Source organism: Rhineura floridana, chromosome 6 (assembly GCF_030035675.1).
Source record: "Rhineura floridana isolate rRhiFlo1 chromosome 6, rRhiFlo1.hap2, whole genome shotgun sequence".
NCBI classification, from domain to species: Eukaryota; Metazoa; Chordata; class Lepidosauria; order Squamata; family Rhineuridae; genus Rhineura; species Rhineura floridana.
The window spans coordinates 154,449,384-154,693,176 of NC_084485.1; the positions used below are offsets into that span (position 1 = coordinate 154,449,384).

Here is a 243,793-nt window from a genome sequence, read left to right on the forward strand (position 1 = left end):
GCCACTGAGAGATCAAGCAAGAACAACAGGGTCGCACTCCCCCTGTCCTTCTCCCGATAAAGGTCATCCATCAGGGCGACCAAGGCTGATTCAGTCCCATAAGCAGGCCTGAACCCAGACTGGGATGGGTCAAGATAATCTGTTTCATCCAAGAGTACTTGCAGTTGGTGCGCCACAACCCTCTCAATCACCTTCCCTAAGAAGGGGGTATTTGCAACCGGTCGGTAGTTGTCACAAACCTTTGGGTCCAGGGTGGGCTTTTTCAGGAGTGGTCGAATCACCGCCTCTTTCAAGGTGGTTGGAACCACTCCCTCTCGCAGTGATGTGTTGACCACACCCTAGATCCACTCAGTCAGACCCCCTCTGCAAGCTTTAATAAGCCAAGAAGGGCAAGGGTTGAGATGACACGTTGCTGGCCACATCATCGCAAGCACCTTGTCCACGTCATCAGGCCGCATCAACTGAAACTGTTCCCTAAAAGTTGCAGCAGATGCACTGGGCACCTCATTGGGGACTACAGTAGATGTGGATGGGGCATCAAGACTGCTACAGAGGCGAGCAACTTTACCCTCAAAGTGTCTTGCAAACAATTCACAGTGGTCCTCCAAAGGGTCTAAGACTCCATTTCCTGGAGTTGATGTCAACAGACCCCTGACAATATGGAAAAGCTCCACCGGATGGCTACTTGAAGATGCGATGGAGGCAGAGAAGTGAGCCTTCTTCACCGCCCTCACTGCCACACAGTAGGCACTGTTATGATGTTTTACTTATGCCTCATCAGCCTCACAGCACGTCTTTCATCACTTGCACTCTAGCCGTCGTCCAGCCTGTTTCATTGCCCTTAGCTCACTGGTGTACCAAGGTGCAAGCCGGGCTCCACAGTGCCGGAGAGGATGCTCGGGGGCAACCGTGTCGAGAGCCCGATGCACCTTGCTGTTCCACAGCATGACAAGGGCTTCAACACGGTCACCTGTTCTATCTACTGGAAACTCCCCTAGGGCATTCAGGAATCCAGTGGATTCCATTAGGCTCCGGGGGTGGACCATCTTAATCTGTCCACCACCCCTGCAGGGAAGTTGTTCTTGGATGTATAATATATTATTTTTACTTAACAGATTTTCTGTGGTAATAAGAGCAAATCCAGATTAAAATCAACTCATTTGAAATGTGGTGTTGGAGGAGAGCTTTGCGGATACCATGGACTGCGAAAAAGACAAATAATTGGGTGTTAGAACAAATTAAACCAGAACTATCACTAGAAGCTAAGAACATAAGAACATAAGAACATAAGAAGAGCCTGCTGGATCAGGCCAGTGGCCCATCTAGTCCAGCATCCTGTTCTCACAGTGGCCAACCAGGTGCCTGGGGGAAGCCCGCAAGCAGGACCCGAGTGCAAGAACACTCTCCCCTCCTGAGGCTTCCGGCAACTGGTTTTCAGAAGCATGCTGCCTCTGACTAGGGTGGCAGAGCACAGCCATCATGGCTAGTAGCCATTGATAGCCCTGTCATCCATGAATTTGTCTCATCTTCTTTTAAAGCCATCCAAGCTGGTGGCCATTACTGCATCTTGTGGGAGCAAATTCCATAGTTTAACTATGCGCTGAGTAAAGAAGTACTTCCTTTTGTCTGTCCTGAATCTTCCAACATTCAGCTTCTTTGAATGTCCACGAGTTCTAGTATTATGAGAGAGGGAGAAGAATTTTTCTCTATCCACTTTCTCAATGCCATGCATAATTTTATACACTTCTATCATGTCTCCTCTGACCTGCCTTTTCTCTAAACTAAAAAGCCCCAAATGCTGCAACCTTTCCTCGTAAGGGAGTCGCTCCATCCCCTTGATCATTCTGGTTGCCCTCTTCTGAACCTTTTCCAACTCTAGAATATCCTTTTTGAGATGAGGCGACCAGAACTGTACACAGTATTCCAAATGCGGCCGCACCATAGATTTATACAACGGCATTATGATATCGGCTGTTTTATTTTCAATACCTTTCCTAATTATCGCTAGCATGGAATTTGCCTTTTTCACAGCTGCCGCACACTGGGTCGACATTTTCATCGTGCTGTCCACTACAACCCCGAGGTCTCTCTCCTGGTCGGTCACTGCCAGTTCAGACCCCATGAGCGTATATGTGAAATTCAGATTTTTTGCTCCAATATGCATAATTTTACACTTGTTTATATTGAATTGCATTTGCCATTTTTCCGCCCATTCACTCAGTTTGGAGAGGTCTTTTTGGAGCTCTTCGCAATCCCTTTTTGTTTTAACAACCCTGAACAATTTAGTGTCGTCAGCAAACTTGGCCACTTCACTGCTCACTCCTAATTCTAGGTCATTAATGAACAAGTTGAAAAGTACAGGTCCCAATATTGATCCTTGAGGGACTCCACTTTCTACAGCCCTCCATTGGGAGAACTGTCCGTTTATTCCTACTCTCTGCTTTCTGCTTCTTAACCAATTCCTTATCCACAAGAGGACCTCTCCTCTTATTCCATGACTGCTAAGCTTCCTCAGAAGCCTTTGGTGAGGTACCTTGTCAAAAGCTTTTTGAAAGTCTAAGTACACTATGTCCACTGGATCACCTCTATCTATATGCTTGTTGACACTCTCAAAGAATTCTAATAGGTTACTGAGACAGGACTTTCCCTTGCAGAAGCCATGCTGGCTTTGCTTCAGCAAGGCTTGTTCTTCTATGTGCTTGGTTAATCTAGCTTTAATAATACTTTCTACCAGTTTTCCAGGGACAGAAGTTAAGCTAACTGGCCTGTAATTTCCGGGATCCCCTCTGGATCCCTTTTTGAAGATTGGTGTTACATTTGCTACTTTCCAGTCCTCAGGCACGGAGGAGGACCCAAGGGACAAGTTACATATTTTAGTTAGCAGATCAGCAATTTCACATTTGAGTTCTTTGAGAACTCTCGGGTGGATGCCATCCGGGCCCGGTGATTTGTCAGTTTTTATATTGTCCATTAAGCCTAGAACTTCCTCTCTCGTTACCACTGTTTGTCTCAGTTCCTCAGAATCCCTTCCTGCAAATGTTAGTTCAGGTTCAGGGATCTGCCCTATATCTTCCACTGTGAAGACAGATGCAAAGAATTCATTTAGCTTCTCTGCAATCTCCTTATCGTTCTTTAGTACACCTTTGACTCCAATTGTCCAATTGTCTCCCTAGATGGTCTCCTGCTTTGAATGTATTTATAGAATTTTTTGTTGTTGGTTTTTATGTTCTTAGCAATGTGCTCCTCAAATTCTTTTTTAGCATCCCTTATTGTCTTCTTGCATTTCTTTTGCCAGAGTTTGTGTTCTTTTTTATTTTCTTCATTCAGACAAGACTTCCATTTTCTGAAGGAAGACTTTTTGCCTCTAAGAGCTTCCTTGACTTTGCTCATTAACCATGCTGGCATCTTCTTGGCCCTGGCGGTACCTTTTCTGATCTGCGGTATGCACTCCAGTTGAGCTTCTAATATAGTGTTTTTAAACAACTTCCAAGCATTTTCGAGTGATGTGACCCTCTGGACTTTGTTTTTCAGCTTTCTTTTTACCAATCCCCTCATTTTTGTGAAGTTTCCTCTTTTGAAGTCAAATGTGACCGTGTTGGATTTTCTTGGCAATTGGCCAGTTACATGTATGTTTAATTTAATAGCACTGTGGTCACTGCTCCCAATCGGTTCAGCAACACTTACATCTTGCACCAGGTCCCGGTCCCCACTGAGGATTAAGTCCAGGGTTGCCGTCCCTCTGGTCGGTTCCATGACCAACTGGTCTAGGGAATAGTCATTTAGAATATCTAGAAACTTTGCTTCTTTGTCATGACTGGAACACATATGCAGCCAGTCTATGTCCGGGTAGTTGAAGTCACCCATTACTACCACATTTCCTAGTTTGGATGCTTCCTCAATTTCATATCTCATCTCAAGGTCTCCCTGAGCATTTTGATCAGGGGGACGATAGATCGTTCCCAGTATTAAGTCCCTCCTGGGGCACGGTATCACCACCCACAACTATTCTGTGGAGGAGTCTGCCTCTTTTGGGGTTTCGAGCTTGCTGGATTCAATGCCTTCTTTCACGTATAGAGCGACTCCGCCACCAATACGTCCTTCCCTGTCCTTCCGATATAGTTTATATCCAGGGATAACCGTATCCCACTGGTTTTCTCCATTCCACCAGGTCTCCGTTATGCTCACTATATCAATGCTCTCCTCTAAGACCAAGCACTCCAGTTCTCCCATCTTGGTTCGCAGGCTCCTAGCATTAGCGTACAGGCACTTGTAAGCAGTGTCTCTCTTCAAGTGTCTTTGGCACTTGTGGTTAGGCCTGTGGTAATTTTGCTCTTCTGAATTTATATCCTGTGCCCCTGCTCTCACAATGCCTACTTCTAGGCCTACCCCATTTAAAATTTCATCATTTCTTTGGTTTTTATCCCAGGGGGGAGGTTTATTCCAAACCGGACCTTTCTCAGCTCCTGTCGGGTTTCCCCCCTCAGTCAGTTTAAAAGCTGCTCTGCTACCTTTTTAATTTTAAGTGCCAGCAGTCTGGTTCCATTCTGGTTCAAGTGGAGCCCGTCCCTTTTGTACAGGCCCGGCTTGTCCCAAAATGTTCCCCAGTGCCTAACAAATCTGAACCCTTCCACCCGACACCATCGTCTCATCCACGCATTGAGACTGCGAAGCTGGGCCTGTCTGGCTGGTCCTGCGCGTGGAACCAGTAGCATTTCAGAGAAAGCCACCTTGGAGGTCCTGGCTTTCAGCATCCTACCTAGCAACCTAAATTTTGCTTCCAGGACCTCACGGCTGCATTTCTCCATGTCGTTGGTGCCAACGTGCACCACGACCACTGACTCCTTCCCAGAACTGTCTACCAAACTATCTAAACGACGGGCGATATCCGCAACCTTCGCACCAGGCAGGCAAAACACCTTGTGGTCTACACGCCCATCACACACCCCACTGTCTATGTTCCTAATGATCAAATCACCCACTACAAGGATCCCTCCACCCCCTGGAGATATATCCTCGGCACGAGAGGATAGCTGCTCATCCCCCAAGGAATGGGTCCCTTCTAAGGGATCGTTTCCCTCTTCCTCAGCTGGATGCTTTCCTTCCCCGAGACCATCGTTGTCCATGATAGCAGGAGAGCTATCATCGTTGGAGTGGGACACAGCTATAACGTCCCTGAAGGCCTCCTCCACACACCTCTCTGCCTCTCTCAGCTTTTCCAGGTCCGCCACCTTGGCCTCAAGGAAATGAAGTCGTTCCCGGAGAGCCAGGAGCTCATTGCACCGAGAGCATACCCACGACTTCTGTCCAACAGGCAGATAGTCGTACATGCTGCAGGCGGTGCAAAACACTGGAAAGCCCCCACACCCCTGCTGGCTTCTTACCTGCATAGTTTTGTTTAAGGTTTATTACGTCAATGGGTTGGAGACTGCGGTTTAGTTGAGGTCAGGGAACAGACGGGCAGAGTGGGGGGCCCTGGCCTCCTCGCCCTGCTGCCGAACTCGCCTTGACGCTTTGTCAGCTGGGGCTTTGACGCTTCGTCAGCTGGGGCTCCCTCTAGCTCGTGGAGCAGCTAAAATGTTGAAACTGAGGTTATCATACTTTGGACACATAATGAGAAGACATGATTCATTAGAAAAGATAATAATGCTGGGGAAAACAGAAGGGAGTAGAAAAAGAGGAAGACCAAACAAGAGATGGATTAATTCCATAAAGGAAGCCACAGACCTGAACTTACAAGATCTGAACAAGGTTGGTTTATAACAGATGCTATTGGAGGTCGCTGATTCATAGGGTCGCCATAAGTCGTTATTGACTTGAAGGCATATAACAATAAGTGATCTTACTTAGTATCCTTTCATGTATCTAGAGACTTAAAGAGAAGTCTGTCTGTCCTCTTAAAGCAGACATAATTCTGCATTATCAAAGACATGTGGGATGAATGACCAAGAATTTAGGATTATGCTTCTTGGTTGTATAAAGGCTCAATTTAGCTGCAAACCAATATATTTTAATAGTTAAGGCAACCAGTTACTATTCAGCTTTATTCAGGAAACATCTGGATTTCAAATTAGAATTTAAATGAATGATTCACTTAAATCAAGCCAGCCAGCCAGGAGGCCTTCCTTTTAAGGCTGATCAGAAAATGACTGCCATTGGCATTCACCAGGCTATCCAGCAAGGCATAGGGGGAAAGAGTGGCACAAATAATAGCTGAGTTCAATCAAGCCAGCTTTTCATCTCATGTTGCTAGTGCAGGCAGACTGGGATAGGGTCTCAACTTAAAAGGCTTGTTGAAAGAGGAAGGTCTTCAATAGGTGCCGAAAAGATAACAGAGATGGCGCCTGTCTAATATTTAAGGCTAGGGAATTCCACAGGGTAGGTGCCGCCACACTAAAGGTCCATTTCCTATGTTGTGCGGGACCTCCTGATCAGATTATATCTGCAGGAGGCCCTCATGGGCAGAGCACCATGATAGACTGGGTATATAAGGAATAAGACGGTCTTTCAGGTATCCTAGTCCCAAACTATATAGGGCTTTGTACACCAAAACTAGAACCTTGAAATTGGCCCGGTAGCAAATGGGCAGCCAGTGCAGTTCTTTCAGCAGCGGGGTGACATGTTGGCGATACCCTGCCCCAGTGAGCAGTCTCACCGCCACATTTTGCACCAGCTACAACTTCCGGACCAACCTCAAGGGCAGCCCCACATAGAGTATTGTGAAGTCTGAGTCCCACCAGCCCCAGCCAGTATGGCTAACGGTCAGGGGTGATGGAAGTTGTAGTACACATTGGCTACCCTTGCCCTAGAGCAGTGATTCCCAACGTGGGCGGTAGCGCCCCCCTGGGAGGCATTACAGCTTTTCAGGGGGGCCTTTGGGTTCATTAGGGGGCGTTTGGGTTCATTAGGGGGCGTTGACATTTGGCGGTCTGATGTGACAGTTGAAACATTTAAGTTTAATTTTATTTAATACACAAATCATTAATTTTTAAACTGTTTTGTCCCCGGTTAGAATGTATTTAATAGTCTCAATTCATGGAAATAACACTATAAATAGTGTGTGCTCTTTAGTAAAGAAATTCTGAATAGTGGCCAGTGTCATATCAAGGAATGGGGATATTAGCCACGCCCCGGCACTAGGTAATGTTCCGATGCTGTCTTGAGGGATGTTGGAACCAATCACGAGAGAGTGTTGGATAAGCTGGGTGTATTGGTGGAGGGCGCACTCTTCCAAAGGATGAGTGCCGTGTGCAAACGGGTGACGCAGACAGTCAGTTATTCGCTGGTTTTCTTCAGGAATGGGACACACTCGCTACCCGTTGTTTCTGTGATGTTTAAATGAACTTGTTTAATGAAACAATGCCGGTAAACTGAATGAGTTTGTTGTTAAGTAACACAGCATATTCTATTGGCTCATACTGTGTGGACTTAATTAGTTTTTGCTTAAGTTTTTAGGATTTGTGAAATAAGAAACAACTCCTATGTCTGCAATTTGTTTCTTGCATGTATTTTATGGATTTATTAACCTACCTAACTATTGTTAGTTGTGGCGACTTAAGACTATTACTATCCAAGTATACTCCAGATATTGTGAAGTTAGCCAAAACTCATCAAGCTCAAGGATCACACTAGTATTTTATAATAAATCTCATTTTATTTACTTTTCTATAACTATGCATGTATAGTAATAAATCATACTAAGAATTCAATGTGTAATCTAAGTGCAATAAAAAGGCATGATAAAAACGATCAGTAATAATAATTGAAAATACCTTTTATGCATTACTCACATTTTAAGGGAAGAATAGGAAGCATTGGCATATACTTAATCTGAGGCACAAAAAGATTTTGCAAAGGGGCGTTGGGTCGAAAAAGGTTGGGTAACGCTGCCAGGGCCGGCTCCAGGCATGCAGGGGCGCTTGGGCATCAGCTTGCCCTGGCCCCCTGGTTGGTGTGTGTGTGTGTGTGTGGCCCCCCCACCCCCCATGGCCTCCCTACCTGCCTAGTCTTTACCATTGCCTTTAATGAAGATGGTGGCCGCGGTTTCCCTAAGGGGGATGAAGCCTCCGCCACCATCTTTGTTGATGGCACACGTGTGTGCTACAAGTGCACATCTCTGCCATCAGCTAAGATGGCGGCAGCGGCTTCAGTACCTTAGGGAATCTGCGGCCACCATCTTCATTAAGGGCAATGCTAAAAAGCTGGCTGACTGGTAAGTGGGGGACGTGGGGGGCGCAGATTGCGGAAGGGGTGTGGAGGGTCCCTCAGGGGCCCCTCAGGGGCCCCTCAGGGGCTCCTGTAGCTCCAAGGCCCTCGGGCCAGTGCCCAACCTGGCCGCCCTTTAGAACCGGCCCTGAACGCTTCCCTAGAGGTTTTTATCAAAACCTGTTTCTACTGCAGAATGCATATAAACTAAGAATTTTGTTGTTATTTATTTTTTCAACTTATTCATCATCTTGTACCAAAAACCAGACAATACAATTTAAATACAATAATTTAGATCTGGAACTGGTTTAAAGTTACACGTTTCATATTTGAAACTAGAATTTCAAAATGTTTAAATTTTGCTAGGTGGAACCTGAATTCAGTATGTGGATCTCACTTTCTCATGAAAAATCTCAGAATCTGACTGATGAGTTGGAACCTTGTTATTTCTAGTTCTGGCTTCAATCACATTAAGCAGCATTGTGTAGGAATGACACCTACTCACCCCAGTAGTCTGCCAGATCTGGTATGAATGTTGCTGCTCCACTAGCACACACAATCATCCTGAACCTTCCTTCTATCCAATTAAAGGGTGTGCATTTGTTATGTAACAAATGAAAAACCGAAAGGAACGGAGCTCGTTTGTTATGAAGTGAGTGCAAGAGTAACAAATGAGCTCCAAGTGCTGTTATTCATTTGTTTCCTTCCAGCAGCCAGAACAGATAAGATGAAGATTACAAGGAGGAAGAGGAGGAAGTACAGTTTTAGTTAAAAGTGTTTTAACTAAAGTCCTGGACATCAATTGCTGCTCACACAGAACAACAAAAACAAAAAGACCAGAAGGCAAATGCACAATGCTACTGAAACTTCGAGAGAGAAAAGCTTCTCAGCCTCAGAGTTTCTCTAACCAAGTTCTGGGGAAGCTGAAAATAATCTGATGGGAAAAGGCAGCAGAAAAGTAGTTTGTTCTCCCATTGAAAGCAATGGAAATAAAACTGAACAACAAAAAATGAATGCTATCATAATGAATGAAACAAATGTGATTTCAATACCAAAAATGAATGGCATAGCCCAATTCTATCTTCATTGAGAAAAACATTAATCAGAGGTTAGATGTTCAAAATCTTGTGCAAGAAATCAGAAATGCACATCCAAGCCCAGATATCTGTTAGCACTACATTGCTCTCAATGAGTTGCATAATCCGCTGCACATTCAAATGTGCACTACCATCCAAAGCTAGTGCAACCCGTTAATATATATGCACTGGCCTGCTGCTACAATGAGCATCAACTTGTACAACTACGGGGGGGGGACAAGATTGCACAGATATCGTTCAAGAAAGCAAGAATATATGAGACATAATGTACAGAAGACAATTGGAAATGAAGGCTCAAGTTTTGCACATCCTTAGCATCGTGTCTAGTCTGAGCTTGACCAACAAACATATTGCTCCTCCTAGAGCTTGTACTCTGGTGTTTTGTCCAAGCTGAGGGCGGGGGTGTCACAAGATCTTTAGAGAAAAGCCTTTCTCCCCATCCCATCCCACCCCAAAGCAATTCTAATTTAAAATGGAAAAATGTCCCTTAGTGATGCTCAGAGCTTGGAAAAGTTATTTTTTTGAACTATAACTCCCATCAGCCCAATCCAGTGGCCAGGCTGGCTGGGGCTGATGGGAGCTGTAGTTTTAAAAAGTAACTTTTCCAAGCTCTGGTGATGCTCAGCATCTTCTGGCCCTGCTCTGGATCAATGAATCTTCCTAATTAAAGATTTTCTACTTGAAGAACAGGGTACTGATGGGCGAGATCTCAATGGCTATCTCGCTGTGCCACCTTCCCCAGCTAGTGCAACCCGTTAATATATATGCACTGGCCTGCTGCTACAATGAGCATCAACTTGTACAACTACAGGGGGGGGGGACAGAAGGGACAAGATTGCACAGACATTGTTCAAGAAAGCAAGAATATATGAGACACTGTACTTATAATGTACAGAAGACAATTGGAAATGAAGGCTCAAGTTTTGCACATCCTTAGTATCGTGTCTAGTTTGAGCTTGACCAACAAACATATTGCTCCTCCTAGAGCTTGTACTCTGGTGTTTTGTCCAAGCTGGGGGTGGTGGTGTCACAAGATCTTTAGAGAAAAGCCTTTCTCCCCATCCCATCCCACCCCAAAGCAATTCCAATTTAAAATGGAAAAATATCCCTTTGTGATGCTCAGCATCTTCTGGCCCTGCTCTGGATCAATGAATCTCCCTAATTAAAGATTTTCTACTTGAGGAACAGGGTACCATGGCTTTGGGAAAACAAATTCAAAGATGCAAGGCTGCACTTCATGCAAAAAAAATCTCTATAGTTTAATGTCTACCACATGGCTCTTCAGAGAGAATCAGAGCCAGTGTATTGCTTCACTCAGTGGCAAAGCAGATGTAAAACAGCTGGGTGTTGGCAAAGTACTCTTTTTACATGCTCAGCCCTTTTCAAGTCATTGTGTTCCCCTTATAGCACTATAATTCTATTCCCCCTATGGTAGCAAAATGTATGTGTGCTCACTCTTTTCTCAAGCATACTGACATATACTTGAAAAATACCTTGCTGTTTACATGCATTGATAATTACATCTTTGGATAATGATACTTAGCATTTAAATAGTGCTTAACAGTCTCCAAAGCACTTCCCATACATTGTTTCTGCAATCCAACAATATTCCTGTAAATTAGGTCAATATTGTTCCACTCAGGTTGCAGATGGTTGACTCAGGTTACTGGGCAACCACCTAATGAGTCCATGGCAGAGGTGAGATATGAAACCTGAATGTTGGCCATACATTATATCAGATGTCAACTTTGTTATACTGCAAATGCTGTTAAAAAGTATTATAAATACAAGGGTGTAGTCTCTATGTCTCAAGCATCCTACAAAGCAATCAGCATAAAATGGGAGTGTGGTAGCCGCTGAGAAGAGTCTTCTAACATGTTTCCTTGTCTTTCCTATTGATTGGAGCCAATCAGAGTGAAAGGAGGTGAGTCAACCACTGAGAAGACTCTTCTCAATGGCTAACATATTCCCCCTTTCATGCTGATTGGGTCCGAGGGACATCTGTTGTTGTGGGAGAAGGCATTAACGAGGATCTCATTCTCAACCTGGCCACAATGAAGGAAAAGCATGTCTTTATGGGCTGGAGTGATGAGAACTGTAGTCCAAAACATCCAGAGGGTACCAGGTTTGGGAAGGGTGAACTATAGTTTTGAATTACAGTTAAGAGGTTTGCTAATTCTGCTTGACAGAGAGCAAGGATATTTGCTACCATAAATCTATTTTGTCCCTTCAGATAAACAGCAAGCTAATCATAATGAACTCTGGACAAATATAAGGCAGTGGAAGAAGCTGTTCACTACTAAATTAGATGTTACTTTATGTAATTCATGAATGATTTCCTGCCCTGTCCCCTCAGAGATTGAGCTAAAATGTCCTCTGTCATCATAGCATGGTGTAAATTTAAATGTGAAGGAAAACTGATTGTTACAAAAGCAGTTCTTAATTGTAAAAGGATGGATAAAAATACAGTACAGACTTGCACTATGACATAAAATGCTATAAGTTTCATTAAGTCAGTGGCTGCATTCACACATTTAGCATTACTTGTACAAGCAGCAGGAAGCCTTTGGGTCATGTACTCCCCCTCTCCACCTTTGCCCAGACCACAAGGAGGAGACTGAAAGCTTCTGCTTCCATTTCAATTAACCATGGCTACTTGTTACGTCCAAACCTGGACAAATTGTGGCTAGTGTTAACTATGGCTTAGGAAAGCAAGCCAACTTCAGTCTGTGGTTAATGACCCTAGGCTGTTTCCCTAAGCCATAGCTCACGTGAACCACAGTTCTTGGTTCGGATATAACCACAGCTAGTTGATGATAGAAGCAAAAGCTTCTGATCTCCTCCTTGTAGCCATGCTAAAGGAGGAGAGGGGATAGAGGAGGGCACAAGCCTGAGGTTCATGCACACAACACTAAACTATGGTTTAGCACTACATGTGAACCAACTAGATCAAGCAGCCGAATAGTGTAAAATAAAAGGTTGAGTATAGAAGAAGAAAAGAAGGAAAGTTTAAAAGCTTTTAACAAAGATAAGATCTAATGTGTCTCCTGCAAAAAATACCAGTTTGGATTTACACAAATGTTTCCTAAATACACTTTCACCAATGTAGCTTTTCTCTCATGAATACCTATCTGATTGTGGCAACAGAGGCAAGTGTTTCTGTTGTTGTTATGTGCCTTCAAGTCGATTACGACTTATGGCTACCCTATGAATCAGCGACCTCCAAGAGCATCTGTCGTGAACCACCCTGTTCAGATCTTGTAAGTTCAGGTCTGTGGCTTCCTTTATGGAATCAGAGTTAAATTGTGAATTATTTTACCCCATTTTGTTTCCTGCCCAGCACTCCCACCACCACCACCACCCAATTCAAACCTAGACATGTGCAGCAGCTGGGGTTGCTGGGCACATAGGCCCCAGATGGATTGAATGGCACTAATCAGCTCTTCACTGGGAATGGGAAAACAAAGGTGGTAAAATTCAGTCTGCCATGGTGCATTCTGGTCAGCCCTATTTGGAGTATCTAGCACATAGTATCTAACACATAGAGTATCTAAGACATAGCTATTGTTGATGTATCAGGCTGGGAAGTCGCTATGCTGTAGCTGGTTGTATGCACAGCTCCCCATCCAGCTAGGGATGTGTCGAGACTTGCTTCCACCTGCAGTTTTAAAGCATTTAAAAAACCAAGTCCGTATGACAGACAAGAAAAAAGGAGGGGACTTTAGCTAAGATTAAAACACAGTGCAACTCAACATAAGCTAGCTAACACTGCAGAGAACAAAAGAAGTGTTCAGCTGGCATCCTAAACTTTACAGGGAAGGAGCCAGGTCACAGGGTAGGGTGCCACACCTGAAAAAAACTTGCTTTGTTCCCTCACAGTTATTACCTCAATGAAAGAGCTTCATCTGCTAAGTAAGGCATGCACCAGCTTTCAACCCCTTTTCATGGACACCTCAACCTGTGGTTACCTACCACATACAATGGTCCGCATGATGGCTACATGGTGATTGGATCCAAAACACTATGAACTTCTACACGCAGTGGAAATCTCAGGGCACATCAGACTACACTGGAAGATGAGAGATGCAAGAAGCAGCCTGCTTATTGGGCAAATATGGCACTTCTTCAGGTACGTTGAACCAACCCTTTCCATATCCCATGGCACTGCTAAGAGACTGATAACTGAATGAGTACATTTGTTGCTGTCCTACCGATTGCGCTGGTTTGCAGTTCCTGTTTTCCAGGGCTCCACGCCCTCAGGACTGCCAACTTTGTGGCATGTAATCATTGACTATACACAGTCAGTAGCCACACTGTGGGCGGTATCCAGCTAAACTAGTGCAAGGGCATTTAGTGCACAATGGAACTTCCCTGCCCTCTCCTCTCCCTGTGTGCCCCCCCCCCCGTGCCTCCTGTAAATCTGCTCCAGAGGGTTGGGAAAAACCCAGAACAGATTTAGGCACACAGAGAGAGGAGAGGATGGGGAAGTTCAATTGCGCAGCTAAAAGCCCTTGTGCTAGTGGAACTGTTGAGATGGGTACTACCCTGTGTGATTTCATTATACCACAGAAAGTGAGTGGGAATTGCCAGAAGGATATTACAGTCTTAGACATATAGTACCCCCAGAAGCAAAGTGGGAAGAAATGGTTAGCCTTCATTGAGAGGGAAGCTGCATGTCTCTGGTTTACTCATTCACTAGCCTGAAGGTAAAACTACCTAAGTTTGGCTCCTCCTCCTTGCTTTTCACTCTCTTCAACTATTGATTAATTCCTTGACCACTGAAACAAAGCAGAGCTTAGAATAAGTCAAGAACCTATTGCCTCACTGAACTCAGTGGGACTTTTTACAAGTAAACATGCATAGGATCATGCTGCCTAGCTGTTCAGAGGGACACTGACTGCATCAGTGATTCTGTTTTACAGAGAGAGAGAGAGAGAGAGAGAGAGAGAGAGAGAGAGAGAACAGCAGCCAATATCTGGATCAGAACTAAGCCTATTTCAGCAGGAGCTGAATGCGAGATCTGTCTGTAGCTTCTTTCTCCTGCCAAAGCATCCCAAAAGATCCTCTGAGGGCCTTGCAGGCTACTAAGAATCAATATTATAAGTAGCGAAGGATTCTACAAGCATCACTTTGCAACTCTGAAGGATCCAGCAACTGCATCTTCAAAAACATATTTCTTGTCCTTTTTTCCAAGCAATTTTATACATTTGCCTTGGTGGGTGACAATTGCTTGGTGAGGAACGGAGGGAGTGCTGCATTTTTTATTTTATTTTTTACAGCTTAGCTGCCGAGAAGCACAGATGTTGCAGGCTGTGTCACGGCAAGGTGCTAAAGGCTGCATGAAAATGTTAGAGAGCATTAATTATCTTCCGACAGCTGTTCCTTAACCCTCTGCGACTCGCCTTTTCAGTTACTGCCACAATAACAGTTGAGAAATGGAATTCGAGCAGAAGGTTTGACAGCAAAATAGAGACAAGCTAAAGGTTAAAATGGAAAGAAAAGCACCATCCAAACATCTTTCAAGCTGCTTTTTTTCTCAAGCACTTGTCTCCAGCTCCATTTGGAATTCAAACCCCTGAGGGTGTGAGTGGCTCTTCACCTAAATGCTGGTGGTTTGATGAGACCTCAGTCTGGTGGGATGGGGCTGTGAGAATACGTTGCTATCTATACTGCACGGCAGTGCTTCCCAAACTTCTGATAGCCAAGACACACTTTTTTCTGAATTAATATTGAAGGCACCTTTTGCCCTTACACTCTCAAAGTTCACATTTATTTATTTATTTATAAAGTTGTTTATATCCTCCCTTTTAGCCTTCAAAAGGGCACCCATTGCAGCTTATCATTCATTGGTGATCACTCGTGGCTGAGTAAGATTGTCTTCAAAGATAAGGTCTTTAACAGGGTCCATAAGTGACTGTGGAGACCAATTCTGGATCCACACAGCCTCCCAAAGTGAGGACATAGGTTTCCAGATGGAAGATGGTCGTGAGGAGGATTTATTTGACATGCCTTCCGCTTAGCTCATTTGTCCTGTTAGCCCTGCATTCATGCTTCTTCAAAGTCCATAGCACCTTTGATAATAGCCAACCTCCATTTGGGATGTTCATGGGCCAAGGCTTCCCATTCTCAACACTCATGTTACATTTTTTTAGATTTGCTTTAAGAACATCTTTAAACCTCTTTTGCTATCCACCAATATTCCATTTTCCATCCTTAAGTTGGGAGTAATGTAGCTGCTTTGGAAGACAGTGATTAGGCATTTGAACAACATGGCCAGTCCAGCAAAGTTGATGTTGAAGGATCATTGTTTCAACACTGATAGTCTTTGCTTCTTCCAAAATGTTAACATTAGTCTGTCTGTCTGTCTTCGCAAGTAATTTGCAGAATTTTCCAGAGGCAGCGTTGGAGGAATCTTTCAAGAAGTTGGGAGTGGTGTTTATAAATGGTCCATGTTTCACAGGCATACAGTAAGGTCGGTAGTACAATGGCTTTGTAAATAAGCATTTTGGTCTCCCTGTGAATATCCTGATCCTCAAACACTCTACGCTTCATTTGGGAGAATGCGGCACTCGCAGAGCTCAGATGATGCTGAATTTCAGCTTTTACAGAGAGATGGCTGTGAAGAAAGGGGAAGTGATCAATGTTCTCCAGCATCACACCATTAAGCTGGATCGATGGTGCTACAGAGGGACTAGTTTGCACCTGTTGATGAAACACTTTGTTTTTTTAATATTAAGTGAGAGGCCAGGCTTTCTATATGCTTCTGCAAAGACGTTTAGGATAGTTTGAAGATCTTTCTCTGAATGTGCAGAGACTACATTATCATCGGCATGTTGAAGTTCTATGACAGAGGTTGGCACTACCTTACTTTTTGCTTTCAGCCTACTGAGATTAAAAAGCTTTCCATCTGTTTGACATATGATTTTCACACCAGTAGGAAGTTTCCCCTAAATAAGGTGTAGAATCATAACAATGAAGATAGCAAATAAGGTAGGAGCAATGACACATCCCTGTTTTATGCCTGATCCCACTTTGAATGGATCGCTCTGAAAGCCATTGTTATCCAAAATTGTCGCTGTCATGTTGTCATGAAGGAGTTGCAAAATATTCAGAAATTTATCAGGGCATCCAGTTTTCAGAAGGATGGTCCAGAGAGCAGTTCGATTCACAGTATCAAAGGCCTTAGTCAGATCAATAAACGCCGATCAATAAAGGTCAATTCTGCTCCAGGCATTTTTCTTGAAGCTGTTGTGCAGTGAAGATCATGTCCATTGTCCCCCAGGAAGGGCGGAAACCATTTTGAGATTTGGGGAGGACATCCTCTGAGATCGGTAGGAGGCAATTGGCGAGGATCCTTGCAAGGATTTTACCTGCGGTAGCAAGAAGAGAAATACCTTGATAGTTCCCACAATCTATCACCCTTCTTAAAAAGGGCAATTATGGCATCCCTAAAGTTTTCTGGGATCTCCTCCCTCAGTTCAGGCCCACCTTCTTTAAAGACTTCAGCAGGAATCCCATCAGGTCCACTAGCTTTGTTGTTCTTCATTTGATTGATGGCTTTACTGACTTCATCCAAATTAGGGGATACTGCAAACTCGTCTCTAGTTTGTTGTTGTGGAATTTGTGAGAAGACCTCACCCGCCACAATAGAGTTATGATTAAGGAGGCCATGGTAATGCTCTTTCCAGCACAGTGCAATACACTCATTATCCTTAAGAAGTTTGGTACCATCCATTGAACGTAAGGGATTTGTACCATAATTTGTTACATATATAGCTATATAGCTTACATATATACATACATTATATAGCTACAACAAATAGTGAGTGAGTGAGTGAGTGAGAGAGAGAGAGAGAGAGAGAGAGAGAGAGAGCATTTAAAACCCAGAGCCATTAAAACAAAATCAACCACCAAACAAGTTATGCCATGACCCCAGAGTCTAGCAACAATCAAGACTCTGAGTCAGACGTTGCAGAGTCTCTAGCTAAGGAGCCAGACCAGGTTCAGTACTCTGAATCTGCTGTTGGAGATCAGGAGACCACTGAGTGAGGCTGATGGACATGAGCCCCCAGAGGAATTTCCTATATCTGTAAATCCAGAGTCCAGACCCTCATGGACACCTTCCCCTAAGCCTGAGGAACCAAATGCTTCCTCCAGCACCTCACTAGTCCAGTGACAAAGACAGTGCACCAGGCAGGAGGCTAGGAAACGGGAGGTTGGCCTTTTAAGGATCTAAAGTTAGCCACAAGGGGGCAGAGCCAGGGAAAGGCAATCATGGGACAGAAAATTAAAAAGTAAGGTCATATCCACACCACACATTTAAAAAACATTTAAAACACATGGCTTCCCCCAAAGAATCCTAGGAACTGTAGTGTGTTAAGGGTATTGAGAGTTTGTTAGGAGGACCTTAACAAACTCCAGTTCCCAGGATTCTTTGGGGAAGCCATGACTCTTAGTGGTAAAAGAGTGCTTTAAATGTATGGTGTGGATGTGACCCAAGTTGTTCACTTGGAGCTATCCACGGTGCTGCTCTCTCTGTGGGATCTGGCATCAGACCAGAGCTTGACAGGCTAAAGCTGGGCCATTAAAATATAATCAAACAGCTTGGGGAATCAAACTTGTCCTGAATGTCTAGTGAAGGACCCAACCAAACCTTTGTGGAGAGGGAGTTCCATAATCCTAATCTGGATGCCACGGCAGAGAAGGCCCTGCTCTACATCCCATCCAGCAATACTTCTGATGGCAACAGGATGTGAAGTAAGGCCTCAAGTGATTTATTTATGTATTATTTAAAATATTTATAAACCATTGTTAGGGTAAACAATGCCACCGTGACTTCCAACAATACAACAATATATATATAGCATAACGATTTTACAACCAAACCAGAAAAAATCCCAGTAATTAATAACAGTAGCTGGCAGTAAAATTAAAACAACACACAGCACAATAAAACCATAAAATTGCAACAACAACAACAACAACAAAAGTTAGAAATAAAATCACACAAAAATACAGCCGCCTGGTTAAAATTCTTGATCAAGAGAAAGCAGCAGTAAACAAGGAAGTTTTCAATGGACATCCTGACATATTTTAGAGCCAGTACAATAAGAGCTGCCTCTCCTCAGAGAAGACCTCCTTCCATAGATCATTTTTCTCACAATCTCCCCTGGGGGACAGGCAAGCCTACCACATATGTACATCAAGCATAACCGAGTGATCCAATCACCCCAGAAGCAGGAATATCACAAAATTCCTCAACCCTAGGAGAGGTGGATGTCAGGACATGGGGAGAACCTGTATCTGTTATGTATTATTTTCTCAGTGTTATTGGCAGGCTTTGGTTCTGGGAAAAATCAAAATACGTTCGCCCAGAGTCTCTTGACAGAAGGAACCCTCATCTATTCCTGCTGGTCACATGCTCCTGCAGTGTCAATTGGCATTGGGGGGGGTCCTTGGGCAAGGCACCTTCCGTGGAGGCCCCTTAGCCTAGAAGAGATGGGGCATGAAAACTAAGAATTCTCTGGGGCTGCCTCTGACCTTCTTGAATGATTGATGCAAAGTAAGGATGGTGGCACGGGTGGGGCAATCGGCCATTGCTATTCTCTGGGCCCTGGCAAACGCCCAACCATGCCGGCTCTGCACTCCATGATGCACAGTGCTGAAAGTTAAAAGAAAAGATATATAGATAGCTTATCTTTGCTGGAACTGTCAAGCATCAATGTAGATACATTTCTCTACACTACAACCTAGTTTTGCACCATTTGCCTTGATTTGCTGTTCCATCTTTCCCATTTTCTTGATTTAATGTCCAATTATTTCTTGTCCTGTTGCCAACAAAAAATATTTCATAAACTCTCCTGTGTTTCTTTTTTAAACACAGTTTTAAATGTATGACTAATGCGTTGTACACCACAAAATTTAGAGTATTTTAGCGGATGCCTAATGATGAATTTAGCAATTCTCACATTATTATGACTAGAATTTGGCATTTAATAGCTGTATGTTAAAGTTTTAAGTGTGTCTGTGGCTTCCAGGACACAGGCACTGTGGATACTAAATAGGATGATTAGTGACAGAACAATGGGAGTAGAACAGGGTGGGTAAAAGGTAGACCTCTGGTGTGACTTGCAATAGATCAGCAAGTGTGTCTGACTTTTAATAACAACATCTAAAACACCTTCCACCCCTCTCTCCCCTGAAATGGAAAAAAGGGGGGGAACAGGACCAGGAGTGTTTTGTTGTTGTTTTTGGTGTGAAAAAGCTGAGTGCTGAGTTCTGATAAAGAAAACAAATTCCTGGGCTGAGTATGTGCTCAGAAGTACCTTTCATCCTTTCTTTAATTCTGTGAATGTCTGAGCATTATGCAAACAATTTACTCTAGTTAGTGGATCTCAGAGTCCTAGTTAAAAAACAAAGCGAAAACAAAGTAGGTCCATCAAGCCTGACCTACACCCATCTCTGGTGTGGAAGAGGGAGTTCCATACCCTCCAAGTGTCCTTATTTGCCAGGGACAACCCCTGCTCTCTGGTATCCAATCCTTGGTAAATCACTGTCCCAGTTGCGTTTTTTAAAATGTTGTTAATGTGCAGCACATGTCCACTAGAGTTCCCACTCACAGGGCTTCACCTGTCTCCCCTGGCTATCTAGAAGCAGATGTTCTGTGTGGGACAAACAAATGCACCTTACCTCTAGGTTAAATGCACATGAACACTAAGGTACCACCTGCCATTTTGCACCACAGAGCTGGCAAAGTTCATTCTGAGCAGTGAAGTACGCTGACGTATCACAGGAAATTACATTTGTCATAGTATGTCTTTCACCAAGTATGTAAAAACACAAGGCCACCAGCCACTGTGCTATTTCCATCTCTCTTGTCAAACTCTACCTTGGCTCTGTTCCTAACTTTCCAGATCTTTGCAGGCTCCCTCTGTTATTGCCAGCCTATTCTTCTTTGGCTATGTACAGTATATTCTAGCTCTACCCTCTAATGCTTAGGAAATTGAGCCAGAACATACAGAGCCAAAACAGAAGAGGGCCTAACCACATTCTGCACCAGCTGGCACTTCCAAATCAGGTCCAAGGGCAGCCTCCACATACAGCACACTGCAGTAATCCAACCTTGAAGTTACCAACACATGGACCACAGCGGCCAGGCTATCCCTGTCCAGGAATGGCCTCAGCTGGCGAACAAGACAAAGCTGATAAAAGGCATCTTGGCCACAGAGGACACTTGAGCCCCTAGTGAATGAGATGTATCCAGAAGTACCCCCAAGGTACACACCTGCTCCTTCAGAGGGAGTGCAACCCCATCCAGAACAGGTAATCTACCTATCTCCTGGACATGGGAACCACCCACCCAAAGAGCCTCCATCTTCCCAAGATTCAAGCACAGTTTATTGGCCCTCATCCAGTCCACTACAGCGTTCAGATGCCGATCCAAAGCTTTCACAGCCTCTCCTGTTTCAGATGTTATGGAAAAATAGAGCTGCGTATCATCAGCATCCTGACGGCACATTGCTCCAAAACTCCTAATGACTACTCCCAACAGCTTCATATAGATGAAAGGACCCTGTGGAACTATCCAGGGGAAGAGGAGTACTCACCCAATGCTACTGTCGGAACACAGCCCTGTAGGTAAGAACTGAACCACGATAATACGGTACCCCTGATACCCATCCCACTGAGTCACTACAGGAGGATACCATGGTCAGTAGTATCAAAAGCTGCTGAGAGATCAAGCAGGAGTAACAGGGTCACACTCCATCTCTCTGACAATAAAGGTTATCCATCAGGGTGGCCAAGGCTGATTCAGTTCCAAAACTGGATCTGAACCCAGATTGTAGTGGATCTGGGTAATCAGCCTCATCCAGGAATGCCTGCAGTTGTTCCACAACCAGCATGCTTCTGAAAACCAGTTGCCGGAAGCCTCAGGAGGGGAGAGTGTTCTTGCACTCGGGTCCTGCTTGCGGGCTTCCCCCAGGCACCTGGTTGGCCACTGTGAGAACAGGATGCTGGACTAGATGGGCCACTGGCCTGATCCAGCAGGCTCTTCTTATGTTCTTATGTTCTTATATTTGTAAAGTGCCTAAGGGCACTTTGGGAATTTTTTCACCAAATTAGGATTACACTCAGGCAACCTTACCCAACTTGGAAGTCATTGGCAACCACATCTCAACTTTGCAGTTCTTCAATTAAGAGGGCATGTGCATTTGTGGGTATGCACATGTGTAGGAGTGCTTGCATTTACAATGCAGAGGTCTTCCAGCACACACACTGTAATACACTAAAAATGCAGCCATCTCCCCAATCTGATGCACAGGTGTGTGGTACATGCCTGCATGTGCACTAAGAGAACACAGGTTTGTTTGGGTCCCCCCCCCCGACTTTCCATCCTCCAATTCTGGCAACTACCCCAAAGAACAAAATTATTTCAGACCAATAATATTCTTGCTGTGCGACGGTCCTAAGAAATAGGCTGTACAAAATTAAAAACAGGATAAAGTGTGGGTCATATCGTTCCCATGAACACCATAAAATGCAGATACGCTGAATACCATAAGCTGCAGATATATCCATGTCTTTAACAAACCAATAAATCAGAGAATCAGGATATTATTTTGACTTTGTATGGGTAACTGTACAAAACCGGGTGCCTCATTAAGATTTCTGTGTAACCCAAACATATGCAAACTCCTCCACCAACAGACGGTTATTCCTCTTTTGCAGTTCTGATAATACATCAACACAGCATACCTGACAAAACATTAACATGTTAGAAACCTCCTCCCTTCTACCCAGAAGTTATTTCCCCTGCTTTCCAGCAGACAAGAACAGCAGTTAATGTTGACAGGCTTGTACTTCTACATCGACCAGCTTGTCATAACCATGAACTGTAAAATACACACTGTGGCTTATATTTGGGATGGGGTTGTAATTTTGTTCCCTCTTTCTAGACAGACTGCAAAAGAAAGCCAGAGAGGATAGGAATGGTTTTAAAAAGAAGGGGAGCAAAAGGGAAATTGAGGCAAGTTGTTGGCATGTGTAAGAACTCAAAGCCAACACCTCTTGCAAAGGTTTTTCAGATCACTCATTTTCAAAACCAGTTCAGGGAAATCCTGGGGTTTCTTGGGATCTAATCTGAAGTTCTTTATTGATAAGATCAGGCTGTCCTTAAATGCCAACTTGCCTTCCAGCACCTCATACGGCAACAATGAAGCCAAACAGATCTGCCCTGCATTCTGTTAGGGCACTGACTATACACACTAGCCCAGTGTTCTTCAAACTTGGATTCCCAGATGTTGCACTACAACTCCCATCATTTCTGACCATTTGCTAAGGTGTCTGGGCATTATGGGAGTTGCAGTCCAACAACGTCTGGGGACGCAAGGTTGAAGAACACTGCCCTAAACTAGAGGTGGTTTGCAATATCTAAGGGGGTTATAAAAGGAGGGTGCATGTTATATATAATTGAGTGCATTGTAGTGGATACGCACTGGATACACTGTTAAGAAGTCCATGATATGCTGAGATCCAGTGAATTCCCAGACAATTTGCCAAGCTTATATTGTCAGAGACCTCCTACTTTGTAACAATGAATGTCCAGTTTGTGGGCAAAACTCTCTGAGTGGTTTCATAGCATGCCTAGGCATAAGCCAGATATAAGCTTGCAAACACACACTGACTTTGATCACCTATGGCAACTAAGAATTGCCTCCAGGAGACCAGGCAGGGAAACGTGTTGTTGTTGTTGTTGTTGCTGTTAAATTTATATCCTTCCCTTCCTCCCAGAAGGAGCCCAGGGTGGCAAACAGGTGATAAAACACTGAAAACATCTTAAAACATCTTAAAAAACAATTCCAACACAGATGCAGACTGTGTTGGCAAATTTGTTCTGTTTTCTTATAACTATCACAGCATGTTTATTCAGGAGGCTAGTAAAAAGGGGGGGTAAGACTGGTAACTTTTTATAGGCATATTTTCAAGGTCACCATAAGACCACTTTCATTAGGCTCTTCTCCACCAGTATTCATAAATGCACCTTCAACAGGTCTTCTTACATTCAGGACAATTTGCTTTTGTCAACTGAGATTTAAAAATCAAGGAATGGAAAAGGTCCTAAATAAAAAGACAGAAGAGTGGAATCAAAAAGGAAGGCACATTATTTCTTTTGCCGTATCATTACAAAAGAGCCAGACAGCAGACGAGAGAGAAATACAGTTGAGTTTATTGGATTCCCCAAATGGGGATCTAGTGCTGAGAACTAAAGACGAGTTGATTAAAATCCAATTTCAAAGGTTATTAACTTTGGAATTAGAAATGTTGCTACGGCATGCTGGCTCCAGCAAGTTATTTTTGGCCTGAGGCAAACATCATGGGTGGCTAGGGACTAGAGTTTTTGAAGGCATCTGATAAAAATAGAGAAATTGCCTCTAGGTCCTGCTCATCCCTACACCCGCCTTCCTTCACATCTCCTGAGGGACAGCCTGATAAAGAGAAGCTTCTCTTTGGTTTAGCGGTTGTGAAGGAAATTGACCAGTGTTTATTTTCTCTTTCATTTTGGCAATGCCTCAAAAGATACAACTCTACAGTAGAGAGGAAATGATTTGCCTTCATTTCCTGAAAGTAGACGCATGTCTTGTTTGAGGTGTCCCATTTTAACTTTAGCCTGCCAGTATCTGTTTCAGTGCTGTACTTAGAACAGGGATAGCCAACATGATGCCCTCCAAATGTTATTGACTACCTCTGGGCACCTGCCATGGATACAACCTGAAAACGGACACAAAGCTGACATTGTTATAAGAAATGTTATCCATATTCAGTTAACAAAAGCCCTTTCACCCATCATCACTCAAGTTCCAAAATGCTGGGAAATTACAGCAGATGCATTATTTAGGCAATATTGATATGGTTTGATATCCTATCCTGTGATTGGTTCCAGCTTCTTCACTACCTTGGAGCTGGATGACTGTCAGCAAAGTGCTGGACCTAAGTCCCAGATTTGTCTGTTCGCTAGGATAAGTAAGTGGAGTCTGTGCAACTGAAACTATCATGCAGCTGCCCATGCTGGACATTCCCCTTGATCTAAAACAACAACCCATTTCCCAAAACATGTAGTAAAGCATAGAAAACGTTCCAAAAGAAAACCTACCCCAGCAATGTCTGTGGAAGAAAAATGTATAATACTTATCAGGATGCCAGACTTTCTCGTCAAACTATTAACTTGTTCAAAACAAGTCATTCCTTATTCTTTCCACCCAAATTCAGCATGGACTGTCCTTAAATCTTCCTCTCCTGTGGTGCCATTTTCAAACTATAAGCCGCAGAACCTCCCCATTTCCCATTATAATGGTGGAATGCAATTCACACAACTCATCCTTAACAAGAGGGCCACAAGAATGGCTCTATAATAAATAAATAAATATCATATATTTTCATATCTCTCTCCATTCCTTCTCCTTCCCCCACCCCTTTTTGTCCTTCACAAAGCCATACTCTGTAACTGGCCCTCTCTGTCTGACACTCACTTTCACACCACCCAACCCCACCACCACTTAATCTTCTCTTGCAACAGGTTTGTACTGAGCCTATGTGGAGGACACACTCATGAAATTCCATCGACTAATATTAACCACGATTTGCCCTTTTAATTAAAAAAACCCCGACAAACTTGTTACACTGCTAGTAAACAAAAGCTCATAACAGACATTCCCCTGGGCCTAACACAACAAACCATTTCCCAAAAGACACAGTACAAATGGAGAAACATTTCCAAAGAATCCAGCCCAACAAAGTCTATGGAAGAAGAATACATACCTACTTTCAACATGCCAGACTCTCTTGTCAACTGTGTAACTTATTCAAAATAAGCTATTTTTTGTTCTTTCTATGCCAAATTTGACATGGGCCATTCTCAGACTTACCTCTCCTATACTGTCAAGTTTCAAAACAGTCAGTTTGACCATTGTCTAATTATGTCATAGAACCTACCCCCCCCCCATTTCTCATTATAATGGAGGGATGCAACTCAGCTGGCTCACCCTTAGCATAGGGATATGACTGTTGCCCTATAATACTGATTTGAGTCTTCCAGTGCTTATGTAGACAAAACTGCATCACTGCTGCACAAGGAAGAAGTACCAGCAGACTCAGCATAACCCCAAGAAACTTTGGGGGGGGGACCTTAACGAGCAAACTCAAAAAATAGACCTGTAATAACTCAACAGCATGCAATGTCAAGAGCCTGAAAGTGCAAACGAGAACTGAGTAGGAAAAACAAACCATCTCTCATGCATTGTGGACTTTTGAAGGGATATTTACTGAGATCGTTTGAGGCTGTCATCGGAGTTACTGGCAGGCACACTGGCATCCATGGGCACCACATTGGCACCCCTGATCTATGGAGTTTTTGGCCTATTCACAAGCATGTCGTGCATACATATTTTTGGAAAAGGCATCCGAAAAGGGACTATGTGTGCCATAGCAATTAGCATTCCTTCTCTGCACAAGCAGTCTGCAGAGAGGTCCAATGCATTGGTTTGCTGCAGGGCACTATCAATGTGCAGTTTGGTATATCATCACAACTGACATGACAGCTGTAGAAACAAAAGTGGCTCGGTGTCAGCAGTTCAAACTGGAAGGCTTTGGGTCTGGGTGCAGCTGCTCCATTCTGTGAGCCATTTAAACAGTGCATTGCAGCATTTAGCTAGACAATTCAATATCCCCAGGCTCTGAGCTGATCCTGCCCATCAAGGCTGGCCACTGGGTCCTCCTAGACAGGAAGGACTGTAAGCTCTTCCTGAGGTTTGATGTGTTCCTGTGTGTTTTGCTTGTTTTTCAACTGACTTCTGGTGGGCTTTTTTTCTGTCCTTTTGGTCCCGCCTTGCTTCTCAGTCCTGCCTATTGGCTTCATCTGACAGCTCTTGGCTCTCAGGTCGTGACTCATCCCAGAAAGTTGCCCCTGGTCCAGCCCTGACACTTAAAGACCCCATTTTCCCCTCTTATCCCATGAAAGAGACCCTCCCTGATCACATGATTACATTTACATTTTTATGCATATGCAAGACCTAGGGTGCACTTGGCTATCATAAAGCCCCAGACCTGGTTCTTCAGCCTGAACAAGGTGTAGCCTCAGTAAGGCTTGCAGGATTGGTGGTTCTAGCAAAAAGCTTTGGATTTAAGTAGCAATTGAGTTCTTGCAGCATTTACCTTATTTTCTCCAGAATATCCAATGACATTGCTTATGAAATCTCAGTAGTAACTAATAAACTACCAAGATAGTAAAAAAAAAAGATCCAAAAGAGAAGTTGATCTATCCATATAGCTCAGACATAGCCTTACTCCAGGCTAACGTGGGTGCCCTTTGAGGCTATAGGTCAAGTCCAAGAGTGGCATGGTTCTCCTTTCCCCAAAATTGGCTTGTTTCAGGTATCACAGGGCTTTAACATGGGAACAAGTCCACTGTACTCATTTGGGCTTTCTTCTGAGTAGACATAGATAAGATTGCACTGTTAATATCATATATCAATTTTTACCCTTGAAGATATTCAACAAGAAACTGACAATATATATTCTTAGCTTGTATGGAATAAGAAGATGAAGGAGCTCTTCTACTGATGGCTTTTACGGAGTAATTCTCCCCTCCCCCCCACTGGAAGCTGCAAAGTTTGGGAGTGCATGGGAAAGATGGGTGGAGAGCGCCAAGCCGGGCTGGACGCAGAGGCAGGCTGGAGCAGGAGACTGGCGGGTCGGGTGTTGCGGCCTGACCTTGGAAAATGTCGTTGCTGTGATAATCTTTCAGCTTCTGAGGAGCAGGAGGCGCCCCTGCGGCGGCCGTCGTTTTGCCATGTGGCCTCTGTTTGTTTTGCCTGTTATCAGTCGCGTTTACACCCTGCCTTGGCTTCCTTGAGAACTGCCCTGCTGGTTTTGATTTCGAGGGGCCTGTTGTCCCGCCCCTCTCTTTCCTGGAGTTGCTGGATGCTAAGATTGGGGGAGGATGCTGCTTTATATCTTGCAAATGAACTATTGCCACACTGGTTCGATGCTCACACCAGGAACCTCCATCGGTAGGTACACCTCCAGACTATACAGGAGAGAAGCCCTATTGTTATTGGAACTTGTTGCTTCTACGTTATTGTTTAGTTTTTATTGTTAGTCTCTTAATGTTTTGATGTTTACATGTTCTGCTTTGTACGTCGCTTAGAGTGGCTGACAATTCAGCCAGATAAGCGTCTAATAAGTCGAATAAATAAATAATAAATAAATAAATAATAAGAAAAAACAAGAATACATCAGATAATGCCACAAGATGATAAACTAAGAGATAGTTTAAATTTATCAAATTTGAAACTTTATGGGGGTTCAAAGGTCATTGCTCAAAGATGGCTGCCTGGGCTTCTTACTCCTGTCCAACCCTGAGCTAATCATAGTTAAAAAACCACTTCAACCTAAACGAACTGATTCCCAAACCTAAAATTTAATGAGGCTATGAGTTAGTCCTCCTGGAAATCTGAAGAACATGATGATAATTCTCACCAGACTCCTGAAAAAAGCGCTCTCTCCTGGTGACCAGACCAACACTGAGGCTGACAGAGGCCCAATGGTGCCTAAGAATCAAAAGCCTGGTAAGGATGACACAGACTCAGTGAGAGCTGTGTTCACACAGTTTAAACTGGAATTAATGGAAGAATGGCAAACAATAATTAGCCCACTGAAAGAAGAAATAAAACAGGGTCTATCAACAGAATGATGTGAGGCAATGGATCCCCTTATAGGGAACATTAAATCCATGACAACCATAATCGCATCCCTGGTCACAACATCAGAGGAAACCTTAACTCTGTGCCATAAGAACAAGGGCACCATTATTAACCTGCATGAGGAGCAGCTACAATTAAAATTAAAACTGACTGATCTGGAGGATCGCTGCAGACGGAGCAACTTCCTCTTTGGCAATTTTCCTGAAAACTTAGGAGAACCTGATTTAAAAATCTTCCTCACCTCCTGGCTAAATACCTTAATTCTGGATCACACTATAAAACCAGAGGGCTTTGAAAGAGCTCACCGAGCACTAAGCGCCAACCCCAAAGATGGTGGATGCCCCAGAGATATTATCACAAAGTTCCTCCATTTTGCCACAAAAGAACTGGTTGCAAGAAAACTAAGGGATTTTGGGGAGATTGTATATGAAGGACACAAAATTCAGATCTACGAAGATCTCAGCACTGTAGAGGCGGAGAGCTTCTACACATTATACAGAGCAACTGTGTGAACATAAAATAAAATACAAATGGAGTTTCCTCTTCCATTTAATAGTCACACATGAAAACACGCAGCACTCGGTTTCTACCCACAGAGAACCACAGGAACTAATGGAACATTTTAAACTCAACCCAGGAGGTGCTATGTCCTCAGACTATGACTCGGATGATGATGATGAAAGGGTGTCGTGAGTCAGAAAGGTGGGAAGGGACTGGTTGAAGCTGACTCAGAAGATGAGGACTTGGACTGGGAACCCAGGGTGGGGGATGACAGCAGGATGAACTCACAAGACACCCCAAGCCCATCTCAGATGGTAGTTTTGCCCGCTCCCGACTTGCCTACAGAATCACCACCTAGCTCATCGGACACCCTCCAGTGGAACAAGCCCCCGGCACCCACTCTGAGACAAAGCCGGGCACATCGGACATTTTCCCGCCTAACACTGCCCAGTTTCCCACACCCAAATTGACTGTTAGGAGGTCCCCTCCATCAGAGGGGGAGCTGGAGATCAAACCACCTTCGCCCTGTGCACAAAGGCACCAGAGGCAAGAACTTGATCTCATCACTTCTAAATCTGAGACTTATATATTTAGGCTCACTTGAATTGGATATTAGAACAAAACCGATTGACTTAACTCCAATATGACTGGATCAGATCCAGTTGCCCTGATCATTTGCAAATCTTGAATAGATTTACCTCAACTGGACCTCTGAATAAACTTCCCTGACTTGGACTTTGCATGACTAGACTGAAGACTCTTAAGAACTTTACCCACAGTCAGACTTACTCAGACCGAATTACTGGACAAACTAAACTAGACTGGTCACAGACTTAAATATGTCGAACTTGGTCTTAGCACTTTTAACATTAAGGATTTACACCTGGATAAACCTACCTGACTTAAATCCTGTATGTCCAGACCTGACTCTGCAGGACTGGACTAACCTAATTCAAAACACGTATCTCTGTAAATGAGTAAGTAATGTGTTTTATATTGTTATCTTTTAGCTATATGATAAGGTTAAATGGGGAAAGTATCTTCTGTTATAATATTGGCTCGGGGGAGGGCTAGGGATACACCATCAGAGTAGAAATGCTTAGAAATCTCTACATGAGCCCTCTTTTTTCTAGGAGGACTCAGAAGCGGGATGCATTTTGTTTTTGACTTGTTGCCTATTACGTTTTACCCTTTTTTCTCTTCTTAATCTCTTCTTTTCCCCCACCAAGAGATATTAGAGCTTATTCCCATATAATTAATATGAGGCATTTTATACTACCATCTATGGAACAACTATATTTTCTAGCATCAAATTTACCTACCATGATAGTCTCATGCAATGTTATGGGGGGTACAGTAGTAAAAAGCGGGGGAAATTTGAGCTCATGGAGACATTACAACTGTAATATTATTTTCTTGCAAGAGACACACCAAAAAAAGGCCAAATACCACCCTCTCATGCCACTCAGGCTTAAGGATGACCTAGGCTTGATTCTAAAGGATACACTGAAAAATCAGACAGGCAATTATCTCTTCCTCAAGGGATCATTTGGCCCAGGACAACAGATATTTACATTGGGGGGATTTACGCTTCCAACACACACCAATTACCTTTTCTAACACAAGTATTGGAAGACCTGGAAACATTTAGAGAGGGTGAAATAATCCTGGGAGGGGACCTAAATTTGATAGAAAATCGAAACCTAAACACAACTGAAAAGAAAATGAACGAATCTTATTCATTCACAGTTAACTCAAAGTTAACTTCTTTCCAAGCATGACCTACTTGATGCATGGCAACTGGACAACCCCACCAGGGGTCTATACATGTTTTCCAGGAAATAATAAGATACATAACAGAACAGATTATGTATTATTCTCAGCAACATTATCACGTTTTCTAAAATCCACTCACAGTGGCCTAATATTACACTCGGACCACACTGCAGTATCAATGACTCTAGAATTGACTCCCTCTAAACCTTGACCTTTTATGTGGCATTTGAGTCCCCTATTAACTGAAAATAGCCCCACACGGGAAAAAATATAAGATACTATCAAAACCTTCTTTGAGGTCCATGACATTACCCAATACTTACCGGCCCGGCTTTGGGACACACTGAAGGCAGTTTTGAGAGGTTCTTTTATATCTGAAAATAACAGAATAAAAGCAGTTAGAACAGGAACACAAAAGAAGCTTCTAGACTAAATAACAGCTCTAGATGAAAATTTTAAAAGAAATAGCAGCAACAGTGTATAGAATATTAAATAAGAAAAAAAAGGAGAATGTAACCCCCTGAAAAAAAATGGAAATGGACTACCTTCGATTCCGACTCATGGCAACCCTGTGAATAGGGTTTTCATGGTAAGCGGTGTTCAGAGGTGGTTTACCATTGCCTTCCTCTGAGGCTGAGAGGCAGTGACTGGCCCAAGGTCACCCAGTGAGCTTCATGGCTGTGTGGGGATTTGAACCCTGGTCTCCCAGGTCATAGTCCAACACCTCAACCACTACACCACACTGGTTCTCAACCACGACTTATGGCAACCCTATGAATCAGTAACCTCCAAGAGCATCTGTCATGAACCACCCTGTTCAGATCTTGTAAGTTCAGGACTGTGGCTTCCTTTATGGAATCAATCCATCTCTTGTTTGGCCTTCCTCTTTTTCTACTCCCTTCTGGTTTTCCCAGCATTACTGTCTTTTCTAGTGAATCATGTTTTCTTATGGGCCAACATGGCTACCTTTGCTTTTTGAAATGGACACGGACTGCCTTCAAGTCAATTCAGACTTATGGCGACCCTATGAATAGGGTTTTCATGGTAAGGGGTATTCAGAGGTGGTTTACCATTGCCTTCCTCTGAGGCTGAGAGGCAGTGACTGGCGCAAGGTCACCCAGTGAGCTTCATGGCTGTGCGGGGATTTGAACCCAGGTCTCCCAGGTTGTAGTCCGACACTCTAACCACTACACCCCCTAGAAACAAGTAAAATACTTACCTCAGTACAATACACCAATCAATTCTATTATGAATTTGATAATAAAAACTGTAAATTACTGGCTAACAGCCTTAAAAAACAGGAAAAAAGAAACATGATCTCATCTCTAGTCAGTAAAGATGGAATTAAGAGATATGAATTGGGGAAAAATCAGCCAGTGCTTCCTGGATTGATAAGGTTGGAATAGATCTAGTCTCCACAGAGCATATAGGGGTACTCAATGTGCCAATCACTGCTGAAGAAATGGGGGGGGGACTGAAACCAGGAAAGTAACCAGTGACAGATGGCTACATTGGACTATTTTATAAATCATTCAGAATTGAACTAACACCTTTCCTGCTGCCACTTTTTAATGAAATTTCATCAGGTGGCCCCATCCTGGAAACCTGGAAGCAACCACGCATAATGGTAATGCTCAAGTCATATTGGCCAATGTCTCTGATAAATATTGACCCAAAACTCTTTACTGCAATATTGTCAGAGAGATTGGCCATTATCATACTTGACCACCTCCACCCAGATCATATAGGCTTTATCAGGGATAGGACCACCATTGACCCTATTTGTAGCCTTTTCAACAACATCCATCACAGTAAATGCTCCAAACAACCACTGGCTATCCTATCTCTGGATGCTAACAGGGAATCTGATAAACTCATTTGGAAATTCTTATTCACTGTATTGAGAAAAATGAAACTGGGAAACACATTCATCTGTACAGTCCAAAGTCTCTATAATGGCACAAAAGGGTGTGTAAGAGTAAATGGAGGGGCCTCAGGATAGTTCAGTATTGCCGGGGCACAAAGCGGGGATGCCCAATGTCAACCGTGCTTTTTGTCTTGGCAATGGAATCCCTAGCACAGCTCGAACAGGAGATGATACCATTCACGGACTGAAAATCAGAGGCAAAACTCACCTAATAAATTTATTTGCAGATGACATTGCTGTCATGGTATCTAACCCAGATCAGGCAATCCCCAAATTGATAACTATAATCAAGGGATATGGACATCTGGTTGGTCTACAAATAAACTTTGACAAATCAGAAATGATGTGTCTGAATATGGCCCCAAATCTCCAACTCATTCACAACAGACACATTTAAAAATATGTCCTGCAGCCATCAAATATTTAGGAGTCATTATACCTAAGATTTTACAAGGGACAGAATCCCTTAATTATAAACCTCTAGTTAAACACATTAAACAACTACTCCTTGACTGGAAAAACTCACCACTCACATGGCTAGGCTGAATAGCAACAGTAAAAATTATGATCTTCCCAAAATTACTTTTCTTGTTCCAAACCCTCCCAGTTGCAATCTCACCAGTGAAGCTGAAAAGATGACAACCCCTATTAATAAAATTCATCCATGAGGGCAAAAACCCCAGACTGCAACATACTGTCTTGTATAAACACACACTACATGGGGATGCAGGGATCCCCACCTTAAGCTATATCATGACACCTTCCCACAACAGAAACCTTTTTCCCTTGATGCATAAGAATGAAGGGCACTCATGGTTAACCATGGAATACCCCCCCTGTTGGAATCATAACATAAAAGCCTTACCTTTCACTTGCTCCCTTAATAAAGATCTCAGTCTCCTGGACAACCCCTTCCTCCTCGCAGATCTAGTAGCATGGGAAACCTGGGGAAAAACACCTCCTCTTCCAGCCCTCTCCAATAATATCTTTATCATAATACCCACTATTTATTTATTTACTATTTGATTTATATCCCACCCTTCCTCCCAGTGGGCGCCCAGGGCAGCAAACAAAAGCACTAAAAACACTTTAAAACATCAAAAAGCAGACTTTAAGATACATTAAAACAAAACATCTTTAAAAACATTTTTAAAAGCTTTCAAGACATCTTTAAAAATAAAAAGGTTAAAAATATGTTCTTTAATAATAATACTAATAAGAAACATATTAAAAAGCAATTCCAACACAGATGCAGACTGGGATAAGGTCTCAACTTAAAAGGCTTGTTGAAAGAGGAAGGTCTTCAATAGGTGCCGAAAAGAGAACAGAGATGGCGCCTGTCTAATATTTAATGGGAGGGAATTCCACAGGGTAGGTGCCACCACACTAAAGGTCCGTCTCCTATGTTATGCAGAATGGACCTCCTGATAAGATGGTATCTGCAGGAGGCCCTCACCTGCAGAGCACAATGATAGACTGGGTATATAAGGGATAAGACGGTCTTTCAGGTATCCTGGTCCCAAGCATTCTGCATTTACAGAAGTATAGTTTCCAAATCACATGAAGTATTAGTTCCACTCTATTCAGCACTGGTTAGGCCTCATCTTGAATACTGCATCCAGTTCTGGTCTCCGCACCTCAAGAAGGATGCAGACAAACTGGAACAGGTTCAGAGGAGGGCAACAAGGATGATCAGGGGTCTGGAAACAAAGCCCTATGAGGAGAGACTGAAAGAACTGGGCATGTTTGCCTGGAGAAGAGAAGACTGAGGGGAGATATGATAGCACTCTTCAAGTACATGAAAGGTTGTCACGTAGAGGAGGGCCGGGATCTCTTCTCGATCGTCCCAGAGTGCAGGACACGGAATACTGGGCTCAAGTTGCAGGAAGCCAGATTTCGACTGGACATCAGGAAAAACTTCCTAACTGCTGGAGCCATACGACAATGGAATCAATTACCTAGACAGGTAGTGGGCTCTACGACACTGGAGGCATTCAAGAGGCAGCTGGATAGCCATCTGCCGGGAATGCTTTGGATTCCTGCATTGAGCAGGGGGTTGGACTTGATGGGCTTATAGGCCCCTTCCAACTCTACTATTCTATGATTCTATGATTCTAAATTGTATAGGGCTTGAATCTTGAACTTGGCCTGGTAACAAATGGGCAGCCAGTGCAATTCTTTCAACAGCTGGGTGACATGTTGGTGATACCCTGCTCTAGTGAGCAGTCTTGCTGCCGCATTTTGCTCCAGCTGCAGCTTCCAGACCAACCTCAAGGGCAGCCCCACATAGAGTGCATTATAGTATTCCGGCCTGTAGGTTACCAGTCAGGTCAGGCTATCCAGGTTCAGAAACGGCCACAGCTGTCTTACCAGCCAGAGCTGGTAGAAGGCACTCTTAGCCACTGAGGTCACCTGGGCCTCTAGCAACAAAGATGGATCTAGGAGCACCCCCAGACTATGAACCTGCTCTTTCAGAAGGAGTACGACCCCATCCAAAGCAGGCAACTGACCAATGATCTGAACTCAGGAACTACCAACCCACAGTGCCTCCATCTTGCTAGGATTCAGACTAAAGGATGTTACACCCTTAGAGATCTCTTCTCTAACTCTTCTCCCAACAATAGCCCTTATGAGGAAACTCACACAACAACAAAGAAAATGACATAACCCATCAAAGGAAGATACAATTCACACAAAATGGTACATGTTTATCAGCCACAATAAAGGAACACAATGGATACCCCCCCTCCACCCACAACTCTCTATGCAGAGATGTTATTGGTTGAAAAATCCTAGAATATATATGTTAAATAGCGATATATTATCATTTGGATGTTGTTCACATATACCTCCTCCTCCTTAGTAATGCTTTTTGAGTTCAATGGGATTTATTCCTGTGCAATCATGCCTAGGATAGGTGAAACTGACCTGGGGGAGGAGCAGGGAGCGGAGGGAGGAAGGGAGAGGGGAGGGGAAGGAGAGGGGAAGAGATTGGGTGGGTGGGTACTGGGCAGAGTTAAAGCCCCTTTCCTTTCCAAAAGGAAAATGTTGTGAACAGTATCGTTTTTCAGCGTTTCCCCACCTTTTTATTCTACAGCAGGCACATGTAGTCTCCCACCCAAATTTAAACCAAAGCTGTCACTGGCCACATCCACACCAGACCTTTAGTCCACTTTAGACAATCATAGCTTCTCCCAAAGAATCCTGGGACGTGTAGTTAGTGAAGGGTGCTGAGAGTTGCTAGGAGAGTCCCTGTTCTGCTCACAGAGCTTCAGTCAGAGTGGCTGACTGTTAAACCACTCTGGCCACTGGAGCTCGGTCAGGGAAATAGGAGTCTCCTCTCAGCATCCTTCACAAACTACACTTCCCAGGATTCTCTGGGGGGAAGCCATGACTGTTTAAAGTGGAATAAATGTCTGGCGTGGGTGTGGTCCCTGATTAGCCAAGCCAAACAGCTGTTAGTCTGGCTTTTAGAACACTGACGGTTCTTACTGAGCATGCCTGCACTATCATAGACTCTGATGTTAAATTTCCTAAATTAATTAAATATCAGTCATGCCCTTTTTTAACATTTAAACTGCAGAAGATGAAGGTCACAGTATGGGGCAACGTCAGTAATAGGATTACAGGTACACTGTGAACATGGCTAGTTTTTAATTAATTTCAGCAAATTATGAAACCACGGACAGAAAAAAGTCCAACAGGAGAATTTTTTTCTCTTGTTTTACACTTTGAACTCTTTATTCTTTTTGAGTGTTTTGTGTATTGCCATGAAAACTTAGAGGGTTGTTAAGCAAGCATTTCTGAATTCAGGACTATAAATTTTGTAAGGTTTTGCTTTAAAATGAGCTTATGGGAAGCATCAGAATGGCATGGGGGATATTTTCAATTTAACATTATGGAATGTGAAAAATCCATGCTGGCTATAGTATACAGCCACTCTCGTGGCTGTATAATAACACCATACAGATTTTTAAAATGATAGCTGGTACTTATAAGCCGCATTGTTAGACATACAAACAAGAATTAGGCATTTATCATGCTTGGTGGGCATGCCAAGAAGGGCAGAAATTTTGGATTAACATTAAAATGGTAATTTATAAAGTAACACATTTTCTATTGGATTCTGGCCCCATTTTATTTTTATTGACTTGCATTAAAATTTTGCCAAATATTTATTTAGAAATGTTCACCTACATGATTAGAGATCTTGTATGCTAAATACTGACGGCTAGAAAGTGTGTGTAGCATCAATTAATGTGAAAATAAATTACATGTAAACATAATCCTTGCTAAATTGACACTTTTTACAGAGCCAAGGAAAAGAAAATGGAATTGAATCTTCTTGAAGAAAGTGCAGCCTATTTAGTAGTTGCTGGAAGAGTAAAACATCTGTATATAACCGCCATGTGTTTGACCTGTTCTGATATGTCGTCTTATAGTCTCTGTACTTTTTTGAATGCAGACAGACAGACAGAGAGAGACAGACAGACAGACAGACCAGACAGACAGACAGACAGACAGACAGACAGATAGATAATTTCTGATAATAAACTTAATCTACTATTTAAAAGTAAGGCAGATAAGTACAAAAATGACACTTCCATAGGGATCTGCACCTGCCAGGATTTTCCTAACAAGCTATCCTTCTTCAAGGGCAACCACACTTCATCTACACTTCCACTTTCAGAGCACCCCCTTCCCTAACTATACTACACACTCACATGCATCCCAACAGGTTCAGCTTCCACCACCCACCAGCTAATTTGTCAGAAGATGTGGTCAGCTCTTCCCAGAGCACTCTATGGTGCACCCTTCTTCTCTCTTCCTTTCCCAGCTATTAGAGCGGAAGCATCAAATTTCAGGGAGCCCAGGTGGTGTTGTAGAGGCTGTGTGGCCTGTGCTTGAACCTTTAAACTGGGACCCAACTGGGGTGGGGTGGACAAAGGAGGAACTTGGGACTTAAGGCACCGTTCTCTGTTGAAAGAAAAACTAAATACCTTCAAGCTGCTACTTTAAGGAGACTTTTTTTAAAAAAATAGTTGAGAGTTATATAAGCACATCTGAAGTGTTCAAAGTGCCTCAGGTAAATTTTCACCGAAAACCTTACTGTGGCCTGGTGAGGCAGGCCAATGTTACTAATACCCTATTGCATGTCAAGAGTCAAGACAATAGCGGCTTGCCCAAGTCAGTGTTGTGTATTCACAGTTGATGTGAGATTTGAACTAGGAACTTCCAGGCTTATAGCTGATGACACCTGTTCTCAAGTGCTCATTGGGGGAGATATTTAATGGAGTTGCAATATCCAGAACAGATGCATTTTTTAATTTAAATGCACCAATAAATAAGGAATATCTTTATTTTACTCTTTCACTATCTATGCTCTTATTCCACCTGCTTCCTTCTCTAAGAGGATTATTCACTCACAGAAATACAGATATTTATGGGGGGAAATTGATCAGAACAAGTTGCAGCCTGAAATGCTGAAATGTCTAGAGATTTCAACAGATTTTAAATGTCAGAGATATGTCAAAATTTAGAAGGCACCACATGCCAGAGAAATCATGTGAATTGACTTGAGATGCAAGCATCAAAAAGACCAAATCACACATTTTATTTATTTAGTTGAAATATTTATACCCCACCTTTCCACTTTTTTAGGCATTCAAGATGACTTACTATAAATACCATAACAAAAAAATCAAATAACACTCCCCCAGACACACAGAAGCAGGAATAAAAAAGCAACCAGCAATCCTCCATTAAATGCTCAGGAAAATAAAGCAGCCTCGGCCTAGCTCCTGAAGAATAACAGAGGTGGTGCCAACAGTAGGTCCTTGCCCCAACTGCTACCCGCCACACCCCTGAAGAAAGTCTTGAAGAATAAAGGATTCCAGGAGAAGAAAAAAGCAGAGAGAGAGATAGAGAGAGAGAGTTGGGGATTCAACAGATGATTTCTGCATATCACATTATACAGAATGTTTCCCTGGAGGCAGAGTGTCCATTGGAAGTTGGTTGATAGTCATTGAGTGAAGTTTGACTCGTTGCTCTGCTAGCTTGAATTAGAAACCTGACATTTTGGACACAAAACTAGAATTACTACAGACTCAGGACTTTGTTGAACAGACATGTTCGCATATCTCTTGTCTTCCAAGCATGCATGCACGCTCACTCTGCTCTCATTTCTCTAGAGATATGGGCCCGTTCTGCTTTCTTCTGCTACTGCTAAAATATTGATTGGGGAATTTGAAAATTTGAAATGATTTAGGAGTCCCTGGATGGGAAACGTAATGTACTGTGCTAGCTACATTATGAGCCATCCATCACCTGTCAGCAAGCTGCAAAAAAGTGACAGAATCAATCCAAACGTGTCTGAAGATGGTTTTAACTCATTTCCCTTCCCCTCGGGCACAGATCGGGAAAGGCAAGGGCAACTATAATGCTAAATACAAAGCCAAGCTAAGTGTACAGGACACATCACAGAGTTTTTGCCCTGTTCCGTTTTTGTACCCACAGCACAAATTAGCTTTGTTCTCAAGGAAAGCAAGTGGTTTTCAGGATGAAGGGAACCAGTGGATTCTGATTATCTCATTGTATTCCAAGAAGCCAGGTGCTTCTACAGTTTAGACAAGAGAGGTATCCAAGTCCTGCACAGTGAGAGAAAAACAGGTCACTTCTCAGAACCCTGGTACTATGCTTGTAAGATACAGTAACTAGGTTGAAAACAGAATCTGTTGTCATTGTGAGAATTGTTGAGATAAGCAAGTTTGCATGCTTTTAATAGGAAGATGTCCCTTCTAGCCAGAATTTGGGGACACCTCTATGCTTGTTTACTGTGATGTAACATCCTATTGATAGGTGTTATTTCCCTTCTCCTCTTCCTCTTCTTTGTTAAGAGGTGTTGTTCTCTTATTAGCATAATTATCCATTAAGCCAAAGGAAAGAGAAGCCTCCACAGGCTTCTCTGCCAGATGATCCCAATCATGGACTAAATCTACTTCTATTTTTTCTCTCCAAGTTAGAGCCTATGTTTCCCGAACATATGAAAGGTTGTGAGTAAACATTCTTAATACTTTTTACCAATGAAACTGTCTCTGTTGTTTTTATTCAACTAGTCTAGCCAGTGTGGTGTAGTGGTTAAGGTATTGGACTACAACCTGGGAGACCAGGATTTGAATCCCCACATAGCCATGAAGCTCACTGGGTGACCTTGGGCCAGTCACTGCCTCTCAGCCTCATGAAAACCCTCTTCACAGCGTCGCCATAAGTCGGAATCGACTTGAAGGCAGTACATTAATATTTAGTCTGTATGGGGAAGGTAGGCTGGTTAATTCTCATTCCACTTGGCAAAATATATACTCTGCTAAGAAATAGAACTACTGAACTGTTTTTATTTAATTTTAAACCAAATAAGAATGAGCCCAGTTCAGAGTCTGGAGGAAGCAAGTAGGGCCATAGTCTGGAAGAGCCGGAACAAGGGAGCTAACAGACAGAGGCAGTACAGGAACTTATCAAGTCAAGGCCAGGAATCAGGATCCAGAGTGAGCAGAGACCAATCCTTCAGGACCCTGACGGGTCCCAGGGACATGTTGACTTGTGCTGACAAAGCCTGGGCGTGCTAAATCAGCAGGAGAAGACATATCATGAAAGGGTCAGCCCTCTGGCCTGAAGCCTAGAATTCAATTTCTTGCTGTTAATGCTCATTGGCAGGCCCGGCACCAGTGGGCAGCCAGGTTGGGCACTGGCCAAGAGGACCTGCAGCTCAGGTTGGGAGGGTGGAGCTCCTGCTGCGCCATCTGCACCAGCATCGGGGCACAGGGCATGGCGACCCAACACTGCCATGGATTGCAGAGAGGGAGCTCCATCCTCCCAGGAAATAACCCTCCAAATACAGATAGCGTGGGCTTAAATAGGCCTGCCCACCATATCTACCTCCTGTGTCACCCTGTCAGCACACTGGTGCACTGCACATGCATGCATGCCATTACCCAAGATGGCAGTGGGGGCATCAACCCCTTAGGGACATCCCCACCCCCATCTTGGGTAATGACATCTTGGGCAGACATGCACACACAGTACGCTGATGCGGTGATGTAGGAGAGAGGGAGACAGGGTGGGCAGGCCTATTTAAGCCCACACTGCCTGCATCCAGAGGGGTTGTTGGGGAGCATGACAATGTGGTGCTGGGACAGTCTGGTGCCCAGGGGCCCAGTTATGCTTGGTGCCGGTGCTGCTTATTGGGCATGCTGTCTGCAGTCATGTACAGATTGAATGGCATGCTAGGCCTTTGGGCTGAGGATACTGGCCCCTTGATGGGGTCCAGCTTCAAGGCTGTGGTCAGTGGTGGTCCTACTTCATGGGTCTGGAAGGTCCCTGGTTGCCGGCCTCAGGCTCACTTATGTCAGGGTTCATATCCAGCCTTTTCTGGGTGGTGCTATTCGTGACCTTCTGAAGTCTCTGCTGGAAGCCTGGGTCATGACACCAAAATAGATGCTCTGCCTTTAAATCTAACACTTAATCTGTTTCTCCCATCCATTCCCCCTGCCCCCCAGTCCTTTTCTCTACTCTCACTTGCTGCATGGACCACCTGGATTAATGTTTGCTACATCAGGAGCAAGCGGGGAGGGGGGTGACAGGATCTGGAGACAGAATAGATGGGGAAAGCAGCAGCTATTGCATCTCCCAACTCAGTGGTAGATTTGAATGTAAAGCATGGATTGCCAAATTGCAAGCTGGCAATCCTGTCTGGGAGTTCGGAACACAATAATCCTCATCAAGGGTCCAGCTGCTAATTCCAGTGCAACTCAGTCCAAATGACAGCAAGCAATATTTAGCCTTTAAATGCCTGTGAATGGTTCAAGTTCCAAACAGACAGATTTGCAGAGAGAGAGAGACAGCAGTGTGGAGAAAGAAGAAGGGAAACTGACCAGGACAGGCTGAAGGGCTGCTCTGGCTAGAACAAATTGTGGGCTGGGGCTTCAAAAATAGTGTCTCATGGCAAGGCAAGGCGCACATGCTCATCACAGAGTTAAAGATCTCAGCTGGAACTGCAATAGTATCTCAGGGAGATTGGTTGCACCTAACACTGAACAAGCCAATGTTGGGCACCACATTTATTTATGAATACCTGCATTGGTTGCTTTTCTAAAAATTATTCATGATGATTTTACAATTCAAAGTAAAAAAGAAAAAGCATTTGACAAAAGTACAATTAAAAACTACAAAATAAAAACCACTGAAATAACATAAAACTGATATGAAACACAAAAGAAAATCCAATATAAAATCTACAGTAAAGTTTTTTTGGGGGAAACCCAGCTGGAAATGCCTTTTTTTAAAAAGGGGGGGTCACAGAATAAGGAAGCCTCAGAAGATTGTAGAGAAGAGGAATGAATGTATGGGAGACAGCAGGAGTTCCCTACACTGGAGTATGGGCAGAAAGACAGTCCTTCTGATCTGAGCATGGTTTCATGCAAGATATTGGGTTTATCCTCCACACAGATATGGCGTAGAGACATATAGCTCCTGCCAACATGATCAAAAGAATGTAAAGTTCCAAAAAACTGCACATTGTGAGCAGCCACGGATATAATTCATTCTGTCTTTGACTCATGCATGCACATGCACACACAGCCTCTTAAATTTCTAGATTGTCATCTCCTGAAGACTAGCAGATTTGGAGCATAATCTGCGGAGACGTTCTCTAGTGCAAGTGTCATTAACATGAATGGGGCCTGCAAAAGAGGATTATACTTTTGAATAGCTGTCATTGATTTTAATGGGGTTTGCAGGACAGCTTCCCAGTCTTTGCAGCCATTTAGCATGTTCTTTTGCAGCTTCCATTCATTTCAAAGGGGCTCACAAAACAGATCTCAGTGGATTGTGTCCATTTGTTTTCTGATTTTTGAGCAGGATGCAAATGTTGGGAAAGTGCTGTCTACCTGCAGCCTTCTATGAATAATAACTTTTGATAATAAATTAGAGATGCGATTAAACACATTAAGTCACCCAGTTCATACCCGCAGGGGACAATGCAGGGCATTTTCCTTCAGTATATTCTCCTGCATTGTGTCCAGCCTAATTTTTAGATGTCTCAAAGAATGAATAAGAATGCTCAAAGGCAACATGCAAAATAAGATCACAGGCCAACTGAATCTATCGATGAAATGTAAGAGGCTAATATATCAGTTTACATCACGCCTTTTGTTTATTAAGTTTTAGACAAGCAGCATTTCACAGTGTTACAAAGTAGAAGAGCCCGGCATTACTTGCTCACCCTCCACTGAACATAGTCCCTTTGACCCTAGATATAACTTCTGATTTACAGTTAGCTTCATAGCATCTGCCCTTCTCTTTCTCTTTCACCAGATAGTGTGGGCAGCAGCATGTGGTGCCTTCCAGATGTTCCTGAACTTCACCTCCCACCAGCCCCAGCCAATGTGGCCAATGGTTAGGCATGATGTGAGTTGTAGTCCACCAACATGTGGAGGACACTATGTTAGCTACTCCTGACCTAAGACATGATACTGCAGAGCAAGAGTGGACAGACTTCAAGCCTGAAGAATCCATTTTGATTTTGTAGTATAACTTCCATCAATCAGGGCCAAGTGCAAAAGACATACTTAGGCTGTAATCCTATCCACACCTACTTGAAAGTAAGTGCCATTGGACTCAATGGGTCTTGCTTCTTTGTAGAGATGTATAGGCTTATACTATTAGTATTAAGAAACACATACTGAGCAACACATGGATTTGTTTTCAGTACCAGAAATGAGGACCCAATCATCCTTTCACACAATAATCCACTCCTGGATTTCCCCACTTTTTTTTCATTTCAGCTGTCTAAACAAGAAAAGAAAACAGGAAATGGGAGATTGTCATCATCAGATCTGTTCAATGACCCCCGCCCAAGCAACAGGGGATTTATCAAGCCACTAGTGAGCCTCTACAAATTCATACTCAGGAAGGCTTGCCATGTTTGTCTGACTGTTGCAGCAAAACAGCAAACACACTTACAGCACCTTGAAATGTAAATAAATCATAAGCTTTAGGAGGGGCAGAGCTCATTTTATCAGATGCATGAAGGGGTCATTTAACAGGTATATATTATAGTGTAATGGCTATTGTGCTATTAAACTGTGTTTTTTGTGAATTGCCTTGAGTATATTGTATTTCTGGAAAATATGGTATATATACATAAACTTATTATGACTATATACTGTGGGTACAGAGAAAAGATGGGGACTTTCTTGTCCTTTTAACAATGTTCAGGCCAAAAGATCTAACTGAGTGGACTGCACTTGGCTGCGTAGGGAGTGGGGAACCATTTCTCTGGTGCTTGCTGCCATGTAATTGCATTAGCTCCTACTAGTCATTGCTAATCCGGAGCATAATCCGCAGGAAATTCCCCTGTGCACACCTCTCTGAAATGAACAAGATTACTCCTGCGCTCTTGTGATGCTCCAGTTCATTTCAATGGAGTTTGTTTGCACAGGATCATCCACTTCACAGTGGATGCCGGGCCCCTGGATGATTTCCAAGTCAACAAGAGGCAATGCATTTTGAATCTTGGCTTAGTCTTGCCAGGGGCGGGGGGAGTGGGGATTGGTTAGTGAGTTCAAGTAGGGATAAAACAAGATTGTTGGAGTAGTCCCTATGACTCTGCTTCCACACTGCTGCTGCAGCCAATGATCACAGCAAACCTTGTTACCTTTTGATTTATCTGGCTTTTAATTCAATAACTCAATACAAGGAAGGGGGGGAGAGAATCCAAAAGCCAGAAGCATGCTGTGAGTAGATAGGGGGTTTTCTTTCATTCTTTGCTAGTCCGCTTTATTATCCCTAATAGGCTTTATAAATGGTTTCCAAATCCAGCAGCAACGGTCTATTTGCTGCCTAGCATAGCATGTAATCTTTTCTGGAGGTGGCATTGATCTTGTTAAAAGTCTCCCAGCCATTCAAGTCCTTAAGCATGTCTTCTTAGCAGCCACTTTCTCATAACAAAGTGGTGTGCCCTTTTGATACTTTTGCCAATGACCAACAAGCAGGTGATTCGGGTGCTGCAAGAAGAGAGCAAGTATAAGGTGTACTTCAGAGAGCCAGGCAGTTCCTGGTTCAGCTCTTCCTCACACAAGCCAGCATCTCTCAGTCTCTACATCCCCTGTGCCGTATTGGGGAGTAATCAAGTTGGCCAACCTTACAAGGTTGTTGTCTATTTCAATGTCATAACCCACCCTTTAAATACATGATCAGGTAGCTTATCATCAAACCATATGGTATTATAAATACCATAAAAATTAATACATTAAAATAAGCACCAATTCTATAAAAGCAGCATAAAAACAATCCAAGTAGAGCAGATCAGCAAAACTGAATAAACTTGGGAAAATAAAAAGGTCTTCACCTGGTGCCAGAAAGACATCAGAGTTAGTATCGAGTGAGCCTCTGAAAAAGATGGTCCTCTCCCACAAACGACGGCCCTCCTCACCTCAGACAGCATGGAAACTTTACTCACCTCCCTCTAAGAATGGATGCACAGGACCTTTTAAATGACCATTAGGACTACTGCTATAGAGATGCACAGCAAATAGGGTGGGAGTATAATCTCTGTGGGACAAGGCAGAGGGAGTCAAGTTCTCCAGGCAGGAGAACAGTCTTTGTTTATCCCACTTTCCTCTTCGCCTCTTAGTCTCTGAAAGGGAAAGAAAAAAGGAAAGAGATGTGTGTAAAAGCCTAAGCAAAAAAATCAGATCTGAAAATATTTGAAAGTGAACAAAGTTCACACAGGTTAAGGAAAGAAGTTTGGCAAATGCCTGACTAGAAGGACCAGTTATAGCTGAGGTCACACTTGCATGGGACTGCAACTTCCCCATGGTTGTGAAACAGAAGCAGCAGCAGCCAAGGTGGATTAGTAGCTGTGCCTACTTCATATTCCAGCTATGAACTCAGTATGTGTTTCCAGGCAATCGGAGTCCAGATGATGGTATTTTTCAGAGTGTCAAAGGCGAAGGCACTGTGACAGAGGCATTGCTGTCTGTGCTGATGCATCTTACTGATGCGTCCGATAAACAGTTATCTGGAACTGGAGGCATTGATCTCGCAATTTGTTGTGTAAAAACATTGAAAAGCTCTCTGCATAAGAAAGAAAGAAAGAAAGAAAGAAAGAAAGAAAGAAAGAAAGAAAGAAAGAAAGAAAGAAAGAAAGAAAGAAAGAAAGAAAGAAAGAAAGAAAGGAAAAGAAGAAAGAAAGAAAGAAATTACTATTAATTTTGCTGAATATTCTCTGAATTGTCATTTTGCTAAAAGAAAACAAAGGGTTCTGCAGATTTTTAAGAGTCTGCTCTCCTATGAGAAAATCCTGCACTCCCCCACCCAAAAAAATGTTTTCTTGGGTGCCAAGGTTTTATTTCGTTTCACCCTTAGCTCTGAATTCACTGAAAATTCTCTGGTGAATTGAAAAGCATGAAATAATTTAAAATCACCCACCCATATATGAATCGTCACCGATTTTCCCCACTTCATCTATTATTATTATTATTATTATTATTATTATTATTATTATCGTCGTCGTCGTCGTCGTCATTGTAGTAGTAGTAGTAGTAATAATAATAATAATAAAAATAAAAACACTCTAAACAGACTTTAAAATATATTACAACAAAATATCTGTAAAAACATTTTTTAAAAGCTTTAAAAACATCTTTAAAGTTATTGGAACAAAAGGTGCTGGAATGCACAGATGCAGACTAGGATAAGTCTTACTTAAAAGACTTGTTGAAAGAGGAAGGTCTTCAGTAGGCGCCAAAAAGATAACAGAGATGGCGCCTGTCTAATATTTAAGGGGAGGGAGTTCCACAGGGGACTACAATAGATGTGGATGAGGCATCAAGTTTGCTATGGAGGCGAGCAACTTTACCCTCAAAGTGCCTTGCAAACATTCACACTGGGCCTCTGAAGAGTCTAAAACTTCATTTCCTGGAGTTGATGTCAACAGACCCCTGACAATATGGAAAAGCTCCACTGGATGGCTACTTGAGGATGTGATGGTGGCAGAGAAGCGGGCCTGCTTTGCCACTCTCATTGCCACATCGTAGGCATAGTACATCTTTCACCACATGCGCTCTAGCCATTGTCCAGCCTGTTTCATTGCCCTTAGCTCACTGGTGTACCAAGGTACAAACCAGGCTCCACAATGCCAGAGAGGGCACTCAGGAGCAACCGTGTTAAGAGCGCAATGCAGTTTGCTGTTCCACAGCACGACAAGGGCATCAACAGGGTCACCTGGTCTATCTACTGGGAACTCCCCCATGACATTCAGGAATCCTGTGGATTCCATTAGTCTCCAGGGGTGGACCATCTTAATCTGTCCACCACCCCTGCAGAAGAGGATCAGAGCTGTAAGTCTAAACTTTACCAGGAAGTGGTCTGACCATGACAATGGGATGACATCCACCCCACTATCTCCAGACCACCCCTTCCTCCATCTGGAGCAAAAACCAAGTCGAGGGTGTGCCCTGCCCTATGCATCGGGCTGGTGACAACTTGAGACAGCCCCATGGCCGTCATGGAGGCCATGAAGTCCTGAGCAGGAACACTAGATGCAGCCTCAGCATGGACAATGAAATCACCCAGGACTATCATTCTGGGCTCTTCTAATACTGCCAGCTCAGTCAGAGAAGCTGCTGGGCAGTAGGGTGGACAGCACACCAGCAGCAATCCTAGTTGATTGTCTGCTTGACCTGACACCAGGTGCAGGCCCTCACAGCCAGCTCCAACACAAAGTGGTTTCCTGGTGACAAAGATGGAAGTTCTGTGGACCACAACAACTCCTCCCTCTCCCCGTCAATGCAGCCTGTGCTGGTGTTGCACTGAGTAGCCAGGTGGGCAAAGCTGGGTCAGATCAACTCCTCTCAGATAACCCACCCAGGTCTTGGTAATGCACACCAAATTAGCACCCTCATCCATGATTAAATCATGGATGAGTGTGGTCTTATGGTGTATCAATCTAGGAAGTTTCTCCTGTCAATCATACATACAACCTATGAGCTGCAAGTAACCTTCCCTCGCCGCCGCCCCCCCCCAGATCTTCTAATAATGGATCCACTGATGGAATTGTGAAGGAGTAATTGCTGCCAGATTATACTTCACTAGAATCAATTTATAAAAGTTTTCATGGATTGTACCACTTTGAGGTGCAAACTGGGGAAATTACATTTTTGAATGTTTCACTATGGGAAAGTGAGGTAGGGAGACTACCTGCATATAGAAAAATAGTATACCACTGGAATGACTAGATTGAATCTTGATCCCTGATCCTAGCTTTTTTAAGTACAAGGGTTTGGGTGGGGGTTGTTTAGGTGGGCAAAGCATTTAAACATGAAAGACCCAACCTTCCACTTGAATCAGTCCAGTCCAGTAAAACTTTTACCATGTGAGCTATTGTTGAATGTGTAAACTAGAGCTGCCGAGGGTAAAGGTGGGCAAAAGAGACCTCACATTTGCCCTCATTGTGTCAGTGTTGCTTGCCAGCCCATCTGTCATAAGGTCAGCTCCTGCTGGGGCGCAAGAGGTTGTTCTCTGCACTGGTGGAATATTTATCTCCTACGGCTGCAGTGCCAAGACAGCTGACATTTTGATTTGCTACCTTGCAAAGCAGGCGCCAGCCTTTTCCCCAAAAGCAGAAAGATTGCATGGGAAAGGAAGGCAGAGAGAAGAGTACAGTGCTGGCCTTAGGCAGATGATTAAACTGTGCAAACTTCTAAAGCAGAAGCCCCCCACCCCATTCCACCCCACAACCCCTTTTCTCCACAGCTACCTTTCCTGGTCATTTCTAGAGCCTGGACAGAGCTTTCTTTCCCATCATTAGGAAAGAACTCGATGTCCTGGTTCCTGTTCTTCGGAAATCACTGTCCAGGTTTATTGTTTTGCCAACTGCCTTCTACAAAAAAAACCTGGTTTCGTTGCATATATGTGCACTAGAGTTGCTACATTTCAGGTTTTAACCCCTCCCCCAGGGGTAGTAGTTAAATCTTATGTCACTTTAACAATCATGTCTTCCCTCAAAGAATCCTGGGAACTGCAGTTTGTTAAGGGTGCTGGGAATTGTAGGTCTGTGAGAGGTAAACTCCAGTTCCTAGGATTCTTTGGGGAAGCCATGACTATTAAAGTGGTGTAAAGGTGCTTTAAATGTATGGTGTGGATGTGTCCATAATTAACAACATAATATAGGGTTTTTCCAGGTAGGGGCTTAACTTGTAAATGAGTCATTGGGACATTGCAAATAGGCTCCTACTGGGAGGAAGGGTGGGATATAAATTCAATAAATAAATAAATAAACCAGTTGCTGGGAACAGTCTTTTTTTTAAACTTACCCGATTTTCCCAAGAAAGAGTAAATCCAGATTAAATGAGGGGGGGATATAGGCTGTCATTTTGATGCCAACCACATCATACGGATGCTGAAAAAAAACTTGCACGCATGAGAAGCACCAGTAAACACCTGTCTGGAAGCACCCATGAACAGGCATGTTATTCTAATTTATCTTTAACCATAAAATGAAAACACATTCCCCCCTAATATCTGATTTCTCACTTTGAGATTTAACTCATTTGAAGACCTGAGAAGGTAGCAAAAAACCTTGACACTAGGTTGCTGAGACCTGGCAATCTTGTCTTAGGGTCAGGGCCCAAAGAAATACAAGGCTTAGGGTCTAGCTCACAACTGAACATTCAGGTAACATTCAGCCCCAAACAGGGATTTGTTAAGTAGGCAGGAGGATATGTAGAGGAATTGGGAGCAGGGCATTGAAGAGTAGGTGTGTGGGAGGGATAGTCACGGTCCATAGCAGCAATCCTCTATTTCAGCCTTTCCCAACCTTTAGGTCCCCAGATGTTGTTCAACTACAATTCCCATCAGCCCCAGCCAGCATGGCCAATGGTCAGGAATTATGGGAACTGTAGTCCAACAACATTTGGGGAGCCAAAGGTTGGGAAAGGCTGCTCTATAAGTACCTTGAGTGGGGAAGTAGGGGGAGGATCCATGTTTCCATGTTTTAGACAACCTGGTGTCTCATAGTGCTTAGCACAGAGCAAGAGAGAAAAGGCCCCCAGACTGAATCTCAGTTCAATCACAAAATTAAACATATTAAACAATAAATGAGGGAAGTTCCTTGGATGATTGCTTTAGCATTTGCTAGCAGTGTAAAGTGATTTAAATTGCTATTCATTTTACTTGTATATTGGATTTTACCTGTAGGCCACTTTGAGAGTCTTGGGCTGGGCTATAAAGGAGAATACAGCCAGTGTGGTGTAGTGGTTAAGGTGTTGGACTACGACCTGGGAGACCAGGGTTCGAATCCCCACACAGCCATGAAGCTCACCGGGTGACCTTGGGCCAGTCACTGCCTCTCAGCCTCAGAGGAAGGCAATGGTAAACCCCCTCTGAATACTGCTTACCATGAAAACCCTATTCATAGGGTCACCATAAGTCAGGATCAACTTGAAGGCAGCCCATTTCCATTTTCATAAAGTAGAATAAAAACATGTAAAAGAAAAATTGAAAATAAAATGGATTCACTGGCCAATCCAGAGTGAATAATTATTTCTCCTCATCAGCCCATCCCATCACCCTCAGCTGTAATACGTGGATATGCAGATTTTTTTTATTATTGGGTTGCTGGAATGATGATTAAAAGCAGATGTGTATGTGAAGAGATGGGAATAGCATTATATGAATGTTACTGTATGAAGGATGGCTCCTTGCAGTTGCCCAGTCCTGCATGCCCTTGAGTGAGTCAGGCACGAAGAAGCCATTGTAGCAAAGATTGGCTCTCTAGGTAAAAAATTTAAGTGAACCACAAAGGACTCAGCTTCAGATTGACGACCAGTGATAAACTCAAAGGTATCCCTCCTTTCCTCCACTCCGTACATTTCTGTGCACTTCAACTACTCCTGCCGTGACTAGTCACAAGGGGCTTCTTCTTATCATCACTCTCCATCAAGCTACCTGTCCTCCTCCTATCCCTGCTACTCCTCTGGAAAGAAAAACTCCTGCCTACCTTTTTTTTACAGTTATCCCTACAAAATGATGCTCAAGAAAGGAATCTGTCACAGAAAAGGAAGTTTGGATCAGAGTGAGCCCTGGGAACAGGGACTGAGGAGAGTCAAATAATACATTCAAAAGAAAAAAGTGGAGGATATATGAAAAGCTGAGAGCCTCGCTTGAGGAAGGAAAACACAAGACAGAAATACAGAGGTAGCATGCAAGCCCTTGGCAAAGAGCTAATGCAGAGAAGGGAGAGACTTAATGAATTATATTTGGCTCTAAACTGTCTGACACTTTTGCTAAGCCAAGTATAATTAACATGGGATCCTTGCTCAGGCCTCTCACCTTTGGGAAGCATGCTGTCCAGCTCTGGAGAGGGTCATTATCACACAGAGTTCTTCTACTGCCAAGCTCAAGAAGCAGAAGGCTATCTTTCAGCTGTCTGGCCTCTCCAGGTGAGGGGGGAAGACCTTAGCTCAAGTGACAGCCAAGGTCAAGACAACGAGGTCATTTCATTCCTCTTTTAACAGGTAAACATCCCTGCTATCTTTCATGCCATGCATCCTGGGTATAGGATGGAGCTATGATAACCATTTTGATGTGTCCCTTTAGATTAGAGTTGTCCACTATTTCAGAAGCTTTAATTGATTAATCATCTATCTTTTAACTAACCTATACATGTACATAAATTTTACATTTGATCAGAACTCCAGTTTAGATGCCTTTAAGATGACAGAGCAAAGGTAAGATAACTTTCAGTTGAATAACACAGCCACTCATTGTCAGAAGGAAAAGCCATTGTTAATATTTTCTTCTTCATTCCCTATTACAGAAGAACTAAAATAGCCTCACCAACTAAACACATGTCCCACTGTCCCCCACTGATTAATTGATTAAAGCCTTAGTTGATAAATGTACGAATTAAACCTGGTACCTCTACTCTGGACTATTGACTAATGGAGAAAGAATGCTACTAATGCTATCCCCTTACTTCTAGTGGTCTTTAGTTACAGACAGGTCCCCGGAGTCTTAACACAACCAAAGACACTGCCTCTTCCTTATATGGTCAATGTACATACAAATAACGGCTGTGCAGGATGAGGGCTTTAACTCATTTACAGTGAGACAGAAAGCAAAGTAGCATCTCCCAGCTGCTCTTCACTTATTAATGGCAGTACGGAAGGAAACTTCTACAGGCTGAACTTGGTCTGCCTTTGCATTACAGGTTTGTTATGACAATGGGCCCTGGGCTGTGCACAGCATACTAATCACCTCAAACCTTTGACAGATATCCTGCTTATGTGAGTCTACAAAGACAAGAAGAGTTTATCAAACACCCGGGAGGAGGGGGCAGAGCTTGGAAAAGTTACTTTTTTGAACTACAACTCCCATCAGCTCAATCCAGTGGCCATGCTGGCTGGGGCTGATGGGAATTGTAGTTCAAAAAAGTAACTTTTCCAAGTTCTGGGAGGGGGGCTGCTATGGTGCAGTGCTGGCATGCCCCATGGAGCCTGAAGGTTATGAGTTTGATAGGATTGTCAGGAAAAGGAAGGATCTATGCAAGCAGCGGCTTCATCTGCCTTTCAGATTCTGGATGCCCAGAAACACCATTCATGGGCACGACATCTGGAAGAACATTTTCCAGGAAATGTTCCGATTCCTTCACAAGGCTGAAACTAAATCAGGTACTGGGAGGCAGGAACTCTACTGTCCTTGATAGTGTTACTCCCGGGAGCTTTAATTAACTGCCTATCTTGTCTCACAGAGCTACATTGTTTGCACATTTTCATGAGAAGCTCCATTGGACTCCTTTCATGGGCAAGGAGCCTAATCCTCTTGCATGCTTCAATGTCATACCAATTACCCATTCGATATTGAATTATCTCCATCAGAGTATTAAGCTAATGAGATGCGCCGAAGACTCCTGCACAGGGAATACCAAGTGCAATACACTCCCATCTAGATCTTGCACTCATTTGTTTTGCTTTGTAATTAATGCCAATTAGGGTGTGTCTTTTTCCTTTAACACAACAAATCTAACAGCATTTCCCCATCACTGTCAGAAAAGTCTTTTTGGCTTCAAGACAACTGAAGAGATTTCCATACTGTCTATCTATAGATATATATGGAGAGAGAGAGAGAGAGAGAGAGAGAGAGAGAGAGAGGCCAATCACATTTGACAGGCAGGGATGGGAACAATCCTACTCCTTTCTCTATCCCCACCCCCCTGCTTCTTCCCCTTCACTCCACATCAGCCTTTTCCAGCCTGGCACACTCCTTATGCTTTGGCCTACAATTCCCATCAACCCTTGCCATTGGTCATGCTGGCTGGTACTGATGGGATTTGGAGTCCAACAACATCTGGAAGATCCTGAGTTGGGGAAGACTGCATTGCACCATCCTGTGATGCACCAGTGAGGCCAGGAACTCAGGCAAAGCAGCACTTTCCTCCATAGAACTCCATAGGGAATCCTATAAAGCCAGTGCCCATCTCCATAACCTCAACCTGGCTTCTGTTTCTTGATACTGTAAAGTGTAACAGAATATTGGGGGCCAAAATATAAATTATAGAGAGAGACTTTCAAAGTCAAATTGTAATAATGAACTTTTCTGGGTTTTAAAATAATTAACGTTTCTTAATAGCGGGGGGGGGGATATCCAATCATATTGAAATGGCTCCCAAACTAGCAAAACACAGAGGTACTTACATGTTTTGCTCCACAGGGCAAATAGCAGTTTGTGTGGATGTGTGTCTGTGCATGTGTGAGCGTGCTTGCGTGCACGTGTGTGATTTTAATTAGAAAAAATGGCACAGGGATTAAGGATTAGGCACACACACAGTGCTGTGGACCCAAATGTTGGAGTATTGGCCACACTTCCAATACCAAGTAGATTTAATAGTAGCTGCTATTAAACTTAAAAAACAGCACACGATCCAATCATGGATGTCCCAATATCATGTATATTTATTTATTATTTATTACTTGAATTTATATCCCACTTTCCTATATAAATATGTTTAAAGTGGCTTACAATAGCACAAACCTGATCCATCTCATGTCTAGTTGAACCCCAGCTGACTTAGTTTAGGATTGTTGGACATGGACTGGGATGACCTGGGTTCAAATTCCCCCCTTTGCTGTGAAGCTCACTGTGAGCATTTGTACCACTCCCTCTCTTTCAGCCTAACCTAATTTACAAGGTTCTTGGCTTCCACACTGGACAACTGGATATTTACTGAAGATCAACCAGCCCACTTTGCTTATTCATTAATTAAAGTATTTATAAGCTGCACTTTCATAAAAATCCATCAAGGTGGCTTACAACATACAAAAACATTATAAAATTAAAAACCAATAAAAACATCATTAATAACATGACTTTGAGCAAAAATCCTTTACCTATGTTTCTCCCTTCAGCCTCTGTGAGGATTTTTGTTTTGCTTTTTAGTGCTCATAAAACCCAACTCTTTTTTTAATACAGTGGAACAACTGAAACCTGAAAGATTGTCTTACCCCTTATATAGCCAGTCAATCACTGTACTCTACAGGTGAGGGCCTCCTGCAGATAGCATCTTATCAGAAGATCCGTTCAGCACAACACAGGAAACAGGCCTTTAGTGTTATGGCACCAATCCTTTGGAATTCCCACCCTTTAAATATTAGACAGGTGCCATCTCTGTTATCTTTTTGGCACCTACTGAAGACTTTTCTCTTTCAACAAGCCTTTTAAATAGAGACCTGATCCCAGTCTGCGTCTATGTTGGAACTGCTTTTTAAGATGCTTTTAAAGCTGTTTTTTAAAAATGTTTTAAAGTTTGCTTTGTTTTAATATATTTTAAAGTCTGTTCTTGAGATGTTTTAGAGTGCTTTTACTGTTTTGTTTGCCACCCTAGGCTCCTTCTGGGAGGAAGGGCAGGAATGAAATTTAATAAATAAATAAACTATCCAATCTCTTCAGGTATAGCTGAGTATGCAGCTCTTCAATCCTTTCTCAGGGGTTTCAGCCTATATAGATTGCTCTAGTCATGTCTTTCAGTATGGTCTTCTCTCCACTCTAGAAATCAACTCTATCACTTAAACTCTTCCCTTTCCAAATACTCTGCCTTTACATCTGTCCCCCAGCTCAGAATGCAGGCATAGTGGGCCCTAATCGTAATTTGGATTGCAGTGAGAGGGAGACAGCACTTAAGTGGTTACTTTGTTGGACGGAGCTGCAATGCTAGCTTCCTGGCAGCAGGGTCTCTGCCACTTACCGGGAGGGGAAGGGGCAGGTTGCAGGGAGGTCAGTGCAGGGTCTACCCATGCACTCACAGTACACAGACCTCCCCACCACCTCACTCTTCCCAGTGTCAGTGAGCCCACTGTCAGGAAGCTAACGTTACAGCCCAGCCCCACTAGCAGAGCCACTTCTGATCCTTTCCCCCACACCATGGTTCTGACAAAAATCACCTCTCCCATTATTTGGGGCTGGGAAAGGGAAACTGACCACCTGGCTATAGAGTATCATTTGGATTCCAAACGTCTGGAAGCATAGCAGCTATTCTGCTTACAGGCTAGAAGCACCCCAGTGACAATAAAATGAGGTAACTGCCCATCCACTATCTCAGTGGAAGGACGTAATATAAAGGTTGTAAATGAAACAGTAGCAGTGAGGTATGTAAGATGTGCACCAACTTACATTTTACTTCACTCACAAGAGCCTTAGGCAAGCTGCTCACTCAGCCATCACCCTCACTCCCAAACGATGGCATCAATAATGATGGCCTGATTTAAGACTCAGTTATTACATTTAATTAAAAGCTGGCTTGAACGCAGAGAGAGTCAGAAGTATTTCAAGTAAATAAAAAATAAGTGCTTTGAACACTCAAAAACACTATAAAATCCTATTCTTCCTTATTTTTTCATATATTTTACCTCCATGAGAACTAGAAACTTTCATGAATATTGAAAAGAACACTCATTTGGTTAGGATTTCACAGAAACAATTAATGTCTGTCTTAGAAGCCAAATTACACAGCTCATGGTGAAACGGCTCACTGCCAGAGCATCTGTCATTTGAGCTGGTGCCATTGACTTGGGTTAAGTACATCTAGATTTCTGGAGATTGCTCAGCTCAGTTTAGATGAAGCATTGTCATGCAGTGGCTTCAGCAGCCAGGTGGCATGCAATAGCCCAGGGATCAAATGCTGGCAGTTTTCCTCATCCCTCATTTCTTGTACGGAAAGGCCTCTTAGGGAAGGGCCTTAGCTCAGTGGTAAGGTATCTCCTTTGCAGGCAGAAAGTCTCCAGTAGGGCTGGGAGAGACCCCTGCCTGAAACCCAGGACAGCCGCTGCCAGCCAGTGTAGACACTGCTGAGCTAAATGGACCTATGGCCTGACTTGGGGTAAGGCAGCTTCCTATGTCCTTATGAGCCGGCTTTTTCATGGACCATAGTGCACTGCTGTCTGAAGTGCAAGAGACTGAGATTGCCCTGCCACGGCAAGGTGGAGACCAACCCGCTTTTGAGTTCACATTGCTAATGGCTGATTCATGTTACAAGCGAAGGTGCTTCCTTTCCTCTTTGCACTCAAAACAGGCAGGATGATCAGCTACAGGGTCGGAGGCGGAAACAGTAGGGCAGGGCAACAGAAATAAACAGAAGGGACCTAGACAATACACCCACCCATTCCAGCACCAAGGGCAACTACACTGTCCATCTCATGGCTTTCAGGCTCCCTTTTACAAGATTGCTTTTTGTGCCTTCATTCTTACACCCCCTCCCTCTCCGTTGTTCAGGATTCTGTGTTCTTGCTTCTGAGATTCAATTTGAACAACATCCCATAATTTCTTCCTCGTTGGTGGAGAATTACAAGCATTCAAGCAAGCTTTTGAAAAGTTTTGCTTCTAATCAGTGTGATTAGTTCAGAGTCCACTCTCCAAAGAAAGGTCACGAACAGCTTTGGCTTGCCACACAGCCCACAAGGCTTGCACGCATTTCAAAGCTCTTGCCCTTCTAACCCACGGCTGGACACGTATCTGGCTGAAGTGCAGCACACAGAGCCAAGCTGAATGGAGTTCAGCAGCCTTGACAACTGGTAGACATAAACTTCTATGCATCAAGCTTTTTGTGGCAAAGGGCTATTATTCACTGGCACAGCTAGGGCACCATGTGCTTTTTACTGAGCGGAGCCCATCTTTTTGCATTGCAGATCACCATGGCCCAGGGATATTATGTGCATTGTACCAAACAGCTAAAGCCAATCATACAATACTCTGCAAGAGGATAAGACTAGAGCACCTCGACACAGGACAGATGCTCATTGCTTCAGAAAGCTGTGGAATCATTCCACACAGATCAAAAGGGAATTTGAGGAATATGAACAACAAAGGAGAAAGTCACAGAGGATTCCTCACAGCCTTGTTTTGGGGCATGTCCACAACTTCCTAATGAAGGGGATTGAGTCTTTTGTTTAAGACAGTGAGAAATGCCTTGCTAGATCATACCAATGTCCATCTAGTCCAGTGTCTTGTTCCCTGCTGCCATAACATAAGAACAATCTTCTCTAATCTGGTGCTGTCCAGAAGTTTTGAACTACAACTAGTTCTAGTCCGCATGGCCAATGGTCAGAGATGATGAGAACTGTAGCACAAAACATCTGGAGTACACCAGGTTGGGAAGGCTGCATAAGAACGTAAGAGCCCTGTTGGATCAGATAGCCTTATCCTCCAAGAATTGGTCTAATCCAGCCTTTCCCTACTAGTGGGCCACCAGATATTGTTGGACCACAATTCCCATCTTTCCTGACCATTGGCAATGCTGGCTGAGGCTGATGGGAGTTGTGGTCCAACAACACCTGGTGGCCCACTAATTGGGAAAGGCTGGTCTAATCCCTTTTTAAATATCGTGACTACATCCTATGGTAGTAAAGCCCATAGTTTAACTATATGCTGTGCAAAGAAGTATTCCCTTTGTGTCTTTAGCCACATGTTTCACATCCCCAGCACCAGAAGGACATGAAGATAATGATGGCCTTCCCCCAATGTTTGTCCCCAGCAGCACCTGTCAGTCAAGCTATACTGCCCCTCTATATTTGACTCCATTTATACCTCACTGATAGCCACTGATAACTTTATCCTCCTTGGAATTGCTTAATATAGCATCTGCAGAACACTCAGGTGAGAGAGAGAGAAGTATTTTCAAGGGAATTGAAGGTGGTATGGTAGGACCATTGCGCCCCATGGACAGAACCAGGGCAGAAGGAGTGATCTCACCATTGCCCTGGTAAGTGACGCCACTGTCAGGAGAGCAGTGGTGAGGCACTGCCCCACCATTCTGCCCACTTCTGCCTTGGGGCACATTTATTTTGCGCCACTATTGTCTCTGGCCAAACAGGTTTTGAGCTTTTTAGTGCTTATAAAAATATGCAAAGAGAGACAGAGAGAGATGAGTGTGTACAGTACAAGCAATTATTTCTCTATCACACCACATCCACTTCTGAAAAAAAACAGTATTGTCTGTCTCCAAGTAGGGTGGTGGGCCTAGTAAAGGAACAGCCCATATCATGCAGTCCTCTTAGCTGTCTTCCAACAGTGACCACAGAGGTGTCCCGGGGGGGTACCTTTTTTCCTCATGATATTCCTCCAGCTCCATCATTGCATTTTCTGGCACTAACAGAATGAAGAAAAGGGGGAAGCATCAGATGTAAGAAGAGGTGTTAAACGTAATCAGATTTCCTAATGCGTTTTGAACATCCATGTTCTTCTACAGGGAAAACAACGCAATATCTGATCAGTCTTGAAAACAGCATTCCGTATAATTTCACTTCTAGCAAAGCTGCTATCAAACTGATCACCTTGTTCAACATTTAAACACGTAAAGAAGCTGTTCTCGTAAATGAAATACTCTGTTACTGATTAGATGTTAAGTAGCTTCCCCTGAGGAAGAACACAAATGTTCAAAACATGTTGGAAAATCATATCGGTTCTTTGACTTTGTCATGTGGACTCCTTCTGTATGCAGTCATGCTTTGGCATATGGGCTTCCTGTTTTAAGCAAGCTACACCTGCTGAAATTCTCTCTTCTAAACAACTGTTAAAGATACAAGAGGCCTGCCCTCTTTTCACCTGGCCAGCCTAATTTGAGCCCCTCTGGGAATACAAGGTTCTCAGTCACAAGAAATCTTGCCTCAGTTTGCACTTTTCTAAGTTTACTTAATTCTTATATTGAACTGAGGTCTAAACCTGCAATTTAGGTTATAAACTGCACTCAGGCCACAACCCTATAGATACTAACTATGGAGTGTCACATTGAACTCAATGGGACTTATTTCTAAGTACATGCATAGGATTGTTAAAGCCTTGGGCTTGGCTAAGTAGGTAGCTAGATATAAGTTCTAAACTGAGGCAAAGTCTCCTGCACCTTTAATAATTGTCTACAACAGTTGCATGAATAGTTGTCATGTAAAGTGCTCCTGCTGAAATTCCCTTTTCTACAAAATAATTAAAGGTACAAGAGCCCTGTCTACAGAATATGCTCCTGAGCTGTATGTTTCTACAGGATTAGCCCCACCACCATCACAAGTTTAGCCCATGTCCTTGCTGTGCTCTTCTTTTCAGCTTCATTTGGGTAGGACTTGACTTCTTACACAGGTTTCTAACACCCCTGTCTGCTTCCCTCAACGCTTTATCACTGTGGCTAAGGTGCTTTGCCAGCTAGGGCCCTCCTCAAGCCATAGAGCAATAATTTAAACCACATAATAGTAGCAATGAAGATCACCAACAATTCTCAAATGCCAGGTAGATTTTTTTAAAAAGTCTTAGGGCCACAACTGAAAAGGCCCTTCCTTTAGGAGCTAGATGACAATCTCATCTTCCCAGAAGACAGAATTTGGAATAGGATAGGTTATGCTCACTGGCAGATTTCAAAACCTTAATGAATGAATGAATGAATGAATGAAACTTTATTTTTACCCCGCCCTTTTTCCAAACTGGAACTCAGGGCAGCTTACAAATAAAACTACATGTAGTTAAAAACATAGAAAAACATACAATTAAAATACAATTAAACAATGCACAACCTTAAAACCTTAAAAGGCACTTAAAAATCTAAAAACAATTTAAAATAATACAAATAATAATATAAAACAATAAAACAAGCCTTGTAATGCCCAATCCTAAACACCTTCTATCCCAAAAGCCTGTCGGAATAAAAAAGTCTTTACTTGCCGACGGAAGGATGGCAAGGAGAGGGCCATTCGTGCCTCCCTAGGAAGGGAGTTCCAGAATCTAGGAGCAGCCACTGAGAAAGCCCTATCTCGCATCCCCACCAATCGCACTTGCGAGGGTGTTGGGACTGAGAGAAGGGCCTCTCCTGAAGATCTCAGGGCCCAGGCAGAAGTTATCAGAGGCCTATAAAAGAAGTTATCAGAGGCCTATATGTGGATGGCAGTATTTGATAATAGCTCCAATTCCCAAACAATTCTAAAGGGCAAAAACTATTTAAAGCAAACTGCAACACCCACTATGGCATGAATGACAAGTAGGTGGGTCTCTGTCTGTCAGCAGGTGGTGAACCAGTCAGAATTGGTAGAAGGCAGGTTAAGTAGTGATAGGCGAACTACTCTCAGATCAATCTGGAAGCAGGCTGGCAATTCTGAGCATTATAAGAGAATTATGTGGCAGGGGAAGAGACACTTTATTTCCAGTAATAATGTAATTTTGTACATTTGTGCTCCTTTTCCAGGGCACATATATGTTCTCATAGTGCTGCTGGGGAGCCATAGGGTGAGGCAAGGCAGCTTCACCAGCAGCATGGCTGATCCAGCAACAGGAGTGTCGCCCACCAGACAAATGGTACCTGCCACCCAAAAGGGGTAGCTTGTTGTGGCTAGGGTGTGGCTCCATCCATTTATAGCCAGTCTTGTCTGGGTGCAAGCAGAGCCACGTCAGTGTGGGGCTGCCCCATCCTCAACTTTTGGACTTGTGACTGGCTTTAAAGGTCATGTTTACATGCCACATAACCTTGAAGCATACTGGATTTTGTTTTCAACGTGAGAAATTCCTAAGCTAATTTATTGCTTAGGAGTCAATATATTGTTCTGTAAACATATATGTAGACCAGCTACATATGTGTTCCAGTCATAACCTTTCTAGATACCCTAAATGACTGTGCCCTTGAATAGTTGGTCATGGACTGACCAGAGGGGCGACAACCCTGGACTTAATCTTAAGTGCCACCCAAGACCTGGTGCGAGATGTAAACATTGTCAAACCAGTTGGGAGCAATAACCACAGTGCTATTATATTAAACATACATGTAAATGGCCAACTGGCAAGAAAATCCAACTCAGTCACTTTTGATGTCAAATGAGGTACCTTCCCCAAAACGAGGAGATTGGTAAAAAGGAAGTTGAAAGGCAAACTCCAGACAGTCAAGTCACTCCAAAATGCTTGGCAGCTGCTTAAAAACACAGTATTAAAAGCTCAGCTGGAGTGTACAGTCTTCCACAGATCAGGAAAGGTACCATCAGGGCCAAGAGAGACAGTGTTGTGTAGTGGTTAGAGTGTTGGACTAGAACCTGAGAGACCAGGGTTCAAATCCCCATTCAGCCATGAAGTTTGCTGCGTGACCTTGGGCCAGTCACAGTCTCTCAGCTTAACCTACCCCACAGGGTTGTTGTGAGGATAAAATGAGGAGAGGGAGGAGAACCATGTACGCCACCTTGACCTCCTTGGAAGAAAAGTGGGATACAAATTAAATAAATAAATAAACAAGATGATTACCCGAGTGGTTAAGGAGCCGAGTCAAAGAGGCAAGAAGTCTTCCCTCAAAAAGCAGATGTCTTGTCTGAATGAGGACAATAAAAAGGAACACAAACTCTGGCAAAAGACATGCAAGAAGACAATAAAGGATAAAAAAGAACTTGAGGAGCTCACTGCTAAAAATATAAAAACTAATAACAAACGATTATTTAAATATATTCAAATCAGCAGACCTTCTAGAGAGGCGGTTAGACCCTTGGATGATAAGGGGGTCAAAGGTGTGTTAAAGCAGGACAAGGAGATGGTGGAGAAGCTAAATTAATTATTTGCATCTGTCTTCACAATGGAGGATATAGGGCAGATTCTGTGCCTGAACTAATTTTTGCAGGAAATGAGTCTGAGGAACTAGGCAAACATAGTGAGCTCATAGTGAAGCCATGTAATTCACTCCCACAAGAGACAGTGAGGGCCACCAACGATGGGTTTAAAAGAGGATTAGATGAATCCATGGAGGATAAGGCTATCAGTGGTTGCTAGCCATGATGGATATGCTCTGCCTCAATAGCTGGAGATAGTGTGCTTCCAAATACCAGTTGCTGGAAATCGCAGGACGGGAGAGTGCCCAAGGTTCTGCTTACAGGCTTCCCATAGGCAACTGGTTGGCCACTGTGAAAACAGGATACTGGACGAGATGGTCCATTGGCCCGATACAGCAGGCTCTTGTTATGTTCTTAAATTACACTCCCATTTTAAAAAGTTCTGGCCAAATGCACAGTCAATGATAATTTCATTGAGAGTAAGGGGTTAAAGTTAAGTAATAAGCTTCTAAGATTGCACCAACAGCAGATGCCAGCTGCAGAGTGCCTCGTCTGATGAATGCAGACTGTGCAGTTGCAAATTCAGCACATACAACTCAATCTGCATTCTGAGCATAGTGAGAATTTTAAAGCAAGGAAGCTGCTTCCTGCAGGACCAGGTCCCAGGTACCCAGCCAGCTGTGACTAATTTCCATCACCTGTCCCTCTTGGGAGGGATACATAAGCTGGCTGGCTGAACTGGCCTGGGAGACCCAGTGCCTGCAGGAAGAAGGAGAACATCGCCACCCAGGGAAGGAGAGCCTGCTGTTGCTGCTGCTGTTGGAACACCCCCTCCACCACCCTTCCCAGTGGGACTGCTGCCTGGCAGACGTGCCTCCTGCAGGACCAGGTCCCAGGTACCCAGCCAGCTGTGACTAATTTCCATCACCTGTCCCTCTTGGGAGGGATACATAAGCCGGCTGGCTGAGGTGGCCTGGGGTTTTGTCTTTTGTTTTTGTTTTCTTTTTTTTTTTTTTTTCAATAATTTTTATTCAGATTTTCATAAAACATACAAGACGAAATCATAAAACATTCAAAGACAAAAAACAAAATCAAAAATAGTTAAACAAAAAGAAAAAAAGAAAAAAAAAAACAAAAATAAAAAATAAAGAGTAAAATATTGACTTCCCATTTGTCAAAGATCAAATCAGTTATAAGTCTATAATATATAACAATCCTGTCTCTTAAGTCATATTATAAAATCACTTTCCTCCAGTAGTTATCTTACTTAATCATCAAATCTCATAAACATTACTTTATTCTTTCCACAAAAAGTCAAAGAGAGGTTTCAATTCTTTAAGAAATATATCTATCAATTTTTTTTTTCCAGATAAGCATATCGATTAATCCATCTCATTACTAATTATGATAATCTTATTGTCATAACCATAGTCAAAATAAACATTTCAATTAATCCATCACATCAGAATCTGTTAGGTTCAGTAATTTCAGTAGCCATTGTTCTATTATCCCTATTAGTTCCATTTTCCATCTTCCATCTTCAGTAGTCTTGTTAAGTCCAGTAATTTCAGTATCCAATCTTCCATTATCAGTATTCCATAATAATCTTGCTGTCAAAGCCATAGTCATATAGTAAGAGTCTGATGGGAATTACCTCTATCCCAAATATTTTCTTGCCATCCATTCTGAATAGGTTGCTGAAATACTGCTGTAAAATCATATCTCTGTTCTTTTTTTCAAAATACACTGGGTCATCTCTTGAAAGTTTTTCCATTGTCACATGGCTGCAGTTAATTCCATAGATTTTCTCTATATTGGGCTCCATCACATCATTCCAGTCCAGAAGATTATCCATGCCATTGATAACTTTATCTCTAGAATCTTCATTAATTTCTTCAGAGATAACATTGAGTTCCAAACAATTGATTTTATTTCTAAAGTCCATAGACTCCAAATCTTGTTCCTGTTCCACGTTTGTTCCAATCTCCGGGATCTCCTCTCTCACAGGGACCCCTGTTCCAGTCTCCAGGGTCTCCTCTCTCACAGGGACCCCTGTTCCAGTCTCCAGGGTCTCCTCTCTCACAAGGACCCCTATGTCTTTAATCTCCTGTGTCTCCAAACAATAGATTTTGTTTCTAAAGTCCATAGACTCCAAATCTTTTTCCTGTTCCACGTTTGTTCCAATCTCCGGGGTCTCCTCTCTCACAGGGACCCCTTCCAGGGTCACCTCTCTCACAGGGACCCCTATATCTTTAATCTCCTGCTTCATTTTACTCAATTCAATTTTCAGCTCCTTACAACCCTGTCGCAGGTTTTGTTTCGTTATCTCAATCTCATCCATTATTTTCTGAAACATAGTTATTTCCAGATTCTCAGCCACTTTCTTAATTGCCATTTTAAAAGAAAAATATAGGAAAACCACTTCTTATTTCAGCAACAATTGGGTTAATACTCCAAACTTGGTGACATCACAGTATAAACAGAGCAGACAGCCTTATCTCTCCATGCTTAAGTAAACAAAATGCAGTTCCCAGGATCGAAACAATTAATGGCGGTCGTCAGGAAACAGATTCGTCAAAATAAAATAGACCAAAAAGAGAGTAGTCTCAGACAATATAATATTCTTCAAAATAAAAATCTGGAATAGAAATCCCTCTTCTGTGTATATCTTTAGAATGCAAATCCAGGACAGCTTTTTGCAACAAAAACAGAGATAAGCTATTAATTAGTGAGTAGCAGAGAGAAGTTATGGCTCCCCAGTGAGATGTCAAAAACCGATCAATCTGGCAAATCTCTTTTAAACAGCAACAATTTAAGTCAAGTAAAAGAAAAATATAGAAAGAAGGGTGCTTGCCTGTTAGTGCGTTCTCTCTTAGAAGATAAGATGAACGTTCGCTTTATCAGATAGAGCTTGTTGTTGAAAATCCGTCCCACCTTCGTCGGCTGGACCTCGTCCCATAAATTAATGAGATCTGGTCGTCCCAACAAAAATAGGCTTTGAGGTTAATCTCTTCGTTTCTCCCTACCCGGGAGAAGTTTAATCAGTCAAAAAAAAAAAAAAATCTGACTGATATATCTGAATAAGCTTCTTTTGAGGCAGGAGCCCGTCTCAAAAGCAGGCACAGGCTAAGTCACCCTTCCCGGAAGTCCGTCTTTTGTTTTTGTTTTCTTTTGGGTGCCATTGGTTTTAGCTATGGGTGGGTTCGGTTTCGTTTTATATTGTAGTTCTTGGGTTTTTATGTAGTTTGTATGTTGTATTTTACTTTATCTTGTACGCCGCCTAGAGTGGCCGCTTGTGCGGCCAGATAGGCGGCCTAGAAATAAAATGTATTATTATTATTATTATTATTACTGTCCTCAGAATATATCCAGGCATTACAAACTAGGAAAATCCATATTCCAGGCCCATTTTTTCCAAACCATGGCAGCATCACCAACTCCAGGCCACAGCTACCACCTGAGAAACCAGGAGCGATACTGAATTCAGGAGCAGCCCTAAACTATGGACCTCCCTTAAGGAAGAGGGGGATTCCATAGCCATTTCTTCACCTAGCCACTCCACTGAGTTCCCTATCATCAACTCTGTTTTGTCTGTTTTGAAATGTGAATTTTCTCACCCTCATCCAGTCCATGGGGGACATAGCAGCTCCAGAAGGCAAGTTTAGTCAACAATGTTTTTAGGGTTAATCGCTTTCGAATGTTTCATGAGAAGTGATTCATGAATGAAATAGAATAAAATAAAAGAGCACAGGTTAAACCTCCCCTCCTTTTAGCAGGGGATCTGATTTTTAATCCGATTGGGGGGGCCCACAGCTGTTATTAACTTTTTTTTAACAACTGCAAGACATTCCAGGTATGGATTTTCCATATCATATCAAGTTGCACCTTAGAAAGTTTAAATACCCAATTCATGGACAGTAGTCTGTTGATGGCTAGTAGCCCATGACATCAATACAGAATCTTATCAGGCACATATCACGCTAAAGCTGAGGGATTAGCACTGGCTGCCTATTAGCCACCGAGCCAGTTTTAAGATTCCACTACTAACATACAAAGCCCTAAATAACTCTGGACCAAGTTACCTCAAAACCCATGTTCTGATCCATTGCCTGACAAGGATATTACGGTCAGCAAATGGAACCTGGTTTGTTTTGCCACAGTCTGATGATCAGCTTGTGGTAGCACAGAGTTGTGCTTTTTCACTGGTGGCACCGGTATTACGGAATGCCTTTCCTGCTGAAATACAAGAGGCTCCATCAGTATTGGCATTCCACCAGCTCCAGAAGACACACCTGTTTAGGTAAGCATTCCCCTGCCCTTGAACTTAAGATGTTATCTACTAGTGTGTTTTTGAAACTGTTTTGTCATGCTTTTTAACTGCTTTGTTTTATTGTATATATTAATTAGGATGTTTTAATGTAATGACTGAACTGTAATTCTGTATTTCAATTATGTATGTATTTTATAATTGATTTTTTAATTGTAAAACTCTTAGCTACCCTTTTGACATATAAGGGGTATATAAATTTTTTTAAAAAAACTATGTTCAGAAGCAGTATACGTTCGATTAAGGCATGCTGAGAGAAATAACAGGAGAGGCCACCACTTTTATGCCAAATTTGTAAGCTCCCAGGGGTATCTGGCTGGCCACTGTTAGAAACAAAACAATGTAGGACTGGATGGACATTTGTGTCACTGCCCATCCCAATCCACACATGGATTTTTATCCAGGTATGTTTTCTCCCACCCCCTCTTTTGCTTGAAAACATGATAGCAATTAAGATCTGTGTAGGTTATGCCTTTAAGCAACAGGAAGTGAATCTAAATATGTCCTCAGACCTTCTCTTTTCAGTCCTCTCTGTTGCAGGCGTCTTTGCAAGAAAGAAAGAAAGGAGAGGGTAACTTTTGCTTTGATCTGCTACTGGTGTGTGAATTTGAGACCCTGGGCAAAGCATCAATGGGCAAACTTCATCAATGTTTCCTTCATTACTACTTCATCAAGGAGTTTCTCACCTGCCAAGCTGGGCTCCTAAGGAGCCCTCCAAGGTGGAGTGATGAATGGCAGCAAGAAACGAGAGGGACTGATGAATATTTATGTGCCATACACATTTGAATGAGGAATAGGGCTGTATCTTGAAACAGATCATTAACTGGATAAGATGAGTGACCTACAGAGGACTCAGCTCACATTGCAAAGAGACAGAGGCCATTTAGCCTTAGGATTTTTCCAATTCCCCAAGGAACATTTCCAAATTATTATAGTGACCCTGTGCCTTAGAGCAGGGATGGGAAACCTTTTTGGTGGGCCTACTTTGGCAGGTGGGCGGGACCATCCTCATGTCAAAATCCCCTGTGTGGGGTTCCCAAGTCTGAGAACCACAGCACAAGGGGTGTTGCCAGCCCTATGCTTTGCAAGCCTGCCTGTGCTGCTCTTTTCCATCTCTGATGTCAGATGAGAAGGAGCCCACAGAGTGGCTCACAAAGCCCTTTGCAAGCCTTCCTGCACTTCTTCTTTGCAGTTCCTTTCCATCTTCCTGAAAGGCAGGGGTGGGGAACCTCTGGCCCATGGGCCACTCTTGGCTTGCCACTGGCCTCCCCATCTAGCCCACCACATCATTTGAGGGAAGCCATGGCCACCCATGCTACACCAGACATCATACATGATGTCGGAGGTGGAAAGGAATAAGCACAGGGCAGCTTCAAAGAGAGGCACTGGAGGGAGAAGCGGGTGTCCATTAAATGGGAACTGCTTCCCCCTCCTTGTTCCAGCAAAGAAGCAATCAGGAGCCCATTTTGACGTCACATGCAGGGTGGGCGGGCATAGATTTCCCAAAACAGCCTTGCAGTTCCCCACCACAGCCTTACAGGTTATGTAAAAAAGGTCTATCAGAAGCTAACACATTAGGTCACTTCCAGACTCCCTGTTTATTGAGCGTTCATCCAGATTTGTTTGCACAAAGTTTGTGGGGAGGTCATACATTGCCAGCTGTTTACTGAGCATTCATTCTTATTTATTTGTGGGAGGTTATACAATGTTGCATCAAGCAATTGTTATTCCACACTTTCCTGCACATTCTTCCATCACTTCCCTCATCACAAAAAGTCCACAAGTTTTGGAAGCAGGTTTGTGGCACAAGAGCACCAAATCCACTTTAATTGCATGATCAGAATTTGCTGCAATGCAATTGAATCCCATCTACAAAACAGCAATTGTCTGGAGGCGACCTCAGTCCCAACTATGTGATGTCTAATTCGATTATCTTGCCTAGGAGGAAAGGGACTTGTAGTACACAGTCCTATGAGTAATGCAGGTCCAAAGCCTATGACTAGTGGCAGCACCAGGTAAATTTAGGTAGTTACCTAAGGTCCATGAATGGTTAAGGAGCCATTGAGTGGAGCTGTGGACCTGGAATTATCTCTAATCCATCTTTATTTATTTATTTATTTATTTGATTTATATCCCACCCTTCCTCCCAGCAGGAGCCCAGGGCAGCAAACAAAAGCACTAAAAAACGTCATACAAACAGACTTTAAAATACATTAGAACAAAACATCTTTGAAAACATTTTTTTAAAAAGCTTTGAAGACATCTTAAAAAAAGGAAAAAAAGGTTAAAAACATGTTTTTACAAAGAGTTTTAAAAAGCAATTCCAGCACAGAGGCAGACTGGGATAAGGTCTCAACTTAAAAGGCTTGTTGAAAGAGGAAGGTCTTCAATAGGCGCCCAAAAGATAACAGAGATGGCGCCTGTCTAATATTTAAGGGGAGGGAATTCCAGAGGGTATCTTTGCTGTACCTGAGACCACCAAGGTGCGTGGATTAGGCTTGTAAAACTGATGCAGGAGATATATTCGTAAAGGGGGAGGAAGTGTTGCATAGAAGCTGAAGGCAGTGCTAGAAGTCCCTCCCACTGAGAGAGCACACTGCTCTCCAAGTTTCTTCTCCAGTACGGTCCCTGATCCAGCCTCCTTGCTGGTCTGCCAAGACATTTATGGTCTGCAGAAGTGACTTGACTAATGTGCTTACCGATGAAGCAGGGCAGTCTGCTGCTCAGCCCTCGCCCCAGAAAAAGTTGGACCTGCCCCAATTAGCAAAATCCTCCCAAATACACTTCATCTCTCACATACATAAATCCACCACACACACGTTGACTTCAATCATGTTCATAATTAAGGATGGGTGAGAATTTTGATTCAGTTCGCATTTCAAGCAAAATTTATCAAATTTGCAATTCCTGAAACAATATGAGAACCAAAACACAGCCATCCTTCGAAATTCGCATTTATTAGAATTTTGGGATCCAGTTCCCCAACTAAACAACACTTACAAAAATGCATGTATTAGGGGCAAGTGTGCATAAAAATGAATACTGAGTGAAAATTACACGCAAAAAGGCATGAAATGATGAGAAATGGCTTGCAAAAATGTGTTTATGTGGAGAAATTTGAACTAAAACGGTGGAGAATTCTCATGAGGATTTTTTAAAAATAAAACATTGCAGATCACTGTAGAAATGTAGAGAATTGAATTTAACATTGGAAAATGAGAAACTGAGAGAACTAAGACGGACAGATCTTGCCATCCCTATTCATAACTGATATTACAGCAGGCAACTCCAGATGTTCCTGAGTAAAGATGGGGGAGAAATTTGATTCAGTTCACATTTAAAGCCAAATTTATCAAATTTACACTTTCCTAAACAATATGCAAACTGGAACACAGCCATCCTTCGAAATTCGCACTTATCCGAATGTTGCACTGCAATTCTCCAACCACGCCAAGTTTACATAAATGCATGTATTTGGAGGAAATGTGCACAAAATGAATATATTGGTGAAAATAACATACAAAAATGCATTATATTAGGATAAGTTGCTTTCAAAAATGTGTACATTAGTAAAAACTGCATACAAAAATGTATTTATTAGGAGTCACACTAAAATGCTGAAGAATTTTCATGAGGATTTTTTAATATAAATTGGCAAATTGCTGCAGAATGTGAAGAACTGAATTTAAGATTAGAAAAATGAGAATCTGAGAAGCGAAATTCACAGATCATTCCATTCCTATTCCTGAGTATCACACTTGTCAGTAGTATTGCTGCCTCAGTAAATGAAAGGATCGCCCTCATGCATTTACTTATATTCAGAGTCAGTAGTATGAAGGGCATTCATTGTAACAGAATGGCAAGAGTGGGGCAGACCTGGCCTATTCACACATTATTTGGTGCAGGGCATTGGCATGTTGACTGGGGAATGGGGATACACTTTAAGCTCCATCCCCAATGTCATATCTCCTTCCTAGAACAACTGAGCACTGCAGGCAGTTGTCTGGAAGAAAATCTCATCCTGCAGGTTTCTGCTCACTGGGCTGTTGGGGCTCTTACATACTCAGCTGGGCAGGTGATCCCATCACATGGAGCTCCTCCAGACGCACTGAATTTTCCTTACAGACAGCTGCACACACACAGCCCAAGGTTGTGCCAGGAAGCAGATGTGAAGTCAAGGCTGGGAATAAAGGCATGACCCCACTCCCCAGTCAACATGGCAGTTACACATGAGAAATGTGTGAAGATGACGCCCAAGAAAGAGAGGGGCTTGACCAAGAGCCCTGTTCTGGCAAACACCTAAACATGAAAGCTTTAAAACCAGGGATGGGAGCAAGGGTAGACACAGAGAAACAAGCTTTGCCCCCAACATCCCCAGCCGTGTGGGCTGTTCTTCAGACCGTTGTGTGATTAACATAACAGTCTCAAAAATTTTAAGTCTGCTCAGATGAGTGTGCTTAGAAACTCTCCCCACAATAGGAAACCCAAATAAGGCAGAGTTCCTGCTCCTGGAAGGGTTTCAAAGCACATTCCGCTGAACATGCTTAAAAACCCTCTTCAGACCTTCACACTAATTATGCAGCTCACTTGCCTGAGGACACTGGAGTGGAGATTGCGTGCATGCCCCTTCCCCCCCCCCCATCCATGGTTTTACAGTTCCTGGTTAAATGTCCAATACAACTAAGGTCAAGTACTTGGTATGCGTGATCAGGCAACAGATGCGAGGGACTTGCACAGGTCAGAGTAAGGTGACCAAACATGCAAAGGAGGATGGGGTTTCTGTACCTATACTTCAAGAGGTGGAGAGGAGGAAATTTCAGCAGGTGGAGCTTTCCCCTCTTGGTCCCTGCAGCAATCCCCCTCTTTTCACAACGGTTAACCTTTAACCATTAAATGCGCAAGAGCCCTGCCATTATCTGCTCATCATCCTGTGCAGAAGGAAGTATCTGGATGACACTGTTGTGGGAATGGGAGGAGTGAATATATCATTGCTGCAAATGTGTCAGGAAGTGCAAAGGACAGAAGGCTGAGGATCCAGAGAGAGGAAACTTCAATATTTTAATCTTCCCGTGAGAATTATGACTGTCCATCAAGCCAGCAGTCTGTAGGAAGGTCTGAGCGGCAAGAGAAGCCCTGTCCTCCTGGCCCAGATAGCATTGATAGCTGCTCTGCTCTGGATTGGTCTGAGGAGTGGGATCATGTGCTTTGGTGAGGGCTTGCTCCTTACCCTGCTGCCACACCTGAGGCATTGCTGGAGGGGAACGCCAAAGAGTACTGGCCCACTGGCATTTCATTCTAGAGTATTTATTAGGGTTAGGGTGATAGATACTGGATGGAATGTCCCTCAGTGAGAAAACAACTTTAATCAAACATGTTGGTAAGCTGTATTGAAGCCCTTAATGGCAAAGGGTGAGAAATAAATATGTTAAACAAAAAATGTTTTATTAATCCCTAATAGTACATTTGATTGGAATATCAAGGGAAAAGAGTAAAATCTCAGATTAAGCTGCCCAAACCAGATGGAGGCAACCTATTTTCTGTTCAGCCTGGTGCGAGTTTTTACTACTGGCTCTGCTCCCATGATCACCAGCCAGGTATGGCCAGGATCAACGTCCTGGCCTGCCAAGTGCCAGTAGCACCCACCAACCCACCCAGTTCCAACTTCCAGTCTGCCAGGCACTATCTGTCATCTCCTAGCCTTCCCCCCATCCCTCCCTCCTTCCCTTCCCCATGCCCTGCCCAAGTGCGCAAGTCTATGGCAGCAGCAACCCTAAGCCCACCAACAATTTGAGGTTTGCCCCTCTACAGCCTCTATCAGCCTTCTGCTTATTCTGTATAGTGAGGCCTGTGAAAACAGTGGGGCAGGAGGCTCCAGCAGTTAGCAGGTCACAACACATGGCTGGTTTTCTTTGTTATTCTTGGTGGGTCACAAGTTGTGCTGGTCCAGTCAAGCGTGCGCACAAAAGCAGTACACACCCCAGATTTTAGTCATGCACAAAACTAAACACATAACTATCCAGATCAGACAGCATTCTTGCTCATTTGAAAGGAGCTGCACAGCTTGACTGCAAGGAGCTCAACCTGCACAGCAAATTTCAGGCAGCCTACCAAACCAACAAGAAGCAGTTGTCTCCATAAAAGTATAAATAGCTGGGTTTGTGACTTTCTTGTTAAATGACAGCACCAAGTCAAAAGGTGAGAATCTGTAATTATTATTGCTTTTTATAAAAGGAAATATGGCACACAGAAGTTTTAAAAACAGCACAAATAAGATCTACAGTTAAGAGAATTTTTCTCACCCATGGAATGCTATAGGCCTTTCTTTTCCTGCTGATGTGCAGCCCACATAATGCATTCACCTGCCTGAGTAAGCAGGCTGACTGAACAGGATGTGCTGGAGATTAAAACCATTCCCCTTCCAAGCTCAGGTTTCACAGAGTCTCTTTTTTGCCCAGTAGCAAGTGTGACAAGCCAGACTTCATTTCTAAATGAAAAGATATGTAAGCAAAGCTCTGAACAATGTTTCCTCAGACCCCTGCTATCCAAAATTTAAAGCAACAATGCAGTGCATGCTTACTAGGAGGAAAATCGCTCTGAAATCTAATGTCAACCAATAAATAAAAATAGCCTGAAATGCTCTTCTGCCTTTAACATGAGCTTAATTTACAGAAATCAGAATGCAAATATTTTTGCCTACTGACATCTGAAGACCAAAGGTTGTATCCGATGTAGCTCTACGTGGATTTTTCCATCAGCGCAAGGATTTCTTCTTGTACAATGGAATAATCTCTCCCTCTCCTCCCCCACCCACCAACATACTTAATCTGTTCTGGGGGTTTCCAACTCACCAGAGCACATTTGTGGACAGTGCTGGGTACATGTGGGGAAAGACAGGAAAGGTAAATCCCATTGCGCAAGCCCTTGCACTGGTGCAACATTTTCATTTATTTTTTATTTATTTTTTATTTGATTTATATCCCGCCCTTCCTCCCAGCAGGAGCCCAGGGCGGCAAATAAAAGCACTAAAAACACATCAAAACATCATAAAACAGACCTTAAAATACATTAAAACAAAACAACTTTTAAAATATTTATTTAAAAGCTTTAAAAATATCTTTAAAAAAGGGTTTAAAAACATATTCTTTTAAAATATATATATTAAAAGCAATTCCAACACAGGTGCAAACTGGGATAGGTCTCAAAAGGCTTGTTGAAAGAGGAAAGTCTTCAAAAGGCACTGAAAAGATAACAGAGATGGCGCCTGCCTAATATTCAAAGGGAGGGAATTCCACAGGGTAGGTGCCGCCACACTAAAGGTCAGTTTCCTATGTTGTGCAGAATGGACCACTTGATAAGATGGTATCTGCAGGAGGCCCTCACCTGCAGAGCGCAGTGATCGGCTGGGTATATAAGGAGTAAGACTGTCTTTCAGATTCATTGAATACTTCCTCAACCTGCTGTTAAAGTCACCAGAGCAGAGGCCAGAAAAAATGTTGGCAACTTTTAATTATGTACTGGTATATGGAATGGTAGCTTCAGATACATAAATTCCCTCCGTCTATTCCAGTGACCAGACAAACCTAGGACTTAGATCCACCACTCTGCCATCCAGCTCCAAGGTAATGATGAACTTTGAATGAATCACAGGACAGGATACCATACCAGTATTGGCTGAGTACACGTGGCAGTTTAAAGTGGATTTGATGCATCCCATATGTTTTCGCTTTGTCCACACAAAGTTGTCCTCATCCAAGTAGCAGTCCACACTTTCCCCCCATTTAAATCAGATTTTTCTGATCCACAGGAAGGGATGGAAAACAAACAAACAAACATAAAATCAACTGTGGACATACTGAGGTGCATTGTGTGGGCAGGGTATTTTTATTGTGTAGAGACTTTTTGCCAGGTGCCATCTCTCACCACATCCCCTTCTTCTGTTGGCGAGGTGTACCTGGGTGGGCTGCTGATGGCCCAGGTGCAACGTACATTTGTTTATTATTTTAACCCATTGTTTTGTGCAACTCTGGTATATCCGAAAACTTGTATCTCAAAAAAAAAACACTTGGTCACTCGCACAGGTAAACAAATACCTGTGAGCATGCCCACAATGGGCCTCAGGTTTCCAGAACTCAGAGAGGGTGGGGAAGTTGCAATTGAGGGGAGGAGACACCACCACACAGCATGGATACCTCCTATCTAGCATCACCCACTAGTGTGGATGGAAAACATTGAGATGGAGTTCAACTGAAAGCACTCATTGTGGACAAATGTGCATAAAAGTACACATGAAAAAATCTGATTTGTGTGACCCACATGTGCATTAACACTCTGGTGTGTACAAAGCCAGTGCCCCTACACCCTTAACAAACTACAAATCCCAGGATTATTTGGGAGAAGCCATGATTTCTTTTATTTATCACATTTATTATTATTTATATCCCGAATTTTATCTAAAGTGCTCAAGGTAGCATGCATGTTTCTCTTTCCCCCCACACCCGGCCTCATTTTATCATCTGAACAATCCTGCGAGGAAGGTAGGATGGGCTGAGAGATAGTGATTGCCCCACACAGTGAATTTCATGGCTGACAAGGATTTGAATGTGGGTATTCTGTCTTGGTCATTGCTTATTTTAAATTTGTTTGTACACAAGCTCATGCAAAGGGCATTGATTTGATGTAACAATTCAGTTCGTGAAAGCTGCCTTCACTTATCATAGCTGTCAATGGTGGTCTGTTCAGGAGAAAGTTATAGCCTCTTACATTAAACAGATCATACTAAATGCCAACAGTGAATTTATTTATTTATTTGTTTGTTTGTTTGATTTATATCTTGCCCTTCCTCCCAGTGGGTGCCCAGGGCAGCAAACAAAAGCACTAAAAACACTTTAAAACATCAAAAAGCAGACTTTAAGATACATTAAAACAAAACATCTTTAAAAACATTTTTAAAAGCTTTCAAAACATCTTTAAAAATAAAAAGGTTAAAAATATGTTCTTTAATAATAATACTAATAAGAAACATATTAAAAAGCAATTCCAACACAGATGCAGACTGGGATAAGGTCTCAACTTAAAAGGCTTGTTGAAAGAGGAAGGTCTTCAATAGGTGCCGAAAAGAGAACAGTCTAATATTTAATGGGAGGGAATTCCACAAGGTAGGTGCCACCACACTAAAGGTCCGTCTCCTATGTTATGCAGAATGGACCTCCTGATAAGACGGTATCTGCAGGAGGCCCTCACGGGCAGAGTGCAGTGATCGACTGGGTATATGAGGGATAAGACGGTCTTTCAGGTATCCTAGTCCCAAGCTGTATAGGACTTTGTACACCAAGACTAGAACCTTGAACTTGGCACGGTACCAAATGGGCAGCCAGTGCAATTCTTTCAGCAGCAGATGACATGTTGGCGATACCCTGCCCCAGTGAGCAGTCTCGCCTCCACATTTTGTGCCAGCTGCAGCTTCCGGACCAACCTCAAGGGCAGCCCAACACAGAGCGCATTACAGTAACTGAGCCTGGAGGTTACCAGTGCGTGGACAACAGTGGTCAGGCTATCCTGGTCCAGAAACAGCCACACTTGTCTTACCAGCCGTAGATGGTAAAAGGCACTCCTAGCCACTGAGGTCACCTGGGCCTCTAGTGACAAAGATGGATCCAGGAGCACACCCAAACTACGGACCTGCTCTTTCAGAGGGAATACAACCCCATCCAAAGCAGGCAACTGACAAATTATCTGAATTCAGGAGCCACCAACCCACAGCGCCTCCATCTTGCAAGGATTCAGACTCAGTTTACTGGCCCTCATCCAGTCCACCACCGAGTCCAGGCAGCAGTCCAGTGCTTGCACGGTCTCTCCCGATTCAAATGTTACAAAGAAATAGAGCTGGATATCATCAGTGTACTGCTGACACCTCGCCCCAAATCTCCTGATGACGGCTCCCAAGGGATTCATATAGGTGGTAAACAGCATGGGGGACAAGATGGTATGCTGCAGCACCCCACAGCAGAAGTGCCAGGGGGCCAAAAGACAATCACCCAATGCTATTCTCTGAAAACGACCTTGGAGATACGATTGGAACCACTGTAAAACAGTGCCTCCAATACCCATTTCACCAAGTCAGCCCAGAAATCTGTTTCATCCAAGAGTACTTGCAATTGCTACGCCACAACCCTCTCAATCATCTTTCCTAAACAGGGGGTATTTGCGACTGGCTGGTAATTATCACAAACCAATGGGTCCAGGGTGGGCTTTTTCAGGAGGGTAGGATCACCGCCTCTTTCAGGGTGACTGGAACCACTCCCTCCCACAATGATGCATTGACCACACCCTAGATCCACTCGGTCAAACCCCCTCGGCAAGTTTTAATAAGCCAAGAAGGGCAAGGGTCGAGAGGACACGTTGCTGGCCACATCATCGCAAGCACCTTGTCTATGTCATCAGGCTGCATCAACTGAAACCGTTCCCAAGAAGTTGTAGAAGACGTTGCACTGGACACCTCATTGGGGACTACAATAGAAGTGGACGAGGCATCAAGACTGCTACAGAGGCAAGCAACTTTACCCTCATAGTGTGTTGCAAACAATTCACAGTGGGCCTCCGAAGGGTCTAAAACTCCATTTCCTGGAGTTGATGTCAACAGATCTCTGACAATACGGAAAAGCTCCATGGGATGGCTACTTCAGGATGCGATGGAGGCAGAGGTGGGCCTTCTTTGCCGCCCTCACCACCACACAGTAGGCACAGTTATGATGTTTTACTCGTGCCTGATCAGCCTCACAGCACATCTTTCGCCACTTGCTCTCTAGCCGTCGTCCAGCCTGTTTCATTGCCCTTAGCTCACTGGTGTACCAAGGTGCAAACCAGGATCCACAATGCCAGAGAGGGTGTTCAGGGGCAACCATGGCAACAGCCCGATGCACCTTGCTCTTCCACAGTGTGACAGGGGCTTCAACAGGGTCATCTGCTCTATCTACTGGGAACTCCCCCAGGACATTCAGGAATCCAGTGGATTCCATTAGTCTCTGGGGGCAGACCATCTTAATCTGTCCACCACCCCTGCAGGGAAGGATTGGAGCCATAAGTCTAAACTTCACCAGGAAGTGGTCTAACCATGACAATAGGATGACATCCACCCCACTATCTCCAGATCACCCCTTCCTCCATCTAGAGCAAAAACCAAGTCAAGGGTGTGCCCTGCGCTGTCAGGCTGGTGACAACTTGAGACAACCACATGGTCATCATGGAGGCCATGACGTCTCGAGCCAGGCAGCCTCAGCGTGAACATTGAAATCACCCAGGACTGTCGTTCTGGGCTCCTCCAACACCACAGCTGAGACGGCCTCTGCCAGCTCAGTCAGAGAAGCTGCCGGGCAGCAGGGTGGACGGTACACCAGCAGCAACCCTAGTTTACTGTCTCCTTGGCCTGACACCAGGTGCAGGCCCTCACAGCCAGCTCCAAGACAGAGTGGTTTCCTGGTGACAGAGATGGAAGTTCTGTAGACCACAGCAACTCCTCTCCCCTGTCCCTACAGCCTGTGCTGATGTTGCACCGAGTACCCAGGTGGGCAAAGCTCAGTCATATCAACTCGTCTCAGCTCATCCACCCAGGTCTCGGTAATGCACATCAAATCAGCACCTTCATCCATAATCAAATCATGGATGAGTGTGGTCTTATTGTGTACCAATCTGGCCTTAACAACACATATAGGCCAGTGGGCACAGCAGATGAGCGACGAGGAACCCATCCATGAGAGGAGTGGCAGCAAGGAACAAGGCGTAGATAGCCTTGCCCTAGTTTTAAATGGTAATTCACCACTTCCCCATGGCTATACCTCTCTCTACCCATGATTGCTGAAAGTGGGGTGGCATCACCCATGTCCCTCCTTACTAAGACTCCTCCTAAACACCTGATATGGACCCAAGAAGACCCCACCAACAAAACCTACCTGAGCCAATTATCCCAGTAGGCCTCTGCGAGAATTGGGAACAGTCAGACCCACTCAATATTTTCACATAGGGCACACCTGCTCTGCCCCCGTCTCACACCCAGGTAGGGCCAGCCTTCTGCCAGTTACAGACTCTCACTTTGAAGGCATCTGGTGACTTTCTCCTATCATTCAGTTCACTGCACAGGCTCTCTCACCCTGCACAGGAACTACACGAGTTACACGCCCTCCCCACTACCCAATCTCCTCCAGACTGGTTAGAAAATCAAAAGAAATAGAAGAGGGCAGTGCCCTAGCTCTTGGGACTCCCTTAGTTTCACCCCTTTGGTAGCAACCCCGCCGGCAGCAGACCCGCCGCCCAAGGGCAGCTGGGCTTTTATGCCTCCTGACCCAGCCAGGAGCTGATGCAAGAGGCTGCGTGATTAACTGCAGCCTCTATCCAGAGCAGCCTTTCCCAACCAGTATGCCTCCAGATGTTGTTGGATCACAATTCCCATCTTTCCTGACCATTGGCAATGCTAGCTGAGGCTGATGGGAGTTGTGGTCCAACAACATCTGGAGGCACACTAGTTGGGAAAGGCTGCTCTAGAGCCAGGGCCAGGCAGGGGGTCCCAGTCCTTGCAGCACTTACCAGGGTCTTCAGCTATCTGAAAAGACAGCAAACCAGAGGAGGAAGCAGCAAGCACCCAGATGCTCAGATACTCACTCTCAGGGCAGGTCTTCTTCAGTCCCCCTAGTGCTGCAGCTATTCAGATAAGACAGGTATTGAAACGATAGACTGATCAACTGTTAGCTACCATGTAGTCTGAACTACTTGCTCTGAATCGATCTCATTGAATGCATCAGGTGTGCCTATTTAGATTTCAATAAGGAAAAAAAGAGAAAAAGTTTTAGCAAGGGACAGGACAAGATTCAGCAAGGGTCCACATTTCTACATATCAGGGTACAATTGCACAAGAACAGTCTGTGCTTTAACAGCACATGTTGTTATTGTTAGATAGGTAGATCAATCACAATAATTAGATTACTTATGCCAACATTATCCAATCTAGTGCCCTCCAGATGTTTTGGACTACAGCTCCTATTAAGCACAGCCTGCTAACTTGGGCAGATGGGTGTTGCAGTCCAAAACTTCTGGAGGGCACTAAGTTGGGGAAGATTGGTTTACACCAATAGTCATGCATTGAACTGGCCAGTGATATAGGTAATCCTAAAAGGGGGAGGGAGAAATCATGTGGTCTGAAACACAAGGAGAGGACATTAGGAAAGACTGGTGTTTGAGACCACATGGCATTTTATTTTGGACTTCTTTGTCTTCCCTAATGTTGGCCATAGCATGATATGTCTGCAGGGCTCCATATGGGCAACACTGAATTTAAGTCAGATACTCCAACATATGCAGGGAATCCAAAGTCTGGGAGTACACCATACTGGCATGCTAATACTGTATATCCAGGCACCCTAGTAATCTTGCTTAAATGTGATGCCAGTCACATGAAGCCCCATATATTAGCTATTTTTACACAACAAGTGTTACATTTGTGAGCCTTTTGGATTCCAGGGAAACACACTCACACACACACAACCGCCTAGGTAACTTTCCATTTTAGATGAGAGGCATCTGATCAGTGGATGACAGGGAGACAGGCAAGCAGAAACATTTTAAACCTTCAAAAATGGTCTCTTCATAGTTTTGATTTCTAAACAGTGTTCTGTCCTCTTTATTGGGGGGTATATACTGCATGTCCCCTGGGAACCAATGGAGTTTCATTTCCTGATCTTAGTTCCACAGACTTTTGAGTGTATATGCCTTTCGACATTTCCCAATGGGCAGCTGAGCTGTCTTCTAAAGCAAAGAGAGACACCTTGTGTCAGATAAGGAGATGGGCGGAATTACTTGAAAAGGCTGCAGGAGGACTCTTTTCTCTTCATAGTTCCGAGTCTCTGTCTGGTGGCCGTTTGCAGGGATAACCCTTTCCAGGAGCCAGCTGCCCTGAGGGCTTTTTCTTCTCAGCTTCAGTTCCCTCAGCCTGCGGCACCTACTGAAAACCTTCCTCTTCCAGCAAGCCTTTTCAGCAGAGATCTTCCCCAGTCTGTATCTGTGCTGGAATTGTTTTTAAGATGTTTTTTATTGTTTTTATCACTTGTTTGCCACCCAGGCGTCTTTGGGGGGGGAAGGGCAAGATATAAACTTAATAAATGAAGAAATAATAGTAATAAAACCTGCCCAGTTATACTCTGACAAGACAGACTCCGGTGCTAACTGCAGCTCTGCCAGGGGTAAACTACCGTTCCCAGGATTCTTTTGAAGGAAGCTATGTACTGTGCTTTAAATGCCTGGTATGGAAGTGTAGCAAATATATCCAGTATTAAGCCCTAACATGTTCCATTTAACTATCACTCTCCTGACCCCCTCCGATCACCAGTTCCCTCTCTCCATCTCCTCCAGGCCCCTAAGAATCTTTTCCCCCTGCCATGCTCTTTTCAGAGGGTTATAGAAAGCTCATCACTTTGAATGAGTTACACCAGGGATGGGGGAACCTCTTTCATCCTGAGGGCTGCGTTCCCTTAAGAGCAGCCTGCCAGGGACCATGTGCCAATGACGAGGAGGGGGGTCTGAAGCAAAAGTGGGCGGGGAGAAGGTGTGACTTTTACCCTTGCAAGTAAGCTATATTCCAGGCACACAAAGGTCAGAGGTTTCTTCCTACACTGCTCCTCCACATCTCTTCATCCAGGCAACCAAGAGGCATTATCACAGTTCAAGGACCCCCATTCCAGCCAGGCAAAAGCACTCAAGGTGAGGGGTGTGGCCTGCAAAGGTCCTACGGCCTGGAGGTTGGGAGGTCCACATTACCAAGAGCTACAATTTGAAATAACTGATAGATCAATGCCCTAATTGATTTTGCAACATGCTAGAAGAAAGCCTGCAATTCTGTGCACACCATTTACTTGGGTGCAAGTCCCACTGCATTCGGTCACAGTGTCCTTCTGAGTAAAGTCACTAATAGGCCAAAAAAAAGCCCTTGCAGTTTAAGCACACACATATAGCCTGACTAGCAGAGGTTCTCCAGGGCCTCAGTCAGAGAGGTCTTAGGCTGCAATCCAATACACACTTACCTGGGAGTAAGTTCCATTGACTCCAGTGGAGCTTACTGAGTAAATGTGTATTGGATTGCAGGCTTAGATGCTTTTAACTAGAGACGCTATAGTTTGAACGTGGGATTTCAAGCATCAAAAGCATATGATCTACCACTGAGCTCTGGAGTGTGGACTCTCCTTATATCTTGGAATAAAAAGAAAAAACATTAAAAGAAGCCGCCGCCTCCCCCCATCATCACCACCATCACTTTATTTTGTGGGATGCAGAACCCATCCTACTGAAATCCATTCTTTCATACCCAGCAACTGCAAAATCCCTATTGTGTTGCATTTCTGCAAGCCTCACAGTTTCAATTTGTATCACATCAATAATGCAATGGAGTCCTTATGTCAGCTGAGGCCCAGGTGATCTATAATTTTTATCAGGTGGATTCAAGTGCAGCTCCATCACCAGGTAAAAGGTTTTCCCTGGACCTCCTACTTATCAACACAGATTAGGGGATATTAAGAAATCAGACCTACCACCTAGCTTGTTTAGCATGGTTCCTAATTAACTGTAAGTATTAAACACAGCTCACTGGAAAGTTGTAAGCCTGGTTCTCACAGACGCAAAAAATATGTCTGGAGTATATCACTGGAGACTCATGGCTGAATGTTTACAAGTATGTATAACTTTTTAAAATATATAATTCCATACTAGGGAGGGGGGGATGTTATTCAGTTCACATTTAAAGCAAAATCTATCAAATTCATACTTACCAAAACAAGATGAGAACCGAACCCCAGCCATGCTCCAAAATTAACACTTATCCACATTCTGCAATGCAGTTCTCCAACCAATGTTTACAAAAATCCATATATTAGGGGAAAGTGTGTATAAAATGAATATATTAGTGAAAGTAATATACAAAAATGCATTATTAGGAAAAATATTTGCAAAAATATGTATATTAAAACTGCATACAAGAATGGTTTATCGTGAGAAATTCGCACTATCATGCTGAAGAATTTTTGTAACAATTTTGTTTTTAAAAAATAGCAAATCCTGCAGAAATGTGGAGAACTGAATTTAAGACTGGAAAAATGCGAAACTGAGAGACCTGATAGGTCCTTCCATCTCTGTTTCCTGTCTGTACACACACGCTACACTCGGGTTGCCAGGTCAGGACCATCCGAAAACCTGAGAAAACAGGGGCAGGCCCTAGTGATGTCATGGGGTGGACTCTAGTGATGTCATTAAGCATGATACATTAAGTATCAACCACAGTTGCTTGGAGCATACCACTCAAAAAAAAATTCTCTGATTGGAAATTAAGATAGAAATCTTACCTAAAAGAGAGTGTTCCCAGGTCCAACTGAAGTGACAAGGTCATTCCGTCTCACTGGCTTAGGGAGCATGGATGGAAAATGGAAATGGACTGCCTTCAAGCCAATCCCGACTTATGGCGACCCTGTGAATAGCGTTTTCATGGTAAGCTGTATTCAGAGTAGGTTTACTATTGCCTTTCTCTGAGGCTGAGAGGCAGTGACTGGCCCAAGGTCACCCAGTGAGGTTCGTGGCTGTGTGGGGATTCGAACCCTGGTCTTCCAGGTCATAGTCCAACACCTTTAGGGAACATTTAATCTAGCCTACTTGCTTCTGGCAAGAAAGGTTTACATGCCCTCAGGCCAGGCCAATTACCAGAAGGCCATTGTAGGAAGAAAGGAGCCTAGTGTTGAAGAGATGTTAGATGGAAGTAGGGTTGCCAGGCTCAGGGCCTGAGACTGATCCTGTATCTTTAGGAGGAGAGAAAGTCAGCCAAGTGCAGGTGTTCTTGCAACACTGTAATGAGAAAAACCACAAGGTGGAATTCTCCCTTCCCCCTGCACAACTTTTAAAGATACAGAAGACCTCTTGGAGACTGGGCCTGGCAACCCTAGATGGGAGCACAGATGGATGCCCCCTTTTAAAAAAAAATAGAAATAAAAGAATATAAGGTTGCCAGAGGTAAACTTACCAGAGCCAACCCCACAAAAATTTAAAAGGAATTTATATACCTACACACCTGATGTTACTACAATGAGCACACACAAAACTACTTTAAAAAACAACAACCAAGAAATACTTAAAACTTTCATTACTTATCCTTGGATAAAAGAGAGGAGTCCCTGGAAGAGATTAGGGACTATTTAAACCTTTGACCCACCCATTGAACGTGTAAACGATTCAATAGCTGAAGTCAAAGCTTGTGACTAAACTACAATCCAATACACACTTACCTGGGAGTAAGTCCCATTGAACCCAATGGAACTTATGTCTGAGTAGACATGTATTGGATTGTAGCCTTATTGACAAGAAATGGGGGGTAATTATATTGGATTGCAGCAGTGAAAACAACCCTTAATCCTCTACTGAAGCTTTCCTCGCAGTAGCTGCTTTTCATGTTTATCTATTTAAGCCATTTATACCCCACCCTTTAGCCAAAAAGGCTGGGAAACTGTTATTTGCGTCTGCTGTAGGGTGTCACTAGGGTGTCCTGCCTATGGGTCAACAGTCACTGCTGCCAAGGGTGTCACTAGGTTCTTGGAAGACTCTGGTCAAAAATCTGCATAAACGTATAGAGTGCTTCTGGGCAAATTAAAATAGTGAGTGTGCACACAATACATTTAAAGCACACTTCTCCTTCCCCAAAGAATCCTGGGAACTGTAGTTTGTTAAGGGTGCTGGAAACTTTAGCTCTGTGGGGGTAAACTACAGTTCTCACAATTCTTTGTGGGAAGCCTTGCACTTTAAATGTATGGTGTATGCAGCCTGGGGCATCCCTGGCACTGCCATTTGCTGCCCTATGAGCAAAATAAAACAAGAATGTGTTTTAAAAGGGGGGGGGAGCGGCACCTCTGCTTCTAGCACAATTTAGAGACCCAGGACTCTGCCTTCCCTGATAATGCCCCTAGCAATTACAGTTTATTATAAAGTACCATGTAACTACCATGGGAGGGTTCCCAAAGGGGGCACAAGTACATGGATACTTACAGAGGTGAGGGGGGGGAAGAAAGAGGGAGAGAGAGCAATTTCTTGTTTCACCTTCCCCACCCCCAGCCAGAGACTGAGTCTGCTGCAGCTGATGCTTGCAAGGAAAGCGAAAGGGATCGGGAAAAGGAAAAAAGAGGATGGGGGAAGAGAGTGACTGTGTGGTGCTTCTTGGGAAAAGCAGTTCTTTCCCAAGCACTGCATATACCCAGCATCTCAGCTTAGGACTCCATATCCCAGCAGTCTGCGGGGTGGCAGCAGATTTATCCGCTACAGCCTGACTACGGAGATGTCTGCTTGTTTACATTTGTAAATGCCTCTTTAGGGTGCAGCCAATGAGAATGTGGGGTGGTGCTTGCTGGGAAGGTGAGCCCGTCCTGTTCTCTGCTTGTTGTCCTGCCGCAAGGTCCTCTTCACGTGCGTAAGTATTGGTTTGGAGCGGCATGTGTGTACGTGCACAAAACAGAGGGAGACCATTGGCACCCTTCCGCCCTGCCTGTCCCTGCTAAGCCAAAGGAAGGAGGAGGTGTGGAAGCAGCCATAAAGGTGGAAGCCTGGGGCGGTTGGTGCATGCATGTTAGAACACGTATGCACGGCTGGGTGGGGATCCAAAATAACTGGAGATTTAGGGAACATGAGGATGATCTGACCAGAGGTCAGGAGAGGACCTGATAAGATAGAAACTCTGGCTGGAAGCCGGAGATCTGGAAACCCTACACTACGCATACGCACACCTAGCATGTCAGAGAGAATGCTAGGCTAGAATCTCTCTGGCATCTAGTCTTCTATTAGGAGAGGGTTTTTTTTCCTTTTCTTTTTTAAGAAGAAGCATGCCATCCTGTTAGTCCTCATGAGCAGTCCGAACGTGAGACAGCCCAGACACAGGTTATCCACTTCAGCAGGAACTAGGCCTTGTGTAGACAGTGGCGTCACTAGGGTTGGTGTCACCCGGTGCGGCCCGCAGCGCCTTCTCTCTCAGACTCCGAGCAATCGCATGCGCGGCGGAGTGCTCACGTGGCCTCTAGGAGCATGTGGCCGAGCACGTGTGGCCAAACAACAAGGCCCGGGAGCGCACCGCTGCCTGGTTGTCTGCCGCCACTTCCACCTTCTAACGGCCGAGGAAGGCAGCCGGTGCGCCATGTGAACACTCTCGTTGGTGCCTAGGCAGTGCCTGGGGGGGCGGCTCTGGGTGTCACCCCCGTCTGGTGGTGTCACCCGGTGCGGCCCACACCTGCCACACCGCCCTAGTGACGCCCCTGTGTGCAGAGGTTTTTCCCTTAGCAACAACTTCAGATCTTTAGCAGGAATTGCTGAAACCTGCATCAGCCAAAGGATGCTAGAGAAAGGATTTTTCCCCCCTCTGAGCCATTGGTTAACATCCTAGTACTATCCCACTGTTGGGTTACAAAGTATCCAGGTTCAGGGGAAGGCAGTTACTGTTTTCTACCTTGAGCCTGGCCCGCTTCTGTAGGAACTCCTTTGGCACTGATGCTATAACCTCAGGACAGGGACAAAGAGATCCTACATGGAGTGAAGCCCCATCTAAAACAGGTTGAGTGCTGTCTCTAGGGTCCTTGTTTAGGGCTGGACTGATGAACAGCATCCAGGGAGAGAATGCTAGATCTGAGTGAAAGGGGAGTCCACACATCGTACATAGTCCGGCACTCCTCATCATGGTGCTCACAGACATTCCTCCCTCTATCAGCACTGATCTGCTGCTTGTTCCCACTGCACCTGCCAGCTGACCACTGTGACCAACAGGCATCCCTCCCAGATGTCTTCACCTAAGCAAAGATGGTAGCTTTTGTATGGGAGTCACTCATCTCCCATCTACAGCAGGTGGATGCCCTCTCTTCCATCCCCCCAAATGCATTGGCCAATGTCAGGCAGTACATTTTTGGGAGTTCAATGACAGCTTACATACAAAAGTGGCAGCAGCAGCAGCTGGCCTAAGGAATGAGAAAGAAAATGAGAGTTGCCTGGTAAGCTTATGGGGGTGGAGAGGAGACTAACAGTGCAGCTGGGGGTGAGGGAACCTGGACGGAGAGAGGAGGAAAGTGAAGGAACTGGAGGCAGGGGAACTGTACACTGTAGAACCCACGCACACACACGCACTGAAAGCACACAATGTAAACACCCTCACACCATGGGAATACTTAGAAGAGGACACACAAGAGAGAGAAAACATACACACAGAGCGGAAGGGGGAAGCTCCAATCCTTTTTCTTTTGCTATCCACAATAGCTTCAAAATTCCAAATGTGCCCTTGGACACAAAAAGGTTGTGTAGTTTAATATGTGTGTTTGGCATCTTGATAGTTGTTGCAGAGAGAAACTGGAGTGGGGGGTTCAAAGGAGATAGGAGCAGAAGAGAGCAGAGCTGTCTATGAATTGGGTATATTGCAGTTAGTGTCATGGCCCCGTCAGAGGACTCCTCAGATGAGGACAACTCGGGAGTAACAGCTGCAGACCCAGGAGCAGCAGGAGACACGGAGGAGCCTCCTGAGAATCCAGCTCCTTCTGCCCCTCAGCTGCAGATCACCCCAGGGACAGCAGAGGCCCTGCAGCCAGACACAGACAGTGAACGGGATACTCCCCCCTCACCTGCAGAACGTAGACAGCAGAAGGTCAGGCAGAAGAAAGGCAGGCCTGTCTCCTTAAGGCCCAAACGCTGAGGGCTCACACCTGCTGTCCATCCTGCTCTTTATAAGGCACACCTTGGCTGCAGCTTGTTGCTGACTGCAACGTCAGACATGGCTTTGTGTAGACCTAGTTTCCCTGCAGCATCTCTTTGACTGACCTCCTTGGCAATTGATCCCGGACCTCCACTGACCTCGCTTCTGGACTTCTGACTCGGCAAGTACGCTTCGGATAGGCCTGGCAGATTTACAACCCGACTGCTGGCTAAGGACTTTCCTTCTCTGCCAAAGACCCAGGAATTTCCAGCTCCCCCTGACACTGCTGATGCAGTGTAGAGCTGACAGTTTGTTCTGTTTGGTGAGGAGGAGGGCAATCCTCATCTTACGCAATATTGCTTAGGATTCCAAAGCAGTACCATATAGATTTCAAGCAGCATTTTAATTTAGGTAGCAGTTTCTTTTTCTGTTTTTCTCTCTCTCCCTAAAAAGTATGTGCCACTTGCCCCAAAATGCTTGCTATTTAAATGTATGGGGATAGACTGCAATTGAAGATGAAGTAAATCTACTCCACACATGCTTAAACTCTACTTGTAATTATTACTTCACATATTCCAGAACATGCTGCTGTACGTATCTCATATCTGTGCAAACACAGAAACAGAATCACAGGAACATACTAAGTGCAAGAAGAACAAGAGTACTAGGATTGCCAGGTCTCCAGTTTTTGCCCAAAGACTCCGGATTTTTTGGGTCCTCTCCAGCTCTCCGGGTATGTCACCCCAATCTCTAGACTCTCACCTTTCATTTGAAAAAGATTACGTTCCTAGGTAGTCTGGTTCAAGAGATATACACCAAAAAATCAGAAAATCAGCCAAGTGCAGGTGTTCTTGCAACACTGTAATAGGAAAAACCACAAGGAGGAATTCTCCCTTCGCCCTGCGCAACTTTTAAAGATACAGAGGACCTCTTGGTTGCCAGGACTGGCCTCCAAGAGGTCTTCTGTATCTTTAAAAGTTGTGCAGGGGGAAGGGAGAATTCCACCTTGTGGTTTTTCCTATTACCGTGTTGCAAGAACACCTGCACTTGGCTGACTTTCTCTTCTCCTAAAGATACAGGATCAGTCTCAGGCTCTGAACCTGGCAACCCTAGCGTAAAGTGACATGATTCTGAATTTTGGGTTGGGTTAGTGAAGTTTCTTATCACTTGAGGTTACAGTCCTGTGCATGCTTCCCTGTTTCATTAAGTCCCATTGAATACATTGGGACTTGCTTCTGAGGAAACATGCATAGGATTGCGCTATAAATATATTTACAGGTTGTGTAAATAATAAACATCTTTGACAGTCATGCTTATATAAATATTTCTTCATACTATGTCCTGAAAAGTATCTGATTTCACATTATGACTGTACATTATTGTTTCCTCTACATTTTAAGTGTGCCCTTCTTCCTTGGGGTGGTCATGGTCCCCCTCTGTTGTTTTCACCCTGATGGGCAGATTAGGCTGAGAGACGGTGAGTAGTCCATGGTCACCAAGTAAACTTTGTAGCTCATTTCCATTTTAACAAATTAATTAAAATGATTTACACACAGGCAAAGTTTATGAAGTACATCCACATAATACAGTTAAAGCACATCCAACTCACAGTTAAAGCACATGACTTCCTCTAAAGAATCCTGGGAAGCGCAGTTTCCACCTCACAGTTATAGGTTCCACCACCCTTAACAAACTACAGTTTCCATGATTCTGTGGTGGGATTCATGTGCTTCAAATGTGTGTTGAATGTGCTTTAAAATGAATGATGTGGATCTGCCCTAGTTATGCTGTGCATTCTTTAGTGAATTGAAAAGAACAATTTTAAAAGATACTTTTTTAAACAAGGGAAGGGGCTGTAGCTAAGTGGTAGGGTATATGCTTTGCTTGCAAAGGCCCAAAATTCAATCTCTGGAAAAGACTATTCCCTAGAATCCGGGAGAGCCAATGCTAGTCCATGTCATTGGTACTGAGCTAGATAGTACCAAATGGCGGTATGAGGCAGATTGCTTGGTTCCTAACAGGAAAGAGACCCAAGGGCCACAGTGACTGTGAAATTTATTTTTGTATTTTATTTACAACATTTATAAACCACTTTATTGGAAAAAACTCAAAACGGTTTACAGAAAGAATTAAAACAATTAAATTCTTGGCAAAAACAGTTAAAGACAGGTATTTAAAAACATTCAAAATAATAGAAATGACAATGAGTTAAAAACATAAAAAAACACAATAGCTTCTACATGCCTCGGTAGGCTTACCTAAACAAAAAGGTTTTTAGCAAGTGTGAAAAAAGAGTACAATGTATGTGCCTGTCTAATGTCAGTAGGCAAGGAATTCCAAATCATAGGTGCTGCCCCACTAAAGGACCGATTTCTTACAAGAGCAGAACAAGTACTATATGGCACCCGTAACATGGTGTTTTGCCAGAGGCAAGAAAGTTCGGGATTTCAAAGACCATGAAACACATTTGTGGATAAAAATTTAGTGCTTTATTGTAGCAAAGGTAATGTTTCTAGGCAGGCTATAGACAGATAAAGCAGCTAATGAATGCAGTTGTTATTTTACATCTCCTTTCAGCCGTTGGGAGCCCCAGACAGAGATATTCCAGCTGGCCCCTACACAGTACACCTAACTAGCCTGGGTCTGTGCTGAGGCTACCTGAGCAGGGGTTAGGGACCCTTATTTATACTCAAAACAACCCCTGAACCTGGGTGCAGGTTTGCACCTGTGACTTCAACTAGCTATACCTGTGGGAATGTTTTTTTTTTAATTTGAGTCTCACTCATCAGACTTTGTTTATTAATTTTGTTGGTCAGTGTTGCCTGCTTTGTAGCAGCCTGATTCATTGCAGCTGCCTTTGAAGGCCAAGCTCCCAGGGCTTAGCAATGTGTGTGAAAACATCCTCCCTAACGATCTATTGGCATCCACTATCTATTTTTACCAGTTAAGAGCCTCCTTTACCTCATTTGTGTTACATCAACAAAGCTTCTCAGACTTACGTACTATTGTATTCTACATAGGTCAGGTGAGAAAGACAGCAACAAGCCCACCTGGCTGGGATACAGGGGCATGAGACAGGAGTAAAGGACAGGGGGATGGAGCATGCCACACTACACCTCCTCGTTACATCAAGATGTCTTGTGGTCATTTTCCATACACATGGAAAACACACCTTGAACTTGGCCTGGTAGCAAATCAGCAAACAGTACAGATTTCAGAGCAGAGGTTTTATGTGCTGATAGGCCTCACTCACATCAGCAATCATGCCGCAGCATTCTGCACTAACTACAGCCCCCAGGTCAGGTTGTGCTGCATGGGGATTTCTGTGACCTTGCTGACTCATTGCCAGGATATATTTTAGTTTTGGTTAGGAACCGACTGGTTGTGGGATGCTGAGTTTTCTGCTTTACTCATAGGAATCTTGTTGTGGCTGGTATGGTATTGCATTTAGGAAATCATCACTGTCTTTTCTTTTTCTATTTGCATTTCATTTACCTCTGACCTCAGTCCCTTACATCCATAAAAGCACCAACAGTGGTTCCATGTGCTCAGCTCAACTCCCTTAAACCGACTGATAATGAATCTTGTTGTTTGCATGATGGCCCAATAGTGGTAAAAGAGAATTCACTTACTAGGAAGTGTGGCTGCAATTGCTGTTGTTCCCAAGCTACTGCCTGTGAAAGTAGACCAAGCCATATGTGTTTTCTCTCTGACAATTATTACTCACTGGATTGGGTTGGCTGTCAAAGTGAGTTTATAGCAACCCACAGGGTAGGCAGGAAAGGGTAGAGAATCTTCTTCCTCTTACTCATTTCTCAAACCTCTTTCTAAAGTGAAGGGTCAAGTCTGTAAAGAAATTTGGAGCAGCCATGTTAAAAGGCAGGGACAGGGCATTCCAGGCAGGGGGTTGCCAACCCTGCTTTCATATGTATATCTTTGCAGAGGATCCATAGTGAAGCCTTACCAACAGAACAATCTAAACTGTATCTACTCAGAAGTAAGTCCTATTTAGTTCTATGGGGCTTAGTCCCTTAGTAAGTGTGTTTAGAATCACAGCCTTCAGGGGCATCCATCTTTACTTTTGAGTTCTCCCATCTAACATCTTCACAACACTAGTCTCCCTTCTTCCTTCTTTCTTCCGGTGTCTGGTCTGGCCTAAGGGCATTTAAACCCTTCTTGCCAGAAGCAAGTAGGCTAGATTAAATGTTCCCTACCCAGGCTCCTTAAGCAGGTGAGAAAGAATGATCCTGTCACTTCATATGAGTGTCCTGAACAAATACACACACACTCACACTTGTGACAAAAAAATCAATTTTCTCAAGCATCCCTTCTCCCTCTTCAGACATCAAAATGTCTTGGATCAGATTTATCTTATGAATTAGGACTGTGCACTGGATTTGGTCAAATCACAAACCAAATCAGGGGGATTTGGGCCGATTTGTATCCTGTCTGAATTGGGCTGAAGCAGCCACAAATCTCAATAGAGTGGATTGGTTTGTCCCAAATTGATTTGTAGAGATGTATACAGATCAAAACAGTCTCTGATAAAGCCAGAGGGTGTCTCTGAAATGTAGCAGTTTATTAGTTTCAAAACCATATAAGGAGAATGCCAGGGTGGGGAGAGGAAAATGTCAACCTACAGACTCATTTTTCATTTTCATATACAGTTTACATATTCCATATCATTTTAAAGATTTCCCAGAATTTCATTTTCTGGCAATAGTTTTTCAAACTGACATTTTACACATGAGTAAAATAACTAGTAGTGTGGCTTGCAAGGTGATTCAGAATTTCTCTAGTTTCCCCCCCCCCCCGATCTTCAGTTAAAAGACTTCTCCAAGAAAATAGACAATAGGTTAATAATAACCCTTTATTGTATTGGCAGTTTGGCTTTCTCATTTGGTAAAGTGAAAAGAAATGTTATGTTAATAAAAAAATCAGATGAACTTAGGACAATAAAATTTACATTGGTTGAGCATATTATGTTGGTCACAAAAATGCATGCTCTCCCCCCACAAATGAAAAGAAAAATCTGCATGTCTTATTAATTAATTGATTGATTTACATCCTACCCTTCCTCCCAATAGGAGACCAGGGCAGCACATTTTAACTTCTTTGAGTTTGTTAGCATTAAGAAAATATGATGGGATATAACCTGAAATGTGTTTTACATACAACAGTTCTTGTGACTAACATATCACCACAATGTGCAACTTACATATCATAAATGTATTGTCATGTGTGTCATTTAAATCACTTTTTAGGACTGTCATAATTCCTTCCCTGAAAATGTAATAATTATTATGCCTATTATTTGTACCATACTATCAATGTAGGGCATCTTACAGAATTGTACAAAAAAAGATAGGCACCTGCCCTCGAGAAGCTTATAACCTGAAAGACAAGTTGGACAAGAGGAGGGTGGGTTTATGTTACTTCTTTTAAAAGAAAGATAATATAATTATATGTTAATACATTTAGTAATTAGACAACTATTTAGGTTAATTATCAGTAAACGTCCACCTGAGCGTGGTTTAGAAAAGTGTAAAATTGGTATTTCTCTACTAGAACATCACCCCCTTTCTTGAAGCATGTAGAAGCTTCTACCAGCTTCTCCTCGGGTTTATCCAGGCCCACCCTGATTGGCTCTCCCCAGCTAGGCTAAAAAGGTGAGGTCATATATTTGTGGGTGTCTGTCAATGGATTGTCATGTGTTCCTTTGGTCATGTTATATTGGTCACAAGCTATTTGCCAGAAAACTTTTTTCCCACAGTTTCCAACAAACATTACCATACCTTTGACACTTGTCTGTGAAACATTAGCTCTTTACATATATTGCGTGATGTTTTTTCAAATTATTCATACTTTTAGAGAATCCAGTTATCCAAATTACATATACTTCTTGAGGTTGCAAGACTGTTGTGTTGGTCATATCTTTTAAAACACAATAAAAAGAGAGCATTTAAACTACATGCTTCTTGATTTTTGTAGGGAAGATCAATCCAGTTAACACACAAATAGTTTAATGTTAATTGGAGTTTAAATGATATTAGCTAGAATACAAAATATTATGTAAAGAAGTTTATAAATGTTATGTTGTCACTGAGGAATTACAATGAATTAATTTACAGGAAGGTGACAGAAGTATATTGAAGAGAAAGATGCTTTATTCCTTAAAGAACATGTGGAATTCCTTCCTTCCTTATGTGCCAAAACAAGCTTGTGGCCCAATCCTACACATGTTGACTCAAAAGAAAGCCCTGCACACTACAATAGGACTCCCAAAGAAGTGAGCATGGGGTTAGAGTAACTTTGAAGAATAAGGACAAGTTAAAATTCTCAGATAAGTCTGAGCAATTGTCTACTTTTATATATACCCATATACAAAAATTAGAATTATTTGGGAAATTTATAAAACTTTCACACTCACAAAACTCAACTTTTTTTTTAGAAAAGTTGTTCATTGATGCAATTTGTGAAAATCTGTTGTAGATCAAAATGCATAGAATATTTTAATGCTGTGACAGCATCCCCCCAGCCACCTTGGGTCCTGTGCCATTTGGGAAGTGAAATCCGGTCACAAGTGAGTGTACCCCTCTGTCTGACCACCCTTTCCCCACTTAAGAACTTGCTGCCACCAGATAAAGGGGATTTTAGTTCCCGGCTGCCCTTTATCAATCAGCCTAAATAACCTTGCTTGCATCTCCTGAAGCCTCTCAAGATAGTGTAGTTTTATGGCCTCTAGGCATGGGGTTGTCAAAATAAGAAGAGACCACAACAGGTTTATGAAACAAGATCTAAAGTTTACTAAGACAGAAAAATATGGAATTTTGAGAAAAAGATTTTATATGCAAAAGTTACAAATTTCCCAGTGAAGCAAAAGAACAAACAAAGGGTTGAGCATAATCCTCTTTCCCTCTTTTGAATTACATACCTTAGGGCCAAATCTTACTCTCCTTTGTTGTCCTCCATACAATCCTACCACATATCTTTTTGTCTCCCAGGCATACAAAAGCCTTTTTATGTCTCCTGAGTTTTGTCATGAACTAACTCCTCCAGGCTGGCTACCTGTAGATATAACCTTTGCTCCACCCAGCAGGCTGCAGGCACCTGATAGTTTCAAGCTTCCATTTTTCCTCCCTCAGACAAACAGAAGTACTGTCTCTCACATATACAATGGAGTTCTACTCCTTCCTCATTTGAGCCTCAGGCTAGAGCAACGGAACCCTCTAATCCCCAACAGACAGATGACAAAAGTGCTGCATTCGGATTCCCATACGAAACAGAACAGTCTATATAAGATCAGAATGCATACAAACAGTCCACCTAAACAAAGCCCATTTCCTTCATAATCTATTATAAATATAGAACTGAAAACAAAATAAGAGGAAATGCTATGTACAGTGTTAATTATGCATTTTCTGGTATAAACATATAATTAAGCAGCAACAACTATGGACTTCCATTAGTCTTCAGAAATATCTGGTTGGTTGCCTAAATATTGGCCTCTTTTAAGTCTTAGTGACATCTCTCAGAATCTCTCAGTAGTGGGAATTATATTGAAGAGCCACTGTTTCTCCTTTTTTGTTCCAGTTGAATCTTTGGAGATCAGGTTTTCTTTTTGTAAACATGATAATTTTCAGTTTTCAATACTTGTTCATATATTGGGGTTCCAGGTTGCATAGAAGCCTTCAAACCTGCAGCTGCATGCACAAAGGCTCTCTCACTGCATTCATGTAGACACCAGGGGGAAGAAGCTATTCAGCACAGACAACATCAGGGGTGGAGCTCCTCTCACATGTTCTAAGTACCATGCCTGAAAGGGGCTTCTGTCTTTCTGCATGAGGCCACTTTCCAAATGAAGTCTCATCAACAAGTTGCCCTGTTCATTCTGCCCAGTGCTAGAATGCCCCCCTCCCCAAATAAAGTTTCAGTAATCCACATGACCTGCAGCTGTGACTCTGAACATCACAGGTTGCTATTGTAAGTTAAAAACTGGGGAAGGAAAAATGTGTAAAGTAAAGCTTGTCGGGGGAAGTAGCTGGGTTTTGTATGGCAAGGAATAGGTTATATTCCAGCTATACAGCAATGCCGGTAAGGGAGGTTCACATCTATTTGGAATCTGCCCTAAAATCTCTCCCTTTGTTCTCTTACACCTAATTGACTGAGGACAGGCTGCAATTGCTGAGCTGTGAGGGAAAGACATTCTGCAGATGCTCAGAGGTAGTTTCTTTTGTGATTGCTTTACATATTCTAGGGGGGCGTGGCCAGCAGAGCTGCGAAATGGCTGCATAACTTCGCTGCTCTTTTCCCTCTGGATGGAAAAGCCTCCCTAATATTAAATCGGGACATAGTCTTATTCATAAATAAAAGCTATTTCAAGGGGGGAATGCTCCCCAGCATATTTAAAGGAAAAGAAGGCATTTTGGAGGACTATTTTAGATCACAAGACACAGAAGGCCCAAGTGCAGCAAAGAGACAACTACTAGACAAGATGGCTCCTGGATCTCAGAAAAGCTCTAAAACAGCACCTGCAGATGTGAATTTTGCGGCTGCTTCATGGAAGGAAGGGCTAGCTAAGCAATTTCAGTCTTTTAAACTAGACATAGCAAGTACCTGGGATGCCTCTTTTCAGCGCTTGGAGGTTAAACTGACAGACCTCGCTGCACATTTGGATGTAGCGCAATCATCATCAGAAGCACCGGATCTGAGCCTAACCAATTCAGAGGAACTATTGCTACTCCGACATGAGAATAAAATTATAAAAAATAAGCTGGAAGACATCGAGAATCGGGAACGTAGATTGCATATTCGTTTTCGTGGGATTAAAGAAGGGGCTGAAGAACATTCTGCGTCAATGGCTGCCTTTTTGGCAGCATAGTTAAATTCTGTACTCCCAGGCCTAGAAATATCGGTAAATGATTTCGAGCAAGCTCACCGGGCACTAGCTGCAAAACCCAATGATAAAGCACCCCCACGGGATATTATTGCTTGCTTTACAAGGTTCACAAAGAAAGAAGATTAAATGCAAGCCCTGAGAAAGTTTAAAGATTTGCAGTTTGTTGGCAAGCCTGTTATGGCATTACAAGATTTATGCCCTGATACGCTGCAAAAGCAAAGAAATTTTAAACCGGTCACCACCCTCTTGCAGAAGGCAGGAATCAGGTACCGCTGGGGATTCCCATTTCGATTGATTATCCCTAAGAATGGAGGGCTGCTCACAGTGAGCACCATGAAGGAGGCTCTATCACTCCTGACAGCATGCAACAAAGAACACCCTGAAGGGATCCAAAAAGAAGACCTAGAAGCTGACGAAAATGACACATGACAGAGGTATAACGAGCACTGGGAAAGCAGCAAGAAAAATCTTCACCCTCACAAACACACCCCTACAGAATCAACAGCTAATATCCATGCAGAAGCTCGATCTCTCACACCAAGTCCTTCTAGTGCAAGATGAAGAGACTGTGCATCAATACTCACATACTTCTGACAAATTCTCCAGCATTTAAATCTCCAAAATGATGTTGTTTGAGAAATAGCACACAAGTCACCCATATATTAATCTTGGTTGCTTCTAATATTAAAGGGAGGGGGCGCATGGGGGGGAAGGAGGGGGGAATTATAGTTCTTTTTTCTCCCCTCTTTCCTCATTCCTTCCCATGTGTCCCCAAGACTTTTTTCTTCTTTTTAACTCATGTTCCATCCGGGGGAGGGGGGGAAACAAAGGAGATGGCAGCTCTTTGCAGCGGTCTTCTCCTTTCCATATTCTTTTTTACCTTTTGGGCTTTCCCCCCAAAAAAGTTGTGTTTATCACAAGGGCCTACGCCCTGGATCTATGCACTTTTGCATAGATGTGAACTCTGTGATTTCAACCGAGTCTAAAAGGTCAGGCCTCTAATGGCACCGCTCAGGGACTTGTTCCCTGTAAAGAAGGTGCTGGTATGTTGTCCAAGTTTAGCATTTGTTTCATCAGTTAGACCCCATTGGGTAAGGTTTGGGGTGGGAAGGGGCTTGTGGTTTATTTTGGCTGCTATTATTAAAGGTGGCTTATTTTGGTTGCTATTATTAAACCTTCGATTGATGTATTCCAAGTTAAATTGGTGGTTGTACATGCTGGATGTTAAGGGAGCAGAGGGGGAGGAGAGAAAGAAGGGGGGAAGAGGTCGGGGGGGAAACCCAAAGACATTATGACTAATGTAAAAGTTCTAACCCTCAATCTGAAGGGGCTAGGTGACAACATAAAGAGGCACAGAATAACCCGTTATATAAAAGGTATGGCCCCTGATATTACCTTCTTACAAGAAATTCACTCACCCCGTACCTCTGAAACGCTCCTGAAGCATAGCTATTTTGACAAGCAATATTTAGCAGTTGGCTCTGCCAAGGCCTGTGGTACAGCAATTGTATTCAAGAGAAATTTCCCTTTTGAAGTGCAAAAAATAATTAAAGACCCAGAAGGGCGCTTAATTTTTTTAATGGGTCTATTGGAGGGTTCCCATTCAATAACAGTACGCATATTATATGCTCCAAACTCAGGACAATTGAACTTCTTAACTGCAGCATTTCGAAGACTAAAGAAAATTGGGAAAGGGGACTTTATTCTTGGGGGAGATCTAAATCTAAAAGGGCTAGATCCGGAATTGCTTGTTAAATCCAAACTGAAAAAATCAATTATTAAAGGCAAACACAAAACATTAAAGAAAAAACTACAAATCCTACAAATGCTGCATAAATTTGGGCTAAAAGAAGTTTGGATGGAATTGTACCCAGGGGACCATAGTTTCACTTTTTCTTCAAAGACCCATACAAACTATATAAGAACATAAGAACATAAGAAGAGCCTGCTGGATCAGGCCAGTGGCCCATCTAGTCCAGCATCCTGTTCTCACAGTGGCCAACCAATATTATAAATATAATGAGTAGGAAACTTATAACAAAACAACAGGCCTGTGGTGTTCTTGAACTTTCAGGCACCTGAACTTGAGCAAAAAACAGGGCTGTGTATGATTAACTTTTGATAAATCGATATGTTGCTTTAGGCCATAGATGTGTAGGACATGTTTCAATAACAACAGGTGTGCCAGGTAGGCCTGGCCGATCAGAAACAATGGAATATACTATGTGCTGGGTATGCATGGCAGACCAATCATAGTAGTATAATGTTGTGCTTGGTAGTAACTGGTTTCAACTGGCCTCAAAGAACATCAGTCAAGGGGACGGCAGAATAATGGTCACATTAGTTCAGTAAACAGAATATTGGAATAGGAAATATGCATCCATATGATGGAAGCTTACCTGTACACATGTTCATGCAACTAGATATTAGAGTTACCTAATATTATCTGATTGGTTTAGAAACACTGTAGGAGGGTGTAACCTTTATGTAATGCTTTAAGGAAATTGTATGATTAGTGAAATGATGTCACATGCTATGCTTAGTACTGTATAGAAGATCTATGCAGAGTAGGGTTGCCAGGCTCAGGGCCTGATCCTGATCCTGTATCTTTAGGAGAAGAGAAAGTCAGCCAAGTGCAGGTGTTCTTGCAACACTGTAATGAGAAAAACCACAAGGTGGAATCCTCCCTTCCCCCTGCACAACTTGTAAAGATACACGATCAGTAGTAGTGCTTGTCAGGACTGACATCAGGTCTGGCAGCTGTTCCCATGCTTGTTCTCTGAAGGTGGGTTGTCTTGTGTGTTTGTGTGCCAAGGGTCTGTAAGGGCCAGAGTCAGTCAGAGAAGGGAGAGCTTGATGAACAGTGTTCTCAGTTTCTTAGTATAACTGCTGTCCTTCCCCTTACACTCGCCACACTTCCTGTTTTGTTGTAGCTCCCTGTCACCCTCCCCCCCTTTGAAGCACTGTCTCCTTTCCTCTTCAACAGCCTGGAGGTATGGGACTTCCGGGAAGGGTGACTTAGCCTGTGCCTGCTTTTGAGACGGGCTCCTGCCTCAAAAGAAGCTTATTCAGATATATCAGTCAGTTTTTTCTTTTTTTTTTTGACTGATTAAACTTCTCCCGGGTAGGGAGAGACGAAGAGATTAACCTCAAAGCCTATTTTTGTTGGGACGACCAGATCTCATTAATTTATGGGACGAGGTCCAGCCGACGAAGGTGGGACGGATTTTCAACAGCAAGCTCTATCTGTTAAAGCGAACGTTCATCTTATCTTCTAAGAGAGAACGCATTAACAGGCAAGCACCCTTCTTTCTATATTTTTCTTTTACTTGACTTAAATTGTTGCTGTTTAAAAGAGATTTGCCAGATTGATCGGTTTTTGACATCTCACTGGGGAGCCGTAACTTCTCTCTGCTACGCACTAATTAATAGCTTATCTCTGTTTTTGTTGCAAAAAGCTGTCCTGGATTTGCATTCTAAAGATACACACAGAAGAGGGATTTCTATTCCAGATTTTTATTTTGAAAAATATTATACTGTTTTGAGACTACTCTCTTTTTGGTCTATTTTATTTTGACGAATCTGTTTCTTGACGATTGCCATTAATTGTTTCGATCCTGGGAACTGCATTTTGTTTACTTAACTATTGGAGAGATAAGGCTGTCTGCTCTGTTTATACTGTGATGTCACCAAGTCTGGAGTATTAACCCAATTGTTGCTGAAATAAGAAGTGGTTTTCCTATATTTTTCTTTTAAAATGGCAATTAAGAAAGTGGCTGAGAATCTGGAAATAACTATGTTTCAGAAAATAATGGATGAGATTGAGATAACGAAAATTGAATTGAGTAAAATGAAGCAGGAGATTAAAGATATAAGGGTCCCTGTGAGAGAGGTGACCCTGGAAGGGGTCCCTGTGAGAGAGGAGACCCCGGAGATTGGAACAGGGGTCCCTGTGAGAGAGGAGACCCTGGAGACTGGAATAGGGGTCCCTGTGAGAGAGGAGATCCCGGAGATTGGAACAAACGTGGAACAGGAACAAGATTTGGAGTCTATGGATTTTAGAAATAAAATCTATTGTTTGGAACTCAATGTTATCTCTGAAGAAATTAATGAAGATTCTAGAGATAAAGTTATCAATGGCATGGATTATCTTCTGGACTGGAATGATGTGATGGAGCCCAATATAGAGAAAATCTATGGAATTAACTGCAGCCATGTGACAATGGAAAAACTTTTAAGAGATGACCCAGTGTATTTTGAAAAAAAGAACAGAGATATGATTTTACAGCAGTATTTCAGCAACCTATTCAGAATAGATGGCAAGAAAATATTTGGGATAGAGGTAATTCCCATCAGACTCTTACTATATGACTATGGCTTTGACAGCAAGATTATTATGGAATACTGATAATGGAAGATTGGATATTGAAATTACTGGACTTAACAAGACTACTGAAGATGGAAGATGGAAAATGGAACTAATAGAGATAATAGAACAATGGCTACTGAAATTACTGAACCTAACAGATTCTGATGTGATGGATTAATTGAAATGTTTATTTTGACTATGGTTATGACAATAAGATTATCATAATTAGTAATGAGATGGATTAATCGATATGCTTATCTGGAAAAAAAAATTGATAGATATATTTCTTAAAGAATTGAAATTTCTCTTTGACTTTTTGTGGAAAGAATAAAGTAATGTTTATGAGATTTGATGATTAAGTAAGATAACTACTGGAGGAAAGTGATTTTATAATATGACTTAAGAGACAGGATTGCTATATATTATAGACTTATAACTGATTTGATCTTTGACAAATGGGAAGTCAATATTTTACTCTTTATTTTTTATTTTTTTTTTATTTTTTTCTTTTTGTTTAACTATTTTTGATTTTGTTTTTTGTCTTTGAATGTTTTATGATTTTGTCTTGTATGTTTTATGAAAATTTGAATAAAAATTATTGAAAAAAAAAAAAAAACAGCCTGGAGGTATGACTGGTACCATTGAGAGACACACAGTAAGGAGGAGTAAACCAATAAAGATTTTTAGGTTGCAAATCATGATCCTTACTTACATGCAAGTACGGTTGCCATATTGCCCAGTTAGCCAGGTTTTACCCGGATTCTTTGCATGCCACCCAGCACCTGTTTAGCCCCTTAGGTGGCCTGGATTCTCAGCTTTAATTTAAAAAAAATTAAGTTTCTAGGTGGTCCGGTTCTCGAGATATACATAAAAACATCAGCCACCCCCACCTGTTAAATCTTTCTTTAAACAGTACTGTATAGCTCTTCATAGCTTTAACCCTGCCCGTTCAGGATTGCAGCCAATCAGTGAAGCCAGGGTTGCATTTGGTTGACCTGAGGCAGTGTCTAGAAAACCTCATTGCAATGCCAGAAAATGGTGGTTTCCCCCCGTTTATCTGAAAATCTCATAAATTGTGTAAGTATATACATTTCAGGTTTTTTTCCTCTTGTGTGCAGGAGTCAGATCCTGGGCAGTGTTTTGAAAACCTTCCCAATACTTGCTTTTGTAAAAGCAATGCTAATCCCATATGCCCAGAGTAAATCCCATTGAATTCAATAGGACTTACTTTTGAGTAGACATGGTTATGAATGTGCTGAAAATCAATGGGACTTTGGAGTGAATGTAAAATAGAATTGTGTTTGTGTTCTAACTCTTTCTGCCTCCTCTCCAGTCCTATTTTAAAGCAAGTAGGCAGGGCTTACTTAGGTATTACAGTTTTTATTCTGTAGGAAACTAATACTGATTTTTTAAAAACTAATGCTGATTTTTCTGCAATGACCAACTGGTTTGACAATAAACTATTATATGGGCTGTATGTATTTATACATCTGCAGTGTGTGCGTGTGTGTATGGAGTCTTTCCAACACCCCTGTGAGGTAGGGTTGGAAACCAAGGCAGCTCACAAGAAGAAATAAAGCCATTTAAAATCCAATAACCATAAAAACAAGTATAAACAGCGTAAAGTGGCATGATTCAAAATTTTGGGTTGTGTGAATGAAGTTGCTTATCACTTGAGGTTGCATTTCTGTCCCTGTTTGAGTAAGCCCCACTGAATACACTGGGACTTGCTTCTGAATAAATAAACCTAGGATTGCACTATAAATATCTTTACAGTTTGTGTAAATAATAAATATATTTGATAGTCATGCTTATATAAATATTTCTTCATTTATCATATTTTTGGTTTTTGGTTAGGAATCCTGACTGGTTGTGGGATGCTGAGTTTTCTGCTTTACTCATAGGAATCTTGTTGTGGTTGGTATGGTATTACATTTAGGAAAGTGTTGCTGCCTTTTGTGTTGTTTTTTCCTATTTGCATTTCACTTATCTTTAACCTCACTCTGTTACAGCCATAGAAGCAACAGCAGCATATGCAAGGTAATTAACTCCCATTAGTGATAAGAGCAAGAATTTATATTATAATTATTATTTTAATTAAAACAAGAGGCTTATGAGTACTTTGAAGAGGACCAGATATTTATTTTCTTTCTGAGCCCAGGACTGGGTCTTTCATGATGCCCAGGGAGCAGGAGAGTAGTCGATAAAACAGACATCCTGGCATTGGTAATCTAATTAGCAAGGTATGTGTGGGGTTGTTGCACACTCCCAGGCCCAGTTTCATTTTGAGTATGGAGGTGGAACCTGTGTAGATGTGGTTGATCAAAGGGAGAAGAAATGTTGAGTTAAGCAAAGCTCTTACCAGCCGAAGCTGGTAAAAGGCACTCCTACCATATCTGTAGAATGCTTTCAGTACAAGCTTTTTCAGCTCAGTCTCATCTGTTAAATCCCACCTACATGCTTATAAATCCCACTAAATTCCTCCCATTTCTGTTCCATATGCTCCAGGTCAGGGATGTGCTAGAATTCCACCCAATTCAGATTTGGTACCAAATTTTCCATCAATTCATTTATTCTCTATAGTTGCTGACAGGATTTTTATGTAGTGATTTTTCACTACTATTTTATCAGTATTTCATTTCATTTATTGATATTTCCTTTTAAATTATTTATATTCCCATTAAAATTATTGATAGTAATATGAATTTTTTGCAGGGGGAAAAACAGATTGGTAAAAATAGCAGCTAATCCACAAGAATGAACTCAAATGGGTACTGGCCTGTTAGATCGACAAAATGCTTTTAAATCAGCACTGGCCAATGGATCCCATCCCTACTCATGGTGCTCTTTTTTCAAACTTGAGGGCTATTTAAAGTTGTTTTAATGTCAAAATTGTAATTATGTTAATTATAGTGTGGGAGCTAATGGAGCTATGTCAAGAAGACAGTTAAGTTTTACTGAGATGACTGCCATGAATTAGGGACAGGTAACAGCTGACCTGATATGTTTTGCAGACTTTTCAAGAGGATTTTATTGTAAAATTCTTAAACAGGCTGGGTTTTAAGTAATTATTGCCCTCAGTTTCAAATACAGAAGCAGAATGGATGCTGAATCTGACCTAAGACTCAACCTCACACCAAACATCAACAAACTGTAAGGCAACAGGTACATCCATCACATTAAATATATTGATTTTTTTATTTTAATTCAAGTTGTAGTACAATATAAATAAGAGAACCAATAAAAATACAATTAAAATAATACAGCATTTAGCACAGCACATTACAATTACTACCATGGACAGGAAACTCATTAAGTGGTCCAAAGAGGCCCTCCGCAATTTTCAAGTGGTCCATGGGGGGAAGTGTTTGGGAACCCCTGGCTTATAATTGTAATTGTAGTTATAGGGTGATTGTGCTCATGAAAAATTCACCCTCAGGGAAGACTTAAATGAGCAGATTTCTGGGGCTTCTTCCAGATGAGGCCTTTGTTGTGCACTCACCCCACCTTATTCATTGAATTTTTCAGAGGGTCCTCTACTTACACTGCTCCTGCTTTTAAAGCAGCGGCCATTCCTTAAATGGAGGCTGTCATGGTCATGTCACAAATAAAAAAAATCCCCCCAAAATAATGTGTGTGGGGAGCACAGCTAGGGGGGTAGTGAACTGATTTGCCCCACCCTGCCTACAGGACTGGTGCTTGGGGTTACTTAATGGTGAAGAAAGGGCATGCCAAGTCACACTTTATTTTTCTTCTTCTTTTCACATGACCTGTAGGTACTGAATGCCATTGTGAGGCTGAGCCCTGGCTCGGATTAGCAAAAGGACCAGAGTGCGCTGAAAATTCCATTATATTTTATAGATCAAGTTTGCATAATCCCTGACCCATCAAACTAACCCAGACCATTTGGGCAACCCAAGATGGGCTCAGTAAACCACCTGGCATTTATTGCTGCTTGTCTGAGACTACAAACTAGGGAAGTTGTCAAGTTGTCTCTTTTTTCTCTCTTTTTTGGAAGTTAGCGCGGTGGGAGGGTTTTTCATGTGTTTGACACCTGCCTGTCGGTGTAGCAGGTTGGTTTTAAGAGTATAGCCTGCCTGCTATATAGGAAGGATGTGCTTTCAACATAAGTGGGCAGGGGAAGGGAACCAAGGGGCTGCCATTAATGTTGTGGAGGGCAGAGGGAGATATGGAGTGGGGAGGCAATTATGTCATCGGGGGAGATGGAAGTGCAACAGGGTGTTGGCTGTCCCCAAATTGTCTCCCCATTCAAATAGTCTGGATAGCCGCGGTGTCAGCTCCCCCGGGTTGAAAATGCAGCTTGTGAATGCCAGGTCAGTGAATGGCAAAACGATGGCCATTCCGGATTTGATCCTGGATGAGCACGCTGACCTGGCTTGTATCACGGAGACCTGGTTAGATGAAGCTCTCCCAGCTTTGCCCACCAGGTTTCTCTGTGCAGCAGCAGGCAAGACCTGGGGGACGGGGAGGTGGAGTTGCAGTAGTCTATTGTGATGCCATCCCCCTGACCAGGTGCCCTCTCCCACAGTCTTCGGGGTTCGAATGTGTATATTGAAGTTGGGTGGCCAGGACAGAATAGGGATTCTGTTGGTGTACCGCCCACCCCGCTGCTCAACAGTCTCCCTTCCTGAGCTAGCCGGGGTAGTCTCGGGGTTGGTGTTGGAGTCCCCTCGGCTTGTGGTATTGGGTGACTTCAACATCCATGCCAAGACTGCTCTGTTGGGAGTGGCTCAGGATTTCATGGCCTCCATGGCAACCATGGGTGTGTCCCAAGTATTATCTGGCCCCACTCATGTTGCTGGTCACACTTTGGACCTTGTTTTCTGTGTTGGATGGGATGATGGGGATCTTGGTGTGGAGGAACTTTCTATATTTCCGTTGTCATGGTCAGATCACTACCTGGTTGGGTTTAGACTCACTGGGACTCAGAACCTCTGCAGGCGTGGGGGACCGATTAGGATGGTCCGCCCCAGGAGGCTGATGGATCCGGATGGTTTTCTGATGGCTCTTGGGGATTTTTCTGTCACCATGGCAGGTGATTCTGTCGAAGCCCTGGTTGACCTCTGGAATGGGGAAATGACCAGGGCAGTGGAGACAATTGCTCCTGAGCGTCCCCTCTTACGGAGTGGAGCCAAACCAGCTCCCTGGTTTACCAGGGAGCTGGCGGCAATGAAACGAATAAGACGGGGACTTGAGCGACGTTGGTGGAAGACTCAGTGCGAGTCTGACTGAACATGGGCTAGAGCCTATCTAAAGGCCTACTCTGTGGCAGTGCGGGCTAAGAAGAAACTTTTCTGCCACCATTGCATCTGCTGGGAGCCATCCAGCGGAGCTATTTCGAGTGGTCAGGGGTCTTTTAAACTCTGCCTTCAGGAGGGTAATATAGACCACTCAACAGCCCGCTGTCAAGAATTTGCACGGCACTTTGCAGATAAAGTCGCTCAGATTCGCTTCAACTTGAACACTAAAATTGATACAGTCCTGATACAGGGGATGTAACTTTGGCTCCTGCTTGTCCAATAATAATGGATTCCTTTCAATTTGTACAGCCCGAGGATGTGGACAAGATCCTTGGAGAGGCGAGAGCCACCACATGTTTGCTGGATCCTTGCCCTTCCTGGCTCATCAAAAGTGCCAGAGGGGGACTGGTCGAGTGGGTGAGGGGAGTGGTTAATGCTTCTTTACAACAAGGCAGAATTCCATCGTGCCTAAAAGAGGCAGTTGTACGGCCTTTGTTGAAAAAGTCCTCCCTGGATCCCTCCATAATGGGAAATTATCGGCCAGTCTCCAACATTCCAATTTTGGGCAAGGTAATAGAGCGTGTGGTGATTGCCCAGCTCCAGAGATTCTTGGATGAAACGGATTATCTGGATCCATTTCAGTCTGGTTTCAGGCCTGGTTACGGGACAGAGACAGCTTTGGTTGCCTTGGTGGATGACCTTCGCAGAGAGCTGGACAGGGGGAGTTGTGTCCCTGTTAGTTCTACTGGACCTCTCAGCGGCTTTCGATACCATCGACCATGGTATCCTTCTGGACCGCCTTGCTGGGATGGGACTTGGGGGCACCATGTTACGATGGCTCCATTCCTTTCTGGAGGGACGAACTCAGAAGGTGGTGCTGGGGGACTCCTGTTCGACTCCTTGGCCATTGACCTATGGGGTCCCTCAGGGTTCAGTTTTGTCCCCCATGTTATTCAACATCTATATGAAACTGCTGGGAGAGGTTGTCTGGGGGTTTGGGGTTCGGTGCCATCAGTATGCGGATGACACTCAACTCTATTTCTCCTTTCCACCTAAAGCCAAGGAAGCTGTCCTGGTCCTGAACCAGTGCCTGGCATCAGTGATGGACTGGATGAGGGTGAACAAATTGAAACTAAATCCAGACAAGACAGAGGTGCTCCTGGTCAGTCGAAGGGCAGATCAGGGAAGAGGGATTCAGCCTGTGCTGGATGGGGTTACACTCCCCCTGAAGACACAGGTTCGCAGTTTGGGTGTGCTCTTGGACTCTGCTCTGAACTTGGAGGCCCAGGTCTCGGCCGTGGCCAGGAGTGCCTTTGTTCAGTTAAGACTAGTGCGCCAGCTGCGCCCGTTCCTGGAAATGCCTGATTTGACTATGGTGATGCATGCCTTAGTTACATCTCGTTTAGACTACTGTAACACGCTCTACGTGGGGCTGCCTTTGAAGACTGTTCGGAAACTTAAACTGGTACAAAGAGCTGCAGCCAGAGTATTAACAGGGGCTGGTTACAGGGACCATACAACTCCCTTGTTACAACAGCTCCATTGGCTGCCAGTTTGTTTCCGGTCACAATTCAAAGTGCTGGTTTTGACCTTTAAAGCCCTATACGGCCCAGGTCCAGGCTATCTGTCAGACCATATCTCCCTATACGAGCCTGCCCGGGCCCTGAGATCTTCAGGAGAGGCCCTTCTCTCAGTCCCAACACCCTCACAAGTGCGAATAGTGGGGACGCGAGATAGGGCCTTCTCTGTGGCTGCTCCTAGGTTCTGGAACTCCCTTCCTAGGGAGGCACAAATGGCCCCCTCCTTGCCATCCTTCCGTCGGCAAGTAAAGACTTTTTTATTCCGACAGGCTTTCGGGATAGAAGGTGTTTAGGATTGGGCTTTACAAGGCTTGTTTTATTGTTTTATATTATTATTTGTATTATTTTAAATTGTTTTTAGATTTTTAAGTGCCTTTTAAGGTTTTAAGGTTGTGCATAGTTTAATTGTATTTTAATTGTATGTTTTTCTATGTTTTTAACTACATGCAGTTCTATTTGTAAGCCGCCCTGAGTTCCAGTTTGGAAAAAGGGCGGGGTAAAAATAAAGTTTCAATTCAAGTTTCAATTCAAGCCATATTACAGTCTGGTGGGGTATGGTCATCTTGGCTAGTTGCAATTTGAGCTGGCTTGCCTTCCATTTTTCTCACATGGTAAGCAGGTTCCTTTTTTTGTGTTATAGGATCTTCAGGATCTGTACCTGGATGCAGGTGAGATTCTTGAAGCTCGCCAGAACTGCTTCCCAGAGCAAGTGATTATCAAGTTGCTAGATACCCTTCAAAACCAACTGCTCACTCCACAGCTTCTTTGATATTCTCAGAAGTCTTGAAAACAAAAGGTAAAAGGTCTCACTCCAAATCACTTTACTGCTCTCATTTCTACAGATTTCATGTTACCAAAACAGTGAAAGAAAACCTTATAACTTGTGCAACTCACTGGGGTTTGACATCTGAGGTGTAGTATTGAAATAATATATGATAATCTAATTGATAAACAAGTAGAGCCACACCAGCTCTCTGGAGAAAGGGGGGAAAGATCCTTTGTGGGTGCAATTTTTACATACATTTCCAGCAAACGTGCTCACCTCTCTCAATTAATTCAAGTTAGGGATCCCTGAAGAACTTTATGAACCATCATGAACACTGGGCAAGCCAGCCCTCCTGGAGATGGGGCAGACGTCTACAATTATTTTTATTGCTTTTTTGATATACTGTGGTTGATGTTTTGGCATTCCCAACTTGGGGAGCTTGCAGGATCAAGTTTTAATGGTTAAGCTAGGGGAAAGTTCACAGCCCAGATCCTTTTCATATAAATACGGATCCTCATTTAAAATTATGTTGAGACATAATTGGTTAAAAAGGAATACCTCCAGGATATAGCAGAGTGTCTTCACCCTAATTAACTTCCTAAATCTAGTCTCAATAATTTTAGTGGATCTGTTGACTGCAATCATTGCCCTTGGGGAAGAGCTATTGGTTCAGTCAGAAATATGGGGGGGGGAGGGAAGATATATCTGGAAGTAAACTATGGCAGTGGAGGATGGATGCTTCTCAGTGTAGTCAATAAGGGATGTGATTCAAGCAGAGAGAGAAAGGGAAGCATTCATAACGTTTTACGTGCTCCAGTTTATTCTTGCCAGCTAGCTACAAAACATCAAAGTCTTGCTCAACAACCTCTGGTTACATTTGTATCTCTCTCACTCCTACATACAGAGAGAGAGGGAGAACACATTGGCTTCGTTTTCCAACTCTTTGTTGATTAGTAGATCAAGCCAATCTCAACAGCTAGGAAGAAGCCAACAATCAACCTCTACAAAACCTAGAGAAACAGTTATGTCTTCACTTGACACAAGCAATGATATTCCCGTTAAAAATGTATTCATATAGTATAAATGATTCCTGTGCCCTTCACATATTCCATCCTATCTGAAGAGGAAGTAGTCTTATCTATTATGTTTGAAGAGCTTCTGGTATTCTTTTTTACAGGTTTGTGTAAAAGCCAGTACAGAAAAGAATGGACACTTTATGAATATAAATTATTCCCCAAACAGTGAATGTGTTAGAAACATTTAAGAGTAATGTTTTAGAACTTGACACATTACAATATTATACTTTTATTAACCACTTCACACTCAGAACAGAATGGCAAGGAACAGCAGCTTCTGACCTTGGCAAGCGAATACATAAGACACGTGACTAGAGGCTCCACTTTCTTTAGTCAAAATCACCTGTACTAAAGTACAACTGACCTACGCATATGGTACAGAAACTACAAATCGGTGCTTTTAACTAAAAAAAGTGGAACAACAGTGAAAACCACAGCATGTTACTTATCTATAATAGCTACAGAGATGACAACAGGTCCAAAATTAGCGGAGGGAGAATGTCTGGATATATATCCTGGATGCATTGGCACCACATGGCCTCCACTTGGCATAGCTTCTGTGAAGGCCTCCTGAGCATTCTGTCCATAAAGCTCTATAACTACTATCTTGGAAACAGCATCATTACATTTATATGTTAGCAGCTTAAGGCAGAAGCAGAAACCCCTCTGTTTTGTTCATCACAATTATGTGTGTGTATATATATATATATATATATATATATATATATATATATATATATATATATAGTGATTAATGGAATCCTTATTTCAAGCTTGAGCGAAGTGCTGTTCCTCCTCGTTTCCTTTTATCGATAGATACATATATTCAGCTTATGACAAGATGAGGCTAAAAACTGTCCTCCCAAAGCCTCAACAGCTGAAGGAAAACAAAAGAAACTGATTTCTTCTACAAATTCTTGGAGTTAATGACTGAGCATTACAAGCCAGGCAAATTTGTTTTCTGCATAAAGGAGTTACGAACTTTGGCAACATCACTAGATGCTGGGAACAAAGTAATAAGGAAAGACCATCATCGTCATACCTTGCTTGTGAGCTTCCAGGAGGCCCTGACTGACTACTTTTGGGAATAGAGTGTCATGATAGATAAACCTGGGGCTCACCCACCAGGCAATTCTTCAGGCAATTCTTATGCTCTTCACCAAGAAACTGGGGAAGCGGCTGTGTGAAAAATTCCCCCTGCCACATGTGGATAGATGAAGTGGCATGCATGTCATGGTAAGTTCCCACTCAGCAAATGGCCTTCTTTGATTACTCATGTTTGTAAACAGCAAAAGCCTAGGAAAAATATATCCTTTCATTTGTAACCAAAAGCCAGTACATTTCTCCTAAAGAAGCTACACACCAAACTCTTGGGTTCTTTAACTCCATGAATTAAGTGTAGCAATTGGAAGGAGGACTTAATTTGTGTCAATATATTAACTTAGTTCCATTGATTGGCAGGGGGAGGTAACCTCTGTCATTATTTCTATACAACCCTTCCACCCGTTCACTAGCAGAAAGATGGGTTAGGTCTTGGTGTTTACTGGTGTGCACAAGACAATCCCCCCCCCAAACATACACACAAAAACCTGGCTTGCCATTTTAATAGTGCTTTTATTTAAATGGGGATGGGACAGATAATAACTTGGAGCATCAACTGTTTTGTATGAGAAAAACAAAGCATGGTAGTACAGAGTTAAAGGCTAGTCCCATATATTCCCTAAAGTCAAGACATGAGGAAGAAATGGGCTCTTCGGACCCTACAAAATAACTCAAAGGCCAGAATTTTCCTGCAAGAGTATTGTACTTATGTCGTTTGCAGGTTTCCATAGGCATTTGGTGGGCCACTGTGAGAGCAGGATGCTAGACTACGTGAGTCTTTATTCTGATCCAGCAAGGCTCTTCTTCTATTCTTCTGGAGCCACTCCAAGTAGAAATGTTGTCCCATGTGCGTACTGTTGAGTTGGTGAGCATAGGACACATTCTTTCTCAAGTACACTAGGTCAGCTATTCTTCTAACAATTATGATTTTGGTGAGGTACTGGGGAAGAGGAGCCCACTCATCTCCTCCATGAGTATGTTCACAGCAGCTTTCACAGACAGCAGCATTTCAGCCCAAGTGGAAAGGCAGCTCCTCACTCAGAGTCGGTACTCACATCATCTCAACTCTCTCCAGAAAAACCCTCAATTATCTTCACCAGTCCTTCCCCACCTCACCCAAAGGAAGGCTGCCAGGCTTACCCCTCTCCTATTGCTATGCAACAACGCACAACCATTTTAATAAAAATCCAGCTCCTGAGGACTTTATATAGATTTCTAGTAATGTTGGATTTCATCCAGTCATTCATAAAGGGGAAAGGGGAATTACACTGAACCAAATGCAATTTTTGCAGCCTGATTATTTTGCACAAACCCTTGGACATTTAATTTAGAAATAAATCAACAGGACTTATTTCCAAGCAATTATGCAGGTTAGGAGTTTACCCTCCTGTGATATGCAACACCCCCATCCTATGCATATTTATTTAGAATTAAATTCCACTCATTTCAATGGGATTTGCTTTTAAGTAAATGAGCATAGGACTGCAGCCTAACAGTGTGATCCTATACTTAAAAGTCCCATATTATTCAATAGATTTTCTCCCAAGTTAGTGTGTGCAGGATTACAGCCTCAGTCCCTGTTGCTATCCACACTTTCTTGGGAGCAAGCCTCATTGGACTTATTTCTTCTAAGTAAATGTGCATAGAATTGGCCTGCATGGCTTGTAAGATTCATCCACACTGAATGTATGTTGTCAAGTGATTGCAGCTCTGACACTATGAGGGTAGCCTTCCTAAGGAAGCAGCTGTAGCTGCTAAGTTCCTTCCTGATCCCCACTTCAATGGGGATTACTTCTGGGTAGACCTGGTTAGGATTGCAGCTTGTAAAAGGAAACAGGAGTTTTCCTAGCATTCAGTTTACTCCTTTTTATCATTGCCAGGACCAGGCCCAACTTGAAATATCTTCCTTTTGTCTTTGTTACACGTGAGAAGAACCACAACTGAATAGCACCTGCTTAATGGTACTTTCAACAAAGAAAAGGTGGGAAAGATACATGTTCATCCCCTCAAACTTTTATTGATACCATTTTTTGAGAGTTGTATTTGGGGGGGGGGGAGGACGAGCAGCCAGCTGCCTAAAGGATCAGACTTGTTATCTTCAGGGAAGGGGATGCTTTCTGATCTGCCAGAGGGCAGAAATATCTTGGTGTTTTTTATTATTGTGGAGGAGGTGGATACTGTCGCTGAAAAATCCTTTGCGGGTGTCTGGAGACTGTGGGTGTGATAACCTGTTAATAAAGAAAGAATTATGTTAAACTTATAAACCTTGCTCCTCAAAAATCATGCAATCAAAAAGGACATGGAAATTCAACAAACATTTGCAGATATAACAATTTGGATCTATCCCTCCAATTTCTCTGACTTTTTGTATTGACGCGGCCTGGGCACTCAGAGAGACGAACAAGGCAGACTCAGCAGCAGGTTTACTTAAAAGGAAAGTGTTTATTGGATAACTTTTGACCCACAGGTGTACGCAATAGGGTGGAACAGGCTGTCTGGCTCTGCACGAACATGGACCAGTCTGAACACTGAACTGGGCAACCAGGAACCCTTTTATAGGATACATATTTACAGCACAGTAATGAGCAACTAATTACTACAAAGGATTAAGTCACGGCTTTCCCGGGCATAGCCCTCCAGTGATGGAGGCTCCTTCCTAGGGCCATACAGCATAACAATAGCTGATAAGCACAGCCTCTAGCTTCCTGGCAGGGAGTTAATTGCTCCAAGGTCTACACTATCTGGTTAACAAGGCACCTTCCCAGCATCACACAGCACTCTTGGCAGAGCATCAGACTGGAATGTCTGTTAGCAACCTCAGATTAGGCCCCAGGTGGCTCTGAGCTCACATTGGCCGTCCTTGACCCATCTCCCTGCTTGCTTAGGTGCTGAATGCTAAACCCTAAAGAGAACTAAGGTGGGGGGGAATACAAGCCCCCCATGCCTACACACAGCTATTCTGCTGGTGAAGATGCTGAGCCTTTGCCCACCGGCCACTACACTTTTATGGACACAGATTTTGAGATGATTAACAGAATTTTAGGCACATGTCTCAAATATTCTTAACTCTGCAGTAGAAATGATTAAGGTGCCAACCTTGAACCCTGTCTCACACTCAAACCAATGTAATAAGGCACCTGCATCATTCTTGCTTCATGAACATTGACCAAGGATTCCTTGGTACAAAGTATACAAAGTGGTACTTGTCTGTGAAGCCAGCCAAAAAAACTACAATGGAGAAAATTATGATAGGTATCATGGTTCTTATCCAAGTGGAGCCTACATGTACCGGCAGTATACTTCCAGGGACAAACAGCAGAGATAAGTCATTATTACCAACATGCCCTGACAGTTGGCTACTATTTGAAACAGAACATTGGACTACAGCAGCCTTCCCCAACCTGGCGCCCTCCAGATGTTGTTGGACTACACCACCCATCATCACTGGCTGTTAGCCACGCTGTCTGGGGCTGATGGGAGTTAATAGTTGAAAACATCTGGTGGGCACTAGGTTGTCTCCATGTTACAGAGGCCTCAATGGCCTCAACCAGAAGTTGGGCATTTAGTATCATTGGTTCCCATATTGGAATTGCTTTTTAATGTGTTTTTAAACCTTTTTTAAAAAAATGTTTTCAAAGATTTTTTTTTAATATATTTTAAAGTGTGTTTTTATGATGTTTTATAATGTTTTTAGTGCTTTTGTTTGCAGCCCGGGGCTCCTGCTGGGAGGAAGGGTGGGATATAAATAAATAAATAAGTGTCCACAGTATATAGGCTGCGCCATGATACCATGCTGATGTATTGTGAGAGGGTGGTATGTAAACACCTTCATATATAAAATAATAAATAAAGTCTGGACAAGGTTGATTCTTGTGTTGTCACCATCATTACTGTAATTTCTTTGTATATAGCTTTTTGGCAATGCATGAACATTTTTCACACATACAAACAAAAACCATACCTGAGCAGGATTAAAAAGTGGAACTGTTCCTCCTGCTGGGGGTGGAGGCAAATGATCAGGGCTGCACTGTTTGGAGAAAGGAGCCTGAAACATGAACCAGAAAAGTCAAGGCATTGGACCTGGGAGTCAATGAAACCCAGAGGAAATACCAGGATCCCTTGGTTGGGGGCGGAGTAGCGGGGGAATTGCCAGAGATATAGGACATTATATTGGGAGAAATGCTGTCAAGACAGCTGGATTTAGACTTCTGTCAACAGAGCTAACAGCTTTGTTTAATTGGATTCCTGTCCTGCCCCAGTGACACAAAGAAGAAACCTTCCAAGATACAGGTCTCTCCTCACTTGCAACATGGTTTTCTTCCTCTCACCTGGTCTCCAGCATCTGGAAGCATGGCACCTTTCCTGTTGCTTTGGCCTAGTGGATTTTTGGTTCCTGCAAAGAAAATGGTTGGGGGGTTTTCTCCTTAAATGAAAAGAAAAGCTGATCCATTAACAATGGCTTGGATACCAAGTAGCATAAGCTTATTTCTGTTTGTATGTGAGGGGCTTTTCCATCCTCCTGGTTGTTGCCCCTTTGCCTCCCCTCTCCCCATAAAATCTGCTACAAAATATTGGGGGAATCTCCAGAGTTACTTTGTGGAGTACTATGTGCTATAAATGTTTGCATACAATCTGCCTTTGTTACAACCTATCAAGAATACATTCAGCAGTTTGTTCAGAAACATACAAGAATATATTTACCAGGAGAGCTTTTGGGAAAAGGGTTACCATCTGTGTGAGGTAGATGAGGAAGAGGAGGAAGTGATGGAGGCCTCATCTCACCTATGGGAGGGAGGAATGGTGGTGGAGCTGCTTTCTGCTGCAGAAAGGAAATCATACATCAGTGATGAAACCAAGCAGGATTTGCCCTCAGCCTCCTTGTGATGGAATCCTGGCATGTCCGCCCCCCCCCCCAAAAAAAATGAAACAAAGGCATACTAAATCTATTCCCCAGGATATTTACAAGATATTTGGAATTTGAATAGAAAAGAACGGCATTCTGAACTTACAGGCCAAAAGGACCCAGCCTCCACATTCAAGAGTCAAAAGGGACCCCATTCTTAGTTTTTTTTTGGGGGGGAAGAGCTCGCTAAAGAGTTTTTTGTTGCACATCTGCAAACCTTAGGGTTCTCCCAGGCATGCAAATATATCCCCCCATTTTGGCTGTAGTCCACTTAGGTTGACACTTGCCAACTGAGTTCACTATTAGAGGGACTGACCACTAACAGTAGGAACAGGAGGCACTCTGCTAGTAAAGTTGAAAGAGTCAAGACGGATAAGTGAAGAGACAAGAGAGAGTAGAGATGAAGGCAGAAGGAAGAGAAGGCAGCCAACAGGGAAGGTGGAAAGTTTATACATGCAGTAGAATTGAGTAGCAAATTGTTGAACAGTACCATTTCAGGCTAGAAGAGAGAGGCTTGAATGCTCCCTTACATAAATACTTTCCTGCACAAACAAAACCAAAATATCAGGGAGAAGGGCTCAGCTAAACCCTCTCCTCAGCATGCCATTTTTCTGTGTGCAAGCAGGTTTGTTGATTTGTTTTGGGGGAGCACTCCAAATTTCAACTCCCATTGTAGCCCACAGTGGTAGAACCTGAGGCAAGATTTAGTGCTTGGTTTTGCTGAATGTATAAACAAGCCCTTAGTCATTTGCCTCAGGCGATACAATGGCTAATGATGTGAACATGGACTTTCCCTGTCAATCCCAGCCCTCTTCTTAAAGTTCACATTCCACAGTTCCCATGCCAGTCTCTGGCAAATTTAATGCAGGATTCCAAAATGTCTCCACCCATTGTCTGCACCTCACTGGTCACCCTCCTATGGCAGCCCTTTTCAAACTGTGCATACCAGTGATGAAAAGATTATAATGGCAGACCAAGCATCCCGTGATGCACAGTCGTTGGGGAACATTGGGAGTGGGGTCCAGGAACTTGCAACAAACAGAAATTTGCTTTTAAAGAGACCCCCCTCATTACTTGAGAAACTGGAGCAGTAGCGGCTGGTACCTTCTTGGAGGGTTCTGCTTCTTTATTTGGCTTGGATCGAAACCAATTGAGCCAGCCAAAACTAGAGGCCTGGGAAAATACAAAAAGTTTGAGTGAGCGCTGTTGGGTTTGTCTTCCTTCAAGAGAGCTAATCATGGAGTACTGAGAGATGGTGGGAAATACAGGAAAGCACCAAACCAACACAAAACTTCCTTGCTTTGTTGTATTGGCAGACTAGGAAAGGTCCTGAAGTCCTTGGACAGTTTTACACATGACACCAAAAAGAACATGTGAGGCTCTCTCTCCCTCACTCACTCGCCTTGTGCACAGCATGTGGAAGACATGGAATATGCGGTTCTAGCTATAGATTTTATGTTCAGACTATAGAAGCAAACATCAAGTCTGTGAAAATATCGCTAGACTTTGCAAGAGAATGTCAAAGAGCTGAAGGTTCCAAAATCCCACCTGTTGGTTGCAGGAACAAAAACATTGCCTTTCTGGATCAGGCCATAATTCATTTTGCCCACTATTCTGTTTCCAACAGCCACTAATCAGATATCTCTGGGAAGCCCACAAGCAGCGAATGAAAGCACCAGCCCTCCCCTGTTGTTTGATCCCACCATCTGGCATTCAGATGTCAAAGGTTCCATTTTGCTACCACGGCTAATAGCCATTGACAGACCAATTCAATACGATTTTACCTAAGCTAGCAGTAGGAATGGAGGGACCTATCAATTTCGGTTCTCTCCATTTCTTTATTTTCCACTCTTATTCAGTTCTCCACATTTCTGCAGTAATTTGTGTTTTTTTAAAAAAACAAGCCTTATGAAAACTCTTTGGCATTTTAGTGCAAATTTCTCCTAATAAACACATTTTTGTATTCAGTTTTGACTAATGTTCACATTTTTTCAAGCAATTCATCCTAATATAATGCATTTTCACTATTTATTTTTATGCTTTTTCCCAATATATGCATTTTTGTAAACACTGTTTGATTGGAGAACCATATTACAAAATTCGGAGAAGTGTGGTTCTCAAAGATGGCTGTGTTTCAGTTCTTGTATTGTCTCAGAAAGTGCAAATTTGATAGATTCAACTTTAAATGCGAATTGAAACAAATTTCTCCTGCATCCCTAGCTAGCAGTCATCATCCTATCTTGAGATAATGAATACCATACATTAAGACTACAAACCTTTGCACACCTACCCAGGAAAATGTCCCATTGGACACAGCGGGACTTATTTCTGGGGAAACGTGCATAAGACTGTGCTGTAACTGTGTGAAGTTCTGTGTGAATGAATTACCTGCAGTACTCCCAGCCACCTGAAAGGTAAATTAGATTGTTTTTGTCTCCCAGTCTGAGAGAACATGAGGTATGATTCTGACATTTCTAAACTGCTCTGAAGCAGAGATAAAATCCTAGCTTTAGCCAATGGGCCTCAGCATATTTTTTTTAGACAGCACAGCTACCCTCAGTTGGATGCCTCACCTTTGTTTGCTCAGTTTCATCTTCTGGTAGATTCTCTGATGTGACTTCCTCCCCTGCAACCTCTGGGGATTGTGGGATATCCTCTACCATGGATATAGTGGAACTCTCAGAGATGGATCGGGTCCGGGCAATTAAAGTGTTCTGGTATCAGGCGAAAAACATGCAACAGGTTATTTTGAGAAGTCAAAAGAAAAATCTTCATAACCTAATTATGGTACCATACGGCCAAAATGACTAGAGCCATTAAAGGCCTTATTCTCCATAAACCTGTCTAATCCCTTTTTAAAGCCGTCCACGATGGCGGTAATCACCACATCTTCTGGCAGTGAATTCCATAGTTCAGCTATATGTGGGGTGATTTAGTACTTGCTTTTGCTTGTCCTGGATCTCTCACCACTCAGCTTCATTGGATGGTTCCAGGTACTAGTATTGTGGGGGGGAAGGACCCTCTCTATCCATTTTCCCCACCCAAACATAATTTTCTAATGCATAATTGTATAGTCAGTCTGATCTCCCTTTCTTAATAATATATAAGAGAGGCAGCACCTCAGGTCATCAACAATAACCCCAACTTTAGAACAAATTGTACTCACAAGTACTACTCACAGTTTTGAGGAGCTCCAGCCCAACCATTTTGTTGATATTATAGACAAAAATGGCCAGGGCTGATCTGGTCTATACTTGTTAAACTGAGATTTTGTGTGGGTGGGTGTGTTAGATCTGACTTCTAAATCTAATTTTGATGTCTCCTTTCCCTCTCCCTCCATCTCTCACCTGATGCTCTGGAATGTTCTTCTGATCACCAGGGAAGTGATGGGGTCCACAGGATTCCACGGTGCCCCCTACAGATCATACCAAAACAGATTTTATGGTACCATCCAAGATCTGGACTTCAAAGTGGCAAGAACTCTTAGGAAACATTTCAGTACCCTGGAAATGGCCTCTCTGCAGCCAAAGCATCTAGGTTCAGACATAACAGTACTGCCACGATGTACAGACCAACATGGGCAGAAACAGGCAGCAAACTCTTATCCATTTCCACAATGAAAAAGAATTGCATTTCTCCCACACACCACCATCCCACTCAATCCTAAACACATCTACTCAGAAGCAAACCCTACTGGTTTCAATACGGCTTATACCTTCTACATTAAATTTTACCCTTGTAGTCCCCTTTAGTACCACTCCCTATATACAGTATATGTGTGTGTGTGTATATATATATTGTATTTTATGTATTTTAATTGTATTTTATGTATTTTAATTTATTTTAATGTTTTTGTGATTTTATTGTTTACAATTTTATTATGTACATGTCTGATTTTATCTTTGTAAGCCGCCCTGAGTGCCCTATTATAGGGTAGAAGGGCAGGATAGAAATATTTTAAATAAATAAATAAAAATTATGTTGGGCCTGGCTCAAAGAGCACATTCATGTTGTAGTTTAATGTAGATAGTGAGTTTCTTGTACATCCCTTAATTCTCCCTCATCCATATGACATTTGTCTACAAACACTGCTTTCCCACACTGTATCATCCTAAAATCCTATTCTTCCCTACCCTGCTTTAATCCAAATTGGGGGTGGGGAGATGCAATTAAGGCACTGCTTGTACGCGATCTCTGAATGCCTTGCCCTTGGTTTTCAGAAGTAGATGGTTAAGCACTGCCTACAGCCGCCTCCTTCACCTACTACTTCTTCTCTACTCATTTGTATTTCTTGTGGCAGTCTCATTAACTTCCTGTTGGCTGTCAGCCACTTCTTGATAAAGCTGCTTTTTTGATAAAGCTGCTCTTGATAAAGCAGCTTTTTTGTTTTTAATTTTAATTTTATTTTTTTAAAAAACCTCTTTTACAATGTTTGCAGGCTTTAGTTTGGAGGAACAGAGGAAAGATGTGTACATTCATTGTACCTTTTATTTTTGAGAACCTCAGACAATCTCCCTCACCCTTTCTGGTGGGCTGTGACTTGTGTATCCGACTTATGCTGCTCTGCCTACTTCTTGAGAGAGCTCACCTTTTCTACCAGTGGCCATTTTGAGCAGTGCAAGGTTGGTGCAACAGGTGAAGCATCCCAGCTATTGTCTGGTATCATTTATTTTAGTTGGTGTGAGTCTTCTTTTGAAATGTGTGTGGGTTGTTGGACAAAGAGGAAGAGTGTATGTGTGTGTTCATTTCTGGTGTTGTGGGGGGAGGGAAATCATTCTGTTCAGTCAGTGTTATCCTCTAATGTCATCAGTTGAGGAGGGGGAAGAACGATCTGGAGGCTTCTGTCAAAATTAGAGTGTTGGGGGGCTGTTTGTGTGCATGTGTATATTGTTTGGTGTTTGGGGGAGGAAACTCTTTACGGAAAGATCTGGAGGCTTATGTTCAAGTGCGAAGGAGATTTTGTGCAGCAACAACAACAACATATGATGGATGTGTCACAAGTTGGATTTACTGTTTTGTTACATTAGCATGCTAAAGAATCCAGCCCTATACAGTGTCACCATCATTTTTGCCATTCACTGAATAAAGGTTATTGTAGCCATGTGTACACTAAACAGACTGCTTGCTTCTATTCTCATGCACAGTTATCCATCGGGCACATAAACATGCAAAAAGGAAAAGGAAACGTGGGTGTAGGAGGCTCAGAAACTTTCAAGGGGACTGTCTTGGCTCCTGTTCCAGTGGTAGCATATGACGAAGCAGGCCCTCTATGCTGGTTGTTTGGTGTGGTGAGACTGCTACCAGCCCGTGTACAGCATGTTTAACAAAAATCTGTTTATTAAAACAAGATATACATGATGTTGCACAGATCAGCAGGGCAGTTGGGCCTGATCGAGCAACAGGACTCCATTTTATTATATATATTTTATTAATATATATATATTCATATGCAAATTTGCAGGTGGGCAGCACCAAAACCAGTGGAGCTGCTCAAATACAACTCAGTAGGAGTACTACCCTTTATGGGGCCAACTACATCCCCAAGTTTAAGGCCCCTACATGCTTGTTTGCCAGTGCTGAGGGGGGTTACATGGATCAGCTGGGCAATTGTAGGATGAGCTGAATTGCGTTGATTTAGAACTGGAGCCTGAGAAAGGCAGGAAAGCAACAACTTGAGATGAACTGGAACAAGTTGAACAAAATCACCATCTCCATTTTTGAATCCTGCCCTCACCTCACCCAAAATGGAGACCTGGAAGTGCAAAAAAAAAAAAGTTGCACACACTCAGTTGATAGAGACAGGAAGGATGGTGGTCTTAGAGGTGGGCAAACAGGAAATGAGAATTATTGAAAATAAGGACATGCCTCCAATGCATGGACAGGAAACATCAGATTTTGAGGGGGGAAACAAAGACAAGCTACTGGGGCATGGATTATCAAGAGAATAACAGAATAGGCAAAGTGTGGAGGTATGCATGAGCCCTAAGTTGTGACAGGTCTCCTATGTGTTTCACTATCAGCATGACAAGCTGGAATTTGACAGGTGAATGTTCCTCCATCATATTGATTGTCATGCAGCTGTTAAAGCAGGGATGGGGAACCTTTGGACCTGCAGATGTTGTTGAACTACAATTTCCTAGCCATTGGCCAATGCTCACTTGAGCTCATAGGAACTATAGTTCAGCAGCATCTGGAGGGCCAAAGGTTCCCCACCTGTGTTAAAGGTTTAGGAGCCCTCACCCTGCAAAAGAGTGACAATCATTTTCCATAACCTTGTTGCATCCCTGGTTCTTTTGTCCACCCTTCTTTCCCTGTAGACTTGAACAAGCTGTGGGGGTGAGGAGCAGGTGCAGCAGGAGATGAAAGAAGCAGGAAAAGTCATGGCTGCCTCATCTCCCACTGCCATTAAAATCAAGAAATATAAAAGATTCAATGTTTTCTGGAAGGAGATCAGGTAACTCTAACATATGCACACACCATCATAAATTATTGCAGCAGTCCCTTCTACCTGGTGGGTGGCATGAGGAGAGATCATCTGGAACTCCTGGAGAAGAAAGGGAGCCTTGGTCACTCCCTGGTAGACAAGCCTCCAACCCTGCATCAGTTGTATCTATAGGATGCCCTGGTCCAGCATGCAAATATATTCTCTGGCCCACATCTGGCTGGTACTGAGCTGAGTCCACTGGTGACAGGTGACTAGAAGGATGTTGGTCTAGATCCTCCCAGCAGCCTTGACTTTGTGCAAACTCTAAATGGGGAGCCAAACCTGGATAATGTAAGATTTGATACAGAAGATGAGCATGCACCAAAGTGAACTAGAAAATCCATGAGCAGTTAATTTATGAGAAGGGGCTACAACTCAGTGGTAGATCACATTCTTTGAATGTAGAAGGTTGCAGTATATCCTTGGTATCTCTGGATAAAAAGATCAGGTAGTAGGTGTTGGGAGAGATTGTAACATCTGCAATGGGAATCAAACCTGACAAATTACTGCTGTATCCTTAGAAATAAGAAAAGTTGAATTCTACACAAAGAAAAAATTACACTAATTGTACAGATCACGGTATCTCCTTTTGTTTTGTTTTTGTTTTGTTTTTTGCACAAACCTGCTCAACAGGCCTGGTTTTCTTCTTTATCCGATAACTGAGCTTTTGTAGAATTCTTGGCAAGGAGTGGCAAAGTAGGGAAAAAAACACAGCTTGTATAATGGAGAAACGTGCGAGTACGGGAATATGACTGCAGTATGCAAAAGTGGGTAATGTAAATAACAGGACATCCTGCCCTTTTACACCGGATCCTAACACTAACATTATCCCCATGTTAAAACTCCACACCTACCAAGGCTACAAATGAGCTCTTATTTTAAATAGGAATTTCAATAGCTATTGGATAAGAATACGAGAGCAGCTGGATCAGACCAACTTATTTTCCCCACATTCTATTTCCAGCAGGTCAGTTTCGTAAATTTCACAAATACATCATGCAGGCGAAGGCTTTCCCCTGTTATTTGTTCTCAGCATCTGTTATTCAAAGGCATACTTACCGTGGAAGTTCTTTTTAGCTATCGAGGCTCCTAACTGTTGTTGTTGTTCTTATGTGCCTTCAAGTCAATGACAACTTATGGCGACCCTACGAATCAGTGACCTCCAAGAGCATCTGTCATGAACCACCCTGTTCAGATCTTGTAAGTTCAGGTCTGTGGCTTCCTTTATGGAATCAATCCATCTCTTGTTTGGCCTTCCTCTTTTTCTACTCCCTTCTGTTTTTCCCAGCATTATGGTCTTTTCTAGTGAATCAGGTCTTCTCATGATGTGTCCAAAGTATGATAACCTCAGTTTCATCATTTTAGCTTCTAGTGATAGTTCTGGTTTAATTTGTTCTAACACCCAATTATTTGTCTTTTTCGCAGTCCATGGTATCCGCAAAGCTCTCCTCCAACACCACATTTCAAATGAGTTGATTTTTTTCTTATCCGCTTTTTTCACTGCCCAACTTTCACATCCATACATAGAGATTGGGAAGACCATGGTCTGAATGATCCTCACTTTAGGGTTCAGTGATACATCTTTGCATTTGAGGACCTTTTCTAGTTCTCTCATCGCTGCCCTCCCCAGTCCTAGCCTTCTTCTGATTTCTTGACTATTGTCTCCATTTTGGTTAATGATTGTGCCAACATATTGATAATCCTTGACAAGTTCAATGTCCTCATTGTCAACTTCGAAGTTACATAAATCTTCTGTTGTCATTACTTTAGTCTTTTTGATGTTCAGCTGTAGTCCTGCTGTTGTGCTTTCCTCCTGAACTATCATCACCATTCGTTTCAAATTGTTGCTGGTTTCTGCTAGTAGTATGGTATCGTCTGCATATCTTAAATTATTGATATTTCTCCCTCCAGTTTTCACACCTCCTTCATCTTGGTCCAATCCAGATTTCCGTATGATATGTTCTGCATATAGATTAAACAAATAGGGTGATAAAATGCATCCCTGTCTCTTGGGAACCAATCAGTTTCTCCATATTCTGTTTGTACAGTAGCCTCTTGTCCAGAGTATAGGTTGTGCATCAGGACAATCAGATGCTGTGGCACCTCCATTTCTTTTAAAGCATTCCATAGTTTTTCATGATCTACACAGTCAAAGGCATTGCTGTAATCTATAAAGCACAGGGTAAGTTTCTTCTGAAATTCCTTGGTCCAGTCCAGTCCATTATCCAACGTATGTTTGCGATATGATCTCTTGTACCTCTTCCCTTTCAAACTCCAGCTTGGACGTCTGGCATTTCTCGCTCTATAAGAGCCTTTGTTGTAGAATCTTGAGTGTTACTTTACTTGCATGGGATATTAAGGCAATAGTTCGATAATTACTGCATTCCCTGGGATCCCCTTTCTTTGGAATTGGGATGTATATTGAACACTTCCAGTCTGTGGGCCATTGTTTAATTTTCCATATTTCTTGACAAATTTTGTCAACATTTGGACAGATTCAGTCTCAGTAGCTTGTAGCAACTCTATTGGTATGTCATCTGTTTCTGGTGATTTGTTTCTTCCAAGTATTTTAAGAGCAGCTTGCACCTCACATTCTAAAATTGCTGGTTCTTCATCAAACGGTTCCTCCATCAATGAAAATGTCATCCTTGCATGTCTTTTATAGAGATCTTCAGTGTAATGCTTCCATTTTCCTTTCATTTCATCTCAGTCAGTTAGTGTGTTCCCCTGTTGATTATTCAGCATCCCTACTCTTGGTTAAAATTTCCCTTTCATTTCTACAATCTTTTGGAATAGGGCTCTTGTTCTATCCTTTTTGTTGTCCTCTTCTATTTCTATACAATAACTATTGTAATAGTTCTCTTTGTCCCTACATACTAGTCGCTGTATTGTTGCATTTAGGGTTCTGACCGTATTTCTATCTCCTCTTGCTTTTGCTTCCCTTCTCTCTTTAACCATTTTAAGAGTTTCTTTAGTTATCCACTGAGGTCTTTCTCTCTTTTTAACTAGAGGTATTGTGTTTTCGCATTCTTCCCTGATAATGTCTCTGACTTCACTCCATAGTTCTTCTGGTTTTCTCTCAACTAAGTTTAACGCCTCAAATCTGTTCCTTATTTGATCTTGATATTCTTCTGGGATGTTATTTAAATTGTATTTTGGCATTATGATTGCTTTGTTGTTGTTCTTTAGCTTTACTCTGATTTTCGACATGACCAGTTCATGATCTGTACTGCAGTCTGCTCCTGGTATTGTTTTCACAGAAAGTATGGAACTTCTCCATCTTCTGCTACCAATTATATAATCAATTTGATTCCTATATTGACCATTTGGTGATGTCCACATGTACAGTTGTCTTTTTGGTTGCTCAAAAAATGTGTTCGCAAGAAACAAATGCTCCACAGAATTCAATAAGTCTTTCTCCTTCATTTCTGTCTCCTAAGCCCCCATTTCCCCACAATTCCTAGTTCTTCTCTGTTCCCTACTTTTGCATTCCAGTCCCCCATGATTATCAGCACATCTTGTTTTGGTGTGTGGTCAATTTCTTCCTGTACTTCTTCATAAAATCTCTCCAATTACCCTTCTTCTGTGTTTGCCGTTGGAGCATAGACTTGGGTGATGGTTATGTTAACAGGTTTCCCGTTTAATCTCACTGACATCACTTAGACCTTGTGTTGTAGCTCCTAATTGCTTTTGCTACATCACTTCTCACTATTAAAGCAACCCCATTTCTTCTTATTTTCTCATTTCCTGCATAAAATATTTTGTAGTTGCCCGATTGGAAATGTCCCATTCCCATCCATTTTAATTCACTCACACCAAGTATTGTAATGTTGATACGTTCCATTTCTCGCTTGACAATTTCTAACTTTCCCTGGTTCATGCTTCTCACATTCCATGTTCCTATTGTGTGCGTCGTACAACTCCGGACTCTCCTTTCACATCTGTGCGCATCAGCCCCTGGGCTTCCTTTCAGCTTTGACCTAGAGGCGTCATTAGTCACAGCGCTACTTGTACTTGTCCTTTGTTCTTCCCCAGTAGCTCAGTGAGTGCTTTCTGACCTGGGGGTCTCATCTTCCAGCACTATCTCGTGTTGCATTTTGGATACTCTGTTCATAGGGTTTTCGTGGTAAGAGATATTCAGAGGTGGTTTACCATTGCCTTCCTCTGAGTTTGGATGCATCTTAGTCTGGTGTTTCAGCTTTGACCATTCCACCCTGGGTGCCCCTGCTAGGAGTCTAGCCTCTTGGTCTAGACTCCTGACGGCATTGCTCTCAGCTTCTTCAGCACTCTCAAACCCCCTCACCATGTTAAGGTATGCATCCTAGAGGGGGAGGGCACCACCTAGAAACTTAATTTTTAAAAAAAGCTAAGAGTTCAGAAATTGGGGTGATTCAACCGGATACGACCCAAAAAAATTGGAGTCTCTGGGCAAAAACTGGAAACCTGGCAACTCTACCACCGATCCAACTAAGATTGTGATCCTGCACATACATACTTGGAAGTAAGTCCCACTGAATTCAATGGGATTTACTGCAAACATGATTGCCTCATGTTGCAGGGAAAGGCAAGTACAGTGCCTGAACCTGGACATTATGCAAAAGCTTACATACAGAGAAAACAAAGAAGCCTTGTAAAGGGCTTTTATAATGTAGATCCCTTGCCTGAAGGAAGGGAAGAGACCCGGAGAAGCAGCCGCAGCCCTTCAATCTCATCTGATGTGTTTATAGTCTGACCTATGCATGTTTACTTAGCAACAAGGCCCACCAGTGCTCAAATGACAGGCAGGCTTAGCCCCCTTATCTTTTGTGTTCCCCCCCACTGGCCGCTGCTTTAAGAAGGCTATGGGGACCGTAATACAGCTAAAATTATGGGGAAGAGGTAGGGGCTTCTTATGGATTCCATTAAGGATGCCAATAAGCAATACATCTTTGAATCTAATCCTTGATCCTCCACAGTGGCATGTAATTACAGAATGTAGCATTCTTAAGTGTCGGAATAAATATAAAAGGGCTCCATTTAATTGCATCTGAATGCTCCTTTTTGTTACACATGCCATTGTTTGTTCGTTCATTCTTTTACCTGGTATTGATCCACTGATTCTGGGAAATTCTGGTTGTGTGGAGGTAGCACTGCAAAGACCTTCCTCCTTATATCAGATGAGAGGGAAAAACACAGGTTAGGTAAAGCTTGAAGCCAACAGGCATGAAGGCAGCCAAAGTGCCAAGAAAGCACAAGTCACAGAGCCCAATGACAAATCACTATAACCCATGGTGATCAGTCTCTGTTACACTTTATGGGAAGCAGGTGGGAGGGGTTGATGCTTGTCAGAACTACACACAGAGAATCCAGTTACATCTACTGACAGGAGTAGCCCTTTCATTGTGCCACCCATCTCCTGCCTTTCAGGACAGATGCAACGGAAAGAAAGGCATGTTGAAGCCAGCGAGTTCTTCTCCTTCAGTAAGAAGTACAATTTCACAGATCTCCAAAAATATATTTTTTTATCAATGTAAAATGTATATACCATATTATCTAACATCAGGATGGCACTTAACATGGTATACAATCATGAGAAAACAACAAGCCAAAATAGTGTTTATGAAGATGGCTACATTGCTCAGACAGAGGGGGGGGAAATGAGGAGTGATGACACTTATCAGCCCCATTACCATGACAATGGACACATGGCCCCATCCATCACAGATGAACACCATTACCTGGCAATGGAGATACATTCCCAGTTCTTCCAGGAGATGGCAGTCAGGAGGGAGGTGGAAGAGGAAGTCAGTGTTGCCTGGGAGGTGATACTAAAGGGGCAGCCAAGCCAGGGAGGATTCCCATGGAGCTCAGCTAGGTGCTGGGAGGAAGAGAAGGAAAGCTATTCTCTCTGCTGCAAGCTTGAACACAAGAGCTGAACCAAGAATCATGCACTCTCCATCAAGTGCCGCCATGATCTCCCACACTATGTGTCAGAGCAGAGTGAGCTGGTCACCTCAAGCAACAGATTTGGGGTGTCATGAAAGGGCACCAAACTGTCATTTATTTCATTTGTAATTTTTGTATTTTACTGTCACAAAGAGGCACCTGTGGGATTTTCTGCCTCAGGTGGCAAAAAATATGTGGTTGACCTTGGGTATAGTGCACCTTGAGCTGGATGATAATCTGCTTCCCTACATTTTATCCTGAGTTGCCAAATCAGTAAAGTCACAAATCACTCCATCAACACCCCACCCAAGAGGACTCACCTCCCACTGCTGACATCTGGTTCGGAGCTCTAAGAGCCAGTCCAGTTCCAAAGTCATCTCTTGTGCAGGTCTCTCCAGCAGCCGTGGGTCAGAGAGTTTCAACCGGTCTGCCAGCTGTGCCATTGGGAAAAAGGGGAGTAGCAGTTTGCAGCAGTGACTCTCCTCTGAGCTAACAAGCAGAGGGCTGTTTAAGCCATGTGGCAAAAGAGATTTTTAAAAAAGCCAACCAAAACCTGTTTAATTCCACAGATACAATGTTGCCTTCATGAGGTCTCTAGGGAAAGAACAGTTCATCTGAATGCCCTGGGGGAAATGCCCTGTTCTTTTTCACTGCCATTCTATAAGGGCAGTTGTGGTTACTGGGAACAGAACTTGCAAAGTCATGTTGGCTCATACCAAGCCAAATCCATCTAACTTAGCATTTACTCTGGTTGGTAGTGACCCTCTGGCAAAAACAGATCTGTCTCAGCCCTACCACCAAATATGTTTTCCACAGACCAGGGACTGAACCTAGGACCTTCTATTAAGGTACTGCCTTTTCCCAAATTAAGGAAACGTTACGTCATGCATTCAGGAAAAATGGGCAACCTGGTTATGTGACCTGGTTATGTGTCAGTATTAGGATTACAGGTACTCTGTGAACATGGCTGATTTTTAATGAATTTCAACAGATTATGAGAAATCTGGCAGAAAAAATTCCAAACGGGGTCTGAGTTTTTTCCCCTCTTTTTAGACTTTGGACTCTCGATTCTCTCTGTTTTGTGTATCGCCATGAAAATTGACAGGGTTGTTAAGCAAGCGTTTCTGAGTTCAGAACTATAAGTTTTGTAAGGTTTTGTTTTGAAATGAGCTTATGGGAAGCCTCAGAATGGCATGGGGGGATATTTTCCATTTAACATTGCGGAATGTGAAAAATCCCCGCTGACTATATTATACAGCCACTCTCATGGCTGTATAATAAAGTGCCTGGTCTGGTGTTTTTAACTGCATATAGAAGCAACTGGGGGATATGATCACCACTACAGTGCACGGAGAGGGTGATGTTAACCTTTTCTTCCCATGCCACTGATCCAAGGGAACTCCCCAAGCTCTTATTTGGCACTGGCAGCAAACTCCCATTGGCACCAGTTGGAGCCTCCGTGTTGTGCCAAACAGCAATTGCAGAGACAGAGTAATTTTCATAAGAACCGTGGTGGAGAAAGAAAGGGTTAAAATAACCCTCCCCATGTGCAGCAGTCCCAATCCTAATGAGTTCCCCACTCCAGCGGGTGCAATTTAAAGTTTTTAAAAAATATGTGCACTACATCAAACTATACGTTTAATGTCATGTGTAATTTAGCCCGAGTCACAGCCACTGATTAGATCTTTTACTCTTTCAACTAGATCTCATTTTCACCTATGTACTGCATAGAAATCTCTTGCACAACTTGGTTGTTAGGCATCAGTCACTTCGTTAAAATGTTTCTCCCCTACCCCATTCTTTATCTTGGGTTTCTCAGGTGTCTATGTATGTAGTTCAAGGTGCTGGTTTTGGTGTACAAAGCCCTATGCAGCTTGGGACCAGGTCACCTGAAAGACTGTCTTACCCCTTATATACCCAGTCAGTCACTGCACTGTGCAGGTGAGGGTGGCCTGCAAATACCATCTCATCAAGAGGTCCATTCCACACAACATAGGAAGCCTTTAGCGTTGTGGTATCTAACCTTTGGAATTCCCTTCCTGTTAAATATTAGGTGCCAACTCTCTTATCTTTTCGGGCCCTACTGAAGACCTTTCTCTTTCAACAAGCCTTTTAAGTAGAAACCTTATCCCAGTTTGCTCTATTTTGGGACTGCTTTTTAAGTTGTTTTTAAAGGTTTTTTAAAATATGTTTTTTAAAAATATTTAAATGTTTTTGCTTTGTTTTGGAACTTTTTAAAGATGTTTTTAGTGTTTGTCCTTTGTTTGCTGCCGTGGACTCCTTTTGGGAGAAAGGGCAGGATATTATTACTATTATTATTACTTATGATTATTATAAACAACAACAAATAATGTACTGACAGGCAGGCATAAACACCTACCCACTTATGTGATCATGTCATGCATGTGACAAAGTATGCACTGTACCACAATAGAATATGCCACCAGAAATCTTTTAGTGGCACAAGACCATGTTGTATTTGCTGCAACTGACTAACATGATGAAGCCTCTGGAAAATAACAATTATTGAGTTGGGTGTTAGACCTACTCCGGTTACTACATCATAGTGACAAGATACCTTCTGCCAATACAGTACAACTAAGACTGTTAAGCAGCCCGAACTGGGAGGTTGTGGAAGTTATCTGGGGAAATAATTACTCAATTTGGGTGAGATAAAGCATGTGTGTAGGAGAACTATAATTTGGGACAGGGTTTTGCCTTGTTCCCATTGCCCCCAACCTTATTCCTAGCATTATTTGCATCTCTATGTCCTGGTGGTCTGCAGATAAGGAAAAAGTGACTTCCAAGGGACCAGTTTGTGTTATTTAGATTCCCTGTTTATAAAGTAGAGACTAGGACTATATATGCATTATGAATCCAGCCCTTATAGTTTCCAAGTTTTTGCACCTACAGAATGCTACTGGCAATTACACATAAATAACAATAATGTTTTTCCCCTATAGATCTGTCACATTCTGCATGTGCCAACATACAAACACAGACACACACACAAACTATACACACCTCTTTCCATAGCAGGAAGCGATAATACAAATATGTAGACTTCTGAAGAACCCTGCTTTGCTTTATTGTGAATATCCTGCAACATATGATTTCCAGCCTAATCCTGAACATGTTAGGGACTCCCTAAGTATCCACAGGATTACAGGCATATGAAACGTAGATGGTGTTGTTGCTGCTATTTCATTAGTTATTCATCACCTTATACCACAAAGGTCTCAAGGCAACTTACAATACTCATTAGCTTCACTCATCCATAACCAAAAACCCACCTTGATAACTTGCTCTAGGAGGACAGGATAAGTATTCTGCTTCTGGGCAAGAAGTGCCATCCCAGTCCCTTCACAGTAATGTAAGGCCTGGGCAGTGAGCCCATAATCCACAAGGCGAGAGGCATAAATCAGCTTGTATACCTGTAAATGAGAAACAGGAGAGAAAAAGAACAACTTGCACAGATGGCAGGGGCGGAGCTAAAGAATGAGACACATTCTGTTCAGGGCTGGGCTGTTGTGGACGGCTGAGCCACTACTTGAAATGGCAGCGAGGCTTTTTTTTAAAAAAAGTTTAAAAACCATTGGCAATTTTGTATTTAAAGGTGAGACATCCCCCTGCAATGTCTTGGAATTATACATACACACCTAATCAAGTATCCCTGCCCCACTTTTGCAAGGGGTGAATAATCACACGGAAGTGTTGAGGTAGATGTTTGCCTCAGCCCTAGCCCAAAGAGCCCTTGTTGAAGGCTAGCTTACATGATCAGTTGTTGAAGTTTTTAAAGCTACTATAGTATATTGGCTAAGAGGCAGATGTGGGACTGTCCTAAACGTGACTTGGGGATAGTAATGCTGATTTACCTAGTTTGTGCATCACACAATGCTGGGGTAGGGCAGGGCGAAGTTTCCTTCAGCATAGGTTTATTGCGTATAAAAAGGCTAGCATGTTCAATATCTTCTAATGATCCTGGGAATTTCATTCTGTTAGAGCCTGGCTGAAGGGTTTTGTCTGTAAAGAAGCGCACTTGACACTTTCACCATACAGCTTTCATTGTGTGCTGAGGACACACCTCTTCACCCTGGGTTTTGACACTGGTACCACTATACCAATGACTATAGCCTGTCCCCTTGAGGACCCTCTCTAGTTGTAATTTATTTTAAACGGTTTTTAATAATGTATTTTTTTAACAATGTATTTTATATTATTGTGACTTGCTGTGGACCTATGGGTGAAGGGTGGGTATTTTTATTGTTATTATTATTATTATTAGCCTTACTGCTACAGTTTTTAGCTCTTTAGAACTCTGTAAGGTTTGCCAAGCCCTTCACTTTATGGATTCAATTTAAAAATATAGGCAGCTTGGGTGGTAATTTGGAGCAGAAAAATACCCAGAAATGAACTAATTAATCTCTCCCAACCATCATCATCACTGGTCCTGCGAAGATTGCAGGTTCCCTGGCTGCCTTTGATCTGTGTAAGATATCAGTGAAAAATTATATGCGACTGAGCATCAAGCATGATTTGGTCCTTTAAAATCTTGCCAAAAGCAACATCCTGCCTGACAGAGAGATTGGATTCCTTCTGCTCTTGCTATAGCAAATACACTTTTACTGTTTTCTGTGTACTGTATAATCAAGGGATGCATATAAGCAGAAAACGTCTGGGACAGCTGAGGAAGCTGGAATTGCCAAGAACTATACTTTCTAAAGAGCATTTTCACAAATGAGGCTTAAGCCCAGTACTGATGTATTGCATGCTTCCTATAGACTCATGCTGGCACAAGACATTTGGCTGCCTGAAAATGGAAATGGACTGCCTTCACGTCGATCCTGACTTACGGCGTCCCTACGAATAGGGTTTTCATGGTAAGCGGTATTCAGAGGGGGCTTTCCATTGCCTCCCTCTGAGGCTGAGAGGCAGTGACTGGCCCAGCGGGCTTCATGGCTATGTGGGGATTTGAATCCTGGTCTCCCAGGTCGTAGTCCAGCACCTTAACCACTATACCACACTGGCTCTCAGCAAAACCCAAATGGTGCTCCCACCTCCATGCTAGGGCCAATGTTTTTTAAAAGTTTTGCTGCACCATTCAGATACCAATTACTGCCTTTTCATCCCCTCTTCATGGTGTCACCTGAATCTGGTTGCTTCGCCCTGCTGTACAGCAGGGCCAGCCCTGCTACAAACCACATTGCCTCCATTCTTAGCTACAACTCCCCCAGCCCCTGCCAGTTATGAAAGGAAGTAATGGAGTTAACAATGATAATACATAATAACTAGCCCAGATAGGGGGTGAGGAGAAATTCTGATGAAAGAAAGGAGGGCCACTGAGGATGGAGCATTGCATCTGCACTAGGATTGTAAGTAGGGTTTGCTTAATTCAGTTTGTAATGCAATTGTGCAGAACACTCATTCACACTGTGAATGCCTCTCTCCTACTTCATATTCCAAATTAGCAAGGATCACACACAGATAGTGCAGGAAAGGCTCAAAGATGATGCATCAGATGTGAAAAGGTCCAAAATCTAATTCTGGCTAATATAGACCAATATCTGAAACTGGCCTTATGTCAGCTTAGATCATTCCGAGCCCAGAGTTTTCTATTGGCGGTATCCCTCAAAAACCCATGAGCTGATCCTTCCAAGAGGAGCTGCTGGGGATTGAACCAGGGACCTTAAACATGTGATGCATATGTTCTACCATTACTACAGCCCGTCCCCTAGAGAAAGCTTTGTTAAGCTTGAAGAAAATCAAAACTCAAGAGCTCTTGTCCCAGAAAGCACTTTCAGAGTTCATCCATCAAACTGCAATAAACGCTGGAGGTTCTTAAACTACTGGCTGCACATAGAGAGGGCTTGTTACCTGGAAAGAGGGGATGAAAGCTTGGGGACACCCCAGCAACTGGCAGTACTCAAAGATCTCTGTCTGGTGGATACACTCTGTCCTTGCAAACTGGGCAAATGTCTGGCTGAAAAGAAGAAGGAGACAAGATATTCAGGGATGCAAAGTGAATCTGATGTGGAATTGTGAGGACTGAACATAAGGTTCAAAAAATGAAAAACTGAGAGAAGCTGAAACTGACAAATTCACTCATCCCTGCTCCCACGGAAGTGGGATTAGGATTGCAGCTTTAGACACCACTCCAGCCTACGTTGCCTATGCATTTTTATGGAAGTGTATGGATTGTAATATGCACACTTGGGTGGAGGACTGCAACGTAAAATTTGAAAAATTGTGAATGTTAAAGAATGGTTGTGTTTCAGTTCACATATTATTTCAGAAAGTACAAATTAGGAACAGCCTCCCCGAAGAAGTACGCCTGGCGCCTACGCTTCTATCCGGCGCCAGGTTAAGACCTGGCTATGCTCCCAGGCATTTTAAGCGTTTAATGTTATAATTTTAAATTTTCTACTTTCTTTTGTTGCTGCTTGTGTTTATTGTTTGTAGGCTGATTTTATTGTGATATTTTGTATTTTAACTTTTTTGTACACTGCCCAGAGAGCTACTCGCTATGGGCGGTTTATAAATGAAACAAATTAAATAAATAAATAAATAAATAAATAAATAAATAAGTGCAAATTGAACTGAATTTCTCCCCCATACCGACCTGACAGTAAACCCCACCGAATTCAATAGGCAATGCTTTTTTTTGTAAAAAATGAGGTGTCGGTACTCCACACCAGTGAGTACCATGACAAAAAAAGCACTGTCAGTAGAACTTACTTCTTGAGCACCCATTATTTATTTATGTATTTATTATTTGATTTACGAGAGCCAGTGTGGCGTAGTGGTTAAGGTGTTGGACTACGACCTGGGACACCAGGGTTCGAATCCCCACATAGCCATGACGCTCACTAGGTGACCTTGGGCCAGTCGCTGCCTCTCAGCCTCATGAAACCCCTATTCATAGGGTCGCCATAAGTCGGAACTGACTTGAAGGCAGTACATTTACATTATTTATTTGATTTGATTTATATCCCGCCCTTCCTCCCAGCAGGAGCCCAGGGCGGCAAACAAAAGCACTAAGAACACTTTAAAACATCATAAAAACAGACATTAAAATACATTAAAACAAAACAACTTTAAAAACATGTTTTTTAAAAAGCTTTTAAGACACCTTTTTTTTAAAAAAAGTTTAAAAACATATTGTTTTTTAAAAGGGTTTAAAAGCATATTAAGAAGCAATTCCAACACAGAAGCAGACTGGGATAAGATCTCAACTTAAAAGACTTGTTGAAAGAGGAAGGTCTTCAATAGGCGCCAAAAAGATAACAGAGATGGTGCCTGTCTAATATTTAAGGGGAGGGAGTTCCACAGGGTAGGTGCTGCCACACTAAAGGTCCATTTCCTATGTTGTACAGAACCAACCTCCTGATAAGATGGTATCTGCAGGAGGCCCTCACGGGCAGAGCACCGTGATCGCCTGGGTATATAAGAGATAAGATGGTCTTTCAGGTATCCTGGTCCCAAGCTGTATAGGGCTTTGCACACCAAAACTAGAACCTTGAACTTGGCACGGTAGCAAATGGGCAGCCAATGGGCAGCCAGTGCAGTTCTTTCAGCAGTGGGGTGACATGTTGGCGATACCCTGCCCCAGTGAGCAGTCTTGCTGCTGCATTTTGCACTAGCTGCAGCTTCCGGACCAACCTCAAGGGCAGCCCCACAGAGCACATTACAGTAATCCAGCCTGGAGGTTATCTGTGTGTGGACAGCAGTGGTTAGGACTGCACTATAAGTCTTTTTTTTCTGCATCCACTGAAGCTGGCATAGCTGTCAAATTTATTTTTAGCTCATTATCCATTCATCTGTTAACTGATTAATCAATTAAGTTTAAATAAATTTGCATATTCCCAAAACTCAGCATAGTAGACTTTTTCAGATGTTAAAGGAAATGCCTTATAACTTACATTTAGTAAAACAAAAGCTAGTTCTGGTTGTTAGAAGTAAATACCATTTTTAATTTTCCCCTCTTACATTCCCTGTTAAAGTAACACGCTAGAACCAAAACAGCCTTGAAAACTTTAAAAATGTGTCTATGACTTATAGCCCTACCAGTTAACATTTGCTCCTGCTAATTAGGGGTTGTCAGCACAACTCAGAGACTGTGTGCTTTCCTTTCTGTTCCCCCATGCAGCAGCTGCAGCAGAGGTAGCTAGAGTTCTCCCATCCATCCCTTCCCAGTCCTGCTGTCACCCCTTCCGCATTGTACAACACACCTAAAGCCCTCCTCATCACAGCAAGTGGATGGAGGAGGCAGTAGAGGGAGCTGCAGCAGCAGGAAATTGAAAACTGCATGTACATCCTTCTGATTGCAATCTGACAACCCTATCACCAATTCATCAACTAAAGCATTGGTTGGTTAGTTGGTTAATTAAGTCAGTTAACAATGTGTAGTCCTAGTAAAAAGAGAGTTATCAGAGATCCGATCCATTGCCATTTCTTCATTCTCCAAGCAGAGGTGGGCATTTCCTTTTTCTAATTAAGTTAGCAGCTGGGTGGTTGTGAGGTACCACACCATTACCTGCAGCTACAACTGGTGTCCTCTTTACAAATCAGGATGTGGGTGTGTGTTTAAGGATTGAAATCTGATGCATGGAAAGGTTTCACCCTCCTCATGGTATCTTGTTTCTTTTTAATAATAGTTTTTAATAACATATTTTATATTGTTGTAATCCACCAGGGCCTACTGGTGAAGGGCAGGTAACATATGTTAGAAACAACAACAGTGTGTTGTTGTTTGTGGAGAAACCCTGTTTACTTGAATTAAGTGTAATGCATATTGTGTAATTGTTCTGACATTTGTATTGTAATAATTTGAGGTGGAAAATTTTCTATCTGGTCTGGTGAACGTTACGTTAACTGTCACTTGGGGCCTTAACTGACAGTTGTAAGGAAGGGTTGGTGTAAGAATTATCAGTACACAAAAGCACAGAAGGTATGTGTATTTTGATTGGTTGGTGCAGGTTTAGAATTTTCAGTTAGACAGTATAATTGGCTAGGGCTGGACTAGAAGGGCCAGAAAAACTGTATTGTTGTGAGTTTGGGGGTTGGAATGGATGATTCTTGTGAGACCCATAGAATCATAGAGTTGGAAGGGGCCTTGTAGGCCATTGAGTCCAACCCCCTGATCACAGCAGGAAATCCACAGCTACAGCATCTCCCGCAGATAGCTGTCCAGCCTCTGCTTGAAGACATCCAGCGAAGGGGATCCCACCACCTCCCTAGGCAGTCGGTTCCATTGCCGAACTGCCCTTACTGTCAAGAAGTTCCTTCTAATGTCCAATCTGAATCTATGCTCCTGCAACTTAAAACCATTAGACCTAGTCCTACCCTCTGGGGCAGCAGAGAACAAATCTGTACCCTCCTCTATGTGACAGCCCTTCAGGTACTTAAAGAGTGCAATCATGTCACCCCTCAGCCTTCTCTTCCAGCCTCTGATTTGGAATCCTGTGCCATGGGGCTAGCTCTGCTGGCCAGATGAATTTCTTTTATTAAGCTAATAGCGTGGCCAGGTTGCTAATGGGTCTTTCAGATGCCCAGCAACTGGTGAATGAGCCAGGAAGACCCTTTTGTCATTGAAACTCTTCAGAAGAGCCTTTCCCCCCCCCCTGCGGCTAGCAGAGGTTTGTGCTTTGAGTGTGTGTGGAGTGTGTCTAGAGAAAGGCTGGGAACTGGAGGCAGGCAGACAGGCTATCTCTCTGCACGATGGCTTTAGTATGCCTCCTGTAACACTGATAGAAAAGCTGGATATTGGACTGCTGATGCCTTGAATCCCTCCATCCTAAGCTCAGGTTGGAATATGTGTAAATAAATAAAACATGTTTCATAAAGACACCACAGTCTCTGCTGACCTTCTTCCCAAAGGAAGCCAAACCCTGTATGAGCACAGGGACCCCTGAAATCTCACCGCTTGGAGATTGGGAAGGAGTGCAACAGTATATATAGCCAAGTGCTGGTTAACAGATACTTAATTGGTAGAGTTGGAGCTGTTCATGCTTGTGTCTTCACACAGATGTGAAGGCTTAGGAAAAAACCAGAAAAATGGGGGGTCAGGTTTTTTTCCTAGGCTTTCATATCTCTAGGTATTCATGGAGTTAGCCATAAAAATAAAACAATAGAAGAGGGAGAAGATTGGATAAGGAGGAGGAAAACCTGAGAGGCAGATGGAGTGGCTTGGCAAAGACTTGCTGGGGATAGCTGAATCATTTGGCTTAGGCTGATGAGACAAGGGGAGAACCTGCCTGCAGCACTGAGGGGAGAACTGAGAAGCAGCTTGGGATGTTGGTAGGAGTAGCACAGGGAAAACCTCCAGGGCTGTACAGCAAGACAAACCTGTGCTTCAATAGGTGAGTAAAGGGTTAGAAAAAGAGGCTTCTAGCAGAGTCCTTAGTTATAGTGTTGGTGAGTATGGAGATATACTGTATTATACAGCCACGAGAGTGGCTGTATACTACAGTCAGTAGGGATTATTCGCATTCTACCATGTTAAATGAAAATACCCCCCCACCCCTTTCTGGTGCTTTCTGTAGTTCCAATGCAAAACAAAAACTTACAAGGCTTATACTGTTGGATTCGGAATAGTTTGATCTACAACTCTGGAAGTTTTCTTGGTGATACACATTCCCCCCACGGAGAATCCACAGGTTAAAGTGAAAAACGGGAGGGAAAAAAACTAGAAGCCGTTTGGACTTTTTTTCTTGAAATTGACATGATCTGTTGTCCTTGATTACAACTCAGAGATGACTCTAAGGTATCCCTAATGAATTGCCCGAGCTTGCCCCAAACACAGTACTTCATCTGAAGTAGGTTTAAATTAAAAAAACAGCATGGTTTATTTTTAATTAATTTTTTTTAAAATGTATTGTAGTGGGTGATAACGTACCGCATGCGTAGAAGAGTTTTTTCGGTTTCACTCCTCCCCTCCCCTTCCCCTTCCCCTTCCCCCCCTTCCCCTTCCCCCCCTTCCCCTTCCCCTTCCCCCCCTTCCCCTTCCCCTTCCCCCCCTTCCCCTTCCCCCCCTTCCCCCCCTTCCCCTTCCCCCCCTTCCCCCCCTTCCCCTTCCCCTCCTTCCCCTTCCCCTTCCCCCCCTTCCCCTTCCCCTTCCCCCCCCTTCCCCTTCCCCTTCCAGTTACTTGGAAAAAGCAGGGGAAGTCTGCTGCTGTGATTGGTGGGCAACAGACATGTGACTCACACCGGCCTTCTCCTGAACTTGTTCTGTGTGAGGAAGCAAGAGAGAGAAAATGGCCGATGGAGGGAGAAACCAGCAGCAGAATGGAGGTGAGTGGGAAAGTTTAGAATATTTTTTCCAGTCTGATGTGCTTCAGAGTGAACAAATAAGAAGACCTACAGCCCAGCTAAGTCTTGCTAGCTGGATCCTCCAGAAGGTCACGTTAACCTGCTTTTCTTGATTCTGCCTTGTGTAATTATGAGCATTAAACGGTGCTGTGCTTCTATAGCTAGAATGAATTTCCAGAGTAACATAAGATTGGTTTGGAGAAATGTACTGGTTTCCAAAGTAAACTCTCATGAAACCTACAGGCTTCTTTTTAAAACATCAAAGCTTTGGCTATGGGGCAGTATATAAATACAATAAATAGATAAAATAAATAAATCAAGTAAGGAAAATTGTGGATTCCCATGTTAACAGGTTTAAGTAATTGGGGCACACCTATAAATCATACCAGCAACAGAGAATACTGTGTTTTAACTTGCATATTGTTTTGGAAAGTGCAGATTAGGTACATTTCCTTTTAAATGTGAACTGAATCAAATTTCCCCCCCGTTCCTAGCTGAACTGTGGTCTTTGCATGATTTGTCTTTCTTGTGAATATACACACCTTTAGCCCTTCCCATGTTAGACGCAGATACTTATTTTGCTGTGTTTAGGCTAACACATGAAGGGTTAAACCAGGGATGGGGTCAGGAACACACATGCAAGCACAGATGCAACCCAATATATCTGGGTGCAGCAGCTACATTTTAGATTTTTGCGCAATTATTGTGAAAGATTTTAAAGCTAGATTGATTGCACATGATTTTGAAGGGAAGGAGGATAAAGTCTACTCAGAAGTAAATCACACTGAGTTCAGTGGGACTTACTCCCAGGTAGGTGGAGCGGAGCATGTGTGTGCTAGCAATGAGCTTCAGGGAAGGAAAGAGAAAAATTTCTACTCAGAAGTAAATCCCACTGAGTTCTGTGGGGCTTACTCCCAGGTAAGTGGAGCGGAGCTTCTGAATAGACTTTTTAAAAATTGCAGAGTCCTTCAAAGCTCCCCCCCCCATTTTTTGACTCTTTCCTTCCCTCAAGCTAGATTCAGCGAGTGGGGAAGGCAGGCAGTGGGAGAGAGCGCAGGTGGGGGCAGGGTGATTGAGCCAATGGAAAGGGCCGGCTGTGGGAGACAGCGGGGGGGGGAACACACATACACACACACACATCACCAGAAGTAAGTTCCACTGAGTTTATTGCAGCTTACTCTTGAAGTGAAAGTGAACATAGAATTACAGCCTTTAACTTCTAAATTCAGTCCTTTCCTTTAAATACTAGGTGATTTATCAATAAATATTATAAAATTTATGTCTGTTAAATGTTCAGTGTGTCATCATGTGACTCTTACTGTTGCTTGTTAAACACCTGCTCTTCAGGATAGTGCCACAAATAGATTCCAAAAAGTCTGCTTTAAACTTGCTCCAAACCCCCTGTGGCATGTAATGAATGTAATGAATGTTCCAGTTTGTCTGCATCCTTCTTGAAGTGCGGAGACCAGAACTGGATGCAGTATTCAAGCTGAGGTGTAACCGGTGCTGAATAGAGGGGAACTAATACTTCACGCGATTTGGAAACTATACTTCTGTTAATGCAGTCTAAAATTGCATTTGCGTTTTTTGCAGCCACATCATACTATTGGCTCATATTCCACTTGTGATCAATGACAATTCCAAGATCCTTCTTGCAAGTATCCCCCATCTTATAACTGTGCATTTGATTTCTTTTTCCCAAGTGTAGAACTTTGCATTTATCCTGGTTGAATTTCATTCTGTTGTTTTCAGCCCAATGCTCCAGCCTATCAAGGTCCCTTTGTTTGTCTTCCACGGTATTCACAAGGTTTTCCCAACGTTTTCCGTTTGGAAACGAAAGGGGCTTCCCCTCTGCCCAGTGCCCACCCACCCAATATCCTCCCCTCCCCTTCCTCTTCCCCTCCCTGCCCCTCCCCTGGGTCAGTGTTGAACTATGAACTGGGAGACCAGGGTTCGAATCCCCACACAGCCATGAAGCTGACTGGGTGACCTTGGGCCAGTCACTGCCTCTCAGCGTCAGAGGAAGGCAATGGTAAAACCACCTCTGAATACCATTTACCATGAAAACTCTATTCAAAGGGTCACCATAAGTCTGGTCAACTTGAAGGCAGTCCATTTCCATTTTCAAATATGATTGCATAGAAATAAATCCCACTGAACTCAAGAAGTATGCAAATGATCAAACCCAACCTCCCTTCTCCTCCCTCCTATCTCTCCCTCTTGCCCCTTTGCCCCTCCCTCCCCATTCCCATCCCCTTTCAATTCCCTCCTCCCCCTCCCATTCCTCCTCCCCCTGGTCAGTTTTACCTATCTTAAGCATGATTGCATGGAAGTAAATACCACTGAACTCTATAAGCATGCAAATGATCACAGCTATTTCTATCAAACTTTAAAAAGAAGGGAAATTGGGCAGCTATAGTGAATGCACCAGGGGAGCAGGAGACCTGAACTCCTCTCTGAGATATTGGACTGCCCTACAAATTGGTCAAAATGCAAACACCATTTGGGTTGGTCTTTCACAGTCCAATCCACTTCCTGTGTAGCTTGGAAGAATTTGGTAACATGTGCCTCTGAGCATATGGTGAGTGGTGGCAAAACCTGCAATCAGCCCAAATAACAGAAACAAGACGTGTGCTGTGCTGATCTTGTTTTAGCAGGGAGGAAGCAACATTATTAAGACAGTTGATATAGATCAGATGGTCACTTTGAATATGTCTGATTTCCTTTGCAATTTTAGTGACGTTTCCTATAGGAAATCGTTTTCTTTTGTTTCTGTTTCTGTGAATGTGTGAAGTACAGCAACATTTTGCAAAATTTACACTAAAAAGACTCCAAATATAATTGTGGAATAAGGGCACTGACTTCTGCAGAATAGTCTCCAGTGGACCACAGGAGTGTCTCAATTTGCACAAGATAAAACAGTGGGAGGTGAAATATATTCTAGCCAAATGCTAGGTGTGCTCTATGTTTTTAATTGACCGTGCCCACCTTGCCTTAAATGAAATGGTTTAAACATAGCAGGCTGAAAACATCATCCTCTTTTTTCCAACAGCTAGAGTCATTGCTGAAGTAGCAACATATTGGAATCAGTCTGATTTTACATCAAACTGCAGTTTCAGACTCAACTGTTAATGCACCCAAAATAGAAATAGGACATAACCTCCAATTTGAAACACAAAAGGCTGTGTTCACCATCATATGACACTGACCAATAAAAAGGCTTTGAAATTAATAAAAATAAATTTGACAAAAATTTCTGGGATGAACAGTGAGGGAAATAAAATTTTCTAGTTCACATTCTCTGTAGAAACATTAATAACACAGAAAAGAAGCAAAGTAAGAAGAACACCAACAAACATACAAAAATATAATTCTCACCATATGCTCAGAGGCACATGTTACCAAATTCTTCCAAGCTACACAGGAAGTGGATTGGACTGTGAAAGACCAACCCAAATGGTGTTTGCATTTTGACCAATTTGTAGGGCAGTACAATATCTCAGAGAGGAGGTCAGGTCTGCTGCTCCCCTGGTGCATTCACTATAGCTGCCCAATTTCCCTTCTTTTTAAAGTTTGATAGAATAGCTGTGGGCTATAGGTACATTCTTAAACCGCAAGGTTTTTTGCCTATTAGTGAATATATGTCTGTTTATGTTTGAAGGGAAAAATATATATTCTGCAACCTGTGACTGTCATGAGACCTTGTACTGTTACTCTGCTACAAGCCTATTTAGCAGTGTCAGTTTAGTGACAGGTTCTGAGGGGAGATAGACGTGATCACTTTGACAATTTATTAGGCAGGGCCTGGATCAGGTAAATTCAGTCTGATTGGTCTCGGTGACAGCAGATTTGGGTTGGCTGAAGGCTCCGGTCAGTTGGGGAGTCAAGTGTCAGTGAGAAAGTCAGTTGGTGGAGGTCAGTTAGCAGATAGGAGGTTGATACGGAAGGTGTGAGGAATAGACCAGATAAAAGCCAAAGGGGAAAAGGAGGCCTAGATATTTATACCCAGTGAGTTGCTAATACTTGCTGGGGGAAGATCAGGATAAGGGAGTCAGTGACTGAGTTGGTCTGAGAGGCTGTGTAAAGGTCTTACTAGAGGCAGGGTTTTTTTTTTTTTAAAGTCATCTAAGCCACTGTTCTTCAACCTTGGGTCCCCAGATGTTGTTGGGCTACAGCAGTCATAATCCTTCGCCACTGGCCAAGCTGGTTGAGGTTGATGGGAGTTGTAGACCCAAGGTTGAACAACAGTGTCTAAAACTGTCCTAGCAGCCAGAAGTACAGCCAGAGCAGCTTTGGGGTTCAGAGGTTGATTGTCTCCAGTAGCTGGAATGGACTGTGGGTGTATTTGACTGAGGTGAAAGATTAAGGAATTTGCCTGAGATAAAAGCCACTCAGAGGCTGGGGTCAGCAACAGTGTCTCTTGAGTCTTCAGAAACTGTCAACAAGCACCTTTAAAACCCCAAGTATCAGTATTCCATTAAGTACACAGAATCCCTTTAATAAAGTTCATCCTGTCATCTAAGCCTACTGTACCAGCTACTAGGAGATTCTGAAAGCATTCTGAGTGAATTGGTGGCAGCGGAAAATTAAACACAGATACCTAAACCTGTGTTTACACAAGTGAGAAGGGACCCAGGGACAGTGATGCTTAACTGGGCAGGGCAGAATAAAAAGGCAATTTGGCTAAAGGGTTTTAATAGGGTAACTCACTGTTTTCTTAAAGTATAACATTCTAACAGTTCAATATTAGCTGTTGGTATTTAGTGACAGTAAAAAGTTAACAAAGTGTATGCTCATTTGAAGATACAGTAGTATTGTACAGTAATAAATGAACACAAATACCTTTCTTAAATATAGTATCTGTATCTGAGTGGCTTTGTATCACACACATCTATACCCCACAATTACTGGGTTATTAAGTTAAGGGTTCAGAAGGAGTAAGTGAGACTGAATCGTGGTAGAAACACAGGTTTAGAATCATAGAATAGTAGAGTTGGAAGGGGCCTACAAGGCCATCGAGTCCAACCCCCTGCTCAATGCAGGAATCCAAATCAAAGCATTCCCGACAGATGGCTGTCCAGCTGCCTCTTGAAGGCCTCCAGTGTCAGAGAGCCCACTACCTCTCTAGGTAATTGGTTCCATTGGTTTAGGAGAAGAATCATTGCAATAAGAGCCAGGTTTTGTTATTACAGAGTAACTAAATACCCCCCTCCCTCCACATTGCTGTTTGTTTCCTCACTCAGCTACAGGGAGGACCTATGCAAGTTGTGGTATATTTTTTTAACTTTGAATTTTGAAAGCTGCTCTGGAATCAAATATGATGAAGGGCCTTATATAAATCAAATGAATTTAAATTTTGGCTTGCCCCAGCCCAGTGCTATGTTCGTTAAATCCTTCCCTCCTTTTGTGTCTCCTGTATCAAGAGAGATTTGGCTCCTTGGCTACAATAGAGCAAGACAGAAGGGTGGCTGGGATAGTACAGAACCTTGTTTTCTCCCTTTGGGCTCCCCATCAAATGGTACGACGACTACACAGCAGTCACTAAGGCCCCATTCAGCAAACTTGTACAGCTTTTTCAAAACTTCAAGACCTTGACCAACAGTCTGCATGGTTCCCTTTCAAGCATGTTAGTGTTAAATGATGAACAGTAGTGTGCATTTGAAATATACACTAAGGTTATTTCTCCAGAGCAATTGTTTTCTTAACTACTTTAAGGGATTGGTGTGTTAAAAAGCATGAAAACCTAACAGAGGACTCCTAGGACAAATGGGGTGGAAAGAAATTATAGGGAAGCTGCCTATGGATGCCTTGTGGCAAGGGTAGGGAGCTTGTGGCCCTCCAGAAGTTGCTGGACTACACAGCCCATCGTCTCTGACCACTGGCCATGCTCAGCTGGGGCTGATGGGGCTTGGGAATCCACTATCATCTGGAGGGCCACAGGATCCCCACTATCGCTTTATGGTGACTGAGCTTTGGTTACAGAAGTTGAGAATCAGCTTTAAAGTCACACTCCAAGCAGAAAGTCTACTTTCAGTGCCTGCAGATCAGATTAGATTTCCTTTTTTGGAAAACATACAAGGGCCCAAAAGATTCCATAGAAATTATTTTAAACAGCACCCAAGTTACGTACAGTTACATGCACTGCTTGAAGATGCAAGACTTGCTTGGCCCTGTAATTCCAATAAGAAGCAAATGGTATAAAGGTGAAATGAATCATTAAAGTCCTTTTCTTTTTATCTAGCCAGAGCACCATTAGCATAAGTGGAACTGTTGGCTCTTTAAATTGGATTTTTAACCTTAGCAGCATCTCATAAGGTGAATAACTAAATCATTTGCACTAGCATGTCTCACCTTATGAGAAGCTGACTTCAATGGGGTCCTTTGGAATGCACAGAAACTTAAATCTCTCTCCATCTCACTGGTTATGGAATCACTAATACATGTGCAGCTCAGAACACAAAGTACTGCACTCCTCAATAGGGGCAAAATTAACTTACCCACAAAATTCTAACATTTTGCTAATTTTGATAACAAATACTTGATAGTAAACATCAGCATTTGACAAAAAAAATTCAGTAGCAAAATTTATTATTATCATCATCATCAAAATCATCATCAACATTATTTGCCCTCCACCCAAAAATCCCAGAGCAGGTTACAACCATTTTAAAATACAGCATTAAAAACAGTTTGTGATAGCTGATGTGCAGTAGAAGTTAGTATTTGAGAGTAACAGTCAACAAGGATGAAATTTGACAGGTGACATGCAACAGATATCAGCACTATCTCACATACAGCAATCAAACATTGCATGTTCTATTTCAGATACTGTCAAACATAATTTGAAATAGGATATGCAATATCACTGAAATTTTTACAGAATGACACCTGACTTGCAAAAGAAGGCAATACATTTTATATAATTTTCAGTAATTCATTTAGAGCCTGATCTTATACATGTCAGTCAAAGTCCCACTAAATTCAATCAGAGCTTGGAAAAGTTACTTTTTTGAACTACAACTCCCATCAGCCCCAGCCAGCATGGCCACTGGATTGGGCTGATGGGAGTTGTAGTTCAAAAAAGTAACTTTTCCAAGCTCTGAATTCAATGGACTTGCTTCCAAGAAGGTTCCAAAGGATTTCAGTCTTAACCAACCCAAACACACACATTTAATTTTTATGGCAAATATTGATTCCAAAGTGCAAATGTCAACTTCTGAATTCAAATTTTGGAAAAAAAAGACTGAATTTCAACATTTTGCAAAATTTCATTTTGAGCATACTCCTAAGCCAGTGAAAGTAAATTTGATCTAGCAATAGAATGTTGAGTGTGGACTTAGGAGATCTGAGTCAAAAGTCAGCTCAAGATTTGCTGGATGGCTAGTGAGAATTTACCATCTCTCAACCTCTCAGAAGATAAGGATTACAAATCTAGTCCAGACCTCCTAATTACAGTGGGAAAAGTGAGCTTTAGTTTCTTCAGTAATTTAAAGATCGTGTAGAGCCACAGTGACCTCGTGTGGCCAGTTTGTGGGATTATAGGTTGGGGCCTCTACAATCTATAGCTGGTATTTCTTCAATATGTGTCAACACCATATTTCTAGTTATTGATGGAAATGTCTCATTAGGACTTGGGGCAGGAACACAGAAAATAATGAATAGGTATAGGTTCACATGGACATAGTGCTGTAATTATATTGGGAAAACTGATTTTCTTTTTTTTTTTTAAAAAAAGTATTGCTGGAGCCATTTCCTACAACCTTTCTATTATCACAGAAGTTGTCATAATGCAGAACAATCAGTTCTCAGTTGCAAAAGAGTATAGCAGATAATATCTACACAAAGCAACTGCTCTAATGCAATGACTCACCTTACACACTACTCAACATTACACTATATAAAAAGCTGCTCGTACAAGAGCAGGCCAAGCATTTTTTCCCCTGGTCAATTTGCACCCCTAACCCTAAGCCCCAGTTCCACTGTCAACTCACCGATGCCCTCGCTGGTAAGGCTTAGATCCACGACTATGCTCCCATTTTCAAATCCCATCCCATCCCACAGAAATAGGAGGTAATAATGGCCTGCTTTAGAGCCCCCTTGTAATAGTGAGATAATGTGCATTAAGTGCTTTGAGCACCTGAAATGAGCTACAGAAATGCAAGTCCTGTTAATTAAGATTAATCATCCCTCTCTCAGGCTTCACTCACCTCTGGCTGCTGCCCAGCAACACCATGCGGTCTGTTTTAACTCCATAGCGGCCAAAGGGAATATTTGCCATCAGGTAGCAGAAGTGAGAAGCTTCTGTTAATCCTTTCCCAGCTGAATAAGTAAAAAGAGCAACACATGATATTGGGGAGGATAAGGAAAGATTATAATGTGCCTTGTATTATAGCTATGCACGCTACTCCTACTGAAATTGGAGGGTACATACTTTTATTTTTGAAAAGTAGGCTTTTATTGAACTTTTAATACAAATAAAACATTAACACAATACCCAGTTCACAAACTCTGTAGTGAAGCAGAGCCAAAGAGAAACCCATACCACCACTGCCAAAGACTGTCCAAGGTGACTCTACTGGTCCCATCTAGCATCAGCAGATTAAATCAGTCTAATAACGGAGGTAAGAGTCTGGAGATCTCTTAGTATAACCCTCCCTGTAAGCAAAACTATGCAGGCAAACCAGGTTTCCACAAAGTTGAACAAGCATGGAAATGGAAGAAGAACATGGGATGGATTCTTCACATCAGAAGAACAATGACAATGAAAAGTCTGGATTGGGGGGGAGGCATCATTCCCGTGTTTCTTCTCAAACAGCCCTACCCCTTTCTTTGTGTTCTCTCCATTCCTATGATGCCAGAGTGGTCTGGACAGTGGCCACAGGAGAACAGCAACCACACTGCTCCCATGGCTTAAGACCTGGAGCAAGGAGTGTGGCTCTTTCTCTGTATGGTTCTTTGTGAATCTCCTCACCCAGCGTCTCTCCCATAGTGACAATAGCTCTGGAATTCAGCTCTGTGTCTCCCACTTGGTTGGACAGGATAACAGCCAGATGTGGCCTCCAGTCTCCCCACTTCTCATCTCCACAGCACTGTATTAGAAGAGCGGAGGGGGAAAGAAGGGGGGAAGAAGGACACAAAATGCATTAAACATTAAAATACATTAAACTTTGCCCAATGTTTAAGAAACAGAATAGATGTTTCCACATGAGATTGCTTAACAGGAGACTTGCTGTGCTTCACTTCACAAGTTCAGCAGAAAATTGAGGGAGCAAAACACTTGCAGCCTGTAAAACCCCCAGGGCTTTTATCCTTAGGAGACCATTGCAGCTATAGACATATATACCAAGACCGCTGCTTCCATGCTAGCATCCAATAGATCAAGAACCTCATACAATGGCATCCACATCTATAGCTGCTAACCTTGCACCTCTGTGGAACTTCCCTCTGCAGAACTGGTCCAGCTACTTGACAGTTTGGAGAACGTATCTGGGGCAGCAGCTTCAGAATGGTGCTGGGAGACTTGCCGTTGAGGACAGCTTTAACTTCCCTTACACACTGGAGCAAAAACAAATCTGCGTGACAGTGCCCCTGGGACTCAGCAGTATGGGGTAAGAATGGAGGGAAAAGGAGGCACTGTCAGAACAAAAGCCACCCTTACTGCCCATTCCAACTAGACTATACCCAAACAAGAGAATCTTCCAGAGACACTTAAATGTCAGCTCAACCCTCAGACCACAACACCACTACCGTGGGCTCCCCTACCTTATGCCAGGCAAACAAACAGCAGGGCAATTGTTGGATTTCCTTTTGGTACACACACACTGGCTCTGAGGCCTACATGCCCATTTTGTCTCTAAACTCTCTTTATTAACAGTGCTTCAGAGAAGCCATGCCCTCTAGTGGGAGAGGCAACAACGCCCAGCACATGGGGATGCTTTTCTTTTCACCGACTCCAGCAAAAAGATAGTGATGTCTACATGCTGAATGCTTCACCAAATGTATCTGGACCAGGATACCCTCCCAAGGATGCTGGAAATCTTAGGGCCGGGCAACGCCCAACTTGGGACTATGTGGATCCAGCATGGAATCCCTCCTCAGCCACAGAAAGGAATGCAGAGGTGCAGCTTCAGATCCTGGGACTGGCAGGCAGAATGAGGCTCTAGATTGGCCAAGATTTTTCTAAAATAAGGAGCCTTGCCTTCTAGCCTTACCTGGTAAACAGAGCAGTGTCTCCTGCTTGCTGTGTACCAGTTCAAGCTCCCAGCCCTAGTAACTGACTGCAAGGACCCATGCTTGGGAAGGCCAATCTGCCAGATCCCAATTTTCAACCTGAGCTAGAATGAACTGGAAGTGGTATCTGCAAGTCTGCCTTGATGTTAGTTAAATGATGGATTTATAAAAAAAATTTTTACAGTTGATGGCTTTGTATAAATGGTATTCTTAATCACTTCAAGAGCTTTGGCTCAGAAGTGATCTATTAATTTAAACAAACAAATCCCCAGTCCGTTTTGCAGGCATGACTAATCCTTACACACTTGTTTAATTAAATTTGCCTGTGTCCATCAGCTGAGCTCTTCCATCCCCTCCTCTTCACAATGCAAAAAAAAAATCATTTCTTAATCTGCCAAGCTAAGCATAGGCATCTTCAAGATGAATAATGGAGGGCTGGTGCTCATACACCCATAGTCAGTGTTGTCAGCTAGAACAAATGGGGCAATCCTCTGTGCTGGCAGGGTCTTGCAAACACTTAATAGAATGGCACTTTGGTAACAAAAACAGTCCATGATAAGAAAATTAAAGCACCTTCAGATGACAGCCTTACATGCAAGAAGCCTGCTTGCTTTTGAGTGGCAGCAGGAGAGACAAAGCAGAACACACTGCAGGAAAGCAAAAACTGCCCAGTAATTGCCCTAGAATAAACCTTCTTAGGGAAGGAGTGTGTCTTCATCAGGAGTTACCACTGGGTCCTGTAGGGTGCCACAGGAGCCTCAAAGCCAGTGAGCCTGTGTGGTGTAGTGACACTCAGTCAGACTAGGACCTGGGAGACCAGGGTTCAAATCCCCACTCAAAGCTCACTGGGTGACCTTGGGCCAATCACGGTCTCTCAGCCTAACTTACATCACAGGGTTGTTGTGAGGATAAAAAGAAGGAAGAGAACCATATATACCACCTCAAGCTCCTTGAAGGAAAGGTTGGATATAAATGTAACATATATATATCACAGCAAAATATCCTAGCAAACTGGACTCCCCAGGTGCCTTACTCTTTGCACCACCATGGTAGCCTTCTATCTATCATGGTAGTTGGCCTGCTATCTGCTGCACTGGAGCACTACTATTGCTGATGGTTAGAGCTGCCAATTCAGCAAATATCAGATGACACATAAGGTCAACAGAATTCCATTTGATACTATCAGGCTGTTGTCACCAGCTTAGCTTTGCGCTGGGGTTGTCCATTCCAAATCACCAGCCCTGACAGGTTCAGCCTGCCTATCCCAGATACAGACAAGACACTGAGGCAAAGAGGTGGCTGAGATCAGTACCAGGGATGCCTGAGGTATCCTTCCAGACATGAGCTGGAAAAGCGTTTGCAGAGGGTCATTGAAGGCCAGAGTGCTAGTGAACCTGCAACAAGACAGAAGAAACTATATTTAATACGACTTGGCAAGCACTGAAATGCAGGACTGGCCCAGGACATTCTGCTGCTTCAGTTGAAGGACAAGACAGTGCCCTCATACATATGCACGCTGAATCTGACTGACTGGCACTGGATCTTTTCCAATACTGGAAATGAGATGACATCTTCCACCATACTCAAGGCCAGCAGACCCTGCTGAATTCCAGAGAACAGTGGAATGGGATATTTTCTGGCAGTGAGTTCTACGTACCCACTCAGGACCCAGCTATAGGTTCTCAGGTCCATCTTGCTTGATAGAAAGAGAGCATGGCCCCACAACTGGTTTCTCATGGCCCAATCCAGAGCTTCCTGCAAGAACCAATAAAGAGCCAGTTCCCAACATTCCATCCCACTCCCCCACATTCTCTCACACTCCAGCATGAATAAGAAACAGAATCCAGTGGAAGGATTATGCAGAGAAGGGTTGACTCAGATGTCAGAGGTTACCACTGAGTTCCACAGACAAGGTATTGGTCTGTCTCAGGTGGTGGCATCAGTTATGGATAGGAGGTCCAGGAGAAAAATTGGGAAAAGACAAACTCTCCACACTTCCTCTTTCATATGAAATCTGATATCTCATCAGACCATTGGTTCTTTCTAGGTCAGAATTGTCCACTTTGCCAAGATCTTGGGCAGAGATCTTTCCAAGCTCTGCTATCTGAGGGCTATATTTCAATGGTGGTTTACTATGTGTTTGGTGCTACTCACATGCCCTTTTAATTTGCATGGTTCATATGACATTACTGGCAAACAGAATCTATCATGCAGTTTTTCCCCTGTAAATCCATACTAACCCAATTCTCTGATAATACGAAAAGGGAAGAAAAAAAGTCTTCACTCCATATCTCTAGTGCTTGCAGATGCCGTGCTCCAATGCTTTTGGGTGGGTGTGTCAATCGTTCCCCTCTCCGTGCTCACTCACTCCTCCTCCTTTCTTTCATTTCATTTCCTGTGTGCTGAAGAGCAACTTATGGCTGCGCTCTCCCATTCTGCTGGCATTTTTATGTTGCTGCGAAGGGTGCCTTTATTTTAATTTCCCCCTAACTTGTGTGCAAAAGCATAACACTGCTCAAACAAAGATTTATATTTTAGCTATATTGTACCAGTGAAAATACAAATAATTGCACTTCCGGGTTGTTCTTTTTTAAATAAAACTGACTAGAAGAACAAACTGAGCATGCTCGGTTGCCAGGTAACAAAAAGGAGTGGAAATATTAAATTAGAGGGCGTAGTCATTAGGAAACTGTGTGATTGATCCTTCCCCTCATTGTGAACAGAAAACATCATGTCTGCAGCTGGCACTGAGCCCTTACTGTGGACAGTGGAAATAGAAAACGGTGATAAAAACAGCATTTTTAGTACAAAGTAATGCTCCCACGTGAATAAGCCCTGAGATTCTTTGATTTTGCTGTAGCAGGAGAGACTTCTGTACTGCAGTAATTAATCTGTGATGATTCATACACACAAGAAACCATTTGATGCTACCATGATGTGAAAGATCCAGGCCTATTTTGCACATGAACCCCTCAAAAATCATTATGGAATACATGAACCTTCAGCTTACTTTCTTTCTACCATAAAACAGGAGTTTGGTGAACTTCTCCACTCTTTGCTCTGGTGTTCCAGCACCTGGGACAATCTCCCCTGTGAGAAGGTCTGGAGTCCCACAGCCTTGCACCAGCCACTCCTCATCCGTCAGGTTGATCAGATTGGCCACTGGCTCTTGTCTTTTGTACCTTTCCCGATGTTTGCAGTCCTGCATTAACAGCTCGGCTGTATCTGACCCCACCATGGACTGCAAAAGGAAGAGAGGAGACTGTTGGAAGTAGGGTTGCCAGGTCAGAAGCATCCCAAACCCTGAGATTTCAGGGCGGCCACTAGTGATGTCATGGGGGCATGCCCTAGTGATGTCATAGGAAGCAGTCCCTAGTTATTTCATTAAGCATGATACATTAAGCATCAACCACCGTTGCTTGGATCATACTACTCAAACAAACAAAAATATTTGACTGGAAATTAAGATAGAAATCTTAGCTAAATGAGGGTGTTTCCAGGTCCAGCTGAAGTGATGGGATCATTCCTTCTCACCTGCTTAGAGAGTCTGGATAAGGAACAGTTAATCTAGCCTACTTGCTAATAGCAAGAAACATTTAAGTGCCCTCAGGCCAGATCAGTCACCAGAAGGCCACTGTAGGAAAAAATCCTAGTGTTGTGGAGATGTTAGATGGGAGCACTCAGGAGTAAAAATGGATGCCCCTGAAAGCTGCAATTCTAAACACGCTTACTAAGAGACTAAGCCCCATAGAACTCAACAGGACTTCCTTCTAAGTAGATATTGTTAGGATTGTGTGGTTGGCAAGGCTTAACTAGGGATCCTCTGCAATGATATCCGTATCAAAACAGAGTTGGCAATCCCACGCCTGGGAATGCCCTGCCTGAGTTTTAACGTGGCTGCTCCAAGCTTCTTTACAGACTTGACCCTTCACTGAAGAGAGAGGTTTGAGAAATGAGTAAGAGTTAAGAAGCTGCTATAAACTCACTTTGACAGCTCAACCCAATTCTAGTGAGTAATAACCGACAGAGAGAAAACACGAGTGAGACCCTATCAGCACATAATACCTCTGCTCTGAAATCTGCACTGGTTGCCGATTTGCTACCAGGCCAAGTTCAAGGTGTGCTTTCCACGTTACGGGTTCCACATAGTACTTGTTCAGCTCTTGTCAGAAATCGATGGTGTGGCAGTACCTACCTGAACAAATTCTACCAAAATGAATAGGCTCAAAGGAATTTGGGCCAGTACTGTGCATGTGCAGTAGACACAGCAGGCAGGCAGATTTCAGACTAGTTGCAACAATAATTGGGAAAATATAAAAGTGATGTCTGGTCGATGAACACTTACACCACAAAAATATACAGGCTCTCAATCTGCCCTCTAAATCACCCCAAAGGAGATACACACCCCATTCTGCCGGCACAGGAGGAGAAGAAGTTTCCAAAGCAAGGCAGAATCTCTGTTTCGGTTGGATGGCAGGTCATATCCCGTGGCTGCTCTGCGTTGACAATAAGTCATCACATCCACCTTGTGCAGGTCCTCCCTGGAATGGCAAAAAAGGAGACCACTTCTGGAGGAAGAATGTTATGTCCCATCTCATCCCCCCCCCATCCTTTCCTGAATGATGAGAAGTTCCAGGGACAATGCTACAGGGTTTAGTGTTTTGTGGATGAGAGCAGTGGAGACTTAAGGTGCCTTTGTCATATTTACAAGTATACATGCAGAGCACAGTGAAGACTTGTTTTATGATATTTTTATGGTTGTTTTTGCTGATTTTATTTGCATATGTTGTACACCACCTTGTAATATTCTCATGAAAGTGTGGATTATAAAGAATGGGCAAACACACTTCCATGAGCAAACCACACAGGGCGCAACTTGTGTACCTCTCCCACCCAAGGTTACACCCCAGCTGTTTACTAACTCCAGCTCAAAGGTTCTCTCTCCCCCAGCCACACTGAAAGCCTGTGTCTGTCTCCCATCCACATTTAAATGCCACATTGCCTTTAGCTGTTTCTAGGGATGGAAGGATCTGTCCGTTTCAGTTCCCTCTGTTTCTCATCTTTCCCATCTTCAGTTCTGCAAATTTCTGTAGCATTTTAAACATCTTAGTGCAGATTTCTCTGAATAAACACATTTTTGCATGCTCTTTTGACTAATGTACAGATTTTAGCAAGCAATGTCTCCTAATTTAATGCATTTTTATATGCTATTTTCTCCCAACATATGCATTTTTCTTTTTTCTTTTTTATAATAATTTTTATTCAAATTTTTCCAAAAACAAACAAAACAAAGTCAAAAAAACATAACAATACATCAACAAAAAATGAAAATAAAATAGTTGACTTCCGATTTGTCGCAGATCAGCTATAAGTATATAATATACATCAAACCTGTCCCTTAATGTATACATACAGAGTCCCTTTTCTCCGTAGGCTGTCTTAATTAATCGTCAAATCCCAGTATCATCATTTTATTTTGATCTTTCAACAAAAAGTCTAAAAGAGGCTTCCATTCCTTAAGAAATGTATCTGTCGATTTTTCTCTAAGTAAACATGTCAATTTGTCCATTTCTACTAAATCCATTAATTTCAATAGCCATTCTTCCATTGTTGGTGTTGATTCCATTTTCCACTTTTGTGCATATAATAATCTTGCTGCCGTAATCATATATAATATTATTCTTCCATATTTCTTTTCTATTTGTTTATCCATAAAACCCAATAAAAAAAATTCTGGTTTTGACTGAATATTTATCTTTAGAATTTTTTGCATCTTCCTACCTATCTGTGCCCAAAATGATTTTGCCTTTTTACATAACCACCACATATGATAAAATGATCCTTCTTGTTGTTTACATTTCCAACAAACATTAGAAACATTACTATACATTTTTGACAACTTTTCTGGAGTCATGTACCAACGGTACATCATTTTATAAAAATTTTCTTTAAGATTATAGCATAGTGTAAATTTCAAACCTTTTTTCCACATATTTTCCCATTGATCCATTTGTATGTTATGACCAAAATTTTTTGCCCACTTTACCATACACTCTTTTACTTGTTCTTCCTCCATATCCATTTTCAATAAGAGTTTATACATTTTCGCAATTATATTTTCATCATTTGTACACAATCCTATTTCAAAATCAGATTTACTTATTTCAAACCCATACATTTTCTTGTCCATTTTATATCTTTCTAACAATTGTAAATAGGCAAACCATTGAAAACTATATCCTTCCTTTGTCAGTTGTTCTCTCTCTTTCATTATATATTCTCCATGTACATTTTCTAATAGTTCTTGATAAGTTAACCATTTCTCTTTTCCAGCCATTTCTCTTCTATAAAACGCTTCTTGACTTGAGACACATAATGGTATTTTCGAATAAAACCTTGGTTTGTATCTATTCCATATTTTCAACAGAGGACGTCTTATAAAATGATTGTTAAAGTCTACATTTACTTTTACTTTGTCATACCGTAAATATCCATGCCATCCCCACTTCAAATTATGCATTTTTCTAAACATTGTTTGGTTGGCAAACTGCATTGCAAAATTCAGATACGTGTGAATTTCAAAAGATACCATGCCTGTGTTTCATTCTCATATTGTTTTAGAAAGTGGGAATTGAACAGAACCAACTTTAAATGTGAACTGAATCAAATTTCTCCCCCATCCGTAGCTGTTTCTCTGCTTCCTCTACTTAGATGGAGGACTGTCACCTTCTCCGATAGGTATTTCATTCCAAAAGCTGAAAATGATTCCTATATATTAGAAGACCATCTCCTGTCATCAGCTGCCTTCCTTGAAAATCAGCCAATCATCCTAGACTTAACCAACATTAGCTTTAGAAAGAGTGGCCTGTCAGCAGTCATAACATTAACTTTGGGTGCTTGGAGATGACCTGTTTACAATGTTGGCTATTTAATTATCATTAATTGTGATTTGTTTGTGGGGAGGTTATATCACAGTACATCCAGTGCATTTCCCCATCACTTATCACAGAAACTCCTATGCTGTAGGAAAGTGGGATTGATGTATAAGACCTCCCAATGAACTATAATTACGCAATTGGAATGTGCCAAAATGGAACTGAATCCCATCCAAAAACAGCAAGTCTGGAAGTGCCCTCCCTAACAAATAAACAATCTGTCCAGGCTTTGGAAAGTGAAAGCAAACCTTTTTTGGTTTTTGCCCAGTCCTGGTGTGAGGGGGACCAAATAAGAATGGCACTTTAAGAGAGCCTTCTCTGAAGAAAGGAAATATTGCTTCCACTCTCCTTCCCCCTTTTTTATTCTAACCCCATATATTTGGTACACTGTGACCTACCACATTTTAAAATAGTTTTTGGTGACCTAAATGACATAAATGGAAGGCTCTCTTTAGGCTCTTTGGTGCCTGAGACAGAAAATCCAAGTGGCACCCTTCTTCTGATTATCAGAGGACACAATTCATTGGGCAGGTCTTCTGTGCAAGTCACATTAAAATGAATAAGAGCTGCATAGCAACATTTGTGCCCCCCTCGTACAGCTTCCATTCATTTCAGTGGAGCTTGCACAGGTGAACGTCTGGTAGACTGTGCCCCATGGGTCCAATCCACCTGATTCCCATTTTGCTACCCTTTCATAGCATCCAAAAGCTGCTACCTGAGGTGGATGCCTTAGCTTGTTTCACAGTAGGGATGCATCAGGGCAACAATGAAAAATGAACACTTAAGCTATGCAGGGAACATACCTGATGAGAGGTCCTGGGAAGACTCTCATTGCTTCTTGCTCAGCAGTATCATATAGGATAACCTGGGAAACAGGAAAAGATTCAGTGAGTGGGACCCTGATAATAATTGTCAGCACTCATTGTAAAGCTGAAATGGTTGCAGAAAGTGTGCTGTAAAGTTTTAGTCATCTGGAGTTGTGTAAGCTCTTGAAACACCTTCCTCCACTGCCCATGCTTTCTTCCTGTGGTGCACACACTGTATTCTTAATGACAAAGGCTGACCAGGATGAAGGGGAAGCTGGCAGAAGGGTGCTCCTGGATATCTTTTGTCTTTAAATATCTTTGCCATAAGATCACATTATTGCATGCTCTTTCAAAATGCTTATCGCAGCATATTAAGCCTGCAATGTAGACTAATAATATCATGATGCCCCCACAGTAAATCTCAGCTGAGGATAAAAAATAATGCTTTGCCTGGCTCTTGGCACACTACTTGCTTTAAAAGCAGCAAGAATTGCTTTTCTGGCTGCATTTTGAAGCGACTCTGCCCTCAACTGGACACATATCCCTCCCACACTGCTGATTTCGTATCTCTCAGGACTGCCCACGGCAAAGTGTTGTGCTAATCACTGTCTCTGCCTGAGCCTACAGCAAAGCGTTTCCATTGGCCATACTGGGAGGAGCAATGGGTTGATCTACCAATCAATTGCAAAATCTGCCTGAAGCTACATTTTTTAAAAAATCCACTCAAGTTGATCCAACCAGGTTTTAGAATAAAAAGGGGTGGAGTCTGACTAGAGTTGTGTGCCCCTGTTTTCAGAAAACAGAGGTGGAGATGCACTGGAACCAGCACAACAGTAAGTGTGTCTCTACCCCCTGGGGCAACCTAGTAAATTCATGATGGAAAGAAGAACTGAACAATTATCTTCATGGCTCACAGCTCATTCTCTTAACAACTACAGTACCTATTTCAAAGGAATCCCCATGATCTGAAGTGTAGACTCTGCCAGCCACCTTAGAATCTCAGCTTTCTTCTTTTTTAAAAGCAGGTTTCTAGTGATTGTTATGAATGCTAAAAACAGCATGAGGTGTTTCTGCCAAATAGTTGGAAATCAGAGGGTGCATAGAGGAGACTGTAAATAAACATGCCATCAGAAGAAAAGCTGATGATGGAAGGTGGCCATAATAGCAACACCATAGATAAAGGAGTTAGTAGAACAAAGCTCATAGCTGACTGAGAACAAAAGCTAACATCAGAGGGATGGGGCAGGGATGAATCAGTGAAGTCAAGACATGGATGACAAAGAACAGTCAAGCAATGTCAGTTCTGGTCCCCAGTGGTCAGATATCCAACAACCCATCTCATTTCCAAGGGGCAAGTTAAAGTTTACCTCCAGGCTGTGTATTTCAACAAGGGCAGGTTGCCCATCTGCTGGATAATTAGGACATCCTCGAACCAGCTGCCCCCCAGCTCCAAAGCACACAGGTACATGGGGGAGGGAAAACTTCAGGGGTGCCATAGCATGAGGAGTAGCTGCTAAGTCTTCTGCTAAATAATAAGACAGGGACCATTAGTGACTTGTCAATGGCATAGGCCAGGGGCTGGTCCCAGATTGGCCAGCAGACTACAAACATATCCCAAAAGCTGCCCTGTGAACTGTAAATCCAAAAGTAGTCAGAAAGAATAACTTTGTGGTTACAGGGGACAACAATGAAGGAAACAACAACTGGGGACTCAACAACAGGAAAGGCACAGAGGCAGAGAAGCAAACTGGTGAACAATAACAACAATGACTTTGGCCAAGTTCAGACATGTATTGGGCAGCAACAGTCTTTGCATGGGGGAGGAGTGAGAGTGTGCCACTCCTTTCCTACATGTGCCTCAAGTAAAGTGTGATGCAGGTGCTCCACAAAAATACATGTACATGTGGCCACCTATTCCACATAGTTCCTCCTTCCTAGAAAGGAGGGTGGTTGTGTGAATCTATACAGGCAAATCTAGCCCCCACATTGCACAGTATTTTAGATCAGGGCTGGGGAATCTGGTGCTCTCCAGATGTTGCTGGACTAATACAACTTCCGTCAGGCTAAGCCAGCAAGGCCAATTGTCAACAATGATGGGAGCTGTAGTCCAGGAACATCTGGAGGGCAATCACCATCCTTGCTTTAGATGTATACTGAAGGGGAAAGATGCACAACCAAGACCCCACCCCACCCAACAAAGACTATTGCCATCTGATAAGGGTCTGAACAAAGCCTTTGCTTTATATACTTCCTACCAGACTCCTAGCACCAAACTAGAAGAATGGCTGCAGTTCCATGTGTTTAAACATGGAACCAACTCAATCTCATAGAAGGTGGATGGGAGGGGCCCAATTTTAAAAGCAAAAAGGATGTGTGGATGGGAAGTGCAGAGCCCTACCCCTGCCAATGGCTTATCTTCCCACAGTTTCTCTCCTTCAGGGCTTTTCTCCTTAGTTGAACTCAGATCCCAGAAGTGTGCTTGACTGGGAGAAAGAACTTGGGGACTTCTCAGCCTCAAAATGTACATTAGGTCATGTGGAGATAATTCATGGGCAGAGGGAGGGTTCTGTCCAATTCTGCTCTTGCACAGTCTTTACCCTGCTTTTATGTGTTGGAACAGTCCCATGTTTAGACACACACAAAGGGCATCACACCTATTTCATTTATTTAATATATATATATACTGCCTTTTTGGGCAAGCCTTCACAAGGTGCTTTAAAATAAAAAAGTTAAAAAAAAAAGAGCAGAACAACCGTAATAAAACAACATCATATTAAAAAAATAAAGAGGGTCAGCAAAAAATATAAAAAGCTTGGAGGAATGAAAAAATATTTAGGGACCATTGAAAGTCCACAAGAGAAGACTAAGCAGAATTCTTCACAAATGTAATGTCACTACTAAAAAGGCTCTGACCCTGGGACACCTCCACCTGATCAACCTTAGTGGTGGACCAGAAAGCAAGACCGCTGAGGCCAATCTTGGGGTCTAGGTAGGTTCACCTGGCTGTAGGCAGTACTTCAAATGAAAATGGACCAAATAAGCACTTATCATACTGATATGCCTGGGCCACATTTTGCTTACTAAGGGCCCATCCATAAGACTGTATAATCTGTGATGTAATTGCTTTGTGTCCTCATTAATTCATTGTTGCCCATATGACGTTACAAGCTAGCATGGATTTTTGCGTTAACAAATCCACATTAGAAATAACCCTGAAAAACCGATAAACTTTGCTAAACTGATTAATCACATTAATGTCTGTGAGATCAGACGCAATGCCACAGACTTTCCTGCAACAGGCGGCCCATGGGTGTCCCTCCATCATATGCCAAGCCCCGCCTCCTTCCCCCAACCCTCTGGCCACGCCTCATCCTTCTTGCTTACAGTTCATTCCTGCTTCTAGTAGTGAACTGGGGTACTTCTTCCTTCCAGCTTCTGTAACTGTATCTTATTGTTTGTTTTTAAAAAAACTATTTTGCAATCAAATGTAAAATCAAAAGTTTAATTAATAATATTTCCACTTAAAAGCTATTTTGCGATGTTACACAAACAATTCACTGAAAACACAGAATTTAAAGGAGGTTTTTAAATGAGCTTCCTTGGGCTGATAGGGGGAAAGGCGGGGGAAGGAGCAAGCTTTAATGTGGCATTGATCTTGCAGCTGATCCAGCAGCAGCAGGCAGGCAAAGCCTCTCTTTTTCTGCTCAACAGCTGATGGGAATGGGAGGGGGGGAGGGGGAGAGAGAGAGAGAGAGAGAGAGAGAGAGAGAGAGAGAGAGAGAGAGAGAGAGAGAGAGCGTGCGTGCGTGCGTGCGTGCGTGCGTGCGTGCGTGCGTGCGTGCGTGCGTGCGTGCGTGTGTGAGAGAGAGAGAGAGAGAGAGAGAGAGAGCACAAGCACTGTAAGTTGTGTTCTTTTCCTCCAAGCCTGAAACTGACCAATCTGGGTCCTCCCTTTGCTAACTTGAAAATGAATGAGAGAGGATCTCTTGCTTTCTCCCATGGTGGGTGGTGCAGAATCTAATACAATTTGGGAGGAGGCATGAAAAGGAGATTTGGTGGGTGCACTGGGCGGAAGGAAAGCCCTTTCAAAACAGTAACAGCTGGAGATCATGGGAAACAATCGAACATGGAAACGGATTTGCCTTTCAGTTCAACAAACTCAATGGTATCGGGAGTAACCAGTGGCTCCCATCCTTAGTATGCACTTTGTTATATGTAACAACCCAGATGTTTATTTTGCTTGCACTTGGGGTGTGTCCATTAACTTTGCCCTTTTCCACATCCACAAACCTGCACATGCATGGGAATTTAAAAAAAAATGTTTCTGCACTCTTCCAAAAAAGCACATGAAAAGCTAATGACCATTATGGACCAATCAATGAAAAGGGGTGGATTTAGGGGAACAGCCAATACTAAAGCCACCAAAAAAAAGCCCCCACATATGGACACTTGGTTTTCACAATAATTCGACCACAAACAGAACAGGTACAGATCTCGAGGTCAGCAACAAATATGGAAAATGCGGATTTTGCGGTTAGGTATGGATGGGCTCTAAGATCCTCACAGAACGTCTGTTTCAGAAAGTCCATATATAATGAACATCCTTTTCTTCCTGTAGGACAAATAGTTATTTACCTTAACATGAGACTACCTTAAATTTTTAGTTGGGTTCAGTGCCAGCTCTAAGGTTTGGGGGGACTTCAGGAAAGGCTCCTCCCCTTAACACAGAAGTGAATTGTTTTGCAGACAGTCTGTGACCTTCTTGAGTGCTCCATGCAAACTGACAATGTATGGTGGTGGTTGTCCAGGTCCAGTCTTGGGGCCTTGGCAAAATGCTGTACCTCACCTCAGATGCTTATGGTATTGAATAACTTGCCTGCTTGAATTGGGCTCCAGTCCTTGGAGGGAGCTGCTTCATAGTGGCTGGAGGGCTCGTACATGTACTGACTAAGCTCGTAGCTACTAGAGCTGAGGCCTGACTCTTTATACTGTTGGAGCAGGTTTGGCAGCTCCTCAGGCAGCGGTACCTGCAAGGAAAAAAGGAAGGTGGAAGAGCAGGCATATAAGGGAGAGGGTGCTGCTGGTCTGAATGAAGGTAGAACCAGCTGCAGAGCCAGCTGGGATGAGGGCTGGGCAGAAGAAAGGATTCTCTGAACATGTTCCAAAACTGGTACCTCACATGCTGGAACATTGGTCCTCTCCATGAAGTCCCATTGGAATTCATCCCGAATCTGTCCTTGTTGCAAAGAAGAATTGTAACTTACATCAGAGGAACTGTCTTTCTTTGATATATAACTGTCGCCATAAGCCTCATGCTTCCTGGAACTGACAAAGAAAGATATAAAAAAAATATTTTGCTTAAAAATCTGTTTGGAGTACCCTTACAGACAGCTGATGCATCAATCCACAAGGGTGATGAACACCACAAGTGTGAACAGTTGATTTCATGTACACTTGTGTATTGATTTCCTGGCTAGAATGCAACATCTCAGGATTCTGCTGCAGGTAGCCTGTACTTTTGAAATGTACACATGTAAATTGGACAAGACTAATAGGCCTACTTATGACCTCTTTCCCTGCTGAAGTTCCTGTAGGCATTAAAACAATTGAGCTGGGAAAATAGAATTAAGCATAGGGAGTCCATGGCTTCTGAACACATGTGATATGGCGACATCAAAACAACTTCTGATGTTGACAATAGGGAATATGCCCTGCAAATACAATCCCACTCAGCCATAAAGCTCATTAGATGACCTTGGACCAGTCACTATGTCTCTCAGCCGAGAGGAAAAGTAGGCCAGAAATGTAAATAAATAAATATGATTGAAAGTATGGGTGATGAAATCTCAGTCCAAACGCTGAACAAGAGTTCCTAGAGGTCAGAGACCCCTTCCCATGACTAGAAGTAAAATAAATTATGCAAAATAAAAGAAACTGTATATAGTCACATTATTTATATATTGTAGAATTCAGGTTTACATTTGAATTTGAATCATTGTTATTATTTAGCACATCTGTACTTATAATGGCTACAATCAATTCTTCACTCTGTCCTGTTCCCCAGGGCTCTGACTCCAATCCAAGCTTTATATTTATTTTATTTATTTTATTTATTGCACTTTTAGACCGTCCTTTAGCGACAAGCTCTCAGGGCGGTGTACAACAAGATAAAAACAGATTAAAATACAGGTGTGGGTACAATACAATATGAAAACATATTTAAAAACAAAATTAAGACAAGAAATTAAAATTAAAATAGATTAAATTTAGAATTTAAAATTTAACATTTAAAATGCCTGGGCAAAGAGGTAGGTCTTTACCTGGCGCCGAAAAGATAAGGAAGGCGCCAGGCGTATCTCGTCAGGGAGGGCATTCCATAATTCGGGGGCCACCACTGAGAAGGCCCTAGCTCTAGTTATTGCTCTCCGGGCCTCCCTATGCATTGGAACCCGGAGAAGGGCTTTCGACATCGAGCGCAGCGACCGGGTAGGTACATAGCGGGAGAGGCGTTCCGTCAGGTATTGCGGTCCGATGCCGTTAATCAGTAGATTAGTCAAAGAAGCCTACATTCCTATGCACATTTAAAAGGGAGTATGCCCTGCTCTGACTCAAAGGGACTTCCTCTGAGTAAACATACATAAGATTGCAATGCGTTCATTACTTAATTGGGGAGGGCAGATTTTAAATAGTAGGGTTATGCGGGCTATAAGAAAACAAACACACTAAAGATAGCCTTCTAACAATAAACAGTAACTTTTCTTTATTAAATCTTTGTAGTGGTAAGGATTCAGATTTGCTGCAAATAACAGGACAATGTGGGTAGCTCTCCAGGGCCTACACAGAATCCTGAAGAATAGATAGGTCAGGGCATCTTGGAAAAGCCTCAGAGACTTGCAATGGGGAAATATGTTTCCCTGGGGCTCACTGCAAGAGCAGTGAAGCCACTAGGCAATACAGTATATCATAAGCTAGCAGCCACTGCATTTCACAGACACTGAAAGAAGATCTTAGAATTTCTCTGCTGGATGGGTCAGCTCATGGGATTTCCTTACCTGATTGGTGTCAAATTGTTATGTCCTACAAAGTCACTGCCTTCCTCACGATGATGCCTGTAATAATTCTGATCCCAGTAATTTGCACAGTCTCCCCAGGTATCTCTCTGTCTCAGATCTACATACTCAGAGAAAATAAAAACGAACAGCTCTACTTCCAGACATCCATAACATTTAAAAATTGATTCACTAATAGGCAAAAAACCTTGCGGTTTAAGAATGTACCTATAGCCAACAGATATTTCTATCAAATTTTTAAAAGCAGGGAAATTGGGCAGCTATAGTGAATGCACCAGGGGAGCAGGAAACCTGACCTCCTCTCTGAGACATTGTACGGCCCTACAAATTTGTCAAAATGCAAACACAAGTTGGGTTGGTCTCCCATAGTCCAATCCACTTCCTGTGTAGCTTGGAAGAATTTGGTAACGTGCCTCTGAGCACCAATCAGAATTAATTATATTTTGTTCTCCAAACGGTTATGCTTAGAAACAAAGTACCTCTGAGTACAGGAGGCCATAAAAAGTCATACCCATCAACCTAATAGGCTGGCATTGACTTGAGTTTGCTCTTTATCCACTAGCTGGTGGTTTTACTGATCCAGGTTTTTTTCCCCACTGGAAAAAATATCAATATTAATATTGATATTTGTAAAGGAAATATTGATATTTTGAAGGAAATACCAATATGTTTAAAGGAAATATCAATAAATTATCATTCTTGCAATCAATGTTTTAGAGGGTTTTTTTATTATTTATAGTCTGTTTTCACAAATTCCTGCAGAAATTTGCTACATTAAAATCTGATCCCAATGATTGAGAATAAGCAAATTAATGGAAAATTTGGTACCAAATCTGAATTGGGCCGAATTGTAGTACATCCCTAGTATGCACATCCTTACACATTGGGACATACAAATATTTATTGTTAAAATTTCTATATTGCCCAGCATCAGTACCAGGGCTGTTCACAATGATACAATAAAATCCCAATAAAACCAACCAACACATTAAAATACACCACAATCCACAGTAGACCTGTCTGCTACCACCCAGGCTCCAGTATTAACAACTCACAAAGGCTTGGAAGAACATGTATAATGTACTAGTCTCAGTCAAGACCCACATTCAAATTAAGAAAGGTATGATTAAAATGGGGGGGGGATCAGTGGCCCTCTAGATGCTGCTTGACTACAATACCCAACATTCCCAGCCACTGGACACGCTGGCTGGGGAAGATGGAGCTGGAATCCAACAACATGTGGATGGCCACAGCCTCCACATCCCTGACGTAGAGCCCCCTCAAACCTACACCCACACCTGAACAAATGTATGGAGAAGAAGTCTAAATATGTAGAACTGCTTTTTTAAAATCCTGACTATATTACTTTAATCCTGACCTTATTACTTTAACAGCAGCCTGATATGCAGACATATAGCAGGTGAAGCTTTCCCTGGCACGGAGACGAGTGGCAGGAATATTTCACTTGCCAAATTCCTTCACATCAGGCTGCAGAGAAAGGCACAAGAGGAAGACCATAAAAGCAGGGATGGGAATCTCAGTCCCAGGGGTCAAATGCATCCCTCCAGGCCTCCCTATCTGGCCCTTTGGACTCTCTATAGGCCACACTCCTCTCCAGCCTGCCTTATAATCTCCTTGAGTGTTTTTGCCTGGCTGGAATTTGTCCTTGAACCCTGATCATGCTTATGGCTTGCCTGGATGGAGGATAGAGAGGTGTGTGTGTAGAAACTAGTCTACTCTGCAAACATAGAATTCAGATTCATGCTCTGACCAGTTTTGCCTCTGGCCTCACCCACCACTGGCATGTTGTGGCCCCTGAAAGACTGCCTAGAAGGGAAAGGTGGCCTTCAGGCTGAAAGAGGTTCCCCACCTCTGCCGTAAAGAATGTGGCAACTCTAGATATACCAGGCCCCTTGATCCCCTGGCTTACAGTTCAACTGCTTTCCAATAAGGAGCACTTCAGAGAAAGTGCCTTGCTTTGGGGGGAAATGTAATAAAAGACCAGTAGATCAGCTGAAGTCAGATTATTGAGAAACAGAAGCTGGTTGGTTTGTTTTAAAGCAGAAGCTTCAATATAATTGAAGGAGAAGCCCCATGGAATAAGGAAAAGCCAAGTGGAGGCCTGACAGCAAGGCTGCCATATGAGAATTCCCATATATGTATGAAAATCAAGGGTCTGTGCATATCTTGTGTGAAGTACAAGATCTTTTGCATTCTTCTGCCCAAGTATGTTAAAATGAAAGTATCAACAGTGCTATACTAACTTGTGCAGAACAGTGGCCTAGTCAGACCAGCAAGACTCAAGCAAGAGGGTAGTATTTAAAAAAAAGTTTTAAAAGAGGAAAGGATCTCTACCACCTACAATTTTAGCAACTGGAGAGACATGGCACATACTGTCTCATCAGAAACCATTTGACCCATATGCAAATTAACTTTCCAGTTTGAAAAGGCAGCCTTTTTTGTGGAAGAAATTGGTCAGTTGTAGGATTTATACATTAGATTAGCTGGCAGGTTCAGATGAAGAATTTTTGCCATTTTCTATACTGCAGTTTAAATATCATTTACCGGAGAGTGCTGAATGGCAATATCTTCAGTTACAAAACCTGTTACATACCAACAATTTAGGAGATGTTGAAGCGCTCAAAGCAGACAGACCATAAAAAGATACCATTTGCTCTGAATGTTTCGACATCTGCTATATTGTTGGAGGGAATTGTGGATCTTCTCAGATAGCTAAATCCACAACTGCTGTTTATAAATGCTTATTGGATCTGTGTAAAGTGGATGTTCAGGAACTTAGAAAGTCATGGAATAGAAGATTAATCTATACACAGTTCAAATAGATTCTAAAACAATTTCCCCATTGTTTAGGTTGTATTTGTTGTTATGTGCCTTCAAGTGGATTACGACTTATGGCAACCCTATGAATCAGTCGCCATAAGTCATAATCAACTTGAAGGCATATAACAACAACAAATACAACCTAAACAATGGGGAAATTGTTTTAGAATCTGTTAGAACTGTTGTATAGATGCAATGTTTCTCTTGATGTGAAAGTATGACTGATACATCAACAACTGTCATTTCAGGTATATTGGACTCCACAACATTTGTACAGGAAGGCACTATCTAACAGGGATAGATGCTGGAGGCATAATGCTGAAAATCCCTCATTGAGACATATAATGTGGACATGCCCAGTGATATATCCTTTCTGATATGAAGTGATTATCCATATCAACTTTGCACTGGCAAAATCTTTGCTGTTTGCAAATATTCATGTACTCTTAAACTAGATCCCTATAGTATGGTGATTAATGGCAGGACAACAAAAGTGGACGTTGTGAACCCTTATGGCTGCCTAAAAACTTTTACTTCAAACCTGGAAGGATAAACACAGACCACTGATAACACTATGGTCTGAGGGCCTCACCACCCTTGCTGTATTTACACATTTTTTTTAATAAACACCAATTTTATGTGCATACCTACCTAGTTGGACACCTGGAGGACTTATACTGGCCTTATATGTTTAATTTTAGATGGAACTATTGATGGCTGACAGTATGTATTGGTATTGTCTTTTCTTCTCTGTCTTGTTTATTTTTCTCTTTTTTGTTAAATTGACACTTTATAAATAAATAAGAAAGGGTGTGACCATTAAAACATGCTGAATGGCTGGGAAAAGGAGGAGTTTTCTCTATTGTGCTCTGGTTGTTGACTGCCCAGGAGAGTCCCTGTCATGTGTTCTCTTCTTCCTTGTAGAAGCCAAGGTGGGGAGAGAAATACCTTCCTGCTTTCTATCTCTGGCAGTACCGCTAAAGGAGTGGAGTGGAGAAGAAAACACTGGGTTTGGGGAGGGGGAGTTGCAAGAGTACTGACTGTATGAAGAGAAGTGAGCAGTTTAAAGGGAGAATTGTAGAGTCAAACTACACATTGTGTTAAATGTGTTGTTTTATCCAACATGTCTTTTGGGGTTTTTTTTAAAAATCCCCAAGGACACCTTAAACGTGATTACATTTAGTTTGGCCCACTGTTCTCTTTTAAAGTAGGGTTAGGTGCACGAGGAAGTGTCTGGAGTCACCAGCTGCTTGAACTGGAAAGCGAAATCCATGAGCAACATGGAAGCTAAGCTATATCTAGCCAGTTTCTTGAGGTGAAGCAGCCTGCTGTGAGAAAAGGGGGGGAAGTTCAGGAAGAGGTTAAAAGCTAAAGTTTCACACAAGAGGTCCAAATACAGCCAAAAGCTCTGCTTCTTTTTCTTTCAAAATGAGGCTGAGCAATAAATAAATAAATCTGGGGCTTTCAGAGGTTGCAAATCCTCCCTGCTGGAACTGGGATGGCATTCTAGGTCCAGGACTATTTCTGAAAGAGTGCTGACATTTTTGAGGCTCCAAGACAAAAACAAAAAAAAATCCACATTCAGGCCACCATTGCCTGACAGAAAAGTTACAGAGTTGAGGTGGACTTAAAAAAAGAAATCTCGAATTTGATTTCCAGAAAGTTAACAAATATTTATATGTTGCAGTTTCACAGGCCTGAGCCAGCCTTCTCCTTCTGAGAAGGGCCACTGAACATAACAACTGAGACAACGGTAAATCCAACCACAGAGAATTATTGGTCCCCTTACAACACAGAGCTGTGAAGGATAGGCAGAGATAGGGAACAAGCATGACCAAGGGAAGGCTTTCCAGAAATGAATACGTACACAAGCACACACCACGTACTCAAGGTTAGCTCCACAGTTCAACCCAGTTAAATCAAGCATTTTAAAATCAGTTTTATTTCTATGGAGAATGCAGTACCTCTCTCGTTCCACAGTGCTTGGGGATCTCTCTGGTTATCTCCACAAGTATAATCTTCCGAAAAAGCCCGATAAGGATCTTCATAACCTTGCCTGAAGTGTAACCCACAAGGGAGTAAGAAAAACACAGCTGGAGGAATCTGCATTGTGTGGCTGTCTAAATTCCTCATGATTTGTGAAGGTAAAGAATCAGGAGGGAGAAACTTGTCAGAAACAGTTCCAAACATTGCTATATAGGGTATTAGATGGCCACTTGGTCATTAAAATCACCTTCACCCCCACTCCCAGCTATGAATGAGGGAGAATTTTGATTCAATGCACATTTCAAGCCAAATTTATCAAATTCACAGTTTCTGAATGAGAATCGAACCAGCCATCCTCCGAAATCAATACCGTTCAGAGAAGGTGACAGTCCTCCAACTGAGCAGGGAAACAGCTACGGATGGGGGAGAAATTTGATTCAGTTCACATTTAAAGTTGGTTCTGTTCAATTCCCACTTTCTATTTATTTTATTTTATTTCATTTATTTATTTCATTCCATTTCTATACCGCCCCTAGCCTATGGCTCTCTGGGCGGTTCACAGCAAGGAATAAAATACAAAACAGTAAAAAGAAATCAGATAAAATCCCTAAAACAGACAGCTTAAGCATTTAACAACTTGATATAAGATTAACTTAACATTAAGCAATTAAAATGCCTGGGAGAATAAAAAGGTTTTAACCTGGCGCCGAAAAGATAGAAGAGTAGGCGCCAGGCGCACCTCATCGGGGAGACTGTTCCATAATTCGGGGGCCACTACTGAAAAGGCCCTAGATCTAGTAACAGCCCTCCGAGCTTCCCTATGGGACGGAACTCGGAGGAGGGCCTTAGATGTTGAACGTAGTGAGCGGGTAGTTTCATAGCGGGAGAGGCGATCCGCAAGGTATTGTGGTCCCGCACCGTGTAAGGCTTTATAAGTCAAAACTAGCACTTTGAATCTGGCCCGAAAACAAATAGGTAGCCAGTGCAAACGCGCCAGAACAGGTGTTATATGTGCGGACCGTCTGGTCCTCGTCAGCAGTCTGGCTGCTGCGTTTTGCACTAGCTGTAGTTTCCGAATTGTCTTCAAAGGCAGCCCCACGTAGAGTGCATTGCAGTAGTCCAATCTCGAGGTTACCAGAGCATGGATGACTGAGGCGAGGTCAACATTATCCAGATAGGGGCGCAGCTGGGCTACCAACCGAATATGGTAGAACGCATTCCGTGCCACCGAGGCCACTTGAGCCTCAAGAGACAGGAATGGATCGAAAAGGACCCCCAAGCTACGAACCTGTTCCTTCAGGGGGAGTGTAACCCCATCTAGAACAGGTTGAACATCCACCACCTGGGTCGAGAAGGCACCCACCAACAGCGTCTCAGTCTTGTCAGGATTGAGCTTCAGTTTGTTAGCTCTCATCCAGTCCATTATCGCGGCTAGGCAATAAAACAATATGAGGACGAAACTCAGGCATGATATCTTTTGAAATTCACACGTATCTGAATTTTGCAATGCAGTTTGCCAACCAAACAATGTTTACAAAAATACACGTTTTAGGGAAAGTGTTATAAAGTTAATACACAAGTGAAAACAACATACAAAAATCCATTATATGAGAAATTGCTTGCAAAGATGTTTATAGTAATCAAAACTGCATATAAAAATGAGTTTAGCAGGAGAAATTGTCACTAAAATAACTAGAGCTAGGGCCTTCTCAGTGGTGGCCCCCGAATTATGGAACGCCCTCCCTGACGAGATACGCCTGGCGCCTTCCTTATTATCTTTTCAGTGCCAGGTAAAGACCTACCTCTTTGCCCAGGCATTTTAAATGTTAAATTTTAAATTCTAAATTTAATCTATTTTAATTTTAATTTCTTGTCTTAATTTTGTTTTTAAATATGTTTTCATATTGTATTGTACCCACACCTGTATTTTAATCTGTTTTTATCTTGTTGTACACCGCCCTGAGAGCTTGTCGCTAAAGGGTGGTCTAAAAGTGCAATAAATAAAATAAATAAATAAATATTTTTTTAAAAAAAATGCAAATTCCTTCAGAAAAATGAGAAACTGAGAGAACTGAAACTGACAGATCCTTCCATCCCTAATCCTAGCTCTGTAATTTAAAAATATGAAATACAAAAGCATGGTCTCAATAAATCCCTTGATGACCTACTTTTTTTGCCTCCCTGACTCAGTGAGTAACTGGACTGTATACTAGGATAAATTGTGACAACACTTATGAGAGGAAAGGAGACAAAGAAATGCTGCCTGCACACCATACATCCAAAGCACACTCCCCCATCCCCAAAAAAGGATCCTGGGTACTATAATGTACCCCTCACAGAGCTACAGTTCCCAGCACCCTTAAGAAAATATGGTTCCCAGAATTTGGTGGGAGGGTTGCTATAAAGGTATCTGCAGCCAAGATTAGAAATGAGAGCAGAAGCAAGTTACAGGATGAAGAAACAGTGCGACCACAAAACTAGATGTGATATGGGAGATACATAGACCTATATCAGATATAGCAGGAAATCATGGTTTCCACTATGTAAAAGCACAGTGAGCATCAAGCATGCACATTTTTCTTCTTTCACACCAGCGAGAAGATTATCAGAAGCTTTCAGTTCCAGTTCCGAACTAACCACAGTTCTCCATAACATCCAAATTCAGGGAACTGTAGTTTGTTTCAACGATAGTTAGTGAGAACAAGTTGGGATCAAACTACGGGTACAGATCCCGGCTTGTTCTGGAACCACAGTTTAAACAAGGGACAGTCAACATGGTGCCCTCCAGATGCTGGTGGACTTCAACTCCCATCAACCCCAGTCAGCATAGCCAATGATCAGGGATGATGGGAGTTGTAATTCAGCAACATCTGAAGGGCACCATATTGGCTAACTCTGGTTTAAATAAACCACAGTGTCCTAATTCAGATGTTGCTGGGAACTGTGGTTGGTTTAAAATTGGAAGTGAAAGCTCCCAATCTCCTCCTCAGGTCCATTAGAAGGGACAGGGAGCACCAAGCATAAGGCTTAAACACGTGAAGTCTTAAAGAGTAAACAGTGGCAGGGCTGTGCGTGCAAGTCCCACCCCAATGTCCCCAGATGCACAGGCTCCTCTTTAGACCTTTGTGTAATTAGCACAAAGGTCTGCAGAAGGTTTCTAAATCCATTTGGTTGAACGTGCTTAAAAATCTCCCTGTAATTAGAAATCCTAAGACCTGGTCACAGGAAAATTTCTAATCACAATCAAAGAGTCTTACAAACCCTCTGAAGACCTTTATGCCTAATTACACAACAGTCTAAAGAAGAACCTATGTGCCCCAAGATGTTGGGGTGAAACTCACATGTGCACCACTGTAATATTTGTGTTTGAGATGCCTGTAGTTTCCCATTATATCTGAATCAGGCCAGTGTTTGTCTTCTGACAGGTTTTTTTTTCTTTAATGCAGTCATAGGGAGCTCCAAATGAGTTTGAACCAAGGAAAAGGATGCTTAATCCTTCTTCCTTGGGACATTTTCCCACTTAAAATCTCCCATACACTCTGCTTTTCTCACCCCAGAAAAGATCTGCAGACCCAGTAGATTTGTCCTCCACCAAAAGGAAATCTACTATGGGGATCCTGACTTTAAGAGGGGTCCCTTGGAGGATGGCTTGTGTCAGCATTGGTGGAAACCCTGGAACACACCAGGCAGCAGTGCAGTCTGTATAGCTGTCCAAGACAGAAATTCATAGTGAAGTAGTTGCAGGACAAAAAGGGATGGGAGAGGACACATTGGTCTTTCTGTTGACAGGCCAGACCCACAGGGCCATATTTGATCTAGCCAGCTTCCTGGTTGCAGTTCCATCTATAAAAAAGGAATGGGCTGAATCCCATGTGGTTGACTGCCCACATGATTCAGAACAATTAGTGGGGAGGAAAGGGGTGGGAAGCCAGATAATAGTTAGTTACTACCTTTGGACTAAAGTACCAGGTTAATCTATACATATATGTATAGCAGTTCACTTTTTTGGTAATGTGCTATTGTGTATTAGTACTGCTGTAGTGTAGAAGCTCAGATGTTTTGTTTTTATCATGCTCCGAGTGACATATTTGTTGTATAATCAATGGTTAACTAATTGGCTAATAAAGACTTTTGACCAGAGTGAGGAGATGGTCAAGGACCCCCCTCCCTATGCCACTGTGCTGACCCAGTTTGAAGTTCTCCACAGCTGCATTGATGAAAAGGCAAAAACCACCAGAAAGTAAGTGATAAATGAATGACCCGAGGTTCTCTATATGAAACAGAGAAGAGCCAGGAAAATATACAGAACATGATGGTCAGCTGATCTCTCTGCACAGTTCCCCAACCCTGAGGGTTATCTTCTTCAAATCTTACCTTGAATATGACTGGTTGGGATAGCTGCTTTCATAACACTCTGCCCTGGAGGTTGGCCTCATATGGCCTTGGAGCCTTAAGTGATAGGTGGGATGGTGGGGTTCCACTCGAGCATCTGGCCAAGGGTGAACCCCAGCCCAGGGTTCATGATGGTACGGCCACTCATTGTGCCTGGACTGAGGAGGTGGAGGCCCCTGGGAAACTTCCCTCCAGGGGCCCCTGTCATAGCCTTCCATCCAGGCATAATGTCTCCCTCGTGGCTGAGGCTGCCGTGGTGGAACCCAAGAGTCCATTCTGGGCTTGCTGCAGGGCCTGTTTTCTTTTAGTTTTCCTTATCAAACTTGCTTGAACTTCCTGCAAAGATAAGCATAATCATAAGGGAGAAGAAAACAGGCCAATTTTAAAGTTAGAATCACAACATCCTAAGGTTTCTAGGCCTCATGGTTCTGGAGATACATTTTAAAGCATGCAGGCAGTGGTCTACAGAAGGCTCCAGTGTAAAGGGTTGGAAGTTCTTTGGGAAGGGCTATAGCTCAGTGGGAAAGCATCTACTTTATATGCAGAAGGTCCCAGATTCAATCCCTGGCATCTCCAGATAGGGTCTCAAACCCCAGAGAGAGGCTGCCAGTCAGTGTAGACAATTCTGAGCGAGATGGACCAGTGGTCTAACTCACTATAAGGCAGTTTCCTATATTCCTTAGTCCCCCTTATGCCCTGGCTGACAATTCTAACGGTGCCTTCTTTATAGACTCAGATGGTCACATTATTTTACATTCTCTGACTAGGAGAAAGCTCCAAGGCAAGCCTAAGTTTATTTTGGAAAAGAGATGACTAGAGACTTGATGTTTGGAAATATGCGATTAGGTATACAGATTGAGCAGGCAGAGTGTGAGCCAGCACACTGGCAGGCACCACTACCTCCAAAACAGCACCAGACCCCCAAAGCAACAGCAGCACCCTTGGAGCTCCAAGACCACAAATCTCCCTTCACTTTCTTCTTCCATGTCAGATTGTCCAAGCTGTTCCTTTTGGTCTCCTACCAGAAAAGTGGGTGTGACACATTCTAGGAGCTCTGAAAAGGTACTACCTATCAGAACCTATTGCCAGCAGTCACTCATCAAATGCCAATGAGGGCGGGGTCATTTTGCTAACAGAAGAGCAAGCCAAGTACATTCTTCCTGCTCTTCACTTACCCACACCTCTTTCACTGCCCCCACCCCAGTCTTTGTCCCAATGTTCCAAATTCTTCAACAGTATACTGATTCTAAACAAATACACCACAACTGTACAACTTGGTGCAAAATATATAGATCTACGTAAATTGCATTTTATCTTGCTTTGCTTTATTCTGAACATGCAAGTCAACATCTTAGGTATAGACATTGCACATGCTTGGTACAGTGTATGGGCAGCTGTCACTATTATTGATCTCTACATTTGTAATAAATAATACTAATCATATTTCCAGAGCACGCAGAGATCAGCACTTACGTTATTTTGGTATCTTATAACAGTTCTGTGCAGTTGGCAAAGAAAACAGTGGCTTGCCCAAGGCTAGCTGGTAAAATCATGATTGAAATTAGATTTATCTGAAGGCTCCCTTGCTCACAGCTTGATCTCTTAACTGTTACATCACAGTATTGAAAGCACACCTACAAAAAAATCTTAAAACCATGTTCTGAAAGAGCATAAGGTCTTTCTTCTCCCTTAACAAAATTATCTTTTTAAAGTCACACACCCCTCTACCTTCTACACCACTCATCTTTGCCAACCCAGCTGTGAGTTGTCCTAGCATCTGGCATTGTGCAAATGTTGTTGTGATTGCATATGTCCCCTGCATGCCTGTCTATGCTTAAGTCTGTGCTTAACTCCATTTCACACCCACATCATAGACCAAGAAAAATAAATTTCAATTACATGATCCAGGATAGATCCTGGAGTGAGAAACAGTATTCCAATTAGCATGCACGCACACACACCTGTTCAAAAATCAGACCACCAGCTACAGCTCTCTCCGCCTGGCCTCAGCTATACTTGTCTCCAAAGGCAGCTGTCAAAGTCCGCCTGCCACATCAGTTGACGCCTCACTGATTCTCAGCCTGCCCTGGGTCAGCGCTCTCAGCTTTGTCCTGTGCCAAAGTCCCTGCTCATTCCAGAACACTGATTAAGCAGGGCAAAGGGCACCTTACTTGCCTCCCTGAAGACAAACCTACCTGTAGCTATTTGTAAACGGCAGAGTGAACAAACAAATAAGACCACCACTTTATAGTGAAGAGAGCCAGTGCGGTGCAGTGGTTAGAGTGTTGGACTACGACCTGGGAGACCAGGGTTCGAATCCCCACACAGCCATGCAGCTCATTGGGTGACCTTGGGCCAGTCACTGCCTCTCAGCCTCAGAGGAAGGCAATGGTAAACCCCCTCTGAATACAGCTTACCATGAAAACCCTATTCACAGGGTCGCCATAAGTCGGAATTGACTTGAAGGCAGTCCATTTCCATTTTTTTATAGTGAAAGACCTGAAAATACAGGCAGCAGACAGTGATGAGGAGAATTTGAAAACCCAATAAGATGATGATATTATTCAGCACTGTGGGCTGCATCATAAATTTTTCCCCATTGTATCTTCAAACATCTCTCTGCAAGTTCCAGGGCCCAAAACTTATTTTTTTTGTACTGAAAGATGAGCTGCTCTTTCTTCACAGCCACAAACTACCCACCTTTGTCCAAACAAACAAAAGGTAAAATGAAGGATGTTGTCTCATAAACACAGTAAATTCCTTACAACCCCCCTGGAACTTGCAGATGCAGGAGAATGGGAGATTCGCTGGGTCTGAGAGATAGTGGCTCACCTGTGCAGAGAGTCTAACATCGGATAATAGTTGTAGCTCAGGGGCTTTCCAGGGAATAGTCTTATTGTCATCACTATTAATTCAATTTATATCCCATCCTCCCTCCCGAAAGAACCTGGGGCAACAAGGAGCTGTTGCACATGTCCAGTTCAGTCTCTAGTTTTCTTCTAACCAATTGGGGTAAAATCCACCCTGGGTGTACTTTCCAGTGAAGAACTGACACAGTAGTAGACCAGCAAGTTCTTTCAGTTCATTCTCACCTGCATGGTAGGCAGTAAACAAATTTCAAACTACTTACCATGTATAGTTTTCTTTCGGAGAGGAAGAAAATGTGCAAAGGACAAAAATATGCCACAAAATTTATTTATTTTTGCTATTATGGTGCTTTTATGTCACAGGCAATGTTAATGCATTTGGGTTAAGAAAAAGAAAAGTCCTGTATGGTTTTTCAAAGAAAAACTGACCCAGGGAAGTAGACTTAAGTGTCCTTCTTCTGATAAAATGCACATGGCTTTGTTTTGCGCCATTTTACTACCCCAAAATAATTGGAATTTGGCTTGTGGTAGTAAAATATCTCCCCAAAAACTTTCTATATAGTGTTTTGAAGGTAGAAACACATTTACTGCTCTGTTGATTCCAGTGCATCTCCTCCACCTCTCTTTTCCAAAGACGGGGCACGCAATGCTAGTCAAACCCCACTCCTTTTTATTGTAAAACCTGGTGGGAACAGCTTGAGTGCTGTTTTTCTGTTTTTTAATTCAGTTTCAAAGAGATTTTGCAACTGATAGGTTGATCAAACTGTTCCCTCTCCAAGTGTGCCTAGTGCAAATGCTTTACTGTAGGTTACTAGTGTGTTCACACTCACAGCCAGTTCCTGTTGAAGAAAGCACAAACAGCACTGTGGGGTGCTGAGAAAAATTGCTTTTGGGCTACAATTATAGTGCTCAGCTCTTCCAAGATTGGGAGGGGCAGCAAGGGAGGGGAAAACATTCTCTATTTCAATTTGTATATGAAGTTCAATTCAAAGGTTATACAGGTGCAGGAAAAGAAATTAAAACTAAGCAGACAAGCAGTCTACTTTCTAATACAGGATTCTTTTCCTTGAATGAAATGGGGAAACTCTTCCAAAGGAAGGTGTAACAATTGGTACAAGCATCACAGAGACTGGATATGCTCCAGGAATAACAGTGCAATCCTAAACATGCTGCCTACTCAGAAGTAAGTCCCACTGAACTACAACCTTAGTGTGTCATCTGACATTTTTCTGAGAGCTCTCCACATCATATTTTGCCGTTTCCTTCATTTTTCATCTTAATGAATGTAATTCTTCAAACAATCAGTGTTTATATACACATACTCCACGTCCATTTACATTTTTCAGTACTCGAAAAATCCATTAATCAACATGCCAACTTGATTTTAAAACTTTAAAGTAAAGTTTTACACAAAGTTTTACAGCTAGGGTTAATTGCTTGGGATTTGGCTGAAACAAAACACAAACCAGCCTACATATGACTTTAACAAGCAAAAGAAGGATTAAAAGAATCAAAGTATCCCCACCCACCTCCAGAAAATGATCAAGTTTTCCAAATATGTTAAAAGTTTTATTTTATGAGTTTTGCTTTTTACTACATTTACAAATTTGGAAATTGCCCCCTTTTATTTAAATAAGCACTACTTTTATCAACAATGCTTTAAAAAGGTTTACTTACACCACCTATCACTAAAGCAAAGTTTTTGCTGATACTTCTAAATTCCATCATGACAACAAGCTCTGCCTCTTTCCATTTTATTAGCATAGCCGCTTCCTACATGCACTCGCTGCCACGTCAGCTCATCGGAACCTTCCAGCTGTGATTCTTGCCGGTAGTCGGAAATGTTAATTGACAACACTGGGAATAAGGCAAAAGTTAAACAGTCAGATCGACGCTGCCATATAAAGAAGGTCATTTCGCTACTGGACAAAAAAGATCGTTGGGTGCTTTTAAGACATTTTAATGCTTTAATGTTTGCCCTAAGCATCAAAGCAGCTATGTAAATGACACTTAAAAGCGTGTCTTGAAAACTGCAGGAGATGCAGTTATACTTTTGAACAGATGAAGTAGCCAGGTGCAGGGGTTTTTTTCCTGGAGGGTCGCTTTGTATTTGTGTTGCCAGACCTGTAATAATTCTACATGTGCAAGAGTCCAGGGCCTGTAGGAACTATATGGGGTTGTTGTTTTGTTTTTCAGGCACTCCTGTATGAGTGCAAAATTATAGGGGGCTGGGCAACATGCCCTTCAAGACCCCCAACAACAACAACACTTTTTCTTTATATATGAGAACAAGTGGAACCTGTAACAAAATGTTGCAGTGCAGAGTGCTCCCTGTTCAGGATAAAGCCACCCCGTCCTGTGGGTAGCTACACATTCACTATTCTGCCGGTTCCACTGCATCTCCACCTCTCTCTTCTGAAAATGTGGGCACAGGATGTTAGTCAAACCCAGCCCCTTTTTACTGTGCAACCTGGTCAGAGCAGCTTCACTTTTTATTGTTATTTGCATCTAAGTGATTGGCAGATCAACCTGTTCCCCCTCCAGGTGTGGCTAATGGAAATACTTTGACATGGAGGCTAGTGTGTTTACACCCTAACAGTGTGAAGTGATGTGTTTTGGGGCAGCAGCATGTTTAGGTGTGAGGGGGCTCTGGGCAACATGCCCTTCAAGACCCACCTCCACCACCTTCCTTTCTCTTTCCCACCCACCCCCGGCACACTAGGTGGTGGGAAGGAAATGAACCAGCTTGTTTTTTTTGGGGGGGGGGGAGAAAAGCCTTATTCTCACTGCCTGGATGGTAAAGGAGGGGAAGGAGCGCACAGGCTCCCTTCTTTCTGGTTTATCCCTAAGACAAAAGAAAGGGGAAAGGATCCATATCCACCCTCTCTGTTCTTATCAGGTGGTGGGGAATGAAAGGAATGGGTCTCTGTTTCTAACCTTTTTTCAAAACTGCTTAACCAACTCCCTTTTTTCTGCCAGTCAACTTGCCCCCCAAAATGTCACTCAAGACATTTTGCTCTCCTTCCTCAGTCTCTTTCTCTCCTACAATAACCACCATTCTCTCTCTCCTCTTCTATGATCTCCATCCAAATGTGTACATACATCCTTTCTCTCAGGATCACCCACACCAAAGCTCATTCTGTTTTTAGTCACATCCACACCATACATTTAAACCACTTGGTTTACCCCAAAGAATCATGGGAACTGTAGTTTGCCCCTCACAGAGCTACAAGTCCCAGCGCCCTTAACAAATTGCAGTTCCTAGGATTCTTTGGGAGGAGCCATGTACTTTGAATGGGCTATTCCCCTCCCTTTCCCTTTCTTTCACTTTCACTAAATAAAATAAATAAAATAAAATTCTTTCACTTTCAGGATAACCCACCCCAAAACTCACTCTCTCTCTCCCTCTCTCTCTCTCACACACATCCTACCTATCTACCTACTTACCTACCTTTCATTTCTTTCTCCTAGGTCCAATCACCCAACCGCCCTCTGAATTGTCCCATGAGCGCTACAATGAGGAAGGCAGTTGTAAGGATTGCTGAGATAATGAGGCAGGAAGTTAGTTTCTAAATTCAGAAGGTGAGACGCTCCTAGACAGGGAAACTGTGGCAGGTTGGCACAAAGGGAGAAGCCAAGAAGATTAAGTGGGAAGCAAGGTGGAACCCGAGGTCAAGTACCCAAGGTCATAGCTGGGGGACAACATCCTCCCTGGGAAGGACTCAGTGAATCTAAGGCTAGGCGAACACTTGCTTTATCAGCCTCAGTCTAACAGTCACTAGTTTTGGAATCCCCAACTTAAGTTTTAAATTATTAGACTAGTGAAAACAATGGCTGTTCAGCAATCATACTGGTTGGTGGGCCATGAGAAAAGCCATAAAAATAATTGCAGATGTTCTGTCCCATCTCCAGGAGGGTTGGGCTGTTGTTCATGATGATTCATAATGTTCTTCAAAGAATCCTAATTAGAAAGAATTGGGAGAAGTAAATGTTTTCCCTGAAAGCTGTATAAAAATTGTACCCATAAAGGATAAAGGTATTTTGAAAATACAGAGAGAGTTGAGGTTATTTTTGGATCAGTTTGTTAAAATGGAAGAAAACTCTACATGGCTCATGTGCCCCTCCCAAGGTCTGGTTGTTTTGATGACTCCCCCTCCCCCTCCTGTTTATCAATATATATTCTTGAAATAGTATGTGTCTCAGGTATCAAAAACCCCAGGGAGATGCACACATACTAAAATATTTTCTCTTGCTGTTACGATAGCATGAAATCTGTGGCAATGGGAACAAAGACATGGCTTGGTGTGAGACCTTCTACCTTTCCCATTTTTCTGAGAACACCAAAGGTAATATGATGTGATGTGATAGCAGCTAGCCTTGGAAGATATTTGTCAGCTTGAGGATCACTTGCATTAGGAAGCAGCTCCGGACAGCTTCAATACCTCAGGTGCGTCTAGGTACAGATGCTGAAGATCCTGTGGGAGAAAAAGGGACCTGCGTATCATTACTGTCCAGTCAAATGGTTTCATTGATCTAAACCACAAAGGAAGCACACTGCCTTGGGACTAAAGAGAAGAAGGAAAGCGCCGCACACCCTGCCTCCCAGGAGGAACAACATGGCAAGGGATAGACCAGCCTGGCCCCATCCAGCTGCCAGAGAAGGAGCAGAGAGTTTGCTTCCCCTCTCCGTGCATGAAACATCCTAACCCAACTGCCAGCTGCCCTAGGACTTCAGAACTTCAGAAGCGGGTGATGGCCACCAACTTGAATAGCTTGAAAAGAGGTTTAGGCAAACTGATAGAGGATCAGTGGCCAGCTACTAGCCATGATGGCTATGTTCTACCTGCAGTGTTGCAGACGGTATTACTCTGAATCACAGTGTAGCGACCGGGGGGGGGGCATGAGGGCATTGCTCCCTCAGATGATAATTCTGCCCCCCCAATGAAATTTTCCTTCAGTCCCCAAATTTCTAGCATTGCAGTAATTTAAAACTTCAGTTGAGCTTTTAGAAATGCAGTTTAGGCATCCAAAGAGAGGGGCAGGGCAAAGTTACCAAGGGAATGCGAACACAGTAAATATAAAAGTGTGAATGAAGTGAACACAAGTATTGATGGATGGGGAAGGAATTGGCAAACCTAGGGGTTTGCAGTTGGAGGAAGAAAAGGCGGGAAGGACAGTATTGTGATGCACTGCAGAGCATCTCCCCCTCCCCTGTAGTGCTCAGCCAGCCTCTGTAGGTTAGGGTTGCCATATTGCCCGGTTAGCCAGGTTTTACCCGGATTCTATGCATGCCACCCGGTGCTTGGCTAGCTCCTTAGGTGACCTGGATTCTCAGCTTTAATTTAAAAAAAAAATTAAGTTTCTAGGTGGTCCGGTTCTCGAGATATGCATAAAAACGTCAGCCGCCCCCCGACTGTTAAATCTTTCTTTAAACAGTACTGTATACAGTACTACAGCACTTACTAGCTTTAACCCCGCCCGTTCAGGATTGCAGCCAATCAGGGATTGTGTTTCAGTTTCATTGCCCTGAGGCAGTGTCTAGAAAACAAAATGGTGGTTTCACCCCCTGTTTATCTGAAAATGTCATAAATTGGGTAAGTATATACATTTCAGTTTTTTTTCCTCTTGTGTGCAGGAGTCAGATCTTGGGCAGTGTTTTGAAAACCTTCCCAATGCTTGCTTTTTGTAAAAGCAATGCTAATCCCATATGCCCAGAGTAAATCCCATTGAATTCAATAGGACTTACTTTTGAGTAGACATGGTTATGAATGTGCTGAAAATCAATGGGACTTTGGAGTGAATGTAAAAAAGAATTGTGTTTGTGTTCTAACTCTTTCTGTCCCCTTCTTCAGTCCTATTTTAAAGCAAGTAGGCAGGGCTTACTTAGGTATTACAGTTTTTATTCTGTAGGAAAGTAATACTGGTTTTTTTAAAACTAATACTGATTTTTCTGCAATGACCAACTGGTTTGACAATAAACTATTATATGGGCTGTATGTATTTATACGTCTGCAGTGTGTGCGTGTGTGTGTATGGAGCCTTTCCAACACCCCTGTGAGGTAGGGTTGGAAACCAAAGCAGCTCACAACAAGAAATAAAGCCGTTTAAAATCCAATAACCATAAAAACAAGTATAAACAGTTGCAAAACAGCGTAAAGTGGCATGATTCGGAATTTTGGGTTGTGTGAATGAAGTTGCTTATCACTTGAGGTTGCATTTCTGTCCCTGTTTGAGTAAGCCCCACTGAATACACTGGGAGTTGCTTCTGAATAAATAAACCTAGGATTGCACTATAAATAACTTTACAGTTTGTGTAAATAATAAATATATTTGATAGTCATGCTTATATAAATATTTCTTCAGTTATCATATTTTTGGTTTTTGGTTAGGAATCCTGACTGGTTGTGAGATGCTTAGTTTTTTGCCTTACTCATAGGAATCTTCTTGTGGTTGGTATGGTATTACATTTAGGAAAGTGTTACTGCCTTCTGTGTTTTTTTTTTCCTATTTGCATTTCACTTATCTTTAACCTCACTCCGTTACAGCCATAAAAACAACAGCAACATATGCAAGATAATTAACTCCCATTAGTGATAAGAGCAAGAATTTATAATTATTATTTTAATTAAAACAAGAGGCTTATGAGTACTTTGAAGAGGACCAGATATTTATTTTCTTTCTGAGCCCAGGACTGGGTCTTTCATGATGCCCAGGGGGGGGGGGAGCAGGAGAGTAGTCGATAAGACAGACATCCTGGCATTGGTAATCTAATTAGCAAGGTATGTGTGGGGTTGTTGCACACTTCCAGGCCCAGTTTCATTTTAAGTATGGAGGTGGAACCTGTGTAGATGTGGTTGATCAAAGGGAGAAGAAATGTTGAGTTAAGCAAAGCTCTTATAAAACCTAAGCAACATACAGATACTTTGAATGTCTGAGTGCCTGCACCAGTGGAATACTGGAGGAACTTGTAAAACTTGCTGCTACAGTATTTAGAACTGAGCATGTGGTGTGAAAGACTCCTTTTCCTAACATTTTGGCTTCTTGTTTTTCTCCACCCACCACATCTTTGAAATATATCGTATATGGTTAACCGTACTGCTGTCCTGACTTACTTTATGTTTGTTGCTATTTTGTGTTTTTATTATGTTTTTATATTGATTGTGTATTTTTATTGTTTTTATTATATTTGTAAGCTGTGCTGAGCTCTGTTTTTAACAGCAGAAGGGCAGGATATAAATTCTCTTAATCAATCAATAAATACTCCATAGTGTTGGAAACTAGAGTCTAGGCATTTAAGGCTGAAAATGTTGCTTTTAAAAAAAGATTTCTCACATCTTTCCCCAGCTTTTGGTGGTAATTCCTAGGCACAAAAACAAAACAACTGGACAATCCAAATATTAATATGCAAACGTTTGCATAACATGCAAATAACATGCAAATAATTTGCATAATATGCAAATACTTTACATAATATGCAAATTAACCTGCCCGGATTTGTGGAACTGGAATATGGCAACCCTACTATAGGTGGTGGTGTTATTAGTGCATCAGGTGGGTGTGCTTAGGCTTTTGGGCCTAGTCTGTGCAACAGCCTAGCCTAGTCCAGGGAAGGACCTGAGAAGAAGCAAAGAGGTGAGTGAACTTGCTCTCCAAGGGCGAGGAAGCCTAATGAGACCTTAGTAACTTAGACTAGGCAATGGGGAGCTGCAATATTCTCTCTGTGTGTGTGCATGTCTGGGAGGCATTTCTTCCTTAGTTTGTTTAAAAAGTTGAAAAATAATAATATACCTTATTTAACTTTTCTCATGCGAACTTATAGACTACCAGAACAGGGTGTGTGAGATTTGCTGGTAGAGCCATCAGAAGCAGTGTTAGGTGGCTGGCCCAGGGCCTCTCTGTAGAACAGACATTGTGTGCATGTACAGTTGATTCTAGCACTTATATAGTTCCTATGTGACATGCTGTCAAGCATTTCCTTATGAAATGTTTATAGATGTTAATTTATTTTTTAAAGTGAAACTTCTCTTAATTGCTTTCCTGGCATGGCAAAGGAAACCAGGGCAGTTAGTTCCAGGAAGCAGCTGCCTCATGAGAACTGAACTCACAGTTCAAGAGCTTACTAAAACAAGGAAGCCTTTCCACACATGCACACCTTGTATGCTGCAGGACTCGCCTTTGGTGTATCTACGGCTGTGTGTGAAAATTCATTCTCAACTGTGACACATGTTGACACCATACAGGTGTTCAGTTGCTCATCAGAGAAAAACAACCTTCATATAATCAGAATAATAGAGTTGAAAGGCACCTATAAGGCCATCGAGTCCAACCCCTGCTCAATGCAGGTATCCAAATTAAATTATACCTGCCAGGTGGCTGTCCAGCTGCCTCTTGAATGCCTCAGGTGTTGGAGAGCTCACCACCTCCCTAAGTAATTGGTTCCATTGTCGTACCGTTCTAAAAGTTAGGAAATTTTTCCTGATGTTCAGCCAAAATTTGGCTTCCTGTAAGTTGAACCCATTATTCCATGCCCTGCACTCTGGGATGACTGAGAATAGATCCTGGCCCTCCTCTATGTGACATCCTTTCAAGTACTTGAAGAGTGCTATCATATCTCCCCTCAGTCTTCTCTTCTCAAGACTAAACTGGCCAGTTCTTTCAGTTTCTCTCCATAGGGCTTTGTTTCCAGTCCTCTGATCATTCTTGTTGCCCTCCTCTGAACCTGTTCCAGTTTGTCTGCATCCTTCTTAAAAGTGTGGTGTCCAGACCTGGTTGCAGTATTCAAGATGAGACCTAATCAATGCTGAATAGCAGGGAACTAGTACTTCACATGATTTGGAAACTATACTTCTGTCAATGAAGTCTAAAATAGCATTTGCCTTTTTTGCAGCCACATCACACTGTTGGCTCATATTAAGCTTATGATCTACAACAATTCCAAGATCCTTCTCACATGTAGTATTGCTGAGCCAAGTAACTCCCGTCTTATAACTGTGCCTTTGGTTTCTTTTTCCTAGGTGTAGAACTTTGCACTTATCCCTGTTGAATTTCATTTTGTTGTTTTCAGCCCAATGCCCTAGCCTATCAAGATCACTTTGAATTTTGTTTCTGTCCTCCAGGGTATTAGCTATCCCTCCCAATATTATATCATCTGCAAATCTGATAAGCATTCCCTGGACCTCCTCCTCCATTAATAGACACACAAGAGAGACCACCACTGCTATCTTGTGGATAAAAAGAATTATTCTACTACCTCTGTGTGTGTGTGCTTATTTTTAATGATGTTTTAAGCGACTTGGGTGTGCAGCAACCAAGGCCAGCACCATGTAGGCACACTAGTTTTTTTTAAAGTAACTTAAGTGTAATTGTAGTGATTACTTTTTAGTAAAGGTAAAGTAATCAATTCCTTTCAAAACAATGGTAATGGTAATGGTAATTTATTCCTTTTTGGAGCCATGTAATAGAAATTGTAATTTAGATAGACGGCATGATACTAATCCTCCAACACATTTTTTGGGAGAATTAGCAGATATAGCCATAAGAAAAAAACTACTTTAAATTTGATCAATTTTTCTATTGGCAAATCAAAGGAGTGGCAATCGGATGTCCTATGGCACCAGAGGTAGCAAACCTGTTTATGGAAAATTTTGAGAAGGATATTCATATATCTTCAAATATATATACACAACAACTACGATGTTGGTGGAGATTTATAGATGACATCTTTTGTATTTGGAAAGGTTCACCTGAATCATTAGAAAAATTCATAGAATGGATAAATAATAAAGATCCTAATATTCAGTTTGATCATCAATATGACAAAACAGAAATAAATTTTCTAGATTTGGTCATCAGGAAAGAAAATAACCATCTCTATACCACAATGTATAAGAAACCAACAGATAGAAATACCTATCTCTGTTTTGACAGTTCCCATCCAATACCATTAAGATGTAATCTAACACATAGTCAATTTTTGAGGATAAAACGAAATTGTACATTAGAGAAAGATTTTCTTTTGCACTCAGAGAATTTAAAACAACAATTTATTCATAGAGGATACCCTTCCCAAATTGTAGAACAAAATTTTACAAAGGTTTTACATAAAAAACGAATGGATTTAATGAAAAAAACTGATAAACTTCCATCCCAGAGAATACATTGTAATCTCACTTATGACTATGTATCCAATAAATTACAAGGTAGTATCAAAAGAAATTGGCACATAATACAACATATTCCTGGGTGCCAAGACTTGCCACTTTTCTCTTATAAAAGAACTAGAAATTTAAAAGATCTGTTAGTGAATAGTAACTTCAAGAAACATACACCTCTTCTTACTTGTAATCTCCCTGGAACACGCCCACCAGTAGGACATCATCCTTGTGGATACTGTTCTTTTTGTAAATACACCTTTAAGGTCCAACATTTTATTAACCCAATTGATCAAAAGAAATACATAATACATCACTTTTCAAACTGCAATACTGCAAATGTAATCTATGCAATACAATGTGGATGCTTAAAAATGTATGTAGGACAAACATCAAGAAAAATTAAAATACGGATAGGAGAACATCTGAATAATATAAAAAACAAAAAACCAGGAGCACCTTTGGTATCTCATTGCCTGCAATGTTCTGAATATATAAAAATAGGTTTAAAATTTTGGGTTTTACAACAAATACAAGGATCATTTCCCAGTTCTCTTTTATACAAAAAAGAAATAGGATGGATCTTAAGACTCAAGACAGTGACACCTAATGGTCTAAATGAAGAATGTTCATTTCTTCCTTTGTTGTAAAGGTTTTCTCAAGTCCAAACATTTTTTTTACTCATAAGTATTCTACAGGTGTTTTCTATTGTACTTCTAAAAGGTTAAGAAAATTATCCTTCTGGTCATATGGTAGTTCAATGAAAAAAAGATTTAAAGGGTTTTCACTGATTTGAAATAGTCATAAAGATATTGAAGCCATCCATAGTGAAAGTGAGAAGTACTCTATTGAATAAAGCATTTCAACAACATAAATGTAAGTGTTTCTGATAATATAAAATCTTTTAGATACTGTCTAGAAAGAGAAGGTATCTTACATGGATTTGTGCACCTAGATATATATTTAGTCTATAGGTAAACAAAATGATATTTTTAAGGAGTTGTTTATAACAACAAAAAATTATTTATGCATATATAAAGATTATAAGTGTATCAAATGAAGAATGTTTTTTCAAGATATTTTAACGAAAATTTATACCTACATATGTCTGTCAAAATGACGTTCTTTATATTTGATTTGTAGCCCCTGATGAAAGCCTAGTTATAAGGCTGAAACGCGTTGGGTATTTTAAGAAGAATTTTTTTCTCTTTTAAAGAAAATAAACAAATAAATCTATACAGTTTGGAACTTCCCTCCTTGACATTCTGGGGACATCCCCTCTCTTTTTTCGATATTAATGAATGTCCACACCCTATATATATTTTGAGTACCATAGGGTTGCCAAGTCTCTGGTTTTCACCTGGAGACTCCAGTTTTGGGGGGACCTCTCCAGATGGGTCACCTTAATCTCTGGACTCATAGTTTTCATTAAAAAAAAGTTTCTAGGTGATCTGGTTCAGGAGATATACACCTAAACTTTAGCAGCCCCCCCAACTTCTGTTAGAAGCCAGCTGCTCTAATCCCCACCCTTTTGTTGGAAGTGGGGTAAGAGCAACTCCTGTTTTGTTCTTTTGTTTATGTTCCAAAAGGGAGATTGGGTTAGGGTCCTCCAGATGGCTAGGCTTGACTACCTTTACCTGTGATGCTCTGACTGACTTCCTTCCCTCGCAGACTGATATGAGGGAAGCTTATCTGCCCCTCCCCCTTCCGCCTTTTCCTTCTTCTCTTCTTTGACTGTCCAAGAGAGAGGAGACACCTTTGTCTTTGCTCTCTCTCCTGAGCCATGCGGGTAATACCCACGTCTGGGCATTGCGCCTCCAACTTAGTTAGAACTAGGTATGCCTTTCCTATCTACTGTGTATTTCTATAAATAAAGTAGCTTTTCTTATTTTACTAAACCTTAAGTCTCAGTGATCTCCATGCAGGGTAAAAGCTTGCTACTTAGGTAAACGCACACAGTGGCACACACGCATTTCAGACCATCTACGATCTCTGCTCAATATATTACAAATTTACATAGCAAAGGGTTATGTCAGCCCAGTAAGCTAAGTTGAATTGCAAGTTGTGCCTAAAAGCTAAAAAGGCTAAATACTGTGTGTGATTTACAAAGAGATTGAAAAAGGAGACTAGAAAGAAAAGCAGAACAAAAGATCGGAAAGCCATGCCTGGAGAATCAACACTAAAGACTAATGTCCCGAGTCTGGAGAAGGACAATTGTGGGGTTTGGAGTCTTCAAATGACTGCACTTCTGGAAGGGGAGAACTGTATGAAGTCTTAACCGATCCTGAACCCTCAGCAGAGGATGAAACTGCTACACCATTCTGGAGATGAAAGCATGCAAAAGTGAAATCTCTTCTTACATTTGCATTATCAGATGAGGCACTAAATGTTTGCATAGGATGTAAGAATGTGAAGGAAATGTGGCAGAAGCTAGAAGAAATAGATGACAGAAAGTCTAAAAATCATGTGATGTACCTTTACAAGGAATTGTTTACTCTAAGAGAGGCAGACAATCTCAATACACATCTAGAGAGATTCACAGGACTGCTCCATGAACTGGAGAGGTGTGGAACAAATTTGATGATGAGATGCAAAATGCATTGTTCCTGAGCTCTCTCCATGAACTTCATCAATTAACTGCTTGTGTACTAGAACAGACAGACCAGAATATGAGTCAGATTATATCATATTTGAAGGACCAGGATTTTAAAGAGAGACAGGAACAGGCTATGTCTGAGAAAGCAAATTTCACTACGGGCAGAGATGGCAAACAAAGAAAAGATAGAGGGATGAGTCATGCCTTGAAACTACAGCAGGATACTGGAGAACACAGAAGGAAGCTCTGTTTTAAGTACAAATCTCCAAATCACCTTCAAAGAGATTGTGATAGGTATCAGACAGGACCAAAGCCTGACTTAAACAAAGACAGACTGAAAAGGCAAAAACAAAGGCTTCTAGTTACCATGTATCTGATTAAAGGAAATATGATTATAAAAACATATTTTTAATTGATTCAGGCTGTACAACCCACCTTATAAATGATAAAAACCTGTTTTAAAGATTTAAAAATCGTATGAAGAATGTTATAACAGTCTCTAGGGACATGTTCCATTATCAAGGAATAGGCACAGTGCAACTGCTTTTGCAAAACGCCAGAAGGGAAAAGTCTGCTAGAACTTAAAAACTGCCTATATGTTCCAGATTTTAAAGACAACTTAATAAGTGCTACTAGAATAATGGAACTGGGAGGGAAATTTTATATGAGTGGAGATTTTGCTACGTTCTAGATGAAGGAGAAATATGTTGCACTGCAAAATTGAAAAATTGACTTTTACATTTAGAATATCTTGCAAATATGCATGCAAATACAGCCAAAGAAAGCTGTGATTCTGGATGTTTGCATATTTGGCATAGAAGAATGGGACATGCCAGCTTAGCCAGAGTCAGTGCTCTAGAGAAAGAGAATTTGACTAGAGGCATTAAAATGGGACAATGCAAATGTACAGAAAGATGTGAGTGCTGTATAAAGACAAAAAGTGTGAAACCAAAATTTCCTAAGAAAAGTGAAAGGAAAACCAAAAAGCCTCTAGAATTAATTCACGCAGATCCTTGTGGGGCAGTGAAGGTGCCATCTCAAGGTGGATGCTGGACTACGACCTGGGAGATTCAGGGTTCGAATCCCCACACAGCCATGAATCTCACTGGGTGACCTTGGGCCAGTCACTGCCTCTCAGTCTCAGAGGGAGGCAATGGTAAACCCCCTCTGAATACCACTTACCATGAAAACCCTATTCATAGGGTCGCCATAAGTCGGAATCGACTTGAAGGCAGTCCATTTCATTTTCAACTTTTATAGATGATTACTACAATGTACCTGCTAAAAGAGAAAAATCAAGTACTTCAAAAATTGAAGGACTATGTCAGAATTGTGTCCAACAAATTTGGCAGAAAGCCACAGATCATAAGATCTGACAATGGAGAGGAATATGTGTCCAGGGCTATGCAAGACTTTCTCTGTGAGGAAGGCATAGAGCACAAGACTACAGACTACCCCAGAACAAAATGGGGTTGCGGGACACATGAACTGGACTCTTGGACAGATGATCCGTTCCTTGTTGGAAGATGCACAGTTACCACAGAAGTACTTGGGAGAAGCAGCGGATACTGCCACCTACCTGCAGAACTGACTTCCTGCATCTGCAACCAACAAAACACCATTTGAACTATGGCATGATAGGACACCAAGCGTGTCTCACCTTCATGTATTCAGGTGCAAGGCCTTTGTGCACATCCTGAAACAAAAGAGGTCAAAATTTGACATCACTGCCAAGGAAGTAATATTCATTGGATATTCTTCAACACAGAAGGGATCCCAAGTAATAGGTCCCAAAACTGGTGAAGTTGGAGTATACAGAGCTGTGCACTTTGATGAAGGAAAGTGCACACACCAACCGGAAGGGGTGCCACACCAGACAGATGACAGCAAAACGGAAGAAGAAACTGAGTTATTCTTCCACCACAGAAGGTATAACAATAATACACCAGCAGAGGAAGGTGAGGAGTCTGAGCCACAAGAGGCAATTGAGCCAGAACAGGCAACAGAGCCAGAAGGGGCAGCCAAAGCACCAGCACCCAGACACTCTGAACTCACCAACAGAGGTGTACCACCAGGGAGACGTGCGTACCTCGTGAGAGATGAAACATCCAGAACCAGAGACCTGGAAAGAGATTGAAGCCTTACCCAAAGCTGAAGCTGAGAGGTGGAGGCAGGCAGCCAAGAAACAGCTGGAAGCTCTACACAAAAATAAAACTTGGACATTGACCAAGCTTCCTCAAGGAAGGAAAGCTGTAGGCTTTAAGAGGAAATTCAAGAAAAAGCCAGATGCTAAAGGAAATGTTGAGAGATACAAGAGAAGCCATCAGAAAAGTCTGTATATCAGTACTGTTACCAGACCAGATGTGGTGATAAGAGTGGGATACCTGTGCTGAAAAACCAGCTTGCCAATCAAGAAGGACTGGGAAGCAATAAAGAGAGTGGCAAGATATCTTAAGTGCACTACAACCATGAAACTGAAGCTAGTAGCTACCTGAGATCCCAAACTAGTGGGATATGCAAAGGCTACTTGAACTGTTCAAAGATTTAGGCATCTCTATACCTGGGGCTGTTGTGATGCATGAGGACAACCAAGGATGCATCAGACTCATGGAGTCGAAGGGGTGAGTTCATGGACTAAGCACATAGACGTGAAGCACCATTTCATTAGAAATACCTACCACAGAGGACTACTCAAGATGGAGTATTGTCCAACAGAAGATATGACTGCAGACGCTCTCACGAAGGCGTTAGGCAAAGTCAGACACTGCAAGCTGCGAGACAAGAAGACTCTCGTGGGCTGAAGCAAACACTCGTTGAGAAGTGGTGTCGGAAGTGGGGCAGAGCAACTCCTGTTTTCTAATTTTGTTTATGTTCCAAAAGGGAGATTGGGTTAGGGTCCTCCAGATGGCTAGGCTTGACTACCTTTACCTGTGATGCTCTGACTGACTTCCTTCCGTTGCAGACTGTATGCTTAGGGAAGCTTATCTGCCCCTCTTCCTTCCACCCTTCTTCTCTTCTTCGGCTGTCTGAGAGAGAGGAGACACCTTTGTCTTTGCTCTCTCTCCTGAGCCATGAGGGCAATACCCACGTCTGGGCATTGCGCCTCCAACTTAGTTAGAACTAGGTATGCCTTTCCTATCTACTAAGTATTTCTATAAATAAAGTAGCTTTTCTTATTTTACTAAACCTTAAGTCTCAGTGATCTCAATGCAGGGTAAAAGCCTGCTACTTAGGTAAATGCACGCACTGGCACACACAGATCTCAGACCGTTGACAATCTCTGCTCATTTATACAACTTTACATAACTCCTTTTAGGTTTTTAGCCAATGTGAAGGCAGGGTTGTGATTGACAAGACATTTGCTGACCTCCAGGGAACAGCTAGAACCCATTCCAAATCTTGAAACTGGTTTCCTTTTCCTGTTTGTTTGCACATCAGAAGTTGAGTGAGTGTATAATATGTTATAGTTTTCTAATTAGAAGGAGTCAAACAAGTTTACATTTTAATGGGCTGTTGAAGAGGCTAGTTTGTTTGTCTAATTCATAGCCTGTTCTGAAAACCTTCCCAATATTAAATTTTAATCCAACACCCACTTTTCTGGGAGTAAAGGTGCAATGCTAATTCTGCATACCTGGGAGTATATCCCATTGAATTCAGTAGGGCTTGTGATGTCCCTATAGTTTGATAACTGTAAATATGGTAAGTGCGGGTTTATTAAGTGATATATGGTAAGTGACTGAGTGAGAGGGGGGAGTACGTGGGCTAGAATGCTGGAGAATGCTGTATGATGATTGACTGAGCATTTGAGTGGCTGAAGGTGTAAATGAGAGGATGACAGTTGAGAGGAGGTTGGTTGGTTGTGCAGTGTGGATTGGAGTTGGTTGTGGGTTGGATTATATTTGGCTGGTATTTAGGCAGAACATATAAGACTGGAAACATAAAGAGTGACACTAAATGAAACCATACGCTTGTTGAACATTCCTAAAGTAATCTTGTTATTTCCTGGTGTTTATAAATAAATATTTTATTGGTTTACCAAAAGCCTGATCCTTGGCTGGGGCTTTCACAGACCAGAAGGGTGGGTAGGGTAATTACCAAGGTTGGGAAACAGTATCAATGGTGGCAGCGGTGAAGAGATAGTGTATCATCAAGTATCCAGGGCAACCCAGGGCTGTATGCTTTATTGGCACAAAGATACAGGGGGGTTGTGGCCTGCAAGTGCACCCAGACACTAAGTAACAATAAGCCAGAAGAAGACTAAGGCTAAGTCCCCAGGCAATATTGTGAAATAGGGAGTGGCTGGTGGTGCTGCCTAGCAGTGGGATATTGTGAAATCTGTGATAGAGCCGGTGAGAGAACAAATAAAAACCAGGATCCTGACTGGAGGGACCTGACAGGTGGTGGTCTGAGGTGGGATCCTCACAGGGCTTACTTTTGAGTAGACATGGTTAGGATTGTGCTGTAAATTAATGGGACTTTTGAATGAACATAGCAAAGGATTGTGTTGTAAATATTTCCCTTCCAATCCTTTTTTTAAACAACTAGTCAGGGCTTACTTAGAATTATTATTAGAATTAGAATTTATTACCCACCCTTCGCCCAAAGGTCAATACTTTTATTTGGTAGGAAAATAATATTGATTTTTGTTTTTTAAAAGATCTGTAATGGCCAACTGGTTTTGGCAATGAACTATTATATAGGGTGTATGTATTTTTATATCCCCAGTGTGTGTGTGTATGGAATCTTTCTAACAACCCTGTGAGGTAGGGTTGGAAACCAAGGCAGCTTACAACAAGAAATAAATCCATTTATTTATTTATTTGATTTATATGCTGCCCCTCCTTCCAGCAGGAGCCCAGGGCAGCAAACAGAAATGCTAAAAACACTTTAAAACATCATAAAAAGAGACCTTAAAATACATTGAAACAAAACAACATTAAAAACATTTCAAAAAAAGAAAAAGCTTTAAAAACATCTTTAAAATAAGGGTTAAAACATATTATTAAAAAACATATTAAAAGCAATTCTAACACAGACTTTAGACTTTATTAACAGTTCAGATCAGTATGGTCGGATGGCTTGCAGAATATACGTTTACTTCCTAATCACTGTTATTTAGTTTACATAGCTATTTTGCAGGTGGAAAATATTGTATTTTAATATAATTTGCTTTTTTGTAAACTTCACATAGTTCCTAATTAAAATGCATAAACTGGGGTTTATTTTTGTCATTACCTAAGAAAACCCCAGAAACCTCTTTTGTAGTGACCAGTGCCCCAACCCTTCTGACCCCCCAATTTTTGTCTCTACCCACCGAATGAAAATTGTCTTGCTACATTCCTGCTTTGAATAACAGTTGCTAGGAATCATTCAAAAGTGGGGAGAGAGCTGTTCTGCTTGGGTCCTGCTTGCAGGCTTTCTATAGGCATCTGGGGGCCCATCCACACCTTCTTTTAATCTGCAATCAAACTCCCTTGTGTGTCTATTAATTCGCCGGCATGCAGATGACGTTCCTCGCCATTTCAGACTTTCTCTAGAGAAATGTGCACTTTTCGTACCTGATATAAAGCAATTATTATTTCTGTCCCAGTTATTAACCACTCTAACCTCTGTAGTGAGGACATCTTTCCTCGCTTTTTTTTATTACGGGTGGATGATTAAGTTAGATCTCACCCTCTATCCATGCCTCCTCCTTTTATGATACTCCATCAGATACTCTGCCCATGAAGTTCATGCCTCAATATATTTGTTAGCCTTTATGGTGTCCCAATGCTCTTTGTTGCTTTTATAACAACATGCTAATATGGTTGCCCCTCTAGAATATGAGCTCTAAAAATAACTTCTCAGCTCACTGGTATTCTCTCTTGGGTCATTGAGTTTTGCCTTCATAATACATGTGAGGAATGGCCTTCAGCCTTTGCAAGAGTACCATTTATAACTGTGGCTCCCTGGTGATATTGAAGCACTCGGTGAGACTAGCTAGCCATGTACGCCTTCAGCAATACATGCTACTTTACTGTATATTTGAGGTCTTACTGAAGCAGTTTCCTTTGCCATCACTCTCAGAGAAACACCTTATAGCATCCTTGTTGTTTTTAAATTCTGGACCTGAGGCCAGGGTAAAGGAAGAGAAAGACATAAACAAAGATTTGGCAAATATTGGCTTTCCCCTGACTGACATCTTCATGGGCTCAATTGTTTGTCTCTACGGCTGCTCTTGCCCAATAAAAGAAATCTTGGCTAATTAATAGACACATTGTAACCAACTAATTGATCAAATATGCTTGAATTCTCATTTGAATAATAAGTTTTGAAAAATAACTCTGTCTTTTAGGATAATACAGTATGTGTATGTGTTACAATAGGCATCATCTGGCCAATCGTATTGCGAGAGAAAGGGGGGGGAGGTAGCTCTTTTATGGGAGTGCCTGTTTGCCATTTGTAGAACTCATGTTAAATATATATCTATATCGGGATATTCTTTCAGTTGATCAAAGTATTTTTTTAGTCACACAATCTGTTAAGTAAATGCTGCAGCCCTACCTATTTCTGTGGAAAATAGTATTCTAGCACAGAAGACTTATTTATTATAACACGTATGCCCGACCTTCCCTCCAAAGGAACAAGGTGGTGTGCAAACAAGATTTATCCTCATAACAAGATTTGTCCTGTGAGGTAGGTTAGGCTGAGACTGGCCCAAGTTCACTCAGTTAGGGCCTCTTCAGATGCTGGTATAATCTGGATGTGAGGCTTTTTGCAGATCCTTTTAATTTGGACCGTTTGCATGAAGTTTTTGCCAACGCGATTACATTCAGCTGCTTTTGCCTTTAACTCCGGATTAAATGGATGCGACAAAAACCCAAAATTGCTTTTAAAATCCGCACCTGCTTCGGTGCACTTCTACCGTGTATTACCTTTTAAGCACCTTTTTTGGGCTGTGCAGTTTCTTCGCCATTAGATCCTCCCTTTTCTCCGCCCCTTTAACTGTCTCTGGGCGTCATTTTGTTTCCTGCAATTGGCAAAGCAACTTCCGGTAACTCTTGCCTTCCTTTCTCCCGCTTTCTCCTGTTCCCCCCCCCCCAATTTCCTCCCTCGCTCCTTTAAACATTCTGTAAAAGCTCTCTGCATGTGATGTGAGCGGGTTTTTTCCCCACCCCTTCATTCTCTGTCTTCTGCAGCAACACCAACTACTCCCCGAGGGTAACAGGGAAGAGCTGGTGCTCAGGAAATTCCTTCCTGGGGAACTTTGGCCAGATCTCTTGCTTGAGCTGTGGGGGGGGGTCCGTAAGCCGCTACGTGCTGCTCGCTGGAGCTACACCCAGGCTTGGAGCGTGCGTAGCCACGGCAAGAGGAGGCTGGTGAAGGCACTGCTGGGGTAATTTATAAGCGCCCAAAAGCACAGGGGAAAGGGGAGCTGCCTTGGCGTCTCATCCCAGCATCTGCTCCACTCACGGAGAGCGATAATATTAAACGGTCAATGCTTCCTTTAGCAGCTGCTTTTAATGTCTCTCTAAAGATAATTGTTTGGGGTTTTTTTATGTTTCCCAGAATGCATGCTCAGGCTTGTCCCGGGGTGCCACAGGCACACCAATCTCATGCAGGGACAGCCTAACAGCCACAGCTGGTGGGAGCAGGGGGGACGGGAGAAAGCCTGCACCGCAGGGAAGGGGGGCACCTGTAGATTCCTTCTTTCAAGCACCTATTCCTTCGTTCAGGGAAACACTGCCCCTTTCCCGCCTCCGCAGTTAACATGCTAATGTGTGGGCGCGGCAACAAGGAAACGCTGATAGCAATAAACGCACACACGTGTGAATGCTAAGAAGAAAAACAGCCAATTTATTTTTAGCGAGGGTGGAAGTATGTGAACTGTCACAATCAATTGCGATGGACAAAGCAGCATTTTTAATGTGGATCTTGGCTCATTTGTGAACCAGCTCTTAGATTCATGGCTGAGTGGGAATTTGAACCCTAGACTCTCAGGTCCCAGTCCAATACTCTAACCACTACACCGCACTAGCTCTCAAAGAAAGTCCAAAAGAACCAGCCAAATGTTATTGGCAAAAAATAAAAGGCATTGTAGGACAAACTTTCTGGATTAAAAAAACCCACCTCGCTACAATACAAAGTAATTTACATTTATCCTGCTCCAATACAGCCCAGCACACCTGTGGTGTTGGTTTGTTTATTTGGATGTCCTCAGGTGTTGATATGGGTCACAGCTTTCTAATCTAAGGATGAAGAACCTGTGGCCCTCCAGATGTTGCTGGACTACAACCCCGACTGAGACTGATGTTGTTGGACTACAGTTTCCATAGGCATGGCCAATAGTTAGGGACAGTGAGAATTGTAGTCCAACAACATCTGGAGGACCACAGGTTCCCCATTCCTGTTCTATTTATCTTCACATGCAGCAGAATGAGATTGGGAAGATGCTGATGTGGAAGACAGGAAGGTTCTTCATCAGACTGCAGGTAAGTGAACACATTGATAATGTTTCCATATGTAAAAAAACCAAAACACTCCCAGCAAAACTGAAAACTAGCATAGCAGAAACAAGCTGGATAGCCCTTTCCCCTGTTGTGTTAGCTTTTTACTTGCAAAGAATCATTTTATTACGAGTGAGCATTCAAAGATAGCATCCCTCCACTTAAAGTCTGAAGCAGTACAGTCCCCTCTACCACCTCTAAATTCTACCACCTCTTTATGCTGCTGCATTAGCAGTGGAGTTCTAGTGATTTCATGCCAGCTGAGCATCTGGCCTTCATACATGGAGAATGTCCATGGATCATTGAAGAAATTCACAACAATCCCCAGAGACAACTCTCCTCCTTTTCCTCTGAATTTTTAATGAAAAGGCACACTTCAATTAATTGAGAGCGGAAAACAAAGTATTTTCTACCCATTCTGCTATGGGCTCTGTAATTACAAATATTCCTCTGGGCTATATAGTATGTCCAAGAGACAATAGAATATCCATAATTCAAGAGGATACATTATTGACAAGATTTCTTTAGATTTTAAGACTGGTTTAAAATGAGAATGAAACACTCCATGCACAGTTCATGTGTGGCTTGATGGTTGTTGTTTAACAAGGACAAAACTCTAGATTCTTGACAGATTCTAGATTAGGAAAGCGGGAGGGGGAGTTTAGCCTTTCCGAATGAATTCCCATTGTAGCACTTACAAAACAGGTGGTACTATATATATTTATACAGAAGTTGGCACCCTGAAATTGCTGCCTTTCTATTATAGTACATGCCTAGATCTCAGGGTGGCTGAGGACAGCTTCTGAATAAATTAGGAACCAGATGAGGGCTTGGTGGAATGGAAGGCAGTGAGGGGCAAAGTTTATTCAAAGGCTACTACAGGTTTTTGCTTAATTTCACAGAACAGCTTGCCCATGGGACACAAAAGATCCATTTAAGTAGATGTCCAGGGATTGGTTCTAGTTTGTCTGCCAGAAAGCTACAGATTTTGCAGTCAGAAAGGCCCAGGTCCTGCAAATGAGACAATGGATTGTATATGACGTAGTGCTAAGTCTCCTGTTCTGTCAGCAGTTCAATTTCTCCTTGCGTAGCAGAACATGGGGATGGTATGTGGTGCGCATGAGGGGAGCAGAGGGAGGGTAATCCCTTTGCACTAGCTGAAGTTGTTGCGCTTGTGCAAGGATATAGTTGAATACTACCCGAAGTCTTTGAATAACTGACCAAATATGCTCATTTTTCCTAATTTACTTCAACAAGATTTGACTATTTTGCGGCAGAGATTTGTTTACATAATTTATTTCTTACTTGTGCAGTCTGAACAGACACAATGAAGCACCAAATGACACCAAAGCCATAAACACATTTGGTGTGGTGGTGAAGCACATAGAGCCACAGACATATGGAGGGAGTGTCAAAAGGACTACTGGGGGGTGTCAAAGAAGAGACAGAATGTCAAGAGCTTGTGTGGAATGCTGCGCACTTCTGCTGTGAATACAGAAGTTACACACACACTTTGGTTTCTGAGTCTTTAACAAGTAGAGCTTGGGACCCATGTATCTAAAAGAGTAGCTCTCCTATTTCAACCATCTCAGGCCCCTACAATTGGCAGGAGAGGCTCTGTTGGTGGTGGTGCTGGTGCTGGGCACTCTCGATTGGCACTGACCCATGACAGATCCTTCTCAGTGATGGTTTCCCCTTTGTGGAATGCCCTCCCTAGTGAGGTATGTCTGTCTTCCTCATTGTTAACTTCCAGGAGAAACTTAAAAACATTTCTGTTCACCCAGGCATTTGATGGCTGAAAGATACTGTTCCTGACAACCTTCAAATTATTAACTGTGACATATGTGACCATTTTTAAAGCTTTTTAGATGTTCTTAAATGCTTTAAATGTTTTATTTTAATTGCATTGGTTGTTACGTTTGCCACCCTGGGTTCTTTTGGGAGGAGAGCTGGGAAAGCAATGTAAAAAAGAACAGCAGCATGTTTTCCATACTTGTACAAACCATAGACACCAGGATGTTTATAGGACCTAGACAGCTCACTCATATTAGACCAATCCTACCTCATCTTTCTTTCTAAAGATGCTGTTTCAAAGTGCTGTTCTTGACCTTTGAAGCACTCTGGGTATAATAGTCCCTGGGAGGATGTCCCAGGGGCCATAAGATATTTCAGATCTCCTTCTTTGAGGGCACAGTGGTTTGTCCTCATAAAGCCCCTCTAAGATGCCATGCATACCTCTGCAGCCTTGCCTTACCTATCGTGACAGAGCTTTAACTTCAGCAGAGGTTAAAAGGGGGTGTGCTGGGGCCAGAGTGGAGGAAGACTCGAGTCCAAAGCATTCCCATATACATAACTCACCACCAAAAGAGGGGAAAATATGCTCCAGCCCTGGAACTGGTGTATTGATTTCCATTCTGTAACCCCCTCCCCAGAAAGTACAGAGAAAGGAAAACAAAAAAGGAAAAACACCACTCCTCTCTCCCTCTTGCCACATGCTCACTTGATTCTCACCTTCAGTTCTCTTCTGACCCACCAATAGGATGGCTCTGCTATAGTTTGGGATCAGATTATTTGAAGGACCACCTTTACCCATATGAACCTGCCCAAGCTGTAAGGTTGGCCTAAGAATCCCTACAAGAAAGATCCGATTGACTGCTATGACACCACAGGGTAATTGTGGAATTCCCTCTTCCAAGTTCTGAGTCATGTTCCATATCAGATATTTTTAAACAGACCCTGAAGCATGGATATCCACAGGAATTTTTCCAGGGGTGTGTGTATGCAAAGCAAAACACTGAAAGGGGGGAGCAATCTAATTTCATACCAAAAAAATTAGAACAATGTCTATATTTTGTCTCATGTTCTACAAATGCTAGAAACTGGGAATTATGGTTCATTGGTGGGATTTCCCCCTTCCCCAGGGATGGCCATGCCCTGATGACTCATTCAATCAAATGCTCTGTCCTGAATGTTTTTATCCTGGCCACTTATTTCACATTTTCAACTTTTACTGTATTGTTATAAATTGGTTGATTGCAAGCCATCTTGTGAGGAGTTTGTCCGGAGAGAAAGGGTCATATATAAATATGATGTTGTGTGGGTTTATCATTGATGCTATGAATTTGGAGTCTCCGAACAGCAAAAATGTAGAATGGAAGCCTGAGGATTTGTTCTAAACCTGAACAATAACATAGGAAGCTGCCTTATACCATGTCAGGCCATTGGTCCTTCTAGTCAGCATTGTCTCGAGGCCATTTCCAGCCCTACCTGTAGATGCTGGGGACCTTCTGAATGCAAAGCAGATGTTCTACCACTGAGCAGCAGCCCTTCCCCATAGTGACAACTCCAGCAAACACTTCAGTCCTACTTCAAACATATATTGGTTTTATATCAATTCAACCATCATGGAACTTCAAAGTACCTTGGGAGTCCTAGTTTGGTGTGAGACTCTAGGAATCCACTGTCAGGCTGGCACTGCATGTTATGGCCAACACATAGTTGCCACTGCAATGACTTCACATCACTTCTTAGCCTTTAGTAGCATTTAGCAATGCAAAATGCCTGCCGTGACATCATTGCATCCCAGGTTTACCTTCTCCCTACTAACTGCTGCTTGCAGAAGAGAAGAAGCTGCGGAGTCATCTTTCACAGTACTGGCCTGTATTCAGACCCTCCATTATCCCCCTTCCCTGGGATGACTGAACCTATCTAAACTGGCAGCACCAAACATCTGTGCAGTGAGTAGCCCCGAGCGAGATACAGGTCTCCAGCAAGGTCTACATAACAGCCCTAGGCCCAGATGAAAGACCTAACCCAGGAGGGGAACTACAAGGCAGAGCATACTTCTTGCTTGACTGAGGCACTGGCATGCTTGGCTGTATTTCAAACCCTTTCAAGCCTTGGCATTTTCCCTCCATACACCCAATAAGCAGGGTTGTATTCATCACGAGCACTGCATGGAAGTTGTTAAGATACCATGTGATATACGAGACACGGCATACAACAAGACAGCAGAACGTATGGACCAACTGCCCTCAATAGAAAGTTGTCTCTTTTGAAAGTCAGGCTGTATTTCACTCTTGGATACCCTGGACTGATTTGATATACACTGTACTACTTGTAGCCCCACCCAGCTACAGAATATTACTGTATAATGAGTGTGGAACCTGAGGCCCAGGAGCCAAATGTGGCCCTCCAATCCTTTCTACCTGGCCCTCAGGACTCTCCTTAGACCATACCCCCTTCCCAGCTACATCCTCTACTGGCTTGGGTTTTCACCCTCTTCACCTAACAGGAAATGTGCCCTTGAAGTCTGATAATGCTTTTTGCTTCCTTGGAAAGATAGGGAGGGATGCATGAGGGTATGCAGAAACAACCTTGCAGTTCTCTTTTGGCTAGAACAGTATTACTTGGTTTTATAACTGTCATATTTGCTTTTAAAATAATATATTTATTGTAACCTGCCCTGGGATCTTATGGTGAAAGGCAGATAAGAAATCTTTACTAATAAATACATACATTAAAATGTTGGATGTATGGATCGTGCACAGTTGGATGGCCAGGATGCAGAATAGAATAGTGACAGGCTAGATCCCGTTGAAAGCAATCAGCCAGACAAGCATTAGGTTTTAAGAGTCACTTTACTGACAAGAAAGTTTCAGAACACGATTTCAAGCTCTCTCTGCTAACATAACTGTTTCCCCCACACTCCACAGGTGTCTGCTTGCCAACTATATACAGATAAGACAGCTGCCTGGGCCTCGGTTGCTTGGCAACATGTCCTTGGGTTTGGCACGAACACCTTCAACATTTGCTCTCCTGACCTTGCAACTCAAGTATGGAAATTTAACTCTTTTTGCTTTGGTTTGACAGCTAACAAGCCCCCACTTAAATTTCCATATACAATATTATTACATTTCTTCTACATATTATAGTACATTTGCCCATTTTGTTAGCATGATGGTTACATAAACATTTTGTCTTAACATTTCAACACTACATAACATTTATACGTTACATTTCAAAGTATGTTTCTATGTTACATGTCATATTTACATCAGCATTAGTTATTCAGCATCTTTCAGTCATTATATTTCATCCTTATGCACTTTACAGTTACATTTAATACTCTTCATGAAATCCATCATCCCATCTTTTCCATTCACCAATGTCTAGACCTGTTATGGTGTTTATACGAAATCTTTCTGGTGGAATTCCTTTGGTAGTTCTCTCTGACCTGCGTACTTTTACTTTTTCTTTTGTTTCCTCTGTTTCTTGTGTTTCCTCTGTGTCTTTATCAGAACTAAAACTGGTGGAGTCAGTTTCACTACTGCTGTCTTTTTCTTCTTGTTTTATTGGTATTGTGTCAGCCTGTTCTTGTGCATTGTTAACGTCAGTGTGTCCCAAATCCACGTATGTTTTCTCTTCCCAATCTTGCTCTATTGCTTGCACACTTCTGCTTAATACTACAGACCTTTGTTTAGGCAGCCAGACCCTGTAGTATGTGTTTTCAAATCCCAGCATGAACCCTTTGTCTGCTCTCTTTTGCAGCTTCCCTAGCCTTTTATTTTTAGGGATGTGTACCCAGCATTTTGCACCAAATCGAATTAAATGTTGTAACCTGGGTTTTCTTTCATATAATTTCTCATAAGGAGACATCCCAATAGCCTTATGGAATACTCGGTTCTGAATGTATGCAGCATAAAGAACACACTCTCCCCAAAAACCATTATGCAAAGATGAATCACACAACATTGCTCTCATCGAGTCCTGAAGCAATTTATTCCAACGTTCGGCTATCCCGTTCTGATACGGAGTAAATGGGGCTGTTAACTCTTGTTTAATCCCCTTTTTATCTAAGTATTCAGTTAATGAGTGTCCAGTGAATTCACCCCCTTGATCTGATCTGATTTGTTGTATAGTAACACCCTGCTGCACTTCAATCTTTGTTATGAACCGTTTCAGTTTCTCTGAAGCTTCGATTTTAGCTTTCAGTAAATACACAGTGCAGTACCTTGAAAAATCATCCACTATAGTCAAGAAATATTTTGCTCCTCCCTGCGTGGGATGTAATGGCCCCACTAAATCCACATGTATCAATTGATAAGGTGCATTTGTACTAGGCATAGCTTCAGTGTTCTTTGCTGCTACAACTGCTTTAGTTTGCTGACATACATCACATGCTACATATTTACCAGAACTTCTTAATGTAACATCATTACTCTTCTCAGTTGCTTTTACCACATTTTCATATCCTATATGTCCTAATTTTCTGTGCCATAAATGTACACAATTATTATGGGGTTTCTCATTGGCACACATGAACACATGATTTGGTTGTTTAATGTGTAAGTAGAACAAAGAATTTCGTAGCAGCCCTTTCATGATTACTTTGTCTCCCTTCATGACATTACATGAATCTCTTTTGAACAACACATCAAAGCCTATTTCACAGAGTTTCTTCACTGACATTATGTTACTCTCAATGTCTGGAACAAACAGCACGTCTGTCTTAATAGTATTAAAAACCTCTAGTTTCACTGTCCCTTTGCCCTTTATATTTTTCTTAGTACCGTCAGCTAATATCACCTGATCTTCGACATCACAAAAAGTATGAAACAATGATTTATCTTTAATTATACTATGAGTAGCACCACTATCCAAAGCCCATAAATCATTACAGTTATGTTTCTGCTTATTAACATTACTATGTTTGTTTTGTCTAGCACAGATCACCTGTACAAATGGTTTTCTTCCTCTTTCTTTTCTTCTTGCTTCACAATTTTGCTGTAAATTTTGTCTGGAACCACAAAAATAACATGCCTTTTGTCCATACAGTCTTTCCTCTGTCGCTCTGTTGTTCAGCTTTCCCATGTGTTTAGACTCAGTCTTTTCTTGCTTTGCCATTTCTTGCCTTCTCTGATATTCCTGCAAAAGCTTGCCCTCGATATAATCCATATTCAGGTTTGAATCTTGCATTGCTTCCATTGAACTCACAACTGCATTCCAACTTGAATCCAGAGATGATAACACAATGTATACTCTTTGTATTTGAGAATGTTCCACTTCACGTTCTTCTAGTTCAGCAAATAGTCTATTCGTCTCCAATAAATGCTCTGCCATAGTTGTTTCCTCAGATAAGCGCATCTGATACAATCTTCTTGCTAGATATATTTTACTACTAGCAGTCTTTTTCACATGAATATTCTTTAAAGCTTCCCAAGTTAACTTAGCTGTTGCTGCATCACGCACGTGCAGTAATTGCGAATCATCTATAGCAAGAATTATTAACGCCTTCGCCCTTTCATCCAGCCTTCTCCAATCTGCTGGAATTGGCACCACGGCGGGTGGGTCTTCTGCGACGACATGCCAAACATCTTCTTTCACTAGAAACGCCTGCATTCTCTGTTTCCAACTAGCATAGTTTTTCTGTGTCAGCCTTTCAAGGGGCAGCCCAGCCATTAACGACACCGACATACTTTCACTTTCACGCTTCTCCGCCTTTGTAATTAGAGCTTCTCACCTTCGTCCTACTGTCAGTTTTTCCCACAGCTCTCTCACAGCTTTCAGCTCAGCTTTCAGTTTAGCCGTCTATTGCTCTTCACTCGCTTGTCCTCTGCGCATTTAAACCATCCAGAAAACCATCTTGGAAATAACCATCCTCTGCTACCACTGTTGGATGTATGGATCGTGCACAGTTGGATGGCCAGGATGCAGAATAGAATAGTGACAGGCTAGATCCCGTTGAAAGCAACTCAAGTATGGAAATTTCAGAGCTTGGAAAAGTTACTTTTTTGAACTACAACTCCCATCAGCCCCAGCCAGCATGGCCACTGGATTGCGCTGATGGGAGTTGTAGTTCAAAAAAGTAACTTTTCTAAGCTCTGGGAAATTTAACTCTTTTTGCTTTGGTTTGACAGCTAACAAAAAATACTGTACCAAGGTAAGATTTGCATTCTTTGCTCTGCCCACTGCTTCTGGCCCCACCTACCCCTGGCATATGGCCCCAGGAAGGCCCATTCCTGCTGCATGAGTACCAACAGCTTCAAGTGGGCACAGCTACCAACATCCCTATAGGACACCACGGTTCACTAGGAGCCCATAGATTTGTCACTTGTAGTTTATAACAAGAAAAAATACTAACACGATAGAACAGTTGCCAAAATGGGCATATTTTATTTCATTTCAGTTATGAGTTCTTTAAACCACTATTTTAAAAATGTTTGATTAACTCTACTACCACCACCACTTTTTTTAAAAAAAAGAGGGCACAATGCTTAATTGTCTCCCTGTTGCTGCTGTTTTTAAATTCGAGTGTGGTAAACGTATGAGCTTCAGGAATTGTGAAAATAAAGAGCTAAAGGGGGACATTAGACTTGCAAGTGCAGCTCTTAAAAGGATTGCAGATCTAAATAATAAAAAGCATCACCCATCCTAGTTTCTATCTGGGATTTAAAGTGGTGTGGTGCAACATACCATCTAGCTACAGAAACACCACACATTCTTTAGCTGTTGCTGAGCAGAAGAAGGTGAAGTGAAAAAGCAAGATGGGGGTGATGTTTGAGCTGAAAAGCAACTGGAGTAAAAAGTATGAATGTAACCTCTCCCCACACCCAGCCTTCCTTCACTCAGGCTAGCAGCTGGCTAATGCTTTTTCTAGTTGGGGGGGGAATTGTGGAGGATGGTAACACAGATCTCTGGGTAATGTCTAGTTTGGTCCTCAGGCAAGGGGTCTTCTGTTTACATCACAATAAACTAAGTAACCAGCTCTTTACATGTGAAGATTAGTTTGCTGAATGGAAGTGGAGGAGGAAGTGAGGATTATTATTTTACTTCACCACCAAACCTGGTGCCTTTCCACCAGGAGGAGCCAACAACTGGAGACCCTTGGGCCACATCTGGCTTCCCATTCGCTAATCCCGAGATGGAAATGGTACAGCAGAGTGGGGAGAGAGAAGTAGCAGCTGAGGTAAAAGGAACTGCCAGCAAATCCTTTGGTGGGTGTTGGGCCTTGGCCGACTGTCCCTCCTCTACTCAAAAGTAGCCTTCTAGCACCAAAACTAGATAAAGCCAGCTCTACACTATATTTTTTATTTGCACATTTTCCTTTTGTGCTGCTCTTCATTCAAAGAGCTCAGAAAGACTTACTTAGGGTTCCCAAGCTGGCAGTCTCCCTTCCAGGCAGCTTACACAGCCAGACCACTTACCTTCAAGGGTAAAAATGCTTCATGTGCCTTCAATCCATTCTCTGGGCCAATGGTTTGGATTTTCATACTCTAGGAATGTACTCTAGGATTTGTTCACATTCCAGCATTGCTGCTGCTCCTCCATTATTTTTTGAAAATGGCAGGAAAGCTGAATTAAGAGCAGACAAGGGCACAACATTCACCACTGTTTGGTTCCAACTGGTGGAAACTACAACAATGTCATAAATTCAACGGCCCTGCGTAGTCTCCACTCCCATAATCCAAAACTGAATGGATCACTTGGTGAATCATTTGGGTTTCATAGTGATGGTCTCCTTTCTCTTCAGCAGGACATAACAGCAGCAAGCAGTCAAGGATTATTTCCTCCAAGAAAAGCCGGCTTAACTAACTGAGATGACAACCTTTCCTGTAGATTTACGCTGCATCACATATGCAAAGGCTTCGTTTACCTGCAAAGCAATTCAAACACAGAGGCACTAGAAGTTTTGCAAAGTGTACATATATTTCCGCAGCAATATCTAAACACTGATTGTGCAACAAATGCATAAACAGATCACATTTTCCAAAAATGCACTGTGATTAATTCTTCAGGCCCATTGTCAGCAGTGTGGCTGCTAAGCGGCTTTTAGGGCAGCCATTTTTAGGACTCTTAGGGCAGACCATGCCACTTGACTAACTAGGCTGGGGAAGCCAAAGGCTACCACATTGTTCCTGAGCATGGAAATGGGCTTGTCTGCTGTTTTTTAAGACTGAAGATGGCTTTTACAGTTTTATTTTGTTCTGTCATACATTTGACTATGTGATTTGTAAACTCTTGGATTTTTTAAATTAGGAGTGGTACATAAATGAATTTAATAAATAAACAAAATATATGCCAACCAGATGGCATAGGACTTGGGACTTCTTCAGATATGGTATCATGAAGAAGCTAGGTTGTGCAAGGTCAGAAATAACACCCCCTCAAAGAGGGTGTAAAACAGCTTTCCCCAATCTGGTGTCCTCCAGATGTTTGGGACTACCAACTCTGAAACATCTGGAGGGCACCAGGTTGGAGAAGGCTCATCTACAGTGACTGCAAGAATTTGAACATCTCCCCTGGCTGAGTCCAGTCTGGTATGGCTGTCCACATTCCCTCTGAAAGCCAATGGACAGAACGCTGAACTTTGACCTGGGATAAAATTAAAAATAAAAGTGAGAGTAAGTATTGATCCTGTGCACCCAGTATTGTACTGGCCACATCACCTGGAGAGGAATGGCAGAGACTGCAAAACCCATTTTACTTCAGAAAGCAACCCATTAAAAAAGCTCCCAGTGAAAAATCTGTAAATTCGGGTCAATATTAAATGCGCAAGGAAATACTTTTGCTCTGAGGGTAAAGGAGAGAGGGATTATGTTTAGAGCTCCTTCTAATTTTGTAATAATTAGTTAGAGATGAGTATTATACAGCCATGAGAGTGGCTGTATACTGTAGCCAGCATGGATTTTTCACATTCCACAATGTTAAATGGAAAATACCCCCCATGCCCATTCTGATGCTTTCCATAACCTCATTTCAAAACAAAACCTTACAAAACTTATAGTCCTGAACTCAGAAGTGCTTGCTTAACAATCCTCTAAATTTTCAGGGCGATACACAAAACATTCAGAGAGAATCGAGAGCTGAAAGTGTAAAAAGAGAGAGAGAAAAAACAGATCCCTTTTGGACTTTTTTCTGTCAGAGTTCTCATAATTTGTTGAAATTAATTAAAAATCAGCCGTATTCACAGAGTACCTGTAATCCTATTACTGACCTTGCCCTGTACTCCAACCTTCATCTTCTGCAGTTTAAAAGTTAAAAAAAATGCCTGGCTGGTTTTTAATTAATTTAAGAAATTTTACATTGAATTCAGTGATAAAGTCGAGCATGCTCAGTAAGAACCGTCAGCGTTCTAAAAGCCAGACTCACAGCTGCTTGGCTTGGCTAATCAGGGGCCACACCCACGCCAGAACTTTATTTCACTTGAGACAGTCATGGCTTCCCCCAAAGAATCCTGGGAAGCGTAGTTTGTGAAGGGTGCTGAGAGGAGACTCCTGTTCCCCTGACAGAGCTCCAGTGGCCGGAGTGGTTTAACAGTCAGTCACTCTGATTGAAGGCCTGTGAGGGGAACAGGGCATCTTCTAGCAACTATCAGCACCCTTCACTAACTACACTTTCCAAGATTCTGTGGAAGAAGCCATGACTATCTAAAGGGAAATAAAAGCCTGGTGTGGATGTGGCCAGGGACAGCTTTGGTTTAAATTTGGATGTGAGGCTACATGTGCCTGCTGTAGAATAAAAACTGGGGGAAACCCTGAAAAGCAATTATACTGTTCACAATGGTTTCCTTTAGGAAAGAAGAGGGGCTTCCCCTCTGCCCAGTGCCCACCCACCCAATCTCCTCCTCCTCCCCTACCTTCCCCTCCCCCAGGTCAGTTTCACCTATCCAATTTAACTATCCAATTTAACTCAAAAAATATGCAAATGATGAAACCCACCCTCCTTTCTCCTCCCTCCTATCCCCTCCGTCTTGCCCCTTCCCTCCCCCTCCCCATGGTCAGTTTTACCTATCTTCAGCATGACTGCATGGGAGTAAATCCCACTGAACTCAATAAGCATGCAAATGATCAAACCTGCCCTCCCCTCCTCCTTCCCATCAACTCCATTTTGCCCCTTCCCTCCCCCTTCCCTTCCAATCCCCTCCTTCCCCCTTCCCCTCCCCTCCCTTCCTCCTTCCCTCTCCCCTCCCCCTTTCCCTCCCCCATGATCAGTTTTACATATCCTAACCACGACCGAATGGGAGTAAATCCCACTGAACTCAATAAACATGCAAATAATCAAACCTGCCCTTCTTCTCCTCCCCCTCCTGCCTGCTCCTTTCCTCCCCCCTCTCCTCCTCCCCCCTCCCCATCCCCTATGGCCAGTTTCACCTATCCTAAGCATGATTGCAGGGGAGTAAATCCCACTGAATTCAATAAGAATGCAAATGATCACTCCATTGTCAGCAAACTTGCACAGGATCCCATTTCTTACCTCCTGGATTAAAAAGCAGAGAAATTCACTAATAGGCAAAAACCTTGTGGTTTAAGAATGTACCCATAGCCCACAGATAATTCTATCAAACTTTAAAAAGCAGGGAGATTGGGCAGCTATAGTGAATGCACCAGGGGAGCAGGAGACCTGAACTACTCTCTGAGATATTGTACTGTCCTACAAATTTGTCAAAATGCAAACACAATGTAGGTTAGTCTTTCACAGCCCAATCCACTTTCTGTGTAGCAAGGAAGAATTTGGTAACATGTGCCTCTGAGCATATGGTGAGTGGTGGCAACAGTTGCCATCTCCAAAGGTGGAGAATTACATTTTTGTATGTTTGTTGGTGAACTTCTTACTTTGTTTCTTTCCGGTGTTACTATTGTTTCTACAGAAAATCTAATCTAGAAAATTTTATTCCCCTCATTATTCATCCTAGCAAACTATGTCAAATTTATTTTTATTAATTTCAAAGCCTTTTTATTGGTCAATGTCACATGATGGTGAAGACAGCCTTTTGTGTTTCAAATTGGAGGTTATGTTCTATTTCTATTTTGGGTGCATTAACAGTTGAATCTGAAATTGCAGTGTGATGTAAAATCAGACTGATTACAATACGTTGCTACTTAAGCAATGACACTAGCTGTTGGAAAAGACAAACTTGGCCTACCCAAGATGCATGTGTTCAGCCTTCTATGCTTAAACCACTTCATGTAAGGAAAGGTGGGCATGGTCAATTAAAAACATAGAGCACACCTACAAATTTGCTAGAATATATTGTACCTCCCACTGTTTTATCTTGTGCAAACTGAGACACTCTGGATGTCCAATGGAGACTATTCTGCGGAATAGTCAGTGCTATTATTCCACAATTGTTTCTGGAGTTTTTTAGTGTATATTTTGCAAAGTGTTGCTGTGCTTCACATATTCACAGAAACAGAAGCAAAAGAAAATAATTTACTATAGGAAACTTCCCTAAAATTGCGAAGTGAATCAAACATATTTAAAGTGACTATCTGAACTATATCAACTGTATCTTAATATTGCTGCTTCTTTCCTGCTAAAACAAGATCAGCACAGCACATGTCTTGTTTCTGTTCTTTGGGCTGATTGCAGGTGTTGCCACCACTCACCATATGCTCAGAGGCACATGTTACCAAATTCTTCCAAGCTACACAGGAAGTGGATTGGACTGTGAAAGACCAACCCAAATTGTATTTGCATTTTGACAAATTTGTAGGGCAGTACAATATCTTAGAGAGGAGTTCAGGTCTCCTGCTCCCCTGGTGCATTCACTATAGCTGCCCAATTTCCCTGCTTTTAAAAGTTTGATAGAAATATCTGTGGGCTATAGGTACGTTCTTAAACTGCAAGGTTTTTTGCCTATTAGTGAATATAGCAGATCCTTTTAGCTAAGCAATACAGTCACAGTACCACAGGGTGTTGATCATTCCAGAAGTACCCTCACAGTTTCCTTTTTAGTACCTGATGCTGTCCATTGTCAGACAAAAACATCAGAATTCCCTTATAAGGTGACAAATTTAAAGATTCAGCCAGCTTCTCTAGAGAAACAGGACTGGATTAAATAAGGATTCTTGGAACTAACTATGTCACAATTTCCCCAGCTGTCCCAGAGAAGGAATAGCAGAAGTCAAATGTCATATGTACATCATCCATCCCTCAGAATATTCCAGTATCTGAAGGCTTCTATACAGTAAGAAGGATATTCTAAATCCCATGCTGTTTCTTACTATTTTTCTGGATTTCCTCATACTGTGAATGGTCACATACACCTTTTCCATTGAGAAGGGAATGACCTTTAAAATGGCCCAGTCATCTAATGGTAAAGGATACTGGAAGAATTCACTGGGACAATCGGTCAGCAATTTTGCTGAGAAACCCTGAAAGGAAGGGAATCAATTAATCGTCTAGACCGGGGTGGCTAACTTGCAGATGTCCAGATGATGCTGGATTCCCAAAGCTCATGAGACCCAGCCAGCACTACCAATGGTCAAGAATGATGGGAATTGTAGCTCAAGTTCAACAGCATCTGGAGGGCCACAGGCTAGCATTCCCTGTGCTAAACATAACTTGCTTCTACTCAAACTAATTCAAAATGTTCAGCAAAAGCATATAGTATAGACCACCAGTAATTATGCCAGGGGTAATGGGATGTTACTACTCCCCTGTCAGATTCCTGCATATAGATGTCAAACACATTAAGAAGGAAGCTAGGCTTGAACCTTTATATGCTAGCTCTCCATGTACAGGATGATGTGAACAGGAGAGACCAAGCAACTCCTGCAATCCATAACGGTACAGTTCCACGGATGTCTGTACCACATGTCCTTTCTGAATGTGAATTGGCTTGGGGGCCTCTCCAGTGAAGCAGATTCTTCCACTGGAAGATACAAGAGCTTTTATTAAACCACCAGACAGGACCCATGCCTTGTTCTCCTTACCTCCTCTAGTGTGAAGACGGCTCCTACGTGAGGTTGGATTTGTCCCTTGTGGCAGTACAAAAGAGCAGAAGAGAGTGCAGAGGAAAAGACTGGGAAATCCTGGTACTGGTACCGGCCCCAGTATAGTCCTAGGGCAGAGATGTTTTTCAGAAGCAGCAGATTGGCTGGGATGGAAGGGATAGTTCCTCCAGCAAAACCAACCACCACAATCCTGCCTTCCCAAGCCAAGCTAAAATGTGGAGGAAGACAACAAGAGAAATCAGCAGGAGCAAAATGATGCACCAAGAAGCCTAGAAGTTTGACAACACTTTGAGCATATGCAGCATCGTCCTGAATGGAAATAGGCCACCAAGCGAAAACAATCGTCTCTTGCCAAATGGAAAGGGGCAAATGTGGGCCTCTGAGGAGACTGCAGGGGTAAGGGGGGAGGTCTGGGCCAGATGTTTCTGAACCTGGGGGTTTACTGGTCAAGGGTTGTCGTCATGTTAGATGCAGCAAGTAAGAGTTTAAAAAAAGGTGAAGGAACACAGAAAATTTAAAGTGCTGAACATTTCTCTCAGGTCATGGATGGGGAACCTGTAGACTTCCAGACGTTGCTCGAGTACAACTCCCATCATCCTTGCCAAATGACCATGCTGGCTGATGGGAGTTTGAGCCCAACAACACCTGGAGGGCCACAGGTTCCCACACCTGCCTTAAGGGCTGCAGGTATTGGACTTTTTGGATTCGAGTCTCTCTACAGTCTATTTTCAGAAGAGGGTTATTCACTACTTCTTTGTGTCAATAGTCATTTATGCAAAAAAGCCCCTTCCCCACTCTCTATCTGTACTCATATGGCTATCAATTTTTGAGATCATGCAAATGAAAAACCCATAAAAACTTAATGCCCCAATAAATATGTGTTTTAAAGAATACTACAGGTCTCTGTGAAATATGGTATCTTTGCACAAGGCACAGTGATGGTTCAACCAAATCTGAAGAAATTTCCTCCATTGCCATCAGAAGCTGAAATAAACTGCAGTCAGGACTTAAGACCATATCTTCACCCTCATTATTGTTGTTTTTAAACATCCAGTTTAAAAAAAAGTGTTTTATGAAACCCCAAAGCTCCCATTCATTGCTTTGGATACACTGCTTGGACCTAATGAATTCTGTTCTGATAGACAACATAGCTACCTGTTTTCAATTGCATTGCAGAAGTAGTTATTTGTAAAACAGGAATGCTGAAGGCCTTATATCACAAATTTGCAAATGAAGGGACACAGAACTGTTATACACCGCAATAATTAGAGGCAGAGTGACTGGCCATAGTACCATAGGTGTGTTATGTTGCTGAGCCTGGTGCACAGGATTTTCCTCCTTGTATCTGGCCTGATTCACTTGTAACACTAAGCCAAACTATGGCTTAATGTAAGCAAGCAAACAAGCATGCCTGGAGTAAATACCACAGCTGCTTTGCTCCTCTCCCAGTCCTCTTGCTGCTGCACTACCAGGAGCTAACCCATGGTTTGGCTTAGCATTATGTCCAACCCCGAGTCCATGATTTGTTTAGCTCCAGACAAACCACAAGCGGTAGCCAAGGTTTGTTCTTGGCTTACTGCTCATGATTTGTCTGGGGGAAGACAAGCCATGAGCCTGGGTTCAGACGTGATGCTAAGTCAAACTATGGCTTAGCTTCCAGTACCACAGCAGCAACAGGACTGGAGGAGGAGTCAAGTGGCCACAATCTTCATTCTGTGCATTAGTACACTTACTTGTTCACAGTAAGCCATAGTTTGACTTAGCTTTATGTGCAAGCTGGGCCTTTATCAGGATACTTACTTTAAAATATTTTTATAGCAGTTATCATCTGTGCATTTGAAGCGTCTCACTGGAGCTTCTTTGACACTAAAGGTAGTTCCCACACAGGTACCTTCTCTTAAGCTTGAGGTGACCATCTGAGTATGCCTCAAAGTACAACTGGCCAATCTGGGAAGATCTTTAGAGCTTATTTAGAGTTCACATCTAGCTAAACCCTCCAAGAAGAAGGAGCCCTGTGGTACTGTAGGGTCAGCAAATACCACAAGGAAAAACCTTTCAGGTAAACTGGATCCAGGCTCTAGCCCACCTGTGCAGCGCCTCCTTGAAGATGTCCCCACCAACAGTGTCGATGACCACGTCAACTCCTTTGCTAGCCGTCAGCTTCTTCACTTCTTCTCTCAGGCTGGCCCTGTCGTAATTCACACTCTGGAAAGCCCCCTTCTGGAGAGCCAGGTTGCATTTCTTGTCACTTCCTGCTGCTGCTATCACCTGCAATCACAGAAGTTCACCCACCAAACAGACTCAAGACTGTACCATCTTCTGACTTATATAGCCAATGCTGAACTACTCTGGAATTTTTAATGTAAAGAACAAGAAAGCAGCTGCTCAGAAGGAAAATAAAATAAAACTACATAAAGCGGCTTGAATCCAGAGTTCCCAATGGAGAAAAGGGGAGGAAAAGATGCTCTGCAATGATGCACCCTTTTCTCTGCAGCCCCCTGGAAATCTGCTCAAAAGGGTTGTGGGACCCTCCAGAACACTATTAGAAGTGATGGGGGGGGGTTAGGAGTGGGGAAAAAATAACCTTCTCCACTTCCTCCAAGTAGGAGTATCTGCTGGACTGCAGTCCTGTCTACAAACAGAAAGAGTCCTGGAAGGGCAGTTCTGCATCCATCCCAATGAAATATGAAAAGCTAAAGTTATGGTGGTTGGTTCTTGCAAGCCTTCTCAGTCTTTAGGACAGCGACTGGGACTCCTGTGGCCCTCCAGATGTTGCTGGACTACAACTTCCATTATTCCTGACTGTTGGCCATGCTAGCTGGGGTTGATGGGAGTCCTGTGGAAGGCCATAGGTTCCTTATCTCTGATTTAGCTTATATTGCTATCAAGGTCATTTCCCCCAACCAGAAGAGCTAAAAAAAGAATTAATATGAGATCTTTAGGAATTCTGTCTGATTCTGAAGACCACCTGTAGTTGACCCCTTCCCGATGGATATGGAATGGGGCATACCTTTGCCTTGAGAACTTTAGTTGCAACTTCCACAACTGCAAGTCCAGTAGCACCAGCTGCAGCTGTAACCAAAACAGTCTCCCTGAAACAGACAAAACCACCACAATGAAGCACAGGAATGGAGAGAGCTACACAGACCTTCCCTATCCAAAATTAAGTGGCATAAAAAAAAGGAGTGTATCTGGCATGTATCATCCGTAGCTTAAAGAGTCCTCCAGCTACACATTATGCTCATTAAGTGAAAAGTAGTCATGTATAAATATGGAGATAGTTGAGAATTCTGAAGACTACTCTAGAGACAGGCAGAGAAAGCTCGAGGGAATGGTGGAAGTACTGTCTAGCTGCATTTCTCCACCAATTGTTTTATCTGTGCTGATCTTCTCTCTTCTTAGCTGTTTTCTCTCCCCGTGTCCCCTACACCCCACAGGAACAAGTAGCTTCTAGGGGGAGGTAAGCTATGCAGAAATAAACAATAAATGGAGAAAGGCAGCCAGCCCTCTGTCCATTCCTGGGGAGACTTCAAAGTTTTCGGCAGTCAGCATCCAGATTGAACATGGTTACTTGTCATGTATTGTCAGGAATATATAACCAGGCTCAAAATAACATTCCCATTTATCCAGACATCTGATTTTCTGACAACATAGAAAAAAGTTTAAAGAACAACTCGACAGCCAAGTTAGTAATGTTAATTAATTTAAATGGGGCTACTCTGAGTAGGAATCGCACTGAATACCACCTCATACTTGTGTATGAAGTGCCCCCAAAGTGCTGTGAAAACCTAGATCCCTTCATCTGTAAGCCTTATTGTTTTAGTGGAGCTTACTTCCACCTAAGTCAGTTACTGAGGAACAAACCAGGCGTTTTGAATTTATGCTGTAGCTTTCAAAAACAGCAGTCATATATTTAGTTCCCCTTTTCTGTAACATCTAGCAGTACTTACTCTCTGTTCTGAATTTCTTGCCCTTGTGCCACATCACTGACTGTCAGTGATGGGGTGTGGGATGCAAAATGTATTGAAATCATAACATGATGTAAATACTGGTAGATGTAACAGGGAGGGATGAGGTAACTAGATAAGCAGCTGCTGTTTTCTGGCAGCAGCCACATGTTTAGGTAATATCTAGTTTGACTCTAACTGTTCCTCTACTATGACCACCACCACCACCCACTCACACAATTTCTTAACATCTCTCCCAATTGGGTGTGGCTAGGGAAGGGATGTGGCTTGAAGACAGGCCAAAGGGACAAGTAAAGAAGCTTAGAGGGGCACGTTCTGTCCCTGGGCCTGAGGTTCCCCACTCCTGTAGGTATTAACAAGTAAAAAGCTCCAATGTGTGTCCTATAGTCTTCTAAGTAGCATACAATGACAGTAATTAAGCTGGACGGAAATTGTTGAAATATTGACCAAAACAGCTGGAACCACACACAATGTGCATGCTGACACAGGTAGGAACTAACACATTTTTCACAAAAACCTGAATTTAAAATGTTTGTACTCAGCTTCTTGAAAGCATGAGATTCATACTTCATAATACATTTTTCCCCCTGGAGAGAACTGCTATATCCCCCAAATCCACATCAAAACCGTGCCATTTCTCCGTTAAAAAAACCCACAAGAGATTATGACTGCATGAGCCATAGCCTGCACTGTGAGAGGGAGGTCAGGAGAACAAACCAGCTAATTAACTGTTTTATGGACCTCATTGCTTGGTCCCTTCACTACTGTATGATAGTAAGACAATCAGGTATGGAGTGAAGATCAAGGCATCATACCAACTACAAAGTTCATTTTTTCTAAACATTTGAAAAACACAAGTTATTGCAATGATATTTCTAAGAAAACCAAACAGATTTTAAAACAGTTTAGCCAAAACAGGAATTATGAAAATAATACAAAGACATATATATCCATCTAATTCTTGTATGGACTATTTTCCTACTTTTGCCAAGTACTAGGAATAAAGCACTATCTTTCAGCTCATACTAGTTCATTCACTCTTCTTGCTCTCAGACCAACTTCTTTTTGTCCCTGGAGTCTGGGTCCTCTGCAGCACTCCCCATTGTGGTGTCTTTCTTCTGATTTTTTACTGTCTCTTTGTCCAGCTTGCCAGCCCCACTTATATACAATATTCTAACTCCCTGACTGACCTCTTACTTAGCAAAACTATACTGTCCTTCCAATTGGCTAACTTTCTGATCCACACAGTAATTAAGTGTTTTTCTTCTCTCAGTTTTCAGTTTCCAGGGCTGATCTTTTGAACTCTCTGGCAAGAACAGCCTCTAAAGAAAAAAAAACCATTTTATAAATGCCACCAAACACAAAACATTCTTCACACAAATTAAAAGCATTTGCATAGTTTGATGTAAGATCTATCTCAGCTCAAGACTTGCCATATAAAGCAACAACCCTGCATTTTACTGAAAAGGCTGCCCTGATCTGGATAATTTTTCCCACCAGGGAATGTCTCAAGGCAGCCGATTGCCACAAGAAGCAGAATTTTGTTAGCCAAACATAATAAGGTTTAATCACACTACTCACCCTGTCTGTGTCTGTGCTCTTCGTTCAAGAGCCAAGATGGCTGTTCCATAGGAGACAGGCAATGCTGCAGCATCTTCATAAGAAACTCCAGGTGGGATCATCCAGAGAAGCTTCACAAAAGAGATAAATGAACTTCAAAGAAAGATAATTTCTCTATCCCTCTGCTTAAGAATGTATTTTACGCTGAGGAAGGACATTTTTGTATACAATCATAATTCAGATGTTATCTATTGGAGATTACCCTGTCTTCAGCAACAACGAAGTCCACGGTGTTACAGACAGAAACACCCTTGTGGACTTGTCATAATCCACTGCAGCAGAATTCACAAAATAATTTTCCTGTAGATGAAGCAGTCCTGTCTGTCTTCAAATACATACCAATGGGGACATGCATAACAAGCAAGCCAAGTGATAACAGATATGGCTGGACACATAAAGATGCTGACACTTTTTCCAGTAGAGTAACCAATCTCCTGCTGGATTTGGGACGATATAACTCAATGGCATCCAAAATGATGTGATGAGGTTTCCCAGAAGTGCCAATCCGAAGGGGCATAATGGGCTCACCAAATCTGGAGGTCTAGCAAAACTGTATCTGATGTCAACCATTTCAGTGGAGTGTCTTTGTTTAAGACACCCTCTGCAAACATATAATGTTTATATGGTTCACTTTGACCTGAGAAGTTTATTATGGCTGGCATAATTAAGGTTTTTGCAAACAAAAGGGGTGTTATCCAATAAAAAAGAGCAACAAACCTCACTGTGCAGTCCTTTGCACATTTATATGGGAGTAAATGCCTCTGAACAAAGTGACAGTAAACATACACAATTTTCTATTAGTCAATTAATTACATGGGGTTTGATTGATGATTAATCAGTTACTTTAATCTGCATTAATCTGCAGATAAACAATTGCTCTGAAGAAAGAAACATACTTTGTTTTTAGCTGATGTAAGCCTTTTTGGCTTAGGGCGGTATATAAATTAAATTAAATTAAATAAATAAATAAATAAATGTCACATCATTAATCACAGTGAAAGAGGAGCTTCCCCCTGGCCCAAGAGAAAAGTGTGAATGCCTTTTCTAAGATGGTACCTGCACCCAGTAATTTTTGTATGTACATGTATTATAAACATTTGTTTAACCTGAAGCTAAATCAATCAGAGGCACCTTTTCGATCTATTAAAAATGTTTCAGGTAATTAGACGGCTACGTGCTGGGGTTGTTTTCACTTACCTTTTGATCTGCAATGTATTCCTCAGCCAGAGCTTTGGTATTGGCCACACCAATTACACGATCCCCCTAGTCAAAAAGCCATCAATGAAAAGCTGTCAACATATGACACAAACAGATGGCCACCACTCCTCCCATGAAATATGAATGCATCCAGATAGAAGGTCTTTCAAGTATCAGACATGTTAAAATCAGCACACCTGACAGCGGTAGCTTTGCAGGCATTGTGCCAGTCCCCATATTCAGCAACCCTAATCCAACCAGGGTACAGGAGCTAACAGGATCAGAGCAAGTGGCACTGTCTAGGACAACCTTTCCCAACTAGTGGGCCACCAGCTGCTCTTGGACCACAATTCTCATCTTTCCTGACCATTGGCAATGCTGGCTGAGGCTGATGGGAGTTGTGGTCCAACAACATCTGGTGGCCCACTAGTTGGGAAAGGCTGGTCTAGGACATCAACAAGGCCGCTGCATTAGTTGATTCCTCTTCCTTGCAGGACTTCTGGCCTCTGCTTCTGGCCTACAGTGTTAAATCTGTCACAAGTGAAGTTAATGTGCAGATTTTACATATTTATTTATTATATGAAATGCTAATATTTCTTAATATAATATATATTATATATAATATATTGGGTTTGAATTGATTTTATGTATGTGTAAAACTAATGTTTTATTTATGCAACTGTTTTAACTGTTTATATATATAGATATATAGATATATATATGAACGTAATTGCAATTAACCAAACAGAGGTTTTTATTATATTAACAAAACGTTTCAGCTTCCGCCTTCATCAGCTGCCAACATACAAATGCTGTTACCAAGGTGGCAGTTATAGAGCTTTGAGGTTGGAATGCTCAGAGGGGCTTCATTTGCAGAAGCTAAGTGGTGGTGGTACTGTCCTCCAGGTTCAGGCCATGTGGTGCCAATGTGTCCAGAGAGTAAATCCAAAAGTTCTCCCTTTTGGTCAATGCTGCTGGATCTGCTGGCATCTCTATCGCTGTAATGGAAAAGTCCAACAGGCTGTGACCCTCAATATTAAAATGCTTCGCAACTGGTTGCTCCACTTTTTTTGTCAAAATTGCTGTCTTATATATATATTTATTATATTGTAAATTGCTTTGGGATGCCTCAAGCAATTCATAAATGAAACTAATAATAAGTCTAAATCGTTTACTTAAAAATAAAAAATATAAAAGCATTCAATAAAATTTCCTAAAAGATAAAGAAGATGCAGTCTAACTAGTTTATTTTCCTCCTCCCATCCCAATTCACCAATTTAAACTTCTAGCAGACCCAATGAGCAACTTTTTAGAAAATAAATTCTCCCTCTCGCCCTAACCCAGTAATTTAGCAGGCACAACTAATTAACTTTTAAATCTCAGTCTAAATGCATTCCTCTTACCTCTTTCACACTGTTGACGGACTCACCAGTCTCCATTACATCCCCTGAAAATTCCATTCCTAAAACAGAACATCAGGTATAGTGTTTGCTGCAGACATTGCCAGATGCTTCTGTACTTATCGTGATCATTATTCAGTGGACTGAACATATAGAATACAGATGCTAATAACCAAAGCAAATAAAAATCTCTTTCCTACTGTATTTTCCTAGCTATCAATATGATCATATACATGCATACATCATCATATCACATCTTTCCAACAGAATATTGCTCACAGTAACAGTAGCTAACAGTAAAAGTTACTTGGGAATACTCATACCATACTTAACTGTAATAGAAATCAGTGCTGAGAAATAGCCAGAAGGTGTCACTCTGAGCACAACAAAGAGAATGTTAAAACAAGTAAAAAGGATAGAAGGAAAGATAAGAACTGTTTCATCCCCCATCCCACTCCCAACAAACCTCAGTACCATTCATGGTTTAGAGAGAAGGGAGTGATGTGTCGAAGTTTGGAAGATACAACGAGCCAGACTTTGACTTGTGTTGTTTGGGGTGCAGCAACAAGAGGAGTGGGGAACAGCGCCATAGGAACTCTTTCACATTAAACCATAGTTTGTTTTAAATGATGGTTTAATGTGACATGCACACAAGGCTACTAACAACAAAAATAATAGTAATAGCTGGCAAGAACATTAAAATGGTATTCAGCCCAGTAAACATACCGTCACAACTGTCATACTGAGCCCTGACCGGATTCATCCTCTGACGAGGACTCAAGACCTTCTGGAGCCAGGAGACCCAGGATGCAGACAAAAAACCACCCTCTACAACCACAGCATGGATGTGGACAACACTGGTCTCCAGGGGGAGAGATCTCAACAGGCCTGTCTCCAGAGAATGCCCTAGAATGACTGTTAGGACAAGCCCCTGACTCATGTACGGCAGTGGAGCCCATGTCTGAATTGGAGGGGAGGCTGAACCACCACCCAGCACTTGAGAGCATCAGCACCAGAAAGCCCACAGTCAGGCAGCTAGGTAACAAAACACTGCACACCTGAGAGCCCAATGTCACCGAACAACTCAAGAGAAAAAGGGCTCCTTGAGAGTAACTGGTCTCCTCAGCAGTAAAAGATTCCTGGGGAGCAGGCTTAACCACTTGTAGCTAGAGGCCAGGCTAGATAAACCTTCAGTCAAGGTCTGCTAGTGATTGGAGTAATATGTACCTTTCAGTTGTTACTCCAATTTTTTTATTTATTTTATTTATTTATTTCATTTTTAAACCGCCCATAGCGAATAGCTCTCTGGGCGGTGAACAAAACAAGATTAAAATACAATATTACAATAAAATTACAATAAAATCAGCAACAAGTTAAACGGAAAAAAAAATTAAATGAAACACATTGAACATTAAAATGCCTGGGAGTATAGCCAGGTCTTAACCTGGCGCCTAAAAGAAAGTACCGAAGGCGCCAGGCATATCTCCACAGGTAGGCTGTTCCACAGTTTGGGGGCCACTACAGAAAAGGCCCTAGATCTAATAACAATCCTCCGGGCATCCTGATGAGTTGGTACCCGGAGAAGGGCCTTGGATATTGGACGAAGTGAACGGGTAGGTTCATAGCGGGAGAGGCGTTCCACAAGGTATTGTGGTCCCACACCGTGTAAGGCTTTATAGGTCAAACCCAGCACCTTGAATCTGGCTCGGAAACAAATAGGCAGCCAGTGCAGGCGGGCCAGGACAGGTGTTATGTGCGCAGACCAGCGGGTCCTCGTTAACAACCTGGCTGCCGCATTTTGCACTAGCTGAAGTTTCCGAACGGTCTTCAAGGGCAGCCCTACGTAGAGCGCATTACAGTAGTCCAGTCTAGAGGTTACCAGAGCGTGAACAACTGAGGCGAGATCGTCACTGTCCAGATAGGGGCGTAGTTGGGCTACTAAGCGAAGATGGTAAAACGCATTCCGTGCCACCGAAGCCACTTGAGCCTCAAGCGACAAGGAAGGGTCAAAAAGGACCCCCAAGCTACGAACCTGTTCCTTCAAGGGGAGTGTAACCCCATCTAGAACAGGATGAACATCCACCATCTGGGCAGGTAAAGAGCTCACCAACAGTGTCTCAGTCTTGTCTGGATTAAGTTTCAGTTTATTAGCTCTCATCCAGTCCATTATCGCGGTTAGGCAACGGTTCAGCACATCAACAGCCTCACCTGAAGAAGGTGAAAAGGAGAAGTAGAGTTGCGTGTCATCAGCGTACTGATGGCAACGCACTCCAAAACTCCTGATGACCGCACCCAGAGGCTGCATGTAGATGTTAAAGAGCATGGGGGACAAGACCGACCCCTGAGGGACTCCACAATGGAGAGTCCAGGGTATCGAGCAATGTTCCCCAAGCACTACCTTCTGGCGACGATCCGCTAAGTAGGAGCAGAGCCACTGCCAAGCAGTGCCCCCAACTCCCAACTCCGTGAGCCTCCCCAGAAGGATACCATGGTCGATGGTATCAAACGCCGCTGAGAGATCAAGGAGAATCAACAGGGTCACACTCCCCCTATCCCTCTCCCGACAAAGGTCATCATACAGGGCGACCAAGGCTCTTTCAGTGCCAAAACCAGGCCTAAAACCGGATTGAAACGGATCCAGATAATCGGTTTCATCCAAGAGCGCCTGGAGCTGGCCGGCGACCACCCGCTCCAGGACCTTGCCCAAAAAAGGGACATTCGCCCCCGGTCTATAGTTGTTCAAAATATCTGGGTCCAAAGAAGGTTTCTTTAGAAGAGGTCTCACTACTGCCTCCTTGAGACTACCAGGGACTACTCCCTCTCTCAAGGAGGCGTTTATCACCTCTTTGGCCCAGCCGGTGGTTACAGCCCTGCTGGCCTTCACCAGCCAAGATGGGCAAGGATCAAGGGCAGACGTGGTCGCCCGCACCATTCCAAGCACCTTGTCCACTTCCTCGAGCTGCACCAACTGAAACTCATCCAACAATGAAGGACAAGACCGCGCTCTGGATACTTCAATACCCTTCCGAGCTGCCCATCTATGGACCTCTGACTCACAACTCTGCCTCTGGATTATATTTGACTTGGGACTGTTCTTTTGTGAATGACCTTAGCTTCATCTTGATTTTGCTTTTGGGCTCTCCTTGTTATTGCATGTTACTATTGTGTTTTCAGCCTGAGCCTGTGGTTCCAAATTTTCCCCTCCCAAAAAATAATGACATTGTTATCAATGCTTTCCTTTCGAAAAGGGGCTGCCCACCCACCTACCCTCCTCCTTCTCCTGAATGGTATTGGATTCTTCCCTCCAGGTCTGGGAGAATGCCAGAGATACCTTTAATGAAAAGCAAAGACACGGCCTAGTCAGTTTCACTTTAGCAAAGCAAGGACAGCCTCTGCAAAGCAAAGACCAGGCTGAAGAAAGGAAGACTCAGGCTTATCAGTTTCAAATTAGCAAAGCAAATAGGCAGGCCTGTCAGTTTCACATTAGCAAAGCAAAGTTTGATGCCTTTGTTTTTAAAGCTATCTGGTGTTGGGAAAAGACAGGTAAAGTCAAAGCATTCAAGATCAGTCTGCAAAGATAGCGAACTTGTACACTATTGGGAAGTCCAGCGCCCAGTTTGATTTTAGCAAAATTCTTGCCCATTCCTAATACAGGCTGGACATAGGTAGAGGCACAGCACTGGGAGTCGTTCTAGACTCTTCCCTGTCACTTGAGGCTCATGTAGCCTCTGTGGCACGGAATGCGTTCTACCAACTTCGATTGGTAGCCCAGCTACGTCCCTACCTGAGTAAGGAGGATCTTACATCAGTAGTACATGCTCTGGTAACCTCACGTTTGGATTACTGTAATGCGCTCTATGTAAGGCTACCTCTGAAGACGGTTCGGAAGCTACAGCTGGTGCAAAATGCGGCGGCCAGACTGCTAACAAGAACAAAGCGGTCTGACCATATAACACCTGTTTTGGCCCGCTTGCACTGGCTTCCAATACGCTTCCGGGCCAAATTCAAAGTGTTGGTATTAACCTATAAAGCCTTATACGGCGCGGGACCTCAATATCTGTCGGAACGCCTCTCCCGCTATGAACCGGCTCGTACACTATGGTCTGCTACGAAGGCCCTCCTCCGGGTCCCGACTCATAGGGAGGCCCGGAGGGCAGTGACAAGATCAAGGGCCTTCTCAGTGGTGGCCCCCGAACTATGGAATAGTCTCCCCGAGGAGGTTCGCCTGGCGCCGACACTATCATCCTTTCGGCGCCAGGTTAAAACCTTTCTCTACTCCGAGGCATTTTAATTTTTTGTTAATGATTGTAATGTTTGTAATTTGATTTTAGCCTTTGCTGTTTTTAGACTGTGAAATTTGATTTTAGACTGATGTTTTGTATTATATTGTATTTTATTGTATCTATGTTCACCGCCCAGAGAGCTATTGCTAGTCGGGCGGTATATAAGTTTTAAAAATAAATATAAATAAATAAAAACTCAGTTAAATCCACTCTTCACATCAGATCTCCAGAGAGAGGCAGCTTTCTAAGAAGGCTTTTTACTGAGCTTGCAAAGCCCCCAAACTCAGCTTTCATGTCTACCTCAGAAACTGCAGTCTGCCCCTTTGCTTCCTTTCATAGCCACCTAATTTGCCCCCTCCCACTGGCTGGAGGATTGGTGGCGGAAGGATGAGTCATCTTCTGAAGCCCTAAGATCCAGCCATCAAAAGCAATCATCCTGAACCTCGCAAACAAAAGATGTACCTGGCAACACTGGCAAGTCTCACTGCAGCCATAAGCCTGGCAAGACAGCCTCAGGCAAGCCTCCACTAACTCAGCACACATCCCACTCAGCCTACCCCACGTCTGCAATGAGGGGGGTGACAGCGGTGGCCTCCTTCACAGAGTTTTTGCAAGCATTGTTGAGATAAGTGCTTTTATCTTTTCAGCGGCAGGTCAAGACTTTCCTCTTCTCCCATGCATTTTAGCATGTGTTTTTAAATTGGTATATTTGTATATTTGTTTTTAATGTTTTTAATTGCTGTAAAGCACCCAGAGAGCTTCAGCTATGGGGCGGTATACAAATGCAATTAATTAATTAATTATACTACTACTACTACTACTACTAATAATAATAATAATAATAATAATAACAACAACAACAACGGTTGCTGCCCCTCTCTGGAAGATAAATGGTATGTCGTTTAGAAGTCAGGAGGAAATTCCCCCTTTATTTCTTCCATATTATCACATCATGGGTTACGTGTGGCCCAAATCCCTCTCTTTTCCAACAAATTGTGAGGCCTTTCATTTGAATACAAGAGTGAAGGCTGCAATCTGGTTAGTTTAGCCTTGGTTTCCTGTTAATTTTCACTTGCGGAGGGGGGCGCTCAGTATAACAAAGTGCGCTAGACTGAAAAGTACCTACTCACCTGGAGTGAATGGAAGGGAATGTTTTTTTTGGTAAAGACCCTGGCAAGCCAGTATGTCAGCAAAATTTACTCCACAGTAACGTACACGAATTCTGACCTGCAAGAAGAATCACAGCTCTTCATAAAAGCCAACTTTAGAAACAGAAGCTGTATATGATGTTAAATATATCATTGTCTCTTGTGGATTCCCCTACCCACCCATCCCCGTAAGGGGCGGGCAAACTGGTTTGGGTCTGCAGCATGGAAAAGAGAGGAGTTCCCCACCCCATGCTGACATTTGTCCAAAACTGTCCTTTGCTGCAATGGAAGAAGCCAAGAGCTAGAAGGGAATGCACACTGCATTTTGTCCTATCCCCTTTCTTAAACAAGGATACTGCATGGGCTGCAGTCCTGCATATAGTTGAAAATGGAAATGGACTGCCTTCAAGTCAATTCCGACTTATGCGACCCTATGAATAGGGTTTTTATGGTAAGCAGCATTCAGAGGCTGTTTACCATTGCCTTCCTGTGAGGCTCAGTTACACTGCTCAAAACACTTTTGAAAACAGCTACTTAGCTAATCACGAGTGATGAGTAAGGAACATTTATTTACTCAGAAAATGTATAAGCCACTTGATCACAGAGCTCTCCAACAACAGTGCAACAAAAATATCACTAAAATCCACAAACCAATTGAAAACAAATATACATAAAAAACATTATCATTAAAAACAAAAGTAAAACTATTGAAACAAATATAGGTAACAATTATATGCTTGGGTTGGTTTGTATGGGGTAAAATAATCCCTTAAATAAACTGGTCCCAAGCCATTAAGGACTTTTTGTACCCACAACAGAACTGTGACTTTGGCCCAGTAACAAATTGGCAGCCAGTGCATATCTCTGAGCACAGGTGTGCTCACGCTATATAGCTTTTAGCCAAACATTAGCCAAATGTTATCTTTTAATAAGGCTATTACAGCAGAAGTTAGCAACCCTAGTGCTGTTTCAAGGTTCAGAGCCCTAATAATGATGTGTTACTGTGTCCCTTGGAAAGTCTGTAATCAGAGTTTCACAGAGAGTTTCACTCGAAACAGCAGAGTAAAAGAAATTCAGGTTCAGTACTCGCGCTTCTGCACTGCTGCAGTAGCCACTGCAGCAATGCTCTTTCTTCACCCTTGGATAACATGAGAAGCTCTGGAGCCCACACTGCAGGTCCTCCCCATGCCAGTGCCAAACCTTGGGAAACTTTTATGGGTTATTGCTGTACTCCCAAGATTTCCCCAGAGCAGTCCAATGGATGGAACACTGCTACAACAGCTCCTATGCTGTCAAGGCAATATTAGCATCAGGCCTCAGCAGGAAAAAACACAGCAAACTTTCTCCTGCTGCAATTCCTATAAAACGTTATTAATCTTAACAAGATTTAGAAGCCTACCCTATGCTGGAAAAGCACCATTGCCTCCTTGCCACAAGTTGGTTCAATTCTACAGAGGGACGAACAGAAACTTGTATCGCGTTGCTCAGAGATCTCATCATCTGAAAAAAGATTTGGACCCATGTCTCCCAAGCCTATACTGACCACTGGATTCCAATCATGGATCAGGCCCTCATGAGTCAATCCCCCTCCAAATCCCCAAGGTCTGTGAGATACAAACTGCCCATGAAAACCTTTTGAAACGTCCAGCAGCAAACACCTTTTAATTATACATGCTAAAGAAGCAACAGTAGCAGAATATCTCATAGCATGGTTGAAGTAAACACACACTCTGGGTATTAATAGCCCAATTCACAGTCCAATCTTTAAAACCACATCATCCATACTAAGTCGAAAGAACAGTAAAGTTAGAACATATAATCAAAACATACACACTTATTTATTTTAAACTGCAAGAAAAACCACCCTCTGCTCTTGTTCAGCTGCAAAATACTTTTCCACTTTGTGGAATGCAGGCTGGCATATAGCTGTAGCTCACATGGAGGCCAACGCTGGTTTTTCCTTGTCAAAAATGATGATCTGTCTTCTTGTAGAGTTGCATAACATGTTTTCCAGCTGCAAGGCCACTTTTGTAAATTGCTTTCATGCAGATCCAAGCATGGAAATAATGTGTGTATACCAAGGGTGGGCAGAAGGTAGATCAAGATCTACTGGTCAGCAGCAGCTAGCGGAGAGAGGTGACGCCATGCACTTGGCCTCCCGTCAACAGCATTACTGGACTTACCACAAGTGGGGGTGAGGAGGTGGGAGGCCGGCAGGGTGTGGGTGCACTAGTGGGAGATCTCTGGGTGATTTGAAGTAGATTGACAAATATTTCTGATTCCCAGTTGTTTAACAATACTGACAAAACAACACCCCTGCCAATTATACTGCTGAAATGAAGAAAGAGTGTGTGCGCATGTGCGTGTGAGAGATTATTATTATTATTTCTTGGCATTTTTGCACTAAGGGGTCTCAAAACAACTTACACAATAAAAATAGAAATAACAAAGACATTGAAATCAGACCGAAAAAAAGCAATAAATGAAAACTAGAACACTGATCCAAAAATACATTTCAAAAAGCAAATGAAAATTTTTTGAGCCTATGCATTTTTTCTGTCTTTTGTACCAGGCTCCACTTGGTAGATTTCAGGGTTCTAGCAAAAACCAAAGCAGATCTCACAAGCCTGAAGTCTGCCAACTCCTGGTGCATACAATGTTTGCTTCCCTTTTTACCCACGCACCTGCAGTGGCACCAGTTTGTGAACTGGCTACAAAGCAAACCATACGTGTAATACATCTACACATTAACCTCCATCAGGATTCAGGCTCTGGGGTTAGGCCAGGATATATTATTTATTAGAGACTCATCTCAAATAAATGGTTTTGGTCTTCTCTTTGTACCTTCAGAAACCATTCACACATTACTTTTCCCACAAAGTTAATCAAGCCAATAAATGTCTACTCATCTGGATTGAGAAAGAATGACCTCAAAACAATTAGGCAAGGGAATCTGCACACTCAAGGAGAACAGACTCTTCCATATCCAGCTCCTTCTTTCAGGCTATCACTGCACCACAAATGAGGAAGTATTATGGGTAGGCTAGAATCTGCTTGTGTGGGCTAGTAAATTCTTTGGCCTGTTTACAAGGTTGCAGTAAATGCACTTGCTATTACACAAATACATTATCATGTTGTTTGATTACTCTAGGGAGGCCACCCGGAAAAATGCACAGGTCATCCATGTTATTGCACTTGGACAGCTTGCTTAGGCAGTCAGTTATTGTGGGACAACAAATCTGTTCCCCGTTTCAACATCTGATAAGACACTTGAAGAGAGCTAGAAGGGAGCAAAGAAACAGAACAGAACCCTAGACTAAGCAGAAGTGGATGGAATGCAAAGTTGCCTGAAAAGGCAGGGAATGACCTGGAACAGAGATTAAGGACGAACTCCTTTACCGTGTAAGCAGAGGTTCAGGACAATAACCCTAAATCTACACACTCTGGAACACCCTTTGAGGTCCCTGAGAGCAAAACTCTCTTAATCTGAACATGCCGAAGTACCTTTAAGAACCATCTTTCAATGCCTCAAGCGTTGCCACTCCTTTACCTCATGCGGTTGCAGTGAAGGGGACAGGATATCCCTAACAACCAATGGCTTTGTCAGCTCAGTGCAAAGTGCTGCTCGGTAGGACCTTTGGGGCTGCAGGAGGATAGCACTACTCAGAGAGACGGGACCCAGCAGTTCTTGGCCAAAAGCATTCCTCCTGCAACATAACACGAGGTACCAATGTCATAGCGTCCTGCATGCTGTCTGGCTCCTTTCCTATCCACATTTTTAAATAAAATATATTTAATTAGTCCAACTGTTGCTGGAACAAAATGTACATTCTTCCATGTTCCACAAAAGTCAGTGACCTAACACAGATACAATGGTAACTATATCCTACCTATGACAAGGAGAGTCCCTTCCCCCTCCAGTCACCCATTTGGAATTGCCCTTTTCTTTTCCCTGGTTAGGATTAACTATGGTACGGTGTTACATATGTACTGGTGCTAACCACAGTTAGATTTAACCAGGGTTTGCAAACCAGCTTCTAACCCAAATTTAAAAGATACCCATATTAACACCAGTACACACTGTGCAGTACTGCCCCATAGTTAAGGCTCATCTGGGAAAGGGAGGGAGATTCTGTGTAGCACGGCAAGGACGGAGGTGATCCATGGCACAGGATCTCCTAACCAGATTTAGATGATGATAATGATGTTTTACTACTACTGCTACATTTATATTCCATCTTTCCTCCAAGGAGTGCAAGTGGGCGTACATGGTTCTCCTCCTCCCCATTATACTCTCACAACAACCTTGTGAGGTAGATTAGACTGAGAGACAGTGACTGGCCCAAGGTCATGCAGAGAGCTCTTTGGGGATTTAAACCTGAGTCTTCCAGATCCTAGTTTAGCACTCTAACCACTACATCACACTGGCTCTCAGTGGCTGCATAATATAGTGTATTCTGCATAGTATGGCGCGGCAGTATAGTATTTGTACCAGGCTTTAATCATAGGTTCAAGAAGCAATAGAAAAGCTTGCAACGTTTTCTCCAGAAAAAATACCTTATTATTTAGGAACAACACAGTACTAGAACACTACCTAAATAACTTCTGCCCCCTCTAGGCATGGCTAGATAGAATCATAATACAGATCTATGAGAAAACATTATCCTAGATATTCCCTTTGGATCTTCCTGGCAAGTATTGCATTCCTAGTCCCTTATTAGCCTGTTTACCTTTCAGTTAAAAAAATATATAAATATATAGCCTTTCTAGTTATCAGGAAATACTGATCACTACATAAAGCCTGTCCTCTTCACACTACTAAACAAGTTGCCTGGGGAATTGCTGCAACAGACTAGCATGGCTTCCTCCTCAGGAATGTATCCTTCTACAAGGGACGATCACTATCATCTTCCCTATTCTCTGGGACCGCTACATTCTTCATTTGCTATAATGGGGGCCAGGATAATCCATCCTGCTAGATGGTCATGTTCTATAATAAAGTTGCCCATCTCTGTTATGGAGCAGATATGCTCAGCTGATATGAGGCTATTGATGCACTAGGAGGAAGGAATGGAATTGCAGACTGTGATGCGTCATCACACAGACTCATAAGGTTAGAGGGTCCTTGTAAGGCCACCTAGTCCAACCCCATTCAGTACAGGAAACCCAGAGCTAGAGCAGCCCCAACAGATGGATGTCCAGCCTCCCCTTGAAAACCTTCAGCAAGGGAGAGCCCCTCCCCCAATAACTGGTTCCATGGTTGAGCTGCTATTACCATTAGTAAGTTTCTCCTGATGTCCAACAAAAATCTATCCCCCTGTAACTTAGGGCCATTAGATCTACTCCCACGCTCTGGAATAGCAAAGAACACATCTCTGCCCTCTTCTGCGTCACAGTCCTTCAGGTAGGTTTACCTCCTCAAAGTATGGCAACCACGTAAGTGCTTGCTGAATGAAGCCTTCAAGTGGCAGTGGTCCTTTGCCCTTCCAGAGTATGCATGAGATAACAATACAGTGAAACGCATGCGAGGCACACACATGAGCTTAACTGGGGATGTCACAATGGAGAAGTGCTGTGGTCATCAGCGCTACTCCTACAGTGTGCCCCACTAGATGAGAACTTGATGCAGCTAGAGAGGCCCATTCCCCTACTGGAAACAGGGAAACCATTTCCCCTGGTACACCTTCCAGTATGGAAAAATGTCCTCTCCTATTACACCATCCGCTGGATGGGGGGGACACCACAAGGGAGAGATGCTGCTTACTATCTGAGCCTCTCTACTGGGGCAGGTTCTGCTAGCTAGAGGAAACCTTCCCCAGTCTCATGTGCATTCTTTTCGAGGGAAACTGGGAGCAAAACCTTTTAACCATACCTTGATTAAAATCTTGTAGGACTATGAGGACCAGGCTTTGATACATATGAGACACCAGTTGACCATCCCATCCCTATAAGACTAATGGAGAATCCTATTTCCAATTTGCACAGTCAAGATGTGAACAGCCTGATGCCAAAAGTCACAACAGGAGGTGTTTTCTGGGAATAAGGAAAGTAGCCTTGGGGCAATTAGCCCCTCCTTAGCCAAGTATAATTTAGCACAGTTGTGCTGTAATGATAACATGGTTAATATGTGCACTGAATCTACAGGTTGTGCTTCAAAGGCTGCACCAGCTTATAACAGAAACACAGCTTTAGCATGCAAATGCAAGGTTTCTGGACAGCAGAGAGAGAGCCTGAAGCTACAAAACAAAAGCCAGAGCAGAGGAAACTCAACTAAGAACACACAGGACAGCTGGGGTTCCTATATTCTGCTACTAGCATGATTAGGAATTCTCTTGTTCACACAGTACATAGCAGGGTTAGCTAATTTGGTGCCCTCCAGGATTTTTGAACTCCCATCAGCCACAGATAGCATAACTAATGGTCAGGGATGATGGGAGCTATAGTCCCAACAATATCTGGAGGGCACTATGTTGGCTGTCCTTGGTATATAGGAAGGACAGATTTAACTCCCCTTATTAGTGATGCGAAATGAAATTTCAAACACAAATACAAACACCACAGTAACAGAAACGGCGAAGGACTGAAATCTGGCAATCTTCTTGGATGCACAAGCATTGCCCTTTGTACCTCAGGTGGACTGGTAGCTTGTACAACAAGAACTACAAGTCCAAGTCCAGGCATGGTTGGCTAATTTGCCCTAAGGGATAGAACAGCAAGAGGGGGCCTTGAGCCCAAACTGGCCAACCGAAGAGTGTCACCGGCATCTTAGAGGCAGAGGGGGAAATGGAGGGAGCAGCAGCAGCAACAATGGGACTTGCTGCAGGTCTTCAGACGCATGGGGGTAGGGAGTGCCACCAACTCCCCATCCCTTTCTCACACCTAGTTGCTGGCCAGGCCCAAGGGGGTATCTGGCAGTGGAGATAACCTGGGAATCGACGTACCTAGATGTGTCCACATCCCAAAGCTCATTACAGTCTTTTCCAGATCTACAGGAAGTGGAGAAGTGTTGCAGCAAAAAGAAAATAAGGAAAAAGCATAACTAGGACAGATGGACTGGGAATGGAGAAGGGCAAGACTGAAAGACAGAACTGAAACGAGGATGGGAAAAAGACAAATCTAGTGAAGGGGCAAAGGTGAGCAACAGATACAAAGGAAGACAAGACTCTTTGTGCTGCTTAGAACTCCGGGGGGGGGGGGGATTCAGCAGTGTGTCATGTGCAGGGGTGAGAAACAGCGACATCCAATGGAATTCTCTACATCTATTAAAGCACGGATAACCAATGCAGTGCTCTCCAGATGCTGTGGACTACAACTCTAATTATCCCTGACCATTGACCATGCTGGCTGGGGCTGATGATGGGAACTGTGGTCCAAAACACCTGGTGGGCACCATGTTGGCTACCCCTATATTAAAGGAGAAGGAACTCTACTGTTGTTTTGCATCTAGTTACTTTAAAAGACAGAGCCTGTGTGGTGTAGTGGGTTAAGGTGTTGGACTACAACCTGGGAAACCAGGGTCCGAATAGCCATGAAGCTCACTGGGTGACCTTGGGCCCGTCACTGCCTCATGAAATATTTATAGGGTCGACTTGAAGGCAATTTCACTTTAAAACAGGAGGCAGACAGACGACCTATGATTACACGGGGACCAAGAATCTGGGTGGAGCAAAGGTAGCTAGAAAGAGAAACATCTTAATTTAGAGACCGAACTCACATTGGGGCCAAGAAATTAAATCACGATGAGGCAATAATAATGATCTTGCCACGTGGGAGACTTTTCCTATGCAATCCTATACATGTCTAGACAAATCACATGTCTAGTTCCTGTTGAGTTCAATGGGGCTTACTCCCAGGTAAGTCTAGGTTTGCAACCTATGGCTGGAATCCTATTTACACTTAGAAGGAAGTCCTGTTGAATTCAGTGCGGCGCATGCCTCTGAAGAAACATGCACAGGACTGGGCAGTAAAACTATCGAACTGACGGGGAAGGGGGTCCGTCCATCTAGTTTGAATGTCGAGGTCACGAAGGATCCTCCTGTCCCACCCACACGCGGGACAGCCAAGCCGGAGAATACTTCTCTTTTCATTAGGCAAAAAGAGGAAGGAAGCGAGGGGGACCACGATCGCGGGAGTAAAGGAATGCAAAAGCGGCCGATTTCCGAGGTCACAACCTGTAGCCCTCCAGCCGGGAGACGCTCCTGCCTCCCAAGCACCAGCGCAGCCCCACGGATCCGCCTGCTCTCGCCATGCTGCCCGAACCAAGCAACCCTGCCGGCCTAAGCGGCTCAGCGCCGCTGCGCCTGCTACCTTCCCCTCTTCCTGAATCAAGTCAGATCCGACCCTTTCTCCCCTCCTATCCGTACTGTTCGTACATTCTCCGAGGGAGGAAGGAGGACTTCTTCTTACGGCCAATGGCAAGTGAGATCTTCTTTTAATCCCTCCCATATCACATGTGACCACCTATGCCGCAGAAGCTTGAATTCTTTAATATATAGGTGCCGAGGCCCAAGCCTTCTGATTTTTTTTTCCTTTTGGAAAAGTTCAAACAAGAGCTATGGCGTCGGCCCGAATCGCTACCCGCTTCTCTACAGCTCCTATTAACCCTTTAAAAAGTAAATAAACTGTGGGGATCCTATTCGCGGATCTCTGACGTCACACCTTGGATGGCAGCCAGATTGGCTATCCTCAGAGTAAGATTGTAGTTTAGTATTATTTCCTCTCGGCCGCTAGAGGGACGATGGAACCATTTTCAACAGAAGGATTCCAGAGAGTACGTCACAATATCAAAGAAAGGTATGCTGAAGCTCCGAGTAGCATGATTATAACAGTTCATGTGGCCCTGTGTGTCCTGCTGATTACATAAGAAGACTTTTTCCACCAGACTCTTTGCAGATGATGCTAGCTGTACGGAAGGATAATTTACAACGAATACATACAATAAATGAAACCACCTTATGATGTCCTAATATACTAGTCTTTTTAAACCAGAACAGTGTGAGGTTGTAGCAGCTTTCCAAAATCTCAGAGGCAGATATCTCTTCCTGCCCTGCTACCTGAGATCCCTTAACTGGAGAAGCCGGTTAAGGGGTGTGCGCAAGGCAATGTATTCCAACTCTCTGAGAGCATGCTGCAGAGAAGTTGGGAAATCTCAGTCAACTGCATTTCCCTGCTGGAAGTGGTCACTGAATTGCCCTTAAGAATGTTATGTGCATTTGCAAGGAAGGAAATAAAATTTTGATAGCCTGAAAATGCCCATACATTAAATCAGTAGCATGTACACATGCCTAGCAGGGTTGCTTTCAGAATAAAATCTGAACAGGAAGAACATGTTTGTACTCCACCTTGAGCTCTGTGGAAGGAAAGTGGGATATAAATTTAAGAATAATGTCTGAAAGTGGGACTCTTCTGAGATTCCATCTGTTTCACAGTTATGTTACCGTGGAGATCTCCAAGACAGCTTGAGCTGAACATTTTCAAATATGTTTATATCTTCCCAGAAAAGTTAGATAATTATAACTGCTTACTACTTTGGTCTGCATGGAGAGATTTCTGAAAACACATGCCAGTCCTTGCATGTAGCAACTTCATTTTCAAATAAAATGTATTATTAATTTGCCCACCAAAAGTACATTAAGCACTTACAAGACCAAGATTCAGGGGTGTTTCTAGGTATTTAAAAGACTCAGCATGCAGACCCATGACACAAATTTGCATAGTATTTGCATATGCTGATTTCCTCAGGACAATTTAAGATGGTGTGTGTGGCTGAGACCTCACTCACCACCCTATATTTTGAACAGTGTCTAGCTGTCCTGCAATCAAATACATTTTTAAAAGGTTTTTTTAAAAGGAAGGAAAATGTCTGCGCCTGGTACAAAAGAGCCAAGGCTAAGCCACTTCCTAACAACACTCCTGCCAAAGATTGTTTTGTTCCCTGAAATAGTCAGAAACAATAAATCTAACAGAGGGATGCTGTTCAACTGAGACGTCTCCTCGTTGCAATGGTCTTGGATGCCACATAGCCTTGACTCTGTGCCCTAGACTGAGGGTTCCGAAAACAGCAGAAACCTGATCATGTTATTAGCTATAGAAAGCTGACTAAGGCTGCTTTCACATTGCACTTTATTCAGTTATTCTGACGATTTCTTACCTGGTAATTTGCGCATTATATTTGATCTTTCACACAAGCTAGCTCGAGGCATCCTAGCATGCAGTGCGTTCCTGCCCTTTACTCTCATGGGGTTTGGGGGGGGTTTGCCTGACGAACGTTGTATCAGTATTTCGGCATTGGCGCAGATAGCAGCAGCATTTCCCACACACACACCCTGTGTTGATACAACAAAAACGATTTAAAAAGTCAGATCCTAAAGGGAGAGGGCTTGCATGGCGATGGAACGAGATCTTAGACCTCCTACACAGTGGGGAACAAGGGCACATGTGTATAATGGGTGAGGGAGGAAAACAAGCCGTGTGAAAGACAGTTGCACAAAATGCTGGTATATATGCTGGGAAAAACTGCTGTTCCCTAACACAACAGGTAGTGCAGTGTGAAAGGGATATTAGAAATTGGGACAGAAGCGCTACCTTTTTAATCCGTTAAACTAATGCAATCAGCCCCATGTGTGAAATCAACCTGAATTACATCTACCTACAGCACCTTTCTCCATCCTGGTGCCTTCAAGATGTTTTGGACCAAGTCCTATCATCCTTGACCATTGGCTATGCTGGTTGGGTCCAATAGGAGTTGGAGTCCAACAATATAGGGGGAAGGTTGGGGAAGGCTGACCTACACACTCTTCTTTGTTACATTTTTCTCCCATCCTCCCCCAAAGTGCTTGGGGCAGTGTAAAAGCCCCCTTTATCCTCATAGCAACCATATTACGTTGGTCATGCTGAGACATGGTGACAGGTCCAAGGTCACTCAGCAAGCTTCACAGCTGAGTGGGAACCTGAGCCCAGTCCACACACACCAGCCTAAGACCCTACCCACTACGTAACAGTGACTCTTCTTTGAAAATTGGTCCACTGTAGCCACCAAATATGGATGTATCATTTCTTGTGAAATAAGATATAAAAATAAATCTCAAACTTTTTTAAAAAATTAGTGAATAATAAAAAATAAAATTAATGCACTCCGCTTGTTTAGAATGCATTACATAATATTTATTTACTGCTTGCCCCACATGCTGTTGACTTTCTCCTGTGATCCATATTGAAATATCAGGCATAATCTACGGTTCCATGAGCACATGACAATGGGTGCAGGCATTATCTGTTGTGGAAGTCTCATGCATGCCTCCCATATGTAGATCCAAGCACCCTGTTTCTTGCTAGGACCATACATGAAGTTTACTTACGTGTACATAGTCCTGGAGAAGAGTGGGTCAGGTGGATCTATATATGGAATCCACACATGGATCTCCCATAATAGGTAAGGACTGTACCCATTGCCATTGTGCATGTCCTTCTGCAGGCTTGCAGGAAAGAAGAAATAGCTTTAAGGTGACTTATGAAAAGCCTTCATGCATGCGCAGTTGCACATATAAGAGGACGAATGGTGAAGAACACAGAAATTATTTGAAGGAAGCAAAGGAAGGCGATTGAGTCTATGTGGGCTGACCTTGAAAACAGTCTAGAAGCTTTAGTTAGTACAAAATGTTGCTGCCCAGTTATTAACCACGGCAGCAAAATGGCAGCATGTAACTCAGATCCTAAAATAGCTGCGTGCTGCTGCGACCAATTCAGGATGCTGGTGATGGTTTAGAAAGCTCTAAATGGCCCAGAACCCTGCATGCACACCATACATTTAAAGCACACTATCCTGGGTGGAAAACAGTATTCTTATGTAATCCTGTGAAGAGTAGTTTACCCTTCACAGAGCTAGAATTCCCAGCACCCTTAACAAACCTCAGTTCCCAGAATTATTTTGGGGAAATGATGTACTTTAAATGTATGATGTGTCTGCAGTGCAGGCAAGCCTCCTCGTATACCAGCCAACTCAATCCCTAAATTTAGCTGGAGGTGTTCTGCTCATGGCCTCCACTAGGATTTGTGGCTTGGGGATGTGCAACACTGCCTTCTCCATGATGGCACCCTGGCTTTGGAATGCCCTCGCTTTAGATTTACAGTTGTTCTCTTCCCTTTTTACATTCAGACATCAGTTGAAAATGTTCTTGTTTACCTAGGCCTTATATAGATTTCTATTTTGTTGTTTTAGTGCCCAAGAGCTGCAAGTAATCTCTGGGTTCCAATGATTTTGCTATTTTATAATTATTTATGGTTATTTCTATGTGTTTTATTTATTGATGTATTGTGCTGGTTTATATTTTATTATACTTTGCCCTGGACTCCTTTGGAGGAAGGGCAATTCATAAATGCAAGCCATCAATAAAATAAAATAAAATACTAAGCCACTTAAGGAGAAGAGATAATCATTTCTCATGCAGTGGCCACTTGTAACTACACAATAAAATTTATGCAACCAAATGGAGAGCCAGTGAACTGCAGTGGATGACCACATGGTAGGATGTGCCAGCCAGCCAGCTAGCCACCTGGTGAGGCAAATATTACCATTTTCTGCTATACTACATTTTCAGGTGGTCACAAAGACTTATTATAATTTGCCTCCCCAGTTTGCTGCATCCATTCTGCAGTGAGTACACAGCTGATCGCAGATGGTAAGCGGTTTATAGTTAGCCATGATATGAACTCAAGAGAACTATCGCATTGTGGGTGGTTTCTGCATCAGGAATTTTCTTATTCATGGGTGTTTTGTTTATATTAACATGTTCCAAAAACTCTACAAATGGCCAACCTGCTGGCATTTTAATTGGTGGTTAAATGAATGAAAAAAGAAAGAAAGAAAGAAAGAAAGAAAGAAAGAAAGAAAGAAAGAAAGAAAGAAAGAAAGAAAGAAAGAAAGAAAGAAAGAAGGGGCTCACCCAAACTCACCTGGATAATCCACATTTTGCCTATTCGCGTTGTGCTTGGATAGTCCTCACTTCTGTTCCCCCCCCCCCGCTTTTTCGCCTGTTTTTTTTTACTTTTTAAAATGTCCAGAAAACCGCTGTTTTTTTGGCCACACATCAAACATTCTTTCCGGATTTCCCCAAAGTCCAACCTCTAACTCCGCCCCATGAGCCAATTGGTCCACAGACTATGACGTATGCTCCCTGCACCGAAGCACACGCAGGCGCTTGGACGCAAGAGCGGGAAATTTGAATTTAAGTTGCTGTAATGGAGCGAGGGAGCTAGCAGAGGGTGAGTGAGCAATGCATCTGCTCACTCCGAAACAATTTCCCCCTGAATGTGAAATTAACAAGCAGCAGCAGCAGCAGCTCTGCAAAATGGACATAAAGGGATCGATTATTATGCTTTGCAACTATTTCATTTTGGATACAATGTATCTGCTCCCTTGAAACAATTTCCACTTAAGTGTGAAATTAACAAGCACTGGCAGCAGGCATTAGCAGCAGCTCTGCAGCGAGCAAAAAACCCTCCTTTCATCCTTAAGAGGGGCAAAATAAAAGGGAAGAAGGGGGAGAGAGAGAAAAGGGGGAAAAAACCTAACTGCTCTTAAAAGCCAGGTAGAGCGTGGAGTCCAGGGCCAGGTCTGTGCCGATCTCCTTTGCCCTGGAAGTTTGCCAGTGGTCTGAGCTGAGGGCAAGTGTGAAGCAGGCAGGGTGCCCTTCCTTCCCCTTCCCTGCTAACCACCCCTACATTCAAGGCCACCAAGACCAGAGCCTGCAATGTGCCTTGCAGTTACTACTGTGGAACCAAGCAGATTCTTGCAAGTTGGGGATTTGGGGAAAGTTCCCAGGCAGTCTTGAGCTCCCTTTCCTTCCCATGGAGAATGAAATTGACAAAGCTTTCCCAGCAGGCTTGAAATGGGCCAGAAGCCCTTTTCTTGTTTGCATTTGCGATATTACACTTAAAGGAATGTATGCTTTTCTGTTTTGAAGCAAAAACCCCAGCCAGTAGAATGAAATTGACAAAGTTTTTCCAAGACAGGCTGAAACCGATCACCACCCCTTTCTCGTTTGCTGTGCATTGCAGATCTCACCCAGAGCGGCGGCCCAGTTTGTAGGCTGGCAAAAAATAAAATGCATCTGCACAGTAGTTGCAGACCCCCCCCAACACCCCACCATTGCGATGATTGGTTCAATTTTCCCGGGCTTATTCTCGCACATGCACAAAAGTGCAGGTACGTGATTGGCTGGAATGAGGAGAAGGGATAAAGGGAAACGCCCAAGAACCGCCCATCTGCTGTAAAGTCCGCAGTATTGCATCCTAACTCCTGAAGGCGCAGTGGATGATTCCCGATTTTAAACAGCAAATCACATTTTTGCCGGTATTGCAAGGAGCGGATTTAACCCGCGAAAATGCGTAACAGCGCAAGACGTCATTTGGACGACCGAAAAATAATGAACACACATAGCGGGCGTGTCACACATTTTGCAGTCGTCTGGATGAGCCCTAGGTTTCCTACATTCCAGGAGTGCATAACTGCAAGCTAAAGAAAACTGCCCTGACACTTTCCCAGCAACTGAAAGTGTAAAACTAATAACACTTGGGCTGCAGCCCTATATGTCTGTTTTTCTTTTTTTTGCTAATGAATATCTCAAAGTGGTGTACGCTTCTCCATTTTATCCTCACAACAACCCTGTGAAGTGGGTTATGCTGAGAAAGAGTTATTGTCCTAAGGTCACCCAGTGAGCTTTATGGCTGAGTGGAGATTTGAATCCTGGTCTCCCTAGTCCAGCCTTTCCCAACTAGTGGGCCACCAGATGTTGTTGGACCACAACTCCCATCAGCCTCAGCCAGGACTGCCAATGGTCAGGAGAGATGGGAATTGTGGTCCAACAACATTGTCATGGCCCCGTCAGAGGACTCATCAGACGAGGATGGCTCGGGAGTAACAGCAGCAGACCCAGAAGGAGAAATGGAGGAAACTCCTGAGAACCCAGCTCCTTCTCCCCCTCAGCTGCAGAGCACCCCAGACACAGCTGAAGCCCTTCAGCCAGACGCAGAGAGTGAACAGGATACTCCCCTCTCACCTGCAGAATGTAGACAACAGAAGGTCAGGCAGAAGAGGGGCAGGCCTGTCCACTTAAGGCCAAAACACTGATGGCTCACACCTGCTGACAAACCTGCTCCTTAAAAGTCAAACCTTGGGTTCAGCTTGAACCTTGACTTGGACTGATCTCTCAGCAAACTAGACCCGGACCTTCACTGACGTCTCTTCTGGATTTCTGGCTTGGCAAGTAAGCTTGGAACGGCCTCTGCCCTTATCTTGCTTCCTCCTTGCTAGCCTGGCAGATTTATAGCCAAGCTGCCGGCTGAGGACTTACGGCCTGGCAATTACCAAGGAATCTCCAGCCCTGCCTGCACCCCCACTGACACTGCTGTCTTAGTGAAGAGCTGACAAACATCTGGTGGCCCACTAGTTGGGAAAGGCTGCCCTAGTCCAACACTGGCCCTTCTAGGACATATTTTGGAGTAGGCTTGCATAATTAGGATTGCATATTAACGTTTATATAGTGCAAGGTGATTCATATATATTTGCTCATTTAATTCTGTGTAAGAGAAACCAGCGCCTGACTATTTGTTTTTTACTATGCTAGGCGGATGCTGCAATTACAGGGCCCATGAGAAGCTCCCAGGATGTCCCTGTGGCATGATGTCATCACTAAGGGCCAAACTATGCATGAGGTTATTAACGCAATTAGCAATTCTGTTAATTTTTACAGAAGTAAATAGCTGTGTGTAGTGGTAATGCATACAGACAGCAATAGTGGCAAGGGGAAGGAGACTTTGCCACTGCCGAATCTGGATCATGGAGTCTGGGCTCATGCTGCTCTGGGCTCCTACTGGGAGAAAGGGTGGGATATAAATCAAATAAATAAATAAATTTGCATAGGCAGGAAAGCTCTCACTAGTGCAAACAGCAGCTGAAAGGAACTCAATCCACATGAGGCAAAGCATGAGACTCCCGGCACTATGACCCTGATCCAGATCTGCCACCTCTCCATAGCTGATATTTCCTTTTGTGCAGTTTTTAATTGCTTGGATAACATCACATCTGGTTTGGTCCACAGCATCTCCACAGGGTGATCTCTGGCTTTTCAATTAAAATCTTTCAGGCAAGCTAAAGTAACCATGTTGAAAAAAATACCTTACATACTATAATATTTTTAATCCCTGTCTATATACATTAGTCTTTGATGACCATTTTATGACTCTGTTCCCTTGTACCCCAAGGAGGGGACTCTACAATATTATCTTATAACATAATCAAAAACATTGAACAGATATATTTAATTTACTACATTTTGAGAGGCCACATTCAGTACTTGGAGGAACGACCACCACAGCAGTTCACCAGGATCACAAGCTGGGGTCTTTCAAATCATCTCTTCTGTAATCCTTTTCACTGGAGATGCCATGAACTGAATTTGGAATTTTCTGAATGAAAAGTGTATGTTCTCCTACGGACTACTGCTCAATGGATTCAACTACTACAGAGCGATGGTCCTCTCCCTTGAATAGGTACTTTCTGCCTACCTTCCCTGCCTACCTTTCCCTGAATGATCCAAAATGTAACTAATGACAGAGAAATTAAAACATGAGCACATGAAAAGTGAGCACCATGTGCTGTGAAAAACAATTTCTCACAAGTTAAACTGTTATTAATGGCCAGCCAGTGTCACATCTCAGCCCTGCATAGAGAATACCAGCTCCAAAGTCACCAGCCATCTCAGCATGGTGAAAATAAACTCCTTCATTCTCAACCTAGTTAAACAGAAGTTATGGGATATAAACCGACTGGGATTGAATTGCCTGAGGTCAAGGGCTCTAACTTGAAGAAGTTTGTCAACTAGAAGTTTGTCAGCTGTATAACGTAGCTGTCCTGAGGAATGAGTGTCAGGACTTCCCGGAAGGAGTGCTGGCTGGTGGTTGTCTCTGAGGGAGCTCTGCCTCAGAGGAAGCTTTTTTCAGGTTAAAAGCCAGCCAAGAGGAATCTTGGACTGGCTTAAATGTTCTCCAAGGTATAGGAGAACCGATCAGATTTTCCACAAGACTTCGTTGAGCTGTCGGCGGCTGGAATTGATCAGGAAATCCCTGAGATAAGAAGGCATGCCGATCGGCTGAAGACGGAGTCAGGATTTCCACGCAAGCTGTACTGGAAAAAAGCGAAGCGTTTTTTTTTCTTCTTCTTAAAAAAAACGTTCTTAACCAGCGAGCCTACTTCTGTCTAAATCTTATCATTTGGCTTAAATTACTACAATAAAAGGGATTTGTTTACGAATCAGCAACTGAGAAACCTGGGTGAGTCATACTTTTTCTCTTTTAAATATAATTAAGGAAGAAAGAAAATGTAAACAACTTATATACTTTTTTTACGACAAAAAGCTGGCCTGAATTTGGAGTTTTAAAGTTTAAAAACGGATGAGAGGTAATTATTATATTTTGGACTATTTTTCTCTTTGGACTATTTCTTTTTGGACGAATCTGCTGCTCGTATATGTTACTAATTGTTTGGTGTTGGCAACCAGAATTGTTTTGCATTCTTGGATGTAGATAAGAACTGTGCTGTGCTGGCTGGACTTTAATAACAGGCCTGGAATATTAACTTTTTTGTTGGTGGAGGAAAAAAAAAAGAAATAGACTGCCTCTAGGTTTTGGAACAGTGATTAATATCAGAAATTAAAGGCTTTTCTTGAAAATGACAACTAAAAAAGCAACTAAGACCCAGGAGCGAAGAAGAAGTTCTACTGATCCACGGGAAGGGGTTATACCCCCAGATATGTTTCAAAAAATAATGGAAGGGATTAATGATATAAAACAGGAAATGAAAACTGAATTGACAGATATAAAAGACTATATTAAAACACAAGTGGATGAGATTAAAGGGACAATTGGGCAAATAAAGGAGGATGCAAAAAACACTAAAGAAAAGGTACAAATCTTGGAGAATAGAACAGATATATTAAATCTGGAATTAGAAAAAAACTTGGACTATATGGCTGTGACTGAAATGAAAACAAAGAACATTGTTTGAGATTCCGTGCAATTCCTGAGGAAACAGGTGAAGACATCAGAGATAAAATTGTTAATGCTCTAGTAAAATTTCTGGATTTGAATGAAGATCGGATGGAATTTGAAATAGATAAAGTGTATAGAATTAATTCCAGATATGCAACAATGAATAAAATTCCAAGAGATGTGCTTGTTCATTTTATAAAGAAGACGACCAGAGATATGGTATTACAGCAACACTTTAAAAATACCTTTAAAATTGATGGTAAGGAAATACTGGTAATGAAAGAAATTCCTATTAGACTTTTACGTAAGAGAAAAGAATATGCTTTCCTTACAGAGAAACTTAAGCAACGCAAAATTCAGTTTAGATGGGATGTTCCAGAAGGAGTGATCTTTACATTCAGACAACAGAAATATAGATTGAATACTGTTCAAAAAGCAAGGGACTTCTTGAGAAAAGCTTCAAAAGATATGGATGAAGATAAACTCAAAGATATGGATATAATTCCTAGGGAACAAAGTCAACAAAGATATGCAGAGGAAGGAAAGGAAGATGATGGATTAAAAGGAGCATCAGGCACATTTTAAAATACACGCTTAAAGATGGATTACAAATATCTAACTTGGAATATAAATGGAGCTAATACGGCGCAGAAGAGAAAGAAAGTGTTTCACTATTTGAAAAAATTAAAATTGGATATAATTTGTTTACAAGAAACTCATATTAAGAAGAAAGATTCCAAATATTTGATTTGTAAAAATTTGGGTGAAGAATTTATTTCGGCTGGACCAAAAAAAAAAAATGGAGTTGTTCTCTACATTAACCCACAATTGCTTCCTAAATTGGTATTACTGGATGATAGTGGTAGATTTGTGGGGGTTGAAATTACTCTACAGGGTACAAACATTTTGATAGTGGGTATCTATGCCCCCAATGAAGATAAAACA

The 243,793-nt window shown here is 42.6% G+C and overlaps 2 protein-coding genes and 3 long non-coding RNA genes across 21 annotated transcripts; 2 read left to right on the top strand and 3 right to left on the bottom strand.

The window, feature by feature from the left end:
• Positions 1–44,003: 44,003 nt before the first annotated feature.
• On the bottom strand, positions 44,004–83,841 carry LOC133388061 (uncharacterized). Of its 3 annotated transcripts, XR_009763649.1 has the most exons (8): positions 83,748–83,841; positions 82,064–82,185; positions 79,533–79,739; positions 78,342–78,487; positions 71,990–72,174; positions 57,905–57,953; positions 44,776–44,952; positions 44,004–44,320 (listed from the first exon to the last, which is right to left on the bottom strand). It is a non-coding gene; the product is annotated as an uncharacterized LOC133388061 (long non-coding RNA). The 3 variants fall into 3 exon arrangements; XR_009763650.1 differs by lacking the exon at positions 79,533–79,739; XR_009763651.1 differs by lacking the exons at positions 44,004–44,320; positions 44,776–44,952; positions 57,905–57,953 and adding an exon at positions 68,825–68,988.
• A 165-nt stretch (positions 83,842–84,006) lies between these two features.
• On the top strand, positions 84,007–118,153 carry LOC133388060 (uncharacterized). 5 transcript variants are annotated; one of them, XR_009763648.1, is made up of 6 exons: positions 101,698–101,726; positions 102,768–102,851; positions 107,168–107,323; positions 109,186–109,605; positions 110,192–111,451; positions 117,753–118,153. It is a non-coding gene; the product is annotated as an uncharacterized LOC133388060 (long non-coding RNA). The 5 variants fall into 5 exon arrangements; XR_009763645.1 differs by lacking the exon at positions 117,753–118,153 and having other exon boundaries at positions 110,192–110,335; positions 111,351–113,326; XR_009763644.1 differs by lacking the exon at positions 117,753–118,153 and having other exon boundaries at positions 110,192–113,326.
• Positions 109,948–177,021, bottom strand: SEC16B (SEC16 homolog B, endoplasmic reticulum export factor). 7 transcript variants are annotated; one of them, XM_061634194.1, is made up of 27 exons: positions 176,894–177,021; positions 174,767–174,848; positions 172,332–172,685; positions 167,936–168,027; positions 163,113–163,230; positions 161,235–161,385; positions 160,937–161,087; positions 157,428–157,585; positions 156,058–156,119; positions 152,725–152,860; positions 151,330–151,560; positions 149,977–150,074; positions 149,632–149,713; positions 147,061–147,178; positions 146,297–146,408; positions 132,657–132,762; positions 130,076–130,216; positions 127,103–127,216; positions 125,937–126,003; positions 120,882–121,139; positions 117,721–117,788; positions 116,947–117,087; positions 115,478–115,546; positions 114,172–114,289; positions 113,799–113,863; positions 113,432–113,515; positions 109,948–111,698 (listed from the first exon to the last, which is right to left on the bottom strand). In XM_061634194.1, exons 3-27 carry the CDS (start codon positions 172,622–172,624, stop codon positions 111,627–111,629), a joined length of 3,105 nt encoding a protein of 1,034 aa, XP_061490178.1. In that variant the 5' UTR covers positions 172,625–172,685; positions 174,767–174,848; positions 176,894–177,021; the 3' UTR covers positions 109,948–111,626. The 7 variants fall into 7 exon arrangements, with proteins under 7 accessions (XP_061490178.1, XP_061490177.1, XP_061490179.1 ...); XM_061634193.1 differs by lacking the exon at positions 174,767–174,848; XM_061634195.1 differs by lacking the exons at positions 174,767–174,848; positions 176,894–177,021 and adding an exon at positions 174,311–174,415 and having other exon boundaries at positions 157,428–157,582.
• A 3,714-nt stretch (positions 177,022–180,735) lies between these two features.
• On the top strand, positions 180,736–207,849 carry LOC133388063 (uncharacterized). Of its 2 annotated transcripts, none has more exons than XR_009763652.1 (4): positions 180,736–180,810; positions 196,375–196,434; positions 201,165–201,284; positions 205,982–207,849. It is a non-coding gene; the product is annotated as an uncharacterized LOC133388063 (long non-coding RNA). The 2 variants fall into 2 exon arrangements; XR_009763653.1 differs by having other exon boundaries at positions 205,985–207,849.
• LOC133388062 (quinone oxidoreductase-like protein 2) lies at positions 206,016–233,230 on the bottom strand. Of its 4 annotated transcripts, none has more exons than XM_061634201.1 (10): positions 233,176–233,230; positions 228,354–228,510; positions 224,786–224,882; positions 219,376–219,434; positions 217,973–218,038; positions 216,737–216,846; positions 214,198–214,279; positions 213,274–213,455; positions 211,167–211,395; positions 206,016–206,104 (listed from the first exon to the last, which is right to left on the bottom strand). In XM_061634201.1, coding segments are annotated over exons 1-10 (1,053 nt in total). In that variant the 5' UTR covers positions 233,178–233,230; the 3' UTR covers positions 206,016–206,035. The 4 variants fall into 4 exon arrangements, with proteins under 4 accessions (XP_061490185.1, XP_061490184.1, XP_061490186.1 ...); XM_061634200.1 differs by lacking the exon at positions 233,176–233,230 and adding an exon at positions 232,975–233,167; XM_061634202.1 differs by lacking the exon at positions 233,176–233,230 and adding an exon at positions 226,203–226,303 and having other exon boundaries at positions 228,308–228,446.
• Positions 233,231–243,793: the final 10,563 nt, after the last annotated feature.

Coding starts and splice junctions, on each gene's coding strand:
- LOC133388062 (XM_061634200.1), bottom strand. CDS start 233,051: ATGGCGAGAGCAGGCGGATCCGTGGGGCTGCGCTGGTGCTTGGGAGGC. Junction 228,511..232,974: donor TCCCGGCTGGAGGGCTACAG/GTTGTGACCTCG, acceptor GTTATGTTGCAG/GAGGAATGCTTTTGGCCAAG. Junction 216,847..217,972: donor AATACATTGCAGATCAAAAG/GTAAGTGAAAAC, acceptor TCTTTTGTGAAG/CTTCTCTGGATGATCCCACC.
- SEC16B (XM_061634193.1), bottom strand. CDS start 172,624: ATGGACTCTTGGGTTCCACCACGGCAGCCTCAGCCACGAGGGAGACAT. Junction 126,004..127,102: donor CCAGATGTCAGCAGTGGGAG/GTGAGTCCTCTT, acceptor ATCTGATATAAG/GAGGAAGGTCTTTGCAGTGC. Junction 113,516..113,798: donor TTCCAGATGCTGGAGACCAG/GTGAGAGGAAGA, acceptor TTCATGTTTCAG/GCTCCTTTCTCCAAACAGTG.